Source organism: Mustela lutreola, chromosome 8 (assembly GCF_030435805.1).
Source record: "Mustela lutreola isolate mMusLut2 chromosome 8, mMusLut2.pri, whole genome shotgun sequence".
NCBI lineage: Eukaryota > Metazoa > Chordata > Mammalia > Carnivora > Mustelidae > Mustela > Mustela lutreola.
This window is the reverse complement of record NC_081297.1, coordinates 66,973,411-67,237,611: the sequence shown is the minus strand read 5'-3', so window position 1 is coordinate 67,237,611 and position 264,201 is coordinate 66,973,411. Positions and strand designations below refer to the sequence as shown.

The following is a 264,201-nucleotide window of genomic DNA, read 5'->3' as shown; positions in this document are numbered from 1 at the left end:
ATTTTTGTAACTCAACTTGGTTCCCATTTTAAATCTCCCTCCTGGGATATTTAAAGCACTACTTCCTGACCCTCTCCCTGGGATGTGCCCTTAGGAGATAAGAGAAAAAATATGTATTGGTCTCTGGCCCCCACCCCCACCATTCTTGGCGCAGAGCTCCTAAAACCCCTGCGGATACCTAAGTGATGAAAGCACTTTTGTTCTAATATTTGGTCTTCGACCCCAGTTCCTGACACAGAATTCCCAAATTCCTTGTAATTTTCTGAGTAATCGTGTCTTTTGTTCTAATGAAGGGACTCTCAGTGGCTCCTGGATGGCTCCTGGGTGGGTCCAGTCACCAGAAAGACCAAGCCATGAATAGAAGCCTGGAATTTTCAGCGCCCCCTCTTCTTCCTCCACCACCACCAACCACCCCACCCCCACCATTCTACAGAGAGGGAAGAGGGGCTAGACACAGAATTAATAACTGACCATGCCTATGCCCCAAAGTATGGAGTTAGGAGAGCTTCAAGGTTGGTGGACACATCCACATCACATACTAGGAGGGTGACATGCTCCAGCTCCACAGGGACAGAGGTTTCTGTGTTTAGGATCCTCTCAGACCTCACCTTGGTACCTCCTCACCTGACTCTGCCTCTGTGTCCTTGATCACATCCTTTTTTACATAATAAGCAGGTAAAGGTAAGTAAGTGTTTTCCTGAGTTCTGTGAGCTGCTCTAGCAAATAATCAGTTCCAAGGGAGAGGAAGACACAGGAACCTCTGGTTTGTAGCCACGTGTGACAGAAGCTGTGGAAACCTACTACTTGCAATGGCATCTGAGGAAGGATTGGTCTCGTGCAACTAAGCCCTTGACCTTTGAGATGGGCCACTGTCTCCAGGGAGCAGATGTCAGAACTGAATTAAATCGTAGGACACCCAGTGGCATTGGAGAATTGCTCGCTGTGGATATCTGCCCACACCAACACCACACCTGGCATTGGAAGTGCTATGGGTGCGGTCATGGTGTGAGAGGGAAGGAGACATGAAGGGGACAAGTGGAGGCTTCCTGCTCAGTCCATTCAGGATTCGTACCGGTGCCAGGTTGCTATGGGGCAGCGTTCCCTCTGGTGACCATGTTATCTGCTCACATGGAGTACGGCCTATGAAACCCTTCAAGTCCCATGGCCCTGAGGCTGCAATGACACAGAGGTGCAGGCCTTTGGGGAGATGCTGTGGCCATGTCTTCCTGCTGCAGTGTCTCTGGGAGACTGACCACTGTGTGAGACTCTATGAGGCTCTGTGGGGTTCTGCAGGGCTCTGCAGGGCTCTGCGGGACTCTCTGGAGTTCTGTGAGGCCCTGTGGGGTTCTGTGTGTCTCTGTGAAGCTCTGCAGGACTCTGCGGGGTTCCATGGGGCTCTGTGGGTCTCTATAGGGTTCTGCAGGGCCCTGTGGGGTTCTGCTTCCATCTCTGCTTCCATCACCTCTCACCCTCTCATATAGAGTTTCCTTTTTCTGGTCCTTGAGAAATCACCCCTCCCTACAGTTTCTGGCCAGGAAATTTTACCCATTCTTCAGAAACTTCTCCCTATTTGTTGAGGTTTAGACTTTTGAAAACCACATTCCAGAAGATCCCCACACCTTTGTATCTCCTACCACATCCCCTTCCCTGTGGTATGGAACTCAGGACCAACTAATGGCCTAAATGGGGAAGAGACTGAAGTGAGTTCCAGGACAAAAAATATATATATCCTTCAGTATCTTATAATATTTTCCTGCCTTACATCACAATATAATGTAAGAGTTATGCTTTTGCAAATAAAATATTTACATGTTATGGTTTCATCATTCAATACACTGCTGGCTACAACTTGGTACTTAAAATTAATCCAATCATCTTACACATTGCAGCCAGACCAATCTCCTAAAGGCAGATTTATCAGATTACTTGAGAGCTCAAATCCCTCCCGAGGCTCCCCTTTGTCTCCAGAATGTAGTCCCGACTCCTGGGTTTGGTGCTTGAGCATGTTCACAACCCAACCCCTCTGTTTTCAACTCTGGCTTCCACGACTCAACACAGCCACTCACAATCCCACTGCCATGTTATCCTCCCGCACTGCCTACCTCCCCCGCAACCCCCGCTGCCTCTCCAAACTGGTCAGACATAACTCTGGGGTTCATATCCCACCACCCTCAATGGCGTCGGCCCAGACCAGCCCGTTGCAGCCCACATCAACCAACTCTTCCTCCAACCATCTCCCTTGGTGTCCCTTTAAAACCTCTGAATTGGATACCTTGCTATTTCAAAACACAGGGCATAGGGATCACCCAAGCTGGCACACATAGTTGTTAACTGACATGTCCAAGTTCCTCAGCTTTGCACTGGAATTACACCACCTCAATGCGGTCACACGGGTTATGTCATAAAACCAATGTCTGACCGAGTCCTGGATCAAGAGAAAGTGAGAAAGCAAGGCCTGGTGGGAAAGGCTGGATAAAGAAAAGGCTCACTGAGATAGAATAGACCCCTTTGAGACCATCCCATCTGTCCAGCACACCCATCATCTCACAGTTGAGGAAATGCCTTCCACCACTCTCACCAGCACCCCCAGAAAAGTTCTTCCTGCCCCAGTGCAAGGCGATGCTCCAGACACCAGACACACCTGCTGAGAAGCCTATGGAAGCTCAGAGGCATAATGAGTGACAATGCAGAAATGCACTACGTGGGTGATACCAGAACAAACGCACTCAGAAAGGCACTGACGAAGAGCAATAGTTTGTCCAACTGTGTCTTTCCGGGCCTTCACTCTTCGGATTTGCACCCAGTGGAGCACAATGTACCAGTGAACTCCTCCACAAAGCTCTAAGTGGGTAGTTCTTAAATGCTTGTATCTATCATTTCCTTGCTGGATCTGTTAAGAACAAACTGCTTTTTCTAAGCAGAGAAAAAGTCTCCCCTGAAACACATCATCTTCTGAGGTGGCTGGAGAAGTACCCATCTTCAGACCGGAATCTAAAACTCAGTGGGAAGTCCCTACAAGACCTGCAGCAGTAGCATTTTTCCTTGGCCTTGACCTTGAAGAACTTAAAGAGTCAAGGAAACCCAGTACTGACATCTGGGAAACCAGATTGCGGCCTCAGGGAAGAAGGTGCCCTCCACAGGGAGGCTATCTCAGAGCTAGGACTAGGGAACTAGGAGACTCCAGAGGACACAGCAGAATGCTACAGGCTACCCAGGTGTCATGTGAGCTGGACTTTTTATGCCTCTAATATCTACCTCATTTATATTCTACATTTGCTCTTAGAATTTGGTAGAGTCCTCTCAAAAATGCCTATTTGTCCAAGCTCCATTGAGGGAAACCAAAGGAAGAGGTTTGCATCTGCTTGTGGGTCCAAATTTTCCAATTCAATCCCCCCCCCCCGGGAATGCTACACCCCATGGAGGCAGTAGCCATCCCAGGGTGAGGGCTCCAAGGGTAAACCAAGCCACAGCCCTTGGTCCCACCACACATCCCGATCTACCACGTCCCTGCAGCCCTGTAAGAGAGACCTCCACATACTTGGTCCACAGGAGCATCTCCCCCCATACCCCAGCTCTACCCACAGGTGTTACTGAAAATAGCAACAGGCCCCAGCACTGTTAACAGCTGCCCTTCAGCAATATTCTCAATCCAGTAGGTAAATCCGAGTGTTCACACTCAGATCTCTAGCTGCTACTTAACTACGTGTCCTTCTTTGTTGGGAGTCTATCTACTCATTAAAAAAAGAGGCAGACAAGCATGAAAGGCAGGACTTCAATGCTGTCCTTGGGACTCTAGCTTCAGAGACTGTGTCACTGGCTGAACAATAGCCCAGTGGCAAGAAAAATAGAAACACTAACCCTCAGACATGCAGAGCCTGGGGGAGTCCAGACCCCAGCAGGAGCCCTAGAGCCTCCTTTTCTGGAGATCCAAGTCTTAACTACTATTCCAAATAGAGGAGCTAAAAGCCAGAGGGCTCCCTCGTGGAGTCGAGATTTAATTTAGATAGCACATGCTGAAGGAAGCATGAAATCTGAACTGACAGTAGATAAAGGGCTAGTATGTTTCCTCCAATACGTGACCCAGACTCTAAATGAGTGTAAGTGATCTCAGCCACATCAGATTATTAATGTCACTCCCTGGCATTGCTAACCAGGGCGTGCTTCCTGCTAGAGGGCTGCTGCCTCTCCTGTAAGAAGAAACCTGATTCTCAGTCTGCCGATGATAAGTTAGACAAGAGCTACCAGGGGCAGGAAGAACTCGGATAAGGTCTTTCTGGTACTAAGATGCCAGTGAGGACCCTCACTAATGCCTTTCCTTCGAATCTGTCGCTTTGGGTCATAGGCATAATTGGAATGAGCATTGGCTGGTTCCTTAATGAAACCTTCTGAAATAGGTCTCACCTTGGATGTCATCAGGACCCCTCATCCCTAACATTTTACTGCATTCTCATTAGAGTCACTCCCAGTAACAATAAAACACAGCACATATTGTCACTAGGTCACGAACCCAATGCCAAGCACTTTAGATGAATTATTTTATTTAATCCTCATGTCAACTCTGAAGTACGTACTATTACTACCTCCTTTTCACAGATGAAAAATCTGAACTTCGGGGGACCCCGAAGTCGGGGACTTTGGTCATCAATGCCACAGCTGGGATTCAAGCTCCTAGCTTTTCCGACTCTAGAGCCTAACTTCTGATGCTAAACTGCCTCTCTAGACTACAAGCACAAATGCAGGAATGTGTCATTCATTCACTCACAAATAGTTATTGCACAACAACTATAAGCTAATCCAAGAGATTCTGAGGGCTAAGAGTACAGTCGACAGGCAAGATCCCTGTTTATAAGAAGCTAACATTCTAGAGGTTAGAAAACAGACAAGGAACAACTGATAAAACAAAAAGGATCAATCAGGTGGTGACAAAGGCTAAGACTGTAACAAAACAAGTGGACAGGCTGGCTAGGGAATGCTGAGAGAAGGTGCGTGGCAGAGAAGGACGGAGTTCACCTGAGCCCAAGTGAGGAGGGAAGCCCTCTCTGAGGAGGTAACCCCTGAGCCAAGGCCTGCAAGATGAGGAGGGAAGAGAGTCCCAGGCACGGGCCTAAGGCATGTGTGAGAAACAGAACGGAGGCCCGAGTGGCTGGAGTGAAATGAACAAGGACATTATGTCCGATGCTGAAAGTGAGAAATTATGTTCAGTGTCAGAAGGAGCGAACAACATCTCCTTTACCACTGAGTCTACGGCATCGATGTGTTCAAGGTACAGGTCATGGTCAATGAATAAAACGCGTGTTGCCTGGAGGAGTGAAGAGGCGAACACTACCCAGCTTCAGGTTCTAAGAAGTTACGTGACGGTCAGTGCTGGAGTGGACACACATCTGCCACTGAGCCGAGGAGCAGAGGTTCTAGCTCCCAGCCCACCACACACCGGCTGGCTAGACTTCCAGCAGAATTGTAGAGCAGACAACTGCCCATCAGAGCCCAGCAGTGTGCATGCAACACAAGTAGGAGACCAGCACGCTGGTGCTGGGAGTGTGTGTGCATACATGCGCATGTGAGTGTGTGTGTGTGCATGCACGTGTGTGGTTGTGTGCTGCCCCTCCCCACAAACTACACGATAGCTTCTTTGTTTGGCTGCCTGCACAGTCTTCTCTAATCACTGGAGGACAAATGTGTGTAACACACAGGAGGAGGCCATTCCCCCCTGGACTGGAGTCTCCATTTCCAGGTGGCAGATCCTGAAGTCATGTTTGGTACTTTCAAGAGATGAAGTGGAAGGGAACTCGGCAGAGAATGACACCAGCCTTGTGAAGGATGAGGGACAAGGGGTTGAAACCAGCCTGTACCTCGCACTGTTTGCCTGACTGGCGTGTTGCCTTCCTTTGTGCTGCTTTTCCTCATCTGTGATGTGACATCTGATGAAAAAGGTTTTCTGATTATCTCCAAGCCACACTTTCACTGTAGGAAGCAAACCCACAGGCCACTTTAAAGGGTTATCTGGTACATTTTATTTTGCCCCAAATTTTATCAGCCTATCCAGATAGTGCTTCTACCCCCTCCAACAGCTCTAGATAGCTAGCACATGACTAAGGTCCAAGAGACAACTCCTGGACGAGAGACACAGTGCTATCCTCAGGGTCAGCCCGAAGTGTGACTGTGACCTGAGTGAATTTTGGCTCCACGCTCTGCGTCTTTGCCACATTGTCCCTACTTGCACCCCATCACCACTCTCCCCCCGTAACCCCATGCTGTAGACTACAAAAGGTGGGCACGGAGAGCCAGTATTGCTTTGGAAGCAGGCCGGAGAATTCCAGTTTTACCACCCTTAGCAGTGTGATCTCAGTTGAGCTACTCAGCTTCTATGTGCCTCAGTGACCTAATCTGTGAAATTGAAAGATTAGTGTTGAGAAAATTAACATGCCAAAAGCACCAGAGCACCCAGCTCTGTATATTTTGGCAATCATCCTTCTCCCCCTTGTTCTTCCCCGACCACCAAACGCCCATGCCCTTGGATCCCTAAGGATTACACTGCCTAGCTCAGAAGGAAGAGAGGCTCACAATTCATTCTCACGAAGATGTTAACATTCAGTAACAGTTTTATAGGCTTCTCTTCCCAGTGATATATACATTTTTTTTAAGATTTTAGTCATTTATTTGAGAGAGAGCGAGAACGAACGGGAGAAGGAACAGAGGCAGAGGGAGAAACAGGCTCCCCACTGAGTAGGGAGCATGATATGGGGCTCTATCCCAGGGTCCTGGGATCATGGCCCAAGCCAAAGGCAGATGCTTAACGACTGAACCACCCAGCCACCTCCCCTTCCCAGTGATACTTATGTCCCAACCAGCAAGGCTGAGTCCACAGCAAAAAACTCCTAGTTCAGGAATTGCCTGCCATATGGTCATACTGGCTGAGGATAAGAGAGCCTTCCCTAACCGTGGTACATCACACCACACCAAGCCCACAGAAAGGGTATTTGTGGGTTGACCGTGATCTTATCCCCACTTGCACATGGTGTGACCATAGTTCATTTGAATAGAAGAGTTTGAGGAAAATCCACATGTAACTTTGGAAGTGAAATCTTAGACAAAGCAAACTTTCACTGACTCCTGAAGACAGATCAAAAATTCATTAACTCAGAAAAGAAGGGATGTCTATTCATGCAGTTCTTGGGCCAGATTCACTTTAATGCTGACTTTAATCAATGCTGTGAAAGCCCTGGCTGCTCTCAGACAGCTAACTAGCCTTTCTGCTTTTACATCTCTTCTTCTCTCTGTCTGGAGAGCTCTTATCACCCCTTCTGCACCTGGCAAAATCCTATTCATCTTTGAAGGCCTTGCTCAAATGCCGTATTCTCTGTGAAGCTTTTCAAAATCTTCATCCAACCATCCAGCAAAATTAGTCACACAATTCTCTCTGTGTTCTGTTCCTACCTTGAGAATAAGGCTTACCACAGTTTATTCACACATCATATTCCAATACAGTTACTGGTTTGTGCTCTGTCTCCCACACCAGACTGCGAGAAATTCAAGGGCAAGAGCCCTCCTTCATTCATGTTTGTGCTCCTGGGATCACATACTTTGCTGGGCATATAGTGGCCCTCAGTACGTGATGGTAGAATTGACTCCATTAACTTTGGGGAAAGTGCTGAATCTCCTCGGTTTCCTCCTTGATAAAAGGTGACCAAGGGATCTACTACAAAAGGTCAGGGTTCAGAGTCTCTATGGCAGATGTGAAAAATTATCTTATACCCAACATAGACCGCTGTACATAATTAGCTCACTAGGAGTTGATCAAATTCATCCAATCAGAAGAAAATATTTAGATACTATATCTCTAGGGCATCTCAGTAAACAAAATAGGCATTAACCCTGATCTCATGGAGTTTATATTTCATAAGGAGAAGACAACTGATGACTAGTAAACAAATATACCAGGAAATATTAGGGATAGATGTTTTGAAGAAAATTAAACAGAGTTTTGATACAGAAAGTGAGTTAGGTGAGAGAGGTGGTAGGGGAAATCTTCTCAGAGAAAATGATGTTTAGCTAGAATCCATGTAAGCAAAGGAATCCTGTGAGGATTTAAAAGAAGAACACTCTGGGCTTTGCAATAGCAAGGGCAAAGGCCCTGAGGCAGGTACAAGACAGAAGTATTGAGGAGGAAAAGTGAGGTCTACAATGGAATCACTTCGATTTAAAGGAGGAGTAAAAGAGATGCAGTTAGAGAGGTAGGCAATGGGTAGATCATTTGGACACTTAACAGACTAGGGCAAGGAATTCACATTTTATTCAAAATGCAGTGAAAACAAAAACCACTTAGAGGCTCTTATTATTTTAAAGATTTTATTTATTTATTTATGTATTTGAGAGAGAGAGAGAGCATAAGCAAGGGGAGAAGCAGACTGAGGGAAAAGGAGAAGCAGGCTCCCCACAGAGTGGGGAGAGCCCAATGTGGGACTCAATCCCAGGACCCCAGGATCATGACCTAAGCCGAAGGCAGTCACCTTAACCAACTGAGCCACCCCAGCCCCCAAACATTTAGAAGTTCTTAATCAGGATAGTGACATGAGTGATTTATGTTATTAAAAGTTTACTGTAACAATTGTGTAGAGAATGGGTTGCAGGGGCAAGAATGGAAGCAGGGAGACCTGTTGCTCTTACGTGTAGTAGTCTAGAAAGGAGATCCTGACTTGACCTTGGATAATGAAAGTGGAGATGGAGAGGAGAGGATCTGAATGTGTTGCAGAGATAGAGCCAAGAGGATTCACGGATAGAAAATGAGGGAAAGTAAGGAATCAAGCATGATGCAGAGATTTTGACTTAAGCTTCTGTGAGAGATTAAATTTGAAAGAATATAAAATATTTTAGAACTATTAGTAGTAGGTATATTTTCCCTAGTTCTCCTGCTAAATACAAATAAAATCTCTGGACATTACTAATGAATCAAATATAAGAAGACTGAAACATAGAGAAAATGAGGCAACCTCAGATCAGCTAGGAAGATTGGGACACTGAGAACACAGTGGCGAACACCCTGGGCTTTCTTTTTGCCTCATTATCTCAAACATGTTGCTGAAAAGACCAGCAACCCAGAAACACCAATGGGCACAGACCAAAAAAGGCCCCAAAAGTTTGCCAAAGAGCAGCCAAACAAGGCAGAAACTTCTAGATAATAGCTGTTTTGCTCCAGACAACACCACAAAAAAATCTGTGGCTCCACCCTCACTCTTATCAACAAAAGTCAAGTAGAGAGCCTAGGCTCCCACCCTCATAAGCCTATAATGAGGAGCTCTCAACATTGAAGGGGGCTGATAAGAGAGGACAAATAGGGAGCCAGGAATTTCATCCCCACTGGACAGTAATAAGCATGCCCACCCCTCATGGTATCAATGCACACCACAGAGCAACTGAACTACTACTTCCACCCAGCAATGAGGTGCCCACTCCCCTTCCCAGATGGGATGATGTCAAAGGAGACCTATTGGTGAATCAGGACTTTGACCTCACTCAGCAATAAGGAGACTGCCCCGGGGCGCTTGGGTGGCTCAGTCAGTCAAGCTTCCAACTCTTGATTTCACCTCAGGTCATGATCTCAGGGGCATGAGATCAAGCCCCAAGTCAGGCCCCATGCTCAGGGGGAATCTGCTTGAGATTCTCTCTCCCTCTCCTACTGTTCCTCCCCTACCTCCCACCCATGCATACTCTCTAAAATAAATGAATTAATCTTTAAAAAAGAGAGAGAGAGAAACTGCTTCCACCAGTGTCACTACATGAGGAAAACAACACTCCCATCTCCACCATCAGTAATAAGGAATTGCCACCCTCACCCAGGTGTCAACAGAGGCCAAGTGGAGAACCCAGAATTCTACCTCCACCTGACAGTATCAGTGTGGTAGTACCCCACCCACATCCCTGCTAGAGAAGTACCAGATTAAATCAGTTTAAAAAATAAGGTTTAAATAAGACCCAGACTTTCATATGTAATATGAATATCCCAGGTTTCAATTAAAAATCATTTGGTATATGAAGAAAAAGGAAGTGCTCAGATTGAATGAAAAAAAGGACTAAATGCCAACCCCAAAATGACAAAGATGTTGGAATGATCTAACAAAGATTTTCAAGCAGCCATGATAAAATGCTTAAATAAGCAATTACAAACATGCTTAAGACAAATAAAAATGAAGAAACAGAAGATGTAAAGAAGCGGAAATGGAATCTGAGAACTGAAAAATACAATAACTGAAATGAAAATCTCAGTGAATGGGCTCAACAGCAAGGGGAAACATAAGGGAGAAACAATGAACTGAAAGAACATTAGAAATTGCAGAATAAATGAATTAATAGATTAGAAACCTTGAAAGCAGCCAAAGAATAATGACAACTTGTCTAGAAGAAAATTACAATGACAGGGGATTTCTTATCACAAACCACAGACACCAAAAAGAAGGGACACAATACTTTCTAGTTCTGAAAGAAAGAACTACAACCAAGAATCTAACACTCACTAGATTCTAATAAAACTAACTTTTAGGAATGATGATGAGATTAAAAAAAAAAATCTTCACATGAAGGAAAACAGGTCTTAGCAGAAGACCTGTCCAGAAGAATGGCTAAAGAAAGTTCTCTAAACAGAAAGATACAATAGGGTTTCCTACATTATTTTCTTCCACTTTTTCTACATACATAACATTATTTTCTACAACAGGCTTTCTAAATTATGTTTGAAAGTTGAAGCAAAACTTGTAACATTGTCTGATATGGTTCTAAATATATGTGGAGAAGAATATAAGACTGTTACAAAAATGGGAGGATAAAGGGACATAAAGAGAGGTAAGATTTCTACACTTAAACTGGTAACATGACAATATAAATAGACTGCAATAAGTTGTGTATATATAATGCAATACTTAAAGCAAGCAATAAAAATGCTATATTAATAACACATACTTTTAAAAAACATATAGAGATAACTCAAAATGGAATTTTAAAAAATGTTCCAGTAGCACACAAGAAGGCAAGAAAAAGGGTGCCTGGGTGGCTTAGTGGAGTAAGCCTCTGCCTCCAGCTCAGGTCATGATCTCCAGGACCTGGGATGGAGGCCCACATCGGGCTCTCTGCTCAGCAGGGAGCCTGCTTCCCTTCTCTCTCTGCCTGCCTCTCTGCCTACTTGTGATCTCTCTCTCTCTGTCAAATAAATTTATTTTTAAAAACTTTTTTTAAAAAGGCAAGAAAAAGAAAACAGAAATGAAAAACAATAAGGACAGAAAAAAATAAAATAGCAAACTTATATTCTAATGTATCAATAATTACATTAAATATAAATGGTCTAAATATACAAATTAGAAGAGAGAGATCAACAGACTGGACTATAAAACATGACCTAACTACAGCCTGTCTACAAGAAACTTACTTCAAATATAATGATATAAGAAGTTTGAAAGTGGGGCGCCTGGGTGGCTCAGTGGGTTAGGCCTCTGCCTTTGGCTCAGGTCATGATCTCAGGATCCTGGGATCAAGCCCCACATCCAGCTCTCTGCTCAGCAGGGAGCCTGCTTCCCCCTCTCTCTCTGCCTGCCTCTCTGCCTACTTGTGATCTCTGTCAAATAAATAAAATCTTTTTTTTTTTTAAAAAGGAAGTTTGAAAGTAAAAGGATAAAAAACGTTTTATCACACAAACATTAATAAAAGAAAAGCAATCAAAGGAGTACTTACTTATATTAAATAGACTTCAGAAGAAAGAAAATCACTAGAAACAAGGAGATTACATAATGACAAAAGGATCAATCCCCCAAGAAGACATAGCAATCCTAAATGTGTATGTTCCAAACAGCACAGCTACAAAGTATGTGAAGCAAAAATTGATAGAATTGAAATAAGAAATACATAAATCTACAATTATAGTAGGAGACTTCAATACTCCTCTCTCAACAATCGATAGAACAACTAGACAAAACAGCAAGACGTAGAAGAACTCAACACCCTCAACCAACAGGTTGAGTATTTATAAAATATAGATAATTGTAATTTTCACAAGAATCCACAGCTTTCTCAAGTGTCCACAAATCATATACCATAGGCTGGGCCATAAAACAAACCTTAAGAACTTTAAAATAATTGAAATTATTTCAAGGATAATAAGAGAATACTACAAACAACTCTACACATACAAATCTAACAACTTGGAAGATATGGATCAAAATGCAAACCACAATTATGAAATAGATCATTTGAATATCTCCATAATACAAAGGAAATTTGTTATCTAAAAATTTCCAAGAAATAAATATACAGACCCAGACTGTTTTACTGGACAATATGATCTAATGTTTGAGGAAGAATCAGCACCAATTCTATATAAACTGTTGCAAGAAGTATTAAGAGGAGAGAACATTTCCCAATTTGTTTTATGAAATTAGTATTACCCTGGTTCCAAAACCAAAGACAGTACAAAGACAGACCAAATATTTCTCCTGAATACAAATGTAAAAAATTCTTTTTTTTTTAAGATTTTATTTATTTATTTGACAGAGAGATCACAAGTAGGCAGAGAGGCAGGCAGAGAGAGAGGAGGAAGCAGGCTCCCTGCTGAGCACAGAGCCCCATGCGGGGCTTGATCCCAGGACCCTGGGATCATGACCTGAGCTGAAGGCAGAGGCTTTAACCCACTGAGCCACCCAGGTGCCCCCAAATGTAAAAAATTCTTAACAAAATATTAGCAAATGGAATTCAGCATGATATAAAAAGAATTCTATACCATGAATGGGCTTTACTCCAGGGATGCAAGCCTAGTTCAATATCTGAAAAATAATCAATTGTAATCTGCCATATAAAAAGGCTAATGGGAAAAAATTACATGGTCTTATTAGTACAGAAAAAGAATTAGAAAAAATTTAATATCCATTCTTGATTTAAAAAACAAACTTTCAGGGGCACCTGGATGGTACGGTTGGTTAAGCCTCCAACTCTTGGTTTCAGCTCAGGTGTTATCTCAGGGTCAAGAGAGTGAGCCTGCTCACATCCCTTGGGCTCCAGCTCAGCATGGAGTATACTTGAGATTCTCTCTCCCTCTCCCTCTGGCACTTGTACTCTCTCTCTCTCTCTCTCTCTCTCTCTCTCATAAATAAATCTTTAAAAAAAATAAAATAAAAAAAAACAGAGGCTAGAGGGGACTTTCCCCAGCTTGATAGAGTATATACAAACAAAAAGCAAACACAGCAAACAAAAAGCACACCTAGCATTATAATTAATGATGAAACACTGAATGCTTTCCCCCTAAAATCAGGATCAAGGCAGAAAGTTCCCTTTACAAGTCTTAGCCAGCATAATTTGAGAAGATCTGACCAGTATAATTAGCCAGTGAAATTTTCACAAAAACTTAATCAGAGGGATCACAGACCTAACTATAGAACACAAAACTTCTAAAACTGAAATACAAAGAGAAAAAGGGAAGACAAAATAGAATATTCCAGAATTGTGGGACAATTACCAAAGGTGTAATACACACATAATAGGAATACCAGAAGGAGAAGAAATAATTTGAATCAATAATGACTGAAAATTTCCCAAAATAAATGATAGACACCTACCCTGCCCTTTCCCTGGTCCTGAGCCTCTGAACCATTCCAGAATACATTCTGATTAGTTTGCTAGGGCTACCATAACAACAGACTACATGGCTTAAACAACAGAAATTTATATTCTCACAATTCTGGAGGCTACAATTTGGAGACCAAGATCTCAGTGGGGTTGATTTCTACTGTAGGGCTCTCCTTGGCTTGCAGAGAGCTGTTTCTTCCATGTTTCTTCATAGGATCTTCCTTCTGTGTGTCCTAATCTTTTTTTAATAAGAACAACAATCATATTGGATAAGGGTCCAATGACTGCATTTTAACTTAACTACCTCTCCAAAGACAGTTACACTTGGTGGTACTGGGGGTTAGGACTTCCACATATGAATTTGGGGAGAATGCAATTCAGCCATAATATCTTCTTTAACTCCTTCATGCAAATTCTTTCTATAACTGCCTCTACCTTCATCTTTCCAAAATTTGTTGATATCTCATTTCCTAAAGCCCTGCTGCCTTTTTGTTATTGTGTTTCTAGCTTATTCATTTGTAATCCTTTACTTCTATTTTAGTAGGATCTGAGGAGAGAGGGAAAGAAAAAAGAATGTGCTTGAGCCACATATTTATCCAGAAGTCCCCACCCATTCCTTTAATTACTGATCTCTGAGAAATCTTCTTGCTATCAGACCACAGCAATCTCTCCTTCCTCTTTATTCCTAATTCATTTAATAAAGACTGTCATGTTTCACTATTATTAGCCTTGTGAGTCCACATCTAGGATTTAAGCTTCTTAAAGCAATGATGGCTTTTTACATTTCTACTCTACCCACTGAAAATCCAGCACAAAGATTAAGCATTCACTATTTGCTTGATAAAAAATAAGATTAATTTTATGAATTTAAAGTATGACCTCATTCGTACGACTCCAATTCAACGTTTTACTATTGTTTTAATATAGTGAATCAATGGGCACCTGGGTGGCTCAGTGGGTTAAGCCGCTGCCTTCGGCTCGGGTCATGATCTCAGGGTCCTGGGATCGAGTTCCACATTGGGCTCTCTGCTCAGCAGGGAGCCTGCTTCCTCCTCTCTCTCTCTGCCTGCCTCTCTGCCTACTTGTGATCTCTCTCTGTCAAATAAATAAATAAATAAAATCTTTAAAAAAATATATAGTGAATCAATGAACACATTACATCATGGATTTCACAATGCACGACTATATTATATATGCCCGCTCATGGGAGAGGGAGGCAAAAGATTTCACATCCCAGTCCAAAACAAAAAGCACACTGCCATCTTCTGGATCAAAGTTAATAATGCAGCTCTTTTAAAAATGAGCATAATATATAGCTCTAGCTAAGCATATCTACAAAAAGTAATTATACATGAAAATGAGACTCTGCTTTCCTTCTAACAAACATTATGGGCAATGTCATTAAAATCAGTATTGATTAGGCGCCTGTGTGGCTCAATCAGTTAGGCACCTGCCTTTGGCTCAGGTCAGAATCCCAGGGTCCTGTGATCGAGTCCTAGTCTGGCTCCCTACTCAGTGGGGAATCTGCTTCTCCCACTTCCTCTGCTTCTTCCCCTGGCTTTCGCTCTCTCTCTCTCAAATAAATAAAATCTTTCTTAAAATATCAATACTGAGGGGCACCTGGGTGGCTCAGTTGGTTAGGTGTCTGCCTTCGGCTCAGGTCATGGTCTTGGGTCCTGGGATTGAGTCCCATGTCGGGCTCCCTGCTCAGTGGAGAGTCTGCTTTTCTCTCTCCCCCGGCCCCTCCACCCTGTTTGTGCTCTCTCTCACTCTCTCTCAAATAAGTAAAGAAAATCTTTTTTTTAAAAAATCATTAATTGATCACTATAGTAATGAGATCTTAGTCCTGAATTCAGATCATTTACAGCTAGTTAAGTTGACCTGTTAACCTGATCTTCCAAGTTCATTTAAGAGCCTCACTCCCTTATATCATTTATTCTTTTCCTTAATTTCTACCAGGTCTGGATTCAAAACGCTCTTGTGGTTGATGATGCCGTGTGTTCACTAAGTACCCTATGTGATACAAAACTAAAAAAAATTAAAAAATAAAGACAACAGCCAACATCTGGGGGGAATTACAAGCAGTCTCTGAATCCTGTGTATACTGGATATCCCTCCCCCCCGCCCCCGTGCCGCCCTTTGGGAAGGTTCTCCTACTGCTCTGAGAAAGACAGCTGGTGTTTTGGTCAAGCAGATCTAAGGTTAGGTGCCTGCGCACTTCTCCTGGGAAGTCCTGAAAGCAGGCATGGTCCAAGTGCAGGGGCAGAGGCTGCAGACTGAGAGGCTGAGCCTGCAAATGGAAAAGCCACCTCTGAGAAGGGAACCTGTGCAGAGACTATTAGAAGAGGGTACCTGTTCTTGGCTTACTCTGGCTTAGGCCAGCTGAGAGAGAATTCTGGCTGGAGGAAGGGTACTGTGCAAGGAAGCAGTGGTCTCCAGGAGCAGGGATGCCTGCTTTCATGTTCTCTCTCCTGTATGGCTCTGATGACATCCCCAAGTGTTCAGTGAAGTCTTGTTTAACTTTGCCCTCTAGTACCATCTAAATGTTTGGGAGGCTAACATCTCTGTGCCCACACTTGGGGTTGAACAGGCTTTGGGAGGAACAGAAGCCAGAAGAAGCTGCAAAGGCCACGGCAGGAAATCCTGCAGCAGCTGTCCACTAAAGAGCCAAGGAAGAGAGGACAGGATGGGTTTGTGCATGTGTGTACCCTCCCTGGGGTGGGGGCTGCTGGGAACCACTGGAAGATGGTGTCTTCCAGGGGCACAAGTAGGAGGCTCAGGCTATGTTTAGGGGAAATCAAAGAAATAGATGACCCACTAGAGCTGGAACCCTTGGAGATATCATGGTGACAGGTACCCAAGTCTATTTGAATCCATTCTCAGTGTGAGGGCTTCAGATGGCCTTGTTCTTTGGTTTACAATAGGGCTGAAGGCAGATGGGGGCCACTTATAGTACCCCACTGAACCTTACCTTCCACTAACCTCAATCTAGTTATTACTGGGGTAACAGAGTACTTAATATTCAACCGACTCAGGAGAATGCTCACCCTGGAGACCCATTATACTTACATCAAGGTTGGGAGCCCAGGACCCCAGCGTCCCAAGGCCCCAGGGAAAACTGTGAGCCTAGGGGAGGTGGACAGCAAGCATGTGCCTTCCTCTTTTTCCCTAGTTAGGTCACTCTTCACTTTCAGATTACTCGGAACTCCACCTGAACTTTGGCATCCCAAGCCTCACTTTGGATTCCTTCATCCTCTCCAAGGCCTGAGAGTAGTATGGATTTTACCAGATTAAATCATCTCTGCTAAGGGACCAATTAGCTCTTTCAAATGACAATGCTTGGGACAAGGTAAAACTGTTTCCATGACGTCCAGAATAGGTTTCTCAGGCACCACAGCAAGCCACTGTGGGGATGTATTTGGCAAAAGGGGCCCTTTGGTGCCTGTTGGTAGCCGTCTAATCCAGGTCCAGGACTGAGGACATGATCAAGCCTATACCCAAGCAAAGTTTATACCACTGTTAGATTCTAGGGAGAATAATGCCCTAGGTCTCAAGTCAGAGGCTCTTGGGGCTAAAATCGGGTCAGTAGCAACTTCAGCTAGAGAAACAGACTGGCACATCACTTTGGTGCTAGGCAATAAATGGATGAGTCCTTCCCTTTGGTCCTCTTGCCATCCTAATAAGCTAATTCCTGCCCAATGAGCAGTGACTAATCACAAAGAATTCAAGGATGTTCAGCACTCGGAAAAGGCTTGATACAAAGTGTAGAAAAGACAGCTGTACAGGGTAGTCTTCAGGATATTGAACCAAGCACCACAGAACTACGACAACTTCTCAACTTGGCTTTCTCCTATGGCAAATGCACCACTTTACCATAACGCAGGATCGGCCTTGACTTAGTAGTGATCACAGCTTTTGCTTGATGTTTTAGAACACACATATACCAGTGACAAATTATCCAGTGAGAAATACTCAAATCACCATATATTATTTACTCAAATGGACTCCTTAAAGCAAAAATCAAAACAATTTATTGATGATGGAAAATGGGAGGCAAGGAAATTAGAAGAGAAACAGACCCGAGTATCCTACAGAGTCCTTTAGCCATATCCCAAATGTACACACACACACACACACACACACACACACACACAGGAACACACATGCATGCACACATACACACCCCCCCCTTCACTGCCTCAGGGAAGAACAGACATATCTACACATTCCCTTCTGATTGCATTTTGTGACATCTCTTCCCTTCAAAGTCTAGTCTGTTCTATTTTTTAGTTCCAGGTCCTATGCACTCGAGTTCTGAAGGGAAGAATACCTGCCCCCACCCCTTCCCAGTCAACAGAAAGACTTTGTGACACTAGAAAAAGGGATTCTGCTTGGTATAGGAAGATTGGAGCTTCTGATGTGGCCAGAGCTGGACACTGACTATGATGGATGCTCCCTGGCACAACATTTGCCTAGGGACTTCACAGAACTCCTTGCATGACCACACCCAGAGATGCCAGACATATGGCCAGGACAGTGAGTCCAATGGCTTATAATGGGGGCTAAGTAAACACTAACATCCTTTCCTGTGTGCTAACTACCCAAGCCAACCACCATGGTGCCCAGCACAGAGGAGGTCTGGTCTGCAGGACCTATGTGTTAGTCAAGAGAATTAACTGAAGAACACATGCAAGACCAGACTCAACCAACTGTTGGCCACACTCCATTCTTTCACCCTATCCTCCTCCCAGGTTCCAGTACTGGGCAAAACCATCAAAGCTTAGACCTTCACTTTTGCTAGAAGTACGAGGAGACTTCTACAGACACTAAAGAGTCAATGTCTTGCTAAGAAATCAAAATTCACTCTCATTCGGATTCCTATCAGCATACTATGTCAAGTTTGTGCTATTTAAAGGTACAGTGGGTGGCAGTGATCCCAAAGAAAGGCCAGCTGCCAGCCTGCTTCTCCAGCCACCCTACTTTTGTGTTATCATCCAGGTTCCTTGGCCATGGTTGAAGTGTACAAGTGTCTCAGTCAGACTAACCTCCATGTGACTCCCAGCTTTGCAGAACCACCTCTTTCCAAGCCTGTTTCTAGGACTGAGATAATACGTGCAAAGCCCCCGGTACAGTGCCTAGCACACAGGAGTGCATATAAATGGCAGGTAATATTATCAGTAAGCCTGTTGGAACTGTGATGAATAAGAGAGTTCCCCATGAGAAACAAAATTCCTATTCCCTTTCCACACTCATTTAGAATTCAAAGAACATGGGGGTGGGGTGGAGCTCTCTGAACATAATCCTATGAAATAGAATTAAAATAATCCCCACTGATGATGAAAAGGTCTTTAATGTTCCAGCAAATACTTTGAGCCAAAGTTAAAAGGCTATTCACCGGGGGCGCCTGGGTGGCTCAGTGGGTTAAGCCGCTGCCTTCGGCTCAGGTCATGATCCTCAGGGTCCTGGGATCGAGTCCCACATCGGGCTCTCTGCTCGGCAGGGAGCCTGCTTCCTCCTCTCTCTCTGCCTGCCTCTCTGCCTTCTTGTGATCTCTGTCAAATAAATAAATAAAATCTTAAAAAAAAAAAAAAAAAAGGCTATTCACCTGGCTACTTCATCTCATTCCACAGTGCTCCCACTGATATGCAGACTGAATCTAGTTCTCAGAGTCCACACTCAATGGTTTATAGTGCTAAAAGTTGAGTCATAATATCACTACTGGATTCCATGAGAGGGGACTTGATAGAAATTTCTAGAACCACCACAAAGTTTTGAGTTATGTTGCTATTCTCATGACTTTGGGCAAGTAATTTAACCTAAGAGCTCCCCTATGTATAGTTTCAAGCGTCACAGAGGATAACTGAATGTCAAGAAGACTATGCTGCACCAGAACCCATTGTGATTAAAAAAACAAAAACAAAAACAAAAACAAAAAACTCTTACCTTCTACCATGGCCCTGATCCTTTGGGACAGAGACCCAGATGTATTCTAAATGGTGTTACAAATTCCATTCTGGTACATGGTCAGCAGAATGACTGTGAGTCATCTACCCTTGTGTGTTTCCCCCACTCTGGCCATCTAAGGATTGCCGTCTTAAAAATTCTCCTCTTGTAAGATCAAATTAATTTAGATTCACTTCTGCCAGCTGTTGGTAGACAAGACAAGCAACAACTGTCTGGAGCTTTGCTCACCTCTCATTCAGTGGATGGTCACTGAGTGCCTACTCTGTGCTCTGCTCCATGCAAACCAGTTTTCTTCCTGAGGGAGGAAGCAGGCTCGTGTAGTCAGAGACTTGTTACTAAGAGAGCCAGACCAGGTCAGAAAAGCATTTGATATACTTCAGGAACTTCAGCTGAGAAATCTTTGATCATTGTGGACATTTTTATATGTTTTTCACTACTTCTTACTGTCTCTACCCAACCTTTATTAATCTTCTCATTCTACCCTGTTCGCCCATCCCACAATATCCCCAAAGGATGCCCCCATTTTATAAAACTACTTTTCCCCCACCAGCAGCCTCAAGGTCATCACCAATGTCAGTCAGTAAGGCAAGCAGTAGGAGTAGATTAAAACAGAACTCAGATACTTCTTCCTCATTTATGCTATTCCCTGAAGAGATAATAAACCAAAAGGAGGATTCTAATGAGGCCTAAATGTATAGGTTTATCCATGTCGATTGCATGACTGTCTGCTTCCTTTGATTTTTCTCTTTGACCCCTCAGGCTGGTACTTCAAAAGTGTGAAGTTTAAATGCTACAGCATCATCAGAGAAAATATAGGAACTTCCAGAAGATACACCCGCTGACAACTCTATTACTTACTGTTCTCCCCAAGCCACCTCTGGAGGGACAGGACTGGGCCTTGCTGTGCCACTGGCGATATGTCATTCCCCAGAACTTCCATTCTGCTACTTTGCTGTCCACCTCACCCCCTTTCACCTAACCAGACACTCCGTGCCCTGCCCAGCCGCTCAGACCAGCCCCTCCACCCAGTCTTTCCTGCCTACCCCAGTACCTCCAGAATCATCAGTCCAGTCCCTCCACTGTGTCTTTCATCACACCCAGCCCTGCTTGCTCTGCCCCCAGCAACGTGGCAGCGGTCCCTGCAAGAGCACAGTCCTGAGTCCATGAGCCTCAGAGGATCCACTGTCCCTCCCCTCCATTTGACTGGCTGATTGCATTCAGAGAGGTCACAAAAACTGAAGTATCTTCTTAGATATGCCACCCGCAGCCCTGTGTCCTGGGAGACACACAGAGACCAAGCCCTGCGCCCCGCGCCCCACAATCCCCTGCAGGGCTGCATCCAGTGATGTAGTCTCCCAGGGCAGGGCTGTGCACACACACAGGCTTTACCATGTTATCGGCAGGGTGTGGGCATGTATCTTTTTGTCTGTTATTAAATATGGATATTCTAAGAGAAATACAGACTAATAACACTGATTGAATAAAATCATCCATAGGTCTTTTTCAAACTGCACAGAAAGCATTGGCCACTGAAGGTTTCCAGATACTTGAGGTGCTCCTACTTTAGAAGCAGCTATTTTCAGAAGAGGGATGGCGAATTCGGACCCCTCGCGAGCAGGTTAGAATCAGGAGTGCACATGGCCTGCTAGATAAACGTAAAAGAAGTGATCCATCTTGTTAAGTCTGGCTAGACAGCCTGCCGTTAGGGCAAATTCAAAGCGAGGCTTTCCATCCTCGTGCCTCAGGGGGAAATAAGTGAATTTTTAAACTTACATAAAATTCAAAACAATCATGTTAAAAAGGATTGCTAATCAAGTTCTTTTGTTGCCCCAAATTATTATTTGACAAAATATAATCAAACTGATTTGGGAATAACCTGTACCATGGATAGCTTCATTTTTCTTTTCAAGTGATTACTCTGAAAAGATTGCAAATAGTGTCATTCACCAAGAAATTAGAAATTTTGCTCTATTTTTTTTAATATCCCCTGCTTTATAACTCACTTCAGGAGAACAACGGAATCTCTCACATCTTTTTCAAAAGGCAAAAGCTCCTGAAAGCCAACTTTCCACACCATTTCAGATGTTTAAAAGCATGAAAAGTTCTATTTAACTACCTCCGTAAAGATTAGCTGTTACAAAGTACCTGCTGGCCAAGCCACATCAGTAGCAGCCCCAGAAGAAAGGAGGAGACGGTATACAATAAACTAGACCCAGAGTTTCTTCATGGAGTTCAGTGTCACTGAATCTTACTAAAAAGAAACCCACTGCTTAGCAAATGGTGTGACACATCTGTAGCTCCCCAGGACCAGGATTGTGCGACTTGAGCATCCTGCATTAAACAATCACAGTGAGAGAAGAACACACCAATAACAGTAATAATGCAGATCCATCACCAATAAACATTAACTCAGCCTCTGTCTTAAGGCCAATGCTAGCAACAACAATATACAAGACAATATCGGGACCTTCACATAGCTTAAAATCTACTATGAAGTCAGGATATGCTTGTATGAAAAATGAGTAAAAAATGGAAGGAAAATGTAGGCAATCAACTCAGACTCTCCCCGACTTGCCACCTCCCCTGATGTATGGAACTCCCAGGGCAACCCCAGGCAAATCAAGATGCTCATGACCATGTCATAGGAGTCTTCAGCTATGCTGATCCTTCTGCCTGGACACTTTCCCTCCCTTTTGTGCACCTGGACCATAGATAGCGCTCTTCTCTCAGGTCTCCTATCACCCTCTGCCTCCTCCTGCCCCGTCCCACCCCATCTGATTCAGAGCTGCCCTCCCGTGCCCCCTCAGGGCTTTCTTCAAGCCTTTCCCAGGGCACCAGAAACACTGCACTGTAGCTACTGCTTAATGACTCCCTAGCTAAGCTGGGAGTTACCTGAGGGTAGAAGCTCTGTCTAGTCTTCCCCAGTGCTTAGTCCCCTGTGTCACCCTCTGTGGTCTCTATTTGAGTGAATGAAACCACCAACCTTTGGGGGAAAAATCTGGGAAAGTGCTTTCCCAGATTTTATTTATTTGGCAGAAAGAGACACACAGAGAGAGGGAACACAAGCAGGGGGAGTGGGAGAGTGGGAGAGGGAGAAGTACGCTTCCTGCTGAGCAGGGAGCCCAATGTGGGGCTCGATCCCAGGACTGAGACCACCACCCGACCCAAAGACAGACGCTTAGCGACTGAGCCACCCAGGTGCCCCTTTAGGCATGGTCTTCAATACTTCCTCCTGCTTCTCAACTTGTCTCTCATCCGAATACCCAGCCCACACAGGATCAAGAGGTTACACAAATCAGGAAGCATTCACATGGTCTCCAGAGGGGCCATTCCCTAGACAGCGTGAACAGGTGCTCTTCAGCATTAAGCCCTGAATGTGGTGGCCCTGACTCCACTGCCAAGTCTCACCTATTCTACTTCCTAAATATTTCTCCATTCTTATTACTTCTCTCCCTCCCTATGGCTAGTTCAGAATACTCTCATTCAGAATACCATAATCGTTTGCTTTAATTACCTAAAAAGTCTTCCAACAAGTGTCCCTGACTGCAGTGTCCCCATGCAACTGTTCTTCCAACAGCAGCCAAAGTTAACTAATCACAAAATACAAACCTGACGGTAACTGCTCTCTATCGATCATCACTAGTTCCCCAGCTACCTCGTGATAAATGCCCAATGTCTCCTATGATCTTGGCCCTGCTTTCTTCTCTAGCTTCATTTCTTACCATTATCTGGCTCCCACTCCATCCTCCAAATTCATTTGCCAAACACGTCTTACATTTCGCATCTACTATTTCCCATGACCCCCGGTATTACCTGTCGTGGTATTTATCATACTGTTTATTTGTACGTATCCTCCATGCCACTTTTCAGCTTTGTAGAGGCAAAATCCATTTTTAGTGCTTGGCATTATATGCACACTCAATAAATACTTGTTAAATTAATAAATGAATGAATGAATCAAACCAATGTTTCATTAACATTAAATTTTTTTAACCTTTAAACAGAATTCTCTGATAAAGGTCAAATATTAAGAAATTGTAAAAAGGTAATCTGAGCTTTGGTACTGTGTTCAGACATGCCTTCTGTTAACACAGATAACAGGTTTATAGGTCAGGAGTAAAATCTTTCTCAAATGAATAAGCACAAATTACTGAAATAGGATTTGTGTAACTCTACTCATTCGTTGAAATTAGTGCAAATAAAAAAGACTGGGAGAAGCCAACAAATGGTAGGCATGGTATTTCTATCAATAATACAAGACTATGATTTAATTGATGCTATCAAGTAAGAAGATACTATTAACAGTGAAGAAATACATTTTTAGAAAGAAATCACTTGGGAAACTTCTGCTTTTGTGTCTTTATGTCAATTAATGATATTACTATTATTAACAAAAATTATTCAGCACTACATGGCAGGCACTGTATTAAATGCTTATATGTATTAGCACATTTGATAATGTTCCAAGAATGTTTGAAGTAGGCACTTATTATTTTTCTAATTTTATGTAATAGGAAACTGAGCTTAAGGAGATTCAGCAATGAGCCGAAAGTCACAAGCTAGTTAAGTGCAAACAGGATGTCCACTCAGGTCATGCCTCTATTTACCACCATGCTATTTTGCAGTAAGGTGACAATTTGACATTCCCTAAAGACTATACTTTATTCCAACAGCTTTTAGGACAGGAGGGTAATTCCAGTAATAATAACACCAGTAACTCAGTAAGTGCTTACTGCGTATCTGGGCACTGCTGCAAACACAAACGTGTCCATTCCTTTAATCCTAGCAATTGCCCAATGAGGTAGAAACTATCAGGATGCCCACCCACCGCTTAGGAAACCAAAGCACAGAAAAGTGACTGGTCCAAGGCCCAAAAGCCAGATGAAGCCAGAATTCAAATATGAGAAGTCTGATTCCAAAGCCTTTTTGTCTTAACCACTATGTGAAATTGTCTCTGGGGAAAAAACAGGTTAAAATTAAATAATAATAATAATAATTAATGCAAATTCTAAAGTAAATTTTGGGATCTATACCTCTTCAACCCAGTCTCTACAGAAGTAATGCAATATAAATACTGCAGCAGGGAGTAGTTTAAGAGCTGTAGATTATAAGCAGAAGACAGCAGATTCTGAACCTGTTCTGCTATTTTTTAACCTCTGTAATCATGAAACCATTACTCTCTGAATCTCCTACTCTTATGTTAAAAGGGCAATCAGGGGCACATGGGTGATTCAGGTCATGATTCCAGGGTACTGGATTGAGACCCACATCAGGGTCCTTGCTCAGCAGGAAGCCTACTTCTCCCTCTCCCACTCCCCCTGCTTGTATTCCCTCTTTCACTGTCTCCCTCGTTGTGTCAAATAAATAAGTAAAATCTTTAATAAAAAAAAAAAAAGAGAGAGAGAGAAAGAAAGAAAAGGCAATCAACCAGCAACAGATGAATAGATAACAAAGAAGTGCTATATCTATACAATGGAATATTACTCAGCCATCAAAAAGAATGAAATCTTGCCATTTGCAATGACATGGATGGAGCAAGAGAGCATTGTGATAATAAGCAAGGAAGTCAGAGAAAGACAAATGTTCTATGATCTCATTCATGTGTGGAATTTAAGAAACTAAATAAATAAGCAAAGGCAAAAAGAGAGAGAGAGAGACAAACCAAGAATTAACTATAGAGAACAAACTGATGGTTACCAGAGGGGAGGAGGATTGGAGGATAGGTGAAGGGGATTAAGAGTACACCTATCATGATGAGCACTGAGTAATGTATGGAAGAGCTGAATTACTACATTGTACACTTGAAACTAATATAATGCTGTATGTACATTGACCATACGGAATTAAAATAAAAAACTTTTAAAAAAATGGCAATCATACTACATGCCCTGACTACTTTGTCAGTTTCTTCTAAGGATCACATAAGAAAATATATGAAAGAACATTTTTGCCTTTGGAAGGTTTTTCTGTATATCAAAATCAACTTATTTAATGTCTTGAGAAAAATTCAAGTCATTCAAAATTCAATACTTATAGCTCATGTAAAAGCTATACATAAAAGGCTCAATTTCATTACCTTTCCATATGCCACAATACAATACATCTAGCAATGTATAACACTAACAAACTCTATCCTAAGTGTACTATAAAATACTGAGGCTATACAAGTTATGAGCATTTCAGTAATTTATACCGTGAACTGGGGAAATTATCTTTGTAAACAGATTATGATTATTACTCAATTTTAAGCATATGTATGATACAACAGAAATAACAGTATGAAAGTCTTAAATTGGTCAGTCTTACTGATGCTGATAACAGCTAGAGGATAGTGACTTAATATTTTAACAACCTGGTAGCCTCTAAAATTCACTTGGTTTTAACAATGTTTACAGCACACCCACATTTTGCTAGGGTGCTATTTTGGACATTTGCTAAAGTTGGTCCCTATGGTTAAAATTCAACTAAGTTGTATAAACATCAGCTGAACATTCTAACTATGTGCAAAGGACTGTGCCAGGTACTATGCAAAACCATGAAGAATACCAGCCCTGCTTTCAAAACATACAGACACCACACTCATACACAACACATATACATAAGATACATGCTAATTACTACTTTAGACATTCCTAGTTTTTTAAATTTTTACACTTTGCTTTAGCTTATTATCTGCCTTTAGATGGTATATAATGTGGATATCATGAGGGAAAAAAACTGCAGCATGAAAATTTAAGGATGTTGTAACTCTTCAAGTAACCTACTTAAAGAATCTAGTTAGAGTCTCCTTTCACTGTAAATACTAAAAACACACATCCTGTAAATAAGTATTTTTGTTAGTGAACTGGCACAATATTAAAACTAAAAAGAAACAATCTATTTATCTACTTAACACCCTCTATACAACCATAACTTTATTTGTATGCTAATGAAGCAACCTTAGCACGTGGCTATACAAAAACTTATGAAAATGTAATGCTAAAATTATGGGGCACTGAAGAATGCATCTAGATTTAGAATTTCAAATGACATAAAATACCAATCTTTACAAGTGTACGTCATTATATTTTTATTTTTGGAAAATGTCTTATAAATAGCTCACCTGAATACATTCTCATTCCTCAAGTCACAATTCACTATATAGTTAATTAACTTATGTCTAAAGATAATCTGTTCTTGTATGATTTCATTTTCTTAAAAAGCAAAATACTTTATTTTCAATAAAAAAATTTACATATGAAAGTCAAAGACAGTAATTTCAGTAAAAAAGAAAATCAACCACCATATCTTTTCTTGAGTTCTTCAACAGACTTATCCTTCAATCCTGATTTGTCTATGTGATTGAACAATACATGTGCAACTGAAAAAAGAAAAAAATTCATTTTAATCTCCATTTTTTTAAAAACTAAGTGAGACAAAATTACAGAGAGTAATCTGATTTATCAAATAAAACTTCTCATATTTTAAAGCAATAACCATTATATTTGTAAATTCTAATCCAGATATTTAAAAAGCTAATCTGAGAAAGTTATACAGGAATCTAATAATGTTGCTTACCAGAATATTTTGTAAAAAATATTAAACTTAACTCATTCTGTCCTACTTTAAACATTTTGCCCCCTGTAACGAGCACAATTTATTTACTTAATATTTCAATTAACTTTTTCAAACTGAAACTATTTTAAAAGAAAATTTTGTATCCACTACTGTAAATTGAAACTTAGCAGTAACATCTAAAAAATGTTGGCCATACCTTTTTATAATATGCAATAAAATATGTAACTATTAAAAATTAAAACAAAACTTGCCTATAAATCATATAAAATCATCTTTTATACCACTGAATGGTCCACACTCAACACTTTGGAAAACTCTGTATAATGCAACATTAACACTGGCTACTGGTTCTTACTGATAAAAAAAAAAGGTAACACCAGCTAATACTGATCAAACGCTTATTAGGTACACTCTAGGAACCATTCCAGGAGCTCCCCATGTTTAGCTTAGCTGACAATGGTGACTCAACCAAGACAGTACTGTTGGTAGACCAGTGTAAAGAACCAACTCACATTCTTTGAGTACACTTCTACTTATCACATTACAGTATCAAGAAATTCACTTCCTCAATGCATTTATACAGACAGGCTGCTACGCTCTAAGCACTGTTCTATGCCCTGAGGCCTAGAGAACAAGGTATACACAGTTCCTGCTGTCGTGGAGCTTTCACTCTATTAGGAAAGAGACATCATAAACAAATAAATGAAATATTTTCAGCTAGTTACATATTATGAAGAAAAATAAAGGAGGGTAAGAAGCCAGAGGATGATAAAGGGAGGCAGGCAGTTACTTTGAGTAGGTCTGCTGAGGAAAGGGGTCTCTGAAGTAGTAACTCTGGTGGAAAATGAATGAAGTGAAGAAGCTGGCAAGGGGGAGATATTCTGGGCTGCGGAAATGGCCAACTGCGAAGAGTCCAAGGCCAAAATACGTTTACCAGCTTGGTATATCAAAAAATATAAAGTTAGTATGGTGGAGCAGAGTAATCAAAAAAAGTAGTGGAAGAGGTTATAACAGTCAGTAGTAAGAGAAGTTAGTATTTTTCAGGGAACTTTAGGGGCTGTTTTTGAGTAAAGATAAAAGAAATGGGGGCGCCTGGGTGGCTCAGTGGGTTAAAGCCTCTGCCTTCAGCTCAGGTCATCCCAGGGTCCTGGGATCGAGCCCTGCATCGGGCTCTCTGCTCGGCAAGGAGCCTGCTTCCTCCTCCCTCTCTCTCTGCCTGCCTCTCTGCCTACTTGTGATCTCTATTGGTCAAATAAAATAAATAAAATCTTAAAAAAAAAAAAAAAAAGAAATCTTTTAGCTTAAACCCTATTTAAAAATCATACGTAAAATGGTATGTCCACTTCTTTAAGTACAATACAAAGAGTATTTTTCTTAGTGATTCAGACTCATTCAGTGTTGCTGCTAGAAACATAAAGAAACAAGAAAAGGAGCCCAAGGTATATTTAATCCAGAAGATATATGGAAAAAAAACTGTGGAAAGAACTAAGATGCCCTTCAACAGACGAATGGATAAGAAGATGTGGTCCATATACACTATGGAGTATTATGCCTCCATCAGAAAGGACGAATACCCAACTTTTGTAGCAACATGGACGGGACTGGAAGGGATTATGCTGAGTGAATAAGTCAAGCAGAGAGAGTCAATTATCATATGGTTTCACTTATTTGTGGAGCATAACAAATAGCATGGAAGACATGGGGAGTTAGAGAGGAGAAGGGAGTTGGGGGAAATGGGAAGGGGAGGTGAACCATGAGAGACTATGGACTCTGAAAAACAATCTGAGGGTTTTGAAGGGGTGGGGAGTGGGAGTTCGGGGTACCAGGTGGTGGGTATTATAGAGGGCATGGATTGCATGGAGCACTGGGTATGGTGCAAAAATAATGAATACTGTCATGCTGAAAATAAATAAAAAATAAATTTTTAAAAAATGGTACATAGAGTTTCTGTTATTTTTAAAACTAAAAACCTGATACTGCTGCATTCTAATAATTTTTCTTTTTCTGAAAACTTGAGGAAAGCCCAAAACTCTTACCTAACTGAAGTTCCTGCACAGTCTGATTTTACTTAAGGTTTCCCTAAACTGACACTTCATGGGAAGAACAGAGATGTAAAAATAAATAAGGAATAGAATTCTACAGGTTCATCACCTGCCAATTGTCCCCCGACTCTACAGTCTGCATTGTACTTCTTTTAATTTTCTGAAGACAATTTGCTCTTTCCTGTCTCAGAACTTCCACATACATCATTCTCTGGGTCTAACACATTTCCCCAGCCCTTTCATCTAATTGACTCCCGCACGTCTTTGAGGATTCAGGTTCCAACAAACAAACACAAAGAAACTGGCTCTCACAGAAGGGACTGGACCTCCCTTGCACCCACGCCCGGTGACATGCATCTGTGGTAGAAACCCTTAACGAGATCCACCAAAGCAAGCTCTCAACCATTACGCTTTACTGAGTTTTCAAGTAGAAGAGTCCAGACATAAAGTCAGACTGCCTAACTTTAAATCCTGGGTCTGAAAAAAAAAATAAAATAAAAATCAATGAATAAAAATCAATCAATCCTAGGTCCGGTTTCCTACCTAGATGACCTTGGTCAGGCGCCTTACCTCTCTATGCCTCAGTTTCTATTTCTGTAAAAAGGAATTAATAATCACACTTAAAGTTCACAATGCTGTTTGTTGGGGGTTAAAAGATTTTATTCTACTTAACTGTAATTCAATTTAACTTGTGATTAATTTAAATTTAACTATATGTATCTTAGAGTAAGTATTTAACAAATGTCCACTATATTTGTTGAATAAATGAAGGAACATGTCAGAATAAAGATCTGGAAAAGCTTTCCTCATCGACTTACTTTTTTTCTCAGGTTCTGACATAAACATCACTGCCATATCAAACCTTTTTAGTTCAGAAAGTTTTTGTAAGATTTCAAAGATGAGTGATGGCTCTTCTTTCCTGAAACAATCCAAATATAAAACAAATGATTAATTAAAAGTAGCTCATGTAATTCTGTTTTTCTAACACAGTATTTCTAATTATACATAAATAAGGTCTCCATTTATCTTTTTTCCCTGGATGTGGTCTACATTTTAAGTGCCCAAATGAATAGATTTATCAAGTAACTGAAGAAATTATAATTTTCTTAAATGTGAGGCTTAGCACAGACTTTTTAAAAATTTATTTTTTTATTTAAATTCAGTTAATTAACATAGTATATTAACAGTTTCAGGGGTAGAGTTCAGTGATTCATCAGTTGCATGTAACACCTAGTGCTCATAACATCTCATAGCACAGACTTTATTAATTTGCTATCACATTTATCACTTCCACACCTCCCCTTCTTTAAAAAAAAGTTTTAAAGTCCATTTTCCTCCTACCTAAACATTTCCCATATTATTGCTTGCACTTGTCATCCCTTCACAACTTCTGCAATGGTGAAATTTACCAGAGAGCTAATTTTGCTATACAGAAGGCAGTAAGTAATATGACATCAAGGAGAATGACTTTCCCAAACCACTACAAATAGCCTAACATTACAATATGCAGGTATAACGAAAAAAAATTCCACTTACTCAATATAAAAGTCATGCAGAATTTTAATGATCTGGTTGAATACATCAGGATCCAGATTTTTCTGAAACAACTTAGGATACATGGATGGTTCAATTTGCTTGGAAAAAATATAAAGAGAAAATTATATCACAGTAACATTTATATATCACAAATTATGTATATAACAACTGCTTAGGTGAATATAGGGAAGAATACTGTTTACGCACTAGTGCTGACTGAGTAATAATGGGGTCACAGCGCAATGTAACTATGAATGAAGAACAAAAGTCGGAGGAAATGTTAGATAAATCACTTTGTTCGAGGCAAAGAAAAATCCATGAACAGAGAGATGTTCCCAAAGACAGGAAACTTGGAAGACAGCTCTCAAGGAGCAATAAAAATGATTAGTTTAAAAAACAGAATTACATGAGATAATGCATTTAGAAGCAACTGTATACCAGAAAACTGTAAGGGATTATTACTATAACCACACTTGTAAAGACAATGCTAAAATCCATTATTTGGTGAACATCCTAAGACCTGATCCTTTTTCTTGGAGCAAATAAGAGCTCACTTAAGAAAATGATTGTCTAAATATTGCAAGCAGTGCTTGGGGCACATGGAAGGCACTCAATGTGTTTTAACTTCTTTCCCCATCTTGAAGAATGAAGAATTAAATTTAAGTTAGGATTTCTGAAATAAGATCAAGCTATTTTAAACCACAGAACTTAACACAGAACCTATTTCCAAAGGTTTCCCAGTCGCAAACATTTAAAACAGTCTGGCTGAGGTAATACGCGCAGGCAAGGAAGGATTCTACAAACATATTCTACAAAAAGCAGATACAGTACTATTGTACAGTACTAGCGACAAAATAAGTCCTATGACCTTCTACTTAAACTACAACTACTAGCTTCCTTTCTTACCTTCAAATAGCGATACAACATATCCGGAGAATTTTTTAGTTGTCTGAAATCAGATTCAAGCTGGAATGAGTTTGCAGGAACTGGAGGAAGAACGGTTGTGACAAACTGTGCAGGTGTCTTATCTATCTCTACAGAAATCTTTTCACTGAAAGACTGACATACATCCTGTTTCAAGTTGACTGAAGGCCTGAAATATTTCAGAGGCATCAAACAATTAGAAAAGAACCACAAATAGTTACAGCTTATACAAGGAAATGTCAATGGAGATTTTCAATTCCTGACTTTATTAATATAGTATTGTAACTATTTATATTCCACACGTAGTGAACTCTTCCAGCTAATAAAAATACACCTATATTTTTGGCAAGGCAGATAATGCTTTTGCCAATTTTTAAAAATATTTATTTATTTATGTTCAGTTAGCCACTGTGTAGTACATAATTAGTCCCTGATGCAGTGTTCAATGATTCATTAGTTAAGTATAATACTCAGTGCTCATCACAGCACATGCCCTCCTCAATACCCAACACCCTGTTATCCCCCCACCCCCTTTCCTTTGCCAATTTTCACATGCTAGCTATGTAATGACTATTCTCATCTGTTGCGCTAATCTAGCCTGGCCACTTTTTGAAGCACACCGTTTCTATATACTGCATCACTACATCACATATACTCGCAACTGTGCCTTTCAGAAATCCAAATTATGACAGTTTCAGGAAAGATAGTCCCAGACACCAAGAAATGCTTCCTCCTTTTAAAAAAATCTGTCTGGGGCTGCCTGGGTGGCTCAGTCAATGGGTTAAAGCCTCTGCCTTTGGCTTGGGTCATGATCCTAGGATCCTGGGATCGAGCCCCGCATCGGGCTCTCTGCTCAGCAGGGAGCCTGCCTCTCCCTCTCTTTCTGCCCGCCTCTCTGCTTACTTGTGATCTCTGTCAAATAAATAAATAAAATCTTAAAAAAAAAAAAATCTGTCTGTTCAATGTTTTCCCCAAATCACTAAATAATCACTGTCACTTTAAATAAAACCACTAAAATTCAACATTTAAAAAAAAAAACTTGGGGCGCCTGGGTGGCTCAGTGGGTTAAGCTGCTGCCTTCGGCTCAGGTCATGATTTCAGGGTCCTGGGATCGGGCCCCGCATCGGGCTCTCTGCTCAGCAGGAAGTCTGCTTCCCTTCCTCTCTCTCTCTGCCTGCCTCTCTGCCTGCTTGTGATCTCTGTGTGTCAAATAAATAAATAAAATCTTTAAAAAAAAAAGAAGTTTTTTTTTTTTTTAAGATTTTATTTATTTATTTGACAGAGAGAAATCACAAGTAGGCAGAGAGGCAGGCAGAGAGAGAGAGGAAGGGAAGCAGACTTCCTGCTGAGCAGAGAGCCCGATGCGGGGCCCGATCCCAGGACCCTGAAATCATGACCTGAGCCGAAGGCAGCAGCTTAACCCACTGAGCCACCCAGGCGCCCCTCCACTCATAATTTAAAAAGCTCACAAATAATCTTAGATATTAATGGCTAGAATAATGATGACTAATTTCTACATTTTTTATGAAGCTTCCTTTAAAAAATTTTTTTGACAGACAGAGATCACCAGTAGGCAGAGAGGCAGGGAGAGAGGGAGGAAGGGAGGCAGGCTCCCCACTGAGCAGAGAGCCCGGGGCTCGATTCCAGGACCCTGGGATCATGACCTGAGCTGAAGGCAGAGGCTTTAACCCACTGAGCCACCCAGGCGCCCCTGAAGCTTCCTTTTAAAACCTTTTTTTGCTGAATTACAAAGTGAAATACAAATACTAAAGTCCTAGAATAAAAATGCAGAGAATCAATTTGTTAAGATACTTTCTTACCTCTGAATTTCCCACTATGGTACAGGAATAGTGATCACACCTTAAGCAAAACCTCTCTTACGATTTAAGTACAAATAAAAATCTAGAATGTAAAGTTGGGCAGTTCAAAGCACTATGGTGATAAGCACATACCAGAAGTCTCATCAGTAATACCAATTTTCTAGTGCATTATTACCACTCTAGATGAGTATCAAGTAAGAGTATTTCTTCTGGGAAGCCTGAGTGGTGCCGTCAGTTAAGCGTCCAACTCTCATTTCAGCTCAGGTCATGATCTCAGGGTCATGAGACCAAGCTCCACGTGAGGCTTATCCTCTGTGCAGAGTCTACATAAGACTCCCTCTCTCCCCCCTCGCTCTCACTTCCTCTCTCTCTCTCAAAATAATTTTTTTTTAAAGAGTATTTCTTCTACTCACGGCAGGACCGAAGTATCACTGATTTCTTCTATTTTCAATACTTTTGCTTTCGGAATATCACTGGTGGGCAAAAGGTCATCTTGGCTTGAATTCTTTTTACTCGCAGCGCCTGCACTTGCTATTCTGTCTGCCAGGTGACTAGGGTTGTTCTGTGGAGCGGCAGTAGTGCTACCCAGCACGTCAATGGTCTGGATCAAATTACCGGTCTCTTCAATAGTAACTTTCTTGAGTGGTTTCTACAACGATTAAAATCAATTCTTTAAATCAACATTAAAGGTTTCCTACTTCAGGGTCACCAATTAAAAGGCTGCAGTGTTCTTATAACTAGTATCGGCTCCCTATTTAGAGAACGTACTTAGATTTTAAGTTCACAGACTAACAGTGTTAAGTCAGTTCACTCTGATGGCAAGATAGACAGGGGTCATACTCTGAGAATACAAAGAATAAAAAAAGATGCACAGCACCTAGAGTATGTAAGTCTGAATGGGAGAAAGAAGAGCTGTACTTCTACATAATTCCAAGGCAATGGGACGCATGCTGTGAAAGGGGAAAGCACCACATGCTAAGAGAACACAGGGAAGGAAGACAAACAGTGGCACCAGGGGAGTCATCACAGAAAAGTACACATGAATGGCAATGTGGAAGGGCACAGCATGGTCAGTGGAAAGATGAGAAGTCCATAAGGGCTAGAGCAAGGGGAGGAGTTGGGGGGAACAAAGCCTGAAAGGCTGTTTAAAGACAGCTTATAAAGGAATTGTGTGCCATGTCCAGGAGTTTGGACTTGACTCGAGAGGCAACAAAGCCAAGAAAAAGTATGGCCAAATCTACAGTGAACTAAGTGAAGGCAAGCAGAACAAGGTCAGACAACAACCAGCACTCTGTATGAAACAGACTAACATTAAAATCTAAGTAGATTTTAAAAATAAATAAGTAAAAAATAAAAAGCACCTAAGTAGATTTTCTAAACATGCAGCCGCTGGATAAAACCAGCCCAGGATTAAAGATCTGCCAAATATGTTCACAAAGTTGGTAAGACTTGACCATAATTAGTTTCTAATGTAACAAAATAAGTAGGATTCACTGTTTATTTCAATCATTACAAATGTTAAACATGTTCAATTTCTTCTTAAGTTTACATATAATACTCTGTTATTTTTTTTTTAATTTTTTTATTTTTATAAACATATATTTTTATCCCCAGGGGTACAGGTCTGTGAATCACCAGGTTTACACACTTCACAGCACTCACCAAATCACATGCCCTCCCCAATGTCCATAATCCCAACCCCTTCTCCCAAACCCCCTCCCCCCGGCAACCCTCAGTTTGTTCTGTGAGATTAAGAGTCACTTATGGTTTGTCTCCCTCCCAATCCCATCTTGTTTCATTTATTCTTCTTCTACCCACTTAAGCCTCCATGTTGCATCACCACTTCCTCATATCAGGGAGATCATATGATAGTTGTCTTTCTCTGCTTGACTTATTTCGCTAAGCATGATACCCTCTAGTTCCATCCATGTTGTTGCAAATGGCAAGATTTCATTTCTTTTGATGGCTGCATAGTATTCCATTGTGTATATATACCACATCTTCTTGATGCATTCATCTGTTGATGGACATCTAGGTTCTTTCCATAGTTTGGCTATTGTGGACATTGCTGCTATAAACATTCGGGTGCATGTGCCCCTTTGGATCACTACATTTGTATCTTTAGGGTAAATACCCAATAGTGCAATTGCTGGGTCATAGGGCAGTTCTATTTTCAACATTTTGAGGAACCTCCATGCTGTTTTCCAGAGTGGCTGCACCAGCTTGCATTCCCACCAACAGTGTAGGAGGGTTCCCTTTTCTCCGCATCCTCGCCAGCATCTGTCATTTCCTGACTTGTTGATTTTAGCCATTCTGACTGGTGTGAGGTGATATCTCATTGTGGTTTTGATTTGTATTTCCCTGATGCCGAGTGATATGGAGCACTTTTTCATGTGTCTGTTGGCCATCTGGATGTCTTCTTTGCAGAAATGTCTGTTCATGTCCTCTGCCCATTTCTTGATTGGATTATTTGTTCTTTGGGTGTTGAGTTTGCTAAGTTCTTTATAGATTCTGAACACTAGTCCTTTATCTGATATGTCGTTTGCAAATATCTTCTCCCATTCTGTCAGTTGTCTTTTGATTTTGTTAACTGTTTCCTTTGCTGTGCAAAAGCTTTTGATCTTGATGAAATCCCAGTAGTTCATTTTTTCCCTTGCTTCCCTTGCCTTTTGCGTTGTTCCTAGGAAGATGTTGCTGCGGCAGAGGTCGAAGAGGTTGCTGCCCGTGTTCTCCTCAAGGATTTTGATGGATTCCTTTCGTACATTGAGGTCCTTCATCCATTTTGAGTCTATTTTTGTGTGTGGTGTAAGGAAATGGTCCAATTTCATTTTTCTGCATGTGGCTGTCCAATTTTCCCAGCACCATTTATTGAAAAGGCTGTCTTTTTTCCATTGGACATTCTTTCCTGCTTTGTCGAAGATTAGTTGACCATAGATTTGAGGGTCTATTTCTGGGCTCTCTATTCTGTTCCATTGATCTATGGGTCTGTTTTTGTGCCAGTACCATGCTGTCTTGATGATGACAGCTTTGTAATAGAGCTTGAAGTCCGGAATTGTGATGCCACCAACGTTGGCTTTCTTTTTCAATATCCCTTTGGCTATTCGAGGTCTTTTCTGGTTCCATATAAATTTTAGCATTATTTGTTCCATTTCTTTGAAAAAGATGGATGGTACTTTGATAGGAATTGCATTAAATGTGTAGATTGCTTTAGGTAGCATAGACATTTTCACAATATTTATTCTTCCAATCCAGGAGCATGGAACATTTTTCCATTTCTTTGTGTCTTCCTCAATTTCTTTCATGAGTACTTTATAGTTTTCTGAGTATAGATTCTGTGTCTCTTTGGTTAGGTTTATTCCTAGGTATCTTATGGTTTTGGATGCAATTGTAAATGGGATTGACTCCTTAATATCTCTTTCTTCTGTCTTGCTGTTGGTGTAGAGAAATGCAACTGATTTCTGTGCATTGATTTTATATCCTGACACTTTACTGAATTCCTGTATAAGTTCTAGCAGTTTTGGAGTGGAGTCTTTTGGGTTTTCCACATATAGTATCATATCATCTGCGAAGAGTGATAATTTGACTTCTTCTTTGCCGATTTGGATGCCTTTAATTTCCTTTTGTTGTCTGATTGCTGAGGCTAGGACCTCTAGTACGATGTTGAATAGCAGTGGTGATAATGGACATCCCTGCCGTGTTCCTGACCTTAGCGGAAAAGCTTTCAGTTTTTCTCCATTGAGAATGATATTTGCGGTGGGTTTTTCATAGATGGCTTTGATGATATTGAGGTATGTGCCCTCTATCCCTACACTTTGAAGAGTTTTGATCAGGAAGGGATGTTGTACTTTGTCAAATGCTTTTTCAGCATCTATTGAGAGTATCATATGGTTCTTGTTCTTTCTTTTATTGATGTGTTGTATCACATTGACTGATTTGCGGATGTTGAACCAACCTTGCAGCCCTGGAATAAATCCCACTTGGTCGTGGTGAATAATCTTTTTAATGTACTGTTGAATCCTATTGGCTAGTATTTTGTTGAGTATTTTCGCATCTGTGTTCATCAAGGATATCGGTCTATAGCTCTCTTTTTTGGTGGGATCCTTGTCTGGTTTTGGGATCAAGGTGATGCTGGCTTCATAAAATGAGTTTGGAAGTTTTCCTTCCATTTCTATTTTTTGGAACAGTTTCAGGAGAATAGGAATTAGTTCTTCTTTAAATGTTTGGTAGAATTCCCCCGGGAAGCCATCTGGCCCTGGGCTTTTGTTTGTTTGGAGATTTTTAATGACTGTTTCAATCTCCTTACTGGTTATGGGTCTGTTCAGGCTTTCTATTTCTTCCTGGTTCAGTTGTGGTAGTTTATATGTTTCTAGGAATGCATCCATTTCTTCCAGATTGTCAAATTTATTGCCATAGAGTTGCTCATAGTATGTTCTTATAATAGTTTGTATTTCTTTGGTGTTAGTTGTGATCTCTCCTCTTTCATTCATGATTTTATTTATTTGGGTCCTTTCTCTTTTCTTTTTGATAAGTCGGGCCAGGGGTTTATCAATTTTATTAATTCTTTCAAAGAACCAGCTCCTAGTTTCGTTGATTTGTTCTATTGTTTTTTTGGTTTCTATTTCATTGATTTCTGCTCTGATCTTTATGATTTCTCTTCTCCTGCTGGGCTTAGGGTTTCTTTCTTGTTCTTTCTCCAGCTCCTTTAGGTGTAGGGTTAGGTTGTGTACCTGAGACCTTTCTTGTTTGAGAAAGGCTTGTACCGCTATATATTTTCCTCTCAGGACTGCCTTTGTTGTGTCCCACAGATTTTGAACCGTTGTATTTTCATTATCATTTGTTTCCATGATTTTTTTCAATTCTTCTTTAATTTCCCGGTTGACCCATTCATTCTTTAGAAGGATACTGTTTAGTCTCCATGTATTTGGGTTCTTTCCAAACTTCCTTTTGTGGTTGAGTTCTAGCTTTAGAGCATTGTGGTCTGAAAATATGCAGGGAATGATCCCAATCTTTTGATACCGGTTGAGTCCTGATTTAGGACCGAGGATGTGATCTATTCTGGAGAATGTTCCATGTGCACTAGAGAAGAATGTGTATTCTGTTGCTTTGGGATGAAATGCTCTGAATATATCTGTGATGTCCATCTGGTCCAGTGTGTCGTTTAAGGCCTTTATTTCCTTGCTGATCTTTTGCTTGGATGACCTGTCTATTTCAGTGAGGGGAGTGTTAAAGTCCCCTACTATTATTGTATTATTGTTGATGTGTTTCTTTGATTTTGTTATTAATTGGTTTATATAGTTGGCTGCTCCCACATTGGGGGCATAGATATTTAAAATTGTTAAATCTTCTTGTTGGACAGACCCTTTGAGTATGATATAGTGTCCTTCCTCATCTCTTATTATAGTCTTTGGCTTAAAACCTAATTGATCTGATATAAGGATTGCCACTCCTGCTTTCTTCTGATGTCCATTAGCATGGTAAATTCTTTTCCACCCCCTCACTTTAAATCTGGAGGTGTCTTCGGGCTTAAAATGTGTTTCTTGGAGGCAACATATAGATGGGTTTTGTTTTTTTAACCATTCTGATACCCTGTGTCTTTTGACAGGGGCATTTAGCCCATTCACATTCAGGGTAAGTATTGAGAGATATGAATTTAGTGCCATTGTATTGCCTGTAAGGTGACTGTTACTGTATATGGTCTCTGTTCCTTTCTGATCTACCACTTGTAGGCTCTCTCTTTGCTTAGAGGACCCCTTTCAATATTTCCTGTAGAGCTGGTTTGGTATTTGTAAATTCTTTCAGTTTTTGTTTGTCCTGGAAGCTTTTAATCTCTCCTTCTATTTTCAATGATAGCCTAGCTGGATATAGTATTCTTGGCTGCATGTTTTTCTCGTTTAGTGCTCTGAAAATATCATGCCAGCTCTTTCTGGCCTGCCAGGTCTCTGTGGATAAGTCAGCTGCCAATCTAATATTTTTACCATTGTATGTTACAGACTTCTTTTCCCGGGCTGCTTTCAGGATTTTCTCTTTGTCATTGAGACTTGTAAATTTTACTATTAGGTGACGGGGTGTGGGCCTATTCTTATTGATTTTGAGGGGCGTTCTCTGAACCTCCTCTATTTTGATGCTCGTTCCCTTTGCCATATTGGGGAAATTCTCCCCAATAATTCTCTCCAGTATACCTTCTGCTCCCCTCTCATTTTCTTCTTCTTCTGGAATCCCAATTATTCTAATGTTGTTTCGTCTTATGGTGTCACTTATCTCTCGAATTCTCCCCTCGTGGTCCAGTAGCTGTTTGTCCCTCTTTTGCTCAGCTTCTTTATTCTCTGTCATTTGGTCTTCTATATCACTAATTCTTTCTTCTGCCTCATTTATCCTAGCAGTTAGAGCCTCCATTTTTGATTGCACCTCATTAATAGCTTTTTTGATTTCACCTTGGTTAGATTTTAGTTCTTTTATTTCTCCAGAAAGGGCTTTTATATCTCTCGAGAGGGTTTCTCTAATATCTTCCATGCCTTTTTCGAGCCCGGCTAGAACCTTGAGAATTGTCATTCTGAACTCTAGATCTGACATATTACCGATGTCTGTATTGATTAGGTCCCTAGCCTTCGGTACTGCCTCTTGTTCTTTTTTTTGTGTTGAATTTTTATGTCTTGTCATTTTGTCCAGATAAGAGTAAATGAAGGGGCAAGTAAAATACTAAAAGGGTGGCAACAACCCCAGGAAAATATGCTTTAACCAAATTAGAAGAGATCCAAAATCGTGAGTGGGGAGAAAGGGGATAAAAAGAGGTTCAAAAAGGAAGAAAGAAAAAAAAAACAAAAAGAAAAGAAAAGAAAAGAATTTTTTAAAAAAGAAAACACCTAAGAAAAATGTAAAAAAGAAAAAATATATATATTAGATAAACTAGTAAAAAATCGTTAAAAAAGAAAAAGGTAACAGTTAAAAAAAAAAAAATTTTACCCGAAGGCGAGAAAAAAAAAAAATGAAAAAGAAAAAATTAAATTAACTGCAAGACTAAAAAAAATCACAGGAAAAAAGCCATGAGTTCCGTGTTTGGCTTTCTCCTCCTCTGGAATTCTGCTGCTCTCCTTGGTATTGAAACCGCACTCCTTGGTAGGTGAACTTGGTCTCGGCTGGATTTCTTGTTGATCTTCTGGGGGAGGGGCGGGCCTGGTGTAGTGATTCTCAAGTGTCTTTGCCCCAGGCGGAATTACACCGCCCTTACCCGGGGCCGGGGTGAGTAATCCGCTCGGGTTTGCTTTCAGGAGCTTTTGTTACCTGAGCGCTTTCCGTAGAGTTCCGGAGGACGGGAATACAAATGGCGGCCTCCTGGTCTCCGGCCCGGAGGAGCCGAGAGCCCAGGGCCCCACTCCTCAGTGCGCCCTCAGAGAACAGCGCCCAGTTACTTCCGTCTGCCTGACCTCCGGCCGCGCTCCGAGCTCACCGAGCCTGCGACCGGTTCAAGGTAACACGGAGCTGCGAGCTTACTGTCGGCTCTGTCTCTGTAGCCGGCTTTCCCGTTCCAATACCCGCAAGCTCTGCGACACTCAGACACCCCCGATCCTTCTGTGACCCTGCGGGACCTGAGGCCACGCTGACCCCGCGTGGGCTTCGCCCCGGTTTAGCCTCTGGAGCGATGTCCAGACTTTTAAAAGTCCTGATTTTGTGCACGGTTGCTCCGCTGCTTGCCGGGAGCCGGCCCCTCCCCCCGGGGTCTATCTTCCCGTCGCTTTGGATTCACTTCTCCGCCGGTCCTACCTTTCAGAAAGTGGTTGTTTTTCTGTTTCCAGAATTGCTGTTCTTCTTCTCTTCGATCTGCCGATGGATTTTCAGGTGTTTGCAATCTTTAGATAAGCTATCTAGCTGATCTTCGGCTAGCTGAAGCAGTCTCAGCTTGCTACTTCTCCACCATCTTGACTCCTCCCTACTCTGTTATTTTTAATTTTAAAAACCCTCAATTTATTCTAAGTGTTCATTTCAACTGTATGGGTGAATTTTAAATCAGTAAGTTTTAAATATAAAAACTTTAGACACACATATTAAACTTAGTATTAAACCCAGACATTCTATTAACATAGCCAAGATAAGACCTAACAGTTACAACTGAGTGTTACTGGATGAACAAACATAAATTTTAAAAGCGATTAGCAAAACTGTTAACAGAATCCCAGTAGCCGTTCTATTTAAAGTACGATCATGTTAAGCTGAAGTCTTTGCCTTGCTGAGAACTCTGAACAGCAATAGTTTTCTCTGAAGATACTAACCAAGAATGGGCACGTGTCAGTGCTGCACAAGGGACTATGATTTCTGACAGGTAATAAATCACTGGACTAAACCAATACAGTCCCATTTAAAACAAAATCCTTTCAAAACTAACAACAGATGTGTAAACATGATCCTAATTTAAAAATTCCTTAATCAGTAGTCTCTGTGAAGTGTAGACCTATGAGTGGGTACTAGGAGCTACTAGTGCTGAGGGCTACTGATGGTTGGGAGCGATAGGGGGGATGACAGTATGCTGGTTAACAGGAGTGAAACACAGAAGATATCACTACAGAAAGATTTAAGAAAATACGAAAGGTTCAACTAACACTTTCTCAAAACGAAGATTTAGATGCATTTTATTTAGCTCTATGCTATGGCCATTTCAAGAAAAGGAAGAGAAAAATAAAAATAAAGAGAAAGGGAGAAAGAGAAGGGGAAGGGCCAAGTAGAAAGATGAAATTTTGCTATAGAAAAATGAAAATAAAACAAAATAAAGTATTTCAGCACAGATTATGAGATCAGGAGACCCTTCATTTACTACCACCTACCCTGGGTCCCGGGAGAACTACATCACTGCTCTCCTAGCTGCTCTCTGGAGATGATTCGCCAAAAGTACCGTGAAACGCAGACTTCCCTGGCATAGGCTCTCATTTGACTCAAGTAATGCTAGGACTCTTCCTCCACTTCCTGGACCTTCCTCTCTTCCCTGACCTTTTTCCCAGTGGTATGGTTCTCTCATAAATATGTGACTGAGAAGGAAATTAATATTCATTTCACCTAAAACTGCCTTAGCATTAATGGATATTATTTCCTTCGATCGAAACTAACTTGTGAGTTAGCCTCAAGGGGAAAAAGTAAGGATCACACAGGGATTAGGTAACTTGCCCAAGGGGGCTCAAATCAACTCTTGAAAACAGTACACCAAATGGCATCTTCCATCTTTTAGATAATGCCCACATTTTTATTATGAAGACCAACTACGAAAATAAACGCAATTTTTCCCCTTCCTGCTAAGATACTGGTTTATTTTGTTTGGGAACATTTACAGAATAGTCCACCCCAGATCTTTCATTTCACAGAGGTGTTTTAAGATCTTGCCACAAAAGACTTAAATGCATGTTGCATTTTCAAACTATTAACATAAACTGGTTTTTAAAGTGAGGGAGAAGAGAACCCCACAAATGTATAAAAGTCCTTATATACTGGCCATGGGACATTTGATCTACCACACGCCTATGTTTTTATAATTATGGACAACAAAGTCTGACAAATGGTTTTTTAAACCTTATCAATTTTTTGTGAAAATGTCTTATAAAGATGTAAAAGTTTAAAACACTTTTTTAAAACTTTTCATTAAACATTTGATCACCTTAACTGAAAAGAATAACAGCACATTAACATAATGTATGAAAATGAATATAATGTATAGAAGCAACTAGATTTATGCCTGTCCCGAAACAAGTATTGTCTTAGAAAATCAAGAACAAAGTCACAATAAGAACACTGGGAGTGGGGTGGGGGTGCACCTGGCTGGCTCTCAGGTGCACCTGGCTGACTCCAGGTAACAGGGTCACAAGGTGGAGTGCCTACACTGGGCGTGGAGCCTACTTAATTAAAAAAAAAAGAAAAAGAAAAAGAAAGAAAAGGGGAAAAAAAAAAGAACACTTGAAAAGCATTTAACTGAAATTCACTGTTACTAACCTGAAATATGACCTCGACAAAACAAACTTTCTTTGCTTCCTTTTCTTCCTTTGTAAAAGGAAAATAAAAATACCTGCTCTGACTTCCTTATAAAATTAAGGCTTTCAAAGCATTCACCATGCAGAAGAGTTACTTCCAGGAGGCAGCAAAAGGATCATGGCCAGTGAGGGGGGGCACACAGGGGAATTCTGGAGGCTGACACCTTTCAATTTCTGACTTAGTTGGTGATTTCATGGGTGTTCACTTTATAATTATTTTTAAAATCTTAGTCTTGTGGACTCTTCTGCATATATTAGGTAAATGTTAGAAATTGCCATAGTCATATCATATATATATATATAACTTACAGATAATAACCAAAGATTCAGCACAAAATAAATTGCTAAATTCATGCCAGCTACTCTTTCTGTTATAATACTACAGAGAAAAAAAACTGGCTTTGTTGGACTTAACGAAAAATAGTACGGTATACCAAAAACAATGTGCAATATATATTTTTAAAGACAATTTGCTTATACTACAGCTCTGCCTTAGGTGAATTTTTTTTTTTTTTTTTTTTTAAAGATGTAGCCAGGGTACTGAAGGTCTTGCAATGTAAGGGTAAACCTGGCTGAGGACACTGTACCCATCTTCAGGTTTCTCAGGATACCCCTATGATGGCTATGTCACTTCCGCCCACTGAGCTGGAGAGCAGGGGTCTCTAGCAGAGAAAAAATGAGGCTGTTTAAACAAAGGCAGACATACACCACTTCTGAGGATGTGCACTGTACCAAGACCCCATGCTGGGTTCTCTGAGCCATGAAGCATACCTCTTTCTTTCCAGCTGATCTGAGCCCCAAGCTGTCCACAGCTATTTCATGAGTTATGAAAATACCTGAACCAGGCAGGGCCCTGTCGTGTACAGGGTACAAGGTACAGGGCTCCCCCTTATCCTTGGGGATCACCTAAGCATGTGGGAAATCCTCTCCCAATCAGGGACCAGAGAGTAGGGAAGAGTTCAAGGTGGTGGAGAAATGAGTGGAGGGTTTGTTTTAATTCTGCACAGTCTATGCATACAAAATAAACCTCCCTTCCTCCCAGAGCTTTCATGAGATCCAGAAGCTGGTGCCGTTCCCCCTGAGGAACAGCAGCTCTGATCTACCAAGGACACAAAGAAGGGCAAGGTAAATGCTGTGGCCATTTTCAGCAGTACCTCTTTTGGGAAGCCGTTTTATACAGCACTCTCCCTGGCCTTACCTCTGTTTTGTGTGTGGTGCGAGATGTCTGCTGTGTTACTTATTTTCAAAGTGCAAACTCTCAACCCAAGAGCCTATAGGCTTCTCTATTTTCACTGTGTCATCTTGGCTGTGCCTCCAGAAGCCAAAGTACTTAAAGGCTGAGGACCCTTAGGGCTGTGACTGTATATTTCTGGGAATAACATGGAGAGGATGACACCACACCCCACGCTGAAGCCTCCTGGCCTGGCTGACTCCTTCCAGAACACCTGTAGGTGGAATCACTGTTGTTTCCTCCTTTCCTGTTTCCATTTAGGCAATTAATGTCTACATAGTTGCCTAATAATAATAATAATAATAATAATAATAATAATGTCTACAATAATCCTCTCAACTGGAAAATGTGAAATGCCGTCCCTCCAACTTTGCATTGTGTGCTTTGTGCAATTTTGAATGGTCTTAGGAGAAGGTCAACTTCCTAACTCATCACTGCTCCATCTCTGTTGGTAAATATGCTATATGCAGAATCCCTCCAGTTGTACCCTGGGTAAAAATATTCTGAATTATCGGAAGTGACAGATTTGTAGTAGAAAATGTACACTAGCAGTGAAATCATGAAAAGAGAAAAATCAGTTCTACTGCAGAGCCAGTTCCACACAAAGTCCTTCTGCTGTGTTCTTACGAGCGGGTTCTGCTGTGTCCTGAGTCACTGTTAGAACTGATCCTGCCTCTCATGATACATCATGGGAATTCTATAGCACACATCCAAACACATTCGAGTTCATTATTATTTACAATTTCTGCCTTTTTCCATACAACATAATTACTATGTGTCTCATAGTGTACTTAAATCAGAACTACCTATGAATTGGTAAGATAAACAGATCTGAGCTTAGTTAATGTTTATAAGTAATAGGTTCCTCCCAGAAAACACCCTCTAAGTTCCTCTCCAAGACTCCAGAGGTCCCCACCTCCAAGAGGTCCCTGAGGCCACTGACAGAACATCCAGAGAGAAGACCCCTTTTGTCAGGGAGGGAAGCAAAGGAAGAAGGTTGTGCACTGGCAAGCAGAATTTTTCCACAGGAGTGGCTATGATTCCGTGTGTGGAATGGGCTTTTTAATCTCACTCATTCTCTCTGTTCTCAATGCACAAAAAACCATCTCCTGTAGCCACAGAGGAGGGACGCAGGGTTACCCTGGACACAGATGCCTTCCCGATTAGAGTACATGACTTTGTTAGTTTGAAATTACTTCTGGTAATCCTCTAGGATGGAACCCCAGCTGTTCCACACTGGCAGACATGGGCAGTGACATGTGGTGACAGTAATTTAACCTCCTGGCCTCTTTTCCCCCAAGCTACAGGCAGCACCCAGTGGGGGGACAGAGTTTTCTGACACTGATGCTGCTCTCTGGGAACCTGGGAGTAGGAGAGATGGCAGGTGCAGACGCCTATTTTTCTGGGGTTCAGCTGTTGTTGATATTGGCTCTTTTATCTGTCATATCAACACAGCTTTCACTTCTGCTCTGCAAGTCAGTATGGTGACCAGAGGACCCCCCTTTACCAGGACCATCCTGCACGTGCTACTCCATGGGCCCCCCCCTTCATCACCATCCATGGGCTCTGAACCACCTCCACCCCCTGCACCTCAGTGGCCCTGGGAACCACCCACACCACCCCACTCGTACCACCTGATAAATGATCTGAGCAGTGAGAGTGGACTTATAAAGCACGTTCATCTTACTTTTGTTGTTGAACTTAAGTGCTGACTTTAGATCTAACCCTCCAGAAGATGCAAGGCTATTATTATAATAATATCACAGGGGTGCCTGGGTAGCTCAGTGGGTTAAAGCCTCTGCCTTCAGCTCAGGTCATGATCTTGGAGTCCTGGGATTGAGCCCCACATTGGGCTCTCTGCTCAGTGGGGAGCCTGCTTTCCCCCTCTCTCTGCCTGCCTCTCTGCCTACTTGTGATCTCTGTCAAATAAATAAATATCTTTAAAAAATTTTAAAAAAGAAAATATGTAGAAATATTTAAATTTGTAGTGTTAAGTCAACGAAAAAGTTATCCCACAATTCTAAACAGCTGAATTTTCCCCATTTTTATTGATATCAATAATCATAAGAGTGCTTTTTAAAGATTCTAAAGAGTTTATTTATTCAACACTTTGTCTCCAACTCTTATTATTATAACACTGATATTTAAAAAGGAAGGAAAAAATGAAAGAAAAGTGTTTCACTTACAGTTGACCCAAGATGAGATGGATTATCAATAGGTTTTATCACATTTTGCCTTTGTGTAGAATCGAGAAAAACATCATCCCAATGTCCTTTCTCAATTAAGTCCTTGAAAATAAATTTGAAAGCATGACTACCAAAATATATATTCTCAAGTTAGTTATATAATAGTAATGTGTTTCTGTTTGAGAAAACTAGACCATATTTTGGTGAAAAGAATACATTACCTTTTTAATTTTGGAAAGTTCAGTAACTGCTTGCTTATTCCCAGGTTCCAAAAGCAAAACAGTTTCAAAATCTAAAGTGAATTTTCAAGAAACAGAATAAATTAGTGAAAATATATACAGAGTTCAAGACATGATACATTTAGTTAGTAACCCAGGCTTCTCTCTAGAAGTTTTACTTGGCGTGCAAGGAAACAGGTTGAGCAATAATAAGAGCTAAACATTGACCAGGTGCTCTTCTAGTTACTTTTTGTGAATTCTTGTGTGACCCCCATAACAAACCCACTTTTCAGATGATACAACTGAGGTCTAGAGATCATCTAACTTATCAAAGCTCACATTATTAAAAAATGACAGGGTTACTCACTAAATATTAAGACAGAATCTAAGAGAATTCCATATAATGGAATATTATTTGGCCTTAAACCTTGGAAGACATTAGCTAAGTTAAAGAAGCCAGACACAAAGGGACAAATACTGCATGATTCTACTTATATGGGGTACCTAGAACAATCAAATTCATAGAGACAGAAAGTAAAATGATAGTTACCAGGGGCTAATGGAGGAAGGAATGGGGAGTTTTTGTTAATGGGTAGATTCTCAGGACTGGATGATGAAAGAGCGCTGAAGATGTCTGATGGTGATGGTGATGGCTGCTCAACAGTGTGAATGTACTTAATGCCACTGAATTGTACACTTAAAAATAATTAAGATGGTAAATTTTATGTTATGTATATTTTACTACCATTTTTTAAATGCATGACCTACAGCTGAAGCCAGGTTTAGAGAGAAACTCTCAGATTTAAATGCACATATCAGAAAAGAAGGCAGGTTGAAAATCAATAAGCTAAGTATTGATGTCAAGATATTAGAAAAACAGCAAATGAAACCTAAACAAAATAGGGGCACCTGGGTGGCTCAGTCTGTTAAGTGTCTGCCTTCAGCTCAGGTTATGATCCTGGGATCAAGCCTGCATCAGGCTCCCTGAGCAGCAGGGGGCCTGCTTCTCCCTCTCCTTCTGTCCTTTCCCCACTCAAGCAAGCCCGCCCTCTCTCAAGTAAATAAAATCTTTAAAATAAAATAACATAAGCCTAAACAAAACTGAAGGAAAGAATGAGCAGAAATATGTGAAACAGAAAACATATGCTATAAAACCAAGTAAGTTCTTCAAGAAGGCTAACAGACTGAATACTTAAAAGATCCTTGAAAAATAAAATAACTAGTACCAAGAATAAAAAGGAGCATCACTGCAGATCTCACATTATCCTCTAACCTTTAACAGCTGATTCTCTTTCTTTTTGCCTTTTCCTTCTCACCTATAAGTCAAATTATTAATTAACTGTGATTGGCAATTTGCCAGATCAGACTGGACACTATTAAAGATAATCTGGCCCACTATGAAAGCTGCATCCCTTCAAATCTGCAAACTATTCACGATCTGAACTGTGAAAGAAAATTTACTTCTGTAAGTTCTGTACCCTTGAACAATGGAAAAGCTACACAAATCTCTGCTTCTATAACATGGGAGTCTCAAAAGAATGAGTGAGTGATAGTTGTTAGAAAGATAGTCGTACCTTGTTTGGCCTCATTTAACTTTCCCAAAAATGTTCTTGCTGTTCCTCTTCTGGCAAAAGCTTTAGAGTATGAACCATCTAATAAAATAGCTTGTGTGCAGTCTTTTTCGGCTTCTTCATATCTATTTAATATGACAAAATTACCAACTGGAAAATGCAGCTTATAGGTAAAACTTAACATAAACTGACTTTCTAATGTAAATAAAACTTCCAAATCTGTCTTTGAGAGGAAAGACTATTTTTTTTTTTTTTAAATTGTTCACTCTCACCGAATCTTGGAAACATCTAGGAAGGAGGGAAAAGGTACAAGGTTAAAGGAAAGTCAGGATAGAAAGTGCCAGAAGAATGTAAAAAAATGCTGGTAAAATACAAGCCAAGCAGACAAAAGAATATCACTGGCTGGAATCCACCCTGCACCTCGCCAACACTCAATACACATGGGTACTACACTGACAATTAAAACTGGCATTCATTTTCTAATAAAACTTAGTATTTACGCACCTAAGGATCACCTAAGTTATACAGCACCTAAGAAAAACCAATCTACGCAAAACTCAGGACCTGTTACATGTGTGATGGCTTATCATCTAACACCTTTCCTAAATTCTACTCAACCATGCAACCAGCCATCAATTCAGTCAGACTGGATAGTGCTCTAAAAAACAAAAAGTTAAGAAGAGCTAAAAACAAAACAAAACAAAAAAGAACAGAAAAACTGAAGACTTTGTATATATCAAAATGACATTAATGAATTACTGTGAATTTATTTGGCATGATAATGGCATTGCAATTATGTAAAAAAGATCCTTTAGGGATAAGACGTCATAATGTCTCTAATCTGTTTTATAATAATTCAAAGGGAAAAAAAGCTAACTAAATATAATGACGAACATATGGCTTGTTAACCCTAGATGATTTGGTACATGGGGTTTATTATATTACTTACATGAAAGCTATAAAAGTTTCATAATAAAAAATTCCAAAAAAAGAAAATCTTCTGCAATGACATTCTCCCCAAAGCCTAAAATGAATGCCATCCTACCCTTGAAACAAGACCTCATAAGAACAAAATCAAAATTTTGAATGAACTTAAAACATCTTCTAGTTCTTTACTTCACTTTTCAATGGAAGAAAGACTATGTCTGTGTCTATGCAAGTGCATGTGCCCACGGCCCACTAATATATTCTGTACTTTGCTGATTGTATCATTCTCTCATTCAGACACATGCATGCCCCCCTGTTCCCCCCACCCCAGTTTTTAGGGTAAGGTACTTTAAAGAGCAAAGTCAAAGGCCTGCCTGACTCTCCAGCTATGTTAACAGCCATAATATGGACCACTTGCCCTTTCTGGAAGTTACATTAACTTTTTCACTCTCATGCCTTTAAACCTGTACTGGGGGGCACCTGGGGGGCTCAGTGGGTTAAAGCCTCTGCCTTCGGCTCAGGTCGTGATCCCAGGGTTCTGGGATCGAGCCCCGCATCAGGCTATCTGCTCAGCAGTGAGCCTGCTTCCCTCCTCTCTCTTTCTGTCTGCCTCTCTGCCTACTTGTGATCTCTGTCTGTCAAATAAATAAATAAAATCTTTAATTTAAAAAAAAAAAAAAAAAAACCTGTACTGGGACACTCAACCTGTTTTTCACCTTACTTACTCTAACCAAAACAATGTATCTCTAATTGTGTCTATTGGTTTAAATGACAATAAATATTGACGAAAAATATTTTTCCCATCTTTATTTTCACTAACTTTTATATGGGATTTGGCTTTTCTTTCAATTATGACTATAAACAAGAAACCACAATAGCAAAAGCAGTAGCTGTAACTTTGCCCCAATAAATATCATAGATACTTTCATATCACATTACAACTATTACAGATATCTCAAAGTATTACTTATGTTCACCACTATTTCAGAATTGTAATAGTAATTAAACCTATTTGTATGTGACCACAGCATCCTGGTCTATAAATGCTCCTAGGATCTAAGTGGCCAACTAACAGGCAACTAAGAACTCTGCCCTTAGTAGTCATCAGATACCAAAGAGCAAAGTCTCATGTTACCACACTGGTAACATAATCATTTGTGTTACTTTTTTATTTCCTATTCACTTATTAGTTCATCAGTATGTGGAAGATGTCACAGATCAGCCCAAATTTGAATTTTCATATAATGTTTTCAAAACAAATTTTTGCTTTATATCTGCCTGTATTTTTAATGTAGTTTCTTATTTCGTTGTGTCAATAAAAAAGTATATATACCAACTATGTCAAAAATCGCAGTATTTTAAAAACTATATTTCAATATAATTGGATGCCTTTGTAGCCTCAAATGTATAATTATGCATTCAAAAATATTCTAAGAAAGGTTCCCCATGCAGCCAAATGGGTCCACAGTACCAAGAAACCCTTCAGAACCCCTATTTTAAGTACTCACAGGTTTTTTCTTAAATTCTGTCACTAAAGTATAAAAGGTGATTACAACAGATATAAAGAATTATGAGAAACAGTTTCTACCAGCAGATATTATCCTCCTGATTGTTCAACTTGGAACACCTGAGTGCATCCAGAAATAACTGTTAGTATCACAAGACCAAGTTTTTGCCATATATATAATCAATCAGATGATCTCAATGGCAACAATTCTCTTACGTATAAAACACTGCCAGATAAGAACTTGCCCAAAAGGTTCTGAGGTTAAAAATAATTTTTAAATCACTAATTCAGAATAACGTGTATAAACCAAAGAAATGTTAAATTGTGTAATGCCACACTATTACAAGCGGGAAAATAAAAAGAGCAAACATTTACTGAATATGTACTGATACACACTCAATCTCTCTCATTTAAATTTAATGCTCAAGAATAAATAAATTTTATTTTATTACTATTTATCTAATGTGCCAATTTATGATAAACTTTTCATCCTGAAAAGTATTAAGTATAACCAATCCTTACTTCTGAATCTTCAGAAAGGCCATTGCTCTGTTAGCTGGAAGAAGGGCATTAGTGCCATCTGCTGCTATCCCCCGAGTATAGCATTCAATTGCTCTTTCATATTTCCCTTCTTTGAAAAATCCATTCCCCTATCATTTTGGAGAGAAGTATAAAGAAGAATTAAAAAAAAAAAAGCAAAATATGCAGAAAGAATAAAAAATTAGCTGAATTCAAATCCTAAGTAAACACTATGATAATACTCATCAATACTCTATCAGTTATTAAAGTGTATGTTAATGTTAAATATCCAATCCATGATACATGTTCTAGTATCAGTTAGTTTAGGTTATGTTTTGTAGTGGCATTATTCTCTTTTCAGTACTAAAAAGAAAAAAAGTATACTACTATACTACTTTACACCATTAACCATTATTCTACTAGTTAAATATTACACAAAACTTAAATCTGAAAAACACTTTAATAAATATAGGCCCAAATATTATACTCCTCCGTATTAGAAGCTGTACAACAGAATTTCACTAACTCAAATAATTTTTGTGAAAGAACAGAGTACCAGAATTGTATACCTCATTCTTTGGTAACACTAACATGTCTAAACATAGGATAAATTAAACCATACTGGAATGTATATACTAGACATCACTATAAGCACACTTATTTATAATCAGGTTTCTCACAGTATCATTCCATATGTATTTATCATTCCATAAGTATTTTTCCAAGAAAAGCTACAAATATGTTAAACTAATCTCAGCTCAAGATTCTAAAGGAATTTTGATCAGAAACAGTCCAGTATGAATTAATGAAAAAAAATTCTATCTAAGAATGAATTGTAACTTATTTCTATGTTAAATTTATAACCACCTATACATTAAGTATGTTAAAATCCTCAAAAGTAGTTTGCTCCCTAAACTATGTTATATTTTTAATTATGTACTAAGTCATCAATTACTCAAATTCTGAATTAGTAAGCTCCAGGGGTTTTTTAGTATAATTTTCAGCTCTTACTGAAGAATTTTAACATTAGAGAAGACAGAAACAAATACACAAGAAACGAAGAGTAAACTCAGCAAAACATATGTATGTTAAAATCCCTCTGGATTACCAGATCTTTCTCTGAAATGGCCTGCTGCTTATTCTGTTGCTCTTCAATGTTCTTCTTCTCTCCTTCAGATGATTTAATCATTGTATCAGCTCCCTTTGGATGTGAATTTTCTTTGGATGTTAAAGCCTAGGAGACACAGTAGTCAGCTAAAATAAAACAAGTAACGCAAGATACATATCTATTTGACTTTAAAATAGTAAATCACTCATATGTATTGGAATTTTTGACACATTTCAAATTAATATTGAAATAATAGTTTTTACTCTAATCCAAAGTCTAATTCAAATTAAAAAACAAAATCGTGAATTTAATATACATCTTATTCCAATGAAAATAAGCCATATCCACTAATAGTAGTTGTTCATTTATTTATTCAAGAAATATTTACTGAATTTTTACACAGGCCAGGTACCATTCTAGGAACTATTTTCAAAAATAAAATAGATAATTAAGACCACACATCCAAATTTCTCAAATTTAATATTCAGTCATTAACCTCAGACAAAATACAAAAATATATAAGATAATTCACAATTATAAGCAAGTTGATAAATTTATCAGCAGATTATGAGCAGTAAGTAATAGCAATATTTAAAAGCAGATCTTTGGGGTGCCTGGGTGGCTTAGTCGTTAAGCATCTGCCTTTGGCTCAGGTCATTTTCCGGGGTCCTGGGATCAAGCCCTATATCAGGCTCCCTGCTTGGCAGTAAGCCTGCTTCTCCTTCTCCCACTCCCCCTACTTGTGTTCCCTCTCTTGCTGTGTCTCACTCTGTCAAACAAATAAAATCTTTAAAAATAAATTAAAAATAAAAAATAAATAAAAGCAGATTTTCCCCAAACATTGTCACTTTTTCCTCCAAGTTTTAACAGATGGCACAATAACTATAACTGACTGAACAGCAAAATGAAAGGAATACATAACTATACAGTATCATTTGACAGCAAAATTTTTAGCTAAGTAATAACTATTATCTCACTGTTAAAAAACTAGTACTGTTTTTGCTAAAATATAAACTACAAGGATGGAGCTTATATCAAAGAAATACGCAGAAGTTTAATACAGAAGTCAAAGCTCAAGCCAATAAAGAAAAATTATTGGGATAAGGAGAAGTAATTCTATCATCTGTGAAAGAAAAAAGCAGCGGTGGTTCACAGACATCAGGTAACTTTTTTTTTTAAGATTTTATTTTAAGTAATCGCCACACCCAATATGGGGCTCAAACTCACAACCCCGAGATCAAGAGTCACGTGCTCTACTGACTAAGCCAGCCAGGTGCCCCTCAGACAGCTTTTTAAGATGATGACTCCTACAGATCTTTAAATACCATTCATTCTACTTCCTCTAGCTTACAAATCTGTTTAGTAAAACTATACAGTACAAAGAACTAAAATCAGAAAGTCTATATTAAGTAATCTACAGTACAAAGACTATGCCAAAACCTTTATACTTCATCAAATAAAGGTAAGTAATGCACTTAATTTAAGTAACTAGGATTTACCTGATTAATTTTCCTGAGTTCATTTGTTGCTTCAAAGTTATTTGGTTCCAGTTCTAATACTTTCTCATAATCTAGGTAAATTAGAAGATTAATATTTGAAAGATAGGATATTTTAAAAATTCTACAAAACAATAATCATTTGCTACATGTGACAAACAGGCAAGTGTTCTGCAGCAAAATTAAGAGGAGTAAGAAATATTAACAACAGCAGGCTAACTAGACTCTCTCCATTCTCCCTCCCCCAAGACAAAACCTTGACAGAATCCCGTAACAAATCACCTTCTTCCACCAGCCCCAGAAAGGATACTTGCTATCATTAAGTTGTATATCATAAAACCAAGGAGCAGCAGAATTATCAGATTATCAACTTTATTCAGATTTTGTTATTTATAGTACATAAACCTATTTTATGGACTAATACAAGCCCTAGAATTTACAAATAAAGAAAAATGTGTTAAGAATTTTATATGTAGTGCCTCTGCCTCAAATCATCCAACAAGATGTTTTAATCCTTACTTTACAGATAAACTGATAATCATAGGAGATCCATCCATAACCTTCCCTTTGGTCACACACCTAATCTCATCGGTGTTTCATTCCACATTAGTGGAATGAGAATTTGAACCAAAGTCTAATTGGAGGCAAATAATGCATTCTTTCCCAAGTATCAGGATTCTTTTAAAAAGCAAAAATGAGCTTTATTCAAATACAGAATGCTCTCCAAAAGTAAGAACTGTGACTGTCTAGTATTCTTTGTACAGCATCTGTTCAATTAAATCATTAAAGAATTTTTTAGATATTAAGGAACTGAAATACATTAATACCTTTTTTGGCATCCTCTAATTTTTGCAAAGCAACTCGAGCAGCACCTCGCCTTGCATAAGCCTTTGTATAACTTCTATTCAAGGCAATTGCTAAATTACAATCAGACTCAGCAACAGCAAATCTGCAATTTAAAAAAATTAAGGTTAATAAAATTCATTTGTTAACCCAAACTTCAAAATTTGTTTCTGAAATCCCCAAGAAGGGGATTTAGTTCACAATTAAAGGTGTGTTTCCCACCTTCTTTTATTTACTTAAGGCTACTGAAAAGCATTAATTCGTGATGGTGAGATGTAATGTTCCCTTTAAAGCAAGGAACAAGAATGCCCACTATCACCACTTTTTGTCATTATTGTACTAGAGGTCCTGACTAACACAGTTTCATAAGGAAGAAAAATAGATAAAAAGACTGGAAAATAAACGAATAAAACTGACATTCTCACATGATATGATGGTCTACCTAAATCACTCAAAACAAACTAGAGACACTGTTAGAAATAATCAAAGTTTGCAAAGTGCCCGCTTTACTATAGATAATCAACAAAAAACAGAAATAAATCTAACAAAAGATATTTAAAGACCCCTATGCAGAAAATTTGAAGACTGTCTTGAAAAACATTAAAGAAGACTTAAGTGGAGATATAGCATACTCATGATCTATAATAAGTCACAAACACATGGCAATATAATTCTCTCCACACTGAGCTCTAAATCCAAAGCAATTATAATCAAAACCCCAACATAATTTTTCAAGGAATTTGACAAGATGATTCTAATACTCAAACTGATAAGCAAAAGTCCAAGAATACCCGACATTCCTCAAAAATAAGGTAAGAAAACACGCCCAATGCCATATACCAAGACTTATAATACTACAGCAATTAAAGATGTATGGAACGGGGAGAAGGATAAGCAGCAGATCAACTGGAAAATACAGTGACATAAAAGAGATCAGTACAAACTTGACACAGAATAATGGTGGCATTGCAGATCCATGGGAAAAGCATGGATAGTAAATAAATAAGACTAAATGATTGAAATATTCATATGAAAAGATATGAAATTGGAATTCTACCTTCAGCATATATTAAGACTTAAACGTGAAAAGCAGAACATAAAACCTTTTGAAAGAAAATACAGAAGACTGTATCAGCTCAGGGAAGGAAACTACTTTTTTTTTAACAAATAATATTTTTAGAAGTGCTAACCTTTAAAAAAAAGTCAAATTGAAATATACTAAAATTAAGAATTTCTGTTCACTGAGACTTCATAGAGAAAGAAAAAAAGCAAATTGGGAGAAAATTTAAAAAGCAAATTAGGAGAAAATAATTATAAAAAAACACTGAAGGATTAGTATCCAAAATAAAGAATTTTTAAAAATCAATAGCAAAACAGCCTAACAGAAAAGTGGCCAAAAGACAAAACAGGCATTTCACAGGGGGGAAAAAAATTCAAGTGGTAAATAAATATGTCAGACAATGTTCCACGTTACTAGCAACTGTGGAAATGCAAATTAAGACCACAGTGAATTATCATTTTACATCCACTAGATTGAAAACAATTAAGAGGCCCGATTCTACCAGTGCTGGTAAAGATAATGGACCAAGCATTTTTACATGCTCCTAACGGGAATACAAATTCATACAACCATCTTTGTACTACTTATACAATTGGTCATCACCATGTAAAGTTGAACATATATACATCCTGTGACCCAGCCCCAAGAAACACTGATGCATGTGGGTTTATGTAAAATTATTTTCCATAACTTACACATACTAAATTATAATTATAAAATGTAAATATTACAATTTGACAGGCTATAACAAGTTTCAGAGACCTAAGTATGCCATTTAAGCTATTAAAAAACTCAGATACCCATATAATTTGTATTTACAAATAATTATTTAACAGTTAAAATTTTTATTTTTATTTTTTTTTAAAGATTTTATTTATTTATTTGACAGACAGAGATCACAAGTAGGCAGAGAGGCAGGCAGAGAGACAGAGAGAGAGGGAGGGAAGCAGGCTTCCTGCGGAGCAGGGAGCCCGATGCGGGGCTCGATCCCAGGACCCTGAGATCATGACCCGAGCCAAAGGCAGCAGCCCAAACCACTGAGCCACCCAGGTGCCCCAACAGTTAAAATTTTTAATATTCAAGAAATATCTTGATGGTATTTGTCTTCTTTTAAATTCTTACAGTAAGTCCATTCTCTGCTTATGATAAAACTCTAATACATTCATGTTCTTCAACATAAATATGTATTTTTAAAGGGTCAGTATGACTTAAAGATAAAGATTAGAACATATTTTAAGTTTTCCATAATGAAAGGTCTCTAGGTTAAAGAGTGGATAAATGATTTTTCAAAATAAGGATATTAATTTCTATACAATATTTACCCAGCTAACTTTCTTTTGTGAATTGGGTAAAGATGTCATTACTCAAATTTTTATTGGAGGAACACCTTGGTAACGTGAACTACAGGAGCATGGTCTGAACATCTGAAACCATTTAAACCATTTAAAATGGTTTGAATAAAATAACTCAATAAAAAGAAGCGAGCCATAAGAATTTACAGCTGAAAAGAAATGTAGTATGGGCTTCATCTCTTCACAGACACTTTATCACGAAAGATTTTTTTATTCTAATTTTTTTTATTAAGACAAATTTTCTAGAGCAGTTTTAGGCTCACAGCAGTACCAAGGGGAAGGTACAGACACTTCTCATCTGTATACTCCCTGCCTTCACACGTGCAGGGTTATCATTATCAGTATCCCACATCAGAGTGGTACATCTGGACAAGGGATGAACCCACACTGGCACACCATTATCCTCCAAGGTCCACAGTTTACATTATAGCTTATTCTCAGTGCTGAACATTCTATGGTTTTGAAAAAATATAAAATGGCATGTATCTATCACTACATTATTACAGAGTATTTTCACTGCCCTAAAAATCTCCTGTGCGCTGCCTATTCATTCCTCCATCACCCTCAACCCCTGATAACCACTTACATTTTTATGGTCTCTATCGTTTTGCCTTTTCCAGAATGTCACAGAGTTGAAAAGTATGAAATCATACAGCATATAGATTTTTCAGATTAGTTTCTTTCACACAGAAATATGCATCTTAAAGGGGAGCTAAGATGGTGGTGTAGCAGGAAGAATGTAGGCTTGCCTCATTCCTCCAACTCTGCTAGATAAATATCAAGTATCAAATCATTCTAAATAGCCAAGTACTTGACCTGAGGACTGACAAAACAAACTGTACAACTCGAGGGAGAGGAGACGAGGAGACCCTATCAAGGAAGGTAGAGAGTGCAGAAATGTGGTTTGGCAGAGAAACGGATCTCAGGTGCTGTGGAGTGAAGGGAGCCCTGATCCTGATTGAGGAGAACGGTGATAGAGTAGAGTGCTCAGGGACAGGGACAGGCACAGAGACAGCAAGTCCCCAAAGTCACTGGCTTGGAAAATGAGAGCAGCTGATTTTCAGGAGTTTTTCCAGCAGGAGGGATTGACAACTGGAGTTTTAGAGGTCGAGCTTGGCTGGAATAGAGCCCTGAGGCCGCTGCCCTGCTCCTAGGCAAGCTACCTGGGGGCAGAAGTGATCTGAGGTTCGTCTATGGCACACAGGAAGACTGCTGACTCTTCTTGGAGCACTCTTCTTGGAGAGGTGGCATCCACAAAGACACCTCTTGAGGGACAAAAAAGCCAGAGGGTGCCATTTCCCTCCCCTGCCCCCCAGCAGAGATGCCAGAGATGCAGAAACACCTGCTAAGGGCAGCTAACCCAGCTAGTCCAGATATACTGGCTGTTTAGCCGACTTTGCTGCAAATCCCACACCCCTGCACTGTGGCGCCACTGCCCTTCTTGGTCAAACCTGCATTCGTCCCTGCACAGCAAGAGCATCCCCCAGAAGAACAGCTCAGGTCCTTGCCCCAGCATGCCTCTATAAAGTTTTGAATTTTAGAAGTCAGCAGGCTTGGCTGGGACAGAATGCAAAGTACACTGCACTGTTTCCAGCAGGAATGCAACCAGGAGACACACAGACTGGAAACAGCGACCCGAACACCGCTCTTCTGGGAGTATTTCCCTCCAAGCAGCAAGTGGAGACCCCTCTCCGGGTACAAAGGAACCATCCTTCCAAACCCCTTAGCATAAACCAACTTCAGTTTGTTAACTGAAGCACAGCACCAATACTGGCTGCCTAACCTGCTTATTACACCAAGTCCCAGGCTCCTGCGCCCCACTGGTATGGCTTTTCTCAGGCAAGTGTGCCTAAGTCCCAGCGCAGCAGGCCCTTTCCCCAGACCACCAGCAGAAACCCCCACACGCACCACGTCTACTGACCAGAGAGTTTTCTGCAAGGTTTCAGTTCTAATGGTAGTAGCAACAGCAGGTCTCATTTAACAAGCAGACCAGAGCACACCTAGTTAAAGCTTGCCATACTCTGGCCAAGGTTCAAACACTGCCCACAGCAGGCAAGGAGAACCTCTACTGATGCCTGACCTGAGGGACAGAAGAGCCAAACACGGCAGCACACACCAGACACTCCCGGAGCACCATGCCCTGGACACTATATGACCTCCTCTCCATAAAGCTAGGAAACGTCACAGGCTTTTCTAAAATACAGAAGACAGACAGAGACTCAGACAAAATGCCAACACAGAGGAATGCATCCCAAAAGAGAATGAGAAAAGGTCATGGTCAGAGATCTAATCGAAACAGGTAAGTAATATGCCTGACGGAGAATATAAAGCAACAATCAAGGATACTCACTGGGCTTGAGAAAAGTATAGAAGACATCGGGGAGACCCTTGCCACAGAGATAAGAGTTAAAAAACAATCAGAATAAAAAACGTAGTAACTAAGATTCCAAACAGACTGGATGTAATGACCCCAGAGAAGGAAGATGCAGAGGAACAAGTAAGTGATAGAGAAGATAGAATAATGGAAAATAAAGAAGCTGAACAAAAAAAAAAAAAAAAAAGAATTATGGATCACAAGAATAGACTTAGGGAACTCAGTGACTCCATCACACATAACATTCATACCATAGGAGTCCCAGATGAAGAAAAGAGAGAAAAGGAGGCAGATTTACTTGAGTAAATAATCACTAAAAACTTTCCTAATCTGGGGAAGGAAGCAGACATCAGAACCCAGAAGGCACAAAGAACTCCCACCAAAATCAAATGAAATAGGCCAACACCAAGACATATTGCAGTTAAATGTGCAAAATCTAGAGAGAAAGAAAAAATCCTAAAAGCAGGCAAAACAAAAGAAGCACCTAACTTACACAGGAGACCCATAAGGCTAAGTGGAGATCTCACCACAAAAACCTGGCAAGCCAAAAGGGAATGGAATGATAGATACATTCAACATGCTGAACGGGAAAAATACGCAACCAAGAATATTCTATACAGCAAGGCCATCATTCAGAATTGAAGGAGAGATTAAAGAGTTCCCCACACAAACAAAAACTAAAGGAGTTCATGACCACTAGACCAGCCTTGCAGGAGATAGTAAGTGGACCTCTGAGTGGGGAAAAAAGACCAAAAGTGACAAAGACTAAAAAGTAACAGAGAAAATCTCCAGAAACAACAACAGAAGTAATAAAATGACACTAAATTCATATCTATCAGTAAGTACTCTGAATGTAAATGGACCAAATGCTCCAATCAAAAGACACAGGGTATCAGAATACATTTAAAAAAAAAAAAAAAGACCCATCTATATGCGGCTTACAAGATTCATTTTAGACCTAAAGACGCCTGCAGATTGGAAGTGAGGGGATAGACAACCATCTATCATGCAAACAGAAGTCAAAAGAAAGCTGGAATAGCAACACTTATATCAGACAAACTACATTTTACACCAAAGACTGCAAAAAGAGATGAAGAAGGGCACTGTATCATAATAAAGTGAACTGTCCAAAAAGGAGATCTAACAACTATTAAATATTTATGGCCCCAATGTGGGAGCACCCAAAAATATAAAATAATTAATAACATAAAGGAACTCGATAATAATACAATAATAGTAGGGGACTTTAACACAGCACTTACAGCAATGGACAGATCACCGAAGCAGAAAATCAACAAGGAAACAATGGCTTTGAAAGACACACAGAACCAGATGGACTTAATAGATACATGCAGAACATTTCATCCTAAAGCAGCAGAATACACGTTCTTTACAAGGGCACAGGGGACGTTCTCCAGAACAGATTACATACTACGTCACAAATCAGGCCTCAGCAAGTACAAAAAGACTGAGATCATATCATACATATTTTCTGACCACAACACTATTAACCGTGAAGTCAACAAGAAAACATTTGGAAGGAGCACAAATACATGGATGTCATAAACAACACCCTAGTAAAGAATGAATGGATCAACCAGGATATCACTGAAGAAATAAGAGAATACAAGGAAACAAATGAAAATGAAAACATGATTCAAGGGCGCCTGGGTGGCTCAGTGGGTTAAGCCGCTGCCTTCAGCTCAGGTCATGATCTCAGAGTCCTGGGATCGAGTCCCGCGTCGGGCTCTCTGCTCAGCAGAGAGCCTGCTTCCCTCTCTCTCTGCCTGCCTCTCCATCTACTTGTAATTTCTCTCTGTCAAATAAATAAATAAAATCTTTAAAAAAAAAAAAAAAAAAAGAAAACATGATTCAAAAGCTTTGGGATACAGCAAAAGCGATCCTAAAAGGGAATTATTCAGCTGTGCAGGCCTACCATAAAAAGCAAGAAAAATCTCAACTACACAACCTAACCTTACACCTAGAAAAGAGCTAGAAAAAGAACAACAAACAAAGCTTAAAGCCAGCAGAAGAAGAGAAATAATAAAGATCAGAGAAGGAATAAATGATACAGAAACAATAACAAAAACAGCAGAACAGATCAATGAAACCAGGAGCTGGTTCTTTGAAAGAATTAATAAAATCGATAAACCCCTGGCCAGACTTACCAAAAAAGAAAAGAGAAAGGACCCAAATAAATAAAATCACAAAAGAACAAGGAGACATTAACCACCAAGACCACAGAAATACAATTATAAGAGAACATTATGAAAACTTACATGCCAACAAATTGGACAACAGGGAAGAAATGGGTAAATTTCACAGAAACATATATAAACTACCAAAACTGAAACAGGAAGAAACAAAAAACTTGAGCAGACTGATAACCAGCAAAGAAATAGAATCAATAATCAAAAATCCCCCAACAAAAATCCAGGACCAGATAGCTTTCCAGGGGAATTCTACCAAACATATAAAGAAGAGTTAATACCTACTCTTCTCAAACTCTTCCAAAAAAATAGCAATAGAAGGAAAACTTCCAAACTCATTCTACGAACCCAGCATTACCCTGATTCCAAAACCAAAGAGTCCACTAAAAAAGAGAACTATAGGCCAATAACCCTGAAGAATATGGATGCAAAAATTCTCAACAAAATACTAGCAAATCAAATCTAACAGTACATTAAAAGAGTCACTCACCACAACCAAATGGGATTTATTCCTAGGCTGCAAATGTTTCCGTATTTGCAAATCAATCAACATGATATACCACATTAATAAAAGAATTAATAAAAGAAAGGATAAGAAATATATGATTCTCTCAATAGATGCAGAAAAACATTTGACAAAGCACAACATCCATTCATGATAAAATCCCTCAACAAAGTGGGAATAGAAGAAACATACCTCAATATCACAAAGGCCATCTATGAAAAACATCCTCCATGGGAAAACACTGAGAGCTTTTCCTCTACAGTCAGGAAGAAGTCAGGGACGTTCACTCTCACCAGTTATGTAACATAGTACTAGAAATCCTAGCCTCAACAATCAAGATTACAAAAAGAAATAAACAGGATCCAAATCAGCAAGGAAGGAGTCAAACATTCACTTACGCATATGACATGATACACTATATAGAAAACCTAAACAACTCTACCAAAAAATTGCTAGAACTGACACTCAAATTCAGTAATGTTACAGGATACAAAATCAATGTACAGAATACTGTTGGATTTCTATACATCAATAATGAAGCAGCAGAAAGAGAAATCAAGGAATTAATCGCATTTACAATTGCACCAAAAACCATAAGATACCTGGGAATAAACCTAACCAAAGAGGTGAAAGATCTGTACTCTGAAAACTGCTGAACACTTAAGAAAGAAACTGAAGAGGACACAAAGAAGGGGAAAACATTTTACACTCATGGATTGGAAAAACAAATATTGTTAAAATGTCTAGACCACCCAAAGCAATTCACACATTTAACACAATCCCTATCAAAATACCAACAGCATTTTTCAGAGCTAAAACAAACAATCCTAAAATCTGTGTGGAATCACAGAAGACCCCAAACAGCCAAGAAAATCAAGAACAATAAGGCTGGAGGCATCAGAATTCCAGACTTCAAGCTATATTTCAAAGCTATAGTCTTCCAGACAGTATGACACTGGCATAAAAACAGTCATAGAGATCAATGTAATAGAATAGAAAACCCAGAAATGGATCCACAACTCTATGGTCAATTAATCTCTGACAAACCAGGAAAGAATATCCAATGGAAAAAGATAGTCTCTTCAACAAATGGTGTTGGGAAAACTGGACAGTAACATGAAAAAAAAAAAAAAAAGAAGAAAGAAAAGAAACTGGACCACTTTCTTACACCATACACAAAAATAAAGTCAAAATGGACAAAAGACCTAAATGTGAGACAGGAAACCATCAAATTCCTAGAGGAGAACACACGCAGTAACCTGACACTGGCTGTAGCAACTTCTCACTAGAAATGTCTCCAGAGGCAAGCAAAACAAAAGCAAAAATAAACTACAGGGACTTCATCAAAATAAAAAGCTTCTGCACAGCAAAGGAGGCCATCAACAAAACTAAAAGGCAACTAAAAGAATGGGAGAAGATACTTGCAAATGACACATCTGATAAAGGACTGGTATCCAAAAATCTATAAAGAACTTATAAAACTCATAAAGCACATAATCCAGTTAAGAAATGGGCAGAAGATGAGTAGACAGTTCTCCAAAGAAGACATACAAATGACCAACAGACACATGACAAGATGCTCAACATCACTCATCATCACACATTAAAACTACAATGAGGTATCACCTCACACCTGTCAGAATGGCTAAAATTAACAACACAGGAAATAACAGGTATTGGTTGAGGATGAGCAGAAAAGGGAACCCTCTTACTCTGATGGTGGGAATGCAAACTGGTGCAGCTACTCTGGAAAAAACAGTATGGAGGTTCCTCAAAAAGTTAAAAACAGAACTACCCTACATTCCAGCAACTGCAGTATTAGCTAGTTACCTAAAGGTTACAAAAATACTGATTTAAAGGGTACATGCACCCCGATGCTTACAGCATACCAACAATAGCCAAATTATGTAAAGAGTCCAAAAGTCCACCGTAAAATGGGTAAAGAAGATGTCGTATATACACAACAGAATATTACTCAGCCATCAAGAATGAAACCTTGCCATTTGCAATGATGCGAATGGAGCTAGAGTGTATTATGCTAAACAAAATCAGTCAGAGAAAGACAAATACCACAGGATTTCACTCATGTGGAATTCAAGAAACCACACAAATGAACATGGGCCGGGGGACGGGGGGGAACAAACCAAGAAGCAAACTCTTAACTACAGACACAAACTGAGGTTTACTGGAGAAGAGGTAGGCGAGGGAATGGGTTAAGTGATGGGTATTAAGGAGGGCACTTGTGATAAGCACTGAGTCTTGCATATAAGCAATGAATCACTAAATCACTAATATTACACCATGTGTTAACTGGAATTTAAATAACAATTTGGAGGGGGAAAAAATGAAGATTCTACCTCCATTTTCAAGGAAAGAAGAAATAACCTTTTTATGATTTATGATTCCCAAATGCTAGTCTGCAGGCAAGTTCCAGAATTTGGGACAAGTTTTTACTACATTATGATGAAAACTGGGAAAAGACAGGCCATACAGTAAATTCTTAAAATGTCAAATGATTTCATTAAAAGACCTTTCCAGGGGCGCCTGGATGGCTCAGTCATTAAACGTCTGCCTTCAGCTTAGGTCATGATCCCAGGGTCCTGGGATCGAGCCCCACATTGGGCTGCCTGCTTGGTGGGAAGCCTGCTTCTTCCTCTCCCATTCTCCCTGCTACTGTTCCCTCTCTCGCTGTGTCTCTCTCTGTCAAATAAATAAATAAAATCTTTTTAAAAAATAAAAATAAAAAATAATACTGCCAAACAGCCTTTTGTTCAAGAAATTATAATGACAGCAAATGACCATATGTTTGTTTTACTAGGCTTAGTTATGAGAATAAAAAGTAACACTAAAAAAAGAGAAGAAATATGCATCTAAGGTTCCTTCATTACTGTTCACAGCTTAGTAACTCAAGCTTTTTTATCGCTTGGTATTACGTCTGAAAGATTTTTTTTTTTTTAAATCAGCCTCCATACACAGTTAAAATAGTCACACATTATGGGAATCCCTTACTTTTTCAACCTAAAGTATGCTGACGCTCTGTTTGTTGGCAACACAGGATTATACGGATCAGCATCCATGCCTTTGGTGTAGCATTCAATTGCTTCATCGTATTTTCCTTGTTTGAAGTATTTATTGCCCTGAAAAAGCATATGGGATCAGATATATACCGGCAGAGAATTGCAGAACCATTTTCTTTCAATATTATGCATCTCTTTCTAACTCATTAGCTCTGTGTTCAAGGTTAATAGGAAAGAAGAGAAAATTAAGCAGAATGGTCTTTCAACAGATGCTGAAATTCACTAGTCACTATATGAGCAGAAGCCAAAAAGGTAGTGGCAGAAAAATGAGTAACATACCTAGCATTATGCACTTTTGATTTGACAATAACCCACAGAAATGTAACAAAAGAAAGACATCAAGATGAAGTTTAATCTGTAAAGAATTCCATCTTCTTGAAAAGCAATATAGTTTTATAATGAGGCTTTCTAAAGAGGGATGTTTAACATTTCTAAAAAGTAACCAAAGATGACCTGTGATATGGAGGAGTGGAATTTAATATTCATGTCAGATTCACACTCTGCTTTTAAGTTACTTTAGTCTACTACCAAAAAAAAAACCTAAAAGGACTCTGTACAGTCCATGCAATTTACATATAAAAATTCATTTAACATTCATAACAATCCATTGAAGTTTAGTATTGCTATTAATCTTATTTTTATAGTAAAGAAAACTGAAGTACAGGTAATTAAAGAACTTGTCACAGGATCTGAACCCATACAATCTGGTTTCAGAGCATATACTCATAACCAACAAGTTATACTGCCTCTTATATGGATACAGCCAGTAACAAGTTTGAACACCCCCTAAATTACATTGAAGAGATACTGAGATCCACATAATTTTCTACATATCCTGCTTACACGAAGGAAACTAATGCTAGCCTAAAGAATACCTTTTCTTTTAGAGCAAGAGCCTTTTGTGAATCTACATGAATCCCATCTTCTTCTGACTCTGATTCTTGAGACACAGAATCATGGGTATTTTCTTCTTTATCAAGCTCATCAAGGATACTGTCCTGAAATTATAAGTAGAACAGTGCTCATAATTACATGACCATTAAAAAAAGAAAAAGTACACTCAACAGAACTTAGGTTGTAATGATCTAAGGTCCTGAAGGCCTACAGTAGCTTTCAATCCAAGTAGCCTCTAATTGTTAGGATTATCTCCAGAGAAAAATGTACCCTTGTTTAGAAAACCAAGATCCAAACCACCTGAAGAATCTAGCTTTAAAGTCATGAAGTAATATCTAAGTCAACAGAGTCTATACCACCCCTAAATTACAAACTATTGGTAGTGAGGTATTTATGGCTTGACATACACAAAGTTTGGAAATAACCCCAAACTAATGTGATAAAGAACCAATAGGCAAGAAATGGTTTTTACTAAAAACCTTTTTTCTTCCTTACTCTCAAAATGTGAAAAACTGCCTGTAAAGCACATTAACTCCTAATCATCACAAAAACCTACGAGATAAGTATAATTCCCCATTTTTTTTTTTACTGAAAGGAACCGAGACACAGAAGTTTGTTAACTCAAGAACACTTGGCTAATGAGAGGCCAAGTCAGGATTTAAATCGAGGCAAATCTGCATCCTCTGAAGAGCTCTCAGTGACTGTGTTATATTGTCTCTCAATGAATTCCAAAATTCCAGCTGACTATATCAAAGAAAATACATAATATACTAATCCAACAATTCCCAATCTCTTTTGGATCACATATTCCTCTCATGGTAATAAATCATCTCATAAACCCCATCAGGATTTTTAAATCATGTTTATCATATATGATAAAAGAATCGTTTTTAGTAAGAGACTTTAAAACCAGTAAGTGTTAAAAAGTTCATTAAAATTCATTTAAACAAAAACCTTGATTATATAAACAAAATTTCTTGCATTTAATACCATACTATTTCATGTCAAAAAACCCCAAATCATTGGTAAACTGAAAAATAAAATAAAATCTATGCTCAGTTTCACTGAATGAACATTAAGAGACTGAAACTCAGCTAAGTGTTTTAGCATAAAGATTCTACAAATCCCACCAGCCTCCCGACATTAAAGAGCCAAGATTATTCAACGCTGCTGTGCTTGCATGTGTAGACCACTAGCAGCAGCAGCACACTAAAGCAGCTGCTCAGATCTCAACTCGAGTGGAAAGGTAAGTAAACATCTACATCTTGTACAGATAAACGAAAATAACGTCAAGCAATGCAGTACATCATGGCGGTACTGGCCACACAAAGGAGTTCAATCGATATCTGTTGAATGAGTAAATGACTGTGTAGAAAGCACCTCTCTCAGAAATGATCTAAGGATGATGGTTCTCAGGAAAAAGCACTATAGGAAGATACCACCTTAAGAAAAGGAAAAAGCTATATAAATAATGAGGGATAAGGTCACAAAAAAATAAAGGTAGACTACATAATACTCAGCAGAAAAAATATGTTCAGAAAATATCATTTCCCACAGCAATAAATTCAAGACTAAAGTCATACTTTTCTTATATCGCGACAATACTGAAGCAGATGGTTAGTAGTCCCAGCTCTAACTTAAGTCAATTAGCCTTGGCTTCATTAAGAAAAATACAACTCATCTGGAAAACTTTGAGCAGTGTCTTCTAAAACTAAATGTATATATAAACTATGACCTGGCATATTCCCTCCCAGGTGCTTATATCCATCAAAAGACAAAGAATGTTGGGACGCCTGGGTGGCTCAGTTGGTTAAGCAGCTGCCTTCGGCTCAGGTCATGATCCCAGAGTCCTGGGATCGAGTCCCACATCAGGCTCCTTGCTCTGTAGGGAGCCTGCTTCTCCCTCTGACTCTGCCTGCCTCTCTGTCTGCCTGTGCTTGCTCTCTCTCTTTGACAAATAAATAAATAAAATCTTTAAAAAAAAAAAAAAAAAAAAAAAAAGACAAAGAATGTTCATAGCAGGTTTATTCATAATAGCCCCAAACTGGAAACAACCCAAATGTATGTTAATAGGAGAATGAATACACAAATTGTGATATATTCACACAATGGAATTCCGATCAGCAAGGAAAAAGAACAAATTATTGCTACTTAATAATATGGATCAATCTCAGACAATGCTAGCAAACAAAACCAAACACAAAAGAGTGCATACTGTACGATACATTTATATGAAATTCCAAAACTGACAAAACTGATCTATAATATGAGAGATCACAATAGTGGCTACCTTTGGAAGGTAACCAAATGAAAAGAAAGGCTTCTGGGATGCTCGAAATGTCTTCTATCTTGATGCGGATGGTGGATTCTCAGGTACATACAGGAGAAAAAAATTGAGGAAGCTATACACTTAAGATTTTTGCACTTTACTGTATGTGTTTAAGAACCTCAAATAAAAAATTTTAAAACAGGGCGCCTGGGTGGCTTAGTGGGTTAAGCCGCTGCCTTCGGCTCAGGTCATGATCTCAGGGTCCTGGGATCGAGTCCCGCATCGGGCTCTCTGCTCAGCAGGGAGCCTGCTTCCCTCTCTCTCTCTCTCTGCCTGCCTCTCCATCTACTTGTGATCTCTCTCTGTCAAATAAATAAATAAAATCTTTAAAAAAAAAAAAAATTTTTAAACAGAAAAGTCCAAATAAACAAAAATCAAAAGAGTGGTTAGCTATGGGAGTAGAAGGAAGATAAGATGGGATGGGGATGCAGTATTTTTGAACTCTGTATGCAATGGTGGTTACCCAAATCTACATGTTAAAAAATGGCATCGAACTCTACATATACTGTACCATTATCAGTTTCCTGGTTTTGACACTATACTATAATTAAGGAAGATATAACCACTGGGGTAAACTGGGCGGGGAGTATGCTGGACCTCCATGTACTATTTTTGCAAAAACAAAAAAGAAAGAAAAAATCGAAAAAAAAAAAAAAAAAAAAAGGAATCCTGGCTGTTTTAGCCAATCACTGAAAGAGGGCTTCAGGAGAAAAAATAATCTAGTTAACTGAAAAGCATTGTAATTAAATTTGGATTCATATAAAATAATCTTTAAGTGAAAGACACAAAGGTAAGAACTTTTTCATTTAACCCATCACTCTTAGCTAACTCGAAGACAATTTTATTCAAGTACTAAGAAGCACATACGGCGATTAACTCACCACATCAAGTTTTGCCCATGCCTCATAATCATAAGATTTTATCCTGTTTTTTGTGTTTTCATCTTTGGTTTTTTTAGAAGACTCTTTTGGCTTGCCTTTCTTCTTTTTCCTAAAATTCCCATTTCTAATAGGAGGTAAATTCTAGGGATGGGGGAAAAAAAATAAACACACAATGTTTGAGCACTGCTTTACTATTACTTTTCTGTATAACTACCAATGTTTAAAATTCTCACTAAATTATATTTTCAAGAAGTACTTTTATTTTTTAAGGGCTTAAATATACCAATTTACCATCTTTACTTAATTCATGCTTGAAAAGTTTAATTCATTCTTTGACAAATATTGAATATTGTTTAGTCACAAGGAAAGTATTATCTAGAAATTTTAATTATACATTTAATTTGCAAACCTAAATTCACACTTCCAAAATTGCCTGATTTTCAGCCTTACAAGGAATTAGCAGCAGTGCAACAGCAAATTGAACTGCCTCTACATCAGTATGAAAAAATTATCCATATTTAAATGCAATCTTAAGAACCTATGTAAGTAATCTACATGTTATGCTAATACTGTATGTTAAGATATCATTAAATATATAACTATACATGATATGTATAATATACATATACTTAAATATCAAATTAAGAATTATCACATGGACTTCCTTTCTCTAAATATTGGCTAAGCCTTAAAATGTCTTAATAGAGTTAATACAATTATTACAAAGACTTAAGAAGCAGAATTTTTCAAAATGTTGACAGCTGGCAAATCACTTCAGTTTCAGTATTTTCAGAACATTTTAAAAGGTTGGGCTTTATTTTAAATTGAATAGTTTTGCTGGATTCTGAAGTAGGACTTGATTAAGAAACTTACCTCTTCAGGAACACCATTCTGTCTTCTTAGTTCCATATCCTTCTGTTTAATATCTTTTTCCCAGTTCTCTAAATCCCTCATAAAGTCCTGTAATTCTTCTGCATTTTGTTTCACTTGTAGCTGTAATTCAATTGCTTTATTTGTCGAAGTCATTGTGGCCTGCAGAGTTTTGGCCAACCAATCTCTGACATGAATGAAAAGAATTATTTATTTTTGAAGCATAGCTAATTAATGAGTTTTTACCACTTCATAAATGGCAAAAACACATGCATGGGGGGGGGAGCCTAAAGTGATGACGAAGAAAGAAAACATCAGTTTATTATTTAAATGAGTCAATGTTTGCTAAATGAACAAATGAAAAATAGACAAGTCTGGGAATCACTGCAATGCAGTATCAATGAAAGGCAATGAGGGGGAAATCCCTGAAATTTGCAAGTAGCCTATGGTAGCAGACTGCTCATCTCCAGTTTATGAATTAATCCGAATTATCTCCTTTACTCCTTTTCAAAATTTATTGAATTTCTGCTATGTGACAGGCCATGTAAAAGCAAGTAAGAGGGGGAGATAACCATAAGAGACTCTCAATCTGGGGGTGGCTGGAGGGGTGGGGTGAGAGGGAAGGGGTGGCTGGGTGATGGACAATAGGGGGGGTATGTGCTATGGTGAGTGCTGTGAACTGTGTAGGACTGATGAAACAAATAATACTTATATGTTTAAAATACACACACACACACACACAAGTAAGACAAGGTCCCAGGTCTAGTGGAGAAGGAAACAAAATAATCAAGGACTGAGCCACAAAATATTATGCTAGACAGGGTTTTTCAGCCTTTGGGCTATTGACATTTTGAGCCAGATTAATTCTTTGTGGTAGAGGGTCTGTCCTATGCACTGTAAGATAGTTGGCAACACCCCTGGCGTGTTCCAACTACGTGGCAGTATTCTTCCTCCCCTCCAGACTGCGACCATCAAAAATGTCTCCAGACATTGTCAAATGTGACCTAGAAGGCATATTAACTCCTGGTTGAGAACAAATGTGCTAGAGGCACATACAGATGCTGTGGGGCTGACCACAAATGACAGGCATAAATCAGATGGTGGAAAGGGTGGTGGGTTCCAGGAAAGTCTCCCGAGGTGCTCTAACTAGCCAAGTTTCAAAGTGGCCAGCCAAAGTGATTAACCATGGAGGAGTGGACAGGCAGACCAAAGGACTAAGAAAGAGATAATGGAAGAGATGGCTGAGGTGGCTATGGCACAGATCTCAAGATGCCAGGCCGTGAGGTCTGAAAGCTATGAAAAGTATTCTGGAGGTAAAATAAAAAGTACATGATGACTGATTCAGTTGAGGAGCGGGGGACCAGAGAAGGACCTAACCAGTCTTAGATGCCCACCTTGGAAGCCTGGAGAAATTAGTAGTACTATCTGAGTCAGGATCACAATTTTAAGAAGAAAAGACGGGAGCACCTGGCCAGCTCAGTCAGTCAGGTGAAAGTGCCACTCTCTTAATCTGGGGTTATGAGTTCAAGCCCCAGATTGGGCATAGAGATTACTTTAAAAAAAAAAAAACTTTTTATTTTTATTTTATTTATTTTTTTTTTTTTGAAAAGTAAAGAAAAAGAGGTTTCAGAATTGGAGGACAAGAAGAAAGACAAATATTGCAGTTTGGGATATGCTGAACTGGGTACTTAGGGGACATGAGGATGACATATCCAGTAGGTAGTTACATAGGATAGAGATATAAATTTATAAATTTGGGTGTCAGCAGCATAAAGATGGAAGTTACAATCAGGGATATGGACCTGCTTCATCACTGTGACTACTGGGTTGGGTGGGGAGGGGGTGGAGCCTGCAAAACACTACCATTTAGTGAACCAACTGAGGAGGCGATGCCAATACAGGAAAACTAGGCAGCAACATCTAGAGAGCTTGGAGGAAAACTTGCAGAGTACTGTCACAGAAAAGAACTTCCAAAAAAGAGTTCTCACTTTGAACAAAGGCTGGCAGTGCCTAATGACACATAGGTAGCATAAGGGGAAAGAAGGTGCATGGTACTTAGACATATAAAGATTTACTGAGAGTTTCGATGAGATTTAAGAAAAGGATGGACAGGGGCGCCTGGGTGGCTCAGTGGGTTAAGCGCTGCCTTCGGCTCGGGTCATGATCTCAGGGTCCTGGGATCGAGTCCCGCGTCGGCTCTCTGCTCAGCAGGGAGCCTGCTTCTCTCTCTCTCTCTCTGCCTGCCTCTCTGCCTACTTGTGATCTCTATCTGTCAAATAAATAAGTAAAATCTTTAAAAAAAAAAAAAAAAGGATGGACATAAAATGAGCTAAGGAGTAAATGAGATTATATGGGGATCAGCATAATGCTGTCTTTAGTAATCTAAGATTACTCACGAGTAGAGTCTGGCGGAAGAGGACAAAGAGAATCAAGGTAAAATAAGATCTAGGAAAAGGGATGACTGATCAGGGAAAGTCTGCAAAAAGGTGGGAAGGGCCTCAACGCTTAAGAGGAGTGCGGCAGTAGCACGGGAGAGAGAGCGCGGAAATTAGAAACATCACTTTCCTAATGGTTGCAAATGCAGATAGGTCTTCTGAACCCTTGCTTTGACTTACAACCTAACTTTAACCTTCTTTTCAGACAGTGCCCAAGTGTGATCACACATGTGTATCTTAATAAACGGAATGAGTGAAGTACTTTGCTGGGGACTCAAAAATAGGAATAAACGCAGCAAGCCCCTGAGATGCTGCAAAGGGTCGAACCCCTTTTCCATTTCACTCATCACCTCTTCTGCTCCCGAAGGTACGACTGGTCCCACGGAACCTACGCCGGGGATGGAGTCCGAGCAGGGAACCAGAAACTTCCAGTGCCGGGGCGTATCGCTTTCACCCTCGGTATCCGCGCGAACACAGCAGCCCCACGCCGAAAGGGGGCGGGCGCCCCGCAGTTCTCCAAGGAGGGTGGATCTGCGATCGAATCACCGCCAATCGGCCCAATTCCCCGCGCGGCCGGGATGGAGGGACGGTCGGCGGAGCAGATCCTCCATACCTGGGCGCGCAGGGCGAGCCCCTTCCGGAACGGAACGCTCACCCGGGACGCCGCTACCCTGGACACCGCCGTGCCGCCGCGTCCTCGCCTCCCCGCTCACGCCTTCCTGCCCTCGCCTCCCCCGCGGCCCACGGCCGCGCGCCCTCTTTGTGCCAGGCCACCCCCAAAGCCTCGACGGCTACTGCAGCCAACGATAAAGGTAAAGCCGGCTCACCTCGCTAGGCCGTTACTGCCCGCAGGCCGGACCCCAAGCCCGCAGCGTCTCACGCCGAGCCCCGCCTTCCCGAGCTTTCCCACAAGTCCCCGCGTGCCCTCGCCCCGCCCCTTGGCGTCGGGGCGGAGCGTGCGCAGAAGGGCAGATAAGGTGCGCCTCTTTTCTTGGGGAACAATTAGAGAATTGACAGGTGTGTGAAAGCCAGATCTGACGCCTTGCCTGCTTCCAATATGGCTAAACTTCACAGGAGACAACCGAAAGCTGCAGAGTCATTCTGACTCGTTTTGATTCCCAAAATAATAACTGGGAATCCCCTCAGAACAATTTTGGCCCGAATATTTTCCTTGCGGGTCGTTTCTCTAGGTCACGACCTTTGTAAGCATGATGACCATCTCAGAAAGGTACTGTTCCAAACAGACTGTGTAATCTTGGAACTCTGACAATTATGAAGGTGGTTTTTTTTTTTTCTTTTCCTTTAAGTACCTGTATTTGGCAAATCAGTTCTTCAGTCTCTTTTCCGCTTTGCAAGTAAACTCTCCTTTTTCTAAGTGTATCTACATCTGAGTCTTTTTTGGACGTGTGTCAGTATTAAGGTCTGTCTTTAGAAATGCCCTGGCTTACAAACAAGAAAGAGGGGCGCCTGGGTGGCTCAGTGGGTTAAAGCCTCTGCCTTCAGCTCGGGTCATGATCCCAGGGTCCTGGGATCGAGCCCCACATTGGGCTCTCTGCTCAACAGGGAGCCTGCTTCCTCCTCTCTCTCTCTCTCTCTCTGCCTGCCTCTCTGCCTACTCCTGATCTCTGTCTCTCAATAAAAAGAAAGCATGTTTTAAACAAAGAAGAAAGAATGTGAAGGTTTTAGTGCTTCTTACTTCTGCTTACCATATGAGTGAGCTTTCTTTCCTTTTCATGACAACGCTAAAATTGTAAAATAGGGCGCCTGGGCAGCTCAGTTAGTTAAGCAACTGCCTTTGGCTCAGGTCATGATCCTGGAGTCCTGGGATCGTGTCCCACATCAGGCTCCCTGCTTGGAGGGGAATCTGCTTCTTCCTCCGATCTCTCCCCTCTCATGCTCTCTCTCTCAAATAAATAAATAAGATCTTTATCAAAAAAAAAAAAAACTGTAAAACAAAAATTATGTCAACAGTCCTTGAAAACAAACAGAAGCAAACAAACCTGTCAGTTTGAAACAACTCAATGATCTCAAACATTAGCCCCAAAATCCAGTTCAGTGACTCTCAGTCTTGGCTGAACTTTGGAATCATCTATGTGACATGGAAAAAAATAAAATAGGAGCACCTGGGCGACTCAGTCCATTAAGGCTCCTGCCTCTGTTTTCAGTTCAGGTCATGACCTTTGGGTCCTGGGATGGAGCCACAGTTAGGTCCCATGCTCAGCAGGGAGTCTGCTTGGGATTCTCTCTCTCTCCCTCTGCCTTTACCCTCCTGCATGCTTTCCTTCTCTCTCTCTCTCCAAGATAAATAAATAAATCTTTTTTTAAAAATACTGATGTCTAGGTTTTGTCCCTAAAGATTCTGATTTCATTAGTGCAGCCTAGGCATCATCAGTTTTAAAACACAAAGATACAACTGTGCCTTTGAAGCTGGGAATCACTAATCCAGCTAATGGTCAATGAAAAAACACCCGGGGTCCTCTCTTACTAGGGCATATTATTAGCTCATCTTTCCAACTATAAAATTATTCGGTGTCTTTGTATTTTAACATCATAGTAGTCAAATCATTAAGTATATGAGGCATTGAAATGCCTTTTTTGGTTTTGTGTTGGAAAACTGAATTTTCAGAGTTATTTTGTGTTTTAAAATTAATAATAATTTTAAAACAGATATTTATGGATGTTCTTAACAAAAGCAACTGTATTTTTTAAAAGATTTTATTTATTTATTTGAGGGAGAATGAGTGAGAGAGCACATGAGAGAGGAGAAGGTCAGAGGGAAAAGCAGACTCCCCAGGGAGCTGGGAGGCCAATGTGGGACTCGATCCTGGAAGTCCGGGATCATGACCTGAGCTGAAGGCAGTTGCTCAACCAACTGAGCTACCCAGGTGCCTGCAACTGTATTTTTTTCTTTTTTTTAATGAATTCTGTCAGAGTCAGCTGAGATGAGAGAGAAGGGGGCAGCCGGCTGCTCTGGTAAGACCTCATAGATGCTTGGGTGAATCCTCCCTTCTGTTTCCCTCTTAAGTCACAAAGTTTCTTAGTGAGTTAGTTTCTTAGTGAATTCAGAATCAAAGTGAAAGGACTTAGTTGAATGGTCTTTATGGCAATTGTTACTTAATTCTGAGACTTTCGTTGTTCTAAAAAAACAAAAAAAAAACAAAAAAAACAAAAACTATGCTTCAATGATAGCTTTCACTCTTGTGAGTTAAGACACAGGCCGTTCTTTTCTGGATTACAGACCTTCCCACTTCTGTTGACACATCTTCAAATAGTTCTCACCAAGATTGATAAATTGTGACTTTCTTTCATGTCTCCTTTATTAATTTCTTCTCTTAGTGTGAATAAACTCCAGTCATCTCATTTGCATTTGTTGTTAGTATTTCTACAGTCACTGTTCAAAATATATGTCTTCTCAGAGTGGAAATATATATGCATGATATCACCGCAAGAAAAATGCTGCAATTAATGATTCTGAATGATGTTAATTTTGTGTTAATGTCCCAAACAATTATTGAGATTTTTCAAGCAGCTAAATAAGGGAACATTCTGGCAGTTAATATGAATCTTAAGAAAGGCAATATGAGCTAAGTAGCTTTATTTAGCAAGAACATTTATGTACCTTGGGACTTCCTGTTACAAACTGTGTGAAGTTTGATTGCATGTAAGATAAACCCCAGTAAAAGAGTGGCTTCAACGTGAAAGAATAATATTTCTCTTTCAAGTAAAAGAAGACTGATTATAAGCAGTCCAGGGTTGGTATGATCATTCCAGGGTCAGACCCAGGCCCCTTCTACCTTGCTGTTCCCACCATCTTCAGCACCCGGCTTCCCTGGTGACTGGATGCTCGAGCTCCCACCAATCTTGTCTTCAATCCAGGCAGCAGGAGGGGGCAGAATAGGATGTAAGTTGTCTGTAATGTACCCCCTGGCCTTTAAGAACTCCCTTTTGCCTGCCACTGGCCAGGACTTAGACACATGGCCACTCCTGGGTGCAGGGGAGGTTTTTACTCTTGGAAGTCATGGTGCTCATCCGAAAACTAAGAATTCAATGATTAAGGGAAAACAAGAGGAGAGCAGGTATTGAAGGGAAACCAGTCACTTCGACCACAGGCCTTCGTAAGTATTCTTTGGAAGTTTCCTTCTGTTCTTATGTTTACTGAGTTTTTATTATGAATGGGTGTTGGACTTTTGTCAAATGCTTTTTCTTCATTTATTTATATGATTGTGCAATTTCTTGTTTTTAGTCTGTTGATGTGCTAGATTACATTAATTGATTTTTGCATAGCAAGCCAGCTTTGCAGACCTAGCATAAGTCCCACTTGGCTGGGGTACGCGATTCTTTTTATACCTTTTTGGATGCTATTTACCAAAATTTTGTTGAGGATTTTTACATCTATATTCATGAGATCTATTGGTCTGTAGTTTTCTTTTCTTGTAATGCCTTTGTCTAGTTTCAGTATTAGCAATGCTGACCTAATAAAATTAGTTACAAAGCATTCCCTCTTTTTCTATCCTCTGAAAGAGATTGTAGAAAATTGGTTAAATTTCTTCCTAACTATTTGGTAGAATTTACCAGGGAACCCATCTGGGACTGGTGTTTTCTCTTTTAGAAGGTTATTATATTACTTATTTCTTTAATAGATATAGGCCTAACCAGATCATCTATTTCCTCTTGTGTCCTTCAAGGAATTCATTCATTTAGGTTACCAAGTTTATGAGCATAGAGTTGTTCACAGTATTCTTTTATTATCCCGTTAACTGTCATAGAGTCTGCAGTGCTGTTCTTCTTTCATTTTGATATAATTTGTGTCCTCTCCTGTTTTCTTAGCTAGCTTGACTAGAGGCATATCAACTTTATTTATCTTTTCAAAGAACTAGTTTTTACTTTCCTTGATTTTCTCTATTGATTTCCTATTTTCAACTTCATTCATTTCTGCTCTAATTCTTATTATTTCTTTTCTTTTACTTAGGTTTTATTTTTCTCTGCTTTTTCTAGTTTCCTAAGGTAGAAACTTAGATGATTGATTTTAGATTCTTCTTCTTTTCTAATATATGAATTCAGTGCTATAAATTTTCCTCTAAACAATGTATATCACAAATTTTGATAAGTTATATTTTAATTTTCATTTAGTTCAAAATGTATTAAAATTTGTCTTGAGGTTTTTTTCCTTGACTCATGTTATTTAGAAGTGTGTTGTTTAATGTCCATGTATTTTATGGTTTTCCAATTATCTTTTGTTACTGATGTCTAGTTTAACTCCATTGTGAGCTGAGAGCAGACATTATAGGGTTCTATTCTTTGGAATTTGTTAAGGGGTATTTTGTGGCCCAGAATGTAGTCTATCTTGGTGAATGATCCATATGACTTTGAGAAAAATGTGCAATCTATCTTATTCAATGAAATAGTCTACAGATGTCAATTATATTCAGTTGATTGATGATGTGGCTGAGTTTAACTGTATCCTTACTGATTTTCTGCCTACCAGATCTATTTATGAGAAAAGGATATTGGCATCTCCAACTATGATAGTGGATTCATCTATTTCTTCTTTCTGTTTTATCAGTTTTTGCCTCATGTAGTTTCATGCTGTGTTGTTAGATGTATACACATTAAGAATTGTTACATCTTTTTGGACAGTTGACCCATTTAACTTTATGTAATGCCCTTATTCTTCCCTGATAACTTTCCTTACTTTGAAGTCTGGTCTGTCTGAAATTGAAACTATACCTGCTTTCTTTTGATTAGTGCTAGCATGGTGTGTTTTTCTCTGTCCACTTACTTTTCATCTTTGGGTGTCTTTATATTTAAAGTGTGTTTCTTGTAGACAACATATAGTTGGTTCTTGGTTTTGATCCACTATTACAATCTCTTTTTCATTTTTTGCATTTAGACCACAGACATTCAAAGTAACTATTGAGATAGTTGAATTAATATCTGCCATACTCATTACTGTTTTCTATTTGTTGCCCTAGGTCTTTGTTCCTATTTTTGTCTTCCATTCTTTTTCTGGCTTTTCTGTTTTTAATTGAGGATTTCATATGATTCCCTTTTTTTCTCCTTTCTTAGCAAATCCATTATACTTTTTACTTTTTTTAGCCATTGCCCTAGAGTTTGCAATATACATTTACAACATCAGTCCATGTCCACTTTCAAATAACACTCTACCACATCAAGGGTAATGTGAGTGCCTTATAATAACAAAATAATCCTAATTTCTCTCTCATCCCTTGTACCTGCTATTCATTTCACTTATATATGAGAATAAATATATATGTATATGTCCATAATAAATATTAGTATACAACTCTGTGCTTAGCACAGAGCCTGATGCAGGGTTCAATCTCATGACCCCAAGATCATGACCTGAGCTGAAATCAAGAGTTGGACACTCAACTAACTGAGCCACCCAGGGGCCCTCTTTTAACACTTTAAATATTTCATGCCATTCTCTTCTTGCTTGAATGGTTTATGAGGAGAGGTCAGATGTATTTCTTTTCTTTGCTCCTCTGTAGGTAAGATTCTCTCCACCCCCAACTCTGGTTTCTTTCACAATTATTCTTTATCTTTGATTTTCAGTAATTTGAAAATGATACATCAAAATATAGTGGGGTTTTTTGACATTTATTCTGCTTGGTGTTTTCCGAGCTTCCTGGCTCTCTGGTTTGATGTCTGACATTAATTTGGGGAAATTCTCAGTCATCATCGTTTCAAATATTTCTTCTGTTCCTTTCTCCCTTTCTTCTCCTTCTGGCATTCTCATTATGTGTATATTATACCTTTTGTAGTCGTCCCACAGTCTTTGGCTATTCTGTTTCATTGTTTTTGTGGTCTTTATTCTCTTTGATTTTTGTTTTTTGAGGATTCTAATGAGATATCCTTAAGCTCAGAGTTTCTCTCCTCAAATGTGTCCAATCTACTAATAAGCCCATCGAAGTATTCTTCATTTCTGTTACAGTGTTTTCATCCCTAGCATTTCTTTTTGGTTCTTCTTAGGATTTCCATCTCTCTGCTTATATTGCCCATCAGTTCTTACATGCTATCTACTTTACTCATTATAGCCCTTAACATATTGATAATAGTTGCTTTAATTTCCTATCTGAAAATTACAACATCCCTGCCATGTCTGTTTCTGATGTTTGCTCTAGCTCTTGAAATTATCTTACTTTACCTTTTGATATGCTTTGTAATTTTTTCTCGATTGCCAGGCATGGTAAATCGGCCTTTGGTAATGTTGGGGGTGGGGGGCGGAAGCATTCTACAGTCCTGTGATTGGGTCACAGTGTTTTAGTGAGCCTATACCTCTGGATTGGGAACTTCACAAGCATTTCTCAGGTTTGTGCCCCCTTTGTGTGGAAGAGGATGGCTAACGTGGGTGGAGTTGGGTTTTTCCCTTCCCCTGGTAAGTTAAACTCTGGTAATATTCTAGCAAGTCAGCCAACAGCTAACAAGTCTCCCCCAAGGGCAGGCTTTGTTAACAAGGACAGAGCGCTCTTGCTATTTCAAAATGGTTCCTCTTCTCCTCCCTGTGCCAGAAGCCCAGGAGGGTTTTTCTCTGGTACACACTAGGGGAACCTGGCGGAGCTCCCAGAGGTAAATCTCACAATCCTGTGGCATTCCCCTAACCCTGGCTTGCCTGGAGTTTTGAACTCAGAGTAGTCTGCACTGCCTCTCCTTCAGACAATTCATCTATTCCCTTTCACATTTTCCTATCCTGGCACTGGTTTCTGCAATGCCTTTCTGCAGGAGAGTCTCTTCTCCAGTAAGCTTATCTTTCCAAGCTTATTCCAATCTATATTTGCCTGACTTTCTAATCTTGAGGGCCCTGGTTTGCTGGAGTCATCTCTTCTACAGATCCAAGAAGAGTTGTTGATTTTTCAGTCTGTTCAGTTTTTCACTTGTTGTTAGGATGGAATAGTGACTTCCAAGCTCCTAATATGTGGAACCAGAAGTCATAAGTGCTTTCCCTCCTTCTACTCTTCACGTTACAAATCAGCCAGGAGGCTTCTCTTCCTCTCTTGGCTAGAGAGACTTGATGAGTCAGTCCTCTTGGATTTGAGATACCACATTCTCCACACCATCCTGAAGAGCCACAGAACCCAGCAACATCACTCCGGGGAAAAGAAAGGGAGGGGGACAGACAGTTGAGGGGGGTCATATACAAAGAGGAGACTGATTTCAATTTTCTTTAATGACTTTAATTGGAGACTCAAACCCTGTAAACCATAGTTCAAGCCTAGTTCTGTGGGACAGTGTCTGGTTCTCCGTAAGGCCACAGGAGGAGAAATGCATAATTGAGGTTGGAACAGGGAGCTCCCCTCTCCCTGATCTTTAAATCTGGAGTAATTCCAGCAAATTATGGCTACTGGATTAGCCTTACAATAATTTTTAATGTCACCAAGCTCCAAGTTCCTTTCTTCCTCCTATTTGGGGAACTCTTTTACAAACTATGTGGGATCGAAATATACCTCTGTACCCACACTAGCATCTACGAGTAGAAAGCTTCTTGATGCAGTTGTTGAGCTAGCCTGGAGAAGTTCACTCCCTCCCAAGCTCACTCACTGCATCAACCCACTCTCCTCTCCATCAAGCATCAGAGTTCTCCCAGACCCTGTCCTGAGATGCTATAACCCAAGAAAAGACCAACTACCCACTGCTTGATTTCCATGGTCAGAGTTCTTTGAGGCCCCAACATAGGGCTGAATTGCAGTTTGCAAAGCTGTGTATGATAACAGCCATTATAGTGACCTTGAATTCTTATCTGCTGTTCTTTTTAAGAACAATTGAGAACACCTTCACAGTAATGATATCAGGTTTGCCCTCTCACCAACTCCAAAAAGAAGAAAGGGGGCAAACCCCTTCCCTTTACAGTCAAAAGAAACATGAGGCCTAGAGAGGTCAAGGAATTGTCTATGGTTTTACCTCCCATCAGGGCCAAGGGCCACAGGGGGCTCCCATCTTCTCTGTCTGGACTCCCTTTCCAAAATGCTGGAGCACAAAGATTTTACTGTTCCTCTCCATTTTTCTTATTTGTACTTTTCTCTGTTAACCATAAGGGCATTTCTAGACTTGGGAATCCCTCTCAGTCTCCTCTAGCCTCCTGCAGCCCAGAGCAGATAGCCCCTGCATCCTGCAGAAACTCTCACTGCTCTCATGCCCCATAGGGCTCCAAGCTCTATCGAGTAGAAGATACCACATAGGCCGTGGCGATGTATTTCTTGCCATTTCCATAGGTGGACTTGTCCCAGGGATAGGTCTGGATGGCCAAGGGATAGCCACCCAGGCTTAACTGGCATCTGTGGAGGAAAGATGGCCAAGTCATAGGGGCCCATCACGTCTCCCCATGCCCATCCCCTCACTAGGGAGATCAAGCCCAACCCATGCAGAGAACTGCCCCAGCTTTCTTCAGCCATTACCTCCCACTCCCCATGCACAGGCACCCCTTCAGAAGGACTCCTTTTTCCCAGAGCAGTAATCTAAAATCTCAGATTCTAGAGCTGAACCCCCAGAAATTAAACGTCTGCTTAGGGTTTCAGACATATTAGGACCCAAAGTCCTCAAACGTTAGAAGAGATGAAGCCCAGTGGTTTCAAGCTATACTCTCTGGGGCTCCGGAGTTCCCTCTAGCAGCCTTGGGGACCGAAGAGAGAGGCCTGGAGCACCAGGGAAAGTGCATCTCTAACTGTTTGACCTATGATGGTTCTGCATAAGATTTCAGGTGGTGGTTCTGCCACTGAGGTGAAGGTTGGCAACCACCAGCCTTATCTAACAACCTCATTTCCCAAGTGAGAAAACTTGAGGTGCCGAAGGGTGGTCTGTCCAAGCCAGAGAGTTGCAGAATCCAGCTCTCCTGGTTGTCCTGTCTGAGGACAGCCTGTGGCTCCAGCCTGCTCCCCAGGCCTGGCTGGCCCAGTACTTACACTTTGCCTGGCCTTGCAATGAAGCACAGGGAATAGAGCGCAAACTCAAATTCAGGGCTGCTGCCGATGAAAGCTGAGCCCACCTCCTTGTAGTAGCCGTCCCAGTTGAACTGCATGGCTAACACGTCAGGGTAAGACTCCCACTGCAGAGAGTAATAAAGGAGGCCTGGTGAATGCCATGAGTGGAGTCTGCCAGACAGGTGGTACATGGCAGCAGCCCCCAGGAGGGGCCTGCATGAGTTTTCTGGGGAGGCTGGATTCTTTACATCGACCAAGGAAACGGTCTGCCCAGCTAAAGGGTCTGAGCCCTACTTGGACCCACTGTCTGGAGCTGCCAGCATGAGTCTCCCGAAGAGGCCAGAGCCTGCTTTCCTGTGACTGACACCAGGATAGCGGGGACCATAATGCTTCCTTTGTAGCTATGACATGTGGAGGAGAAAGACAATTTATTGTCCCCCAATTATTTCCTGGCACAGGGCAGCAAAGGTTTCTTTTCTCTAAAATGTAAGGAGTTGAACTTAGGCTCGCCAGGCTGAAATTTCCAGCCAAGGCCACATTCTAAAGAAGTTCAGGTAGGAGGTCAATACATACCTTTGCGACTTGTTCCCCTCTGAAGATCTTCCCGGCCCCCAGCCTCCCATCCAGGGATAGTGCTCTTTGCCTCCTGCCTCTCCGGGTCTGGAGGCTTCACTGTTTGGAAGGGAATCTCAGGGTCCTCGCTGCCTAAACCCACTGGCCACCAGATCGGGAAGTCATCTTCACCATCCCTGCTAGGCAGCCAACGAGAGGCAGGGCGAGAGGCCTGTCTGGCTGCTGGGAGTGCAGAGTGAGGGCAGAAAGTCTGGGTACTAATAAGCTTCTCCAGCCCACAGGTCAGCACCCAGTACTCACCGGGCCGTCGTAGATGTGACTGTAATAGTCAACCAGGCCCTCCTTCTCCTGCATATAGAAGCGGATCCAGTTATGGAAGCCAGTGACCTTGCCTTTTTTGATTTCACCTATAATGAAGAGTTCAAGGTGGGTGATCTGGGCCTCCCCTCCGACTTCTTGCACCCCTTCCCTGCCAAGGCTGTCCCCCTTCTTGAGACTTTGGCTCATAGAATGCACACCTGCTTAGCCCCTTGCCCACACTCCCCAGCATGCCACACATCCCTAACTCTCACCCAGGAAAGCCCTCCCCGCCCCCTTTCAGCTCAAGCCCTTGGGAGAATTCCTCCTGGTTAGCCTGGGTGACCAATCTCCTCTCAGCCATTTCTCCAGTAGCAAGCCAAACTTGGTGGGAGCCTTATGAGGTGAGACAGTGGGGAGAAAGACCATGGGCCTCTTGGAAAGCAGAGGACCATTCAGAAGTAGCCAGCCCTGCCCCTAAACCCAGCTCCCTTCCTACATGTGACCTTTGGGAGCCCTAGTGTCTTCTCCTTCCCCCTTTAGATACTCCACGGGAGACTATCCCTCAAAAACAGCTCCTCAGACCCCTTCTTCTTGGCTTGGGGGTGGACAGGCCTGTCCCTGCTAATAGGCTTGGCTGCAAGTTCTTCAGTGCCTGATGCCGCCCTCCTCCTGAGGGAAGCAGTCTCCCTCCAACTCTTTCTTTCCAGCCATAATGATCCCACCTGAGAAAACGTGTTCAAAGCCACTCGAGTCCTCCTCTTCATTGCCTCTTGAATAGAGCCCAAACCACATGTTCTTCAAGTCATCGACAAACTCTTGTTCGGAGCCGTAGCGGTCTGCGGGGAGGAACACAGAGGACCTAAGAGCGGGGAAGGTGGGACCAGGTCCTGGGAAGCAGGGAAGAGCCACCTGCTCCAGCACATTAAGAGACACAGAGGTTCAACCAACAAAGATAGTTCTCCATTCTGTAACTACCCACAGTGCACCTGTTCTGCAGGCTGAGGAGTCAGCAGGGAATAGCAAGGACAAGATCCCTGCTTTCACAGTTTCATTCCAGCGGAAAAGACAAATAATATACAATATGATTGCGGTTAAGTGCTATGAAGAAAATAAAGCAGAGTGTCCCATGACGGCTGGCGATGGGGTTGGGATGGGGTTGGGCTCTTCTAGAAAGGAAGATCAGAAAGACCTCTCTGAGAAGGTAGCACTAATCAAAGACCTGCAGGATAAGGAGTCAGCCACACAAAACCTGGGGGAAGTGGTCTTCCATGTGGAAGGGACAACAGGAGCAAGGCTCTAAGTCAACCTGGGCTCCGTATTCAATGATCTAAGGGAAAGGCAAGGTGGCTGGAGCACAGTGAGTGTAGTGGGGAGGGGTCGGACAGGAGGTCGGAGAAGTAGGCAGCCACCAGGCCTCACAAGCCATGGCCAGAGAGTTGGGCATCAGTCAAAAAGTAACAATACAAAAATATTTCAATTTACTGTCTACATTCTATGGACCTCAACTGTTTTTAAGTGCTTTCAGTCCTCACATTGAATCTTCACATAGGGTTGATACCAATTATGCCCAGTTTAGAAACAAGGCAGTTGGGCCCCAATGGGGAGGTCGGGGCTGGAGCTCTAATTTAGGGAGCCATCAAATACCAACTGCTGCTCAGAAATGTGTGTGGAGGATACCAAAGAGACACAGACATATGCTAGCCTTTCTAGGACTTAAAACACAGTCAGAAAATGAGACAAAATGTATACACAATAACAGAGAATGGGTTCGCAGCCTGAATGGTTCATACCACTTCCCCAGTGCTAGGCTCTCCGCCCAGTGCTTCACGTGCACTAATCCACAAAGATCCCATTTCACAGATCAGGCTCTGACGGGTAAGGTCATTTGCCCAGGATTACACCACTAACAAGTGGCCCCCTCGGGCCCAAAGCTATTTTGGGCTACCCACCCCCCCCAACCCTTGACCTCTGATGACACGCTGCGGAGATGCCAAAAGGCAGCGGGGAGCTGAGGCAGGTGCAGACCCAGCCTTGTGGGATGTGAGCTGCAACTTGAAGGACAATCTGGGTTTGGACAGGGAGAGACGTGATGGAACAGCCCGGCCTCAGTATGGGATCCCTGGGTCCCAGACCGGGCTCTGCTCACGACTTCGCAGGGCTCAGACAAGTCATCAGCCTGTTGTGGGCGCCCCCACCTCCCCGCTTCTCTCTGGAAAGCTGGAGGGCTCCCCCGACTGCCAAGACTCTCGCTCGTGTTTGCGGCAGAGGACCGCCAGAGGGCGGTGCGGGATCGTGCCCTCTTCACCCGGGTGCTCGGGCGTCACCCTCTTCACCTAAAAGCAGCCGGTGACTCACACGTAAAGGAAGGCGGGCGATGGAAGGCAGCCGCTGTGGGTAGAGGGGAGACCCGGACAGAGCTGCCATGAGGCCCAGCCCGGCTGCCTGGAGTTCAGGAGAGGAATCTGCAGGACGCGAACCGACACAGCCCCCTGCCAAGAACTCCTGCGGCTCAAACCTTTTTTGGTCTGATTCAAATGCGTCCCTATCCGGGGACTAGGCTAGCCGCGCTAGCCAGAACCCCTCCCGGTAGAAGCTTTTGGTGATTTTCTGTTGCTGTTTCCCCAGCAAAAATGTGGGACAAGCCAACAGGCCTTCCTGGACCTGGAGCAGGAGGAAGGAGAATGAGGGACCCGACGACGTGCCTGTGGGATCAGCTGAGTTGGGGGAGGTGCAGGGATGACTCCCGGGCTTGCAGAGAGCCTGAGACTGGAACAGTGAGTGCGTGGCAGGTATCCACAGGCCTCTCAGAGTAAATCAGAGCAGAGGTGACTTGCGAGCCAGCAGAGATTGCTTCCACTGCTTAGGTCCAGGGTCCCTTCTAGCCCTCCCAGAGGCCTGCTGGCCACTACACAACCCTGCCCCTCTCGCTTCACCTCCCCACCATGGAGGCCCAGGGCGGCCAGGCTCTCCTGTCCTGAGCACTGCCTTGTGGGGCTTGGGGTCGCTCACTCACTCTGGTGACGGAGGAAGCCATAGAGTTCTTTCATGACCGCCGTCCTCATGACCTCTCTGAGGAAGGCGTCCTGCTCAGCCAGCTGCTGGGCACTGAAGTGCTCCCCACGACCCGTGGCCCGCTGGTAGTTGTTGAGGAGGTTAATGAAGGCCAAGTAGGTGGGCTTGGAGAACAGCTTCTCGTTGACGTAGGTGAAGAGCCTGCGGGAGGTGGAGGGAGGTGCAAGGGAGGCCTGAACATGGGGCAGGACCACCCCCACCCGTCCCCTGCAGGGGCAGCCAGACAGGTCAGGGCAGGCATGCAAAGGTGGAGGTCAGGAGCAGAGTCAGGACCTCAGCTCCTCTGAAGGGTGTGCATGAGGCAGCTCTTTTCTCCCACTCCAGCTCTTGGAAGCTCAGCTCTCTTCTCGGCCCAGTCAGTCACAGAAACCCTCCCAACTGGATACCCACAGCCCCTCAAGATGGTGTTCTTTGTCCCTGGAGACCTATTTCCTTCTCTCCCTTCCATCCCGCCTGAGGAGAAAAGAGCTGAGGCAGGCAAAGAAGCGAAGCCAGGGGTGGGGGGACACTGTACAGGGAGAGTGAAGGGGACTCACGGCTCTGGGCAGCGGTCCACTTGGTCTCTGGTCTCTGAGGGCGAAATGCGGTTTTGGCTGTTGAGAATGATGTCTGCCTTCTGGGCTTTGTTGACATCCGCCCTGTAGATCTTCTCAGAGATGCTCTGTAGCTCCTCCTTGGTTATAGCATCACTGCTGTAGGAGAAGCCCTCTAGGAGGAGTGGGGAGGGGGTTCTCAGCCCAAGGAAGGCCGGGGGAGGGAGCCCCCCTCCCCTGGGTGCCTTCCAGAAGCAGACAGCCAGAGAAGGAGGCTGCAGTCCATCACCCTAGTGGTTGGGTGAAGGCAGGGACCTCAGGCCCAAAGGCTCCTTAAAATAGGCACATGGCATTGCCTGCAATGCTGCCCACTGCTCCCACCTCCGGGAAGTTCTCCAATGTGGATACGCCCCAGAATCACCTGCAGGGCTTGTTAAAACAGTTTTGGGGGCCCTGCCCCCAGAGTGTCCAATCAGTGGGTCCGGGGGGAATTCCTAGAGTCTCCCCTTCTAATCTATGCCCAGAGGATACTGATACGCTGCTCCAGCGAGCGCACCTGCAGAACTATCGCTCTGGAGAGTTCCTCCATCTCTGGGGCTGTGCTAAAGGGAGCAGGAGACTGACCGTGGCCACAAAGGCTCTCGAAATCCGTGCAGCAGTTCCCAAACTCTGGGCAGCGGGCATCGCAGTGGCATGGTTGGTGCCAGTCGAAGGCCTCGTGGCAGCGGTCCCGGCAGGAGCTGGGTGCCGAGTACAGGTCTGAGAGCACAGGGAGAGGTGTGTGGGGGGCAGACCCCTAGAGGTCGCTCTGGGCCAGCCCGCCGGGTCCCCCCTTCCCCTCCCCCTCCAGCCTCGCCTTCCGCGCTCCTATTGAAGATCTCCAGGGAAGGAAAACAAACAGGCTGAATTGGTACACACCCTCCACGGTCCGGAAGCCCTTGCCTTGTGGAGAGGCCAAACTCTACTTTCTGGCCTGTTGTTTTTATAATCTTCCCACCCTAAAAATAAAATCTCTTCCACTTCCCTCCATAGGCCTCAGGCTCCCTTTCCTGCCTACACCCCAGGCTGCAGAAGCCAGCCCTCATACTGGGTTTGGGGTCCCTCTAGCTCAGGACTGTGCCTGCTGCCGCTGGGATGGCTGCCTCCTCCTTGTCACCTCTCGTGTCCCTCCGCCTTTAGCCTGCAGGCCCCCCCTTTAGAAAGGCAGACTCACGGCCAGCTGGGGCCTCCACCGGCTCTTCCTCCAGCTCCAGGAATGGCTCTGGCTCTTCGGGGCCCTCTTCTCCTGTAGGTGAGAGAAGTAGAGTCACCAGCCACCCCCAAGGGCTCCCTTCCCCTTATGTCCGATTCCCAGTTCCCCCAGCCTCCAGGACAAGCCGTGCAATGGAAGAAAATATGAAACAGGGGCTGAGGCACAATGAACAAGGAGACAAACTAAAAACGGAAGACAGTTTGATTAATATGGAAATAAATGCAGTGCTTTTAAAGTGCCCTAAATAAATAAATAAAAACGGAATACAGAAGGGGATAGATGACTGGAAACTATTCTAAAAAGTGAAAAATATTTCCCCAGGTGACAACGCTCCTTGCCACTTCAGCATTCTGGCGCTCAGTGTGTTCATCTGTACAGAGAGAAGGGGAGGCAGGAAGGGGTGCCCTCTGGATTGAACACCCTGATTCGGGTATGGCTTTTCTTCAAGATCTGTTGATAGAGGACAGGCTTGCTCCTCTCCAGATGACAAGGCCTTGCTTAGGAACATCCCTTACTATAATAACTCCCAGTCACAGTCAAGGGTGAACTCCACCCAGGCCCTCTGGGACTAAGAACTCTAAGAACTGTTTCCTGAGATACCAACTTCCATTCTTTCTTTACAACACTTGGCAATGGCAACAGAGAAGGGGGTGGGGGAGGTGAGTTCAGAAAAGGACGTTAGTATTGCCGCCTTGTTCCCTTGGCCTGCAGGCTGGGTGGAGTGGGGGTGGGGAGGAAGAGGAAGGATACTCCTGGGGACTCTGAGCTCCTCTCCCGTACATGGTGGGAGTAATTTCCCCCAGAGAAGCAACACAGTTACAAAGTGATTGGGAATCCATTAGTGAGCTTGCTGGATGGTGTTGTGTTATCAGAAGCACAGGCCAGACTATGTGTTCAGCCAACACCCTGTGTTCTGATCACTTCCTTGGTGACAGGCTGTGTTCTAAGTCCTGACCATCCACCGGTTCTTAACTCCGCCAAAGTTATGCTGAACAGACTTTCAAGGGCTGATTTAGGGTCTCAAGCGTCATCCATATTTTTTCTTTGGGAAAAGGATTCTGAGGTGCAAATCAGAGTCTTGGAGATGGACTGGCTCCCAAGCTAAGTCATGTCTGTGCTGCGAAATGCCAGCCCGATGGTCCAAGCTGAACAGGCTCTCCTGTGTCTGCTGAATAGGGCACAAGGCGAGGGGAAAGGGACAGGCTCTGATTCTGACACCGAGCTCTGGACCTGTGTTTCCCTCCCTGGGCTTGATCAACAGAACTCCTGCTGGTATAGATGGTGTTTTCATGTAAATGGAATGAGGGTTCCTTCTGGTTCAAGCAGCTCAGTGGGCACATGGCTGGGTCAGCAGATATCTCCTTTGGGAAAATTAGAAAAAGGTACTCCTTTCTCTCAGTCGACACATCTCTTCACCAAGCAAGGAATATGGGTTAGCAAGAATGGACTCAATTTTGGTCAACTTGGCTTCTCAGCCAGGTACCCTTGTGCAGTGTACAACCTGCACAACCGTATGCCGTGGTCTTGCTAGCCATTACCTACCATGGCTCTAGCGATCATGTTTTCCAAACTGAGAGTCGGGGCACCTGGTTTGACAGTGAACTTAATGAGGCTTCATGTCCTAAAGCAGAAGACCATTTATCTGGCGGTCTAAAACACTGGAAGCATCCAAACAAGAGGATTATTCAAAATAATTTTTCAAATGACCTTTAAACTATGTTAGAGTAACAGAGAAACAATTGGCCTCTGAGAGTAGTGCGTGTCCCATTTAATCACTGGACAGGGAATGACAGATTGAAGGTGTTCCAGCCACTCGGTCCACTCATTACCAGGAGAGTGGTGTGTGTGAATCACAACAGTCACAGTGACACCACGCAGGCTCCCTGGGGGCATAGAGGTTGGAGAGTTCGACTCCCTTTTTACACTTTGGTGATATAAAGTGTTGTATTACAGTTGGTCATGAGATACATGCTATGTTAATGTTTGTTACTATTCTGCTGCATTTGGAATTACTTGAACTTCCAAAATAGTATTGCTTATCCTGATAGTTCAGATAGATATTCCAGATAAATAATATCTATTAAGTTGAAGTTTTAGACTGGGACAGCCTAGAATAGCTGGGACAAGCAGTTGACAAATCCTGACTTTTGCACTGCTCGTCAGTGTCCTCATTTGGGCTCCTGGAGCCGTGTCATCATCCATCACGGAACCCAGTTCTGCAGTCCAGACACCTGAGCCAGCACCCTGCAGGCAGTCTTGGCGTGGGCATGGCCTGGCCCACTGTGCCTCCCAGACCCTTCCCCCACAAGGAGCCTCACCAGTACACACGTGCTCATAGTCTTCACAGCAGTCCCCATGCCGGGGACACTGGCGGTCACACTGGCAGGCAGCGTCCCGGTGAAATTTCTCATCACAGCGAGATGCACAGGACTCTAATTTTCCTACGGGCAGTAAAGGTCACAAACTCAGCTCTGTGAGGGTCATATTCTCCCTCTCAAGGTGCCCCCTGTGGTAGGGTTTGCAGACAGGGGCATGGGGCCCACCTAGCAGGGAAGATCATTGCCATCTGCTGCAGAGAAATACATGGGCAGCCTCCCACGCACCGGCAAAAACCTCATCCCCATCCCACTCCCACCCAACCTGTATTGCAGAACTCATAATATACTTGAGGATCACAGACTTGAATGCTGAGCGAGGCTAGACCTCTAAGAGAAGTCAGTAAAGAAGCAAGGAGGCAGTAGGAATTGGTGGGGACTGTAACAAACTTGGAACTGATGCTTGGCCTGAAATTGATAGCCACTCCCAGCTCCAGCCCCTTCTGCTGGAGTGCAGGCTCAGTGCTGCCAGAACCTCTAGTTTTTTTAAGAGAATCCTTCCTTTTCATATGAAGTTTTCCAATTTTTAAAAAATTTCTGCAGACCAAAGAAAGAGGTCTGTGGACTGGTCGTGACCCACAGGTCATCACTCACCTGTCACATAGGTGAAGGTGGTCACTACTGTTCCAGTGATCCCACCTGCCCTCTCCCCAGGCACCCCCTTCCTCTCATCCTGCCCCTTTTATGTCTTCTGCTCCTTTGTTCTTTGCTCCCCTTCACCTGGTCCCCCCTGCACCCTGTTTCTCCCAGGTCCCATCTTTCGGTTTCTTCTAGTCTTTGGAAAGGGTTTGAATTAGTTTATGCTCATGTGGGGAACAAGTATACGTGAGAATTGGATTCTGGAACAGGATCCGCTGTGTAACCACAGACCACATCCCTTACTCCAGCCACATGGCCTGCAGAAGCAAATTTTTGGTCACAAGGGGCATAGACAAAAAATTTTGAAAGAAATGGTACAAGCCCGCTACTACTCTTAAAAACACAACCCCCGCCATGCCCACCCCAGCAAAGACAGAGTCGGAAGGTGTCTTTGGTGACAGCTGGCTTCGGGGGCCCTTTCCTTCCATTCTGAGACTTAAGGGTAATTACAGGGACTTTGTTTCCACTTGAGGTTCCTGAGGTTTGGGTTTCGTGAATGCTGGGTTTAGGGGCCCGGCTGTGGGCGAGGAAGGATGTCAAGATCAGGGTCAGAGTCGCCATTAGCATCGGAATTTGTATGAATGTGGAAACCAAAACCTAATTTGCACCAGAGTTACAGTGCATTAGGTTCGAATTAAAAGCTACGGTCAGGATTTGGGCTGGAGTTAAATTTATCGATGAAGTAAAAGTTCTGCATTGCTGTTTGGCCGAGGAATAAGGGGACAGGTTTAATGCCACTCCAGGGTTGAAGAGTGTGTCAAGACTAGGAGAAGAGAAATTACCCCACTTTTGCCTTAGATTAGATTTGGAGTTTGGTTCTAGTGGTGACTCCACACAGGTACCGTATCTCGATTTAAGCCTGGATTGGGGGGTGCCTGGATGGCTCAGTGGGTTAAGGCCTCTGCTTTCCGCTCAGGTCATGATCCCAGGGTCCTGGGATAGAGCCTCACATCGGGCTCTCTGCTCAGCAAGGAGCCTGCTTCTCTCTCTCTCTGCCTGCCTCTCTGCCTACTTGTGATCTCTGTCAAATAAATAAATAAAGTCTTAAAAAAAAAAAAAAAAAAAAAAAGCCTGTATTGGGTGGGAGGTGAATATGAAGGTTGTGGGTTTAGTTACTACTTTGGATTCTGGGATTACGGTTTATATGGTGTTCATGAGGGTGGCAGAGCAAAGAACTTGACCTGGACTCTGGGGCCAAAACTTCATGGGGTTGGAATTCTGGTTTGGCTGCTTTCGAGCTATAAGCTCTTGGGCAAGTTATTTGACCTTCTGTGCCTGGGTTTCCTTATCTGTGAAAGTGTCATGACAATGGAGTCCGTCTCATAGAATATTTATAAGCATTAAATGAGTTGATATTTGTGAAGCACTTAGTACAGTACATTATCCTTACTAGCAACATGGGCTGCTTAGATAAATAAACAGCGATAATATTCCACACCCAGCTCCAATGTGGCAAGTGCTCAGACTGGCTAGAGCAGTCTTCCCTGTGGACGCACTTCATCCGACTGACTCCCTCCCTGGCTTCCAGCAGGGCCAGCCCTTAGACCAGGGTGTCGGTGCATTTATGTCGCTGACAGTTTCTTAGCTGACGTCATTGCTGTGAGCCTGTATTCTCTACATCAAAGAGGTGTCAGGTCAAGGTTAACCACGTCCTGAGGCAGCCTCAAGTTGGATCCAGGGCCTCCCATGTGGCAGGCCTTTGATCCAGTGGGTTGTCCTTGAAAACAACCAGGCCCAAGGCCACTTGTCCTTTCAGGCTCAATGGAACTCTTTCTGAATCTTAAATGTTGCTCCCTTGGAACCTAAATGCAAAAACCTTAAGGAGAAATTTTTAGGCAGGAGGAAGGCTCAGTCAGCTGCCTGCCCAGTCAGCCTGGCAGAACACCCAGAATCCAAAGGGAGAAAATTCAGACAAATCAAGGCAACATTCACAATGGGCCCGATCAGCAGAGTCCCAGGAAAGAATTCACTTCATTCCAGCAGCTGGCACAGACTGAGAAGGGCTCCACGTGACTAGTCAGCTCTCTGGAGCTCAGGAGAATGCCCCCCACGGCCCTGGCTGAGTGAACCTTGTCATCTCTGTTCGAAAACTTTGTCCCCAGTGAGAACTCCCTTCCCCATAAACTTGGTCTGCTTTGAGATGACCTTGGGATTTGAAGGTGGGGAGGAGAGGTAGCAGGGACTTCTTTTCCTCATAGGTACCTCGCTGGGCTGTCCTGGGGACACTCAATGAACCGAGTCACTCTGAATCCTCACTCCAGTGTCCCCACCCTGTGCCTGTGGGCCACACAGGGCCCTGTGCGAGCCTCGCTCCCTGGCCAGGCACTGAGTCACTGCTTCAGCAGCCATCTGCCCCTTGCCCTTCTGCCTCATCTCTCTGAGCCCTGGCCTTCTTCACATTGGCCTTGTCTGTCTCAGACCCAGGCTTTTCCTCCATTCCCCTGCAAGGGCTTAGGGCCTCCCCTGTCTCATGAGATGCTAAATTTCTCTGCAGTCTCCAAAACTTCAATATGCCAGAAGGTCCACTCGCTACCCACGCTGCCTGCCCAGAGAGTCTGGTCCCAAACCTGGGTGTCGCTATTACACCAGCACTTAGCTGCTCTGAGGGTCGGGACATCATCCTCCATCCGTGCCTGTCCAGGAGCCCCAGAGGCGGTTTCCCTGGAGACCTAGCCAACCAAGAAGATTCGTTTCCAGGACCAGCTTCCTGCCCCAGTTCTCCCGAAACAACCAGGCTCCTAAGGCTGATGGTGACTCCTCCATATGATTCATTGTCTTGCATCTAAGTTCTGAGATGTAGGAACTAGGAAGGACGAGAGCCGAGCCCCTTCCTGCCCACCTTAGGAAAGAAGGCAGCAAGGATAGACTCGCACCTCCCCGTCCACCCCACATCCAGATCAGATTGCCCTCCTCCCCCAGGAGCAAGGGCTCCACTTGCGTTTCTAAAGCCACTGTTGCCTCTGTTCTCGAGGATGGCTGCTCAGAGACCCAATGTCTAAAGTTGCTCTCCTCTCCTGAGACTGGGATGGGCTAACCGAGCGGCCACTGGCTCACACTAAGCTAGAAGTTCCATGCCCTCCCCATTGGCTGCCCACCACCCAAGGCCCCCGACAGAGCTGATTCCCAGCTGCTCTGCCACGGGTGCCGGAGTAGAGGTCCCCCATCCCTCCCAGTGCAGGGAATTCCGTTTGGGAATCCCATCATGGGTCTCCATATATAACCTGACTGGAAACGAGGGTTTCTGCCAGGAATAGGCATATACATACGCATAACCCAAACCTCAGCTGGTTGAGCTCTCACTCCACGTAAGGTGCTTTTTATACAGTATCTTAATTCATCCTTACGACAGTCCGATTTAAGAACCACCTGGCTTGGGTGGGGTGGGCATCAAGCTCTGATTCTTTCTCCTCTGGGCAGAGGAGGGTTCTCCCCACACCTCTCAGCTCAGGCCCCTCCCTTGGCCGCCGTTCCTCCGCACCCATTAACCAACTGCCAGTGAACACATCAGCATCAGCACTCTGCCCAGCTACCAAGGAAAGCATTGCTGTCCTTCTGCTGGTCCCATTCCCTGCACCGCTAGTAACTACAGGCCAGTTCCGTGCTCTAGTTCTTTAGTCACTGGGTCAGAGGCCCATTCCACTGACCATTTGTATAGCCTAGAGAGCACATGGCCCACCTTTGGACCAGGGCCTTTTCCAGTTTCCCGCTGAGCCTGCCCATCTCCTGAGATTTTACCCAGAGCAGGGTCCTACCCCAAACAACCTCACCCACCCACAGGCAGTGGAGAGAGTTTCCAAGGGCAGCCAGGCCACTCAAACCCAGCAAGCTTTACATCACACAGCGGTCCCACAGACAAACCTTGGTGAGATCAAAAGTCAGACTGGAGCAAGGGATGTCTGGGTCTGGTCTTCCAAGGACTTATGAAGGGGGTTCCATGACATTAGTCCCTCAGCCATGCTCCTCAGTCCCCTCCACCCCAAAGACAACTCCTATACTCTGACAGGGATGGATTCTAAGGTGCTCCATGGCTCTAGGACAGAGCTGAAGTTTCCTTGTCCCACTCTGCTCATACCTCTACCAAGTTCCCCAACTCTCTGCTTCTTTACACAGGACTATTACACCCCCACCAGATAATGACTTACCAGCCCAGGCCAGGCTGAAGAGTATGGCCACTATCAGGGGCACACAGGCCCTCATGATGCCCAGTTGGAAGCCAAAAGGGGATGGGCTGTTGGACTTTCACTAGAGTCAAGGTGAATGTCACAGCTCTCAAATGAGCCTTATTGCCCAGGCTGATCCTTTTAAAGACATCAGAACTTGTGGATCTGGTACCTCCAGATCCTTCCAGGAAGAAAAAGGGGAGGGAGGGACCCTAGATGGATAAGAGGTGGAGAGGGGGTGGGGCCCAACAGCTGTTTGAAGCCAGAGGGAAGGTGACTAAGCAGGCAGGTAATTCCAGATGTTTAGAACAGGTAATACTAGCTGTGGCCAGAAAATAGGTCATGTAAGCAGACACAGCAAGATGGGCCTAGTTTGGGGGAAGGGAGGGTGCGGTTCTCCATCCCAAGTGGGAGACTAATGGCCTGGTCTGTGGCTGATGCCCTCCAAACACCCACCTACTGGCAAGCCACTGTCCTGGCCTTCCAAGGAGCTATAGGCTGGCTTCATCTTTGAGTTCCTGATGCTAATATGAGAAATCTAGTGAGATGATTGTTCCAAATTTGACCGGCAGTGAAGCTCAAGCATTAGGGTCAGTCCAAGGAGAGATACAGGAGGTGTGGGTCAGAAATAAGGGCTGCTCTTATTAGCGTCAAACCACACATAGCCCAAGGACCCCAGAAATAATATGCAAATAGTATCTAATTCTGACTGAGTCAGCACCTCAACTTCTCACAGTTCAGTTTCTCACAGGTTCCAGCTTTACGAGGTCAGCGGTGGGCTAGAGGTTCAGAGACAGCCAGAGGCCCCATCCTTCCTCTCCTGGGGGCCCAGGAGCCCACTCCTTTCATCCCCCTACTTACACTCGTCTTCCCGTGGGCCCTCCCCAGGGAGGTGAGGCTTCTCCAAGTCCTTCCTCCCCAAGTCCCAGGAGCGGCAATGGGGGACTGCCAAGTTCCCCCTCCTATTAAAGGCGAAATCTGTTAAGTAAATTGTTCTTTCCAGAAAGAGTGCTGCATGGAGATTCTGCCCTCTCAATAAAAGAAAAGCCTCATATAAGAAGGCAAAACTGATGAACCATTCAGACTATTCTATAGTGACTTTTCTCCAGGGGTGAAGTAAGGGGACACATCCTTCTCTGCCAGCATGCTTGAAATATGGGATGCTTCCTCCCTCTGACCTCAGTTTCCCCATCTCTGGAATGACAGGGTTGAACCTGATGAGCCCTGCCAAGTTCATTTCGGGGCTTCCCTCCAACACCCAGGGTGGGCTGCCGCGGTGGAGTGGGGAGAATCCTCCCCCTACTCTCAGTGCGGAGATGAGACCCCACGTGGCACTCCGGGGTGCACAGGACAGCCTGTGACAAGCTGCCTTACAAGAGACTCACAGCAGAAGCCCAGCTGACACATCAGCCTGGCCCTTTCATGGAGCAGGGAGGGTGGTTGAGGGAGTAGAAGCAGAAAGTCTGCCTGGACTGCTCCAGTGGTCAAGTCCAAGTAGAGAGCGGGCTGCGACCACGGCCAGTGGGCTGGCGACACAAACCTGGATTTCAGACTCTGGTTAGTTTAGGGAATAAAGGAGATGCTCACTGGATGGGCCAGGAGAACAACCCCTCAGAATTTGGGGTGGACGGTGCCTTCCAGGGGCCCGGCTGGAGGCACCCCACTGAGACTGACGGTGTGGAGTCCGTCCGGGCCCCGGGCGGCCCTACCATCCAGCTGAGCAGCCTGTCGGAAGGAACTTCCAGGCAAGAGCACCTCCTCCCTCCAACAGGGGAATTTTAGGGCAGGAGCAAGGGTGGGAGCTTAGGGATGGTTGACACTGACCCCATAGAGCCAGAGGGCCCATCTGAGGACCCAGGTCTGAAACAAGAACCATAATGCCAGCTTTAAGGACAATAGCCAACACTGACCGAGCACGTGCCGTAGAGTACTATGCCAGAACCTCCTACGCACTCCCTCCTTCCCTCTTGTACAACCCTTCAGAGTATTATTGTTATCCTCATTCACAGGGGAGGAAACTGAGGCACAGAAATGTTGGCAGGTACCCCCAGGAGCACATCGGTAAGTTATGCGGCAGGACTTCCAACCAGACACCGTCCTAATGAGCACTGATGCCACATTGTCCCACAGAATGCATCAACACCACTTAACCACGTCTGGGTTACAAAGCACCGTGGTCTGCACTCAGATTACGTGGAATGAAAGGGACCTCAGCAGCCATGTGGCTCCACTCCTCCTATGAAGTTGCAAGCCTGGCACGATCCTAAAAGGCTGTCCTGCCTCCACTCGGATGCCTCTGTGCCTCTCGGGGCAACCCCGGGACTGTGTAAGCCAAGGCATGCTGACGTGGAGGAAAGTAGATAGGACAGTTGGCAACAGTCCAGCAAGCCAGTGTCTGAACACACCTCTGTACACTCCTGCAAAGATGCCTCATAGATAGATTCGATTCGTCTATGCGTATGTAGAGATGCGCATATCAGATTACATATGTTACATATGCGTATATAGAGATAAATGCAGGGAAGGGTGTTCCAGGCGGCTGGCTGGCCTGGCTGGCTTTCCAAGTTCTCCCCCAGTTAGGTTCTCATGTGGGCTTTCTACCTCCATTAAAAGCCCTTCCCAGGGGGCCAGCCAGCAAGTGAGAGTCATAGGAGGTGGGGTCCTGGAGACATGGGCCTGGAGGGGATGGCGACAGGTGAATGGTGGATGGTAGTCCCATGGCCAGAACACGCACAGAGATGCCTTATCAGGAAGTGAGGACAGGTGCAGAGGGTGAAGGCAGGTGAGCAAGGATCCCAGAAGCAGTCAGATCAGGCGGTCAGCAGTGTAGGGAATGGGGATTCCATGAGCAAATATTTGCTGAGCACTCACTAGGGTGCCTGTGCTGTGCTGTTCCCAGGCCAGCAGGATTCAGCCTGGCCTGAGCCAGGCTGGAAAACGGGCTCTTAGAACCTATTGGTTTCCCATGGGACAGAGCACAGAGAAGCCTCAGCATTAGATGGCTGTTGGAAGTAGATCCCACATATCTCTGGGCTACCGGGGCGGTGAGGGGTCATCAGGACCCAGAGGCTATGGCCCAGGGGACATACACCAAGGTCAACCTTGTCCTCTATGAAACCAAGGCTCAGTCACTTCAGCACAAGACCAGAACTGGATGGGTCCTGCAGTTAGCCCAGCTCAGGGAAGGCCTATAATCCCCTCCCAAGCAGGCACCTGGCTCCTGAAGATGCTAGACCTCCAGGCTCCATCCCACTGTGGCTCGGGAAGTGCCCCAGGATAGAGACCCGGACAGTCACCCACATCTGGTCACTTGTGACCCAGCTCAGTCTGAAGTCCCCTCTCGCTGAACATGTTCTAGAATAGCTCCACATGGGGTTTGCTTTCACACTGACTTGTAGGTTGTGTCCCACCGTTGGGTTTCCAGGCCTTTCTTTTTAAGTTTGTGGGCAGCCCTGATACTCAGCGTCACACTCACCACCCCCCAAGTCCCGTGGATGCATGAGTCAGATAGACGTGTGCCACCGAGTGCACTCACCAGAGTCCCGGGCTGTGCTTCTGGTTCTGCTGGCCAAACCACAGGCCAGTCCTCTGCCTGCATTGCCTTCACCTGGGCTTTCCACCTCCTACTCTCCTCCAGGCCCAGGGCAAACCCACCCTCCCGCGAACCAATCCTCTGCCCTCCAACCAGAGGAATCGCTCCTGCCTGTGGACTCAGTTCTTGATATTTGTCCTGGGCGCCATTGACATATCCCGGCCCCTTGGGTGATGTGGCCAGCATGGCATCCGTTAACCCTCGCACTGCAATTTAACTTTTCATCCATATAGGCTGCTTCTTCATCTCTGCTTCCTGGGTCCCCTCTACTTTCTCGTATTTTCATTGAAGGTTGTTAAATAACCACCAACACGGACAAGGAGCCAAGAATGAATGAAGGAGCAAACTGAGCCTTTCAGCCCCACTTGTTACGGAGTCTTGACGGAAGATGGTGAGCCAGAGAGAGCAGACAGGGCCCTCTTTGAGATCTGGAAGCTTCTGTGGGGGCCTTATGGGCAGTGGGTGGAAATGGGATCTAGGGACTCATTGTGTACTTATGTTTTCATAGCAAACACACCGTTTGTGGCAATATTGCAGGTTTGCTTGGAACTCATAGAAATCTAATGCCCCTCCTCCCAAGCACTCCCTTGGCATCACCATGGCTAGGGGCAGCCAACACAGGGATCAGACAGGACCTAGGACTCCAGCAGCTTCTGAATCAGATGTAACAGATAACTCAACCTTATCCCACTTTTTAGGTTCCCAAAGTTACCACCTGCCTACACTTTCCCCCCCTTTGGCTGCTGTGCTAATGTTTGTTTTACGCTACCCAATGATGTTTATAAAATAAAGATTCTGTCTCGTGTCCTCAAACCCCAGTAGTTTTAGGGGAGGCTCTGGAGGCACAGCTGGGAACAAAGAGAAGCAGATAAGACAGGCAGACCAAGATAAGGAGGTTCGGAGAGACAGCGAGGGAGTGAGCCAGGGCAAGGTCAGGAGGGAGGGCGGGGAGCCGCCGCCGAGCAGGAGCCTGGCACTGGCACCAGGAACCCCACCAGCCTCTTGCCCCAGGTGTGTCGGCACAGCTGTGGCCGCTCTGGCCTCCCAAAGACAATAGTGGAACTGGCAGGAGCGGTTCCTACCCAGGGTGTGAAGATCTACCATCTTTCAAAACTGTCATAATTAGTGTCTAAGGTAGTTGGCTTATGGCCAATTTCCCTCTTTCTCAGCCTTTATTCATTCGCCTGACTTTGCTAAGCAGAATGGATGCGAGGACGAGAAGTTTAGCCTCCCAAGGGGGAGGGAGACAATGGACAAAGCACAGGGAGAGCTGGGATTGGGGGAGCAGAACCCAATGCTGAGACTATTGAGTTCAAATCCCAATTCTACCACTCCCCAGCTATACAACCCCGGGCAGGTTTTCTGATCTCTCTGGGCCTTGGTTTCCCCCATCACTGTAAAATAGAGCAAGTAAAAGTACCTGACGAGGCTCTTGTGAAAATTGAATGAGTTAATACTTTTGAAGCTCTTAGAATAGTTCCCGGCACATAACAAGAACAGAATAGTGTGTGTTTAAAAAAAAAAAAAAAAAACAGGGCCAGCCAAGACAAACTTGAGAAAGAAGATCAAAGCTGGAGGTACCACACTCCCAGATTTCAAGATATACTACAAAGCTGTGGTAATCAAAATAGACACATAATGGAAGGGAATAGAGAGCCAGAAATCTATGGTCAGTTAATCTGCGACAAAGGAGCTAAGAATATACAATGGGGAATAGACCATCTCTTCAATAAATGGTATTGGGACAAACGGGTCAGCTACATGCAAGAATGAAACAGGACTTCTTACACCATACACAAAAATAAATTCAAAATGGGTTAAGGACCTAAATGTGAGACCTGAAACCATAAAATTCTTAGAAGAAAACACAGGCAGTGATCTCTTTGACATCAGCCATAGGAACATTTTTCCAGACCTTGGCAAGGATTCAAAAGCAAAATTACACTGTTGGGACTACACCAAAATAAAAAGATTTTTCAGAGCAAAGGAAACCATTGGAGAAGACATGTGCAAGTGATATGTCTGATAAAGGGTTAACATCCAAACTATATAAAGAACTTCTACAATTCAATACTGTAAAAAAAAAAAAAAAAAAATCCAACTGAAAAAATGGGCAGAGCCCGAATAGACATATTTCCAAAGAAGACATAAAAATGGCCAACTAGCACATGAAAAGACGCTTAGCTAACATCCCTCATCATCAAGAAAGTGCATACTGAAATCACAATGACATATCACCTCACACTTGTCAGAATGTCTGAACTCAAAATGACCAGAAATAAGTGTTGGTGAAGATCGTGGAGAAAAAGGAACCTTCGTACACTGTTGGTAGGAATGCAATCTGGGGCAGTTGCTATGGAAAACAATGTGGAGTGTTTTCAGAATTTTTAAAATAAAATTACCACGTGCTCTAGTAGCTCCACTACTGAAGGTACCTACCCAAAGAAAACAAAAACTAACCCCAAAAGATATATGCACCCTTATGCTTATTGGAGCATTGTTTTTAATAGTCAACATATGGAAGCGACCTAAGTGTCCATTGAGAGATGAATGCATAAAGAAAGAAGCAGCGCTAATATATATACACAGTACTCACATATATACATATATAAACATACACATATGTTTGTAGTGGACTATTACTCAGCCATAAAAGAAAAAAGAATGAAATCCTGCCATGTGCAACAACATGGATAGATCTAGAGGCTCTAATGTTAAGTGAAATAAGTCAGAGAAAGACAAATACCATATGATTTCACTCATGGGTGGAATTTAAGAAACAAAGCAAAGGAACAAACAAAAGAAAAAGAGACAAACAAAAAAACCCAGACTCTTAAATACAGAGAACAAACTGATGGTTACCAGAGGGGAGGTGGGTGTGGGGCTAAGGGGAGAGTGGGGGATGGGGACTCAAGAGCACATTTGCCACCATGAGCACTGAGTAATGTATAGAACTGCTGAATCATACTGTGCACTTGAAACTAATATAACCCTCTACGTTAATTATACTTCAATTAAAAATAAAAAGGCAGGGCCACAAAAGACCTAATTTGGATAGGATGGTTAAGGAAGCCTCTGTGAAAAAACGACATTTAAGACAAACACAAAGCATGAGAAAGTGGCAGTTTCTCTAAACTCTTCATAATGTGATTCCTTTTTATAATTGCAAAACCAAATCTGTATTTTAAGAATATAATGTGCTTCTGAGTATGTTCAAGCATTTCAGTTTTGAGTATTTCCCAGTTTGGGGGGATGACTCTCAGTCACACTGTCTGGCTCACTGGGTTTGGTTGCCAAAGGGGACCACTTATTTTCGGGGGGTGGGGCCACCACCTAGAGGACTAAGCCAGATCTAGAGGGGAGCTAGGAGCCTCAGTGAGGAACAAAATTCCCCTAATGCATTGCTTCGAGCTTTTCCTTTCCTTTTTCTCCCTTAAAGTGGCCATTAGGAGGATGAGGATCTTGGCCAATGAGACCACTAGCATCTTCCCAAGGTACGTACTTACATAACAGGACTGCGTAGAGACAACCAGAATTCAGGGAGGCTGCAGGCTATAATATTTAGGGGTAGGGGACTCTCTGGAAATCCTTCTAATAAAATGGCTTACAGCTGGCACTCCCTCCCTCAGGCAGTCCTGGCTGGAGGCCACCCCTGGGAAGATGCTCCGAGGGTCTGCAGCTTTATGACCGAGAGAGGTCGGGGACCCTTCCTCTCTTTGGTTGACTTGAGCAGCGTAAGCCAAGACACTGAGAGTGGGAGAACACCCCAAACCCTTGAGGAAGAGGCTTGCCCAAGGTCGAGGCCATGTGACCGCTGAGGCCCAGGCTCCTGGGGGCTCGACCCACTGCCCCTCACGGAGGACGGCTCTGACCCACACCTGCACACCTCCCACTCGGCTTGATGGGGCGCTTTTCTGGGAGGCCGAGTAAGCTAAAAATGCCTTGCCATCATGACCCCAGCAAAAGTCACCCTCTTTCCACCCCCTGCTGGCTACAGTCCCCCTCAGTGCCAGGAAAGCCTGCATTCTCCTCCCCTCGGCAACCCAGAGAACGCTCTGTCTGCCCACGACTCACACCCCAGCAAGAAAACCGAGGCCCTGAATTCTCCCCAAGGGCCAAAAATGTGTCAGGCAGAGTCAGACGAGGCCGTAAGCATAGGGCTCTTCACCCAGGGTCCACATGGGTCAAAGCCTGAACAACTGAACGAACAACTGAAATTCCACACTTTCCAAATGCAAGTGGATCTGGGCTCTGAGCCCAGACTTCCTCTTCCTCTGGGGGTCACTGGGTCCATGCCTCTTCCCCAGTGTGCCACCTACCACCAGCAACAGCAGTCCTTCTGGCCCCGGCAAGGCCACCTGCTCCAGGAAGGCCCCCAGCATGGCCAAGAAGATACTCTCAAAGCACAGCTGAGTCAGACTCGGCTTCTCAGAGGATCAGCTTTCATCACTGGGAGGAACGGATAGTCACTCATCACCGGGGCTGCAAGCCCCTTTGTCCTCAGGTGCCCTGTCCAGCAGGGCTTGGGGCTTGGAGAATTCAGAATCTCAGAGAGGGGTGCCTGGAATGGGTGGAGCGAAGGTACAGGGCACCTGGACAGGTGGGTCCAGCCCCCCGGCCCTGGCCGCTGTGTGTGAAGCCTAGCACTCCTGTATACGGCAGGGTACCAGGATACATTTTGGAAATGCATTTATGCTCTGGCCTATCCGTCCATGGCCTCGACCTTGGGCAAGGGAAGGGGGAGCCAACCGCCGGCCATGCTAGCTGTCTGATACTCTCAGGATCCTCGGGGGCTTGTACCCCTGCTGAGGGGAGAGCAGTCCCAACACCGGGAGGCAGAGCGATGCCTAAATGCTTAGGGGCGAGCAGTAAGACCCTGTGGGGATCCACTCCTCCCTGGGCTTGCGCTCTGCGGCATCTGCTCCCTCTGACAGCCTGGCTCCGGATCTGTCTGCCAGGCGAGGCAAGGCGAGGCAAGGCGAGGCGAGGCGAGGCGAGGCGAGGCGAGGCGAGGCGGGGAGGTCTGCTCCAGGAAGGCCAGGACCGCCTGTCCCATTCACAGAGCCCCTGCTACATAAGATTTTGAGAATGAAGTTGTGGGGGTGTGCAGGGAACATACATGCCTGGACCTATTTCTCTAAGAGAAGAAAATGCCTGGGTTCAGGCACCTGGGGCGCCGGGGGCACGAGAAGAGGGCAGGGGTGAGCAAGGGTCCACAGCACGGGGCCAGCGGATACACACCCCAGTCCTCACCAGTCCATCTGCTTATTAGCCAGCACGCCACCTCAGGCAAATCATTCTGGGCCTCAGTTTGACTATAAAATGGGGGCGGGGGTAAAAATATGTGCGCTACTCTCCATATAAAAATAATAGAGGCTGAAGTATGCTGGAAAGGATGGAAACTATTCACATCTAAGCCTATCAGCATGATAAGTACTATGAATAACAGCAATATTAAAAAGACTAATCTTTGCAGCTTGGGAAGCCTGGCGGCCAGAGGCCAAGGGCTGGTGGGGGAGGCTGGCTCCCAGGGAGGAGAGAGCTGAGGCAGCCAGAGGGTCAGACAGTCGGGTTCCCAGGCTTGCCCTCCCTTCTCACCAGATCCTGCTCAGTCTGCTGGAGACGCATGACCCTCCCTGGTGTCTACCCCACAATTAGCATCCTGGCCTTCCCAGAGAAGCTAAGGACAAGGGGTATGGGAGGAGGGAGAGGTGAGTATGTGTGTGTATCTGAGAGGAGGAATCACCTGCTCCGTTCTGTTCTCCCTTGTGCGTGGGGCACAGGTGCCCGTGCACACTCACGCACATTCACGCACACACACACACATACTTTCTTCCCTGCGTTCCCTCCTTTTAGGTAAGAGACTTATTTAAGGCCTCATCTTACACTTTCTTCTCCCAGCAGTGCCATGAGTTCCTTCTCCTGTCACAGCTGTCCTGAAGCTGGGACACTATCTGGGAGTCCCCTACAGGCATCCTGGGCTGCTGGGACATGGCACGGGAAGATGCCTCCCACCCACCCCATGCCTCGGCAGTCAGGCAGACAGAAGGTGACATGGCCCTCAGAGCAAGAAGCCACCATGACCCAGAACCTTTCCCTCCTCTGTGGTGACCCAGCCCAGTCAGTAGCATCTACAGTGCCCAACCTGCCCGTCCTGGGCACTGTTTTCCTGGCCAGGCCTCTCCCAGTAGGCTCAAAAGGTATACCCCAGAGACTGAGGCAGCTGGGAAGTTGTAGGGAGGTCCAAGGCACAAGGAAGGTGTGTGTGTGCTGCCAAAGTTTCTTCAGGACATAGGTGTGACCACAGAGAAGGAAAATGGAAATGCTGACGGAGGATACCAGTCCTGACCATGCTTGGCTTCCATTTTATTGTTGGAAGGCATGTCTCACTCTGGAGTCTGAAACGATGGTGAAGGGCTATGGCCAGCGGGCTTGTCTGCTCTTGGCCAAAACCTCATCAGACAATGGGTTTCAGACGGAAGAGAACCCCTGGGAGTCCTGACTCACCAAGGCTTGGGCCTCATGTCATGATTGCTCAGCTCTGGAAGCTTCCATGCCCCGTGGTCCTGCATCTCCACCCATAGGCAAGGGAACTGGCTTGGTTACCCTGTCATCTGCTCTACTCAGGCTCTCCCTGGAGGAGTGGGTTCTGCCCAGCTTCACTCAAGGCTGGGTTTGGGTACTCTCTACCCACCCCTACAGGCCGAGGACACCAGACTGCCAAGGCTGTCTCCGTGGCTCTGGAGGCCGAGCTATGGTTCAACTTGTCACTAATGGGTATGAGATCATCATACCCATTTTACAGATAGAGAAATGGAGGCAGGGAACTGTTCATTAACTTGCTGGGATTCTCTCAGAAACCTGAGGTGTAATCCCAGCTGTGCTGCTTCCTGCAAAAGGCTCTAATTCCCTCTGGGAACAGTTTGCATGTGTGTCCCTGACCACTGGGATAAGAGGTCTGGCAAAGCAGGGGTTAGAGGAGGTGGACTTGAGGCAGTACGGAGTCACACCAGCTGCCTCCTCAGCCTCCAGGAAGGGGCCCACTTCCTCCAGAAGCCCTCAGGCCCTGCCGCTCAATGCCTACTCTGAGGTCATTCCCCAAGACCAAGAGGTCTCCCTCTCTCTAGACCAGACAGTGCACCTCCCCCTACCAGGTTCAGGGCCATAGGAGGCTGAGAGAGGAGGGAAGCTCTGTCTGGGACTTGTCAGAGCTGCTCCCTGGGTGGGACTGGAGTGCTGAAGGGGCAGGGGAGGGAGGACTGAATGTGGGCAGAGCTGGCTGGGACATTCTCAAGAAACTGGACTTCCTGGGAGCCTGCTAGGCCTCAGAAAGGGATGGCTCCCCTCAGAGGCCTCCGCCTCAGTGCTCGTTCTCTCACCGGCCACAAAGTGGCCATTTCTTAGAGGCCTTGGGTTTGTGGAGAGGACCACCCACCCGGCTGAGGCGTGCTGCAGGCAGAGGGACAGCAAGTGCAGCCAGGAGGGGAGGGTGGAAGGAGCCAGTGGCGGCTGGTCTGTAATGGAGCTCTCAGGCCACAGTGGAGAACCGAGGGTCACCCCTGCAGGCCACTGACGGGGGCTCCAGGCCCCAGCAGCTGCTGCGGCCAGGGGCCAGCCGTCATCGGTCTTGGCGCTCCGCCTGGTTCCCAGAGACCCCTACAGCAGTGGGAACGCTTGTCAGCCTCCCTGGGTTCACTCCAGAGACAACACCTCCTCCCCAGCTCTTGGGGTTGGGAGGGTTTCGGCCTTCACTGACACACCCCACAGGGCTGGCCTGGGAACACAGCATCCCCGGTCATTTCTGTTAACGGTCATTTCTGTTAACGGTAAGGCTCCTCAGGGGCCACCCCTCCCTTACAAACAGGCCCTGCCACACCCGACTGTTTATCTCCTGTTCCTGAGCTCTGGGAAGACCAGCAGGAGCCCTCCTCCCTCACCCCTCCCCGGGCCACACCGGCCCTGCCCCCGCCTGCACACCCGCCACACAGATGGGACCTGCTCCCTCTGTCCACCATGAAAACAAAGCGCCTGGAGATGGCCTGAGGACAAAGCCACAGACGCACAGAATCTGGGAAAAACGTGGTGTGGAGAGCTTTCTATTGAACCGAGTTCCAGCGCCTGCTCCGCTCTCCTGCCCACTCCAGAGCCTCTCTGCCCCCCATTCCTTAGCCTTGGGCCCCGGCTCATTCCACTCCGAGGTCCTCCTTGGCCGTCTGTCATCACAGGGGACAGCCGCCTCCATGCCGCCCACTCCAGGGCCGTGAGTCCACTCGGGAGAGCCCTGCCCAGCTGCCGCCGGCCTGTGGGCCTCCTGGCCCCGGGCGGGCCCTGGCTTTCCTGACGGGAAGTGCCTGCTCCAGCCCCAGCTGCCTCACGGCTCCAGCTCCCGGGAGAGGCGGGACAGTTCCCGCTGGTTGTCGATGACCTTCAGCTGCTGGACATAAGCCCAGGGGCTGGCCGGACTGCGGGTGCTCAGGGACTGCTCGGAGCCTGCCGGAGAGGTGGGAGGGAGAGTGGTCAGGGGAGGACAGCCGCAGCTTTGTAGGGCCCATGCCTGCCCACCCCACCCCCACCCACCACCCCCCGCAAAAGGGAGCAGATGAGCCTTGCCGCCCTCCGCCCCCCACCCTGCCAGTTCCCACAGCCCAGCTAGTGGCCAGTCTGCCCTCCAGTCTGGAGCAGAGATCGTGTGGGGAAGGGCTCAGACTCCGAAACACAGGTCCCCATGATTTCGTACTGCATAACGCCCCTTTCACTGAATTCAAAAGCAATGGCAACTGAAGAATTCTGTGGTCATCATAAATATATGAAGCATTTTAAAAGCTCTAGGTATATGTGTGTCTGTCCATATAAATTTAGCTGTGTCACTGTATTATGGCGGCCCCTGAGGACAGAGGAGTACGCAGGGAGAGGGAGCTATCGTCAGTGTGCTCACGCTTGGCATGGGTCCAGCAGTGTTCGTTGTATGATCCCAATAGATACATACGTAAAATAAAGGGCCAACAATGACAGCTCTGGATAAACCGTGGACTCTGATTAATCCCACTTCACACGACTGAAGGCCAATTAAAAAAAATCAGGTCTGGGGTAAGCGGACCCCTGGTCTGGGGCCCAGCTCTATCACTCTACCCCAGCCTTCTACAGGTGACTTCAGGGCTCAAGCCTGTTTGCGTGTTGTTAAGTTGGGAGAAGGTTCCAGCTTCCTCAGAGCGGTGGGGTGAAGAGTTCACAGCATCCTACACGCCAGCCGAGAAACGCCAGCCGAGGCTGCCCTGGCAGCACCCAGCCTTGCCCCACTTACACGTGGACATCCTCGCCACCTGGCTGTCCTCATGGAGGTGGGATACGCGGCTTCTGAGTGGCGACAGTGGCACTGGGCGGGGCGAGAAGCAGGAGTCAGGGAGACAGGGCCCAACCAGAGCCTGGAGGGGCAGAGGTGGGGGTGGGGGTGGGGGGTAGGAATGTGGATTCCAGAGGGGTGGGGGCAGGGGACCAGCCCCTCACCATTGCTGTGGCTTCGGCAGTGTTGCAACATCCGCACGGCTCTGGCCATCATTCTCTGTAGGCAAAGGACACAAGACCAGGCCTGAGGGGCAGGACCCTGGCATGGCCTGTGGGGCAGCTGCAAACCAAGACCCCTTTGAGTGGGGGTGTTCCTAGGGACTAGATGGGGCTGTATCTGCTCTGCCCTGACCCTAACCCTAACTGTCAGGTGACCAGGCAGTGGGAGAAAGAACAGAGATCAGGGAGGGCTTCGGGCTCTGTTTGCTGGGTGAGGTCATTAAGGCTGTCTTCCCCAGCACGCAAGGGAGTGAATAGGTTAAAAGACACTATCTTTGTATTATTAATAACGGCTTTAGGTCAGCTCTCACCCCCCCCCCACTCCCTTCCAAGGACACAGTCATATCTCAAACCCACTCTAGGGGCAGATGCCCACTCTCCTTGAACTTACCATCTTTTCAAAGTTGATGAGATTCTCTACCAGTGTGTGGTTTCCTTCATGGATGAAGGTCATGTCTGCAGAGAGATGGGTTTTGCTTCAAGATCCCCAAAGTCTTCCCCCCTCCTACAGCCCAGGAAAGGTGACAGGCCAATCATGGGAGCCTTGGGCCTGTCCCAACCCCACACTGCCCTCTTCCTCTGACCCCTCGGAGCAATTTCCTTGTCTCTCTCAGGCCTCGTATCAGAGGCCATCTGATGTCACCAGCACTTGTCTCAACACTGCTTCTAGCCTGAGAACTCCTGATTCATCTGTGTCCCCCGAGGCGAGCACCCCAAGGGTCAGGTGGACATACAGACAGATGCAGACAGACGCGGGAACGGATGGGTGGAGGTGAGAAGGTAAGCACTGGTCCAATTACCTTTGAGAAGAAGAGGCATGAAGGGGATGATGGGAGGGGAGAGCTTGGTGAGGGCCAAGCGATAGACTCGGTGGTTCCACGAAGGGTCCTGAGAGGGGAGAAGCCTCATTGAGGGAGGGACCTGACCCCCACGCACCATGACACAAGCAAACACCACCAGCTCAGAGCTCAGCTTCCTCTGGGCCCCAGGTCTCCCCGAGGCGGGCTCCGCAGCAGGCAGGAGGGAACCTGAAGCACCGCCGGTCATCTGTGTGTGAGGCTTCAGGGTCTTGGCCCCCCAAACATGCTTCCGGGGCCCAGGGGTTTCATGGAAAACCCTCTCTCTCTCTCTCTCTCTGTCCCTCCTCTTGTTTTGTCTCTGTCTATCCCTCTCTAGTGGGTAAATTCCTCTGAATCTCTTGAGACCGCAAGGTACATTTTTTTCTCGAGAGCTCATAGCCAGGCTGATAAAAACCCTTTGTGCAAGCTCTCTTGAACACTCCCAAGACCTCTTAACCGTCAACAATTCCTGGCAGGGGGGTGGGAAGGGCAGCCAGCTCCTCAGCTCTTCCCTTGTCTCTGGCCTCCTCTAGCATCTCCTGAGGAGCCACTGACAGACTCTGGCCCATCATGGGTCTGGTGCGAGGACCTGCTTCCTGGGCCTGGGGCAGGTCAGCAGGAGACCCGTGTTCCCCGGATGTTCCCCTGGCGCTTCGGAGCCCGAGGCCAGACACCAAATGTGTCCTGTCCTGGTCCTCACATAGGACCTCACGCAGCCACAGTCAAGGTTCTCCCACCCCTGCCACACGGGATACAATATGCTCTGTGCCCCCCTCATTCTGCTAACACTTCATGCCGCAGCTAGCTCCCCAAACACACAGCCCAGAAGGAACCCGACTCTGGCCCAGGGCTGGGAACTCTGGAAGTGGCCAGGGAAAGGTAGAGGGACTGCTGGGAAGCCCAGAATCAGGGTTTCTGGAAAGAGGAGCCAAGGCCCAGCACTCACCAGCAACCTCTCGAGGGCCGAGTACAGCTTCCGGACTTTGTGCGGCAGCCGCTGTAGAGGAGAGGCAGATGGAGCTCTCACTGCTCCTAGCCCCAACCCACACTCCAAGGCTGGGCACGGGGTCCTCCAGATCACACCTACCTCCCAGGTGTGGGCCAGGCGGCTGATGGCCGAGTTGCTGAGGCCAAACATGACGGCAAAGAAGGAATTGAGATTCTTTTGCTCCTTGAGGCTATGGGTAGAAGATCCGGAGAATCTCAGGGGAAACAGCCACGCCCACAGAGTTCCTACCCAGACAACAGCAGGCCTAGGGCCCAGGATCAGGCCCAGCCGGCCTCTGCCTCTGTGGGGCCTGGGGCCAAACGGGGTGGGGAGGCAAAGACTCTAGGAGACCCAGGGAAGCAAGGGGATGGCAGATTAGGCAACTGGGGACAGAGACGCCTCAGGACTCAGCCACACACACACACCCCCTTCCAGCCCACAGACACTCACTGGGCGGCCAGCTTGATGAACTTCCTGAGCAGCTGGGCCCGCAGGCCCGGCACAGGGCAGAGACACAGCTCCGTGGCCACCCAATACTGGAGCTCATTGAAGCGGCGCATGAAACGCTCCAGGTTGGCCGTGGTGACGTCCCGCAGGTGCTGGGGGCCCAGCACGTAGTGGATCAGCTCTACCTGGGGAGGAGAGAGCAGGAGAGATGAGCCCACACAAGGTGGGGTGCCCCTGCCAGCCGGCTACACGCCTCCCCTCAGCTCTGCTCCATGCACCTGGTGGATACTGTTGAAGAGGCTCCAGTCGTGGTCTGTCAGCTGGCCCGCCAGGTCCTTGGCACTCACCAGGTCCAGCCCTTCCGCAGAGCCCATAGTAGGCCCCAGCTGCTCGGGGTGTGGGGTCTGTGGGTGCAAGAGAGCTCAGGAGGGGAATCCAGGGGACAGATGCGGGGTAGGAGGAGAGAGTTTGAGGCAGAGACTCTGTGCCTATGGTCAAAGGGATGTCGGGGAGGTGATGGGTGCTACCAGGAGTAGGCCTCTGAAGGATAAAGCTTCCCAAGGAGTCGTCTATCCTCCTGCCAGCTCCCCAATGCTGAGACCCCCCTCCTTGTAGGGCTCCTATCTCCTGGGGAATCTCCAGTGGGAGGAGGTCTTCTTTTTCCTTGAGAGCTCTCAACCAGCAGTCTCCCTTCCCCAGCTTCTGGAACCTTCCATCAGCTGAGGCCCACTCCTTCCATTTCATCCTTAAGACCCAGCAGCAGTCAGAGCCAGGGCCTCATCTCCCCTCTTTGTGACCCTCCCCTGCCACTCCCAAAACCCAGCTCCTCCCTGGCCCCCTGCCTGTTCCTACCAGCTCGTGCACTTCCTGTGGGTTGACAACAAAGAGCCGCTCATTGAGCCCCAGGGATGTGGCCACACCACGGGCCTCTGGCTGCAGGCCAATGGCATCTGCAAAGAAAGCAGAGGCTGGGCTGGGGGTTGGGGAAGTCGTGGACAAAAAGGGAGGCCAGGGAGCCACCAAAGGCAGGGTCGGGGCCCCAGTCGGGAGGCTGGGAGGACCCTTCTCCCAGTGGCCGGGCTAGAGTCCTGGGCAGGTGCTCTTGCCCACAACATCCACACTGCCCAGGTTGTGGACAGGTCAGCACACCAAGGAAGACAAGAAAGGATTGTCAGTGACACAGGCAATATTCAGGCAACACTGAAGTCTCCGAGAGTTTCCTCTGTTGTCACATGGAGACAGCAAGACCAACCCTGACAACTCACAGGTCCAACAAGTTAATTTATGTAAGCAGTGGCAATAACTAGATGAGGCAGGTAGTGGCCTTTGAAAAGTGGAAAGTGCCTCACACGGGCCTTACTTAGTGTTGATTTTCGTCAGCAACTACTAAACGAGCCCGTGTTCTTAGTCATGTGGGAATCCCCACTCTCTAGGCCGGTAGCCCCCAAAGTAAGACCATCATGTGTCCAAAAAATATCAATTCTTCTCCTTATATTTATTTTTCTCATCTGTTTTGCAATTTTACTTTGTGGGTAGCTTCAGAATTATATAGTGTTAGTATGGGAGTATATGTATAGGACTTCTGAACAAATACACAGATAACAGTGGGTTTGTAGTAAAAATAGCATTTACTGACATGGGAGGGGATCTAAACGATCTGAAGGAAGGTCAGTGCTCTGAACAGTCCCTGTCACATAGTAGGGTCTCTGGTTCCGGGGCAGCTGCAACTCTCTGAGTCGCCACCAGGGGGAGGTGCTTCCCAGAGCAGAACACAGGTGCTCGGGACTTGATCCCGAAGCCCCACTTCCTGAAGGGGGAGAAGGGTTTGCTTTTCTGGCCTCTGCTCCTTGCCATTATTCCCTGGATGCCCCTAATTCTTGTCTACTCTAGGCTCCAACTGTCAGGCCCGGGCTGTGTCCTTCACAGAGACTGAAGAGAGGTTTCTGATGGCCCAAGGTCCCTGAAGGGATGTCTAAGTAATTTTCATGCTTCCATGTTCCAAGCACTAACTTTGTGCCAGCCCCGGGCTGTGTTTTCTTAATGTGACCTCGTTTAATGGCCACAGCCGTCCCGTGTGATGGGTACAGTTTTAGAGCTCATGGGACAGGTGAGGAATCAGAGGCTCAGAGAGGTTAAGCATTCTGTTCAGATCAGGATCACACAGTTCGTCGGTAGTGGGTCCTGGGGTCCCAACCCAGGCCCAGGGGTTTTGTGGATGCTCTTAACCACCAAGCTTCTCTGTCTCACCTGCCACGCTGCCTCCAGCTCCTAACACATTGCTGCCCGTAGCTGCCTCTCAAGTATGTGCGCCAACTGACAAAATGAATGAAGACTATCTAAATTCAAAAGCCAGGGGCGCCTGGGTGGCTCAGTGGGTTAAGCCGCTGCCTTCGGCTCAGGTCATGATCTCAGGGTCCTGGGATCGAGTCCCGCATCGGGCTCTCTGCTCAGCAAGGAGCCTGCTTCCTTCTCTCTCTCTCTGCCTGCCTCTCAATGTACTTGTAATTTCTCTCTGTCAAATAAATAAATAAAATCTTTAAAAAATAAATAAATAAATAAATAAATTCAAAAGCCAGACACTCTCATTGACTCGGGGAAATTGCCTCATCCCCTTGAGCTTCAGTTTCCTTGAAAGAAAATAGGATGAAAGTACCTATCTCATAAAGTGGTTATTAAAATTCCATGAATATATGAGGACGATAATAATAAAATTAATGTACGAAGTGCTGGGCCAGCCACCGTTCTAAACCCTAAAATAGATAGGCTCATTCAGTCCTCACAGTTCCTCTGTGAAGTCGGCACTCCTATCAGCCCCATTTTACAGATGCTGAAAAGAGCACAGAAAGATCAAGAAGAACCCTGCCCAAGGACACACAGACAGGGAGCTAAAGGGCTGGACTCAACTGCAGACAGCCGGCCACAAGCTCATGCTCTCAAGCATGACACACAAAGCACTTTGGAGACACAATAAACCGCCCTTAAATGCTAACCATCACTAACAATGATGAAGGCGATCAAAATGATGATCTTAATTCAAGGGCGGGAATCTGGGCATGCACGGACGGAGGGGCCCCTCCCTCAGGGCCATCCCACCCAGAGACACAACTCACCACCTGCAGAGTTGACCTTCACCAGCACCTGCCCCTTGGTCCAGCCATCCTCCTGGACCAATGCTGCCATCACCTCTCTCACGGAGGCCGTCACAGGCAGCTTCAGGGTCAGCACAGAGTGGTCCGGTCGGCAAATGTCATAGGGGACTGGAAAGGAAGACCGGGCTGAGGTGGAGGAAGAGGCTTCTTGGTCCCCCCAGCCAGAAGTGAGCGTGCAGCAGATGCAGCAGTGGGAGGGTCCCAAAGAGGCAGGATGGGTGGTGAGGGGAAGCCTGGGTGGATATGCTGCTGGGGCGGGGGGGGGGGGGGTTTGTCCTGACTTGGGGGGGGCACACCCTGTCTAGCAGCCTGGAACAGAGATCCTGAGGAGTACAGTGTACCCTCCTCAGCCAGGCATACTAAGGTCAAGGATGACGGCAGCAGGGTGCAGGCTGGCAGGGACCACCAACCTTTGTCCCCAGCTCGAATGGCACAGTTCCTGCTGGGGAGGGGCTGGTCCTGGCCGGGGAGCCAAACGGGCATGTTCCTGGTCTGAGAGGGAGAGAAAGTAAGCCCTGGGGCACAGGGGGCACAGGGGAGAACAGGTAGAGCAGAGGCTTCTGTCCCCGGGAGCGTGAGACCTGCACAGGGCACACACCACCGGCAGGCTCTGCTTGCTGCGTGGACCTGAGCTGGGTAAGCATGAGGCACCAAGACTCCCCGAGGAGAGACAAGTCAGTGCTCCTGTGCCTGCGTGTCACTCCTTTTGCCAAATGGGCCCTGAGTGGTCCTAATATGAGCACAACTCAGCCCCTGGCCCTGGTTTTCTCTTCCTCTTGCTCCTCTGGCTACTGTTTGCTAGCTGGCTGTTTGCTGCGTGCCAGGCTAAGGACAGGATTATTCTAAGTATCTAAATAGTCACAATAGCCCTTTAACAAAAATATTCATATTATTCCCATTTTATATGTGATAGAAATGAGGCTCAGAGAGATTAGTAACGGGCCCAAGGCCACACAGCTGCTTAGTAGCAGGCCAGAATCCTAACCTGCTCCTCCCCACACGCTACCGCCCCATCAGGCCCCACAGCCCTTCTTCATGCGGCCCCAGCACAGGGCAAGGAGTGGGGGCCTCCACCACACAGTGCCTTCACCCACCCGACTGTTCCTCTCACTCCTGTACCGACTCTTCCCCTCCCAGCTCTGAATGGGGCCAATCCTCCAAGCTCAGACCCTGACCCACGGGTCTTCTCTGTATTTCATGTCTCAGAGCTCTCCCCAGAGTTCCACACAGTCTCACACCACCTGCATGGGGAGGTCGCAGCCTCTAGCATCACCCTCTCTTCCAAGCACCTCCTGGATCCTTCCATATCTGTGCTCCATCCCCCCAGACGCTCTCATCCTGCCTCCCAACCTTTCTCCAGCCCCTGACGACCCCCCCAGTCTGGTTTCCCTAAAGCTTATCATCTTGTTCTGGGGGTTCCTCTGAGCCCCTCCTCCCAGCCCAGGCCAACCCTCAGATCCACCTGCTCAGTTGCCTCCCTCTTCAGTGGCCGGACTATTCTCCTCCATCAGCCCTTGGGTGCCTCCTACCCCTCCCCCCACAGCCCCCAACACCCCCCACCCATCTACCTGACCAGAGCCAGATCAAGCTTCCTAATGTAGCTTCAAGGCCATCACTGTCTGCTGGATAAATCAGCAGCTCTTTAGCTGACCTACTCAAAACACACACTTGACCTTGTCAACCCATGGTTCCCACACCTCCAAGGCATGACACTGTTCAGAGGACAAGGACCAAACCCCTCAGCATGGCCTCCTCTGGTGGCTCCCTCTCACACTCCCTCCTGCAGGGTCCCGAACAGGTGGATTTCCCTCCCGATTGAACCGGACTGTGGGCCCCTTCTGCCTTGACCCTCCTGCCCTGTAGCTCTCAGCTCCTGTGGTCACACTCCCTGATTCTGACCCCGAGTCAGCCTGCCTCTTCTCCATCTTCAGAGACTCCTGCCTTTGCCGTTAGGCATCACGACACTGTCCAGCCGCTCCGTCCCTCGCCTGTCTGTGATGTGAGCCCCACATGGCCGGGGGTGTCTCGCCCCCACTTCTGCAGCAACAGCACCTAGCAGAGGGCCTGTGAGGGCAATTCCACACTAGTTCCTGAGCATCCGCCATGAGCCAGAGTGCCTGGGAGCCCTGGGGAAGCAGAGGTCTGGGCCCCTCACTCTCAAAGCCAGCACTCCAGCTTGGACAGGCACTAACAGATGATAAAGAAGTACCCCACATGGTGCTAAGGCTTTGAGGGGAATCACAGAAGACACCTTGGCAGGGGAGAGGGTGCGGTGCTCTAGATAAGGAGATGGGGGAGCCTCTCTGAGAACCCAACACTTTCGCTGAGATCATAAAGATAAGGATCTAGGTGGGCCAAGAGCCAGAGATAGAAATTTCCAGGCCCTGAGGTAGAAACAAACTTTGCCTATAGAAGAGAAGGAGCCTGTGAGAGTCTGGGGGCACGGGGCACACAGGCCACTGGGCACAGAGAGCCTGGTGTTTATTTTCCCAGGGCAACACTCCCTATAACCAGCCCCACCCTACCTTTCCAGCCCTTTCTCCTACTATTCCCCAAGAAATCTCGGCTCCAGCCACACGTCCTCATCCTCCTTTGCTCCCTGTGGTCCCCTGCCGGGGATGGCACTGGCCACCTCTGACTCCCAAGAACCCTCACGCTTCAGAGGCTGCCTTCAGGCACCATCCCGCCATCCCCAGAACTGCTAACTGGTTCTATGAACGCGGACTACCTCCCAAATGCAACAGAAACCCCTTGGGGTGAGGTAGGGGTGGAGGGGTGACCCTAGACCTCTGTGTCTCCCCAGGCCTAGTGGGGAGTTCCTGTTCTGTGAACACCTATCCCAGCCCCAGGGGTGTGCCTGTGCGTGGGGATCCTTTGCAGGCTGAGCCCCTGGGGTGGGGCTGAAGGAGGGGCAGAGGGAAGAAGCTGGGGCCAGACAGAGGTGAGAGGAGCTGGTCCATGCAGACACCTTCATCTGAGGAGATGCATTCCCACAGCCATTTTCCAACCTGCGGAGCAAGTGAGAAGGGCATTGAGATGAGGCGAGGGACGGAGCAACCGCAACGGGCCCCTGTGGGCGAGACAGGAGGGTAGGGGCAAGGAGTGGGGGAAGGGGGCCCGGCCCTGGATTCCCTCTGCCCTCAGCAGAGGCTCAGAGCTTTGCAGACTTGCTAAGTTCCAGCCAGAGGGGGCAAAGCCAGGGCTCAAAACTCAGCCCCCCCCTGCTGGGATTTTCGCAGGCCAGCATCAGAAGGAAAGACAGTTCCAGGAAGCGCCATGCCCCAGGGGTCAGTCTGGGACCAGGACCTCACCTGGTCCTACGGGAATGTCTGGGAAGGCCAAGAGAAGCTTTAGGAAATGCATCGGATGGGGCCGGCAGGACCGGGCACTGAGGATGCTCTGGGGTAAGTACGTGCAGAATGGAGGAAGTGGGAATGGCAGGTGCGCTCAGGAGAAGGGGCGAGGGAGAAGGCGCAGGCAGGGCATAAGGGTGAACAGCCAGCGACTGGTAAGAAGGGCTGACTGTAATAAGGAGTCAAACGAGCAGTCCCAGCCGGCTCTCCCAGGGCTCACGGCACCTGCAGGTGCTGCTGAGCTAAGGCATGGGAACACGCCATCCTCAGTAGATGGGCGCTGTCCCGGTGTTAGGGACGAGAGCCTGAAGCCCTGAGAGGGGGACCATGCCTAGAACAGCAGAGCCACAGGCAGTGCAGCCTGGATGGCAAGCAGCGTGTTTGTGTCAGTGTCCAGCATCAGCGTGGGGTTCTCCATCCCCCATGCACCACCCGCCACACATGTGGAAAGTTAACTTAGAGCCTGAGCATCCATCACCTGTGGTGTCGCCGCCTCTCAGGCCACTGCTCCCGCAGCAGGAGGCAAAGCCGCGTGTCTCTGCTCACCAGGTCTGAGAGTTTCTGGGAAGAGCCAAGATGCATTGGCTCAGAGGTAGTCTCACCTCCCCCTGGCTGCCCAGTCTGGCCCTGCCTCACCCCCAGGTACCTGGAGAAAGCTGGTGGCCACCGGGTCCGCGTGGAGCATGGGGCCATAGAGGGCCATCCACTGGCTGACCAGTCGCAGGATCTGCTGCCTCTTGTTACAGATGTAGGTGCTGTTCTCCTGCTCGCTGCCCCCTGAGGGCTCCGCGTGGAAGGTGGGTGCCAGTCAAGGGAACCACAACGGCCGGCCAGGCCACCCACCACAGCTCAGGCAAAGGACCGGCAAGGACGCCCAGGGCCTGCGGACAAGCCGGCCTCGGCACCAGCCTGGTCCTTCGGAGAGCTCAGCTCAGCCCTGCGGGGAGAGACCCCTTCTCCCTGTTCTGCACAACCTCCTTATTCCCCCTGGAGCTGGAAGGATATTGGTGAAGAAGGGCAGCACAGAGCTGGGCACTGGGCATGAAGACGCTGTAGGTCAGGAGGAAGTCACTGAGGAAGGTCTCTGTAGGGCAGGAACAGGGGAACAGGAGGAACCTCAGAGATCAAGTCTGCCGAGCACAGATATAGACAGAACGAGGGTTCCCTTCTTCTAGTCCCACAGCGGGCAGTGTCCCAGGGCCCAGCCCCTGTGACGGCACTCCCCACCCAAGCCAAGAGCACAGGAACAAGGACTTCCTGCCAACCGGCCAAATGGGCCAACTCAGCACCCACTAACATCACACTCAGGGTGCCTGGCCCTCTCCCAGACTACGCTGACCATCTGATGAGTCACACAGTAGATGGGGCATCTCTTGCTCCTACCTGTTGGGTCATGAGTGCTGGAATCAGGTCGCATGGCCTCCAACAGTAGTTCTAGGATCTTCTCTGGGGTGCCAGACATCACAGTATACCTAGCAGAAACAGCCAATCCATAGCACTTCCCACATCTGGACAGACATCAAGAATCATATCGCCCTTCCCTATCCACCAGCTCGGCCCCACCTTGGGGTTTAAGGGAAAGCTGGCTCTGGGGGTGCATCTGATCCCCAGATGCCCCGCCCCTTCCACCCCGGGGAGGCCAGCGAGCAGGGGTAAGACATGGGGGAAGGGAGTAAAGCCTGGAAAATGGAAGGAGAGAAGGTGGGCAAGAGAGAAGGTGTGCAGAAGGAGTGTGGCAGGTGTGTTACCGGTTCCTGCCTGGGGTTGGAGGGCGAGAAGGACCAGCTCCCTGAGAGGCTCTCTCCAGGACCAACACCACTTTGCCATGTTCTTCTAGCCTCATGGTCTTCGCCTCCACATCCTGGAGAACAAGCCACACCCAGTGCTCAGTACACACGGCAGGTCCTTTCCCCTGTTCCAGGACATCTCCCTCCACCTCCCTGGGCCCCACAAGGTCATTCAGCCCTTCTCCCACCCCATTCAATGCCCATGGCCTTGGATCTTCCCTACCCCCAGTCCTGCCCATCATGCAGCCTGAGCCACCTCTTCCACACTTCCCTCCCCCACCTCCTTCTGTGGCTCCCACTCTCCATTACGCTGCCTCCCCTCATGCCCTAGTCTCCCACCCCTCTGTGCCCTGCCACCCCTCTGTAGCCACCCACCACCACGGTCTCCCACACTGAGCTGGGGTTCTCCGGTTTCACTGAGCCTCCTCAGCGTGCTATGGACCTCTCCCATGCACCAGCCATCACCTCTAAGCTTCTCCAGCTCCTACCTCTCCATGCTCCTTATAGGCCTTCTCTGGTCCCTGCCCCTTACCCCCTACCACTTCTCCAGAGGAGGTCCTTGCCATGTCCCCTGCCCTGACACCCCCAGTAACGGCACCTTGATGATACGGTTGAAGTCCTGCTTGTCCACGCGGAGAAAATGACAGTTGTCTTCTCTCAGGATGATGGTGGCTGCCCGGGGTGCATCATTGACCAGTGCCAGCTGTCCAAAGTCGTCTCCCTCGTGCAGTGTGGTCACCAGCCCCTGCAGCCAGCACCACCCCCCCAACCCTTGTCAGAGCAGATCCATGGTGGGAGAACCCCTGGGCAGGAGGAGACCTGGGAGATTGGCAATCTTGGGTCCATTCAAGGTCTTACCTCGAGGGCTAGGGCCAGGGAAGTGGATACCACCAAGGAGGCTGGAGAGAGAGGGAGAACTCACCTTGCCATGGGTCACCACATTGACCGATCCTTTCCAGATAATGTACCACGAGGTGCCCTTGTCTCCCTGGCTGAACACTGAGAGAAGAACCCATTAGACACACCTGGAGTCACCCTCCTCTTCTCTATGGCCTCTGCCACGTCCAGACCCCTGGTGCCCAGTGTCCTGCACCCCTTCTGACTTACACACAGTCCCGGCTTTGCTGTGTGGTTCAAAGAGAAGAACTGCTGCTAATTCCCGCTTTACCTGTGAGGCAGGGAGAGGAGGGTCAGTGGGGCGAGTCCGGGGTAAGAAGGGCCAGGTTAGCGGGAAGGTTAGGTTCAAGGACACAAGCACCTGGGGGCAGAGATGGGGCTAGCTCAGGTGCCCAGGATTCAGCAGGAGACAACGCAAGGGAAGGAAACAAGCCAGGAGGGGCAGAGGGATTTTTGGACAAGGATGTTGGGAGCCAGAAATTTGATGGACATTTCCAAGCCAGTGGACGAAGGGGAGGGAAGCACCTGCTGGCCCAGCTGTAGGGGCCACAGGGGTTTGCAGGGAGAGGAGGTCCTGGGGGAAGGGTGGAGGCAGGCAGACTGACCGAGTTTGAGAGGTGGGCCACAGCCTTGATGTGCAGGAGCTCCTCAAAGATGAGGTCCAGCTCCTCGTCTGTGCGCTGACCCGGGCTGCAGGCACAGGATGGTAGAGAAGCAAACAATGGACTGCGGGCCTCAGGGTATGGGAGCCGCTCAGCCCACCACGCTCGGGCCCGGGGCCAGCTGGCCGCAGCGGTGGTGGTGACCGGACCAGGCTGGCCACTACTGCATGTGCACCACGTGCTGTACAAGGGGCAAGTGCTTCGCACGTGTCAATCCCACCTGCCCTCAGGACGACCCTGTGATGTGGGTGCAGCGCTCCTCCTTTGACAGAAGAGGAAGCCAGCATGGAGCCGTCCAAGGCTACCCAGAAAGTCGCCGGCAGAAATGGAACCTGAACCAGGACCTGCCTGCCCACCCCCGCCCAGCCACCACCGCCCCTGAGCGCACCTGCTCCTTATAGACCCCATGCCTCCCACCCCAGCTACAAAGGAAGAAACAGGTTCAGAGGTGGAGAAGGGGGGGCTCCAGGTCACACAGTAAGAGGAAAGGGAGCCTCTCAGAGATGAAATGGAGAGACTAGAGAGTCTTAGAGTCATGCGAGGCCAGGGGGGTGCAGGCGTCAGGGCACCCGACTCACGGCTTGCGGAGTGCCACAGTGAGCAGGGCGTCAGGCCCCCGCTGGGACAGCAGGGCCACGGCCTCCACCAGCTCCTCCTCCAGCTCCCGGACACCTGCGGTCTCTGGCTCCGGCCCGGGGAAACGGTAGAATTGGGTATCTCGGTCCTGGAAGGTCCAGTCGTGTTTCACTGCAGGGCAGAGGCCCAGGTGTGAGGGAGGCAACAAACTGAGGCCGTGTGGGTACAAGGCCCGTACAGTAAGGCCCGCTGAGGCTCTGCCCCCAGATGCCTGCCCCCCAGGACTGCCCGGCCCGGGGGCCCCCACCCTGGGTTCAGGCTCACCATGGTAAAGGGCACCTTCATCCAGCAGCACCTGGCAGATTCCCACAGCTTGGCTCCGGGATTGGACCCCAAGGCCCAGGGCCAAAATGCCATCCACCAGCTCCCGGCCGGAGCAGCATTGCCTATGAGAGGTAAGAGGACAGGAAGAGGAAGAATGAAAAGGCAGGAGGGAACTAGGCTGGCAACAGGGTGAGCCCCAGAGGCCTGAAACAGAGCAACAGGGAGAGACACGAGGGGGGGTGGTGCGGCAAGGAGGCAGCCCAGGCCTCCACTCACCGATAGAGCCGAAGGTGGTACTTCCGGTCTCGGATAAGGGTCGGGCAGGTGGCGAGGAGATGTCGATGCAGCTGCTTCCCAGCCCTGAGCACCCGCTCCGCGGACGCCTAGGACGGGGAGGGCCACAGCTGGCTTAGGCCCTGAAGCCCTGGCTTGCTGTCCCCTCCCGGCTCTACCCCCTGCGGCTGGTACCTGCTCCAGGCTCACGCTGAAATCCAGGGACTCCTCACTGTCCGTGAGTGGCGTCTAAGGGCAGGGGGGAAGGTCTGCACGTCAATGCCAGCTCGTGGACCTCAGCCCTCCCCATTTCTCTCGCACCCCTTGCACCGTCCCTAGCTCCAAACACATGCACCTTAGCTACTCAGCCACCCCCGTCCACCAGGCATCCACCTTTCCCCACCCTACAACCAGACCCTTGTCTTCCTTCTCGACACGAGCACTGCACCCCAAGAGATGTGATCCTTGTTCTGCTTAAGCAGGGCCCAAGTGTGCCCAGGCTCCCAGGTGAACCACACCCGTGTAGGGGACATTGCTGAGAGAGAGTGTGAGGATGGGAGGGAAGAAAGGCCCATGACAGGTCAGGAAGTGAGCATCTTTGCTCCTAGCCTGGGGTCACACAAGCCTAATCCCGGGTCAGGGTTCGTCCCCAGCCTCGAGACCTGGGGACTCCTGGGTCCAAATCCCTGCTCCTCCATGTACTAGCAGTGTGACCCTAAATATATGGCTTAACTCCTCCCTGCCTCAGTTTCCTTGTCTATAAAACCTATGAAACACTCATAATAGCAATACAGAGGCTCTGGGCAGGGTTCTGTGAGTTAGTGTGGGTTGAATGTTTGAAGCCCAGCTTTGCACAGGGCTGTACGTACATGTTGGCTATTATTACTCATCTGTGAAGCAGAGGGCGGGCTGCTTGCTGGGAAGGCCCTGTGCTCTCTGAGATGCAGCTACTAGCCCATAACCCTGCAAGAGGGAGGAAGCCTTGGCGGCGCCTCACCGGCTCTGGAAGATGGGATTTATGTAGAAACACTGGTTAACAAGGCTTCCATGCCCTTGGTATCACCTGAGCCATCATCCAGGAACCCAGGGCCCATAGGTCCCGGGATGTGGGCTACAACAGCCCCTTACAGCCCTTCTTTCTCTGTCAAAGGGAAAACTGGAATTTGTAGACATCTCTGGACAGGATTCCTGACCCTCCATGGGCCCTCCCAAAGGCAGAGTACTTTACAGTTTACAAAGCACGTCTTGCTTCATGATTTCTTCTGATCCTACACAGAAGAGGACCAGACGGAAAGTAGGCGGAGCAGGGATGATCTGTCCTCTCTGACTTAGGAAGTCGGGGTGAAGAGCCGGTGTAACTCTGTCACTCAAGTATCTGACTACTTAGCCAGACAGCCGTGCATAAGCTCCAAAGTGCTTACATTTTTGGTCTCACCCCACCCACCGCACCTGCCTGGCTCCTTCCCCTTCCCCTCTTCCCCCTTCTCACCAGCTCTGTCTCCTGCCTTCCCAGATGCCCTCAGGACCCTGAAAAGGACCTGGCTGGGGAGCTGGGGAGCAAGCAGGCCCAGGGCCAGAACCCCCCGGCCTGGTCTTGGCATCTTCCCACTGTGTGCCATGCAGAGGCCCGAGGTCTGGCATGCACAGGCGCCTGGCCTGGGGCTGGGCGGAAGTCGCTAGGTGTCCCTAGGGTATCCCTGCCCGGGTCATGGGGCCCAGCCTGGTGCCAGACACAGAGCCTTGGAGACTTAGCAACAGGAAATGAGGAGGAGGAGGAGGAGGAGGAGTCGGGGAAGGAGGAAGGGCAGGAATGCTACCAAGCCACCCCCCTGTGTTGGAACAAACAGTGCCGAGTGCTAATGACTTGTTGTTGTTCAAGTCAAAATGCCCAGGTGGCCCTGTCCCTGCCCCAGCTCTCCTCTGTGCCCTCGATCCAGGCTCCAGCCTGTGCTCCCTTCCTGGTATTATTCTGACCCTGGAGGGCACATTAGTAAGGGACGTGCCTGCTCCTGCGGGGCCAGGCAGGGCACACCCCAGATCCCAGATCCCCAGGCCTTGTTGAAGCCATTTCCGGCCCAGCCCCAGGGAATAAGCACCAGGGTCAGGGGAAGGGGGCTCTGGCCCATCAGAGCTGAGGAAGGTTCCTGAAGACCTCCCTCTCAGTCTGCCAAGGACAACAAGAGCCCAGAGAGATGAGGTGATGGACCCAGAGTTTCATAGCTGCTCAGAAATTCAAGAGCTTACTAGAACAGCCCACGCTGAGCCTGGAAGGAGGTGTCTGTCTCCTGCCTCGCAGCTGGGGAGGAGGAGGCTCAGAGGTGACACAACCTGACTTGAGAGTTGGTGAAGAGGGGCTCCGGGATTCACGCTAGCCTGTCTGGTTCCAAAGCACAGGTCCTCAGCCCCTCCACACCACCTCCACACCACCATCTCCCAGGCACCTCCACGGCCTGGGGAACGGATAAATTCGGCCCTCAGGAATGTTCCATGGGCAAGTAAGTTTAGAAAACCTTGTGTTAAACGAAGTTGCCTGGGTTTGTTATCATAGTCCCTCTGGGTCCCTACCCTGTGCCTGTGCTCTGGACGGGGTGGGGTAGCGGCGGTACTATTCAGGAAATACGATTAAGTCTAGGGGCTCCCAATTTAGACGCCCAGGTCGAATCTCGGTTCCCCAGTACCAGCCAGTTGTGTGACCTTGGCTGCTTATTAAACTCTGTGGGCTTCGGGTTCCTCATCTGTAAGTCGAGTTTGTGATAGTAGTACCCATCTTATAAGGGAATTATGAGGGTCAAATGAGTTAATAACATAAAACACTCGAAGTGATGCTTGGCTTGTGGTAACTGCTTAGTAAATGTTAAGTAACTTGATTAAACCATTATTTTACGATGGGTGCCTATTACCCGGACACAATGCAAAACATATTGTGTACCTTGGCCAACCCTGTCCCTGATATGATAACCCTGAGTGTCACCATAGGGGTTCTCAGTTGGAAAGAAGTGGCTGATCTGGGTAGGGGTGAAGGCCCTTGCCCACGGCATACCCTCCTGCCCAGACAGGAGGGACTTCGGGTAGAAGAGGAGCTTCTGGGCACCAGCACAAGCCAGCTCCACCCTCCCTCCCTGTCACTTGGTGTCAGTGCCACACTGGAGAGGCCTGCGCTGAGCCAGAGAGCTCGTGGAGACCTGTCAGACCAGTTCCCTTAGGCCATGGCTAAGGTCTCAGGCCAAGCCTATGTGTGTTGGGACAGGGAGAGGATGCAAGGGGAGGGGTGATGCTTCGGGGGTCAGTGTTATCATCTGTAGCCGAAGAAAGCACGCCATGAACTCGGCCGTCGTAGCCAGACCACCCGGGACAGAAGCCTCACTTTGCCTCTTAGCAGAGACGAAAGTCCGAGCCTCCTGGATTTGTTTTCTCATCTATAAAATGAGATGATGACATTAGTATCTGTCTCGCAGGGCTATTGTCAGATTATTTGATATGATAAGGGAAAGCTCTTATAATAGTGCCTGGGACTCGGACACCTGGGTGGCTCAGTCGGTGAAGCATCTATCTTCGGCTCAGGTCATGATCCCAAAGATCCTGGAATCAAGCCCCACATCGGGCTCCTGCTCAGCAGGGAGATGGCTTCTCCCTCTGCCTCTCCCCCTGGCTTGTGCTTCCTCTCTCTCTCAAACAAATAAATAAGATTTTTTTTTTTAATTTTTTTTTTAAAATAAGATCTTTAAAAAAAAAAAATAGTGCCCGGGATCTAAGTATTAAACAACTATTAGCTACTACCATTGTTTGGACAGGTTGGATGAAAGCATGTTTTCGGAGTTAGAGAACAGAGCCACCTCCCCCAAAACAACCACTCAAAAGGAAGCATCCCAGGCTTCTCTGAGCTTGTGAGACCCACCAGATGTATCCTGACCTTGCCCCTGCCTCTAGATAAATTGATCCTTCTCTGGCTCCCAGACATCGGACAAGATCTCCTCTCCCTCTCCAGGGTTCCAAAGAAGATGTCCTTCCATCCCATTCCAGGGTCACTTTTGCTATGGTTGGTAAGTCTGTTCTCTATCTAACCTCAGGCCGTCCTGCTGTAACTTGCTTTCATTTTCTCTTGTCCTGATTTTGTCACAACACAAAGTGCTCTCTTCAGGCCTCAGGAGGTTGATGGGTTTCCCCCCTGGTTTTCTAAGAGGCTGTCACAGCCTGAATGACTGCCAGCACTGTCCTCCTAGCCTCCACTCCTTTAAAACATCCACCCTTTACCTGCGGTGCGCAGCCCCTGGTTCCCTCAGGTGAGCCCCTCCTAGGCCAAATGCATCATCCATAGGTGAGAGGTGTGGCTTCTTAAACACAGCGGCAGTGGGCTGAGACCACCATCCCCCCCATTGCCCAGAGGCAGTCATCAGGAGAGGGTGTAGCCCTTGCCCCTAGCCCTAAAAATCTAAGTTCCCTTTAATCACTCATTCCCACCTACCCCACACACACCGGGCAGTGAGGGGTGGGGGCTGTGTTTCAGTGACTTTCATCCCATTTCTACTCCAGCAACCCTCACACCACCCTTCTGGTCTCCCCACACACCCCAGTTCTTCAATTCTGGGGGCTGGGAGAGTCAGGAGACAGCCTGTGACCTCTTCCACTTCCCCTGCCCTCCCATTCCCCCTCCCCAGGGATCCTCCAGTGACCTCACTGTCCCCGGCACCTGCCCTTTCCCCCACTCCCCATCTTGCCTCTACTAGCTGGGAAGGGGACAGGAAATGCACAAGTAATTATAGCCTGAGAAGGAAGGAGGGAGGGTTCTAGCCCTCAGGCTCCAAGCCTTAGCTACCGCCAGAGACCTGGAGGGGTGGGGAGGCGGCTTAGCCCAGAAGGGGCCGCTCCCCTCTGGAGCCCCAGCTTGACCCGGACCCAGGCCCAAGAGACAACTGATCAGGAAGACCCAGGGAGGGAGGGAGGGTTGGGGGAGAGCTAGGGACTGGCACCTAGATTATCCTCTCAATTCCGATTTGGGGGAGGAGGTCCCATCACCTTGGCAGAGCTCATTTTGTCTCACTCAGCCTCATATTTTGATAAGGAGGAAAAGAAGTAGAAGGTGGTAGTCATCCTACTCAAAGGGACTTGCTGATAAAAGACATAGGTGACAAGCTCTCCCGATTCTGTCACCTGCTCCTGCTTTCCCCCTACCCCTTCGCCCAGGTTACCCTCCTGGCACCCCACACCCCCCACCAAAGCTGTCCTGTGGCCCACACAATAGACACACGCGAAATCTCAGGGGAAGGAACTCTGGGGACTCTGGGTGGTCGGAGAGAGCTGGAGAGAGCTTCTCTGCTGATCTGAATCCCGACGCCCACCCTGCGCCCCACAGCTCTGCCCACTCCTGCCCTCTCCTTCATTCTCACAGCTCCAGGAGACTCTTTGGCAAAGGCAGACTCCGGCTCCCGTCTCCAAACTTCACCAAAGCCTCCCTTGAGACCCCCAGAGACAGATGCCAGGCAATGTTCACATGACCACTTCACCCCAAGATCCAGCAGAATTGGCGCAGTTCGGCGGCTTGCCATAGGAGAATGTTGCCGCGGTGAGAGAGCCAGAAGAGCAACGAAGCTTACCTAACCCTGCACCTTGACCTGCCCCCATCTCCCACGCGCCTCCTACCACCACCTGAAGAACACACGAGCTGCCTAACTCGGGATGCACAGAAGTGACAGGTCGATGACAAATCCCCTTCCCCCACGCCAGCAGGGGCAGGGGTGAGTACCACTCGCACGCAGACATGCATGGGGCGGCTGTGTACGCCACCCACAAGCACAGCAGCCCAGCTGCTCTCTGCACTGTGCAGCCCAGCAGCGGCCCCTCCACCCCCAGTGGCGTACTCTTTCTCGAAGTCCAGGCCCTCCGGTCCCACCGCCTGGCCCTAGCTCGGCAGCTGATAGGCACTCACCCAGCGGAGCCCCTGGATGCGGCTGGGACGCTGGTGCTCCAGCAGCAGCTGGTAAGAACAGCTTCGGGGCCGGTGCACCCTCTTCAGCACCATGTTGAGCAGGGTCCCCTCCGGCACCACGTCCGGGAGGCCTCCCACCTGTGCCGCTCCTAGAGAGGGGGTGTCGTCCACAGCCAGGCCCACCTGCCAGCGGCTCTCACCTGGCCAGCCCACCTGTGACGCAGGGAGGAAGGCAGAGAGCCATGGGGCTGGGGCTGGGACCGGGGCAGCTGGACCAGGGCGCAATTGCCCCAGGCAGAACCACTTCCTTTGAGTCCTCTGGACTGGTCAGGCGGAGGTGCTGCAACCCTGCCAGGAGCCGGGGGAGGGACAGGAAGACCTTCACTGGGGCCTGCCGGTCTGGCGCGCTTCGGGGTCTCCAGCTGGCGGCCGGAGATCAGGCCTTTCTTCCCTGTCTCCTTTGGACTTCTGCCCCACCCCGCAGCCCATAGCCCTGAAGGGATCTCCGCCACCTCCCAGCATGAGGCTACGGACTCACTGGATCCCCCAGAAACACAGCTCTAGCTCAAACCCTTCTCCCCTTTTCCTTCACCCCTGGCCAGCCCTCTCTCTCCTGCCCAAAGCATGAGGCTACGGACTCACTGGATCCCCCAGAAACACAGCTCTAGCTCAAAACCTTCTCCCCTTTTCCTTCACCCCTGGCCAGCCCTCTCTCTCCTGCCCAAACACCCCACGCACCCTGTCAGCTTCCTCTTCTGTTCCTCCCCACCCTGACCCCCCACCTTACCCACCTTCATGTTCCTGCTCAAGCTCGCACAGCCCTGCGGGCTCTAGCGAAAGGCTGGGGCGGGGGGAGACCCTCAGCGAGACCCCGATTGCTCCTAGAAGGGTGTGGGCTGGAAGCCCCAGGAGAAGTGACCAGGGTAATTCCTAGCTGGACCCGCCGCCAGGGCAACGGGCGGGGTGGAGAAGCTCCTTTTAGGTGCGTAGAGGGCAGGGGGCGTGGGGGGGAGCCCCCCCCCCCCCCTGCAGCAAGGAGTCCCAAACCTCCACCTCCGTCCCAGACAAATGAGCCAGCTGGCACCGGGCACTGAAGCGAGGCTGCAGCTGGCACTGGTCCGGGCGGGAGCTGTCACACCCCCCTGCGCTCCCCGCCCCCTTCCCCTCCCTGGGACCGCCTGGGAGGGCGGAGAGGAGGCGCCGGGCCGGACGGTGGGGGAGGGTGTAGGGAAGGGGGCGGGCATGGGCCGGGGGTGGAGTCGGGACTCGGGGGTAGTAGGGCGGGGGCCAGCTTGAGACCCGAGAAACCCCAGGGGGCAGGAGCGGCCCCGGCTTGTGTGCCAGGGCCGCCGCGGCCGCGGTGTCGGGGTACGGGTCGTGAGTGGCGGCACCGGCCGCCACGTGGCCAGGAGGAGAAATGCAAACAAGGAAACCGGGGTGAAGGGGGAGGGGGATGAGTCATTGCGGCCCCACCCGGGAGGGAAATCCGGGCTGAGGCCGCTTCCCGGCCGGGGGCGTCCTGCCTCCTGTTTCGGTTCAGGGTCTCGAACAGCTCGGGGGAGGGACTGGGCTGCTTTCCCGTGGGGAATCCCGCTGCCGAGCCTCCCCTCCCCAAGACACACACACGCACACACACGCACGGACGCGGGTGGGGAAATTGAGGCCGGAGAAGAAGAGCTGCTCTCCAGGAGGGATGGAGGCCGGAGTTGTGGCGGAGCTGTGGAAAAGAGGGGGTTTTCGAGAACCACGCCCGCAGCCCGCTCCCCGGCTGCCGGGCGGCTGGAGGCTGAGCCTGGGGATTCCAGAGTCCTCTGCAGGCTCTGGACCAAAGGCCCGTCGCCTTCCTGGGCTTCAGTGTCCACCACCGCGCAGATGGCCCAGAGCCGCCCTCTTCGCCCCACTCCAGCTTCGGAGAAGGAGGGGAGACAGTGGCCCCTCACCGCGACACCCGAAGCGCCCAGTAATTGGTCAGGACACGGATGAGGGTTTTGAAGGGAGTCGCACACCCCGCCCCCAGCCTCCTAGGACTCAGGTTTTTGGCCCAGTCGCTGTCCCTTGCATTTTGCTGCTGTGCCGGCCTGAATTGGGGACTAGCCATACCTCCTGTTTGAAGCCCTGAGCCCTCATCTCCCACCCGCGATTATTTTTCGAAGACAGTTTAAAATGGTGATTAAAATCTCAATTTTAATATGTATTTTAAAATCCACCCAGGAACTTATGAAAATGAAAGTTTTATCCTCCCCGCTCCCCCCAATTCAGATTCCGTTCTATTGGCATGAAGTGGAAAATCTGTATTTTGAGCAAATATCCCAAGGTTGTCTGCTGGGTTCACATTTTCAGAAATGATGGTGTTTTTCAGGGGAGAGGGGGAGCCTGAGAATAAATTTTGCTCCACACCGAAACCCAGCCACCAGCACCCCACCCCCCTCCACCAACAGGTTCTGGGAATTTGCGAGAAAGGAGAACAGCTTAGCTGTTGGCAGGAAAGAATAACAGGCCGGGGGCACAGGGGTGCATGCCGAAGTGAGTTGAGGGGAGTGGAAGTTTTAGGTTGCTGGGGCTAGTGACCTGATCTAGAAGGTCTTACAGAGGAGTTCCAAGGGACTGGCAGTGGGGTCGAAAGGGGTCCCCCATTTTGTCTTTATACCTGCCCTTACATGGGCAGATGGAAAAGGAGCTGGAAAGTGGAGCAGGACATCTGCGTAGCTGCAGACCTCTCAGGAAGCCATGAGAGCCTGTAGGTGCCTGGCAGCCTTCCAAGTGCTTCATGTATGTAATCTCTGCCGCTCCCTACCCTGTGAACCCACACTACCCTTATTCCCACTTTATATGCATGGGGAAACTGAGGCTCCGAGGTATTAAGTGACTGGCCAAGGTGACACAGCTAGCAAATGATGAGCTGGGGCTTCAGTCCAGGTTGCCAGGACCCACGTGCCCCCCATGTTATTCTGCATTGTGTATCCATCAGATTCGTTCTCCTAATCTGGACTCTATGCCTAAAAGAGAAAGCTGTGGAAAGAGAAATTGAGCATGCCTGCAGGGGTTGGGAGGTCCAAAGAAAGCCATTCAAATGGATGCAAGTGGAAGTGTCTGAGACCTACTTTCCCCTTAGCTACCTTCTCCTTCAACACTACTCTTTCCTTGCTTTTCTTTTTTCTGTGCTCTTTCTCATTTCCTCTCTCTTGGGAGACCTAGAGGTCTCCATTCTCATTACCTGAAGGCAAAGCCTCCTGCCCTCTCCTGCCCCCACCCCCAGGCAGCTGATGGGCCCCGGGTTTTCCTGGTTTTTCCTTCTCTGGATTCCTGAGTGAGGGCTGCCACACAACAGATGTTTAATCAGGGCTGAGGCCTGCAGGTGGCAGGGGACAAGGGGAGTGTGTCTGAGGAAGATATCCCAAGACAGACAGTGAGACATCTTGGGAAACCATCGTGCCCCGCCCGGGGCACCCTCCACCCTCCCCTGACTGTCATCAGATGCCTGGAGTGTGTTAGGACAGATCAGTGATAACAGTTACCCTACCTCAGGCCCTGCTCTTGATCCATTATATACATGCACATTTTTAATCATTACAACAGTCCTATGAGATAGGTCTTATTGTCATCCCATTTCACAGATGAGGAAGTTGAGACACAAGAAAGTTAGATGGCCTACCCAAGCTCCCCCATAACTAGGAAAATGGAGAGCAGTGGGTTCTACCCAAGCCAGCAGGAGTCCTGTATGCTCTGTCATTCTGCAATCCTGCCTCTCAAATACATCGCCAGTTCCCACAATGGGGAAAGAGCCTTTACCCAGGGTCACTCCCCACATAGCTGGGTGCATGGGCTCCAGAAGGAAGGGGAAGGAGAGGCACATGATGGAAGCTGAAGGGCAGGCCCCTTGTCCCAGTCTCCCCACATAAGGAACTCTCCCCTGGGGTCTGAGCCTCCTCCAGCTCTGCCCTGTTCCCTTCAGGAGGATGGTAGAGGACTGCAGAGGCCCCCAGGAATAATGGAGGAGGGTGCACAGGTCAGGAGAGTTTCTGGCCCCCTGGTTTGGACTTGGCTCTCTCCCACCCACCGAGGTCTCTCTGCTGAGCTGTCTACTCTCCGAGCCCACAGCTTCCTGGATCTTCCTAGGTGCCTCGTGGTAGGCATGTCTGGACTCCTTCCTCCTGCTCTGCATCTCCTCCCACTGCTCCCTGCTCCAGGAGCCCCACCATTGCCTAAGCCACCAACTAGATTCCTCCCTCTCTGCTTCCACATCCAATCAGCCATGCCACAACTCTATTACATTCAGCCCTTATGCCCTGGGGCCTGCCACTAGTGCTCTGGCCCAGGATGACCTCTTCCAGCACTCACTACATGCAGGGTGCTAGGTCACTTTTCATCCCCAGAGCACTCTCTACTTGCAAGTGAGGACACTGAGGCACAGAGAGGTGCAGTAAGCTGCCTGCAGCCCCACAGTGGAGTTTGGTAGAGCCAGACCCAGGCAGCCAGACGGCCAAGCGCTCACTCCACCACTCTTGGGGACTGCCTCCCCACTGTGGCTCTCAGCCTCGCCCTCCTCACTGTCCTGTGCCAGGCTGCACGAATCCTCAGTTCATTCTGCCATATTTACCCGAGGGCCAGGAATGTTGCTCTTAAACTAGGAACCCAGAAGGGAGCAGACCCCGGGCTGCAGGGCACAAGGCCCAGGGGCTGTGGGGGCATAGGGCCAAGTGGAATTTTCTTTATCTACTTAACACACCCATCTGGTCAGGCCTCCCTTGCCCAGCACAGTATCTGATGTAGAGATTAGTAGTGGAAATGAAATGAATGGGAACTGTGGGAGACCAGCTGGTGCCCACCAAGGGCCTGTACCCCCTCACCCCCACCCCAATCCCTGGGGCCAGGGCAGGGGGAGGGGCTGCTTTCCCCCCTGCCAGTGGTCTAGCTTCCAGGGCATTTGGTTCCATCTCCTTCCCTCCTCACTGCTTCCCTGCCACCTACTCTGTCCTCGGGTCCTGTGCAGCAGACTTAGCTCACAGGCTCAGCTCTGTCATCTGAGGTTGATTGGGGGGATGGTCAGCAGGAGGTTAGAGGAAGTTTTAACTAATAGCCCTCCATGGGACTGCAGGAAAGGGCCAGGTTGGAAGCCAGGGGATGGAAGGGCTCTGCCTGGGAACCTGGGCCTGCTGCAGCCTCCCTCCGCACCATCGCTGGGATTCTACCTGGGCCGTGGCCGATTGACAAGGGAGAGGAACTTGAGCCTAATACCCTTGTGGGGGCTCTGCCTCCTGGCCCTGGAAGGCTTCAAGTCCTCCCAGACCTGCCCAGGTACCTTGCTCTGAAGGTGGTTCCAGTTCAGTTCCCACCTCCCCTCCCTGCCCATTCCTGGGGTGGGGGGCTGAGGCCCGGAGCTGGAACACTAATGGGCATGAAGCCAAACCTTCTCAGGACCAGCAGGTTCCAGCCCAGTGCTCATGGGCCACTTTGACAGCAGTGAAGCAGGAGGAGAAGAGCAACGGGCTCCTGGCAAGTTGGGAGGGAAGGCTGGACAGGGCTGGGGACCAGGGACGATCTGATGGAGGCAGCAACAGGGACCCCATCATTTCCTGGAGGCATAGTCTCCCGGCTGGTGCTCAGGCTAGTCATGTGTGACGGGGGCAAGGAAACAATCACTGAGCAGGCCCGTGGTGGTGACGGTGGTGGCCGGAGGGTGAGGAGAGGCTGGGAGAGCAGGAGGGAAGGCAGGGACAGGTCTGGAGCTGCGTGGGAGGGAACAGGCCTGCCTAGCAGGCAAATGTGCTGTTCTATGAATGTGCATGAAGTAGGAGCTGCTTTGTCTCAAGCTGCTGCTTTTCAAGGGCCGTGTGTGTGTGTGTGTGTGTGTGTGTGTGTGTGTGTCCCAAATACCCAGGAGACCTGTATCTGACCTTGAGTCATTAGTGTAAGGAAGCAGCCACTCCAGGCCAGTTGTAGCCACGGCCCCTCAGGCTCTGATCACCTTTCCTTCCCCCTCACCCCTGCAGCTCTGTCAGGACTCCCAGCCTACACTTGCCTTTGCCCCAGCACACACCACTCCTAGCCATTCCCTGAGGCTGACCACCCACCCTACCTCCTCCCCCTTGCCTCTTCCCAGCATTCCTGCCTTCCCTAGTCTCAAGCGCTCCAGTCTTCCAACCCATCCTAAGCCCATGGCCTTTGTTCTGCACCTACTTGACCCTCATGTTCTAGACCCCTGGCAGGAGCAGCTGTCGGAGCCCGAGGGGGTCTCCTGGGAGGGTCCCTGATGCTGCTCGTGAAATGCTCCATTCTCTCTGGATCTAGAACATTGGCTGAGAAGGGAAAAGGATGTGGAGAATCAGGTAAGCAGGCCAGGGAGAGAAGCCCTGTCCTCGCCTCAGAGGAGACCTCAATCCTGCCCCCAGATCCCAGTCAGGAAGAGCTGAGGCCAGGGAGGAAACTGATGAGTCCAAAGACTTCCTGGCAGCAGAACCACTACCCATTTCCTCTCTCCTGACAGGACCTGGGAGAAGCCCAGGGGAGGTTACAGGGATGGGGTCCATAGAGTGAAACAGAAAAGAGACGGGTCTACAGTTCTCACTGAGAGAGAGAGAGAGAGTCATAGGTCACTCCCTCCGCTCCTGGTGACAGCTCCAGGATGGGGAGATAGCACCAGTGGCTCAGACCTCCCCCCCCAGGCCTGGACCTCAGGAAGTCCAGCTCCAGGATGGGGAGACAGCACCAGTGGCTCAGACCCCCCCCCCCCCCTCCACAGGCCTGGGTCTCAGGAAGTCCTTCCTGCCCTTGGCCTTGGCCCCTCCTCCAGAGAAATGGAGAGTCAGTACACTCCACTTAAACACTGTGCAGGGGCCGGTAGAGAGCCCGCCTCAGAGTTTCTGTTCTCATTCCACAGAGGCCTCTTGAGGCCTGAATCCTGATTTCATCTTCCCTGACGCCCTTGGTTCTCCCTACGCCCAGGTGCCTCAGGCCTCAGCTGAAAGCAGGTACTTAGTGGGGCCCTCGGAGCTGGCTGCCCCCACGGCCTGCAAGGCCACGCTCCTGGCGCTCACCACAGCCAACATGAAATCTCTTCCTAGTTATGATTGTGTTTCTTCCTTCAAGGGAATGTGATCTCCCAAGTGGCAGGATCAGGCTTTGCTCTGTCAAGGCCACACAGACCTCACACAGTCAGGGCCTCATGCACAGAAGATCCTCAAGGGAGGTTTCTTGAATTCAGCAGGTGAATGAACTTCCCCCTCTCCTGCACGGGTCCTTTTCATTTCCCTCATGGCCGGCCCAGATCTGTCTTCCTTCCTGGTACCTTTCCGCCCAGCTCTTGCCCACTCTCCACTCCTCCCCCTGCGGCAGGCCATCTCTAGCCCACCCTCCCTCCTCCAGGAAGCACCCTCAGATGCGGCCACCCTCCAGGCCCCTATTCTTGGGTCCCATGCTCTCCCATGCTCTGGACCAAGCACAGGTGACAGCCTTATTTCTAGTCCCTTTACCTCCCCCAGTGTCCTTGTAGCTGGACCAGGGCAGGATCCACATGTATTGATTAAACCTCTGGGGTAACTTTCTCATTCAGTCAATCCAGTCACCAAACTCGAATCAACAGGGCAGGCTGTATACTTCCCTGAGCCAGGCTCCGTCCTGCAGGAAATGCCAGCCCCCTCCCCTCCAGCCCTCAGTCCTCCCACTTCCCACAGCTCCGGGAGTAAGTCCCCTGTGGAGGTGAAGGGCAGGCTCTCGCTCCCTCCCCACCCAACAGCAAGCCCACAGGGAAAGGGAAAGAGAGTTGGAGTCAGTACCTGTGGTCTAGGGTTCAGTTCGGAAGGTCGAGTTCCCCAGGGTATACCAGGAGAGACGAGCAGGCCTAGGACCCAAACTGCCCTCCCAAATGGTACGGAGGCTGTGATATCTCTCTCTCTCTCTCTCTCTCTCTCTCTCACACACACACACACACACACACACACTCACTCCCCACCTGCTGCCTCTGGCTTTGCCTCTGATGCTCACTTAGCACTTGACTTCAAAGAGCTGTGGCCCATGCTCAGCATTCTCTCACCCAGCAGCCTGCCCACTCTGTGGACTTCTAGGCTGTCAGTGGGCAGACAGAGGAAGTGGGGTCTCAGTGATAAGGCAGACTGAGCAGTTTCACTCTCGCCCTAAGAAGCAAAGCCATCCCCCTTCTAGGGGCAGAAGGCAGCCACAGCTCCTGGGAGGAGCCTGGGGTAGAGGGAGGGGGCTATGTGACACGGGGAGCCCTCAACTCAGGATGCTTTTCTACAGTCTGCACAGATGGGTTGCTCATGATGGGCCCACACCCTCCCTTCAGTGAGCCTCCTCTCCCCCTCTTAGAACAGTCCTTCTGCTCTGGTCCATCAGTCTGGCCTCAGGAGGAAGACAAAGCTTTAGGAAGGACATGGAGATCTTATTCAGGGCCTCAGCCTCGAACTCCACGAGAGCTGGTGGGGTGGCCAAGGGACCTATGCGGTGTCTGGGAAGAATCTTACGGAACTCACTACCTAAATTCAAGCAAGGAGATTTTTAGCCCGACTTCCAAAAGCCCGGCCTTAAGACACAAGATTGGAGAAGGCTGCCCCCTAGAGCTAGGATCAAAGAATTCTTTTTTTTTTTTTAAGATTTTTTATTTATTTGCCAGAGACAGAGAGAGAGTACACACAAGCAGGTAGAGAGGCAGGCAGAGGCAGCGAGAGAAGCAGGCTCCCTGCTGAGCAAGGAGCCCGAAGCGGGACTCAATCCCAGAATCCTGGGATCATGACCTGAGCCGAAGGCAAGGGCTTAACCAACTGAGCCACCTAGGCGTCCCAGGATCAAAGAATTCTTTACGGAGAGCCATGCATTATTAAATTTATTGTACAAATGTTCACTGAGTTTCTCCCTAGGCACCTGGCCTTAGACTAGGTCCTGGGAATACAGAAGCAATCGAGACAGGCAATAGTGTGATTGTCATGGTTTGCCCTAGACCAAGGGACTTCCTGGGGTGTGGGACTTCTAGTGGTAAAACCAAGACAGCCCTGGGCAAACCAAGGGGAGTCGGACCTTATCAAATAAAGCCGCTGGAGGTCATATTCCAAAGGGGTAGGAGAAGTGGGGGCCCACAAGGGTAGACAAACACAATTTCACATAGTCTTGGGTACCATGAAAAACATAAAACCAGGTGGCAGACAGTACTCAAGAGAGGGAGCACAGCATTGCCTCTCGGAGGAAGTAGAATCTGAGCTAATGAATGGGGAGGAGGAATCGATCTTCTAGGCACTCAGAGAAGGGATTTCCAGGCCTGAAGTCCAAAAACCCTGGGCGCAGGAACAAGGTTGGTACATTCGAGAAACAGAGAGAAGGCCCGTGTGCTGGAATCGGGATGACCCGTCAGAGTAGTTGGAGTGGCAAGGCCCCGCCGATCAGTTTACTCCACCAGAGATGAGAAGCCCACGGAGGGGTTAAGCAGGAGAGTGCCATGTTCTGCTTGTTATGGTTAAAAAATCGTGCCAGCTGCTGGCTGGAGAATGGACTAGAAGCGAGAGAACCTAAGTCTTAGGAAGATTAATGAGACGGTGATGTCTAGGCTAGATCTGACAGGGAAAGACAACTGTAGAAGAGAAAGCATTCAAGAGACTAGTTCAGTGGTACGGAGTGGGACCACTAAGGTCCTATCTGGAAAAAGGCCATGACAATGGGAAAGAATGGACGGATTTCTGTTGTGTTCTGCAAAGCACAGGAGTGTGTCCCCACATACACATCTTCCCACGTCGGCTTCTTTGCCAGTGGGCAGGTGGGGATGGTGGTGGCTGGACTAGGGTGGTGACAGGGAGAAGGTGAAGAAGGACAGGGCAGACCCCGCTGAATGACAATGTATTGGATGTGGGGAGGAAGGAAAGCGAGGACTCAGAAATGATGCTGGGGTTTGGGACTGGAGCCACAGCAAACAAGGACATGCCCAGAAGGCATGTGAGATCCCTCTGTGTGGGGAGTAAGGAGCAGAGAGGAGGAAGCCCTGGTGAGTCCAATAAACTCAGTCAACCCAAATACAGCTCCGTGGGCTTATCCTTGACGTAGTGTTGGGGGAGATGTGTGTCTGGAATGTGCCTGCTTTGGGGCAGTGAGGAAGGAATGTCTTGGGAGGCAAGATGCCTGCAGGTGGGAGAGTCTGTCTTAATATTGGTGGGGCCCAATTTGAAAGTGACTCCCGATGTCCAGGTAGTTCAGACAGGGTTAGCCTTATGGGATCTGTTCACATGACCTGAAATGGCATGAGGGGTGGTGTCTTAAGGTAATCAGGTTAGCTGTAACAAACAACCTGCAAATCTCAGTGGCTTAGCACAACACTCGCATTACAGTTCTATGGGGACAGAGTGAGTGGTTTTGTTCCATTCATTCAGGGGTCCCAAGCTCCTTCCAACATGTGGGTCCACCACCTTCATTGGCCCTCGAAATCCTGACAGAATGGAAATAGGGAAGGGGTATGTGGAAGATTTTTATGGGTCCAGCCCAGAAAAGACACACATTGCTTCCACTTTGATTCCATTGTTCAGAACTTAATCCTGCAGCATTAGTCTCACTGCAAGGACACCGGGAAGTGTCCCAAGTTCAAATTTAGTGGGTGATGTGCCAGAAGAAGGGTTCCTAATGGTGAGCATTAGTGAGCAAGGAGAGGGGCTATCTATCTCAAGGTGGGGATAGCGCTACGGTGTCTGTCTTGGGTTGGGACGGGAGTGTGTTCTCTGAAAGCACCTTGGAAAGAAAGCTGATGTGGGAAGACGTGTATGTGTGGACACACTCCTGTGCTTTGCAGAACACAACAGAAATCCGTCCATTCTTTCCCATTGTCATGGCCTTTTTCCAGATAGGACCTTAGTGGTCCCACTCCGTACCACTGAACTAGTCTCATGAATGCTTTCTCTTCTACAGTTGTCTTTTCCTGTCAGATCTAACCTGGACATCACCGTCTCAGTAATCTTCCTAAGACATGGCTTATTTCCTGCTACTCCTATTCAATAAGGACAATAATAACCATCTTAAGAATAGCGAAAATAACTTGTTGGATGACAAGTTACTGCTCTAACTGCAGTATGTCTATATGTCTCAATTGTTATAACGAGCCTACTAAGTGTCATCAGCCTTCCCAATTTACACACAGAGCAACGGGGGTCCTGAGAGCTTCCTGTGCTATCGCAGCCATTAGCCACTTGTAGTTATCTAAATTAAAATTAAAAACTAAAAATTAAACATTCAGCTCCTCTGTCACGCTAGCCCGGTACCAAGTACTCCGTAGCCACACCTGTGTAGCAGGTACCATTTTGGAGAGCACAGACCTGGAGTAGTTTCTTGGCAGAAAGTTAGAAAATTCTGTTGAGTTATGGGAACTTGCCTAGGGTCACACTGTTGAGTAAGTGGCAACCCCATCTGAGTATAAAATTTTCCAAGGGCTCCATATTACCTCCACAATCAAGAAGGTTCAGCTTTCTCCTAACCTTTCTGGACAGCCTGGGCCAGCTACAGTTAGGTAATTATTTCTCCTTAATGTCTTGTAAGATCTCCTATTGCAGAGCAATGCCTTTGCTTGCTGCTCTCCAATACTCCCACTACGTACACTCAGAATATTTTCACTCCCCTCATTTCTGTCCGCCCAGATAATTAATTCCTATATGACTGTTAAGGTTCAAATAGCTTCAGTATCTATTTTTTTTTAAAGATTTTATTTATTTATTTGACAGAGAGATCACAAGATCACAAGTAGGCAGAGAGGCAGACAGAGAGAGAGGGAGGGAGCAGGCTCCCTGCTGAGCAGGGAGCCCAATGCGGGTTCGATCCCAGGACCTGAGATCATGACCTGAGCCGAAGGCACCCCACTGAGCCACCCAGGCACCCCAGCTTCAGTATCTATTGAATCAGTTCCCTCTTTTCCCTTGTCACTCTCTCAGTGGAACCCCCTTTCAGCAACCCCCATCTCTTGCCTTGGCAGCTGCAGTACAGTAGCTAATCATACTTATTGAGAACCTAGTATGTGCTAGGCACGCTTCTAAGCAATGACTCCTCGGCACAACACGGGAAGTCAAGATCCCTGCTGTGCCCATTTTACAGATGGGGTTGCTAAGGCACAGCAAGGGGAAGGACTTGTCCAAATGAGCTCTCCGCTTCTAGTCTTTTCATGCGCAGCTGGTCCTCACGCTATTACCCTGACCACATTTCTAGAACAGAGCTCTTACTTCCCTCCCCTTAGCAGAGCACAAAGGCCCTTTATGTTCAGAATATTTCTAACTTCAAAATCCATCATTCTGCCCACAGGCCACAAACCATTTTACAGTTTCCCCAAATCTGCCATGTTATTTCTTCCCTCTGGGCTGCACACGTGCTGTTCCTACCACCTGAAGTGTTAGCCCAGCCCAGCCAGCACTAAAGTCATCTGTGGCAGGATACTCTGAACCTTGGGGCTCACTCCCTTCTCTGGCTGCATCACCGGCTCCCAAAGAAGGGCTGAGTGTTGAGCTTATCACATGAAAAGTACTTTTCATTCAAGAACACACTTCCGAGGGACCTCTGGTTAAGCATTTGCCTTCAGCTCAGGTCATGATCCCAGGGTCTGGGGATGGAGTCCGCATAAAAAATACACTTCCAAGGGGCTCCTGGGTGGCTCACTTGGTTGAGCAACCGCCTGCGGCTCAGGTCACGATCCTGGAGTCCGGGGATCGAGTCCCGCATCGAGTCCCGCATTGAGTCCCGCATCGAGTCCCGCATCGAGTCCCGCATCGAGTCCCGCATCGAGTCCCGCATCGAGTCCCGCATCGGGCTCCCAGCTCCATGGGGAGTCTGCTTCTCCCTCTGACCTTCCCGCCTCTCATGCTCTCTCTCACTGTCTCTCTCTCAAATAAATAAATAAAAATCTTAAAAAAAAAATACACTTCCAAGATTCAAATTTAAGAAGCCATGGATGGAGTCTGGGTTTTTTGTTGGTTTGTTTGTTTCTTTGTTTGAGAAGGTCCCAGACTATTCTGAAGTGAGGCAAGTGACTCCCTGGGCAATTCATCTTGTCCTGCCTGGACTTCTTATAACGATCACCTTTATCATTATTTAGTGCTTACCCCATCCACTGCCTTCACCTATTCCACAATGTTCATTAAGGGGTACTAGGTGCCAGGCACTCTTCTAGGTGTCCCTGTGAATGAAAGTGGCACAGTCCTTATTCATAGAGTTTACATTCTAGAAGGTTGTGGTAGGCAGAATAATGCCTCCCTAAGATATCCATGTCCTGATCCCCAAAATTTGTGAATATGTTGCTGTAATGGTAAAAGAAATTTTGCTGATGTGATTAAGGTAAGGAAGTGGCAAAATTAGGTTGGATTATCTGGGTTCTTTTTTTTTTTTTTTTTTTTTTTTAAGATTTTATCTATTTGTTTGTTTATTTGAGAGAGACTGCACTTGGCCAGGTGGGGCAGGGACAGAGGATCTCAAGCACAGAGCCCCATTCGGTACTTAATCTCAAGACCCTGACCTGAGATCATGACCTGAGCCGAAACCAAGGGTCTGACGCTTAACCAGCTGAGCCATGCAGGTGCCCCAGATCATTCAGATTCTTAGTCATAAGTGTCCTTAGGAGGGAAGTGGGAGGGAGCAGAGTCCTCAGTGGAGAAGGTGTGACAACAGTAGCAGAGGTCAGGTTAATGTGATTGTTAGCTTTGAAGATGAAGGAAGAGGGCCATTCGTCAAGGAATTAGGTGGTTATAGAAACTGGAAAAGCAAAAGAAGCTGATTCTCCCCTCCAGCCTCCAGAAGCCGGGCAGCCCTGCCATCTCTTTGGTTTTAACCCAGTGAGACCTGCTGTTGGACTCCTCACCTGCAGAACTGTGGGAGAATAAATATTTGTTGCTTCAAGCCATTAGATTTGTCATGATTTGTTAGAGCCACAAAAGGAAACTAATAGGGATACTGGCTACTTATTTTGTGCAGGGATATGATGATGGGCCTCCCCAACTAGATTATATGTGCTTGAAGGCTCTGTGTTATCTTCGACTTTCCCTCTGAGCTCCCAGGAGGAAGCGGGGCTCACAGGCGAAGCTCAGTATACTCCTGTATAGATTCTGAGAGTGGGGGTGATGTTTGGTAGGGATTTGGGGTGGGGGTGAAGCTTATGACCATGAAAGGAAGGGGAAGCTGTCAGCAACGGTCAAGTGTTTGAGGTTAAGAAGTGATGGTCACAGTGCAGGGGTTCTCAAATGTCAGTGTGGAGAATCCTCTGAGTTGCGCACAACGTCTGGGGGAGGGCACCTGGTGGAAAGGAACAGGGTGGAGGGAATCCTATTCACTGTGTACTTGCATGTTTCTAAACTTTTACATCTTAACTTTTAAAGAGAAATTTAAATTTGAAAAGAGAATTGTGATCAGAGAGAAAAATTTTGAAGTCCTCGCCGCTCCTGACTTGTGTAAATGTAAATTTCCGGGCCCGGCCCAGCCCCGAATATCTCGACAGGGTAAGTCTGAGGATGAGCCCTGGAACGTGACTTTTTTTTTCCCCAGGCACCCCCAAACAACCGGGCGGCCCCAGCAGCTCACTTGGAGAAGCTCCGGCCGCGCGGCGCGGGTTCCGGGCACGGGCGGCCTCCGGCCGGGGAGGGCGCTGTGCCCGCGGCGCGGGGGGCGGGCCGGGGGCGGAGCGCGGGGCGGCCGGCTGCTCCGGGCTCCCGGCTCCCGGCTCCCGGCTTGCCGCCCCGGCTCCGGCCCTGCACCTGTGACTGTCGCGGCGCTCGCCCTCCCCGCCCCGCGCCCGCAGCCCCATGGCCCCGTCCCGCCTGCAGCTCGGCCTCCGCGCCGCCTACTCCGGCCTCAGCTCCGCGGCCGGCTTCTCCATCTTCCTCGTCTGGACCGTGGTGTACAGACAGCCGGGGACGGCGGCCATGGGGGGGCTCGCAGGTACGCTGGGGGTTGGCATGGAGGGGGAGGGCGCGGGGTCCCGGCTACGGGCGCGCGGCGGCGGGAGGCGCTGTCGGCTGCTCCGGGAGGCTCCTCGCGGGCGGCGCTTCCCCGGGGACCGGGGCGGGGGAGGCTGTTTATCCAAAAGCGTCCGTGGGAAGCGCAGGCCCGGCGCGGGCCCGGGCGCCTGCAGGAGCGGATGCCCGCCCGTCCCCCGCCGCCACTGCCATTTGGCACCCGCCTGCCGCGCCGCCGGCCCAGCCGCCCGGTGACAGCGTCCTCCCTGCGCGCCCGCCGGGCTGCCACCCTCCGCTCGCGCCCCTCTCCTGGGGGCTGGGTGAGGCAGAGGAGGAGTAAGCCGAGAGGGCCGGGGGGTCCTGGGGAAGCCCATCTCCTCCCGCCAGCGCGGACCCCACCTCCAGCAGAGCCCTCAGCGGAGCCCGGGGAGGGGGCACCGCGCGAGGGAATCCGGCAGAAAGTGGACATTTTCTTCCCACCACGGTGTCTCTGCCACGCCTCCGCTGTGGCTCCTCGGCCAAGGTCTGCTGAAGCCTGTGCTGGTGCCTTTTCTGGACTTGAAAGAGCAGTGGGGAGGTGAGTGTTGGAGGGAGAGCGTCAGGTTGCTGCTGGAGACAGGATCCTCACCAATGCTGTGTCTTCACTGTGCACCTGCCGACACCCAGTGAACCTCTCTGGGTTGCAGAATCCGTGTGAAGACAAAACATACTATTCCTACTCACCAACATTTTTCCGGAGTACTTTCTGTGTGTCAGTTACCGTGTTAAGCAGTGTTTCCATCATCTTGTTTCATCTTTACGTTAGTCCTATGCGGTGGGCATTATTATTGTGCCCATTTCACAGACAAGGCTTGAGCTGAGGCTACGAGTAAATAAATAGCTTGCCCAGGGCTACACAGCTACACAAAACAGTGTGTGGGGGGAAGAACTTTGGGGAAAAAAAAAAATACGTGTAAGGATATTACTTTTACATATGGTGATCTCATTCCATTCCTAAAATCCTCTGCCCCAGAAAGCCGTAGATGTACTCACTGAAAGAAACTAGACTTAGTCGTTGCCACCAAGCCTACTGAGGGCTGTCCCTGGGTAGAGAAGGAACGGGAGGTGGGGTTTCTACCTTAATAGAGGGGCATACAGTGCCGCAGCCTAAGCAATGCCCCCACAGATTCCTTGGGGGGCACCCTGGCTGGGCTGCTCTCAGGCCTGCCTAGAGGTCCCCCCAGCCCCCACCCGTGGGTTCCTGGCCTCCCTGGAGGCAGCCAGCCCAGCATTGCTCAGTTCTCTACAGACCTCTGGATCCCCTCTCCCCACATCCAGCTGCTCTATTCCTCAAGGTTCTCTCCTTGCAGTTTTGTGTGTTTGCTCCTGGGAAGGAGGGGTCTTCCAGCGAGGGCCTGTGGCCACAAGTGACACCTGAGATGGAGGGGCTGGTGGGGTCGGAGGAGGGAGGGCTGTCCCTGGGATCCGAGCTGGTGTTGTTAGAGTCTGGTCCAGAGGAGCTGAGCCCGGTGGAGCTGAGTGGAGCTGAGGCCTCCTGGGCCTCAGTTTCCTCATCTGTAAGAAGTGGGAGGAGACACCACTGAAAGAGGTGATCTCGGGGACCCCTCCAGGGACAGTTTAGAATGCTCTGCCGCGATCATCCCACAGCTGCCTCTCAGGAGGCTGTGGAAGAGGCCCGTAACTTGGGCTCCAGGGAGTGTGGGCTTTTCCTCTGACCTGAACCCTGCCCTCTCTCCCTCCCCGAAGGCTTCCCTCAGCCTCTGAGGCAGGCCAGCTGTGCAGCTGCCTGCAGGGAGAGAAGCAGGGGCAGCAGCAGCTGGAGCAGGGCCTGGCGCCTCCCAGGCAGTCTGGGCTTGTGGACGACAGGGAGGTGGCAAAGGATGAGCCATGCCGCTTGGCAGTGGTGGGTCTTCGGGCAGGCAGAGGGCCGGCCAGGTCAGAGCCACCAGCCCTCCCCACCTCGGGTGGGTTCTGAGAAAGTCTGTAGCCAGTCAGCCTTCTTCCTCTTTTGGGGGGAAGTATCAGCAGATTTACTGACTTGTGAGCACCCCACTTCTGACTCGGCATTTTCTAGCCCAGAAACTGCTGAGTCACCCGCGGGCAGCCCCAGCAGGCTCCTTCTCCCCTGCATACCAGGTTGATGGGGGTGCTGGTTTCTAAGGGAGTGTCGGCCCTGGGGCCCCAGGGGCCATGGGTGGAGATGCACTGTCTCCCATCCTGTTGGGTGTCTGGCAAGAAGTGGCTTGGAGGAAAGGCAGTTGCAGAGAAAATGGTTTTGCCCTGGGAATCCTGGGGAAACACAGACTCTCGTCCCAGGTCTAACAGACCAAGGAAGGGGGAAAAGAATGGAAAAAGTTGCCCCAGGAGTCTAAATGGCTTTGTGTTCTTCCCACATGACCTGGGAGTGAGAGGAGCCCTGGGGCTTGGGGCCTGGCTTTTCCCCAGGCTGGTATAGAGGGCAGAGGTGCATGAACAGACTGGGGCCCTGGCCCCAGGGTCCCACCTGTCTGAGTGTCTCTGTGGGCCCCTCTGTCCTCCCAGCTCCTCATCTCCATCCCAGGCCCTGTGGTACTCTCACTGGCCAGCTCCGACCCTTCCTTGCCCTTGGGCTGCCAGCTGCGGGCCCCCAGTGGAGCAAGGGCTCTGCTCATTGAAGTGGTGCGGTGGGGTGGGGGACGAGGGTGAGTATGCAGCTGGGTGGGCCTGGGGAACTGACCATCCTGCCCAGAGTGTCCTCAGGAAGCGAGTAAAACTGAGAGGCAATTGCTTCCTGCCTGAGGTGTGGGAGGGGACCCATCTGGGGTCCTGCTCCCTCACTGCCCACCTTGGGGGAGGTCCCTGGTCCAAGGACAGCGGCGGGAGCCCGGGTGTGTAAGAATGGACCTGCTGCCAGAAGTGGCTTGTGTGTATCTGGAGGCAAGGCCTATGCGCAGGGGAAGTGAGAGGAGTTTAAGGTTGGGCCTGCTTTTTAACAAAGAACTATACACGGGACACCTAAAATGATCATCTTCCTTTTCCTAGCCCTTTTTGGCATGTGGGTGTATGGCAGTGGCGGGGGCGGGGGGGGTGTCTGGGGGCACTCCTGCAGCCGGCCAGTGGACCAACACATGGCATTTCCACAGGCCCCCATTTCAGCATTTCCTAACCCAGAAATTGCTGAGTCACCGAGGAATTACTCTGCCCTCCTTATTTTTCTCCTAAGCTGACTCCAGGATCTTCAGGTGGTGGAGGATCTCCGAGCTCATCCTGTCCAGCCCCTCCATGCCACTCCAGGCCCTCCATGGAGTACTGAGCCGACCGAGGGCGGGTGGCGCTGTCCCAGACAAATGCCCGTCTGACTGTCCTGGGATGCACTCAGGAACAACATGCCTTCTTCCCGGGGCCCTTTAAGGACTCACACACCATCCCCAGATGAACACTTAGGATGCACGTGAGAGGTCTGGGAAATGTTTCTGGGCACCTGCTCTAGATCGTGTAAGGTGTAAGCAGAAAAGCCCGGAGATCATATTTCTGCCCACCTCCAGGCTGCTCTGGCTTCCTGTCTGGGTGGGGATGGAAAGACGCTTGTTCCCAGTTCACCCTGATCTCAGGAGTGGCAGGACCCATGTTGCAGGCCCCAGACCCACCCACAGAAGGAGGGGCAGAGCTGGGAGAGCCTGGGTCAAGCAGGGTGGGACCGGAGGTGGGGGGTGGGCGGCTGGCAGGGCTGAGCCCTCACTAGGGTGGGAGTGGCTGAGTTTCCAGACTGACAGGACCTTTGGGTTCCCCCATTTTCTAGACGGGGAAACACCAAGGCTCTGAGAGGTCACGAGCAGCACAGCAGTGCCAGGCCCCAGACTTCCTGGCTCACAGTCCCGTGGCTTTGTGTCCCACGCCAGGCTGCCCGAATTGTGACAGCTGCCTAGCTGATAACCAGAGCCTAGTTCTGTGACCATGCCCTCCGCCCCTGCCAGCCTCTTTTCCCTCCTAACTTCAAAAAGAGAGAGAGAGAGAAATATCTTGGGCATATAAAAAAGGCTAGATGATTTCATGAACTCCCTTATACTTAGCACTCAGTCTAAGAAATAAAATATTACAGACCCAGTCAAAGCATGCTCCCGCCCCCATCTCCCATCCACTTCCCGTCCTTCTCGCCCTTGCTCAAGAGAACCACTTTCCCCAACCAGATGCCCGCCCTTCCGACACCCAGATGCTCCTCTGCCTGTAGAGTGTGCGGCTGGCTGCCTGCTGGAAGAGTCTCTCGGTGGCTCTGCCCCTTTCCTCATTCCTTCCTCGCAGGGACCTGTGGCCCTGCTGTGGGCCCTTGCCAGTGCGACATAGTTGTCCCACTCCTGGGGCTGCGCCGGCAGGCACGGCCTGGCACTGAGGGTACTCATTGTATCTGCTGAGCAGCAGCTGGCATCTGGGGAAGTGCCCGGCCAGGCCCAGAGGGCAGGCCCTGGAGAGGCTGGGGGCATCTGGCCTGCCCTCTCAGCAAACCAGAGGGAGTGACATGGTCAAGAGCAAGAGGGCCACTTGGACGCTGGGTGGCCTTGGGGGTCTCACCACTGGACCTCTTCACTCTGCAGGAGCAATCCAGAGAGTTCTGAAAGGGCCCCATAGGGGCCACAGACCTTGGAGGGGCGAGAGGGCCCTCGGTGGGTGGTAGCAGGTTCTGGAAAGCAGGCCCGACTGCAGTGATTCCCAAACCTTCTGATATCTGGACCTCTTCACATGCTTGAAAAGTAGTGACACCCCAAAGAAGTCTTGTTTGTGGGTTATATCTCTCGATGCATATCATACCAGAAATTAGGACACATTTGCAAGCATTTATTTTTTTAATCTAAACATTTCAGTTGTTGTTTATTGTCATCAAATATCCAGTGTCCTAATTTTTCTGCTTGTTTCATAATGTTTTTTAAAAATTTTTTAAAATTTATTTTTAAATTTAAATTCCATTAATTAACATATAATGTATTATTTATTTCAGTTAGAGGTCTGTGAGTCATCAGTTTTCTATAATACCCAGTGCTCATTACAAGCATTTTAAAGTAATATGAAAAATAACATTGTGTTAGCATAAATAACATATTTGTATAAGAAATAGTCATGTTTTTTTTAAAACAAAAAAATGAGGGGGAAAGAATGCCATGGTTTCCTATCTTTGCAAATCACTTTAACATCTGGCTTAACAGAAGATGGTAGATTCTCTTATCTACTTTTGCATTCAAGTTGGTGATGCCAGAGGCCTTGTAGCCTCCAGAACATTCCACCCTGGGGTCAGAAAGCAACGAAAGTGGAAAGCCAACATTACCTTAGTAATATTATGCAAACAGCACTGGCTTCTGGGGCCAAAGGGTCCTGGGAGGTCCCTGGGGTCCCGGGCTGGAGGCCGGGTGAGGAGGCAGGGGAAGGGCGGCTCCCTCGGCTGATGGGTCTGTCTCCGCAGGTGTGCTGGCGCTGTGGGTGCTGGTGACGCACGTGATGTACATGCAGGATTACTGGAGGACCTGGCTCAAGGGACTGCGTGGCTTCTTCTTCGTGGGCGTCCTCTTCTCGGCAGTGTCCGTTGCCACCTTCTGCACCTTCCTTGTGCTGGCTGTCACCCGACACCAGAGTGAGGGCGGTCAGGGAAGGGCGTGGGAGGGCCCATGGGGGATTTAGGAGGATTCTAGTCCTGGTTCCAAAGCTTACGTCCTGGGAGCTTGGGCAGCCCACTTAACCTACCCGTGCCTGGGTTTTCTCAGTGAGGGGGAAGCAGTCAGTACCTAGACGACCTCCCCGCCTCGGGTTGGAAGGATTCACTGAAACTTGTGGGAGGTGTAGAGCTGGGTGGACTCTGCAGGTGGGCATCCGGCAGTTTTTATTAGTTCTAGGGGTTGGTCTTTCTGCCCAGCTCTGGGATGGGAGCGTCCCCTGGTGGCTGCGGCCAGCAAGTAAGCAAAGGCTCTTCCTGCCCCTAAGGAGTCTAAAGCTTCCAGCAGGGTCCAAGTGGCCCAGGGTCAATGTAGAAGGGCAGAGCAGGTGGTACAGAGCCGGGATTGGCCAACTCTGACCTTCCCTCAGCCCTACGGCCTCCTGCCTGCAAACCCCAAATGCTCTAGAAGTGCTTATCACATTCCACCTCTCCTGGTGGGGAGAGGTGGCCCTGGGCTTGTGGCATGGTGGCTGGAGTCCAGGGCAAAGCCCTCTCAAGTCAGGCACGGCCTGGCACTGAGGGTGGGGTTCCTCTCCCCTGCAGGCCTCATGGACCCCAACAGCTACTACCTCTCCTGTGTCTGGAGCTTCATTTCCTTCAAGTGGGCCTTCCTGCTCAGCCTTTATGCCCACCGCTACCGGGCTGACTTCGCCGACATCAGCATCCTCAGTGATTTCTGACCCACGGGGTGAGGCTTCTATACCCTGGGGGTCCTCAGGACCTGGACTCAGACTCTGAGACACTGGGCAGGCCTGCCGCACCCCCTGGACACCCTGGATCTGCGGCAGAAGAAACACTGCAAGACGACTGCATTCCCCCAGGAAGCTGTCCTGTCCCCTTTGCGGGACACCTGGGTGCGGTGGAAAGGGGTCCTTCCTGCCATGTTGCTCCTCATCGGCCTGGCTGGAGGGCAGCTTTAGACCTTTACAGATGGATCTATTTTCTTAGCACTCGGTGAGGAATCTTCGTAAGCAGGGCCAGGGCAGTGAGTCGTGGGATAGGGCAGTGAGCCTTGGGGCTCTGCCTGGGGGCACTCTCCCTCAGGCCAGGCTGAGAACCTGGGAGTCAAGTCAAGTAAGGGGTCTCTACGGGAGACCTCCCAACCCCAACCCCAGCCCCCCATCCTGTTGTCCTTTGAGAGTCAGGTAGTTTAACCCATCAGTCCCAGGGATGGCAACACTTGGTTCTCTTTGCCCAAGGCCTGGGGACCTGAGTGGAGAGTTGACTGTCCCTCTCCTGGCCCAGGGCTGGTATCCTAGGAGTGTGCTGGAGCCAGTCATCTCCTTCACCACACCACATACTCCGAAGCAGGACTCCCTGAACAAGGCCAAACTAGGTGTCTGGGGAAGGTACCCTGCCCCCAGAAGGGCTCCAGGGAAGGGGCAGCATGACGCAGGCTGGAGGGAGCCCCGTAGATCTGTGCCCATGCACCCATAGCCCTGTATTTCCATCACTTCTCACATGTGTCACCCCTGGCCACGAGACAGTCCTCTACTCCCCCACTCACTGCCCTTTGCCTAGAGCTCTCGTCTTTGAAAATCTCCCTTCTGAAGGACAAAATCTGCTTTTCTGCCTATACACAGGCACAAGGGCTCACTAACTCAGGAGGGAACTATTGTTACATACACCTTTTTACGTTAGGTTGCCATTTTGCACGGTCTGCCCTTTTCCCCCGATATGTCCTGCCCTTCAGCTGTTTTGCCTTATCTGTGTCACTGTCACTTTAGCAGAAATACAGCGGCCATTTGTACCCAACAGCCTCTGGTGGTTTCTTGTGGTGGACTCTTTTGGGGAGTTAGGGGGGGGTGGGACGGGTGCTGTGGGAGTGGTCAGAGGGAAGGGTGGTGGTGGCCAGTCTTGAGGTGTCTTCAGGAGACCGTCTCCTTAGCTCACCGTGTGCCCTGGAAGGCAGAGGGGGCATCACTGACTCGGGCTGGAGGCCCTCTCCCTCTGGCCGCTCTTGGCATAGGAGAGCCCAGCAGCCTGACTCTCAGGCCGTGCTGGTCAGAGCAACGGTGCTCAGAGGCACAGCCTCAGCACAGCACCACTGGTGACATTTAGTGTGTCACCCAAGAGGCCAGGACAGACGGGAAGGGGGCGAACCTGCTTCCCTTCATGCTCTCCCCAGCTAAGGGCTCAGGGCCAGGTCTGAGGTGATGAGGCTGCTACTCCTACGGGCTCGGAACTAGAAAGACTGGCGCTGGCAGCCTGGCACTGTCCTCTCTGGGGACTGGATGAGTTTGTCCTGGCCTGCTGCATTGCGCATGGTCTCTCCTGGGCTCACTACCTGTTAAGGAGTCATGGTGCATTCGAGCGGGAAGGGACCATAAACAGTGTCTATTTCTGGAGCCTTTAACTGATAAACAGAGGCCCCAGGAGGTGACGTGACTTACCTGAGCTCCCAGCTGGGACTTGAACCCAGGGAGGTCTGATTCACCGCTCTCTGGGGAGGCCTTCTGGGGCTGCATTCTATACCCCCGCCCTCTCAATGGGCTTCTATCTCTGGCCACAGCCCAAAGCTGCTGCCTTTACGACCCTGAAGGGGGGCAAGCAGGGGCCAGCTGGGTTGTGTTCAGAATGGATTCTTCCTGCAAGGGCGCTGCCCACAGGAGGGCAGGAGCCGGAGGGGGGCTGGCCCGCAGCCCAGCCTGGTCCCTTCCCCACATCAAATGGGGCGCATGCTATGCTGTATGGCTGAAGGCCTGCCGCTCGCCCCCCCGTAGCCCTCCGCCCACAGTACACTCCTCATCCCCAGAGGCCCCTCCACAGGCACCGTTAAAGCAAATAAAACATTTATTGTTCAGATTTTTTTTCCATTTTTTTTTCTTTTTTTTCCTCTTTTTTACAAAAACATGCATACGTACACAGGGTATGGTGGTCCTGGGGAACACACACACACACACACACACACACGTACTCTCTAACTCACAAACATACATACTCTTACTCTCCCTCTCTCTCTCTCTCACACACACACACAAACACTTTCCTTCTTGGCCCCAGGCCTGAACCCCAGAAGCCTTGAAGACTTTGCCAGGGCAGCCTCCCCTCCCCCATGTCTTGTGTCCACTCTCCCACCCCCTTTCCCCTCAGCCAAGCTAGTCCTATGTAGAGCAGGAGTCAGAGCTGAGTGAGGGAGACCCCAGAAAGAGAGAAGGCTCATGGAGGGGGGCAGTGACCCAGGGGCCCCTGGCGGCCATGCTGTGCTGCTGAGGGGAGATGAAGAGTTTGGCACCGTTGGCTCAGGAAGCATGGAACTCCCAGAGCACCTGTCTGCTCTGCCAGGGCACTGAGATGGTTGACGTAGGGTGGCCTCTGGCGGGGGCAGGGACCAGATGGGAGGCCTGCCGATGACTACTCTCTCGGAAGGAGCTTTGTCTCCCTGCCCATTGATGGGGTGGGGTTGGGGAGGCGGGGAGAGGAAGCTTCCAGAGTCATCTGAGGAAGCAGGCAAGAAGGATGCCCCCATACTCAGGGACAGCGGCCCCCGTGGCTCCTCCTACCCGTTCCCCCTTTCCCCACTCCAGCCCAGCCCTCAGAGCTTAGGAAGGACCACCCTGGCTGAGGCCAAGTTCACATTTCTGTGTGGAGCCTGGGGCTGTGTGCAAAGCCCAGGGTCTACAGAGCCAAGAATAGTGGTTATTGGTGGGCCCGACTGACCTAGTCCTCCTCTGTGCAGTCCTGAGGAATGGGGGCCCAGCCCAGGGCCTGGACCCCAAAGGGGTAGACTCTGTTTTTGAAAGAGTGCTACTGAGGCCTGGCTGGCTGCCCAGCCTGCCTCCTCTCCGGGTCCTCTTTGGTCCCTATCCTAGACCCAGGGCCTTTTTTAGGCTCCTTGGGGTGACCGCAAGGGGCTGTTCTCTGGCCCCGACTACCTGCCCGAAGGCTGTCTGAAGACCCCGGGAATGGGTATGGTTGCCAGAGGCTAGACAAGAACCAGGTCCGAAGGGCAGGGTGGGTGGCAGGTCCATTCTTCTGGAGCCTCAGAGATTCATTGGTTCTTCCTCCTCCACCAGCTGTTCTGGGGGCCTGTGGGGAGAGACAAGGGTGGGGCTGCAGAGGGCCTCAGCTCAGCTTGCTGGGAGTAAGAAGGCTGGGGCGGCTGTGCTGGGAGCTGGTGTCCTCGAGCCAGGAGGGTTTGAGGGATGAAGAGGCTGCGGGCCAGGGGCCGGGCATTACCGCTCCTCAGCCAGGATGCCCACGGACAGGGATGCCAGTGCGGTCACTGCCTCCACCTCTTCTGCGTCGGTCCCTGGCACCCTGGGTGCCCAGGAATCCGGACAAGAAGCCAGGCGCTGCATGCAGCCCCAGTATTTACCTGCAGCAAGAAACAGAGTCAGAAAGGATTGGGGAAACAGGCCCATCCCCCCAGCCACGCCACGCATCCTAAACTGATAGAAGGCTGGACCTCTCAGACCAAAGGCCCCACAGCAGACAGGAGCGGGCACCTCCTCAGTCAGGGATCAGTGCTCTCCGTTCTACCCTCAGTTCCCTCATGGTCCCCCCCACCGCAGCCTGCCAGGAAGAGCAGAGCGGATTCGCTGTGGCCACCAGGGGGCCCTAGCAGGTGCCCCAGCCATTCTCCCACCCCTGACCCCTTCCCATAGCGTGGGGCTCTGAAGAGCACCAGTAGGGCCCATTCTTCCCTAGATAAGATCTGTACCTCCACGCAGCACACAGGATGGGGCATGGGAGGGGGGAAGGTCACAACACAGAGAGCTGACCACCACCACGGCTGCTCTGGGTGGCCGTCAGCAGGTCACCTAACCGTCTGGGCTTCCAACGGCCCCCACTAAGCCACGGACATGAGCATCCTGCCTGCTGTTGTAAGAGATCATGTCTACGGCACACGCCCAGCCCAGAGGCTGACCCAGGGTGAAGACTCTGTACGAAGTACAGGCACGATCTTTACTGTTCTACACCTGTCCTCTATGGGCCCTGGATGTGGGCAAACCTACTTTACTCATTTTTGTATCCCTAGCATTGAACCCGGGTCTTCACATAAAATGTTCCATAGATGCTAAGCTGCAAGTGAAAATCTAAGCTGTCTCCCAAATGTTCTTCTTCTTTTTTTTTTAAAAGTAGGCTCCACATCGGGTGTGGAGTCCAATGTAGCGCTTGAACTCATGACCCTGAGAATCAAAAACCTCAGCCAAAATCAAGAGTTGGATGCTTAAGCCTCTGAGCCACCCAGGCACCCCCAAATATGGGGTTATTCTAAGACCAGCCCCCAAAGCAGGCAGAGCTCCCAAGATCTCTGTGGACAGGACTGAGGGTCAAGAACCAGCGCTTTTGGCAAAAGGCCTATTGCTACTGGCCTGGCCCTGACCTAGGATTGTGGCTGGGGATGGAAGGCCTGTCCTTCCTTGAGGAGGCAGGGAGTCCCCACTGGATCCATGGAGGGATCAGAGAGCACCCATTCACGGGGAGGGAGGCAGTCCCACCGTTATTATTGGGGTTATTCATAGGAAGCCCACTCCAGTACAGCAAGAGAGCCGCTTGCCTGGCAGGCACTGGGAGTCATGGGGCATGGGTTACTGAGGGCAGGAGACCCCTGAGGTTCTGGGATCAGCGGGTACCCCTTTTCCGTACTCACTGTGCACCCGGATCACGGCTTCCAAAGAGCGGATGGCGTTGAGGTTGGGTTTCTGTTTCCAGCCCTCTTCTGAAAGAGGGTCCACCTTTAAGAGAGAACAGCATGTCAGCTGTTAGGGACCCACAGGCCCAGGAATCTTCCACCCCAATGGCCCTGCCTTTCCAGATACAAACATGGCTGTGTTCCCAGCTCTGCCTAAGGCTGGAAATGCTAGTCTTAGACCCGACCTGGGGAAGAGGTACCCAACTCTGTCCCCCTCATTCTAGGCCTGCCACCCCAGCACTATCTGCAAGCCCTTTGGGGGGTACCCCAACTGCCTGCACGCCGGGACCATCCTCAGGGAGCTGGACTTCCTGCTCTATGGATACACAGATGGGCGGGCAGCTCACCTTGTTGCCCAGAAGAGCAGCCACACAGGCCTCAGACGCATCACAGATGGCTGTGAGGTTGTGGCCACCTTCCAAGGCCAGCACCACCGCGCCTCCTGCCAAGCTCATCAGCTGCTGTGTCATGTACCCAAAACCTAGATGGTTGGGTGGGGAGGAAGAGGAGAAGCAGGCCTGGAGGAGAGGTGGACCCTCTCTGAAATTTCTCTGCTGGCATCTTTCTTTATAAATGATGCTCAGATGCACACATTGCTCCTTCTTCCAGGCCTTTCACAGGGTCCCCCTGTGTCAGACCTATTCATATGCCCCAGTTGAGGCTTGCAGGGTCTAAGGGACTTGCATGAGGCCCACAGCCAGGAAGTGGACTGGAACCTGGGGCTTGTACTCCAAGCCTGTCTTTTCCACTAAGTCACCCCCAAGCCCTGGGGCCCAGCAGGCTGAGTGGGCTCCTCCCCGTCCCCCTCCAGGAGAAGCTGGCAACTCAGCTGGGGATGGCACAAGTGGGGTGGGCATTGTGGGGAGGGGGTCCCAAGGCCAAGCTTCTTGGCTACCAGATGTCACCCCCAGGTTGCAGCGTAGGTCTCCTGTGGTGACAGCCCCAGTCATGAGAAAGGGCTCTGGGCAGGGCTAGGCGAGAAGGGCCCAGGGAACATCAGGCCCAGCTGCCACACCCGTCCTCACTCATGGTCCTGAGCTGGCCACTGCCACCTTCCCCAGGACTGGGGCAGTGCCTCTCCTCCCAGCCTGGCCCTCATTCCCTACCTCTCCCCCTGAGCTGGGCCCTCCTTACATTTAGCGGAAACATGGTAGCCACCCAGTGGAGCTGGGTGACCCTCGGCGGCATCAAACCCAGCTGACACCAGGACCAGGTCCGGAGAGAACTCTCGGGCGATGGGCATCACGACCATCCTGTTTGGGGGCCAGACGCAGGGGCTCAGCACTCTGTGCGGGGCTGCCGGGGGCGGGCCCCTTCCTACCAGCTTTACCGTGAGTACCCTGCTCTTGGGACTCCAAGTCACCCAATCTCCCAGCAGGATAAATGGATCCCTCTAGCCTCTCTGACCTGGCTGACCACCCATATCTCTGGCACAGTCTAAGTATTTAGCCACCCAGAGCTCTTAACGGGGAAGGGGCAGGAAGGAGTTAGGGATGGGGTCCCAAAGGAGAAGAAAGAAGAGTGTGTGTATGTCCATGGGTGCTTGGGCGCATGCTTGTGTGTGTGTGTGTGTGTGTGTGTGTGTCTGTGTCTGTGGGGTGCGGTGGGGCAGGGCCACAGTGGGAGCAGGTCATTAAGCCTTCAGGACTGAAACTACTGGGACACAGCTGCCACTCACTTCGGACTGAGTTGACCACACCTCACCTCTCGCCACCTGAGAGCTGACTCTGTTGACGTCCTGGGCCACCCAGATTCATTCTCTTATCCTCTGCCCCTGCCGGCCCCCCACAGCTACCTCCCTCCATCCCTCACCCAACTCTGGGGTCCATTTTGATGTGTTTTGAAGCCCTGGGCTCAGGGCACACAGACACTAAGAAGCCCAGTCTGGGGCTTCTCCAGAATTAGCTCTCATGGAGACTATTTCCAGAAAAGTATTTGAGACCTACTTCCAGGGTTCTCTTTTCCCAAATGGAGTATAGGCATCCCAGAGGGAAACATAAGGGCCCCTAAACAGCCAAGGCCCTTTCTAGAATGCACTTTCTTAAGCAACTCCCCCAATACGAACATCATCTGCTCTCTTTCTCCACAATCTAAATTTCTTATCTCTCATGCAAAGTCCACCTCCTCCAAGCAGCCTTGCTTGACTGAATGTGGCAGCTATGCTCACTTCACCCTACCTATCTTCCTGCACTCAGTTGGACACTGGCTCTGGGTAACACGTGACTTGATAAAGTACCCCTGACTTTTTCATTCTGTGTCTCCCCTCTTTTCATGGGGACTGGAGGCTCCTAGAGGCCACTATAACAGTGTCTTTCCTTTTATTTGTCTCAGTCTGAAAGGCCCACCCTGGGACTGGCTTATCATGTCCAGTAACTGTTTGAGGACAGGCTGCCAAACCAACCCATTGCCTCCGGCCTGGTACTGTTGGGAAAAGAGGCACAAAAGAGTGGCCTTGCTGATTGGACCTCCTCTGGGCCCCCAGAGCGCTCACCTGAAGGCAGCCAGGTACTCAGGATCCCCCATCGGGGGGTCCAGGCCTCCAGCCCAGGCCACGTTGACATTGAAGCCCTCACCGCTACCAGCTCCCACCTAGAAAACAGGAGGCAAGAGAGACCAGAGGAGAGCAGGGTCCCAGGAGAGGAACTCCAGGACGCCAGCACTACGAGACTGGCTCAACTGGCCTTTTCACTTCCAGATAGAGGAACGGAGCATCAGAGAAGCTAACCAACCTGCCCAGGATCCCACAGCTAGTTGGGACACAGGCAGAGCCAACGGGGCTAGAAGGGAGCATGCAGTTACCTCATCCACGGCCCCGCTTCCTGGGAAGAAGTTGCCGTCATCATGGCGATGCAAGGAGATGTAGAGCACACTGGGGTCCTGGTAGAAGGTCTGCTGGGTGCCGTTGCCATGGTGAACATCCTGGGCAGGGGCATGGACAATGGATTAGTGAAGGCCTGAAGGCATGCTGATGGGGGCTGGCACAGCTCACAGAGGTTTCAAGTGTCCCTTGTCTGAGGGTCAGGACCCTAGACTGGGAGTAAGGAGGCTGGGGTTCCCAGAGCAACACTGTTGAGTCGTCCCAAGTAGTCCTCCGGCCCTCTCTGTGCTTCTCCGTGTGCGCACATCTGGGCACACAGTCCTGGACCGGGAAGACTATACTGTGAGACCCTGAAGGGGAGGAGGCATGCCAAGGGCCCACTGGTCAGCGGGCACAAGACATGTACGGCAGAAGAGGGGCAAGTCCAAGCCTACACATGTCAGGAACCTTCACTAACGCATCTTGCCCACGGTCAAGGAGTGATAAGGTGATCGGAAACCAAGCTCAGTTATGGAGGGGCAGGTCTGTGAGGCCCGGGGTCACCACTGCTAGGAAGAGCTGTGGTCTGACACTTGGTAAGCGGGCACAAGGGTAGAAATTTCCTCTGCAGTCAATAGCTGTAGAGGCATGTCACATTCACAGATGCTCAGGCAGAGTGTCTGGCTTAGGTGCATGGACTCCAGAGCTAACTGGCCTGGGTTCAAGTCCTAGTCTCAGGATTTACCAGATTTGTGACTGTGTGTGAGTTACTTAACATCTCTGGGCTCACCTTCCTCATCTGAAACCAGGTAACAGTCAGGTTCAGACCCATCACAGGTCAAACTGCAGGGTCTAGATGTGATTAGGGGCACGTTGAGGTGACCTGCTATCCCTGTGACTGTAGGGGCAATGCAGTGACACCTGCAGAAAGAAGCCACTGGAGGCCAAAGAGCACTCAAGTGGCTCCTCCCGCCATGGGAGTTCGTGATGGCTGAGGGCCTTCTCACACGCGGTTGCTTCTGGGCCTCCCGGCAGCCCCCCAGTGTGACTCTTATCTTTGCCCACATTTTATATACAGAGGAACGCAGAGGCCCAGGAGGCTCATGCAGAACTAGGACAGGAAGACAGATCCTCTGCTGCCAGGCTTGGGGCTCTTTCTACAGGGCTCTTGGATCTGAAGGGGCCAGGAACCAGGAACCGGGACCTACCCAGTCCATGATGAGGATCTTGCTGGCCTTGCCCTGTTGTTGAAGCTGCCGGCAGGCGATGGCCACGGAGTTGAAGAAGCAGAAGCCCCTGGGAGGAAGAGAGAGAGAGGCTCTGCCTGGCCATTCTTCCCGTGTCTTCACCTCTCCTGTTTCCTCTGGCCGCCCTGTCTGGCCCGGCCCCAAAAGGCTCAGGGGACAGAGGGGGTAATGCCCCCCCATCTCACCCCCTCCCTGACCTCCCCCCAGCCTTACATGGCTGTGGAATGGTCAGCATGGTGTCCTGGGGGCCGAACCACTGCAAAACCATTCTGGAAACAGAAAGAATGCTTGTCAGCCAAACGGCCAGCACTCAGACCCACATCTCCACAAAGCTGCCCCAAGCTCAGGCTCATGCCTTGAGAAGGGGCCGTAGGACAACAAATGTCAGGAGATCTGACCGTGGCCAGTGGAATCTGAGGTGCCCTGAAGCCTGGCGGGTGATTTTAGGGTGACGGTGAACACTTCCCACCCTGGTGTGTCCTGACTCTCATCACTTTTTAGCAAGAGCTACTATTTTTCGGGCAAAAACACCATGCCCGGCACTGTGCCCCAGCACTCCATAAACGCGGGACTTCATCCTGACAGCTCCCTGAGGTAAATGTCGCCTAATCCTCACAACATCTCCATGAGAGAAACAGGGTTCTCTCTAGTTCACAGCTGAGGAGAATCTGAAGCTTGGGCAAGTTAAGTAGCTTGTGGGAAGTTGCCCACTTGTCAAAGGGTGAAGCCAGAAGGTACAGCCCAGCACTGAGCTCTTAATTGCACGCCACTCTGAGGAGGAGCAGGGACACCGGACATATGCCCCCCTTGGGCTGTGAGCTCTTCAACAGCAGGGGGTTCAGGCCTCAGCACAAGCTCCTGTCAGGTGCCCGGCCCAGAGTGAACAAGCACAGGCACCAACCCGGTCTATAAAACCTCGGATGGCAAAGAACCGATCTGCTGATGGAAGAGGTCCAGAGATGCTCTGCAACTGCCCAGTGGTCACACAGCGGGTCTGTGTGTGAAATGATCCTGAGTAATTACGACTCTGGGGCTCTTAGAGACCAGCGGCTTGACCCCCAGCAAATAGCATGAGCATAAGGTTCGAATCTCAGCTCTGTCGCCAGAACTCTCAATTTCCCTTCCAAAACCCTGAGGCACTATCCAAGAGGAGTGAGAGGCCTGCGGTTCTGGATTTGACCTTCCCTACTGCCCCACCCTGCTACCCTCTCTGTGGCTGACCCACTCTCCACTCACAGCTCCTACCTTTAGCTCACGGGAAGCTACTTTGAAGGCGAGGTCAGTGACACTGCCGGCGGCCCAGCGGGCTGCGTTGGAGGAATGCAGCTCGTTCCAGATGGTATCGGTATCCACCTGTGGGGGCCAGAGTCAGGGCCCGCATCATCCAAGGTCCCCACAGGAACCAGGGCCCTCTTGGGCGGTGCCCACCCCACGGCCAGGACCCCAGGGGCAGGGAACTGGGCAGACAGCGCTGCCTCCCCAGGGCCCCACCACCCAAAGGCAAGGCCTCCTGCGTCCCCCAATCCCAGCATGACTTCTTCCCAGCTTCAGTCCATATCACCAGCCCGTATCTGGCCAGCACTCTGCCAGCAGCATCGCGCCTGCCTCCCCAGTCAGAGGAGGGGGCATGGCGTTACCTGGGCGGGACTTGGGGTTTGGACCGGGAGGGGGTTTTAAGCCCCAGCTGACTCTGCTCAGGCCCTGCGGGACGGTCGGAGCTCGAGGGGCCGTCTGCACCACTGTCTTCCACTCAGGGCCCCTAGCCCAGGCTGGGAGGCCCCCCAAACCCAGTCCCTGGGCCTCAAGGCTAGGGAGGGGCCGGGGGGCATGATGGGGAGATGGGGAGGGCGAGGCGGACCAAGAGAGGCGAGGAAGGCAGAGAGAGTCGCAAGAGGCTGGAGAAAGAGAGAGAGAGAGACAGACAGAGAGGGAGAGGAGGGAGGAGAAAACAGAAGCAACAACAGTTGGAAAAATCAGAAAGTGGCAAGAAATGGGAAGTTGTGAACAGGGCGCTGACTGGCTCCCCAACAGCCCCCCAGCTACAGCTCCCACTTCCCTCCAGAACTAGGCCTCCATCCCCTGCCTCCGTACTCCGGGCTGGGACGCCACCAGAGGAGGCAAGGAGCCCGCTAAGCAGGGTGAACTGGGAGGAGGGGAAGCTGGGCTGTGGGAGAAAATTGCCTGGGTCACCAAGGACCCTGGAGGCATCCCCACAGCTCCGGCCAAGCAGCCCGACTCTGCCCGGAGGCCGGCGTGGAAGGGTGAATCCCGACCACCACCAGGGCTTTACGAAGGGAGACAATCCCCTGCTCTTTAAGCCTCACTCCACATCTACTGAACACCGTCTAAGTGCAAGGCAAAGGGCTCCCCGCTCAGGAGACACTGACAGGTAGAGGACACACCTGGCCACAAGGAGCTTCTAGCCGGCAGAGGAGCATTATGGGAGAGCCCCTGGCCCAACAGGTCTGGCAGGACCCCAAGAACAAGCAGGTAGGGGCTGGGCCTGGGAGAACAGAAGGGAGGAGCTCCAAGAGCCCATGGCAATGGGCGCTCAAGCCCCCCGGGCACACTTACCCCTACCCCACCACAGGGCAGCATCACAAACATCCGCTGTGCCAGGAGCCCTGTGGGGAGAGGCCCAGTGTGTGTGAGCCCAGAAGCCTCTCAGCTCTGGCCTGAGGGGGGCTGGGGCCGGGGAGTTGGGGAAGGGGAAGAGCAGGTGGCAGGGGGACTCCCAGGATGCCCGAGGGGCAGGCTGCGTGGGGCTGGGACAAGAGAACACAGCAGCTGGCCGGGTCAGGGGAGGCGTAGGGTCCCGGGAGCCATCGGGGTCCCTACCTGCCAGCTTCCCATTGTCCAGTTTGAGGCGGCTGAGCGGGTTGGTGCCATAGAGGAGCACGTGCCGCTCCGAGTGCACGGACTGCAGCTCCTCCAGGGAGGCCTTCCGGCCCCGGAGACACTGAGGATGGGCCCACAGACCTCCTGAGCCCGGGCTCCCCCAACCCCTGCCCCTGAATGCTTCCTCCCCACCACGACCACTGCCTGCTCAAGCCCCTCACTTCCCACCCCCTGCGGTCCCACGCACCCCCACGCTGCCTCCTCACCTCGCACTGGCTCCGGAGCCCCCGCTCCTGCAGGCGGGACCAGATGCTCTGGATCCGGCCTGCGTGCTCCGGGTGCCTGCTGTTGTCCCCGCAGGAGCACTGGTGCTTCAGCATGACCGAATCGTAGACGAGCCCTGCCGAGAGCAGGACTCAGGGTCCAGAGACCAGGGGTCCCCTCTTCCCCGCAGGGCCGCACACACCACACCCACATGGAGCCAGACCTGACATCCCATCGCTCCCAGACTCACACAGCCCCACATCCCCCACCCAGCCCCTCAGCCTTTCACACACACACACAGGTGTGCCCCAGCCAACACCTCCGCCAGAGAGCCCCTGACTTCCTGCCACCCTGACTCTCCACACATGGCTTCCTGTGGCCACCAAGACCTCGAGAGCTCTAAACCTGACCAAAGGGGGCCTAATGTTGGGGTCTCATGCTGGACGTTTACAACCCAGCCAGGCTGCCACAGGGGTGTGAGAGGAGAAAGAATTCCTCAGAAAGCCCCAAGCCAAGAGCTGGGAAGCTCACAGTGACGCGGAGCCATGTGACAAGACAGATGCAGTTTTGGGGAAGTGACTGTTTTGGGTTGACCAGCAGGCCGCCTAGAGTGTCCTGCACACGGAGGATGGGTCACTTTCAGCATGCCTCAGGACACTGGGATCTTCAAAATGCTCATTCCACTTGACCCAGGGAGGCCGCTCCTTAAGAGCAGCCCTTGGGAAACAATGCCAGGGATGAGCAAAGACTCACGGACAAGAAATTCTCATGAGTGGACACCTATCCGCCCCACCAATAAGAAATCGTCAAAAAAAGAAAAATACTGTGATGAAATACTATAAAAATCTCATTTTTAAAGGTTAATTGTATCATGACATATTCATAATATGTTAACAGAATAAAGCAGGGCTCAACACGCAATGGGTGTGTGTGGTATCTATACACAGCTTTCTAGGACAAAGGTGGTGCTGAACTACACAGCAGCACTTAGGAGAGGTGGCTTTGGGGTGGTGGGAGACCAGTCGGCTATTTTTATTGTATTCTTATATTTTTTGGTGTTTTTCAAATTTCTAAAATACTTTTGAGCTCTTCCTTTACCAACAGAACAACCATACTAAGTATCATTTTTGAAAGGTCAGGGGAGTTCTGGGTTGTCCAGAGACCCAGATCCTTAACCTGGCTTGACCCTCAGCTTGCTCGTTGACCACAAGTTTGTCACCTTAGTTCCGAGCCCAGGTGTCCTCATCTGCACAGTGAGGACCATCACCCACTCCACCTCCTTCATGGGACACCATGAGGCTGTGACAAGGCCAAGCAAGTGCTCTGTGGCCTCGAACAATGTCCCAAGTGACAGCAAGACCAGACATGGACTTATGCCTGAGCCCCTGTGGGCCCCCTGCCCCTTCTCCTGTCCCACCCTGATCTTGGCCTTACCTGTGGTGAAGGGCAGGCTCCTGGCAGGGGTTTCTGAGCTGGGCAGGACACGGGCCTGACTGGCGGGCTCTGGAGTTGGCAATGAGGCAGGAGCGGCCGGGGATGACTGAGCCCTGGACAGGGGCCGGTGACTGCCCTGGGCCAGGGGAAGCAGTACAGAGTCCCCAGTTCCTCCCCGGGGGAGCCGTCCAGCCAGTCGCTGCTGCTCCCAGAGGAACACCTGAGGGACATAGGGGGCCTCAGTCTCCAGGTCTCAGGATTCTGCTCCATCTGCTGCTGCCCAGGGCCTTGGAAACCTCTGGGCAGGTCCCTTTTGGGAGATTTTTAGCCCTGCCTCCTGGCAGGGCTCTGGCCTTTGATCTCTGAACCCTCGGCCCCCCGCACCACCCCCAGAAGTCAGTAGCCCAGAATGACCACCCTGTACCACCAGACTTTCTCAGACCCTTGGGACTCCAAAGCCAGAACCTAGGTAAGGGGCCTCAGGCCAACTGCCCAAGGATACAAGGACATGCATGAGCCACTGCATATGTGTGGACTGTTGCCATGCACGGTAGTGGCTGTGTCCCCGTCACTTCCCATTCATGAAGTCCTAAGCCCCGCGTCAGTACCTCAGAATGTGACCTTATTTGGAGACAGGTAATTACAGAGATAATCAAGTTAAAATGAGATCATGAGGGTGAGCCTTAATCCATCCTTAATCCAGTATGACTTTTGTCCTTATAAAAAGGAAAAAGTTGGACCCAGGCAGGCAGAGGGGGAAGATGGTGTGAGGACACAGGGAGAAGACAGCCATCTACAGCTGAGGACAGAGGCGGGAGCAGCCCCTCCTTCATGGCCTTCGGAAAGACAAACCCCAGTGTCGGCCTTTCAGCCTCCAGAACAGTGAGACGATGTACTTCTGTCGTTGTAGGGGCTGGGTCTGTGGTCCTTGTTCCAGCAGCCCCAGCAGACTCAGCCCCATGATTTGCCTCACACTGAGAGTGCTGCCCACACCTGGCTCTGTCCCATTTCTGGTCCCAGTCCCCGTCCTGGACACCGGACAACGGGTCACAGGGGAGAGGGACTGGGGCAGGGACGTGCACGGCTTGGTGAGAGGCCAGCCTCAGCACTGGACAAGGGACATGGCTTCCCCCAAGCCTGGCAGGCTGCCGATTGTGCCTGTGTGTATGTGTGTGTGCACGTACACACACATGTGCATGGCGGGGGCATGTCTGCACCTTGGTATGGATCTGTTAGGGCAAACTGGGTCCCAGACTTGCCTCCTGCACTGAGGAGCTAGCTCCCTCCCTTCCATCTATGCTAGGGCCCAGGGTCTCCCGACTACACCTTTCCAGGCACATGGGTACTGCCATACCTGCTGGTGCTGCTGGAGAGGAACAGGGCCTCTGGCTTCATGCTGCCCGTGGCTTGACTCCCTGTGTTCCAGGCCGTCATCCCCCACTGGCCCCACTCCCCCACCATCTGTCTCTAGGTCCTCGGCGGAGGGTATCTGCCGCAGTCGGGGCTTCTCACTGGGCTTGGCTGGCCTCTGGGGAAGGGAGATGCCCACTGAGAAGCCATGCTGGGGCGCAAGCTGTGCGGTGGACCGTGGTGGGCTGGGCTGTGTGGCCACTCATCTTGTTGAGACTTCAGTGGCCCATGGCTCTGGGCCCTTGGGAGCCACATCCTCTCTCTGGCCCTCCAGGTCCCAGCCCTTCCTGAGCCTCCCTTCTTTCAGCCCCCAGAGGCCCAGTGAAGCAACCCCTCATCACCTCCCCTAGCCAGTCCCCCTCACCTTGATCAGCTGGACGTGAGGTTTGAGCCGTTCCAGGCGGGGCTGCAGGGGGCCCAGCGGTGGGGGGGCGGTGGCGCTTGGGGGCAGGGGCTCTGAGCGGGTCCGGCTTAGTGGCCGGTGGAGGCCTGACCCAGAGAGCCGCTCGGTGGTCAGTAAGGACTGGGCAAAGTGGAAGGGCAGGGGCCCAAGCCCGGGCACTGGAAAGAACGGGGTGTGGGTGGGGCATAAGGAAGGAACCAAAGGGAGGAATGGAAGGAAGCAAAGGCACGGGGTGGCAGGGGGGCACGGGCTCACTGGGGAGACGCGCAGGATGAGGGGCTGCGGAGGGGGCAGGGAGGAAGGAAGGGACCCTTCCCAAGCCTGGCCCTTAGCAGGATGCAGGGATCAGCCCCTCCCCTGGAGAAGCCTTAGAACTCACCAGTCAGCAGAGGGGTGTGAGAAACTGAGGGATCCAAGAGGAGGATGGGCTGTAGTCGAGAGGGCAAGGGGCCTCCAGCCTCATGCTCCAGGCCATGGGGCAGGAAGAGGGGAGCATGGGGGCTCCCCAGGATCGGCCCCCGAGGGCCCAGAGTCGGATGGGTCCTACGGTCAGCATCAGCCTGGGGGGAGGCAGGGAGACGTCACAGGGGGGAAGATCCCCCGCAGAGAGAGCAGGGAAGGTGCTGGGGTGAGGTGGTAGGAGAAGGCAGCGAGAGAAGCTGGGGGCTTGCAGTGGGGGGGAGGGCGCCTCAGCCACTCACCCTGGCAGGGGCAGGTAGCCCCAGCGTGATTGCGGGCAGCAAGGACACTGTCGGCAAGGCGAACGGGCCCAGAGAGGTCTCCTGCAGCCGCAGCCGCTGGCCCAAGAGCGCCTGCCATGGGGAGCAGGGCAGGGGTCACCGGTCCCAGACCTCTACCCCGGGCCTACCTTCCCCAGAACCCCCAGGAGGCTCAGGTCCAGGCTGCCCAGACCCTGTGGCCCCAGCTTGGTCAGGGCTACTTGCTGAGAAGAAGGCTGAGCCTCAGAACTGCCCCCCGAGAGCCCGGCCTGGCAAGGGCTTACCTCGGAGCCCAGGACTGGGTTAGGGCCGTGCTCACTGTCATTGGGGGAACTGCAGCCCGAGGCTGGCGTGCTGCTGCTACTCGGGGAAGAGTCTAGGGGCAGCGGAGAGGGAAGCACAGTCAGAGGCCTGGTGTGGCCAGGACAATGGGGCCAGTCCCCCTTCCCCAGGGAGGTGGCCTCTGCTTCCTGCTTTCTTCCCAGAAGGGCAGGAAGAAGGCAGGCCACCACTCATCTTTGCCCAATTTTTAAGGTGCCCCTTCTTCGAGGGCCCCTTAGCCAACAGAGCAGGCGCTGGCCTTTGGCCTCAATCAGCCTCCCTGGTGAGTGGGTTGGACACAGCCTGTATAACCGCGCACAGTCGTCCTGTCTGGGCAGGCCCCGACCCAGAGGGACCACACAGGCCACCCCACCCGCCCTGCTGGCCCTCACCGCCAAGGGTCTCGGTAGGCCGCCGCCGCAGGCTGGGCGGGGCGCTCTCCTTTCTGAGCAGGGGGTTCTTCCTCCGCTCCAGGGACTTCTTGGGCTTGTAGCGTAGCTTCAGGTTGGGCTCAGAGACTGTGGGAGCACCAGTGTTACTTGGCCCCACACCACCCTCCTCCCTCCCAGTCACCTCTGGGCGAAGGCAAGAGAAGGCGGCATCAGGGAGAAAAGCACGGTGAGCTGACCTGCTGCAGCCCCACGGGCTCTCCCGCTCCTCCAAGCTCCTGACCCTGCCCTGGAGGGTCCTCACCTGCCCGCCCCACTCACCTGTCTTTCGGAGAGGGAAGTGTTCTGGGGGGTCATTGGGCAGGCTGGGAACAGGAGGCAGAAAGCTGCTGAGCATAGAGCGAGCAGCTCCTTCCGTCTCCAAGGGCTCGAGAGTTCTGTGGAAGGAAAGCCAAGGTGGCTTCAGAGGGGCAGGGATGCCCAGAGGCCTGGCAGCAGAAGGCTCTGCAAAGGGCTCTTCCTGAGCCTGGGCCCCCAGGCCCTGCCAGGAGAGGCAGTCGCTGACAGGGCCAGGCAGCGTGTGGCCGTCAAGAATAGGGACATATCCAGGTGGCAGGACCGGGCCAGCCTCCCCGCCAGCTGCTGGGCCAGGCAGGCCCCCATCTAAGCTTAGGAGCCAGGGTCCCAGGACTGGGGTGAGAGCCAGTCACAAAGGGGACTCTGTCTCCTGTGGGAGGAAACTGCTCTAGGAATCAGGATAGTTTTGTGCTTTGGGGAAGTCCTAAAGAGCAAAGGGACTTGTGTAGGAAGAAGAAAGCCAGCGTGGTCTGTCCGTGCTGGGGTGGGGGGGCAGGTAGGAAGGGCTTCAGGTGAGGTCGGGAGTGATAATTAAAGGAGAGAAGGGGCAGGAGAGAGGTTAGGGCAGCACTGTAATTAGAGGTGAGGGGGATGGGTCTGCTGACAAGCGGCTGGAAGGCAGGGGGAACGAGTACGAGGGCTCATGGGGTAGACACTTCGGGAGGAGGCACGATGGACACAAGGGAGCCATTGGGACAGCGTTACCTGTAGGGAATGCTGGGGCTGTTGGAATGGACTGTTCTCTCTAGGGCTGCCTGCTGCTTCTTTAGAATCACTTCTGCCAGCTTCTGCTTGACCACACTGCTGGCCACGGCACCTGGGGCAGGGGAGTCAGGAGTGGGTCGGGGGCAGGTGGACGGTGGCCTCCCTGGCCCACCGCCTGCCCATCGTCCTGTCCCTACGGAGAGCCAAGCCTGGTGCCCCGCCTCTTCCGCAAAGCCTCCAGACCCCCCACCCACATTCACAGATGGCTCACTGCAAGCAGAGGGAGGCCCCAGCCCTCACACACCACCCCGCCTTCTGCGGCGGGCCCTGGACCCCGGGCCGGGGACGCCTCCATCCTTACTTCGCTTGCTCTTGTCCTTATTGAGAAGCTGCCGCAGCTCCTGCTCCTGGGGCCCCACCTGCAGCTGGGGCACCGGCGTGTCCATGGGGAGCTGTGGGCAGGGCGGGCCGCCCAGGAAGGGGCAAGGAGTTGGAGACTGAACCGAGGGTCTGGGGAGGCGGAAGGGAGGCTGGGAGGCTGGGGGCTGAGCTCAAGGCCGCCGCAGGGGTGGGGAGCGCGGAGCTTACCCTCATGGACTCCGCGGAGCGAGGCTGCAGGCCTGCGAAGAAGAGGTGATGGTGCAGGCGCTGGGGGTGCTGCAGGGCGAGCAGCGCGGGCTCCGGCGGGGGCTCCACCGCGGGCCGCTGGCCCACCCGCAGGTCCATGGGCTGGGGCTGAAGGCCGGGCGTGTCCACGCGGGGCCTGGGGCGGCCTGCGGGCACACAGAGGGGGCCCGCTCAGCCTCCTGCAGGCTCCCTGGGCCACAGCGGGACACTGTAGGGGCCTTTCCTCTGTCACTGTGGTCCCACGGGGTAGGGACTTCCAGCTCCCATTTCACGGCGGGGGTGGGGGCGGGCAGGCGTGGAACCAGGTGGGGTTAGACCACGGAGGCTGTGCCCGAAAGGACCCTCCTGACTCCAAGCGCCAGGCTTTTCCACTAACTGGTGTTGCCGCCCCAGGGCAGGGGCTGGGAGCTGGGAAGATCGAGTGACAAGCCCTGCGGGGGAACATTCTGGGCCCTGACATCTCCTTCCCTTCTTCCCGCCGGAATAAAGATTTGGTCAGGCTGACCCCTAATGACCTGCCCTCAAAGACGGCGATCCCCCAGTCCCCTTTGTTCAGCCTCCAGCCCCAGCCGGCCTCGTGGGCTCTCCCAGGTGCCACCCCGCACCCCATGCTCTATCCTAGGCCAGAGGCTAAAGTGACCGCGCCTTGAACGTACAGCAGCCCAGGCCCACCACCCCGAGCCTGCACAGCCCTATTCGCAGGGCAACCTCCTCAGTTCACTGGGCTCCTACACCCCTGGGGCCTGCTCCAGGCCCGTCCCTGTGAGGACGGCAGGCCCAGCCGCCTCTTCTCAAGTGTGCTCTGCGCCCACACCAGGAGCACTTTTCCAGGGCCATGGGGGCAGGATCTATTTCTCACTGGCTGCCAGACCAGGTTCTAGGCCCACACAGCCAGCTGGGCCAGGCTGGACTGAGCAGCTGGAGCGTCTGCAGGGCCGTTATCCTGGGGCAGGCGAAGCTGGCGGGGGTGAGAGCAGGGGCCCTAGGACAGAGCACACTGCTGGGGAAACCTTTCCGGAGAGGACTCCTTCAGCTCCTCCGACAACACATGGCAGCCCCCATCAGGGCAGCCACAGGCTGAGGGGCACTGGAAGGCTCTGTGACGGAGCAGCAGCGGGGGAGTCGGGGAACGCAGTCTCCAGACCCAACTCAACCGTTACCAACCATTACCAATCGTTCCCTCCGATCTAGGGCACACATGCAGGCATGCCTGCAAAACCCTCCCGCCCTGAAACTCCCACAGGCTCTAAGAGGTGGTTATTGCTATTCCATTATCCCAAATGTGGAAACTGAGCTCAGGGGAAGGGACCTCGCCAAAGCCACCCAGCAAGAGGCATGGTGAGCGTGGGTTCGGGGCCTGCCGAGGCCACTGCTCTGGCTCTGTTGTCCCCTGGACTTTCAGGAAGTCAGCACCCCTCGCGGGGCTTTCTTGCTGGGTAGAGGGAGAGGGTCTTGCATTAGGGGCATCTGCTCTAAGGTTCTCTGCCCAGGAGCTAGAGACGAGAGGGGAGCCAAGCAGGGAGGGGCCCACCACGACTGTCCAGATAGTAAGAGACCAGAGGGGATGGCTGTGCCTCCAAATGTGCCCTGCACAGGCCACACATGGCCTCCATGCCCCCTACTCCTGCTCACACATCCACGTGGGGAACCCAGATTCTCACTCGGCTTGAGTTTGGGCCTCTGAAGCTAACACACTCCTCTACATCTGGTGTCTTGGCTTCCTGAGGTGACTCCTCTGATGAGGTAAGAGGGACCTCAGAGAACCCCAGGCAGGCCACAGGACACAGGGCTTGCTGCCTTGGCCTCGCATGGCCCGAGAGGCCCCATCCCTCCCTCCGAGCGCAGGACTGCCGAGAATGTGGGAGGGGCTCTGCCAGCAACTCTCAGAATGGAATTCTGGGTCATTTAGCATGGGGGTGGTCTCCACGATTTGGGGCTAAGCCAGTTTCCCTTTGTCTCCTATATCTGAACACAACCCTTGCTCTTAGCCATTAAGCCCTGTCCTGCCGCAAGCCCACGTACCCTTCACCCTCCAAGCTTATGCTCACAATGACCCCCTGGCGGTACCGCCCTCAACCCCTCAGAGTCCACTTTTCCAGATCCTACCCTTTCTTCCAAGTCCAGCTGGACTCTTCCCTCTTCCCTGCACTCAGCCCACCGCCCTGCGTCCCTCCCTTCTCTGGATTCCAATCACATTGACGGTTCGGTGCCCTCTAAGCCCAGCATGGGTGGGACCGTTGGAGTCCAGCTCCAAGGGCAGGAACTCAGTTTTGTTTACTTCTCACAACCCCAGCACCTAGAATGTTACCTAGCGCATGACAAGAACCCAGTAAATACTGGCTGAATCGATGAATAAATGTCTATATCTGCCCCCCTAAAATGCCCAGGGAGTGAGTGCCCGGGCACAGGGATGGGGTTCATCAATGTTTCTTTTTCTAATTTCTGTTGTTTTCTTTTTTTATGTTAAATATTTAGGAGGACTACGTGGCAACAGGTACGGATTTAGTGTTTCTTGACTGAAGGGATGAACTCTGTCCACTGCACCCTCATTTGGCCCTGGTCACATACGGCATTCTCCTTCTGGTGTGTCCTGTCTCCCCAGCCTGCCTGTAAGCTTTTGGAGAACTGGGAGCAAGGCAAAGAAGACAGCGGGTCCTCACTCCTCCTTGCCATACGGAGCCGCAAGGCGTCAGGCACCCGGTAGGCCCTCCGAGGACACTGGCCGAGGCCATCAGCCACTCCAGACCTGGCCTCAGGGCCACATCCTAAACCAGAAAATGGCCAAATGGCAGAGGAGGCAAGGGCAGTGAGAGAACCCAGGAGAGGGATCCTTTCCTCCCTGCAGCCCGCCCGAGCAGCAAGAGGCATCTTTCCCCCTGTGAGGGCTTCTGTGCCCCCTCTGCGGCGCCAGCGTGAGGCCCGAGGCCAACAAACAAGAGCCAGGCGCCTCGCCCAGAGCCTGATGTGAGGCAGGGGTCTGAGTGTAAACACTAGCTTCCTACTTGCCTTCCTGTTTCCCCGCAGCCAACAAGGGCAAGAAGAGCATCCTGCCTTTCCTTTTCCTGTTGTGCTTCCCAACAGTGGGACCAGCCTAGAGCCAGACTTGCCTCTTACCCCACTCCTTGTCCCACACCCAGAACCCCAACCTCCCAACCCTCCGGCCCATCAGCTAGCCACCCTGCTTCGCTCGCCCCTCTTCTGTCCTCTCCACCCTCGTCCTGCACCCCCACCTCAGGCTCCCTCAGGCCTGACTCTTACCTGTGCCGGGGGGGCTGGGGCAGCGGGCACCCGGGCTCACCTGGGTCCCATCTGTAAAGAGAAGAGAGAGGGCATGAAGGGGCTGCAGGGAAGGGGTGGGGAAAGGGTGAGAGGGCCAGCTCAGGTGGGAAGGCCCCACTCCAGCTTGAGCACCCCCAAACCCGGCACCTGCATCAGAAGCTAACCAAAAAGCAAGGATTCTGCCCCATTCCTTCCCTCAGATTCCCACGCTGAAGGCAAGCACTCACCCGTCCTCTCTTCCTCACCCAAAGTCACCTTGTGACTCAGACATGTCGCCCCACTGGAGTCCAGTCCACAGTAGGCCCAAGGAGGCCCCAGTTTACCCTCCAACCCTCCCGGATGTGCTCTGACCTCATCTTCCTAGGGCCCAGCCTCCCACAACCTAAAGGGAAAGAGATCTGGGAGAGGAGGGGGCCGGAGGAGGGAGAGCACTGCCAGTGAGGCTGCCTGGAGGGAGATGGGGAGAAGCAGGCCCAGAGAAGGGGCGCTTCCTCGGTGGGGAAGGACTGGGTCATGGCCAGAAGATCAAGTCAGAAATGGAGGAAGCTGTGAAGCTGCGGGTCTGGAGCACACAGCCAAGCCCCCAACAGTAGGAAAGCCTTTCCTCCTGCGGCCCTGCCATGTCCTGCAGCCTGTGCGCCCCCAGTGAACAGAACCTCTCCGACTTTTTTTTTTTTTTTTTTTAAATAACCTGAAATAGAAGTCTTTCCTTTTGGAAACTGTCACCTCTCTCAGGCTCAGAAGCCGAACCCAGAGCCCCCTATCCCATTTAGAACCCATGAAACCCCATGGTAGGGCCCAAGCAGGGCTGAAGCAGAGGCACAAAGTTGCCCAGAAGCCCACTGGGGTAGGGAGACAGACACAAGTCTGAGGTCACTTGTTCCAGATGGAACCCTTCCTCTCCTGCTGTCCCAGCTCAGGACCCTAGGGATAGGAGTCTGGGAGACTGGAGGGCCACCTGGAAGGGGCCCTTGAGGGACACACAGAAGACCTCCCTCAGGCCAACCTTGGGGCAGAAGGGCTATTTTCTGAAGAATGACTGGTGGGTGCTGTTCTCCTGGGTCTGTGTTTAAGGGGCAACCACAGTTCCTCTTCCAGAAGCCGAAGAAAGGAGAACTCCCTGCAGGCAGGCCCCATGGGGGAGGGGGCAACACTAGGCCCAGAGAGTGAGCACCCCCAAACCCCAGAGAGCTCCCCACCAGCCACCCTCACACACTCGTGCCCCATGCTCCAGATGCTGACGTTGGGTAGAGAAGGGCAGTCCACCTCCCCAAACTCTGCCGGCCCCAGCCCACGGGCTTCCTCATGAGGAAGGGTCATGGCCAGAAGATCTCCCTCCTGCTCCCTCCCCAGAGCACCCGCCCTGTGTGCGCCACCTCAGTACTCCGCCAGTCATGGCCTCCACGGTGTCATTCAGAAGCTGTGCCCATTGTGCCTACCATCGTGTTGCACACATGCCAGGCTCCATCAGGAAGGGGTGACTTGCCCCCCAGCCCTCTGCCTTCTCAAGCTCCGGGACCCCCCAGGAACACTGGTGTGGCAGGCAGCACCCCCTCCCCAGGAAGTGGCAACCCCTACTCCAGGCTCTCATAGGACCTCCTCTCTCTTCTGCTGGTCTCACAGGAGAGGTTTCTGAACTGGGCTCGCAGGTACACTCCCAGAGGCTGCGTCAGGACCGTGTGTCAGTCCGGTGCCTCCAGCCCCCGTCAGTGGGAACTGTCCCCTACCTCCCCTCAGTCCCTGCCCGAGGGCTGGTCAGCAGCAATCGTGCTTGGGATCAGAGCCAAGCCTTGCTCCCCTGGTAACCATGGAGTCAGGACACCATGCACTCTCTGGACAGGAGACCAGCCAATGGCCCTGAACTCCATAGTGCTTGTTACAGGGCCCAAAGGGACGTTTTATGATGATGATCTATGATAGAAACTCTGTTCGGAAAAGCTGGGAGCACGCATGCGCGTATGCGCGCATATTGCCAACAGGAGCTGCTTTCAGAAGCGATTCCTGGAAAAAGGACTGCTTCTCCCCCAGTACCCTGTCTCTGTGCTGACAGCCTTTGAGTTCAGAAGAGTCCAAAGCAAAGAAGGTAAGAGCTGTGAACCAGCTCTCCTGGGTCCCAGAGAGAGGACAGGTATCTGAGGGGACCCAGGTACCAGCTGAACTCGCACCAGAAAGCAAACATCCTGCAAGCCAGGCTTGGCCGTGATCTGCGGGATACTTCTCACTGGCCCCTCTCGGGATGCTGTTCCCACTACCCTGGGACCAGGCAAAAAAAAGTAGGCTTGAATGGACCTGAGGGCCTGAACCATGCCTCGGCCTGGACCCTTCTCCACACAGCTCCCTGCCAGGGTGGAGAGCTCTCTCCGTTTTGGAATTCTGACTACCACCCCCCCACCTCGTCCCATTTCTACCTTCGGAAGCCGCTGCCGTCAGACTGAAGAGGCAGTTTAGTTGGCACTGAGGCATGTGGGCCTACTGGGTTACCTTCCCAGACCAGCGCCCCAACCTCACTCAGAACCAAAGAGCCCCAGAAATACTGCCACAATGGGTCCACGCAGTGCATCCTCCACAGTCCTCAGAAACCCCCAGAGCAGACACAAGTCTCCAGGGGGGCACCTGTGGGAGCCGGTTTCCCGCTCCTCCTTTGTGGGCCTGGGCCGAACCTCCCCCACAGATGGGACTTTGCCCCAAGGCAGGTGCACGGCGACTGGAAACCTGAGCCCGGTCTGCTCACCTGCCCTTCCAGGTGTTTTAGGCCCTTTGTCAGGAAGACGGCTTCCCCAGGAGCCGAAGCCCCCTGCCCATGCCTCTGATGTCTTTTCTGAGGCTGTCCCCACCTCCCTGATCTCCCAACTAGCTGAAGAGGAGTAGCAGAAAGGCCTGGGCCCCAGCATGCTGAAGGAAAGCAGGCGGCAGGAGGAGGCCAGGTCCTGGGATCAGGGCTGACTCCCTCCACACCCCACGTTGTGGCTCTGGTTCTGTTTCCCTGACACAGGCAGGACAAAGCTTGACTCTGCATGGGGGCTGGCAGAGATGAAAGCTGGGGCTGAAATGGCTTCAGGAAGATCCAAGAATAAATAAACACAAGAAAGAACATCACGGTTGCCAGGCCCTCCTGACACAGCCTGAGCACTGAGCACCAAGGAGAGGCTCTTCTAGCAGGCATTCCGGTCACACAATCTGAGAACCTTAGTTGCTGATGGGGCTTGAGAGCCCACTCAGGCCAACCCTCTCAATTCAGAGAGGAGACAAGAGCAAGGGGAAGGGGCTAGGTCACTGTTCCCCAGCAGGGGAGCGGTCTGGCCAGGCCAGGCCAGGGAAAAGCCAAGAAGGCAATCCCAAAGGCAGGAACCCAGTACTTCTTCTTCTTCTTCTTTTTTTTTTTAAGATTTTATTTATTTATTTGACACACAGAGAGAGAGATCGGAAATAAGCAGAGAGGCAGGCAGAGGGAGAGGGAGAAGCAGGGAAGGAGGGAGGAAGAAGGAGAAGCCTGATGTGGGGCTCGATCCCAGGACCCTGACATCATGACCTGAGCCAAAGGCAGAAGCTCAACCCACCGAGCCACCCAGGCGCCCCAGGAACTCAGTACTTCTACATGAGGTCGCCGCTCCAGGCCCTGAAGGGCCCTATGAATGAAATCTCTTCTCACTTTCAAGGAGTTTCACATACAGCCCACAACCTTTTAAAAATTAAAAAGTAGACGACTTGCAGATACTTTAAAAAAAAAAAAAAAAAAGCTCAGAGCCTCAAAAAGCGTAAGACAGAAACTTTCTCAGTTGTCCGACTCCCAAGAACTTGCGGAGTCAACCCTCAAACGGTTTCTTCTCTCTCCCCCACCTTCCAGAAATTGTCTTGCTCATTATTAATTCTACTGCCCGTTATCTTGGCATGAAGCTGCTTATTGCTCAGATTTATCCAGAACCCAGGGGGCCGCAAGCTGGCTAGAAACGCCTGCCATACAGAGTAATGGAAACGAGGCTCCACGGCATTAAGCATGTTGGCTTTGAGGTCAGATGGACATGGGTTTGAACTCTGGCTCCCTTCCGTGACCGGCAGGGAGAGCCAGGGACACAGGATAACCCGGTCAAGCCTTGGCTGCCCCACTGGCCAGAAGAATATGCACCTGGAAGAGGTCATTGGAGATTAGCCGCCCTGCGTAGCACGTTCCTAGCACATGGTAGGTGCTCCCTCAATAGTCTCCATTACTACCATCTGTCCCTGAACAAAGCAGCCTCTTTCCTGGCATTCGCAAGTTTCAGCATCTGGTCCCAGCTGCACCCTCTCCTCTCCCGCCACAGTCATTTTCTCCCCATGTGTTCCCTGCCCCACCTCTGCTGACTGCACTCCCCTCTCTCTTCCCTCTGAACCTCTGTAAACTAACACCTCGCTACTGGCCAGTTGTTCTGAGTGCCTCACATGTGCTAAGTCACCCAACCCTCACCAGAAGAGGGTAGGTACCACCTTTATCTCCATTACATAGGTCAGTAGACTGAGGCCCAGAAGCATTAAATAACTTGTGTGAAGTCATGTAACATGGAATTAGCTCCACTGGGACTTGAGCCAGGCCACTGGGCTCCAGAATCCACCTTCCCAAACTTTACGCTCCCCTGCTCCTCCCCAGCACTTCCGCTCCCACAGGCGGGCAGGTAGAGAAAGACAGAGAGAGAACACAGCCCCCCAGGAACCAGTAGCGGTGGTAGGCCCCAGGTCTGCTGGAGGTTCAGAGGGCAGAAGCTGCCTGCTTCATCTCCGGGTCTCCATAATAACCACAGACAGACAGCAACTGCTGACTTCAAAGATTCCAAGCAATGATTTGGGACCTCGTGTGGGAATAAGGGGCTGGTGACAGGTGAGGGTCTTAGGAAAAGCATCAGCTTCATTTCCCCTGCTCTCCAGGGCCTGCTAAGTCCTCTCTCTAGAAGCTCCCAAGTCCCTTTGAGACTCTTATTAGTGTCCCAAATCGAGCTGGGCTGCTCACAGGTGAGTGGCCTGAGTCATGGGCCCAGACAAAGGGCCCCTGTCACTCCAAGGCGGGGGGCACTCAGTCCAAGGGGACTGAGGCCCTGCAGCTCATAGCCATGGGCCTCCCAGGAGGCTGGATGGGAGGCCACAGGCCGGCTGCCCGCCCCCGCGGTGAGCATGCCCCTTTCCCCTGGCATGGGGCCCTAGGGCAGCTATTTTTAGCACTTGACACCTGGGTATTTTGCAGCCGCAGGATGTCCGGTTTGGAGTCTCTTTCTGGGAATCCCACATGCGGCTGTTGTAAACAGCCCCACGCAGCGGTGGCCCGAGCTGGGAGCCAGCACCCCCCCCTTCTGCTGTTTGAGATGAATCAAACAGGAAGCAGACGTAACCATGGCAGCGGCAGCTCGAGCTCCCTGGGGGTGGGAAAGCGTCCTTCCTGGCTCCTTGTCCCCAGCTCAGGTCCTCTCCTGCATCCCGCAGCCTCTCCTCCTAGCCAGAGACCGGTGGGACGCTGAGGCAGGGGGAGCCCGGCCATCCCAGTTGGGCCGGGGACCTGGGACTGGCCCTCTCTGGAGAGCCTCACTGTCCTCGGGCAAAGGGAAACAGGGTCTCCTCCAAGCCCGGCCCACCTTCAGGGGCCTCCCAGACCACCCCTCAGTCTTCCTTGCCTGTCCTTGGTAGAGGTGCAAAGGGGAAGACCGAGCTACTTGCTCAGGGTGGCTGGCCTTGGAGAGCCTGCCTCCACTTCCTGTCACCCACAGCCTTCTCCGGGACAGCCAGGCCGGCCTGAGCACCTAGGGAATTCCTGAGCTGGTAGGTTGTCCCAATCCCAGCCCCCTGGTCAGACTGCCCTAGGGTTTCTCTGGCCCTGAAAGCCCTCATAGGCTAAGTGCCCACTTACCCTTGCTCCACTGCTCCAGGAGCTCCAATCCCTGAGATAGGAAGTTCCCCATGGTATCTAACCACCATCTTTCCTATCATAAGCAAAACATCCTGAGCAGTCAAGATGGGGGCCCCATCTCTAATGTGGGGAGAGGGGTGGAGGTTCCGTCAGCTCCTGCCTTTGTCTCTCCCCTCCCCCAGCCCCTGCTGCCCCACTTAGACCAGCTGCTCCCTCTTAGCAGCCAGCCCCAGACAGTCTTTCTCAAGGGCCAGCACTTGCCCCAACAGGAAGCACGGTCACCGCCCTGGGGCTGCCTCTCAGAGCCTGCTCCTTCTCCCCTCCAAGGTCTCGAATTCCCTCCCTGGAACTCCTCCTTGTTCCCTTGACTTGTGGGCCCTCCTTGGCCAGGTTGTGCCTCCCCCATCCCCAACTCCCCCTGGCCCCCTGCCCACTGCAGGCTCTGCCTCTGCCAACCGCACCTGAGCCACAAGATGTGCCTTCTTTGGCTCCTCCCACCTGTGCCACCAGGAGGCCACTCAGCCCACTCCAGAGACCGCCAGGGAAAAGCTCAAGTTATCCGATTAATATTAATAATTAGTGTCTTATAATGACTAATGAATCAGATGAGGGGTGATCTACAGCTCTGTACCAAATACCTACTGGGTGCCAGCTACTGTGTGAAGCACCCTACTCGTCCTGTCTCACTTGGCCCTCACAAAGACCCTGTCTGGTAGATACCGTAAGCACGTTCCTTTTACAAAGGAGGAACTGAGGTGTGGAGTTCTTAAGAAACCTGCAGAGGCCACACAGCTGGGAAATGGGCTCCTGGGGCTCCAAGACCTAAGCTCATAATTGAGACCCTGGCACACAGGTCCGCCCACCTCCCCAGGTGGTAAGGTGAGGTCATGAGAGGCCAGAGGATGATACAGTGGGTCCCAGCATCCAAAGGCCTGGGCGTGTCCCCCAGGGGCAGTGTGTTCCCAGAAGACATGGCCCCGCAACAAGAATAACAAGAAAGAGTCATCTCTGCCTGTGTCCTTCACAAGCCTTTTGTCTCCAGGCTGCTCCCAAACCCATCTTCACTCCCTTTTTCGTCTTGTTTTCCCTGTTTTTTTTTTTTTTTTTTTTTTTTTTTTTTAATGTACCTGTTCCCCTGTCCTTGTTGCCTGTAAGCAGCCTCCAGCAGGATATAAACAGAGAAGCAACCCTCCCAAGGCTGCCACGAAGGGTCAGCCGCGTGTGCAGCCACTCTGGAAAGAGTCAAGCACCGGAGAAAAGGCAGGTTGAGTGAATTCCCTCAGAAGGAGAAGCTCGCTCCCTCTCTCTGCCCCCTCCCAACACACACCTCTCTCTTTCTCGATCTCTCCCCCAGGTCTCAGACACACTGGCAGGCCTTGGGCAGGTAGAAGAGATGGAGGCACCCACCAGTGCAGAACAGAGCACCCTCCTAGAGGGCAGACTCCTGGGGACCAGGAACACAGCCAAAGACCATCAGTGCCCTCGGACCTGTGGCAGGTCAGTAGAGGCCACTGTAGAGGCCCAGGCCGTCACAGATAGAGGAGGCTGTGAATAGCAATACCTCTGAATGCTGGCACTCACAGGACCCCACATTAATATGAATGACATTAAGTACCCAGAGATCCCCAGCCCAGTTGGGCCAAGGTATTCCCCTCGTTTTGCCTATTATTGTTGGAAGATGGCAGAGGTCTGCCAGGCAGATTCTCCCGGTGACAGGATTCCCTCCTGCAACCAGAGTTCTGCGGCTGCCCTTGGTAGGCCAGGCTTTTTCCTGACCACGAATCCAGCCAGTGCTCACACAGCCTTCAGGGAACTCAGCAAACAGACGCATGGTCCTGGGTACTGATTTGGACAAACCAGCTGTGAAGGACAATTTCTGGCCACCTGGGAATTCGATGAGATGAGAATTTACTGTCGTGGAAGGTGGCAAGCGCTGAAAAACCAGCAGGTGCAGTGTCATCTCGTTTTCGTAAAAAATATGACCCAGAGAGGCATGTCAGGAAACAGGGAGATACGAAGCGGTATTGTGGCCATGGTCTCTGACCACTGGGACTGGAATGCTTCTCAGTTTTTAAATTTCTGCTTGTCTAGGTTGTCTGATCATGTACAACACACAAGAATTGCCTCTGTAATGATAAAACAGAACACAGACAGTATGTACACAAACATACGTGCATGGTAAGGATGTCACAGTGGGTTGCAAAGCCGAGGTTCAGCTTCTGGTTCCCATGAGAACGAGGACAGCAGGCTTTCATGAACTCCGTGCACCCTTTTCGGGGACCCTAACAGCCTCTGTGGTTCCACATTATTTACCACCTCGCATCCCCTGCCTCTCCTAAATTGCACAAAGGGCCTAGCACAGGGCCGGGCACCCCGTTAGGACTGACTTAACGAATGCCTGTAGGCTGAATAATGATCATTTCCTGAAAGAAATGCCTCCTGCCTCTTCCAGGGCCACAGTGCTGGGATTACTCACTGCTGACATCACTGACCTTCCCACCCCTCCTTAGCCTCCTGTTCCTCTTAGGAGCTGCTAGGGAGGGGCTGAAATAAAGGTCACTGCAGCAGATGCTGGCAAGGTATCCCACATCAGGCCCAGGAGGGTGGCCCCGTCCCAGACCCTTCCCCAGTGCCAGCTGGCTGGAAGGCCCGGGGGTCCTCCAGCATCCTGCCTCGCTGGGGGAGCCTGGGGGCGGTGTACTGAAAGAGAGAAGAAGGGGTCCACCCTGGGACTTCTGGCAGCAGACTCCTGCTATTCCAGGCCCTTATGGGTGGAGGAATCTGGAACAGTGAATTTGGCCTGGTTTTGCCTGTGAACTGGGGCTGGGCCCAGTTTCTGTTCTTCATGTCTTTAACGTTCCCTATCCTTGACCTTCAGAAATGTGAACAATAACATCAATAAGATTGATGCGTATTCTGTGTGCACGAGCTTCACACGGTGCACGGCACTGCCATTATTTACTTTAAACCTTATGGCAACTCCATGAGGTAGAAACTGTTGTTGCTTTCATGTTATGGACATGGAGAAACTGAGGCACAGAGAGCCATGTGCTGTCTGCGGGAGGCACAGAGACTCTGACAAGGCCATCCTATCCCTCCTTCTGTGTCCTCACTGGAAGGCTCTGCTGCCAGGCTTTGCAATGGCGCGGGAGGGTCCAAAGGTGATAAGGAACATCTGTAGGGTGCTTTCGAGTCCCCCACGTGTTTGCATCCACATCTGAGAAAATCCCGACTTGAAAGACTAGGAAACCAAGACTTGGGGGGCCTTTCGTGGCTTTGCACAAGTTTCCACAGCCATTCAGAATCCAAGCCAGGTCTCTGGCCTCAGAAGGGTACATTTCTTCCCCTAGGTCCTACAGTCCGCTGGCCCAACTCTCAGGACGGCTCTGAAGGCCTGGGAGGGAGATGCATGTCCTCTACAACCATGGAGATGACGGCTGCGCTCAGCCCCTCGGCCCGGTGGGGGGGTTGGGGGAGGGGGTGCTGTGCCAGCACCTCCTCGGCGTCTCCCCCGTGACTCACTCCTGGGACCCAGGGGAAACACAGCCCTGCGCTGCGGGCAAACATTGCCTGCCTCCTGCCCCACCTCCAGCTCCCCGCCTCCACATTTGCTAACCGAAACCCGGCTGCTGCTATTTTTAACCCTCCAGCTCCCCCTCGCCTGGGGCTCCCCCCTTCACCCCACCCCCAACCTCTGCCCCAACCGGGTGCCACCAGCTTGTCATTCTGAGAGCAGTTCTCTAACCTGAACGCCCCGGCGGGTGCAGCGGATGCCCGGGCAGGTTTGTGGGGCAAGCAAAACAAGACGGTTACAGCCCAGTTGCCGAATTCCCCCACCCCGGACTCTTTCCGAACCTGTGGCTCCCAGCCGGCCCCGCCTTTCCCAGCCTTCCTGGGAGCTGGGGGAGGCAAGAATGAGACTTCCTGGGCTGGGAGTGACAGCAGGAGCCAGAGCCGGGCTCCTCAGAGTGGGCTCTGCAGGGAGCTGAGCTGTACTGCTGAGCGGGAATAGGGTACCCCAGGGCAGAGGCTCTCCCTGAAGGCCCAAGGTCTCTGACCACCAGGCTTTCCAATCCCTGCAGGCAATATGGAGAAAAAAGGAAGTGGGAAGGAAGCAGAGTGGGGATGGTGAGTATAGCCCCCAGCCCTCTTCACTGAAGGTCCCCTCCCCATCCTGCTCTCGCAGGTACACAGGGGCTGGGGTTAAGATTGGGAGTGAATGCCTAGGAGGCTCAGGAGTCCAGGGGGCTTTTGCACTGAGCAGCCTAAAGGAGGCCAGGGGTAAAATGCTAGCCAAGGCAGGAGGGGGAGGGGGTGGAAGAGGGCTCTTCTCTTATCTGGGGGCCTCTAACTCCTTGGGTCTCTAAGGAAAGAGCTGCAGCTCCCTGCAGCCTCAGCTCTATGTCCCCCAGGGAACCCCCCTCAACACACACACACACACACACACACACACACACACACACTGCAGAAAAGGCTGGAGGTGAGAGGGTCTGAGAGCTTCTTGCCTGATGTGAAAATTAGCCTCCTGAGAGGGAGAAGGGGTAGGACTGCAGGGGCATTAGCTGATGTCTGCCCCCTGGGCTGAGAGCCTCACCCAGTTTGGGAAGCTGATTCCAAGGGCCCAGGAGAGGCTCTGGGGCACCCAGCCAAAGGACGTCTCCAGGACTTCTCTTCTGTCCAGACCCCAGATCGATCGGCCAGCTTTAGCCTTCTCCTTTACCCCGGCTTCTCTGGTCCCTGGCCCAAAGCTTCTCTCTGGTCCACCCTCCCTTCCAGGGCCGGGTCCTCTCTAACTCTTGACCCTCTGCACAGTGATTCCTGAGCCAGGTGAATAAATCCCAGTGGCTACAGAGGCAGCCAGGCTAGACCCAGAGAGGAGGGACTTGGCACGGGAGTTCCCAGGTGGAGACATGGGGAGGAAGGGGATGAGGCGGGAGGAAGGTGAGGCTGGAGTGTCAGGAATGGGGTGGTGCTTGAGAGCTCCTGGGGAGAGGCTGCTGCCTTCCCCACACCCAACACGTGCCTGCATGGGGCCCTGGACTCAGCCTGGCAGAGGGAAAAGCTGCTGCTCCTTGGAGCAGCCTCAATTCCAGCACTGCCCAGCTCCCCTTCCTCGCCTTCCTCCCCTTCCCCTCCGCCAACCTCAGGGGACTGCTTCAGGGAGCAGAGACCCTGCTGCCTGCCATGCCCCGAAAGAGGCTTCAGTCCTAGGCCAGTGCTCAGCCCAGGGGCCCCACTGGGATCCAGGCGGTTCCCAAGCATGCTCAGAAGCTCTGAGGACTCACTTCTGGTCTGGGGAGGTGAGAGAAGGCATCAATGTCACCTTCTCAAGCCACCTGGCCACCCTCTCCAAGGAAGTCCCACCTTGCTATTTCTCTGTTGCTGCACCCAGTTCATTTCCTCCTTAGGGCTTATCACAACGTAGGAGATATATATACACTCATTTCTTGACTTGCCTCCTCGTTACTGTCTCTCTCCTCCACTAAAGTGGAAGTTCCCTGAGGTCAGATGCTCTGCCTATGTGTTCACTGCATATCTGCGCCCGGTGCCTGACACTCCAATGAAAGTGTGACTAGCTGAACAACCAGCTCAGTAATGGGGTCCCCCCGGCGGCTGTCATCCCCTTTACAGTAGATGCTCAACAGTTCCAGGACTTCCTCAGGGAGAGAAAGCAGGCTATAACAGGAAAAGCAAGGTCGGGAAGGCTGGCACCCCAGAGGAAAGGTCAAGGCCCAGTTCGCGTGCACAGACACACACAGAGAGGACGCTTGGGTAGGTGCTGTACTAGCTTTGAAAGGGTGGACTTCTGTCGTAGATCTTCCTCTCCATAGCCCTGTGTCCTTGGACAAACCACATACCTTTACGGATCTCGGTCTTCTCAAAAGAAAAAACAAAAATGTTGGCCCCGATCAGTGGTCCTCAAACATGGCTTTGCACCAGAATCACTTGAAGCACATATTATAACCCAGATTCCTGGGCCCCAAGGGTCTTTATTTTTAACCCCCTCCCCGGTGCCGGAAGCAAATGGTTCGGGAACCGGCACTGGAGGACCACGACTGAGACAGTGCTTTTCAGCAAACATCCAGACTTCTATGAAAAACCCGCTCTTCCATAGGTATACGTTCCCCCAAAACACGTCCATACATCCTACACGGAGCAATAAATCGCAGAGGTATACAATTCTACGGATGTCGAACCTCTGAATTACATGTGTGCATGCTCTCCAAACACCTCATCCAGAGCCACCACATGGGTCACAAACTGCCACGGAAACACCATAAGTACACACACCAGTCCCAGAGCGTGCACAACCAGACCCCCACCACAAACCCCGTGTGTACACACACCCATCATATGGGGACCCACACTAAACAAACGCTCTCCTGAATTTATTTTGCCTCTGGGAACCGGTCCAGGACCAAAGGAGCTATGCTCTGCTGATGAAAACATCCCTCTGGCCTCTGCCACCCCCATCCCAACCCTGTGCCCCAGGCAGCGTGCAGTCCACTGTCCCCCGGTAGAGGGAGGGCTACTGGAGGAGGAGAGAGGAGAGACAGAATGAGGGGAGGTACAGAGCCCTCTCCAAAGTCCAGCAGACCCTCCTCTTCCCCTGCTGCCCCCCACCGGCTAACCAGGAGATGCGAAGGGGTCCACACCCAGGTTCCACCCACATCAGTGCTGGCTCTAACTACTTGCCCAGATTCCCAGGCCCTGGTTCTGGAGAGCCAAAAGGCCTAGGGAGGTGGCCCAATTGAGGGACTCCTCCTAATACTCAGGCTTCTAAGGAAAGGGCTGTCTGGGGGCACCTTCCTGCAGCCCAAAGGCCTGGGTCCCCTTGGGAAGGTTACCACAGAAACAGGGGGGAAATATCACAGGGAAACACAATAGCCGGCAGGGTCACCTGCTGACCAGGCTTCCTGCTGTGTTGCCCACCACTAACCACCCCCCCCCACACACACACACACCACCTCCTTGCCCTCATGGCCTCCTTCTCTGGCCTCAGCTTGGGCCTCCTCACCAGCGCGCTCCTTCCTGCCTCCCCTGGCTTGGGGGAAGCAGCCTTAGACAGAAAATGCTCCTCTGTGGCTCTAAAGGACATCAGGGATGGCCCAGAGCTGAGCCCCCCACTCCTAATCCTACCAACGCCCCCACCACAGGAAATCAAAGCTTCCTGCCCCAGAGGAAGTGCCCCATCTAGTGAACCATTCCAACACACACAAATGCACAGTCCTGGACAGATGCCCTCCCCCCCAGCTCCCGGGCCTTCCTCCGGCCCTGCTTTTAGCAATACCTCCTGTCCAGTCTTTAGTCTGACCTAGGACAGGCCAAGGCCACGGTGCAAAGGTGGGGTTGGGCAGGCCCTCAGCCAGGCCAGAGGAGGAGAAGGTCAGGAGAATGGGCACGAGCAGAGTTAGAGGGTCTGGTTCTGGCCCACTCAGCCTACCATTCCCTGGCTGGGTGACCCTGGGCCTTGCCTGAGCTCATCTTCTCTCGGGCCTCCCCTTCGCACTTGAAAATTACCAGCTCTTAATGAAAGGCCAGGAGGAGGACAACAGGAGGCCGGGGCTACACCAGCTTCTGCCTTCCAGGTCCTTGAGCCAGCATGCCTACACTAAAGGGGGGTCCCCACCCCCATCACACATGTGTTCATCACTCCCAGGGGTTTTCACTGAGGACTGGGGAGATGATAGAGAAAGAAAGAATTCCAACTCTCCTTCCCAGAAGCCACCAAGGATGAAAGCTGGGGTCTGTCCATCATCCCTGAAGGAAACTGGGGGCAGCATAACAGTCTCCACACTAGACGCCAGTCCATTTCTTTCGAGTCAGCCTCTCTTCTGTGCTCTGGGAATTGGACCTGAAATACTGTCCCCATTTTATTGATGGGGAAACTGAGCTTCAGTGTCAAAGCAGAGGGACCAGTTTAGATTCTTGGCGCGGGGTGGGGGTGGGGGGGTCAGTGCAAGACCCAAATGCAACCTTGCCAGCCTCAGGATCCCAGCTTAACACCAAGTGACCAGAGAGACACCCACCTGGAGGCCAAAGCTAAGAACACAGAGGCCTCAGGAGGACACTGCCCCAGGGCCATTCTGGATGTAACACCAAGGGGCAGCTCTGAGCCTGTCCCTACAGGGTGGGGGTACATCAGGGGACTAAAGGCAGGGAAGAGTACTAGCGGGTTCAGACCTGCTTCTGGTCTGGGTTCACTGGGTACAACACAGTGACTGCTTTGCCTTAGTTTCCCTCTAAAGTGACTACAGAGAAGAAAATTACTTACAAAGTAAGGCAAGTAGAGGGAACACAGAGCAGAGAGTAAGGAGGATGAGCTGATAAGCAACGATGAGCTAAGAGTAGCTTGCAGAAGCCAGAGAAGGAGCCTGGGAAGTATAAAAGGGTTGGGGTGAGGAGTGAGGAAAGAAGTGTGTGTGGCAGCCAAGCCACTTTAGGGACCTGGACTATGGGGTCCTTGTTGGGGAGATATGGGCTGCCAAAGTACTCCATTCGGAGACAGGGAACTGAGTCACAGTCTACTTTCTTTCAGCCCAGTGGCTGGGCAGTGGTCTTGGGGAAGGTTCCCATGGGTCCTGCTGCAAGTCCAGGGGACAGGCAGATGTGTCCAGATGCTGAGTCCCCAGCAGGGTCACTGAGGGCCAATGCCTCATTCTCAACCTAAAAACTGGCAGGCAGAGCTGGGCCTCAAGCAGATGTTGAATCTGGGCGTGGGGAGGGATGGGCAGCAGCAAGACAGCCAGTGTCCAGATGCGGCGGGAGGCCTCTGTGTGCAGGACAGCCAGCAGAGACAAGGGAACGGCCAGGACTGGGGGGGGGGGGGGGTGAGGAGCAGCAGTGGCTGGGAGGTCAGATACGAATGGGCAGGCAGAGAGAAGGAAACGGGGCTGGGGGAACTCAGTGGCCTGCAAGCTCCAGCGGGCTCTCTCCTAGTCACGGGCCTATGGAACTCAGGGCGTCGGAGCTGCCAGATTTACCCCCTGCTCACGCTCCCCAGCACCAACAGACCACAGGCCTGGGGGGCGGACATCCCGTTCCCCACCCCTCAGTACACAGTCTTGTGGTCCCCACCCTCTCGCGCCGCTCCCGGCACCTCAGCAGCTCACTTGGGTACAGGTGTCTCCTCGCCCTGATGGGTGAGCAAAGGTGGGGGGCGGTGCTCAGAGAAACCTCACGGTCCGGGACCCCCTGCGGTGGGGTCGGCTGCATTCGGCCCTCCCGGGCCCCGCGGGATGGGGGCGCTGATGTCCAGCGCCAAGAGCCGGGCCCCAAGTCGGTGGGTCGTGCCCTTTGCCCTCGCGCTTCCAAACCTTCCGCCCCGGAGCACCGCCCCCTCCCGGGCCCCGCGGCGGCCCTCTATCCCTCCCTCGGTCAGCCGATCGGTCCTCCCTGGGCTTGGGGGTGATGGGACGGCCGGCCTGTGCGCCGGCGTTCCGGGGCCTCCAACTCCCTCCCTCGGGCCTGTCGCTGCCCCGGGGCGGGCGGATGTGGGCGCCCCGCGGGAGGCCCGAGCCCTCCGGCCCCGGAACCGGCCCCGGCCGAGGCGGGGTGGGGGGGACCTGCCAGAGCCCCCGCGGAGCCGGGAGGGGCGGGTGCGGCCGGGGGGCGCACTCCAGGCCCGGCCCGCGGGCCGCGCGGAGCCCGAGCCGGAGCCGGAGCCGAGCCCGAGCCGGGGCGGGCGGCGCTGGGTGCCGCGCGCAGGGCGGGGCGGGCGGGGCGGGGGGCGCAGCCCAGTACTCACCAGCGCCGGGGCTGTGCATCCAGGGGCCGGGGCCCTCAGATCGGGGGGCTCATGGCGGGGCGGGGGGCTGGGGCGCCGGCCTCACATCCCCCCAGTCGCCGGCGGCTGCAGAGCGACTGAGAGACGGCGAGAGGAAGGGAGGGGGCCGGGAGGGGGAGGGCCCTGGCAGCCCGGCCGGCCGGGTAGGATGACAATGGAAGGAAATGCTTTATCTGAGTCTGAGAGCGGGCCAAGGGGGAGGGGAGGGAGGGGGCAGGCGCTCGCGGCCCGGGGACACACCACCGCGGCAGACACTGCCCGGCGCGGCGCTCGGGCGGCGGGCGGACACCCAGAGCGGCCGGGGAGGCAGCGTAGAACCCGGAACGCGGGACGCGGCCCCGACCCGCGCGCGGCCGCCGCGCTGCAGCCCAGCCCCAGGCGCCGCGCGCCGACCCGCGCACAATTCCCGGAAACCCAGATACCTGAGCGCACGCAGCCTTGCATACACAGCGTACACGAGCGCACAGCCCTGTTTACACAGGGGCACAATCGTTCGCACAGACACACTTCTGGGAGGGACCCCCGGGCTCCCAAGTGCGTGCACCTACGGCCCCACCAGCAAACAGCCGCACACAGGGACGTGAGGCACTCGTGGAGTCCCAAGTCCCGGCCAAGGAATCCCAGACGGACACCCCTGTCCACCCCTCCACCATACCCCTCATCAACACGACTTGCCTGAGGAAAGTTCCAGGATCTGATTTGAATCACTGCCCAGCCCTCCCCTCTGCCCCCCCCCCACGCCTGCCGAGGGGAACAGAAGGGTCCAGCCTGTTCCTATTAAAAGAAAAAGGGGGTGGGGGCGGTGCTGATTTTGAAAGTTTTCTTTTTTTAAAGAAATTTCTCAAGGGATTTCCTTCCCTCCTCTCCTCTTCCTCTCTTCCTCCCATTCCTCTCCCCCCCATAACTCTCCCCCCTTCTTTCCCCCTCCCGGTCCCTATGAGTCAAACTTCAGCAATGTACCCAGTGTCTCCCAGTGCATTACAGCGGATCACAGAAATGTTCCAGTCTGTGAGTCGGAATGCAGCCGCCTCCAGCCCTCCCTCAGCTAGTAAACTCAGCTCTGGTCCAGATTTGCGCAGCAGTCCTTCCTGCACTCCCTGCCCCCCATCCCGCCCCCACCTCTTAACAGGACCAGAAGGTCAGACTCAGGGGTCAGGGTCTGAGGACCTCCCCATTGTGCTCCCTGGCCTAGCCTATCAGCTCCGTGGCCTCTGGCAATGTGCTGGGTGGGAGACAGAGACTGGCTTTGGGAAGGGGAGAGGTCCACAGCCCAAAACACTAGACTCTCCTGTGATGGGAGGCGTCACCTCCAGAAGGCAGGATGCGGCTTCCCTCTGACTTCCTACCCATCCTACCTCCCTCTATCCTTGGAACCCCAAGAGCCTCACTATTCTACCGAAGGAGAAACTGAGGCAGAGCCAGAAGCAGAGCCATACCACATGGGAAGCAAGAGTCCATGGTGGCCTAGGAGGGCTTGGACATGGCAAGGTCCAGCTTCTGACTACAGACTCTCATTCGCACAAGCGCAGCTTGGGCCTCCTCACTTGTTTCTTCCTGGCTCTTGTAGCTGTCCCTTTCCTTGTCCCAGGGCTCAGTCAGCAGGCAGATCCAACCCCTCTGCTCTTGTTAACTTACTCTCACAAGCTCCTTGCCTGGCATCCAAGCCCTTCTATGGCACCGCAGCACACTGTGCAAACACCCCTCCCTCCACCCATATCCCGCTATTTTTTTCTCGCTCTTCTGCCCAGTGGCTCCTGGTACTTGGTGCTCAACAATATTAGTTGCTGTTATTTCTCGCATTATTTCAGCTAAACTGGGCTACTGTCTGCACCCCATCGTGCCCTCAGGCTTTCCTACTCCCTTACTTTGGCTCATCATGTTTCCTCCACAAATGATGCCCTCCCTGTCCCTTGCTGCTTCTGTTGAAATCTTCCCAGTTCTCAGGGGTCTATAGTCACTTTCTCCTGGAGACATTCCAGGATTCCCATAGCCAGAGGGATTCTCCCCCTCCGTGAAAGGACCCCACCAGCACTTAGTCAGTCTTGCTCTGTGCACTGACTTTCATCCACCTAGTCTCCGTGTCTCAACTCTCCTTCTTCCCAAGAATGTTCAAGAGTGGACATCCCCTGATCCCTTAGTCATGGGTGAGTTTCTTGCAGTGTCTTCCTAAATGGCTTGCACAGAACTCAAGTTCTCTCTGAGTTCTTTGCTGAAGTGAGACAGATGTTCCCAGATGTCAAGGACCATTCCTTCCCGAGCTGGACACCCCTTTTCCCCATGACCCCCCCATGCTGACACTGCAAGATGCATGTTTTTCTGCCTCAGGTGCATTCTTCCCAGCTCTCACCTCCAAACCAGATGACTGGGTCCTTCCAGATCCCTCCTTCGTGCCCGTGGCTTCCAGAAAAATTGCTTGGCTACTTCAGACTCCTAGCCTCTCCGCTCCCCCACATCATCTCTCTCCCTTAACTCTGCCATCCCCCCACCTTAATACACCCCAGGCTTCCTGGAGTAGTTTCTGGACTGAAATCAGGCCCCTGTTGCCTCATTTCTGCCATGTGCATCATTCACGTATTTCTTTTGAGCCTTCTTTTTCTTTTTGACCTAATCACTGAATTCTAAGAGATTGGAGCAAAAAAGGGTTGTCTCCCTCTGCCTCAGTCTGTCCCCCAAGTATCCAGTGCTTTCTACACACACCAGGACTCACCATCCCCAAAGTGTAGACAGCAAGACCACATATAAGACCAGCACCCAGAAAGCTGGACTGTGTCCCTCCCTCCCTGGACAGCTGAACTCTTCACTCCAGCACCACCACCCTCCCACCGGAAGCAGGGTCTTAAGCCAGGTTCTAAGTCCCATGCCCCTTGCTGGATGTAACAGAGGCCCCAGGAACCCTGAGAGACATGAGGCAGGAAAGTGCAGGCTGCCTGTCTCTCCTCTATCCTGGTTACCATGGGAAGTTTCTCTGCAGAGCTCTGGAGTCAGGCCTATCTCCCAGGTGGCTCAGCCAAGCACCTTGCAGAAGACTTTAGCCCCATACGACCTGCCTTGGCTCCCTCGAGTCTTCCTGGAGTCTCTGGCCAGTCCCAAGCTGCAGGGCACACCCCTTCTGCTTCTCTTTGGGCTTCTGGGCCTACTTGACCTTCTCCTTCTCCTCTCCTATCTTTACTTGAGTACTTTACAACTATATGCCGTGTAGCAGGCTTATGTCATCCTCTTGGCAGACATTAGATCATTTATTCTTAATAATCCTTGTTATGCTCACACTTAAAGTATGGCCCACCAGGGTTACAAAATCTGAACCAAAGTTACCCAACTAGTAAGCGATGGAGTCATTCGCTCCTTCAACAAATATTATTGGGTGCCCACCCTGGGTCAGGGATTCAAAGCTCTAGAAAGTCATCCAGTCTACACTCAGGGCTCTGAGACCACTTTCATCCCTGCCTTCTAGATGCGGTAGCCAAAGCCACAATTCTTCCCTAACCCACACTTCCCACACACTCCCCACAAAGCCAATCAGAAACTGCTCATTCCCCACAGCCTCCGTGAGACCTCACAGTTTTCACTGGGTTGGGGTGGGCCTTGCATTGCCGTTTCTGAACCTGGAATCAAATGCCAATTCACAGGGTTTGGGATTTGCGGACTGATAGGGGAGGTAGGTCTCCAGATCCAAATAAAGGGTTTCATGGGACCAGATATAGCAAGTGGAAGGCAGAAAGGAAGGAAGGAGGGAAGATAATTTGGATTTACTGAGCGTCTCCTTTGTATCATTTGCTGCTCAAGGTTCTTTCACTTATATCTTGTCATCATCCCCATTGTTTCAATGAGCAGACGTAAGTTCAGAAAGACAAGATGATTTGCCCAAGTCCACACAGCCAGTAAAATGACTTAATCCTGAATGTCTGATTCAGAGCCTGTGCAGTATCTCACGGCAGGTCGGAACAATGGAGAAGCTGCTGGCCTCGTGTAAACCTGGCTGCTTGAGGTCTCAGCTGATCTATGTGTGACATTCTTGAAGCCAAATATACCTCCCAACTGACCCCAGCCATAGCGTCTCATCCCCGGCTCCCCCCTTTCTCTGTCGGCATCACACAGTCAGAATTAGAGGAGCTATGTGAGTATTCCAGTTAGGACTAGGAGTGCAGCCAGCCAGGCCCCCCACCTCGGATTTCAAGATGGGAGGGAAGTGGGGATACAGTCTTCCGGGCCAGAATTGGGTGGCTAAGTCCAAAAGAGGCTACAAGTCCAGATGGCTCAGGTTGGTTGGTAGACCAGATAACTGTGGAGACTAAGGCAGGTGGAAGGAATGAAGTGAGTCCCTTACCCTGTCGCTTTGTCCCCCTTCAGTGTCAACAAAGGTGATGTGGTTTCCCCTGTGGTCTGTTGCCCTAGACACCTGCAGTTCTTAGTATACGTGTATGTGTCTATGTACCAACAATGACATATAGGGGACACAAGGGAAAGCGGTGGGACAGGATGGGGAGGGGCAGGAAGTCAAAGACAGGGTCTCCTTAACCCTAAGATGAAGAAAACAGAATGAATGCAAAAGATGGCAGAGGTCACCCCTTTGACTACTCCAGGGCCCCAGCCGGGACTATCAGGAGAGAACTGGAAGGAAGGCATTATGGGGTTCAGGGCTCTGGGTTGGGAGGCAGCTGACTAGAGTTCTGGACCTAGTTCTGCCATTAAATTCCCAAGCCACACCTTCCTGAGCCTCAGTCTCAGTCTTCTGCTCTGTAAAATAGCAATATCTTGGCTCCTTCTTCACAGGGCTGATCTGAGGTCACAGGAAGGACATGTCCAAACACTGTGAGCTTTAGAATCATTGTCCTGATAGCCCCTGGATACAGCACACACATGTGCATGCACATACCACAGTGAAGATAAAACACATTAAAGGCAAAAACAAAACACAATCTCTGCCCTCCTATTGATCACAGTGTGTTGAGGAAACAAAAATATAAAATACTTGAAAGCCTCTTGGAAGAAAACAACTCTTTTTAACATCTCACTGCTGTGTGACCTTGGCCAAGTCACAGCCTCTCTGGCCTTCGGTTTTCTCATCCGTCAAGTGAGGGAGCCAGTTTAGGTCATGTCGGCTTATCTTGCTGAGTCGAAGCCGTTTTTCTGATCCTGTTATTCCAAGTGTCCGTGAGTGCACAGGCAAAGAGGGATGACCTGAGCGGATTGGGACCCGAATGAAGTAGGAAGTTTTGAGCTGGGTTTTGGAGGAGCCCAGAAATGTGAATCAGTGTGAGGTGAGGGGGGTGACATTCCAGGTGGGGAGAATGGCATGTGCTAGGCGAGGCAAGGAAGCAGAGGGGTGGCAAACAGATTAGGGAGGCTCAGGAATGAGGTTGGTAAGGACTCAGGGAATCTGGAGAGGAAGTCAGGACAGGAGGAGGGGAGAAGGCAGTCACCACTGAGGCTGCTGAGATAGAAAGTGGGGGAGGGATATGGGTGGGAAGACACTCTCCTGGCCCCAGAGGTCGGTGCCAGGGCCCATCCAGCCAAACTCCACCCAGGAGAGAAGGAAAGAAAGCTTCTCTTGCCAAGAGGCCCCGTCCACCCTTCCCTTCTCTCCCAGCCCCACTCCCAGCCTTGAGGTAAGCCAGGGCCCCCTGGAGCCAGAGCCTCCATTAGTGATGGAAACAAACAGATGGGGACCCGCCACATCCTTCCACCACAAGAACACCAGGGGCAAAATCATCATAATAGTCATGATGACGAAGACGACAGGACAAGGAGGTAAAGTCCCCCCCTCCCCCACCACTGCCAAAACAACAGCTCTGGAACTTCTTGAGACAATTGTTCTGTTTACTAGCATCTTGGCTCTTTAAGAGCTGTGAGTAGATTTATAAGATTATCTCATCTGTAGGATCCCCCCAAAACTGACATTGTTATCAAAATCACTTAGAAGGATCTGTGAAAAACAGATCTCTGGGCCCCCCTCAAAGACTCCATCAGGCTCTCTGGAGTGCAGAGTACCCAGTAACCTCAGGTTTAGGACGCTGATCTGATCCAAACGGTTCCTTTTACAGATAAGGAAACTGTGGGCCCCTGGGGGAATAACTTGCCGGAGAGGACATGGTTAATCAGTGGCGGGGAGCAGGCAGAGAACTCAGGTGTCCCAGCTTCCAGATCAGCCCTCCTGCTAACAGCCCACACCGCCCAGCCCTGGAGATGCCAGTGCCAGCAGAGATTATGGTCAGGGAAGCAGCCACTGGGCCATACTCTAATTGTGAGCAAGAAGAAATCCGTCTGAGCAGCAAAATGCCTTTCTGTGACCAGCCCACTGTTACTGGCTCTGGAGGTGGGGTGGGGGTGGCCCTGCAGGGATGCTGAGGTCCACCCACTGGGGGGCTGGGGCCTTCAGCCTCGCTCCCTGGCCCCAGCAGGACCCTCTGCAGCCCCAACTACCAAATTGGCTGGAGGGCAGTTTCTGACTTGGTTATGGGTCTTGGTGATTCTTTTTTGGAAGCACTTCTCTCTGGCCTCAGCACCTCTAGAAAGACCTTGAAGAGGTCCTGGCCTCCGGGCTTGTACCCATCGTCCCAAGAGGTGTGTTTCAGGGTGGATTTAGAAGATGTCTCTGTAGGTCAGGGGAGTGGAGGCAAGAAAGGAGCAAGGAGCGGAGGGGAGGGTGAATGGGGTGAGGCTGGCTACTCGGGATGTGAACGGGGTTCCTTGCTAGGACCTTGAAGTGCCCCACTTACATATGACCATCCAGTGAAATCGTTTTCTTCCAGTGAAATCACACCCATGCCCTCAAGGATACGCTGGGTTCAGAGTCATGGAAGTTCCATGTTTGAAGGGACCTGCTGGACAATGGGGTCTCGATGGGCCAGGGCAGTTGTCTTGCAATGACCTGCTGCCCTCTGTGCCTGAAGCCGTAATTCTAGAAGTCTCTGCCCCCATTACATCCCTCACTCCAGCTCTCCCAGAGCGGTTAGGGGTAGGAGGGCACAGGAGGCAGAGAAGACGCCGCCTGCTCTCCTCCTTGGGCAGACCCTGAGGCTGGGCTCCACGCTTCTCTACACTGAGCTTTCAAGGAAATATTTAAAAACCTGTAAAGGAGGGGATCCTGAATGACCCAGTCGTTAAGCCTCTGTCTTTGGCTCAGGTCATGATCCCAGAGTCCTGGGATCAAGCCCCGAGTTAGGCTCCCTGCTTGACAAGAAGCTTGCTTCTCCCTCTCCCACTCCCCCTGCTTGTGTTCCCTCTCTCACTGTCTCTCTCTTTCTGTCAAAATAAATAAAATCTTAAAAAAAAATCTATAAAGGTATTGCTGAAGAGAGGGTATGTTGTATCGTGATTCAAGGCAAGAGTTTAGAGTCAGTCTGCTTGGGCTGGAGTTTGTTGCTTACCCACTGTGTGCTATTTGACCTCTGGGAAGCTCATTTCCTCATCCCCAAATGGATACGTCGTGTGTGCCTCCTTAGGGTTGCTGTGATGACCCTCTGGATGGGGAGTCAAGCTTTGTGCAGTGCTTGGCCTCACTAGGCTGTGTTCGGGGCAGAGCCCAATGTGGATGTTAGTTATAGAAGACAGTGTCCTGAGTGTCCTGTCCCCTCTGACCCTCTAAGCCACCCTCTAAGCTACAAACTCTAAGTTTGTAGAGTTTCCCCTTACAAATTCAGTCTCAAAATAAATACTGTCCTAATTTATGCAAAGAACTCTGCAGAGTCTCACACCAGCTAACCCTTCTGGGGCACACAGTGAAGCCTGGCAGGGCTGCGGCCATGGGGAACTATGTGCAAGCTTTCCCGACCCTTCCGAGGTACAGGTGTGGGTTCCGAGTTGACTCAGTTGAGGGAAGTTTGGATGGACTGGCTGCTGGGAACGGCCAACCAGACAGCAGAGAGGGCCCTGCTGCATCTCTCCAATCCTGGCACCAAGCATCTGGAGTGATCTGCACATCTGGCTGCATCCCTGGGGCAATGTTCACAGCTGCTGACATTTGAGGGAGGAGAGATCCAGCTCCTCAGCCAGGGCCTAGGGGGCTATAAATAACTAGCTAAGAAGACCAGGGGGATGAGGTTGACCTTTGGGGGGCGGGAGCGGCTGGCGACGACTTCCCCCACCCCTTTGGGTCCAGAGCCAGCGTTTTAGCAAAACAGGAAGAGGCAGCAGCAGCTGCTGGGAAAGTAGGAGTGGCTCCCCTTCCCCCACTTGCCTGGGGCCTTCGGATCCCAGCCAGGACCTGGGAGAGGTGGAGCCATCTGGGAGGGGGAGGGAAGGGCAGACCCAAGCGGGCTGTGGCCCCAGAACCCAGGGCCCTCTTATGGCTCAGCTGGGGCACAGGCGAGGGAGACAAACAGACAAGGGAAGTCCAGCGGGCTGGTGCTGCCACCCCGGCCCTCTCCTGTTCCCTTTCTGTTCCCCTATCAGTGGGACGACAGGAAGGACGGGCATTAGAAATGGAGCTCAAAATATGTATACTAGGCAGGCGGTGTATCTAGAGCCGGGTGTTATGTCTAACCCACCTTCCTCTCTCGTCCCTTCCCAGACCACAGGTGGGCTGAGCCTAAGCCCAGGCGGGTGGGAAAGAGGTCTTGAGACAGGAGAAAGGAGGCCTCTGGGCTGCTGGAGAGGCCCCAGGCCTGGCCCCAGTGGAATGATGAACTTCCCTGCAAACCATTGGGTTGAAAGATCCAAAGCGCTGGGGTAGGGGGTGGGCAGCTCTGGGTGACTGTTCTCCTGGAGTAACAGGGCATCCACAGAGACACTCTGGATAGCCAAGCCCTAGGCCAGAGGGCTTCATGAAGTCCAGGATTAAAGAAATCTTCCCAGAAATGTTGCTTTGCTTTGCCTGAGAGAGACTGGCCACTGAGACTCTGTCCTTCGGTGTCTGACTGGTTGATAACATCCGTTCAGAGCTTTGGCTGGCCCACATCTCCACTGGGGACTGTGGCGATATCCGTCAACGACCCATCATTGCCTCTCGACCTGAGCCCCGTGTTTTGCCTGCTGGAAAAATCTAGACCAGCATCATCCAGTAGAAACCGAATGTGAGCCACATGTGTAATTTAAAATTTTCCACCATCCCACCAACAAAGTAAAAGTAAATAGATGAAATGAATTTTAACAGCCTATTGAAGCTAATGTATGTAAAACAGTATCGTTTCAGCATGTAACTGAAACAGAGATATTGTTAAGGTGATGTCTTGCAAAAGCGGTGTGAGGTCTCCCCTTGCCACACACTGCAGTCCTGGCCGGCCACATTTCCAGGGCGAGCAGCCCCTGTAGTGAACAGCCCAGGTCTAGCTGGCCCCTAGCCGAGCTGCTTCTTCAGCCCTTCTAGCTCCTTGCTAGGGAAGAGGCTCCAGAAACGGAGGAGTGGCAGGTGAGGGCCACGTGAAGTGTTAATTGGCTCTCGGAGGGAGGCTACCTACTTTTCAATTTTCAAGCATCTAGACCTGCAACCAGTCCTAGCATATAGGCAAGCAGGGAAACTGAGTCACCGAACAGCGTCTTCCCAGACAACGGTCTTCTCCTTCTCTTCCTCGACCTCTTGCCCTAAGTTGAAGGTTGGAGGAAACCTATTTCTTCTTCAGGTGGCCAGCCTCTACCCTTCTCTGTCCCCTTCCAAACACAACTGCAAACCCAAAGGGATTCAGGCAGCACAATTAGGCAGTGTGGGAGGAGAAGTGAATTTGGGGGGAAATACAGCCAAGCAGCGGATCTGTGGAGTTTAGATGCTGGTGGGACATCTGGAGGGGGAGTCGAGTGGACGGTTGCTATCTAAGGAGGGAAGGCAAAATAAAGATTTGGGGTCCTCAGTGAGAACTGGAGTTGTTGGTAGCAATGAATGAGATCATAAGAGCAGGGAAAGGAGGGGATGGGAATTGGAAAGACGGCTAACTCTAGGAGCACGAGAGAAACCAAGTTTCTGGGTGGGCAGAGAGGTTGCAGGCCATGAACGAGGCCGAGAGGGAGCGGTCAGAGATTTAAAAGAAGCAAGAGGAAATACTGTGTCGGAATCCAAAGTGGGAGAGAAGGTGGGAAAGGGGAGGTTTGTCCTCTGCTGCGACTGAGGATGCTTTAAAACCATTCTGACGGAAACTGACACAAATTGATAATGAACACGAAAAGAGTGGTGGACCGACGTTCAAAGAGCAAAAGACTCTTCAGGGAAAGAGGAGATACAGCTAGTAGGGGAGGTGGGGATCGCCATCAAAGGAATGCCAATTAAAATAAGAGGGAGGTAGGGGCGCCTGGGTGGCTCAGTGGGTTAAGCCTCTGCCTTCGGCTCAGGTCGTGATCCCAGGGTCCTGGGATCGAGCCCCACATCAAGCCCCACATTGGGCTCTCTGCTCAGTGGGGAGCCTGCTTCCTCCTCTCTCTCTGCCTATCAAATAAATTAATAAATAAATAAAATTTAAAAAAAAAATAAGAGGGAGGTAGACACTGTTTCCCAGCCTTAGTGACAGTGTGGTGAAATTTACATGTTTGAAAAGAATTTGGGGACAGATAGTAAGAGCTATAAAATGGTCTCACCCTTTGCTCAGTTACGCCACCCAATGTACCCTAAACCAGGTTTCTGCAGCCAAAATTCAGGAGGGGGAATGGAATACAAGCATAGTGACGTTCACCCCTGCATTGTTTAGAATATGGAAAGTTACCAACAATTTGAACACCTACAACTGGAAAATTGTGAAGCAAGTTACATTTCCACTTAATAGAAAATTATGAAGCCGTTATAAAGATGTTTATGAATGCAACATAGCATCGCAAGAGAGTATCGATTTGTGTGTGAACTGTGATGGCAACCGTATTACCAAAAAAACCCCAACAGGGGCTTAGAGGAAAAGACGGAGAGGAAATACACAGCTGGTACTGATCAGGTAAGGTGGTATGAGTGTACGTGTTTTTCTAGTCATTTAAGGATTGTCAGCATTGTCAGGGGCTGTGGAGAGTGGGGATGGAGGTTGATCAGAAGCCTGGGCTGGGCTACACGGAGGGCCCTGACCACCTTCTGGAGGTGATGATCTCGTTCATTCCCTGAGTTTATTTACGGGACTCTGTGTACCTGCCAGGTGCTGTCACTGTGCCATTAGCTTAGCCCTTCCCTGATGGGAGAAACTCTGAGTCCCTGCCTGGGTTCCAAGCTCCTGGAGCTTTACTGAGTCCTGTGTCACGGATTGGGGCAAGACCTTGTCCTGGGCACGGAGGGACATACCCCAGGGCACAGGACCCAGAGAAGTCAAGAGCAGGCACCATGGCCCCAGGGAGGCGGGGGAGGGTTGGGGGATCACCACAGAGCTTGGGGAATGTGAATACTGCTCTGCCCTGGGGGAGGGGCTGGTGGGCTGTGGTTGTCACCTTCTGTTTCATGTCTCCCTGAAGGTGGTGGGAGGTGGGAGTGGGCCATCACCTCCACAGCCCTCCCCGCCAGGAACTCTACCTGGGCCCCACCTATGGGCACCATCCGGCCTGGCCAGCCTGCCGTTCCTCCCCTTCTGCTCTCTTCCTTCATTGACATATTGGGGCCTTGAAATAACACATCTTTATTTATGCCATCATTTCCACATCATTTGCCTATGATTCACTTGTTGTCAAGAGGCATTAAAACCTCCATCCCCAGCTACCAGACACCTACTGGTCCCCTGGTCCCAGCACCCCTGTGTGCCACCGCTCCCCTTCCCGATGGGTCTTACCAGTGCTGGCGGTAAAACCCCCACTCTCAGCCTCTTTTCCTCCACAGTACCCCACCCCAGCTCCTCCCTCCTTGGCCTTCGTTGGGGAGCAGGAGGCAGGGGCTGCAAATGGCCCCGATGGAGTCCATCCACTTCCCCAGCCCAGGACCTGGCCTGAGAGAGGCACGTGGTGGGACTGAAGGTGACTTCCCTGTGCTGGGAAGGCATGTGGTGTTGGGACTGAAGGTGACCATTCACAGACAGGAAGCCCTGGAAAAGGGAAGAAGTTTCTCTTGGCCTAGAAGCTGTGGAGCCCCTAGACACAGAGGCAGCTGCCCCCCAACCACCACCCCCTCACTTCCTCAGGCTGGATTTTCCTCATACCTCAAGGCTGGTCCCTGGGTCCCTCCCCCACTCTGTTTCCTACAGGGCATGGGGGTATAGAATTTCCACAGTGTATGTATGTGTGCGTGTGTATGTGTGTGTGTGTGTGTGTGTGAGAGAGAGAGAGAGAGAGAGAGAGAGAGAGAGAATGTGTTGGGGGGTAGAAAGAGTTGTCTTCTTGCACCTTCATTACCCAATAGGGCCTTAAAGCTTTGTTCGCCCCACCTCACCCCCCACCCCGGAATCTAGGTGAGTCAGGGAGCTATGAGGTGGGGGAGGCAGGGGAGGAAGAGGAGGAGGAAGAGGGCAAAGTGCGAGGAGGGGGCTACTGGAAGCCGAGTGGGGGTGAGGGGAGCTGCTGTGGTTGGGTTATCTGATGTGAGGAGCCAGGTGTGCTCTGGGGGTGGGGGAAGAGCAGCCTGAGACAGGCAGAAACAGCCAGAGCAGCCTAGAGACACAGAGAGGCAGAGACAAGAAAGACTTAGCAGCACCGAATCAAGAGGAAGACCGAGGGAGGCTTTAGATCTCTCCCCACCGGGGACACCTGCCTCCTAGCTCCCTGGGACCCAAAGAACAGAAGGCCTCCTGCACCATGGCACCGAGATGGGGATGGCTGGTGTGTGTGTGTGTGTGTGTGTGTTTGTGTGTGTGTGTGTCTGTCTCTGTGTGTGTGTCTGTGTAGCAGCGGGGACAAGGGTCCAGCCTTATCCCTGAATCAGAGCAGTTGGAGACAGTTGAGGGTCTCTAATCTCGGTTGGGGGTTGATGGGTGGAGGAGGCTTTGCAGGAGGAGATAATGGGGTGGAGCAGAGCCCCGGACTAGAACAGAGTGCCCTCAGGCCAGGCATGGTCAACTGGTCTCCAGCCCCAGCTCCTCCTGCCTTGGGGAGCTCTGCTCCAGACAAAAGCTGCCCTGCCCGCAGGTGTGGAGCTGGGAGAGTGAGCAGGGCAGTGAGCTCCCTTGGGGTACCAGCGTGGCCCTCCATGACAGGTGTGCACCTGCAGGATCCAACCCCCACCTCCTCCAACCCTGCCTTGGCCATGTGTGTGTGTTGAGGGGAGGGAGCTCTGTTTAAGGAAGAGGACCCTCACTTAGAGGCGAGGATCCCCAGAAGGCGAGGAGAATTATAATAATGAAGGCTAACACTGGCTAGGTGCCAGGCGCTCCTCTGAATCCTACATATGCATTCCCTCCGTCTTCGCAAATACCTAGTCATGCATGTTGCCGTTCATAGGCGAGGAAACCGAGGCCCAGAGACCTCAAGTCATTCCACCCCAAGTAGGAAGAACCAATGTTGAAATCCATGCTCTTCCTTGCTAGCCTGGCTGCTTTCCCCGGGGCCAGGAATGGAGGGAGGGGGCGGGAGAGCCCCTGAGCTCCTTCTGTCTATGCTGCCTTCTTAGCCCAGCATCATGCTGGTCCAGGGTAGGAGGAATTGGGTAAGCATTTGCTCAGAGGATGAACTAACATCAAAGCATGGGTCCTCTCCAAAGGCCCTGGTGTCCTGTCTACTGACATTGCTCCCTTTCTTCCTCTCCACTCCTCATCACCTCAAGGCTTCCCCTTAAACACAGCTGAAGGCAGGGAGCACCCGGGGTGGGGTCCTATCAGAGAGGAAGTGGGGCTGGCTTCTTGCCCATCCCCTTTATCATTTCTCCCCATCCCCACTCCAACACCACCACCGGCTGCCCCACCATGCCCTCCTGCTGCTCCCCTGGGGCTCCAGGGTGGGAGAGGAAAGAACTTTAAACCCAAGGAGCTGGGAGTGGGGCTGGGGGTGGCTGGAGGAAACGGAGGGGACACAGGAGGGGGTTTCAATGGTACTCTAAACTGGGAGCTCACAGTCCTCCGCACCCAGGCTGGGCTGACCTGGGCTGCCGGTCCTTTTCTGACGGGCTGTGGGGTCTACCCGGCCCATCCGGGTAGGCGAATGGAAGAAGAGAAGCAGGCAACAGACACAGTTAGGACCCCAGCCCTCTCCCAGCCCTAGCCTCATGCCTGCTGCCGCAAGTGTTCACAGGTATCGGCAGGACGTTTAATTAGATGGGGTGTCAGAGTGGCCCAGGCCTTTCTAGACGCCCCTTAGGATTCTGTGCACAAGTACAAAGGGCAGTGGGGAGGCCTCATGAAGCTAAATAAGGGTTGCTGACCTGGGCTATGTGGGACTTCTCCACTCTCCTTCAGGGTAGGGACCCCCAGAGAGCGTTCTGCCCACTGCCTACAGCCTTCCTCTTCTCCGAGCCTATGCCTTTCTTCCTTGAGTCCAGCTCAGACAGAATTTGCAGAACAGTCCAGCTGGGAACGTGATACTTGATCCATCTCTTCCTGCATTCCCTGTAACAGATATCCCTGGATCCCTGATCCAGGGCTTGGCTCTGGTCTCATTCTGTAAGAGTCTGTTCAGACTTGGGGGAGACTATTAGGTTCCAAAGAGGGCTGGGCTTTGGAAACATTGACAATTTCCCCTGTTCTGTGGATGCCTGGGTCTTTCCAACTACTCCCTTCTCCTGAGACATAACGCCTCCTTGTCCACCCCCTCCCCTTGCTCCCAGGGAACAACTGAACCGAAGTGTTTCTGGTCGGTGCACTAACGTCAACCCACAGGAGGGCATAGCCTTTGGCTCGGTCTCAGTCAACTCTATACATGGTCTGAAGACCCAAGTTTTAGAAGATATATGACCAGGGGTGACGGTCAGAAGATTAAATGACAGAATGAGGATTCAAAGGATCTGAGCAGACTAAGGTGTGGGATAAATCAAATCAGATAAGTAGGAATCGAGAGAAATGCTGAGTTCCACATTTTGGTCCAAAAACAAACCGTCTACATGGGGGAATGAGGAAGATGTGGCAGATGCTTTAGGGAGAGGTAGGTACTGAGCATATACGGATTCTGAAGCCACACAGGGTCTTAACTTCTCAGTTTCCAAAGTTCAAGGGAAGGTGTTTAAATTTGCATAAGTCCGTTTGCATTTCATTTTCTAGCAGGGACCCAGGCAGATTTTTTTCCCCCCTTAACATCTATGATGAAGACCAGATCTTTTCGAGCTCACAGAAGTGGGTAGGACGTTGCCCGTTATTCATTCATTCATCCATTCATTCCAACCTTGTGGAATCCCTCGTTCATTCCAGTCTGGTGGGAAGCCCCAAAGGCAAAACGGAAACTTACAACACACAACAGTGGGTGCTTCATTCTACAGTAGGGTAGGTGAACACTTCTCCCCTAGCGAGAGGGCGCACAGGGCGAGGGGTGGGGTATGGCATAGGGAAGTTCCGGAAAGATTTCGTGAAAGACTTGAACCCTGAGCCTGCAAAGGCAGGAGTAGTTGGAATCAGCCCCGTTGAGAAAACCGGGGAATCAGGGAGGAGGGGAGGGCATGGCTGGCCCAGGAAACAACCGCACAGACAAAAGTACAGTGTGGGCCTCAGAGTGTAGTCTGGGGATCCCTGTGGGCCTCTGAGCTCCATGCAGGGCCCTCACAAGGCCAAAACTACTTTCATCGTAAAACTAAGACATGGTTTGCCTTTTCACTCTCATTCTTCCGCTGCATACAGAGGTGTTTTCCAGAAGTTTCATGGTATGTGATATCCCTAACAGATGGAATGCAGAGCTAGATATGAGACCCCAGTTGCCTTCGATGGAGCCAAACGGTAGAGACTCGCAAGACTGTAAAACAATGCCTTCTTGTCCACAGATTGTTTTGCTTTGGAAAAAAGGTTATTTGTTTATTTATTTTTAAAGCTTTATTTATTGTAGAGAGAGAGGGCACCCAGGTGCGTGGGGGAAGGGTGGGGGGAGACAGTCTCGAGCAGACTCCCCGCTGAGCACGGAGCCCCACAAGGGACTCAGATCAAGGCCTGAGCCAAAACCAAGGGGCGGACATTTAACTGACTGACCCATGCAGGTGCATCCAGAAAAAATTTATTTTTAATAAAAAATGTGTTATTTATGTTAACTTCCATTCGTTATTGTTACTTTTTTTTTAATTTAAAAAAATTTAAGGATGCCTGGATGGTTCAGTCGGTTAAGCATCTGTCTTCAGCTCGGGTCATGATCCCAGGGTTCTGGAGTCGAGCCCCGCATCGGGTTCCCGGCTCAGCATGGAGCCTGCTTCTTCCTCGGCCTGCCATTCTCCTTGCTTATGCTCTCTGTCTCACACAAGTAAATAAATAAAATCTTTTAAAAGATTTAATAAATACTTAAAAAATGTCTCAATTTAAATTTCCAACATGGCCAATATGGGTAGACACAATCCCACATACATAAAAGCTCTTTGGGTCCTTATTTTTAGTAGTGTGAGGGGGTCCTAAGACCAAAGCACTGAGAACCACCGGTGCAGAGGCTGGCCCCCAAGACACATGCACAGTCAGAGACCTGCAAGGGGCCTGGACCCAGCAGTAGCTGGAGTTTCCATGTGTGGACAGTGACAAGTGAGAGGCGGGCAGACGGGCTGGATCGTGGCGGGCTGTCCACCTCACCAAAGGAGCAAGGATCTAGTGGACACTGGTAAAGAAAGAGCGTCATTGGAAGAAGTTGGAGACAATATTTATCTAGAGTACCATGTGTTTCCGATTTCTGTGCCCGGCTTCCCATCTCCCTCACCTCTCCTCAGAGCACCGGTGGTTTAGGTAGCGGCTGCTTTGGGCTTATTAAGTTGCACACCTGCCCTCTGGTGGCCAGATGGCACAATGATTCCTTCCCTGGGCTCTAACAGCTATTTGGGGAGCAGGAGCCCTCCAGTCCTGAGGCCAAGGAGACCACCTGGCGTGAGTCCAGAGGGCTCAGTGGGGATGCGTGGTCAGGGGATAGGAGCAATGTCAACTCCTAATGAAACTCACTGGACTACCCTCTGCTCTGAAGCCCAATAATGATGTTGCCCAGGGTTTCTGAGTCATGGCTGCATCCAGGAAGTGGGGTTCGTTTTTTACACAGATTCCATCACAACAGCAAACCAGAGGTAGGCACTATTTTGTTGCCATTCTGTAGATGAAGATTCTGAGGCTCAAAAATTTAGAAAATTGCCCAAGTTCCCCCAGAGCAAGGGTGGTGACCCAATGGTTTATGGTGCTGAGTGATCGACTCTCCATCTGCTTGGTGGCTTCTGCACGTGTTGCTGGGGGATGCTCTGTTTGTAGGTCTGTCTTGTCCTCCTGGACTGCACCTTTCTTGAGGGGCAGTGACTGTCTTACTCACATTTGTATCCCCAGCACTGAGTTTGGTGCTTGTGCTTGAACGCAATAAAGCCAACGCAACCAGGCTGGACCTCAGAGGGAACCTGGAGCCAGCATGGAAGGTGTCCAGAGGCACAAGAACTCAGTCTTGGGGGCCCTTGGCTAAGGTGTGTCAGATTCGCACCCCCATGCCCCGCAGCTGTGATTCCAGGGATAACCTGGGAAGCCAGAGAGCGGGTCCCTTGTCCAACCTGCTTGGTCCTTGGCATGAGGAGGCCGAAACAGCACCAACCAGGTGCCTCCAGCAGCGGGGAGTCAGGACCTTGCTGGATCTCAGCTGCTTTCCCGAGATGGAGAGAGGCCAGAGCAGGAAACAGAGGGAGGAGAGGGGGAAGAGGCCAAGCAGGTAGCTCAAGCCTATCCCTGCAGGGCAGTAGCACCACCTAGTGGTGAAGTTCAAGATGATTTAGGAAAAGAGCACTAGATCGTCCCTAGCTGGGAAGACGCCAGGAACACTCTCCTCTGGAGGGGAGCTCAGGGGACTATTGGGGTCCCCCCACCAGAGAGCCAAAGGGCAGGGCCTGGAAGCCTTCTGGTTCCTCCCCAAGCAGAGCAGCTCACTCTGAAAGGTCCCATCTGGTTGTACAAACTGTGAAGAGACACACCCCCAGTCCTACCTGCTTTTGGCTGAAAAGAGCCAAGGAGCTCAAGGTCCTGTCAAGGTCACACTCTCTTCCTGGGGACTGGCCTGTATCCAGTGACTCGCTGATGCAGGGATAAAAAAAACCCGGCTTCCTCACCTCAACTTGGGGCCCTGTGAAGGGTGGTCCCAGTTTCAGAACTCCCCAGCAGTGCTAGTTGAGATCACACCGTGGCCCTACTTCTCCCTGTCCCTGACCCATTTGCTGCCACCTCTCTTCAGTAAGCTCCTCGTACTTCATTCTGCGTTTCAGAGTCAGCTTCCTGGGACCCCAACTAGCCATTCCCTCATACATCCTGTATGACCTCTCTGAATACGGAGACTCCAAGACGATTGCAGCCATCTGGAGCAGGGACCCCTGCCACCCACTGCTTCTCATCCTCCTGGGCACAGATTTGCCTACACTAGGTACTGAACAGACAGGACACAGGCAGGACGAGACCTTCCCTTGGGCTGGGAGACAGACCCCACCCTGCAGAGAGCCTCTGAGGAGCCCTGGCTGAAGCAGGCGTCACCGACCTGAAGACTCGAGCCACTCCAGCCATCTGTGTGCCCCCCAGGGCTGAAGGAACCCATCTTTCCCCACATGCTGCTGAGCCATTTCTGTCACATAAAGCTGGGGAGCTCTCAACCCTATGGCCTGTGATTTCCCTTTCTGTCTCTTTTAAGGAGCAGAACTGTTCACAGCCACCCAGTTCCAGCCTTGCCTGGTGTAAAGGGAGGATGTTTCCTTCATAGCTTCTATGAAAAGCTACAGTCGAGCAGAGTGGCTGTCTGCTCAGCAGATCAACACGATTAGTACCAGGTAAGAACGCCGTGTGCAGACCAGCCCTGTCCAGCAGGGTTTCAAGCAGCAAGGGAAATGCTCTGAGTTTGGACTCTCTGTTCCCGTTGCCCTGGAAACGTGGCTAGTGTCACTGAAGAGCTAAATGTTTCCTTTTATTTACTTTTAATGAATTTCAACTTAAATAGTCACCTGTGGTCACAGCATTGAACAGCACAGGCGTAGAACCAAAGCTTGCAATATGGAAACTTCACATGGCTTTCTCCTAACACTAAGGTCTTTTGGGGGTGCCTTCCTCTCATTTTATGAGAACACACAGCCTTGGAGACCCTGCATTCCTGCATTCCATAAAATGCTAAATCAGATTCTCCTAATGGTTTTCCAGACCTTCCTCTTCACACTTCTCCAGCTGGAGACATGCCCATATAGGCAGCTGTTGATTTCCTTCTCGAAGCCCATTCATCTTTCAGGACAAAATAGTCCTCGGGCCCTATCCCCAATTCTTCTACTACCAACCCATCTTGTGGTGGCACACTATAGCCTTTCAGATAGTTCTGAAAAATTAAAGTAAATCACACCTGCTGGGTTCCAGACTATCAGATTTATTCTAAAATAAATGCCCCATTTGCCCATGATTTCCCCACTCACAGAGCACGGTGCTGTGTCTTTGGTTGGGTCTTTTTGTTTGCTGAGTTTTAGGATGTGGCCTTTGTCATACATCTCCCTTCCTTGAGGAACAGAGTGGGACACATCAGCTCCTCTGGGTCCCTTGGGAATCCGTTTAGGCACGGGAAGCATCTGCAATTCTCCACACAGCATTTCGAATACGAGGCGCATTTTTGCTAACAGTGGCCTGGTTCTCATTCTTGAGGTTCTCAGGTAAGAGCCACACTGGATTGGACCCAGCATAGGTGACCCCAGGCTTTCCACGAGTAGAGCACTGTCTGATAGATCACACATGCCAGGGCCTCCTGTAGGAATGGGAACCCCCCTTACATGCTCTTGAGTAGAGAGCTGATAAGACTATCTGTCATTTGCCAGGCTCCTCAACTCAGTTGGAAACAGAATGGTGCAGGAGTGAATTAATGCCTTCCGGAGCCAGCTGCTGAGGGTTCAAATCCCATCTTTGTTACTTGCCACCAGTGGGGTTTTGGGCAAGTTACCCCTCTGTCAGATGGGGTTCTCAGTAGCCCAGCTCCCCTGGGATCCACGGAAGTATAAAGCAAGTTGGTTTGCGTAAAACATTTATTTACAGTAGCACTTGTTGCAAAGTAAGTGCTATGTGAGTATCAGCTAATTTTATTACCATAAGCAGATCTTTCTTCATTTGTTTATTTGACAAATTTCTGGCAACTTGTTATTCTCTTTGGAAATCACTGAGAAGGCACTCTTTAAACTTTCTTTTGTTCCTTTGTTCCTTTCCCTGGATCTGTCTTAGGTTCCGACCTTCTCTGTAGGCCTCCCTTGCATTCCCCAACTTGCCTCCAGTTAGCCCACAGAAGGATCTTCCCATCTCCCAGAATTTTGCATCTTTGGCATCGAGGTGCACACTTTCCAGCATTTCCAATAATATGGTTTTAACCATTTTATTTTATTTTTTTTTTTTTAAAGATTTTATTTATTTATTTGTCAGAGAGAGAGTGAGCGAGAGCGAGCACAGGCAGACAGAATGGCAGGCAGAGTCAGAGGGAGAAGCAGGCTCCCTGCAGAGGGCAAGGAGCCCGATGTGGGACTCGATCCCAGGACCCTGGGATCATGACCTGAGCCGAAGGCAGCTGCCTAACCAACTGAGCCACCCAGGCGTCCCGGTTTTAACCATTTTAGACTTCTAAATGTCCAGCCTCATTCTCTCATTCTAAAAGAGAATAGATAATATTTTTTCCCACTTCAGTCCTGTGAAACCTCACTTTTACTCCTGTCTTTTCCTCCCCGACTCCCAGACATCCCTTCGGTGGTGAGCTGGTGTTCTGGGCCCCACGGCTGAGGAGCTGGTAGTTTCCAGGGTTCCAGTCTGGTACCTTAGAGGAGGCAGGGCCAGAGGGAGAACTGGGAAGGTAGAAACATTACAAAGACAAATGCATTTTATTGATAAGGCAACAGCATTATACAGAGCTGAGGCAGAGACCCCATTGGGCCACATTGGAAGGGGGGTCTGATTCACATTGAGACACAGGCTGAGGTGTCCCTCCCCCTCCTGATGGGTCAGCAGGGTGACAACTCAGGGAAGGAACACAGGGGTCCAGGATCTAGATTTGCTGTCGAAAATCCAGACCCTCTTCTAGAGGACTAGGGCCATCTTTGGGGGAGGGGGCGAAATGGGGTCTGAGCTCAAGTGTGGAGTAGCCAATAGACCACTAGGCGGGGAGTCCCCAGACCAGGCCCATCCCTGGAACCCTCTTTCCTTCCTTCCTTTTATTTATTTATTTTTAAAAAGATTTTATTTATTTATTTGACAGACAGAGATCACAAGTAGGCAGAGAGGCAGGCAGAGATGGCGGGGGAAGCAGCCTCCCCGCTGAGCAGAGAGCCCAATCTTGGGGCTCGATCCCAGGACCCCGAGATCATGACCTGAGCCAAAGGCAAAGGCTTAACCCACTGAGCCAGGTGTCCCCCTGGAGCTCTTTCTAAGTAGGTGTCTGAGCTTGGGGACCATACCCTCCTCCAAGAGTCAGGTTTTCTTTAGCAAGGGAGGTGAACTAGTGCGGTGATTTTTCAGCCTTTTTGCCCACCGACTAGCATGTCAGACCAATGTCTTCTGCAGCCAAAATCCAACAAGGGCCTCTACCTCATTTGTGAAATAACAGCGAGGATAATCACAACAGCTGATGTATAGAATTTGTTTACAATGGAAGTTTCCCCCCCATAAATCTCTCTTCATCCGTCGTAGGAAAGGACTCCCTGCTACATTGGAATATGGTGCAAGATGGAATCTGATTCTGAAAACAACTCCTGGCTAATAAATATTGGCCTCGGCCACATTGGAGGCCCTGGGCCATGAGAAACGTGGCTGTCAGAGGTTTCCCCACCAGAAGGAGCCCGGGCCCGGTGGACACAGACAGTGCTCCCCATGGAAGTCTCCCTGCTCCCCGGGGGCTTTCTGGGAGCAGTGCAGGAGCATAGAGGCTGACAGGAACTCCTCCCCAGAGAGGCACCGGATGTAGCCGCATTCCCCACACTCAAGCAACAATCTGAGGGACCCTCTCCGACTCCTGAGGGGGCCCCTCCGCAGCAGTCCCACACACCTACATCTCACTCACCCAGGGACCCCACCCCAGAGGAAACAGAGTGAGTGTTCCCACCTCCCTGGTTGGGCCAGCTATAGAAGGGAAAATAAATGGAGTTTCAAGGTCAGTGGCCCCCATCCCTTCTGGATTCGGGGTGCTGGAGTGAGAATACGAAGGGCAACCCTACATGACCCCACCCTAGATGCTCCCTTGGCCTAGCCATCCGAGGCCAGACTGCTCTCCCACCACCCACAGTGAGGTGTTGGAGCACTAGCTCCCGGTCTCAGGGGGACAGCAGTCTCGGAACTACACCTAGATGGGCCCCCTGGGAGGGCATGGGGGGCCTGTGGGGGTCTGAGGTTTTTCTCTTCCATCCCTCCTTGCCAGGTGGAAAAGAGCTGGCACCACGGGTAAGCAGAGTGGCACTACTTCTTCAGACAGCGGCAGAGTTGGGAGAATATGCCCATCTCAGGATCACCCTCGACCATCCTAGGGTGAGGCCCCACCAGCACCCATGGCCACTGGTTCTCCTTCCTGAACAGGAGGTAAGAGACTGGCAGGGGGAGGATGAAGATGCTGTTGGGCATTTCTTTGCAACCTGGGGGCAACTCACTCTTGCCACGTAGATCATTGGAAGGAGAGCTCTGGTCTCCACCAACCTCTTAGATCCAGGGCAAGGAGCCATGGGCTTGGAGACAGGGACAGCCGTGGCCACCATCTACCACTCTTCTGTAAGGCTGGGTTTGCCTGTCCCTCAATTCCTGGGCCCTGCTCTCGCCCCTCCTTGGGCTTCTCAGCGGGTGGGGTCTGGGCTAGTGGTCCCTGCCATGTGGAGAAGGCCCACCAGGAGCAACTTCTGGGAAGAATGTTACCATAGCAACGGGATGAAGTGGGCACTGACATGTTAGGGGAGGGCTCTTTGGCCAGCAGAGGTGGGTGAGGGGGGAGTTGTGACCTTTGTCACCTTGTTTTTGGCCATCCTTGGCAGTGAGTATCCTAGACAGGCCAGGGCTGAGAAGCAAGGGGGAGAAGGCTCCATCATGGCACACTGCCCTGGGACAAAACAGCGCAGATGGGCAGCAGGACGGGACAGGGTTGGAGGGTGGGAGAGGGTTTGTGTCTAGTTATTCATTGTGGGGGAGGCAGGGGGAAGGAGATCCCCACTTGGCTCTAGACATTCAGGCCTGGAGTCGGGGGAGGTACAGGTAACTCTGTCCCTGAGGAATGGGTGTGTTTCTCCTGCCTCACTGTTCCCCTCAGCATCCACCAGCAGCGATTTTGGATCCGTAGGGCCATTCCTGGGCAAAGCCCCACCCTTAACATCTGTCCCCGCTCCCCTACTTGAGTTGCTTTATCAAACAAACAGCAACTCCTCACTGAGGTCTCACGGGACTGGGGGCAGCCTGCAGCTGGCAGGAAAGGAAGCCCTGGTGTTAGGTCGGACAGGAGACAGGCTGGGTTGGGTGGCAGGGGAAGTGGGAGAGGAGGGGCTGAACTCCGGAGGGAGTAGGAAGGTGTGCCGGGCAGTAGCACGCCCCAGGCCAGGGCACAAGGCCCCAGAGGAGCAGCCCCACCCAGGAGCCCCAGCAGGCTACCCTAGTCAGGAGATCTCATTGCCAAACACCTCCAGCACGAGGGGCGTGAGCTTCATGCTGCACTCGGGCTGGAAGGACAGGCAGCGGTACTGCTTGGAGTGCTCCTCATTGAGGCTACGCAGGTCGGCCAGCTTCTGGATCATCTTGGCATAGAGCAGGTGGCTGCCCGGCGGCGGGTGGCGGCAGCGGATGTAGGTCTGCAGTGTGTTGGACAGGCGGTCCTGGATGGCCTCCACCAGGGCAGCATCCTGCACCCCGGGACGGTCTGTGAGCACAGGGAGGTGGGAGGAGAGGGCACAGGAGCTCTGAGCCAGGTCCCTTTGTAATCCATCTCCCTAGGACCTCTACCCCCAGACACTCAACCTCAACATCCTCTCAGGTCATCCCCTGTATGGCTGCTGACCTGGGACACCACAGTCCCCCTTAAAGCCTCTCAACCATTTCCCCTTGCATTTTGGGTCAAGGGTCCCAGGTCGCATCAGGCCCGGTCTCCAGCTCAACTCTTTCCCTCCATCTCTAGGCTCCATGTTTCCAGCAGTTAATCTGATGTGCCGTGCCCTCTGGCCTCCAGGCTTCACATTGGTCTTCCCTCTGTCTGGAATTTAGCTGACCCTTCAGGCAATAGCTTCCAAGATCTTCCTCAAAAGGACCATTCCCCATCACCCCTACCTCCATTCCGCAGACTGCATCAAGTTCTCTCCTCTATTATACCCTGCTGTAGTATCAGACATGTGTTTAGTTTTCAAACTTTCATCACATGAGAATGAGTCATTAAAGAGTAATTGTTTAATGTCTCCTCCTATGCTTCATGGAAGAGAAGTCTGTGTCCTGTTTGCGGCTGAATCTCAATGCCCAGCACAGTGCCTGATACCTCGCAGGTGCTCAGTAAATCATGGCTGAGTGCAGGAAAGAAGGAATGAGTGAGTGCTGGCTGGGCAGGGGATGGGGAGCCCATGTTCCTTCCATGGGTCCCCAGCCCATCCCTGATCAGAGGCCATTTGCTGGTTCCCTCATCATAGGTGGAGACAGCGCTATTCCCCTTAGGCCTCTTCACCAGTACGACAATCATCCACCAGTACCACAAAACATACCAGGACCCCAATAACCTCCCTCCTAGCCTCTCTCTCTCCCCACCCCAATAGACAGAAAAGCTCAGGGTCACAGCACAGCCTCCAAAACCCATCAGGTAAGCTTTCGAGGCAGAAGCCTGTATAAGCCCCAAGTTTTTCTACCCTACCTCACAGGTGATCTCAAGTATCAGCAAAGTTCAGTCCAGTTCAAATAAGAGCAGAACCTGAGTACTGGGGACATCCAGACCTGTCTAGGGCCTGACAAACCCCATTCATCTGGTTCCTCAGAGTCCCACCTCTGAAACACCTATGGTCTCAGGGCCAAAGGCAGGGAAGGACCTCTCGGCATACACATATCACATGGGCTGTGCAAACAAAGCCAAATGGGTGTCTCTTGTCTCTCCTTTTGCTTCCTCCTCCCCTTGCTGGACCCTTTCTCCCGTCCCTGAGTTCCCGACTGTGAGGCCCCATACCTGGGGAGACAATGCAGATGGCCATGAGCAGGACATGCTCCTCCTCGTGCAAGTTCAGCTTCTTCAGCCCTACCTGGAACTTGATGAGGGGCTCAATCAGCTCCAGGCTGTGTCCGGCTGTAAGAGAGATGGCCAGATGCTGCGGGTGGAACTGGGGAGCCGCCTACCCAAACCACCACGCCCCACCCCCGACCCTGATGGGGCCCCGCTTCTCACCCTTCTCTCCCTGTTGCCCTCTCCGATGCGCCTGACCGGGGCCCGTGACCCCAGGAAGGTGGGGGGGGGGACCAGAGTCTGAGAGCTGGAGAGGGAGGAGGTGGGGCCCGAAGGTACCTTTGGCCACATCGCTGATGCGGTACTTGTAGTCGGGGCTGCCACAGGTCCAGGACATGTCGTCCATGATGAAGGACTGGTTGGAGCGCAGCATGATGACCTCGATGGCACTTGACTTCAGCAGCACAATCTGGTCGTCAGAAGTGAGGTCTCTGTCGGGGAGGGCAGGGAGGAGTCAGGTTACTGGTCAAGAACTTCCGATTACGCAAATCAGCATGCTATTCCAGACACCTGCCAGGTGACCAGCGTGTGCCCTGGGTCCTTCACTGAAGGGCTGGGGTTCTGATCGGAAGGGAAAAAAACTGTTTCCCTGAGGGAGAACATGTCAGGCTGTGATTGTGTACCACGGCTGGAAGAAAAGGAGCTCAGTTACTAAGGCAGGGATAACCCAGGGACTCACCAGTGTCCCCAGGCCTACGTGGCCAGGGCTATTAGGGGCAGGAAGAAGAGCCTGGGGACACATGCTCAGGGTTACAGAGGGAACATGGAGGTCAGGGAGAGGTATGGCCCAGTCATCTTCAACACCTCCCATGCCTTCTTGTTCTTCCATCCTGTCCTCTGGTCCTTCCCAGAAGTAACCCTCGGCCAACTCTGTCTCCAGGACGTCTCTTGAGCCCTTGACCTCCTTCCCAGTACCATCAGGACTGTGCTGGTTAGAGCTCTGTCATCTTTCTCAGTTGCCTCTGATTAGAACTCTGGAACCAAGTCTCTCTCGGGTCTCTCCTCCACGATGCTTATAGCTGTGGCAGCAAGATATCGCCCATGCTTGGAAACCCTCACGGACTCTCAACCCCATGAGGGTCAAGCCCATACTCCATCCCTTGGCTCCAACCTGTCTTTCCAGCCCTCTTCCCTTCGCAAACTCCACCCACCTTCCATTCTAGAAACTTCACACCACTCCATGTTCAATGTCAGGCGTTCTTACGCCAGCCCCAGCCAAGAACACCTTGCTTCTTCTGCTGCACCTCATCTTCCTGACTCTGAACCTGGTGAGGTCTCCCTCGGAGCCCCCGACCCCCCCCAGTTACTTTCGGTAGGATTAGAACCATTTTTTCATGGCCTGCCGCTTGCACATCTTCTGTACCCTTCCCCCTTCAGCTCTGCCCCTTACACGCTTGTCTGTGGCTCTGCGTTCAGAGCCAGTAGGCAAGCTACTTGAGGGCCGGCATTCATTCCCAACTATCTCAGCATTGCCTGCACAATGACTATAGATCCCTGAGCACAACAAGGTCAATAAATCTGTGCAAGGCCAATGACTGGTTCCACTATTCTGAGTCACGAGCTGGGCTTGCCTGAACAATGACAGGGAAAAAGCAGCACCCACGGATTAACTTGCTTCCAGTTTTCCCTCCTTTTCTCTTCCTGACTGTACATTTCCACCTGGATATTCCACTTGGAGAGGGCTGCCATCCTCTCTGGGACTGCACTTGGGTGAGAGGTGAGAAACAGGTGTTGATGGGCGAGAGTTCTGTATCCACGGGTGATGGATGATGGTTAGGATGGCGGCAAAGGGTCTGCACTGAAAACAGTCTCCAAATGCTGGAGTTGGAAGCCCCTCCCCCTTAGAGGCTACGTGACCCCTTTCCTTCAGCATTCCTTGCAGATGCAGGATCCTTCCAGGGCCAGGGTACTTGGAAGTCTCTGGAGATAGCCAGGAGGTTGTTAACTCCTAGGTTAATAGCTTCTTCTATTGAGCTATACCCACTGCGTGTAGTTCTGTCCTCTCAAGGAACACAGAACCAGACTTCTCCACTAGCCATGGGGGGGTCTTTTAACCATTTAAAGAAAGTTACCACGCGCCCCTGTGTCTTCTCCAAGACAGTTCCAAAGACACAGTGTCTAGACATCTCACCGCCTTTGTCAATTTTCTCTTGATGGTCATATACATTTTAAAAATAAAAACTAGGGGCACCTGGGTGGCTCAGTCATTAAGTGTCTGCCTTCGGCTCAGGTCATGATCCCGTGGTCCTGGGATGAAGCCCCACATCGGGCTCCCCGCTCCGCGGGAAGCCTGCTTCTCCCTCTCCTACTCCCTCTGCTTGTGTTCCCTCTCTTGCTGTGTCTCTGCCAAATAAAAATAAAAACTAATGCCTCATTTTGGTTTTAACTCATTATACAATAAAAGATGATAATTATGAAATCTTCACAAAATATAGAACAATATAAAAGCAAATAAAAATTGTTCATAACCACAATGACCATTTTGGTGTATTTCCTTCCTATCTTTTTTTAAACACATATTTCTCTCTTTCTCTTTTTTATTTATTTGTGAGAGAGAGAAGGAGAAAGAGAGCATGCACCTGTGCACACAAGTGCGTGAGTTGGGGGACAGGCAGAAGAGAATCCTCAAGCAGACCCCCTGCTGAGTGGAGACATCTTGGGGCTGGATATCAGGACCGACGAGATCATGACCTGAGCAGAAACCGACTCAGATGCCCAGACGACTGAGCCACCCAGGCGCCCCGCAAATCTCTCTTTTTAAAACATACTTGAGTTCCTGGTATTCATGTTCTGCTTCCTACGTCATGAACATTTCTTCAGCCCAGTCCATAGCGAGTTACTTAAAATTACATCTTATCAACATACTGCAAAGTTATTTAATCAGTCTCCCATCCACCTATTTTTGGATATTTTGGTTGCTTCTAACTTGCGCCATGGTAAATAATTCTGCGAGGCATTTCTTTGTATGTTTTGTTCAATGTCCCTTTCGAAATGGAAGGCCAGAAGTGAAAAAAAGCTTGCAGGAGAGATTCCAGGGGCATCTTGCCTATTGTGATCCCAGCACATGGCTTCTATGAAAGCAAACCTAGAACGACATCAGATGATAGCCAGAAACCCAGGGACTTTCTAAGTGCAAGTCACAGCCAGAAGAGGGGATGGTGGCCGATGGGGGGGAGGGGGAGAGGTGGAAATGAAGGAGAAATCCTTCCTGCTAAGAGAGCTCCTTCCTGCTCACAGGCGCTAGGTCTGGCTCTGTGCCTCCTCTGGGGACCTGTGTCATATTTATAGTCCCTGATGAGTTTTCACACTCGTGGCCAGCTGCTTCTGGGCACCTGTGAGGTGCTCTGGATATGTGTGTCTGTCTATCTGGTCGTCCCCACCCCCAGGCAGAGCGGGTCCCTCCTTGCCTGCTTCCCAGGGTCCCTCCCGCAGGCCTCTCTTGATTCTTATCTCTTCACCGCAATTGTCTCAATGTCTATCTCTTCCATCAGACCCTGAGCCCTGGAGGTCAGGAACTGCTACATAGTCAACGGGAATCCTTCACAGTTTAGGGAAGAAAGCTGTTTGTTACATAGATGACCAAGTGAAGACAGGAGGGGACGTGGGAGGAGGGCCACACTATGGCCTAAGGAAAGAGCAGGTGAATAGAAACAGCGGTGGGGTCAAAGGTCTTTCGCCCAGAGGGCTGGGCTCCAGCTCATTTGGTCTGGTCCCTCTTAACACCTCTCTTGGCAGTGAAACCTGTATGTCCTTTTTTTCTCAGGTCCAAGATGGCTCCTGGCCATTTGGATGCTGCACCTGATTTCACTTCCTCTAGGCCTGTCTTCCTTCCTTCCTTCCTCTCTTTCTTTCCTTCCTTCTCTCTTTCTTTCTTTTTTTTTTTTTTTTTAAAAGATTTTATTTATTTTATTTGACAGAGAGAGATCACAAGTAGGCAGAGAGGCAGGCAGAGACAGAGGGGGAAGCAGGCTCCCTGCTGAGCAGAGAGCCCGATGCGGGGCTCGATCCCAGGACTCCGAGATCATGACCTGAGCCGAAGGCAGCGGCTTAATCCACTGAGCCACCCAGGCGCCCCTCTCTCTTTCTTTCTTTAAGATTTTATTTATCTACTTGACAGAGAGAGAGAGAACAAGCAGGGGGAAGCTCAGAGGTAGAGGGAGAAGCAGGCTCCCAGCCGAGCAGAGAGCCCTACATGGGACTCGATTCCAAGACCCTGGAACCATGACCTGAGCAGAAGGCAGATGCTCAACTGACAGAACCATGCAGGTGCCCCAACTCCAGGGCTTTCTTTTGAAGCACTAAGGGTGGGAGATTTGTGGGGTGCAGACAGAGAGGCTGAGGGAGGGCAGGTGGGAAGCAGGAGTGGGGCCAAGGCACACAGTGTGCAGTTCACACCCAGCACGGCCTATTCAGTCCCGCCCCACTTTGGTCCCATGCCTGCACCCTCCATCACCCCCCCACCTCGCGTTCACCCACGCAGAAGTCTCATCCTGCCCTTCCCACACCCTCCACCCCTGCCTACAGGCAGCAGGATCAAAGCAACCAGGGACTCAGCCACTATTTTTCCACTTCTTGGAAAAATAGAATCCCTAAACACAGAAACCCCCAGAGCTGGAGGGCTACGGGGCTGGCCCCACCTGCCGCCCACCAGAGCCTGGTTCTGGCCTCGGTCCAGGCTGGGTGTCCCCTCTGTCTAATCACAGAGAGTATCCACATCCACGTCCTCCTGACCCCAGAGCTCTTGGCCAGGCCTGCGCCATTTTCACTAGGACACCTTCCATTCTGAGATTTCTTAAGTCATGCCGAAGACAGAGAAGGCAGCCCAAGCACGTGCAGGGTCTCTGTAACCCATCTGGGATCAGTACCTGGATGGATTCAGTGTCTGCTCCTACGTATCTCATGTCGGCCATGACTGTGCGGCCAGACTAGGGAACTGGGGACAATGAGACTGGATAGGGAATGAAGGGGCCAGACTACAACTCATCCTTGGAGACAGACACCAAGGGCTGGGTCATGCTATTTGTGTCAGAGTATATGTGGCCAGGGTAAGGGATGAGGACCAAGGGCATGGGGGAAATATGAGGGTTTGGGTTACTTACTTCAGGGCGGGGGAGGGTGTGTTGCATCAAGGTCATCTGGTTAAATGAACGGCTTTTTTAAGGACAGTGTTGCCATGTGTGCCATCCCAGTCAGTACTTAGAATCCGCAAACCCGAGCATCTGGACAGAGCTCCCCACCAGGCTAGGAAAGACGAGCCCTGCACAGATGAGGACTGCTCTCAGGAACTAGGAGAGAAGCTGGCCTGCTGGTATCCCGTCAACACCTTGAAGTGTTTTTCTCTCTGGCTGTTTACACAAAACAAGTCCTTGGAGCAGACTGCGTTTGCAAACACTAGCTTGAAAAGTGTGGGAGGGAGCTGGAACTTGTGCGAAGCAGAACGTGTCGTCAGTTCCAAGGAAAGGCTCTGGAGGGTAAGTCCCAGGCCCAGCATGACACTGAGCTCACAGGTGACACTCGGTAGCTCTGTTCCTGCTGGATGCCACACAGCAGCCCTTGTTCTTTCTGCCACCAAAATGTGCAACTCAGAGGGGGTGTCCCAAAGGTGTCTCGATGCAGTAAGCAAGTTTTTTGTTTTTCTCTTCTTTCCAATTTTCACATGAATTCCCCGGGGAAGAGCACAGGAGAGCCCCGGGTATCTGAGTTGCTGAGAGGCAGAAAATCACACAGAGCTGGCTGTCTCAGGGCAGGCACCAGCTGGGAGGAACTGGACTGGGCGCTCTGAATTATCGCCACCTAGCTGTCAATGCAGTCATGGAGACAGTGACCGACGCACGGCTTCCTTGTGTGGTAGAGAGATTCACCACACAATAAATAGCCCATCATGTTAGCTCCCTCTCAGAGCTGGCCCATGTCCCATAATTTGGGGCTCCCAGAATTCCAGCACTGAATCTGATCATCGGCATTTAGAAAGCACTCGGAAGTCCCTTCTGCTGGCAACCGCAGATATCGCTCCTTGAGCGGATGCCAACAGTTAGTGCCAGTGATTTCTTTCTTTCCCTTTCTCAATCACATTGTATATGTATTGTGTGGCAGTGCTTCAAATGATATAAATAATTTGTCAATATAGCTTTAACTACCTCCCAACATTCTACTAAAAGCATCTACACTTTCTTCCTTTAAGAATCCTTGACACAGGGGCGCCTGGGTGGCTCAGTGTGTTAAAGCCTCTGCCTTCGGCTCACGTCATGGTCCCAGGGTCCTGGGATCGAGCCCTGTGTCGGGCTCTCTGCTTGGCGGGGAGCCTGCTTCCTCCTCTCTCTCTCTGCCTGCCTCTCTGCCTACTTGTGATCTCTGTCTGTCAAATAAATAAATAAAATCTTAAAAAAAAATTAAAAAAAGAATCCTTAACACTGCACAGCTATTTAAATATACGTATGTGAGCCATTATTACCAAAACAATAGAACAGTTGAGTGAAATTTGTATCAGTGACTCCCTAACAGAGGATCTTTACTCCAGCAGCACCCCTTACATCTATCTGTTTTGGCAAGGGTCTCAGTACGGTTAGGAAAAGGCCTTTTCACAGAAATTTGGGTGAAGGAGGCCCAGGTTGTGTGTGCCAGGAAAACTGTCTCCCTGTGGGATCCCTAAATTATTTCACAAGTCGCCTTTCTCCTCTCTGTCACTGCATTTTGGTTTCAGATTTGGGTGTGGAGGGCTAATGGAGGTCTAATTTGAAGGCTGACATGAGGATTAGACCCAAGCCCGCTGGAGTGCACATGGCAGTGAACTTGGAATTCTGGACCTTGGCTCTGACACATACTGGCTCCAGCACTAGCAAATGATCCTGGCTAGCCACTGAACCTCTCTGGGCTTCTCTTCTGTCATCCTGAAATCTGCCAGGGACGGATGGCTCTCCAGCACTGGCCTGCTGGGTAATGCTGGATGGGCTGTACTTCCCAGAGATTCTGATGTGGGAAGACTGGGATAGGGTCTGGGTCTCCATTTTGGGAAGCAGTGGACTAGCAATCTCCAGGCCTTCTTCTAGCTCAGTCTAGGAGTCTGACTCTTCTTACCTGAACCCTGGAATCATCTTGGCAAAGCCGATGACCTTTTGGATGCTGTAACTGACCAGGTCAGCCAGATGGGGCAGCATGGAGAGCTGGGACAGGTCAAGGGTCAGAGAAGAGTCATCTGAGTCTTCTTCCCTCAGACCCAGATTGGAAAAGCTGGTTGGCTCCATCACATCTGGGGAAGGATGAGGAGAGAGAAAGAACTACTTCAGGATGCTTGTGCCAGATACCTTCCTGCTTGGCCCCGTGAGGACCTCCCCTGCCCTATCTGCAGGGCTAGCCAGAAATGCCATAGTGACCGCCTCTCTCCAAGGTCAATCTTCAGCCCAGGCTTTCCTCTAGGACTCCCCTGGCTTTTCTTTCAAGCAGAGAAAGGCAGTAAAATCAAAGATCAGAGATATTCCAAGAAATGAGATTTCCTCAAGCCATGATTTTACAGACCATGTGTGGTTTCTAATGACCTCAAATTTGGAGTCAATGAACTTATAGAAAACGAGGATTGGCCTCACTAGTGATCAAAGAACTATAGAGTAGAACATCTAGACTTTTCACCTATATACTAGAAACAAATATGTTTAAATGTGGATGCCAATGTCAAGGAATTAGGCAACCCTTGGGCCATGGGGTGCTAAAGGAAGCCTACATTTGTGCAAGTAATCTAGAAAGCTATTTGATAGTAGGGGTCAGAAGCCTATGATTATGTATATTCTTTGATCAGTAATCCCACTTCCATAAATTCATCCTAAGGGAAAAAACATCTGGAACAAGTGCAAGTATTTAGTACAAGCATACTGTTAACTTAATAAAAAACTGGGACCCAATCTAGATTAGATATGTTCTTATACATTCATAACCTAGAATACCAATCAGTTTCTAAGCATATAATACAGAGGTATACTGATGACATGAAAAACGATATAATGCACTATTAAAAGAAAAAAGCAAGTTCCTAAATTGTGTATAGCATAATTTTACTTGGAAATATACATATGCATTTAAAGAAAATCGGGGTGCCTGGGTGGCTCAGTGGGTTAAAGCCTCTGCCTTTGCCTCAGATCATGATCCCAGGTCCTGGGATTGAGTACTGCATCAGGTTCTTTGCTCAGCAGGGAGCCTGCTTCCCCACCAGCCCTGCCTGCTTCTCTGCCTACTTGTGATCTCTGTCTGTCCAATAAAAAAAAATAAATAAATAACTTTAAAAAAAAAAAGAAAAAAAGATGGAAAAGAGACCTATCATAGTGTTAACAGTGATTATCTTTGGGTAGTAGGTCTAAAGATCTTACATATATAAAAATATATATTTGTTTTATGTATGTGTACATATATATAATTTAGCTGATATTTTCTGAATGCCTACAATAAACATGTATTACTTTTGTTTAATATTTTTATTTTATTTTATATTTTAAAATATTTTATTTATTTGACAGACAGAGATCACAAGTAGGCAGAGAGGCAGGCAGAGAGAAGAATGAAGGCTCCCAGGCTGAGCAGAGAGCCCAATGCGGGACCCCATCCCAGGATCCTGGAATCATGACCTGAGCCGGAGGCAGAGGCTTAACCCACTGAGCCACCCAGGCACCCCAACTTTTGCTTAATATTTTTAAATTAAAAATGTTAACTAGTTTGAATCTTATTATTTAATTATTTATTTAGTAAATTAAGTAATCTCTATGCTGAACATGGGGCTTGAATTCATGACCCTGAGATCAAGAATCGCAGGCTATGTCAACTGAGCCAGCCAGCATATGCTGTACTGAACTTGACATTGGTGGGGCTGTGCACCTCATATCAATTAACCTATGAGGGTATCAAAACTATTGACTAATATGGAATTATTAAAAGCAGAGTATATAACATGAAGACTGATCCTCATCAATGGAACTAGCCCACCAAGTGAAAAGAGCAGCAAAGTAGGGAGAGGAAATCAACATGGGAAGAATCCCTCCAAGACGGGGGCTCAAAGGATCAGTAAATCTCAGCAATGTCCCTGACCACCTCCCTCTTGTCACTCCTGGGTGGGCAGATACCACGTCTGTCTCCACTGCCATTCCTATCTAGCTGACACTGAGACCCCTCCCACCTCTCTGGGACCTGGGCCCAGATCCATCAATCATATCTGAGGGTTCTAGTTCCCCAGAGGGAAGGGGTTTTCCGACCCCTGCCCTCCTGCAGGACCCACGCAGAAGGCAGCACGGTGGAGTGAGAGGCAGAGCAATGAAGGAGAGGATGGAGCAGGAGGACCAAGAAGAAGGTGGAAAAGGACCATAAGAAGGAAAGCAGGGATGAGCTTGAGATGACGGGTCATCTGGGGCTGTGGTGACCCCCGCAGAGCTTAGGGTGGGGGGAAAGTACCGCAATGGGACCCATATGCTCTCCCTTCACCTGAAATGTCACCTTCTAGGCTCTGATGGCTGCAGTTAATGACACTGTTTTATATATTTGGAAGTTGCTAAGAGAGTAGATCTTGAAAGATCTACTCAGCACAATGAAAATAAAAACCTGACTGTGTGAGATGATGGGTAGTAGCTCTAGTTGTTGTGGTAATCATTTTGCAATATATACATGTATCAAATTATTATGTTGCATACCTGAAACAAATACAATGTTCTATGTCAATTATAGCTCAATAAAACAGGAAAAAAAAAAAACAACCCAACAGGAACCCCCCCCATCCCCCACAAAGGCCCAGGCTCAAAATACCAGTTAAAGGAACCAGGTTACCCACAGGGAGGAGGGCAGGAGCAGAAGCTTGGTGGGGAGCGGGGACCTTATAGACAGACCCTGCCTGGCCAGAGCCCAACTTGGCCTCTTCCCCAGCATGGGCCCTTGGGCTAGTTAGCTTGCTTCTATAAACAAAGGGGAGTATTCTGAGGACACTGCGGTGCACATGCAACCCTCTCATCTATGGCCAAGGACAGGTGGGCCGTAGAAACTCTGGGCTCTCCTTCCACTGCTGGGCTCCCTGGGGGCATGCATCGACTCACCTAGAGAGGCTGTGTAGTTATCTGAGCAGGACGAAGATGAGTCCCCAGAGAGGCTGGGCGTTTGGACGGAGGAGGGCCTCGAGGAATGGCTTCCTCCACCCCCTTCCCCACGAACTGGAGGCTGGAAGGGAGAGATGGGCTCACTTTCCCCCCTTGTCCCCGATCTCTGACAGGAGGGGCTTCCTGGCAGGTCTGCGGGGGTGGGGGGGAGGCCTCCCTGATTCCAGAGCAGCACCCCCACCCCGCCCCCGTTTCTCGCTGGCCACGGCTCTCCCGTCCCCACTCCTGTGCCCCCGCCCCAGCGGTGGCTCTTCATCCCACAGCCCATCCTTCCCCAGGCAGCCCGCTCGTGGACGCACCCGGAACTGGGAGAAGTCGGCATAGGTGGGGTCGTAGGTCTTGTGGTGGGCGTCCAGCAGGATGGCAATGATCTGCTGCTGCTCCTCAGACAGCTTGGGCCGCAGACTGTCCCTCAGGGCTTCCTCCTCCTTCCGCTTCAGGATCATCTCTCGCTTCCGCTGCACCTCCTCATCTGTCAGGATGACTGTGGGGCGAGAGCCGGGCGAGGGAGGCTTTCAGGAGGGCTGGGCCTGCAGCTCCTCGGAGAAACCCTCCTCCAGCTGCTAAAGGCACAAGATCGGAGGGGTGCACGGGGTTGGGGGGCTTCCCGCCATGGGGGACTCGGGGCCTACTCCATGGACGGAAAACTGGGTTTCCTGTTGAAATGGCAGATGTGTGAGATAGGAGGAAAAAGAATCTTAGGGGTGGGAATGTTGGGCATTATTAGTGAGTCTGTGTTCTCAGAGCAAGTGATCGGACTCTGGGCAAACTGAACTCTCTGGGCTTTGGTCATCTCATTAATCAAACAAGCAGTTTGCTCCACTATTACCTCTTCTACGGCCTTTTGTGCTTCCTTCCTCCAGAAAGCCTGTGTATGTGGGGTGGCTGAGGGGTGGCTGAGTGACAACCCCGACCTGAGAACTGAATGCACGTGTAACCCAGACCAGCTGCTCATTAAATGTCACGTCCTGTCTCTTCTCCCCCACATTCACAGCCCATGATTCTGAGGCATGGGGGTTGGGGTGGGGAGTGAAGAGGATGAGAGTCACTGTGTGGCCAGTCCCAGGGTCGGAAGCTAGGAGATGCTGAGAGACCTCTCCACGGGGGCATTCCCACGCCCAAGTTTCCAGGCATGGAACTTGGGTGTCCAATGTACTCTGACCAACTTAGAAAGACTTTGCCTCTTTGGTTCCTGCAAAACAACCCCTCCTCCAGCCTGTCCAGTCTTGAAAGTTCTGCCCGGAGAAGTTTTTGAGCTCTCTAGAATTCCCAAAGAGAACACTGTGCAGCACTGTGTTCTCTCCCGCTGCAAGCCAGCGTGTCCGACGAAAGGGAGACCACACGCCCCCTGGGGTGGAGCCCACCTCACCAGGCTAGGCAGCTGCCTCGGGGTGGCAGGGCTGTGAGCAGGGATGCCTGGCACAGGGGTGAGGCAAACAGACCTCCGGGCTGGGGCTTGCAGAGTGCTGACGGCAGGAGTGGGCACTGGGGCCCTTGGCCTGTAGCTACTTGCTGTCTGCTGGTGTTGCCAGCGCTTCTGCCCACAGAACTGGGGAGTTTCACAAGAGCAGGGAAAGCAACCAGAACCCCAGGGTGGGTGGGTTCCCGGCTTCAAGAGCGTCCCACTGGCCCAGACCTCTCGGGGAGGGAGGGGGAGAAGGAAATAAGCTGGTGGGAGGGGAGGGAGAGCCTGTGGAGTGTGGGTGGGTGGAAGTGGGCAACCAGAGCCTAGTTACAGCAGGAAGGGAAGCTTGTGGCAAAGGAAGGCGTGTTCCCTCCACAGCTGAGGAAGCCATACGAAGAGAAGGACTGGAGGAGACCACGCCCAGGTGACTGACTCACCTGCCCCAAGAGCTGCCAACCCTCTCCCACGGTGGGTGTTTGCTCAGACCCCACGAGGTCAAGTGAGGTGGAAGAGGAAGGAGCAGGGAGCATTGCATTCAAGGCAGGGTATGAAGCCTAGCCGGGGGAATCCAAGATTAGGTGTCTGGTCTTTCCTGCTCACCTGAGGGTGGATGTAGGGGGTGCTGGGGCTGGAGTGGGGGGGAGGGGTTAAGGGGGGTGCTCCGCTAGTCATGTCACAGGCATCCTGGACATGCTTCTCGGCTTGACTGGGCTTTGATAATCTCTTGGGATTCTAAGATGTCACTCTCCTGCTCAGAAACTTTTTCTGGATCCTTCCTGCTCACCATGGTCCAAATTAAAGTCAAGATGCTCCATGATTTTACTTCTTCCTAACTCTCCAACCCCCTTGCCCCCTGCCTCTGGACGCAGCTTCTGCTCCGGTCATGTTGAGACTGCTGGCCTGCAGACACAACCCGCTCAGTCCTGTCACTGCTCTTCCACTCATGCCGGCTGCCTGTCCAGCTGGGTCTTCTCTCCCCCATAGCTGCACAAGTCCTATCCGTTCTCCAGCATCCAGCCTTCAGCCCTCTCTCACCATGAAGCCTTTCTGGATTGTCCCAATCGGCACTGAGCTTTCATTTCTTATTTCTGTGGTATGTCTACTGTTTCCCACACACATTGGCACCCAACTGTCTTCCACTCTGTAATAGTTATGGTTAGTACAGCCTCCAGTAAATGGCCGGATGGAGAGAACCTGAGATGTTCAAGATCTCCTTCACTAGAACGGTAGGCTACCTGGGTTTCCCTCCTATGGAAGGGAGCCAGTGAGCCCAGCAAAGCCTCCTGGCCATGGTGTTTGCTCAGTAGGCTGAGAGATTGGACACCCAAGACATCTATAATGATTATACCTACTGTGTGCTAGTCATGGTCCTTTGCACAGGAAATGATAGTGAGAAGTACGCACTAACACTGTGTATGTGTCCTACCATGTCGGGATGGCACATGGCAAATGCCAGCCAGCCCACCAGATAACTGAGCCCGGCTCACCTTTTCAGTTTAATTATTGTGACTGAAATATTTTCAAGACAGCATACCTTGTAACAGAACACCTAAAACATGCAACCTTTACTTATCGTTTGGAACAATTACTGGACTTTGCAGGAGCGAGGTTATGACCTCAGGACTTAATAGGGCTGTGTCCTTGCACTGTGACTCGGCCTGCTATGATTCAGAGTTCTTGTGCTACGTCTCATCGCTTTCAATCTCCCCCTCTCTGGTAAGCTCCGTGTTGTCTCTTCTTGGTTCCTGCCTGCCTCTGGGGATGGGGTGCTTTTCTTCCTCTTAACTGTTAATTTCTAGTCTGTTGGGGAGCTGGAAATCATGGTAATTAAGTTTTAGGTAAGAAAAAAGATCTGTTATTAAAAATGGATAAAAAATAAAGAATTTTTTAGGTACCGGGCACTACGTTAAATGCTTCTTAAATATCAACTCACAGAGATTTAGTTCTCGTAACAACCTCTTCGGGCAAGAGCTAGTATTCCCATTTTGCAGATAAGAGACCCCCAGGCCCAGAGGCTAGGTACTTTGCTCAAAGTCACACAGCTAACACGTGGTGAGGCTGTACTCAGGCCTGGGTAATACAGTTCTAGAGTTCATGGTTGTAACTACTGCCCCATAGCTCCTCTGATTGTAATTGGCTATGACTGCTCCATAGGACTCTTGTCCTTAGCCATGGAACACACAAAATGTTCCAATCCATCTGAGGAGTATGAAAAAATAAATAAAGTAGCTAAGTTTGTAAATGATTTACTCTAAAAGGACAAAGTTAAGAAGATTCAAGGTTAACCTTATGACATTGTTCCTCCCAATTACTGTATCAAACGGTGACTGACATACGGTGTCCAGCATTAGAGAAAAAAGTGCTGAGATCTGGCATCTTCTACCAGGGCTACCAATCCACACCCCCTACCCCCCTTCTCCAGGCAACAGTGTCTGGAGACAGGGTAAGTCATCAGGTTCTTACATGTGCAGATGACGTTGTGATTTAGGAAGGAAGTCTTTATTTAAAAGGGGTTACTAATTTCATAGGAAATTTTTAAAAAATCATTTTCTCAACAAATAGCTACTGAAAATGCCATTACTATCATGTAGGAGGGCACATGTTTTGGAGTTGAAAGCCATTGAAAAAGAGCAAACAGGTTCTGAAAGGGCATTTGGTGGGCTCTCCAAGGAATAAGACACATGAGCTGTGTCCTTGGGACTTGGGAAACCTGTATGGCAGCTTAGTAGCTTCTCTGTCTTCCTTTTAGGCTCCCTGCTGAGTGCTAACATGGCTTTGCATACATTTATTCCCATGCAAGATGTTCCCCGCTTCATGGTTGCCTTAGGAGGTCAAGATCTGAAAGCATGAACAAAAAAAACACCTCAAGTTGCCCCTGGTGGCCCAAGGACAACATTAAAGAAGACAATATAATGTCTTTCCCAATGAATAACACAGGCAATATCAAATTTGGGAGATCTTCCTGACCCATAGACCAGTGGGAGATGCAGAGGTACAAGGAAGCATAATGGGGAGCTACTGCTCAGTCATTCAACTTATATTTACTGAGCACCTGTGCCATGCCAGGTATTGTACTAACACAGGGTAGAAAAGACACACATCTGTAAAAACATCAAACAAATTCACATAAAGGTGTTTTGTGCAGGACAGGCCAACAAGAAGCAAGAATCCAACCACGAAAGTTCTTGGGCGCCACGCACAAGGTCAAGTCAACTAGGACTTGAAGAGAAAGAAAGGGGAACAGTCTCTTGAGCCCATCCCTAAGGGACCAGGCAGTGCCTGAAGGAACTCTGGACCACTGAGTGTGCCTGGTGGGCTGCACCAGGGTGGGGTCCCCAGGCCTGGCATCTGGAAGCAAACAGACCTAGGTAAGAAGGCCGCTACCATACCATCTTATTACTCAAAGGTACGAAATCAGAATTCCTCTGAGCTTCCCCAGCTACAAAAAACAAAAACAAAAACAAAAAACAAACAAACAAAAAACCCACAAAAAAACAAACACACACAAGAAAAAAACTACAGAAGTATTCACCTATTTAGGGATTCTTGGGAGAATTTAATAAGAAAGCACCGTGTTTGATGCAGGTAGGTGCTCCATAAACATTTGTTCCCACACCCATCCCTTTCCCCTTCCTGAGTTCCCTTTAGGGAAGGGCCCCCTCTCTGCTTCTCCAGAAGGGACCCTATGTTTGCAGTGCCTTCAGAGGGAGCCCTGGGCTGTCCTGTGGTTTTACAAATGTTGACACAAAATTGTCTCTGGGAGGTTGAGCCTTAAGGCAGCCTAAGCCCACATGATAAATGAGTAGCTCTCCTCGGGTTCTGAGCTGGGAGCTCCAGGCTCAGACCACTGTAATGGACTTCTCTCAGCTGGGCTGACTTGAGGCTGAGAACTACAGCTCTTCCTGAAGGACCTTCCTCTGGAGTAGTGGAGAGAACAAGCCTAGCAGGGCTCAAGGTCTTCTTTCAACGGGAGCTCTGTGGCCCAGGCTCCAAGAACTCAGCTCTTGCAGCCCCGGGCTACCTCACCACAGCTCCCCGAGGGCATCCCGGGAGTGGGGAACAGGGGGCTGCACTGGGCATGCAGCAGGGGGGGGTGCAGGGCTCTGTTGGGGAGGACTGGGCCTGGGTTTGTGGTGGCTGAAGCACAAAGCCGTTAAGGTTTGGGGTGGGCACCCACTTCTGGATTGCTGGCCCCCATCACCACATGGTGTTCCTAGGGGTACCCTGATGCTCCCCAGACCTGTTCATCACCGTGGATGCAGTGCTGTCTTTGGGGACCAGAGGAGATCTAGAAGCAGACATGGAGACTTGCTTTCTGACTCCGATCCTGGTATTTTTACCTTTCTGAGTCTCAGATGATTTCTAAGTGTTCTTCCTATTCGAAGTTGATCAGACATCTCCTTCTTCCCAAGACATAGGAGAAGAGTGTCGGGGGCATCAGTGAGGCTGGTCCCACACAGAACCTCTGGGGCAGAGTCTGACTTTGAATCCCAGCGGTAGAACTGTGCTATTCTTGGCTGGCAGAGCCTCAGAGCCAGACTCCCTGCCCCGCGGGGGTTATGTGTCCCTTGGGGGCAGGGGCAGGGGCTGTGTTCACTGTATTTTGTTTGTGTCCACACCAGTGCCTCGCACAGAGCAGGCCGCCCTAAGCCAGTGTGTGAGAAACCCCATGAGGCACTCAGTCTGGCCTCCTCTGTTCCAGGATAAACACAGAAGTCGGGCGGGGCAGGGGACAGTGCTAGGAGAGATCAGCATGTCCAGGCCTGCACACTCCTGTGGGGGCGAGGAGGAACAACAGCCTGGAAACTTCAAGTCCTGCCAGGGTTGACTGGGGAGCCGGGAGCAGAAATGAAGGACTGTGACCCACCAAGGGGGGAGCCTGTCAAGACCCAAGCAGGAGCTCCCCCCGCCACCATGAGGGTTTCCAGTCTGTCTCTGTTCCCCAACAAAAGAGAATTTTTTTTCCTGTCAAGGAAGAAGTGTTCCACCCCGAAGCCCTGTCCTGGGACTCTTCCTCGTAACTGCCTCCCTCACCCTCTAAAACAATAACCTCATAGCCAGAAGGGCCTCCAGGCATGCCTGCATCTGAGCATCCCTCCCTAGCCTCCTCAGGTCCGTAGCTTAACTTGTCCCAGGGCCGAGGAGGTGAGCAGCATGCAGACGGCAGACAGGGGTGAGCAAGAGGCAGAGCTGGACAGAAGGTGCGGAGGACATCTGTGTCCGGGCCAGCCCAGGGTACTGGTCTATAGCCCGGGGAAGGCTGGTCTAGCCACTCCCAGGGTCTGCTGAATTCAATGGCTATTCTGGCTACCAAGTAACCAGAGCTCAGATGCAGTTGTTTTTAACCCGAGGGTTAGAACAAGTCAGTCTGCCATTGGTCCTTTCCTCCAATCCTGGAGCTGGACAGGGAGTCCTGCAGACTCACCCTTCTCTCTCCCTCTGGATGCCGAGGGCCATCCCAGAGTCTGGTGCTTCCCTCACAGAGTCTCTCCCCCTGGTTTCCCCAGATCTGCTCCTGGGGCCAGAGTGGCCCAAAGGCTGGGGTGGGGAGGGACCTGGATGCCAGGCTCTGAGCACATCTTCTCCCCCAAACTCCTGCCCCTCCCCAACTTCAGCAGTCTACTCTCCCGAAGTCCAAACAACCCTGGGTCCTTGAGCCTCATCTTTTCCCTGAAGGTCCAGGAATAGGGAGGTGAGAACAGTGATCTGTCTTGGAGGAGCACTGATCTGGGGGCTTACGAAGGCCGTGCCCTGCCTCTCCCTTCTCAGAGGCACCCCCATGGGATGGGGCCTTCCCAGAACTCTGAGACACAGATCCAACTGAGGTTTGTAGGACCCCCCCTTGGGGCCTCTGGCCCTGTTGTTCTGGCCGCAGGGCCCAGCTCCAGGCCCCGTGTGCCAACAGCCCCAGGGGAACAGTACAGACACCTCTCGGGCCAAACCTGCCTAAAGAGCAGCTCCCACCATCCCCTTCCAGTGCCACCCCCTGCCTTGGCCCCGGGTACTCACACTCCTTCATCATGCCGATGTCCACACAGCGCTTGAGCCGGCAGGCCTGGCAGTGGCGGCGGTTGTCCTTGGTGATGCGACAGTCCCCGTTAAAGGGACAGGTGAACAGCGCCTTCCGCTTCATGCTCCGCCTGCCCGGGGAGAGAGCACATGCCACCTCTGGGTCACACCCCTCCCAGCCCCTGCCCTGGCTGCCTGCAGGGGCTGTGACAACTGAGACTGCCCACAAGCTCCGCCCCCCCCAATCTCCACGTTACCCACAGAGGATCTGGGGCCCAGTCCTGGCCACTCTCAGTGCCTACCCCTCCCCTCCCCCACACCTCGCCTCCTTCTTTCACTCCCTACTCTGCTCCCATCATTGCTCTGATTTACTTTATTTTTTTTAATGTTTGAAAGGATTTATTTATTTTCACTTTCATATTTTTTTTTTAAAGTGAGCTCTACACCCAACGTGAGGCTTGGATTCATGCCCCTGAGATCAAGAGTTGTCTGCTCTACCAACGGGTCAGGCTGGCCCCCCAATTTACTCTTATGGTCCTCTACTTCCCACTTTTTTTTTTTTTTTAAATTACACAGGAAATACATGAGTGAATTAGCCTAGCGACATTTTTGAACTACTAAAATCTGCAGAGTAGCCCTCTCTGCTTGTAATCAGCCATTATGGGAGGTGAGGACGCTGGGGACAGCTTTAAGTCATCCAGAGTTTCGAGATCTCGGACTAGAGCAGGCCTGGTCCAGAGACAGACACGTGCGCAGGTGCGCAGAGAAGGAAGAAAGGCACCAAACCATAGCTCGAGGTAGCCAGATCACATGCTCAGAGATAAAAGGCCAGATGAGTGTGCGGGAGCCCTGAGGTCTGGCCTGGACTTTCTGAAAGGCAGAGGGAGCAAGGGTTCTGCCAGGACAGAAACCTGCCAAAGGTTCTTAGCTTAGGAAGCCAGTACCCCTGAGCCCCCTGTTCTTCTATGTAGTGGGGTGTACACACGTGTGTGTCCATGCATGTGTGCGTAAGCTTGAGGGTTCATTTTCCTAATTCTGGCTTTCTGCTGCCAGCCATACCACATGGCACTTTCAGGAGGCTACATCATCTATGTCCTTGGGGTTCCTCATACGGTTCCCAGCCCCAGTAGGGGCAGGCCCATTTTGTTGTTGTTGTTGTTTTTTGTTTTGTTTTGTTTGTTTATTTGTTTGGGGTTTTGCCCTGGGACAGGTGACAGGATTTAGCTAGAGAAAGATGGTGGCAGAATCACTTTCTCTCGGACCAGCAGCATCTTCCAAGGAGATGCTCAAACCTTACAAAAAAGGGCCTGGCTCCAACCATTTCCCTCTCTCAGAAATGAGCTGGTCACACACTAGTTATGCTTCTTGGTAAAAAAAAAATGACTCACTGTTCACATTCACTAGAAGATAAATGGGGTTTAGGACAAACATTCTCATCAGTCAACATGGACAGAGAGGACCCATGGGATGGAGGAGAAGAGAACACAGAAAGGGCCTGCCAGTAGTCACAGGTAACCAGACTCCAAGATTAGAGGATCCCAGAGACTATTGGTGTACCTCCTCTTTTTATAGGTGAGAGCCCTGAGGGGAAGAAACTTATCAGTGAGGGGAGTCAGCAAGAAGTGAAGGCTCCCCAGTTGGCTGTTAGAGACGTGAGGCTCGGCTTTTGGCTCCTGGGATTGAACACACAGCTCTCATTCCTAGAAACTCAAGGTGCTCAATGAAGTGGAGCCTACAGGCAAACAGCTCCAGGCAGCTGGCCCTTGAGAACAACTCGAGACCAAGGATGATAGCTGGCCTACAAGGTAGTTGCCCTTAGCTTTGGCCCCCACTTGGCCCTCTCCTGACCCAAGAGGGCCCCCAGTAGACCAGGCTGCAAGGGGAGGTGGAACCACACGAGGCTATGGGGGTCAACTCCAGCCCACCAATGACCACACCCACTCTGTGGTGACTACCCAGGGAGAGATCACATACCAGGCTTTTGGAAACAGAAAGCCTTTCTCCTTGAGTCTCCATCCATCTCTGGTAGTTTTCCAGAGGGACAGGCAAATGTGGAAGCACCTTAGCTACCTGAAATGAGCTACTACATCACCAGAGGACATGAGATTCATTCACCCCTTTACTCCTTCTCCTCCTTCCCACTCATGGTTCCTGAGGCTCCGCCTGTTACCACAAATGTTCAGTCCCCAGGATGCCCGTAGTTCTCTAAACTTACTTAAGGGCCAGAAGTTTCTAATTCAGAGTGAACTCTCATTTCCTTTTTTTTTTTTTTTTTAAACAACCAGGCACTTTGCCCAGGAGCTGAGGGTCTGCTCTCTCCCACCCACTGTCTTGTCTGGCTCACAGCTCTTCCTATTAATTCTCTAGGGCTTGGGGCACCACAAGGAACATATCATACATGTGGCACCTCCAAACACATGAGCCAAAGCCCCTCCCCAGCCTTGTGCTGGGGGCTGAGAGCTTCTGAGCCCCCCAGGTGGGAGGCAGCCCCATGTCCCCCAAGGACCTATCCCTCCTTCCTTGGGCTCTAGGACACCTGCCTCTGACTCTCACTGGGGGCACACGCGCAGCTGCAAGGAGGCTCAGGAGGCTGTGGCACTATCATCTTTCTTTGATCTTCCTCACTGTAAATCTGAAGCCCACCCCAGGCTTCCACACACAGGAGTGCTGGAGATAGCCACGCAGCCCAGCTCTGCTGGACAGTAGGCGTGGATTCTGACGAGGTTGTGTAGGAATCCAAAAATATGCAGAGCTGGCTTCAAAGAAAATACTAGGCGAGAAAACCCTAATGTCCTTGCTTCCAGCTTTGTAGTTAGAGTAGAAAGCTCATGAATACTGAGAAGCAAAGTGGGAGGAAGAGGAGGAGGGGGAGGAAAAGGAAGGAAGGGAGGGAGGGAAGAAAGAAAATGTTAAAAGTCCTTCTGCGGGTGCCTGGGTGGCTCAGTGGGTTAAAGCCTCTGCCTTCGGCTCAGGTCATGATCTCAGGGTCCTGGGATCGAGTCCCGCATCGGGCTCTCTGCTCAGCAGGGAGCCTGCTTCCCTCTCTCTCTCACTGCCTGCCTCTCTGCCTACTTGTGATCTCTGTATGTCAAATAAACAACAACAAAAAAAATCTTAAAAAAAAAAAAAGTCCTTCCAGCCAAGGCACAATTATCCCACCACAAGGCTCACACCTGTGCTTTTCAACCTTTGCCATACTTTATCCCAAAGAACACCGACTTTGTCCCATGTCTTCACAGTATTTGAGTGATGTAGAAAGTAGCCTATAAATTTATAGAGTTCTTGAACTATTATTATGAAAAATTATACTAAGCAGCTCTTCCCTGACTCCTCTTGAATACAGAATCAGAGACCAGACCCTAGAATTGTAGCCAGGAAGATGGAGGGTAGCCATCACAAAAAACTGTCACACTCTGGAGTGTCGATCAGTGTTCAGGGAGGGAATGCTCCCTCTCCAGCTCCAACAGGGAGACTGAGGTCATCCCTACCTCCAAACCGGCTTTTAGGTGTGTCCAGCCCAGCACAGTTGCCAGGGCTGTGGGTCTCTCAGGCTCTGGGGCCTGGTTCTTCCCAACTCTCCTGCCTGCTAAGGGCATTTCCGCACATGTGGCTGACATCTAGCCTCTGCTTGCAAGGAGTCGGGCAGCCAGACCAGTCAGCCCTGGCTCTGTGCTTTGTCCCGAAGATCCACTCCCTGTCCTGCCTCCCTCCCCATGCTAATTGCTTGTGAGCTTCTTTGGTTTTGAGAAACAAGAGCTTCGAGTTTCCATGGGAGCCCATTGCCTTAGCTGCTCTTTGAGCCTGGACCCTGTCATCCTCTGGGTGGTTGGCAATTATACCCCAGCTCAGGAAGGAGGGGTTGCGGTGGTGCCACCGGGCTAAATATAGACAGTTTCTAGAAAGTCAGGGGTGAGAGAGGACATTGACCAATTCATCAAAACATGACAGACAAGCTGTTCACAGAAGCATGAAGTGCCTGAGGCCAGGGACTTAGGCCTGGGACCGTAGGGGGTCCTTCTTGGTTCGGTGGCCCCATCACCAGAGACCCACCCTGAAAAACCCCAGCCTGGGGCCAAGCGACAGCTCTGGCTTTGTCTCCACTGCAACCCTGAGTATCATAGAAATCTCAGAGCCTGGACTGGATCTAGGAGCCTAGTGGAGCTCCCATTGGAAAGACCAACAAGGTCGGGACCCATAGGGTACCTTTGTATGTGGCAGCATCAAGGGCTTCTCGGGAGAGTTTAAAAAGCCAACTCTACAGAAAGCTGGTTAACACCGTGGCAAAGAGCACGAGCCCCCTTTCTGGACAGCAATTGGGTCATATTCACCGACATATAAAAGGCACAGAGCTTTTAACGCAGTGAACCTACTTCCAGGCATTCATCCTGTGAGTCAATCAGCCCATGGGCCCAAAGACATGTGCATAAAGGTGGTCGTGGCAGCACTGTATGGAGAACTGGTCCCTTACAGTACAGTAACTCCATATGAAATGACAGGGCAGCAGGAAGGGTGGAGGAAGAATGTGGCCGTGGGGACTAGCTTGAGGACGTGTTCTGGAGTAGATCAAAGCAAGAGGCAGAAGAGTGAGGATAGTATACTCCTACCTTCCTGTGCACACGTGTGTGTGTGCATGCACACACACTCATGCTCTGATATCAAGAATTTGGAAGCGAACGCAATGAGTTGGTCACGGTGACAGCTTCCAGAGGAGGTAGGGATGTGAGAGTTGAGTAGAGAAGACCTACTTTTTACTGAGATGTCCTTTTGAACTATTGGCTGCTGCTACTTTTTTTTTTTTTTAAACCATATACAGGGTTGATTTACACACACATTCCAGGTTCCATGACAGAGGAGAGAAAAGGCTGTCTGTTCTCAGATATAAACCGTGCAGAAGGACGAGGATAACGACGAGCACTTGCTGAGGGCCTTCTCTGCTCGGATTCCGTGCGTTACCGCCGATGTTCTCACCAGCCTTGCAGGATGGACTCTGTCCCTACGCTACAGGTAGGAGGAGAAGGCAGTGGGAAGTTAGACCTCCCACTTCATGTCCCACAGCTAATAAGTGTGAAAGTGGGATCAGAATCGAGATCTGTTTGATTCCAAGGCTTCCCTAATACGGTCCCTAATTCCCTAATTCTTCCCTACTACGGTCCTCATCATGAATGTACCCTATTTCAATCCAAGCCAGAGCAGCAGTCCATATATACCGCTAAAGTCCAGGGGCACCTGGGGGTCTCAGCCAGTTAAGCATCTGCCTTCAGCTCAGGTCATGGTCCCAGGATCCTAGGATGGAGCCCCGCTCTCTCTGCTCTCTGCTCAGTGGGGAGTCTGCTTCTCTCTCTCCTTCTGCCCCCACCCCTGAGCTTGTGCTCTCTCTCTCACTTATCTCTCTCTCAAGTAAACTAAAAGAAAAGAAGAAGTCCAAGAGCAGGCAGCAGAGGTTGTTTGAAGGTCTCCTCTAGGACAAAACCACTGGGATAGAAGTAGTCCCTGCAAAGGGCAGGTTGGAAGTGTAAGGTCACCTCTGGCGCCATAGCACAGAGAGGACCCCCCACGTGTGTTGAGAGTGACTCCATGCCAATGAGCCTTGATCCAAGTGCTGAGCTACCAAAGACAGACAAGATCTCCTTCACACGCTTGCCACTGCCTTTCTTGACAACTCCAGAGATACTTCCTCTCTAAATATTCTGACCTCCTCTATCCAAGCTTCCAAAACAACTCTTGCCTGGTCCATAGATCACCTTCCTTGTTTTATTTCATTCACAGTCTGGAGCCACCGTGGAAGAGGGCCAGCCGCCAAGCCGAACTGGACAAAGTTTTCTCCAGCAACACTCACTTTGTGGTGACTCATTTACTTGTGCCCATAGAATGCCCTAGGCAGCTGCTCCTCTCTCCTCTTTGTTTCCTCCAGTGCCTGTGAGCACTTGAGTTTTAAGTCCCTGGACCTCTGCCCCATTTCTCTGCTCACTTTCACATCACGGCTCCCGTGGTATCCGCTGGGGGGCTTTCCTGGAAGCCAGAACACTCCTCGTGTTCCCAGATCCTTACCAGCCTGCCTTTTGACCCTGCACTCCACAAGACTCATAACAAACACGGTTCCTGAGAACCTTGGGCCCACCGAACAAGAAGGCATTTCTCCACACTGTATTTGTTAGCTCGGCACTGGTCGTGAGGCGTCTGGATTAAGAAAGTATCAATAGGTAAGAAAAAGGCAAGAAGGAGAGGCAAATAGTGATCTGTTTCTCAACCCTGCTTTCCAGGACCACTTCTTAAATTTCACTGTCCTCTTCAATCTCCTCATCAAAGGAGTCTCTCTGATTTTCTTCTCTGTCCTTCACACCTTTCCCTTCATAGTAGAGCCTGGACTTAGGCAGCCATCCATGACCAGAGATTCGTTCACCTCCTTCATCACCCACCTTCTACTCTGTAGTAGACCTACGTATTTTCCCTCTGTGGCCCTTATGTCTGCTCCAGTGTTAACATAACGGAGACACATAACCTCTTAGAAGCCTGCCTATGCCAACACTTTATTCACCCTGGAAATACCCTTTTTCCTGGAGGATGTCCACACATTCCAGGGAACAGGAAGCAAAAACAGCATGAAATAACTTGTAGGAGGAACGGCCAGAGATGGTCTCTAATTCTTGACCAACGATCAATAGAACTGTGCTCACTGTCCAACCTTCATAATCCTATTTTAGTTTGAATATGAGTTTTGGACCTGCTAGGATGACCACAGCTAGCTCCTAGAGCAGGTTAGTTTGACTATCTTGGAAGTCACACCAAACGCTGGATGGTCAAATGGGATTACCGGTCCCCAGTGCTTAGAGAATCGTCAGTGACCCAGCACTGAAGGGATGCTCTTTGAGAATGACCGTGAAAGGGCAGGATGAACTCCCGAGAGCAAGGACCGGTTGCGCTTATCTTTGTCTTCCTAAGGATGCAGAGCCGGACACAGAGAAGGCACCCCCACTGGTAGAAACTTTTCTTCCTGGGATCAGGATTTTGCAAACAGACATAAGTGACAAGAGGGTTCTATTTGAACTAGACTAAGATGGCAAAACACCGAATTTGGATGAAGCAAAGGAGAAGCAGGCAAAGGGGGGAGAAAAGAGGAGCAATTATGTATAGTTAGTTGATTCTTATTGGCAGCAGTTACATTCTGCGAAGTCCAGTGAAGGCTGAATCAACACACACTGAACCATTGTTCCTAGGGTTAGCCTGCAGCAAGCCTCTGATCACAATGTTTTCATCAATCTATCAATACATCACCTTGTTTCATGTGTGCTTTCTATTTAAAGACACCTTACTTAGTATATATTGTTGATTCATTAACACTGAACTCGGCCAACAACACTATAGCTCATGTCTGAACGAAGCTTCTTGAACACAGATTTCTCTATAAGGCACGTCAAAGCTTTCTTGTGCTTAGGGACACTTAACAGCACTTTGGCGTTGTGCTAAGGGCCATCTCAAACAGTGAGATCACCATTGAAGAGCCCCCAAATGCAAAAACCCTGGCGCTAGACAACCCACCAAAGGACACTTTTTTTGTAGCTGAAACAAGAAGGCAGAGCATCACCTTTTTCCTCCGTGGCTGGGAACATGTGCCTCGGGGCACTTGACTTTTTCACCACTCAGCACGCCCAGAAAGGACCATGAAAATTCTGGAAGTACAGATGTGGGGATCACAAGGAAATTTCAACTGGTGGGCAAGTTTGTAAATACAGAACCCACGAATAATGAAGACCGACCATCAGGGTATGCCTATGTTTATCAAACAAAATCAAGACAAACAATAAGAGATGTTGGCTCTTCGGAGAGCATGGCCTGGCCCAGTCTTCAAGGCAGGGAAGGTAAAGATAGAAGACAGACCAGGACAGGGTAATGAGACAAAAGCAGCAAGCTGCCCATAATACCAGTACTTTCATTCAGGGGTTGTTGGAGGGAGGGGCCAAGGGTGGAGGACAGCAGCTTAATGTGTGCATGGGTGTCAGAGCCCCCGGTGGTGACGTGGATATGCAAACACACCGTCCCTGTCCATTTGGCCATCTCCCACACCTGGCCCTTGGCATGAGGGGACCTGTCCTCCCTCCACCCAGATCCTAATTCAGCCCTGTCTTGAGGATTTGGAGCCTAACTGTGTATCCGAGGGCAGGAAGCCTGGGTGCTCGGGGCTGGAGACACTCTAGTGAGGAACTGACCTCCAGTGTGTCCTGACCTCATAAGCAGCCACCTGAGAGTCTCAGCTCCCAGAGCTGACCCCCAGGGATAGGTGGCCTAGAAATAGGGGCTTGGGGGGCAGATGTCTATGGATTCACCAAACAGCCCCAAGAACTGTGGAAGACCTTGGGTGGCAGATGGGTGACTTATGACCTTTGGTGAGAGTCCCCACATTGCCAGCTCTTAGCCCAGTGCCTTGGTCATAAATGCTCATTCAAATGTGGGCAGCGAGTGTATGAATGAAAAAACAAAAGGAGGGTAGATGGCTGGAGAGACCTGTGTTTCTTTTATTAAGACAGTGTTCCATGAAGGACATTAAGTATTGACCTATCAGGCTCAAAAATAATATATTATACTTTACATCTTTTTAAAACAAATTATTTATTTATTTGAGAGAGAGAGAGACAGAGAGGAGAAGCAGGGGGAAGAGGGAGGAAGAGATTCTTAGGCAGACTCTGTGCTGAGCGTTGAGCCTAACACGAGGCTTGATCTCATGACCCTGAGACCATGACCTAAGATCACAATCCTGAGATCAGGATCTAAGCCAAAACCAAGAGTCGCTCACCTAATTGACTGTGCCACCCAGGCACCCTTATACTTTATGTCTTTTATTTTATTTTTTTTCAAGATTTTGTATGTTTTTTGACAGAGAGAGACACAGCAAGAGAGGGAATACAAGCAGAGACAAAGGGAAAGGGAGAAGCAGGCTCCTGGCTGAACAAGGAGCCTGAAACGGGGATGATCCCAGGACCCCGTGATCATGACCCGAGCAGAAAGCAGACACCTAATGATTGAACCACTTTATGTCTCTTTTTTTTTTTTTATTTTTTTTTTTTTATTTTTTTTTTTTTTTTAATTTATCAGAGAGAGAGAGGGGGAGAGAGTGAGCACAGGCAGACAGAATGGCAGGCAGAGGCAGAGGGAGAAGCAGGCTCCCTGCTGAGCAAGGAGCCCGATGTGGGACTCGATCCCAGGACGCTGGGATCATGACCTGAGCCGAAGGCAGCTGCTTAACCAACTGAGCCACCCAGGCGTCCCCCACTTTATGTCTCTTAAAGCACTTTCATGTGTTTCATCTCATCAACCCTCAGATTAACACTATGTATGGAACAGGTCAGATATACTCAGGCACTTAGTTGAGGTAACCGAAACAGAGAAGTCAGAAGATTGGAACCGGGACATGCAATGGCGCGGCCAGCTCCACAGCCCATGCACTTCTGCCTGCTCTTCTGATAGGAAGCAGCCCCAATGCGTGCCACCACCCTCCTTCTCCACGTGCAGGAGAGGGTCCAGGTGGCACCAGAGCTCTGGAAGGCCCCCCTGCAGAAGTGCAGAGGAATCAGAGACATGCCAACAGGACCTGGAGCCAGCGATGCTGCCCGTCTGGTTCCCCAAGCTGGGAGCAGCCTGCCAGGAAGCCAAGCGGGCAGCCCGCGCCAGGCCAAACAGTCAATTAGCACCCACAGAAACCCCGCTGCCCAGCGAATGCTCAGGGCAATGAAACTCCAGGCCTGCTGGTTCCTGGGACAGAGGGCAGGTGAGTTGGGAGCTGTGTTCCCAGACGGCCCATGGGTCCTTGAGTTGGGGGTGGGGGGTGGGCAGGTACCATACAAGTCCCAGGCTCTGATTCACTCTGCCCTCAAAGCCACTGGGTGAGCCCTTCCGTTCAGAGAAACTAGGCCAACGTTGACATCCCTATTCTGGACTTGATTCACTCTTTCCTCTCTTAATGGCCAAAGGCCCTGTTCTCTTTATCTCTTTATTCACCTTCAATTAAGACTACTCCACAGAAGCTCTTTCTTTGATGGTTTCTTCCAGGCTTTTCTCCCTCTTGTTCTCTCTCCAATATATTCCAAATGCACATTTCTCCTGGTTCACAGACCTACGCTGCAATGCAACACTTTCCCATCCTGCCTTCCCGGCTTTCAATGGGAACACCCTTCGTCCAGCCTTTCCAGTACTTTCCCCATACTGTTGGCACTTGTGACACTGGGCTCACTAGAGGAGAGAAGAGACAGTTGGTAGAGAAACTGGCCCTGACTGAGTAGGAATGCTGGCACATTGCTGACATTGCCTGAGCTTTCCAACCTGGGACAGAGAGCCACGGGTGAAGACATGGGCACAGACCGAGAATGGAGATCCAGCCCGGGTGCAGTTCCCCTCGTTCTAAGGAATGGTTTGATTTGGATCAGAGGACGAGCTCTGAGGCCAAGTTCTGGGGCTTCCCTGAGGACAGGCCTGTAATCTTTAGTCTTTTAAGAGGCTTAGTCCCGAAGGACAGACACACGGGGTAGGGTAGAGGCCATGGGTCAAGAGAGTCATGGAAAGATGGGGACCTAGATAACAACCTCAGAAAAACCATTTCTGAGAGGGGCAGAGGACAGAGCTGAAGCTGAGGGGAGGGGAGGAAGGAGATATTCTCCCCAAGACCCCAGTACTTCCAGTGGCTTTAAGAACTGGCATGTTCAATGAGCACGGGAAGGAAGGAGACGTGGAAGAGGCAGGGGTTCTCTTCATGGGAGAGAAGCTTCTCCTTCCCCTTGCCCTTGGGGAGGACTCACCTGAAGAAGCCTTTGCAGCCTTCGCAGGTCATAGCGTTGAAGTGAAAGCCTGTGGCTCGGTCTCCGCACACCCCACAGATTCGGGGCACATTCCGGTCAAAGTCACCAGGGTCAGGCAAGGGAGCGCTGGCTGTCATGGCCTCCATCCCTGCAAAAGCAGCCGTCAGGCCAAGGCCGGAGCTGGAGTCAGTGCCAAGGCTGCCTGGCATCCTTTATACCTCTACCCCCATCTGGAGGAAGCTCAGTGAGGCCAGGCGGCTCCCCAGGTCCCAGGCCTGAGCAGGACTTCTGGGGTGCCCTCATCTCGTGGGTCTCCACACACGAGGCAGCTTCCCCTCCTGACTCTTTGTGGAACAGAAGCTCCCTTCCCCATGTTGGGAGTAAGAAGCCATTCACGGTATGGTTTGGGTACAGAGGACACACTTGCTGCCCACTAGGTGGGTTCGTTTGTGTGACGTGTTTAGTCTGTCTGCACGTGATAGAAGCCTTCAGCCCCTCCCCCTAGAAGGTGGGAGGAATGCAGGAAATCGATCACATGCCCGAATCAGACCCTCTTATTGCCATCCCGGCTCCTCCCCTCAACACGGCTCAGCCCTGACACGCCCGTGTCCCCATTGTCCTGGCACCAACGTAATCAAAATCCTAATTCTTCTTCCTTTTTCCCCTCCGTTATAAATTTTACACCTTGATTTGAGAATCCTTCTGAATAATGTGAGTCACAGACAATTAACTGATTTTCAGTTTTCCGAGACGGCTTTTATAAATAGGCATTCATCTTGAGATGGATTTCACACTTGAGAGAGGAAAGATAGAGGGAATAAAACTAATGGCTTTTGGAAACCCTTCTCAGGAAGCAGCTGACCTAACTCTTCCATTAGGCAAATTGAGCCCTCGGCTTCCCGCTCTCGGGCTCAGAGCTCCTCAGGTCTCCCCAAAAGGCTTCAGACCCTGCTACCTCCCACCTTTATCTGGGTCCTCACAAGGGCCACTGCAGGCTTAAGTGCCCCTTGGCCCCAGGGCAGGAAGGGCCCTCAGAGCAGAAGAAACTTGAGAAAGTCAGTTATGAGCCAGTGCCATGTTCTCTTACCCTGAGGTCAGAGGGGTAGATTCTGGGGGGCCCTTGGGAGGCTCTGAGCTTCTTTCCAATGCAATCTCTGAGCTGGAGTTTGGCGTATCAAAGCCCTTCAAGTCTTATCCCATTTACTCTTCATATCACCCAGGACATAAATGCTATTAATCACTCGCTTTACAAATGAGGCCCAGAGGGATGCCTGGGTGGCTCAGTCATTAAGCATCTGCCTTCGGCTCAGGTCATGATCCTGGGGTCCTGGGATCACGCCCCACATCGGGCTCCCTGCTCAGTGGGGAGCCTGCTTCTTCCAATTCCACTCCCCCTGCTCGTGTTCCCTCTCTCACTGTACCCCTCTCGGTCAAATAAATAAATAAGATCTTTAAAAACAAACAAAAAAAGGCGAATGAGGCCCAGAGAAGCCCAAAGCTTGGGGTATCTCTAGCAGCTATGATTAGAACAGGCCAAAAGCAAATATTTAAATTTTTTTTTTAATTCCACGAAGAGCTTCAAACCAAAGGAAGAAAGTGAGATGGATAAGGATAGGGGTGGAGGGAACCCTGATTGCAGGCAGCTGTATATCCCCTACCTGTCTCAGCTTTTTTTCTCCTGGGAACCATACTGGGAACTAATACTGATGCCACTGCCCAGCCCTATCACAGCGAGATTGATACTTGTTAAACTGTAATGTTTATATATACACATGCAGAGAGAGACTGATATAGAGAGACTTAAAAAAAAAAAAAAGGAATGATTAACAGATACCTTTGAGGGATTGTAATTGGGGAAAAGCATGCAGAGGGCCTCTGTAGTAACTATATTCTATTTCTTTGAGGGGTAGGTATATGGTATCTTACTATTTTTATTATTATTAAAACACTATTTTATGTTTTATATGCCCGTCTGTGTATCTAAGACATTGCACAATTTTGAAACAATTACAAATAGAAGAAAAAGCGCCTGTGTGTTTGTCGACATTGTTCCTGTAGCCCACCCCACGTCCAAGCCAACTCCCCCGGGCTTCCGGGGAAGCCAGAAGCCAGTCCACACATCCAAGCCGTGGACAGGGATCCCAGAGGCCCAAAACCATCGTGGGGCAATAGGAGAAACTGTCTAGGATGCTTGTGGCTTAACCCCAGGTCAGCTGAGATGTTGCAACTCTCCGTCATTGTGATGTTGCTACAGAGTCTGTGTCATTCAGGCGACCAAACATCTGGTGGATTTGGTGGAAAAAAGAGAAATCAAATGTGGGTGTGGGGAGTGGGGAAAACCAGTCAAATTGGCCTAACAAGGGCACATCATCACACGGGCTTCCTGGACATGCCATGATGCAGGAGATTTGGAAGAACAGGCTACCCCAGCATGGCAACAGGTCCTTCCTGCAACTTTGTGAGCTGCCACCTAGACATTGGGAATGATGCTGGCCAGGGGCTGGGGAGTCCTGACCCTGAGGCAGGCCACACAGAAGGCTGGACCCAGCAGCCAGAGGCCCACGAGAAACAGCACCATTTTAGGAGCACCAAGAGAAAACTCAGCCCTGTCTGGGGTTATTTGCTGCTACTAAGGAGCCAGGGCCCAGGACCAGAGTCCAGAGGTGGAAAAGGGGCCCAGGCATATACGGCCTGAGAGCTGGCAGTCCCAGGCATGGCAAGCAGACACTGTGCGGGCCAGGGTGACAGAGAAGAAACTGGAGCTGGGGAAGGAACGTTGCTATGCGGGACAGTCCCCTGGGGCCCTGGCCTAAGAGTCATCAGGCCCCTCCCTTCGGAGCCTCCACCCCTGCGCCTCCAGTGGGCTTTGGGTCTCCGCAGGGCTGCCGCGGGTGCTGCTGACACGGGACCTGCCCCGTGTGTGCCAACCCCGGGGTAGTATTCTCTTCCTTCCCTTGGCCCCCTCCTTCCCATGGCGAGCACCTGCGCCAGGAAGACAGAAGGCCAGTGAGGCGTTGGCTAGTGAGTATAACACCCACCCGAAGGAGCAGGGGACCAAGGAAGTTGAGCCTAGGGATGCCCTCTGTGAGGTCACAGATGCAGCCGACCAAAAGTACTCTGCGGTGACAAAAGGGAAATGCTTCATCTGCAGCTTACACTGACCTCATAGCCAGTCCTCCGGTGAGCCAAGTGAGCAGTGGTGAGGTTCTTTCCAGAGACTTTAGTCTCCAGATCAGGGGTGGAAAACGTGGCAGAGTGATTTGTTGGGCACTGGCGTGCCATGTCATCACTGGCAGGGCTGAGGGGTGGGAACCAGGAGGCAGCCAGGACGGGCCCTCCCTTGCAGCAGGGAGTAGCAAGAAGCAGCGGGGAAAGAGTAGGGGGACAGCAACCAGCACATGGTCCCTGCTGTTGGTGCTCCTGTTTCTTTCACAGCAGAGGATGTTGGGAGGGAGGAAAGGCTTTCTTTTCCCTTTTTTTTTTTTTTTAAGATTTATTTATTTGAGACAGAGAGAGTGAGAATGAGCAGGAACAGAGGGGGAGGGGCAGAAGCAGAGCCCCCCCGCAACTAAACAGGGAGCCCCGAAGCAGGACTCAATTCCAGGCCACCTGAGCCAAAGGCAGATGCTTAACCCACTGAGCCACCCAGGATTCCCGGAAGGGCTTTTCTCTAAGGGAGCTTTGCTGCTTCCACGGCCCCCACCCCCAGATTTGAGGGATGCTTAGTGGGGAGCAGAGCCAGAGGGTGGCCTGGCGCATGGCTGATGCCTGGGAAAAGACCTCAGCCCAGGTAGTCCCGCCAAGACACCTCAGCGGGGCTGGGAGTGGTACAACAAAGACTGCTGCCCCAGGAGAGCCTCAAAGACAGGTGTTTGGGATGCTGGCCTGCAGACTGGGTGTAGGCGGGGCAAGTGCTGCAGGGGTTAAATATGGCAACTCATTGCTTTCAAACAGGATGTTTTCTGCCACTTTTAGCTCTTCCTGAGCAGTGCTCCACACCCCCCCACCCCCGGCCTCAGCAAAGGCTGAAGGTGGGCTGACTCCGGTGCCCAGAGTATGTGTGTCAGTGGCATGCTGGCTCATCAAGGGGGGGGGGGCTGTGGAATTTCACCCTTCCCGCTTCTACCCACACCCAGCCCTGCTGGTCTACCCACAGAGACAGACAGACCACACACACATGCATGCACACTCACACACTTCCTTCCCTGACGCCAGGAGGTGCCTGACCCTGAACCCTGGCAAAGGCCTTTAAGCCAATCCCCAGAGGGGGAAGGTCTGGAACCCCAGCTTTTGTTTCCCTGCCTCCCAAAGGCCTGACTAGGCAGGGCAGGGAAGAGCCCAAGGGGATTCCGAGATGTGGCTCCCAGGACCATCAGCCCACTGAGCCCACTCACTATCCCCTTGGGCACTGTCAGTTCCAAGGGAGTAGGCCCTGCTCCCCCAGGCCATGGGTGGGAGGAGGCATACCTGCTGGGGACACACACAATGTCACCTACTCCCAAACCAGGCTCTGCTTCGCTCTCCCTGCTTGTCCTGCCCAAGGTCCCCAGCTGACCACACACTTCTGGACACTACCCCATGGCCTTATCAATTTCCCAGGCTCCCTGTGTGGTGCTCAGGGGCTGAGGTGAAGGCTGAGTTGGTACAGAAAGGACCACCACTTTCCTGTCCTTGACCCCTAAGGTTTTTAAAAGTCAGACCTAAGATCCAGGTAGACTATTACTCTTGAGCTTAAAAAAAGAATATGTGGTGTATCTACTGTGTGCCAACCTGCCAGGCTCCATACTCACCATCCACACAAGCCTCATAACAGGCCTGGTTAGGTGGGGAGCTGTCCCATTTGACAGATGGCAAAGCCAAAGTCCAGAGCACTTCAGGTTAGCTGCCTAGGATGCCATGGCCAGCCAAGTGGTGGGGCCAGGGGCTGAACAAGAACTAGCTGAATGCAAGACCCAGATACCTCCCCTGCTCCCGCTGACCTCCCCCTGCCCCCGACCCATTCCAGTGACAATCATCAGCGGAGACACCATATTCCGTACTGAGGTCTGCTCCAAGTTCTCCAGCACGCTCATTCATCTAAGCCTCACTACGATGACAGCAGGCAGACCCTGTGGCATGATCCCTAATTGAGCCACGGGAAAATGAAGGCACAGAGAAGTCGATTGTCTTCAGAGCCCAGATATGAATGTAGGCAGATGAGCCTCGAGTCCCACTCCATTGCCTTTCCTAAGGGATAGAACTCAGTCATTTCCCCAGCCCAAAGTCCTGCATGCCCTTCACTTCCACTAAGTCAGGAGCAGTGAAAAGAATGATCCCCAGGCCATGATGGAAGAACCTCATGGTACTTTTCCTTGTGTGGCTCCCAAAGTCAGAGGATGGCAAGTAGTAGCCAGGATCCCCTCCCTGCCAGTCAATCCCTCTTACTGGGAAAACCCCATTCAACAGACGGGCCTCTCCTCCCCAGGCAACTGTGCGCTACTGGATGGTCCTTTCAGGAGAGATTAACCTAGATTTAGCCTGAAGTTCAAGTGCATGAAAGTGGGGCAAAGAACACAGGGTAGGAAAAGGACCCGTGGAAAAAAAGCACTTAATATTACCCCCCTTTGCCACATCATATAGCCTCCCAGCCCTCCCCGCAATTCATGTTCTGAGTACATAGAACATCCCATTGCTTTGGCTGGGACTGTCCCCAGAGCACCCTCCTCCTGCTGTGCTGTAGAAACACCCAAACCCCAGGCACTGAGCCTCAGAGGAAGGGGGCGGGGAGCTCAACTGGGCAGAAAGCCCCTGGCTGCCATTCCTCTGGGGACTGAATCCCACATCGAAACCCCTGCCTGAGCCTGACCCAGTCCTGACCTTGCCTTATCAAGAAGTGAGGAGATAACGTGTTTCCTTCCAGTCACTGAAGCCACAAGTCCCTGCCCCTCCCACAGGTCTGTCTGATAGCTCACACCACCCGCACCCCACCTTCCAGGGCTTATGCTAAACGGGCATCCCTGGGCAGGCTTCGCCTAGAAGAGCCTCATGGGGTCATGGCTGCAGGGTGTGCTGGGAAGAGCCTGGGGAGACCAGGATCAGAGTGCTGCTGGACTTGCATTAACCCCGCCACATTCACTGAATCATCCTCGGAGCCCTGAGCGCAGTAGCTCTGACCCTGAAGTATCCGATAGCGGTGGACAAGAGGCCTGACCTCTAAGGTCTTTCCCAGCCCTGAGAGTGTGCAGCTCCAAGGCTGGATCTGCCATCACAATGAGGCCTTAGGATCACTCACCGGGCTTTCTCTCGGACCCCCTCAGGAACTCGCAGAGTCCCAATACCATGCTAGTGCAAGTGAAGTTCACTTACCCTCAGATGTCAAGGACTAGGAAGGGCATGAGGGGTGTGCCCCCTAACGGGCCCTGTGGAGAAGGGGAGCCCAGGAGAGGGGGTCTTGCTTGCCAGGTTGGGACCAGAGGGATCAAAACTGAGCTTTTTCATTGTTGACATTGGCTCAGAGCTCCCCCTCCTTCTAGAAAGAAATGGAAAACTAAGTGATTTCCCAGAAGAGGGGGAGAAAATTTTTCTTCCTGAAACTGACACACACAAAGTGAACTGCACGTGGGGCTCCCTCTGGAGTAGATGTGCTGGTGCGCATGCCCACCATGTTGTACACGAGCATGTGCGTGCTCACCCGTTTCTTGGTGTTTGTTACTTCATTGTCCTTTCAGCTCTGTCCACCGGGCGCTGAATGCTGTAGGACCTACCTCACTTTCAGTCATCTCTTTATTCTAATGTAACTTAGACTTAGGCACTTAGGTCATGGCCAGCTAAGGCAAGGGCTTTCCTTCCTTCCCACCATCCCCAACGTATGTTCACATTCTTTTTCTAGAATAGTCACAGCATTTCCTCCCAGAAGGAGCTGAGGGGGAACAGAGTGGGGAAAGAAAAAAAAAAAAAAAAAAAAGGGAAAGCGGAGAGGAAATTACACTGTATAAACAGAATTTGTCCAAACTATTTCTTGCTTCCTTGTCTCCCCAGCCCCTAGACACACACACACACACACACACACACACACACACACACACACACCTTTAAATTACCATGAGAATGGTTGGAAATTATTTTCTGCAGACTATAATGTCCAAAGCAAAACTCAAGAGATATCAGTCACCTCAAACACCTCAAGACTGGAAGGAAACTCTCTCTAGTCCAACCATCTTAAAACCCCTCTATAATAGTTTAACCTTTACTTGAATATTTTTCCTGTTGGAGAATTGTCTCTCATGGCAATACACTTGCTTTGGATGGCTGTATGCCTAGAAAGTTCTTCACTATGCACAGGTGAAATAGCCCCTGTAGCTTTCAATCCCTGGGCCTAGGCCAACTCTTTACAGCCATCTAAGATGGACATAAGATGAAGCTACAGAGTTTGGGGAGGAAGGGTTGGTGGGACCATCCCATGGCGTCATTGCGCCAATTACACAAGGGCCCATTCCTCATCTGCTGGAAAACTGTTGTAAAAAGTGGGAAAATTTAAGATGTTTATGATGTAAGTGAGGTTGCAGGGAGAAGGAGAGATGGTAATGGGGCCACATTTAATTTTGACTTAGACCTTATGAGCTTCCAGGTATGACCATGATTCCCACAAAGGCAGTAAGTGAGGGGGTGAGGAGTACAACATCTGCCTCTGTGGCCTTTGCCTGGAGAGAACAGTTTCCAGTCCAAGAAAGGGGCTCTGTAGGACAGCATGAGTAGCTGCATCAGCTCCCCCAAGCCTGCCTGCCTCTCTTTTGCTCAGTTGTGTCCAGGGGAGGCTGGCCCCCAGCACTGCAGCACCAGGAACATAGCAAGGTGTCCCCAATTATTTAACCACTGACTGAATGATGGTAAATTGAATGAAATCCAGCAGTTGCAGGAAAGAGTTTACCCTGAAGGTGCTGCCTTTTTTTTTTTTTTTTTTTTTTTTTAAAGTTTGTTTCTTTATTTGAGAGGGGTGGGGCAGAGAGAAAGGGAAAGGAAAAGCGTGTCTTAAGCAGACTTCCTGCTGACACAGAGCTCAGTCCCACCACACTGAGATCACAGCCTGGGCAGAAACCAATAGTCAGATGCTTAACCCACTGAGCCACCCAGGTGCCCCTGAAGGTGCTTCGTAATCAAACTTTTGGGGAATACACGTCACCTTGGAGAACCTGATAAAGGTCATGGACTGACACCCCGTACAGGGTCAAGGGTTAGTGGGCCAATCTGTAGAAACCATGCTATCAGCTAGCTCCCAGTGTATTGACCATTCACCAAGTCTCTTTCTTAGCTGACTGTCCTGCTACCGTTGGGAGCACTGGCAACTTCTATGAGTTGAGCAGAACCCGGAGGCAGGAACCCACAGGGCCCCAGACAGTGGGGCTAGAGACACATGGCTTACTGAGATATATTTCCACTTCTTATCAACAACAATTATTCCTGCAAGCTGCTTTTTTCCAGTGGAAACTCTGCCCTTAGCTTTGTCAACAAGATTTCTGGGTTGATTAGGGCTCTCCAGGTAACAAGCAGGCCAGACCCTGTCACTGCTGGAAAGTGTGGGCAGTGACAGTGTCTGGTGAAGCATAAGCAACCGGCCCATTCATAAGCTGCAGCACAGTCTCTCTGGTTTTATAGCAAAGAAACTGAGGCCATTAGAGGGGGAGGGACTTGTCCCAAGGCCACAAAGGAGGGAGAGTGCTTCTCCACCTCCACCCTGGGCAAGTTCCAAGACTTCTCCTGAACAGCTTAAGTAGCTTCCAGGGGGTCAGAGTGGAGTGGGGGAGAAATGGGCCATGGGAGGAAAGGAATTGTGGGAAGCCACAGAGGAGGCCCTGATGTGGGGACGGTGGGAGCGGCCAACACTGATGCCATCCTGACATGCCACTCAAAGGAATAAAGTGGGTAAATGTTACCCACTTGCTCTTCCCCAACCAACTCCAACTCCTGTCTCTCCCCTCCATGGCCTAAAGAAATGGTCCAGGACTCAAGGCAACAAGGGAATATCTTAGAGGGAAGTGGTGTGTGCCTGGTCTGCTCTCTCCCTACTCTTGGAGGCTCTCCTGGGATACGAGGATGGGGGTACTTCCATGGGGATAACTACTCCAGGCCAAAGTTGATGGGACAAGGAGACTCTTCGTCCAGTGACTTGGAGATCAAGAATAGACATTGGAGAAGCCCAAAGGCAGAACACCAAGAATACAGGGGAAGTGGTTCTAGGCCCACCCTAGGGAGACCTGAACTCCTGAACTCCTGACTCCCACCCTGAACTCCTATTATTGCTAATGAACCTGATGGCTGAATGGGATTTAAAGCAACAATGATGGCCTCGGGACAATAGGAAAAGTCCTCTTCTCCCTCCCAAGAGATCTCCAAGCCCAGTTTCTGGCGTCTCTGTGGGTCTCTACCTAGACTAAGTATCTTTCTTTCTGCCCAGGCCCCTGGCCCAAGTCCGCATAGGCCTGAGTCCACCCCTGCTCAGACCATCCCATTCCAGTCCACCCTGGCCAGGCTTCTTTTCCTCATTTTCCTCTGGGACCAATGTAGTCTTTGTTTCACTCGGAGACTTCCTGCCCTGTGGGAAAGGTCAGTACCCAAGCTCCAGGTCCCCCCAGCTCTGAGATACTCAGGATCCTCAGGATCAGATCCCTTGCTCACCTCCACAATCAACCTGGCCAGCCCGACATCCTGGACCATTTGACTACCATCCAGCTTCCCCTGGAGTCCATTCTTGCATTTTCCTCTACAAACGGGGACATGAGAGCACCTGGGTTATGGGGCTGTTGCAGGGACCGACATCTCCGCGTAGCACTCAGCATGCTGCCTTGAGCCTGGGACACTGCAGTTTGATGGAAGCTTGTGCTCCTTGTTAGAGCTCTGACTGCTGTCAGAAAGGACTCCAGAGAGGTACACAGAGGGCAGAAATCCTGCTCGTGCCCCAAACATGCCACTCCAAACAAACATTGTCCAGAAAGCTACATTTCCACTGAACTGGGAAAAAACCGGCCACCCCACCCATGGGTCATTGGCTTCCAAAAATCTGGCTGCTCGAATTGGGGAAAAATGGATTGTTCTAATCTCTCCCCTACAAGCAGAGAAGCTGAGTTACACATCTGGACTTTCCCTCTGCAAGGAAGCAAAGACCCTTGGGTCCCCAGGTGCCACCGATGACTGAGCCCTTCTGCTCATCTCCCTTCCCTGCCTTTCCTTCTACCCCCACCAGTGCCATCTTCCTCCTACTTCTGTCACCTAGGGCTCATCATGCATCTGTCACAGATCTATTCTCTCCTGGTGGGACTAGAAACTCAGCGCCCTGGTGACGTGGCCTATGTGTCTTTCTTCCTCACCTGCTTTGCCCATGTACATGCACAGAGCGTGGGGGAAGACTAGGGCAGAGACCTGGGCCTGGAAGCCAGACATGGCAGTGGGGGTTGCAGCCGCCCTGGCAACATGGCCCCCAACCTGGACACTGGACTGCTCTGGCTCAGTGGGCCTGGACTCCTGTTTGCCCCTAGCTCCTAGGGGCCCTGCAAAGCCTTTCATTTCTGCTGGGATGGGCTGTTAGGCCTGTGCCAGAAACAGTGAAGGATCCTGGGTCTGAGAAGGTAGGGGAGCTCCAGTCGTAAAGGGGCTGATCTACTCAGAGGCACCCTCTCTATCTTCTGGGTTATTAGCTAGAGGGTGGACACTGCTCAGGTATTCAGGAAGCTTTGCATGGCCTGGGCCAAACAGAGAGGTTCCCATCCACCTTAGAGCACAGAGCATCAGCTGTCCTTAGTTTCTGATTAGAATGGTTTCCCCCTAAAAGTCTTTTCCAGAGCTGCAGCTTTGTCAGGGTTCCAGACAACCTTCTGTGTAGATCTCTTCTCAGGGACCCCCTTGGATGGCCAGAGAACAATAACATTTCTTCTTGGCCTCACACTGTGGGGGGCATATTGGTTCTGGCCTCTGAGGCCTTACCTTTGATGATGACCTCTGGCTGGTTTTAAGCACCGGCACCATGGCAAGCCCCATCATGGAAGTCAGAGACACAACAGAGAGACACACAGAGATCCTGCCCTCTTGAAGCTCACGGTCCATGGAGGGGGACAAACAGGAAGGACAAGTGGGTAGGATCCATGCTACCGTACAGGTAAGCCCACAGGACACGAACAGCAGGAGAGCCCCAGGCTTTGTGCTGATGAGGTCAAGAAGGCTCTTCAGGGAGGTCACTTATCAGCCTGCCAACGGAGACAGGAAGGATCATAGTTCAGTGGTAAAAGGCTAATGAGGGTTCTGGGCAGACAGTTCTTGTGCAGAGGTCAAGAAGCAAAAGGAGAAAGGACATGTGAGAGACAGGGAGGCTAGCTCTGCATGGCGGGAGAGAGGGAGGCCGCCAGGAAGAGAGGAGCCAACTGACCACACTCATCAGCATAGGAAGTGTCCCCCATTCTTCCTTCTACAGACTCCTTCTTCTAGTAAACCCACTGAATCGTGACTACCAGGAATTTCAAATTATCATAATGATATTTAAACTGAAGACTTTCAGACTCCTATCCGACTCCCATTCCAACCTGAGAAGAGCTCGAGTGTTGAGCAGAAAATAAAAATAGGTCTCTCTCCCACTGGTTTATCGAGAAAGGGCCCCAAGGCCAGCAAAGCAGTGGGCCCCTTCTTCAGAGAGTGGTGGTCCTAGCTGGTGCACACCCAGAGCCACCCCCCTCATCCTCCTTTGGGGGAAATCCTCTACCCCCTGGTGTAGGACTACCACCACTGAGCTGAAAGGTAAAGATAAAGGAGAGAGCTCTAGAAAACTCAGCCCAGCTGAATAGGAAGATAGATGTTTTCTGAGAGAAAACCAAAGAAAGAACAGAAGGCTCAGCAAGAGCAGACGGATGTTGGTGAACAGCTCAGCCACACGTCACTGGCTCAATCTCTACTGAATGCATCAATCTGTCCGGGGTGGCCAGATATGGTTGCTGGGCACGGGGAGAGCAGAGTGGCACATGGCCACCCCATCCCCAAACCCACTTCTGCTGAGCCACTTGGCTCATTGCTCTCTCTCCTGGTCAACAAGGTCACTTCCTCATTGCCAGGAATCGCGCTCTAAGGAAGGGCATCAGCTACAGATACACAATGCTCACAAACAACTCACACCACGGACACCTGAGGAAAGTCCCTGACCCGTGTGGGTACACGGCAGCCTGTACCCTGGGTCGAAATGTCCATGCTCGCTGCTGGGAGCAGCACCAGTCAGCCGTCCCCTCAGAACTAGAGCTGAAGAGAGCCTTGTTCCAAAGTTCCAGGCCCAAACGGCCAGATCTGTCTGGAGGATTCTTCCCCAGAGCCACAAAGTGGTAGGAAATAGCTGCATTTGTCCTAACCCCTGAACCCTCTCCAAACTGTAATCCCCTCCCACTGCCCTATCCACTGGCCATCTTCCTTTTCCTTGTTTTGCTTGGACACCCAGGGGCAAAGATGGAACAGATTTGCTACAGAGTCCCTTTCAGGGGTGCTGCAGGGCTTGGGAAGAGCTAGCCGGGGTCTGCAGAAGAACTACCTCCTTCCTTCCTCAGTGGTCAGCTGACTGTCGGCAGTCCCCAGCTGCTCTGGGGCTGGGTCTGCTCCCCACCTGGGCCTCGGCACCAGGGGACAGAATTGCCACTGCTTTCACTCAACATGCTTCCGCAGCAGCAAACATCCCTGGAAAAGGTGCCTGATGGGGCAGCTGAGAGCCTGCCCTCAGTTACGCAGAGTTGCTGTTAGTCAGGCACCTGCTAGACAAGCCCCAGGGGTTTGGGGCCCATCTCTGCTCCCGGGGTGGGGTGGGGGGGGGACGGGGAGGGGAGGGCCCCGGAAGGGGGAGGGGAGGGCCCCCTCCACCTACCGCTTCCCCTACACCCCCCCCTTACTTTTGCCAGAGCTCCCCCTGACCTGAAAAACAACCTTGCAGCCAGGCTCTTCGGAGGCTCAGGTTTGAAGTTTAACAGGGACAAAAATAATTCCCAGGAGTGAGCTATTTTTTGCCCAGCTTTAGGAACAATAGCTCCAGGTGGCAGGCAGTGGGGGCAGGCTTGGGGAAGAAGCTGGCCACAGGCCACCCACTGGCTTAGGGCCTTCTTCATGTCCCCCTTCACACTCCCCCTGGAGTGGGATTTTCAGGGAGGGGGGACCCTAGGTGGGATAACCCCAGGTGAGGAGTGGGGGCAGCAGGGAAGGGCAGGTCTGTGGGAACCAGTGCCGCCTGCCCACTGGGCTTCAATCCTCTGTGGCTACTTTTCTTTGATGGAACAGAAGGAAGAAGAAAGAGAAAACCCTGTCCCTTTACCGAGTCTGGAAAAGGGGATTCTACACTCATCTGCCTCTCATAGCACTGTTGTAGCAGCTGAGATCAGTTTTTAAAGGGTTTTAGGAGCCCATGGGTGGCTCAGTGGGTTAAGCATCTGTCTTTGGCTCAGGTCGTGATACCAGGACCCTGGGATCGAGCCCCACGTTGGACTCTCCACTCATTGGAGAGCCTGCTTCTCCCTCTCCCTCTGCCTGCCTCTCTGACTACTTGTGTGCTTTCCCTCTGTCAAATAAATAAATAAAATCTAAAAATAAATAAAGGGTTTTATACAAACTGTGATACTCCACAAAAATGTTAGTTACTAATTTACAATTATTCCCTCCAGGTTTTATTTTTATTTATTTATTTATTTATTTATTTATTTATTTTTTAAAGATTTTATTTGTTTATTTGACAGAGAGAAATCACAAGTAGATGGAGAGGCAGGCAGAGAGAGAGAGAGGGAAGCAGGCTCCCTGCTGAGCAGAGAGCCCGATGCGGGACTCGATCCCAGGACTCTGAGATCATGACCTGAGCCGAAGGCAGCGGCATAACCCACTGAGCCACCCAGGCGCCCCCCCTCCAGGTTTTAAAAGGATGAAATTCAGTATGAAAGTCCAAGGCTGTGAGAGCATAGCCCTGTCCGGTAGCCCAAGGTCCTCACCAGAGAGCCCAAACTGCAGCATCCATGTCATTCACTGCCTACCAAGCCCAAGCCCCCAGTACCACTTACCTTCCTTTTGTCCTTCATCCCTTCCTTTCTTTTTTCCTAAAATCCCTTTGCTTGACTATTCGTTTCTTTTTGATTTCTCTACCGAAAACTTTCCTTCTAACACCTAAGGGAAAATATCTGATGGGGATACAGAGTGGGGCAGCGGGGAGGGGATTCACTCATGGACGATCATTAGACTGGCAACTCTCCAGAAAGAAACACTTGGTCCCTATAAAGTTTTCTGTCTTGCTGGGAAGTGGGCCTCTGGAGAGCCAGCATGCCTTTAGGGAGGGGTTCTCAATCAACAAGGGCCTTCCTGGTCCTGTTCTGTCTAACAGTCACGTGTTCAAAGAAAGAAACTACCAGAACACACTCTGAAGGCCCACGGGCTAAACCTGGCCATGACTGGGTGCTGTGTGCCATCCCCATCATCACCACTGGTCATTATAAATTTTTTAAATTAGTTGTCAACGTCTCTGAAAAATAGAGAGATTTTACTTTTGGATGTCCAGCTTCCTGTTAAAAAATCGTATAATCTGGCCACACAGGGCTGCAGTCCCGGAGGCCATCCTGTTGGCCTGAGGTAGAGCTACCCCTCTGGACCAGGCTGTGCCCTCCATGCCCCTGGCCCCGGGGGGGTGCAGCCCTCCAGCCTCACAGGTAAGAGAACAGGCTGTGCACGCAGCCTACGTGAGCGCAAACCCTGTCTCCCACCTGCCCCCACCCCAACCAGCTGCATCCCAGAACCTGTGACCAGAGCTCTCTAAGCTCCTGTTCCCTCACCTGTGAGAGGAGAAAAAGAACAATAGCTACCTCATTGTGTGTCTAGTGCTCAGCACAGCGCCCGCTCAAGGAATGCTAATGCTAGTTCTTATGCCGGACTGGTTCAGTTCAGGAACCAACCAGAAACAAGCCCTCTGAACTGTAGGCTGGCTTCTTACAATGCTTTAGTCACACAAAGCACTTGCCCCTCAACTCTTTTTTCTAGCTCAGGGGTCCCAGTCTACCTAGAAACATATCTCCTCCACCCAATAAACAGCAACTGAGCATATTTGTGATAAATTAAGTATTGTGTAGAGTTGAGACACTTCCGAGACGGGTCCCAGCCCTGTTCTCAAGGGCTTGCGACACAGCGGGGGACATGGACCATTGAACAGATAGGTTCAGTCCTGTCAGGTGCCATTGAGCACAGAGCTCTCCCCTCCCAACCCTACCCCGAACCTCCAGGAGCTTGGCGTTCTAGAAAGAACCAGGGGTGTCTCTGACTCTCCTTCTCCTTCTAGGTTCCAAAACTTTTCGGAACTTTACTAAAAGATACCTAATGGCACTTTAGCTCCACTTCCCCTCTGGGTTCTCGGGCTCCACACTTGAGTTCTTCTGTGGCAGTGTGGTTAACATAATTTCATCTCAACAAAGCCATTCAGATCTCCTATGGAGTTCATTATAATGGAATTTTACCGGAGGCTGTCATCCCCCACTTCTTAACATCATGGCACCCAAGATGTAGGTGCGCTTGCCAAATAGCTGGGCAGAGGTACCTTCCCACCCCTGGCAGAAGTCCGGAAATTCAGAGTTGTTTGGAACAAAGAACTCTGCCCCGAAGGTGTTTTCCTGCATCGTCCTGGCCAGCCTGGAACTGTCCCATTCACCCTCCACTGACACCGCCAACTGCCTCTTTACCAGCCCTCCTCAGGCAGGAAGGGGGGAGAAAAGACGGAGTTGAACAACTGGGACACCGTGCAGGACAAATCCTGGGCAGGTGAAGTAGGAGCAGACATTCTGGACTTCAGAAGATCTGGATTTAAGTTCTGGTTCTGACTTAGGAGCTCCATGACTTTGGGCAAGAAATTTAACCTCTTAATTTCTTCTTCTTCTTCTTCTTCTTCTTCTTCTTCTTCTTCTTTTTTAAAAGACTTATTTATTTATTTGAGAAAGAAGAGAGCAGGGGAAAGGGGTAGAGAGAGAGGGAAAGAAAAACTTAAGCAGACTCTATGTTGAGCACAGAGCCCAACATGGGGCTCAATCTCACAACCCTGAGATCATGACCTGAGCTAAAATCAAGAATCGGACACTTAACCAACTGTGCCACCCAGGCACCCCCGCCCCCTTAATTTCTTTGAACATCAGTTTCCTCTTCTATAAAATGGGAATAACAATATTACCTACCCCATAGGATTATTGAGGGGCATACATGAGAAAATGCATGAAAAAACTTAACACGGTGCCTGGAATGTGTAAGTTACAATAACCCTTGGTTTATTATGATTGTCAGCTTTTATATGATATGTTAGCCTCACAGAGGTCAAAGGTTGGTGTAGAGAGAGACAGAGGGCAGGGTTGGGGTGGGAGGTGATTGAAGACTAGGTGGGGCCCTACCGAGCCCAGCTTGGGCCTAGTGACCAAGAAGAAGCCCAGGGCAGAGGCCCTTGCCTGCCCCTGGAGCTGACAGGCACAGACTAGATGGGTAATTACAGGATTGCGGCCTGGGGTGGCCCATGCAACTGCCCAGGCAGCCACATTCTTTTGTGGGTGGCTGGGTGAATGGGCAGCGGCTGTTGGTGTTGCTGCTGGGACACGGGGTCTAGCTAATGCCTATTCAACCCAGCACCTCCAGGAAGATTCTTCAACCTTGGAAGGGAAAAGGATTCTCTGTGGGCATTCTGCTCCTTTCCCCAGGACACCTCCTCTGTTCTCTCCACCCCAATCCTAGAGCACCTTAACCTGTTCCCCCCACTCAGATTGGACAAGTCAGAGGGTCAAAGATCAAGGCCAGATGTTCAACAATTAGTCTTCAGTTTACCTCACCTGGAGCCTTCAGATGTTCAAAAGGCCTTGGACAGATGTAAATCTCATCTCAGCCCCCAGCACCCTGAACTTTGATTAGCTAATAAGCACAGAGTTCTGAGATTTCCATGTCCTTTTCTCAAAATCAATGGCCAGGAAAAATCTACCATCCCAATACCCTCGGCAAAATGTAATTCGGTGGGTAGTAATTGGCCACCTAGTATGTGCTGACCGTCACCAGGCTCTTGGTTGACATGAACAGAACACCAAGGGTTGGGATGGATGTGAAGCCGCGAGACCCCTCCCTCACTGTCACTGGATGCCCAGCAAGGAAGGTGTCAACCGCACACAGAGAACGTGTGCAAAGCCTGTACAGTCAGGCTGAGGCCAGCTGTGTACAACACATCAGACGGATGGACACAAAAACCGGGAGGTTGATTCCATTTCCACAGCCGAAAGGGACTTTAGAAACTCCTCCAGTGTAACTTTTTCATTTTAGAAATGAAGTCTATATCAGGTGTTGAAAAGGATGGGGAACAACGGGAACTTTTATTCGCCTATGAGAGGAGTGCTTTTTGGTACCAGCGATGTGGAAAAGGGTTTGGCACTGTAGAGCAAGGCCCCACCGTGTTCCCTGCGCCCCAGCAGCTCTACCCCCAGGCCAGCCCTTCCCTGCCCCCCGGAAACGCATACGCACCCCCGGAGACAAGCGCAACATGTTCCCTCCCAGCAGTGTCACCATGATTAACTCCAAACTGGAAACAACCCAAACATCCATCCCCACAAGGGGTGATGTACACATTGCGGCACATCCTTACCAGGGACACGATGCTGAGGGACGACTAATTAACTCTGCGTGCGTCCACATGGACGAATCTCAGAAACGTAATGTGGAGGGAAGACCTACATCGCAGAGAGCATGAGCGGAGGTAAGCTCCAAAGACATGCAAAGGCAAATAATACAGTGCTTTGTAAAGCTTACATAGATGATGACTTAACAAGAAAAGGGAAGAAATACCTAACGAATATTCAAAATATTAGTGGGGTGGAGAGGGAGGAAGGGGATGCAAATGGGGAAAGGAATGGGAGCTTTTAAGGTGCTACCGATGTCCCATTCCGAATTTAGGTGATGTGAACAGGAGATATATATATATATATAAAAAATACATATATACCATTTTATCCTTTAATCTATACATAAGTATATTGTGTGTATGATAAAAAGAATTGAAGACTCTGAGTCCCTGAGAAACTAAATAACTTTCCCAAGCTCATCAGCTGACAAATGGCAGGAAGAGAAATTTACCAAATCTGAGTTCAGCCAGGTACCGAGACAGCCATTCTTGGATTCTAAAGGTACCTCTCACAATGATGAGCTTCTGGTCTAGTAGATTTGAGAATAACCACAAGACTCTTTACTTCTCACTGTTAAATTCCCAGTATCTTGAATAGTTCCTGTCACACAGTAGTCCCTCAGTATCTACTGAATGTGCCCATGCTTTTCCAGGGCTTACTTCATGCCTGACACTTTACTTACAGTCCCCACACATGCTCCATAAGGGAGCTGTCCTTATCTCAGTTCACAGATAAGGCACCTGAGATTCAGAGAGGTTAAGAAACCTTTCCAAGGTCACAAGCTAGAAAGTGACAAAGTCAGTATTTGAACCCAGGAGCGCCTAACCCCAACCCTGTGTTCCTCATATTCCGCGAGGCTGCTAGCACAGCTTCTGATAGCACTGCCTAACATTTCAGTGGTATGCCGAAGAACCTTGGAGGCCCCCGCTGAAGGGTGAGCTAAGCACTTTTGCTTCCTTCTCCCCCCATCTCCAGGCTCTGGCACCTAGGGTGGCTGGCCTGGCCAGGCCCAGCATCAGCCAGTAGGGCAGAGCCATGGTCATGGGTTAATTATGCAGCGTGGCAGCCTGCCGCATCTCCTTACACCTTGGTTTCCCATATACATGCCGGAGAGAGTGACAGCAGCTACCCCCAAGCAGAAGCTGTCAAGATTAAAGGAGATAAGAAATTGCACAGTGCCTGGCAGAGGCTGACACATGCGGCTAGAGTCCATTTCTCCTTCCAGGTAGGCTAGCTTCAGGAGTGTTCCTTAAGGGGTGGCTAGGTGGGGAAATGGTAAACAGGGATGAGCTTAGCTTCCGGGACAGTGGGACAATGACCTTTCCTTGGTGCCCATAGCACATAGTAGGTTATCAATATAGTAGTTTGTTTGAAATTGACAGAGTTACTTGTTACTTTGTTACTTGTCTTCCAGACCATTCAAATCTTATTTGATCCCATGCAATCTCTCTGCCCAGAGCTCGCTCTCTCTCAAGTTGTTGTCATCTGTTTTTACCCAAGTTAGGTACCCAAGACTACTACTGGAGAGGCCCTGAGGCCTGCGGGTGCTGGCAGAGAGAGACTCCTTTGAGAGGCCACTGTCCCCAGAGTAACCTTTGGGCAAAATGAGCTTGCACCCAGGTCAACCTGTTCAAACCAGTTAGTAAACCTAACCCTGCCACTCACCAACATTTATTGCTGGCCTATTATGCACAAAGCATGGCACTTGATGCCCTGTGGCTTCCCACTGAATGCAGAATTGGTAGGGTTCTGTGGAGGTAAGACAGATCCAAGTGTGAGTCTTGACTGTCCCACTCCTTGGCTATGGAACCTTGGCATGTTGCTCAAACTCCCCAAGCCTCAGTTTCCCTTGTGTACAAGGAGCATAGCAGTGGCTCCTATCTCACAAGGTTGTGGGAGCTCTGAGAGGCCACACATGCCATGATGAACCTGGCACAGCCTTGGGTCCCACTGAGCTCAACATTCAGAGTAGATGTTCCTGGAGCTGCATCCCCAGTGCCAGCAGGTGGCACACACTAGATGTATCACTAGCAAAGCCTTGGGCCTCATAGGTGCCCTGCAGTGCCTGGAATGTCACACCTTGTGCAACACGTCCAAGCTTCAACCTGTGGTCGGAAGCCCAGTGAGAGGCAGCAGCTTCCCGGGAACTGGCTTCTGGGTCCTGCCCAAACTCCACTTGCCCGCTGGTCTAGCTGCCACACCCTACTCAGGACCAGGACTCTCCCCAGTGCAGAATGGGGACTTTGTGTGGCATCTGGTTCTGGAAACACTACTTAGCCTATTCTTTGGCACGGGACCTGCAGGGCAGGTTCACAAAAGCATGACACATGCTTAGATGCCCCTAGTGCCTGCTGCTTCTGTTTCTCAATTTTGTCATCTGCGGATCAGCCACCCCCTCTTCCCCTTCCCAGGGGTTCTCTTCCCTTCCCTGGCCCCACAGGTTGCTTCAAAGAGTGGGACTTCCCAAGAGGTGTCCACCTGTCCTCTTCATTTGTTGGTGATGAGAACAGCTTCCTTCCTTCCAGAGTGGTAAGTACCGATACCCTAAGGATGAGGCTCTGCCCCCACGTGGGGTTCCCTGGTCACTCTCATGCTAGACCCCCTGAGGATTCTCCAGGGAGCCCACCCTGAGCATTTGGACCATGAGGACCAAGAACACAGAAGGGTGGCAGTTTCTTTTCTACATGTCACTGCAGCAGAATACAGTCACTGCCACCAACGCTTGGAGCTTGGGTTGAGCAAGAACAGTCTGTCCCCGCCCTAGACCATTTCCCCAATAGTCAGACTAGAGGAGACAGGCAAACTCCAGCGTCCAGGGGACTGACTCCATCTCCTGCTAAGCGATTTCTCTCTGGCTCTGACCTCCACTCTGTTCACCAGTTCCCCAGAAACGGACTGCAAGTGACCTGTACCCTTTATGCACACAAGCAAGGTTTGACTACCTCCCCTTCTTGTTGTTTACCCACTTGGGAGCTGGACTTCCCTGTGGTTTGATGTGGCCCCCCGAGATCTGGGAAGCTGGAGAGACAAAATGAAGAGGCTACAGTTAGGGGGGAAGAGGGAAGAGGAAGCACAAGGCCAAGTCTTGGCTCCATTGTGAATCCCAATTCCCCCAGGGCCAGCTGAAGGGGAGTTGGCAGGCCTTTCTGTCCCCATCTGAGATAGGGGTGGGGCAGGAAAACCAAAGGTGAAGCCAGTTATAAGCCAAGGGTGAAGGGAAGTCATACAAGCAGGTGGTAGGTTGGGTGACAGGCGGTAGGAGAGGCTGGCTGTGGGCAGTCCTACCTCAAGGAGGAGCCTAGAACTGGCTGATTAGTACCAGGGAACAAGGTGGGCTATTTGGGGCTGCCTTCAGAATTAAGCTACCTCCGTCTTCCCTTCATCATGAAGGAATTCCCCCACCTTCTCTTCCTCGTTACACCCACTCTTACCCATCTTCCCCTTACCAGTGCGACCTCCGCTGGGTTTGGAGAATGACTAAATGTCCCAGTGAGGCCTTGACAGCTGCAGTGTGTGTCCATTGTCCTGACATAACTTATCAACAACATCCCTGTCACACTCAAAGTCTCCCAGTTTGGACAGTCAGTTATATGGTCACTGTCTCTAGCTCACCCAGAGGGCATGGATGCAGGACAGGGTGAAGAGGGGATTAGAGAAAAGCATGACTGGAAGCAAGGCCCTGTGGTCCAGAGTGACAGTCAGGCTAGTTTCTGCCCAGCTGGATCCTCTCAGAACGGGATGGTAGCGAGGAGACAGCTGAGAACAGCTGCCCCTCCTGGTGCTCACACCATCTCAGGGAAAAGGCCCAATTTGATGGGTTCTGCTTCCTGTCATCCCTCAGAGGGCCTAGCACCAAGCTGGGTGCCTCAGAGTCTCTTAACCAAACCTTATCATTTCTTCCCTTCCCTCTACCTGCATCTAAAACAGACTTGCAGCAGCGACAGAAAGCTGGGGGGCTAGAACTCATCCTGTCCAGCAACAAACTGGACCATCATCTGAGCTCAGACTTTCGGTGCTCCTGAGTCTGTCCCTCCGGCCACCAGAACCCAACTGCTAGACAAAGACAACAGCAGGTTTCTAGCAGAGGTTCCAGAAACAGATCTCAGTCGAGTGGGCCACTGTCTCCTAAGGATATGGGGTGCAGAAATGAAGAGCTGGAGCTTGTCTCCTGCTTGGATAACTATTTGGTCTGGCCCCTGAGGCCCAGGCCAAACATGGAAGACACTGGCTTCAGAAACTGGGTACTTGCTCTGAGATTGGGGGGTAGGGGTCCAGGGGCTCCTCTTGGTGCTACCTCCAGGACTTAATCCCCAAAGGAGTTCAGTTCTGAGGTGGGATGGGAAGAAGCCTGAGAAACCACAAACACGAATAACCAGGGCACCTCAAACTGTACCAGACCTTCCACAGTGTTTCTACAAATAAAGTATGAGGCCCTTGACCAAGGTGCTGTGAGGGTTCAGGAAAGCTTCCTAACTCTCCTTCCCTCCTTTCTTACCTCACTCTTCTCGTTTCCTACATTTTTTCTCTTCCCTCCTTTCTTATTCTTTACCCTGGAAAAGGTCCAAGTTGTGGCTAATGAGGGAATAACCAAACTGAAGCCATGGGACCCCGCCAGAGTACAGACTGTGAATCCCCAGCATTTTGCAATTTGAGTCAGCCCCACACCACAGATGGTTGTGGGCTCATTTCATACAGGTCCAGAGAGGCTGCTGAGTGGAGGCATCGGACTCAGAGACTCCTGTTTCTGCTCAAGGATCTGAACTACCCAAAACAAAAGCCAGAGAGAAATTTACAGTCTTACTACCTCCTGGTTTGGTTGCATACCATTCGAGAAGGATCCTCAATCTCCTCCAGCACTTGGACAGAGAAGGGACAAGGAAGCCCCCCTCCCCCAATACACAACATTCGAAGGTCACAGAGTTGAGGTTCCTGTGCCCAGACTATTCATTTCCACCTCAACACACACACACACACAGGCACACACACCCCACCCTGCCAGCTTGGCTTAAAACTTTCTTTGACAAGGCCATGGCTTCCCTAGTCCTAGAATCTTCCTGAATTCTTGTGCACACCCACCTTATTAACAGAGATGGGCCACTTACAAGATCACTATGCAGATATGGAAGTCTATGGAGCTGGGATGTACCTCCTGATCCTTGGAGAAGGATAAGAGATGTGGATTTACCACAAATCCACAATCTCTTCACAGTCATACCACAGCGATTCCATAGTCATTGCTGTGTTAGGTGTCCCCGTCACAGGAGTGGCCACCACGGGCCACGAGGAAGATAGCCTTCCAGCAGGGAGCTGGAGTGGCACTGACTCTGCCTAGGAGAGCTTCTGCAATGCTCAGAAAATGCCTGCCCAGTTGCTTGCCTGGGCTCTGGCCCCTCTGGCTGCAACTGAGCCCAGACAGGAGGCTGACTCACTCACCGCAGGGAGGAGGAGGAAGAGGAGGAGGAGGAGGAGGAGATGCGGGAAGGGCCTGTGCTGGGAGATTCAGTGCTCTCCCAGCCCAGGCAGCCTGGGTCTCAGCCTCAGTGGTCCATGGAGGAGGGGGGCTGTGTCCACTGCTCCCTCCAGACCCATGTTATTCTCTCCCAGCTACTTCTCCTGAATTCTCCCCCACCACTCACAGATGTGGGACCCTTCACTCCCCAAACAGAAATACTCCCTGAGCCCCCCTCCTCAATGAGAGGTTTGTCCTGAAGTTCCTCTCAACATCTATGGATGGGCTCTCCTGAAAAAATAAATCCAGTGCATTAGGGCCAACTAGGTCTAAAATCATCGGTGGTTGAAAAAGGAAAAGAAAAGAAAAGAAAGAAAGAAAAAAAACCAAAAAAACCACCACTCTACTTAAAAGATCCAACTCCACCATCGCAGGTGACCCTACATAGGTCCTAGAAGATGATAAGGCCACAGGCACCCCACCTCCAGGAGACCTCAGCACCATCGACAGCCAGTCTCCCCTTCTTACCCCTCCACTCCACGCCAAGGCTCCCCAACAGAGGAAGAAAACAAATGCTTCTTGTTGCCCAAGTGCGGAGAGCTGCGCTAGCAGAGAATTCGTGTGTTAAACTCCCTGAGCACCGAGGAGGTCGCTGCTCCTCTCGCCAGCCTGGCACGGACTTTAGCTCTTCCTCAGACCTCACTGTCCCGTCAGTGCCTCAGCCTCATGGCACGACAGCCCGGATCTCAGGAGCCAAGTTTGCTCCTGCGATGTAGACTC

At 49.8% G+C, this 264,201-nt stretch overlaps 6 protein-coding genes across 15 annotated transcripts; 1 reads left to right on the top strand and 5 right to left on the bottom strand.

The window, feature by feature from the left end:
- Positions 1–26,607: 26,607 nt before the first annotated feature.
- On the bottom strand, positions 26,608–73,946 carry RPAP3 (RNA polymerase II associated protein 3). Its single transcript, XM_059185557.1, has 17 exons — positions 73,867–73,946; positions 70,608–70,791; positions 69,735–69,875; positions 66,506–66,628; positions 65,563–65,690; positions 55,037–55,158; positions 54,213–54,283; positions 52,714–52,839; positions 51,609–51,736; positions 48,656–48,777; positions 47,085–47,155; positions 46,864–46,965; positions 33,856–34,091; positions 31,605–31,791; positions 30,699–30,796; positions 29,981–30,081; positions 26,608–26,923 (listed from the first exon to the last, which is right to left on the bottom strand). Exons 2-17 carry the CDS (start codon positions 70,758–70,760, stop codon positions 26,838–26,840), a joined length of 1,995 nt encoding a protein of 664 aa, XP_059041540.1. The 5' UTR covers positions 70,761–70,791; positions 73,867–73,946; the 3' UTR covers positions 26,608–26,837.
- Positions 73,947–81,212: 7,266 nt separating this feature from the next.
- Positions 81,213–99,503, bottom strand: ENDOU (endonuclease, poly(U) specific). Its single transcript, XM_059185555.1, has 10 exons — positions 95,861–99,503; positions 91,023–91,145; positions 88,666–88,737; positions 88,077–88,211; positions 87,456–87,627; positions 86,861–87,060; positions 84,570–84,683; positions 83,848–83,954; positions 82,957–83,099; positions 81,213–82,332 (listed from the first exon to the last, which is right to left on the bottom strand). The coding sequence occupies exons 1-10, from the start codon at positions 95,913–95,915 to the stop codon at positions 82,212–82,214; spliced, it is 1,242 nt and encodes a 413-aa protein (XP_059041538.1). The 5' UTR covers positions 95,916–99,503; the 3' UTR covers positions 81,213–82,211.
- An 8,034-nt stretch (positions 99,504–107,537) lies between these two features.
- RAPGEF3 (Rap guanine nucleotide exchange factor 3) lies at positions 107,538–129,367 on the bottom strand. Of its 5 annotated transcripts, none has more exons than XM_059185552.1 (28): positions 129,041–129,367; positions 128,250–128,597; positions 122,522–122,575; positions 122,330–122,436; positions 122,054–122,175; positions 121,732–121,900; positions 121,097–121,181; positions 120,702–120,762; positions 120,517–120,593; positions 120,193–120,339; positions 119,556–119,668; positions 119,191–119,279; positions 118,813–118,891; positions 118,454–118,604; positions 118,286–118,368; positions 117,423–117,462; positions 114,865–114,946; positions 114,416–114,562; positions 112,158–112,273; positions 111,584–111,709; positions 111,309–111,490; positions 110,958–111,048; positions 110,817–110,867; positions 109,832–109,919; positions 109,423–109,487; positions 108,975–109,029; positions 108,772–108,843; positions 107,538–107,960 (listed from the first exon to the last, which is right to left on the bottom strand). In XM_059185552.1, the coding sequence occupies exons 2-28, from the start codon at positions 128,340–128,342 to the stop codon at positions 107,842–107,844; spliced, it is 2,664 nt and encodes an 887-aa protein (XP_059041535.1). In that variant the 5' UTR covers positions 128,343–128,597; positions 129,041–129,367; the 3' UTR covers positions 107,538–107,841. The 5 variants fall into 5 exon arrangements, with proteins under 5 accessions (XP_059041535.1, XP_059041533.1, XP_059041536.1 ...); XM_059185550.1 differs by having other exon boundaries at positions 128,250–128,462; XM_059185553.1 differs by having other exon boundaries at positions 128,250–128,398.
- A 13,503-nt stretch (positions 129,368–142,870) lies between these two features.
- On the top strand, positions 142,871–150,587 carry SLC48A1 (solute carrier family 48 member 1). The gene is made up of 3 exons (XM_059185549.1): positions 142,871–143,138; positions 148,584–148,751; positions 149,376–150,587. Exons 1-3 carry the CDS (start codon positions 143,003–143,005, stop codon positions 149,510–149,512), a joined length of 441 nt encoding a protein of 146 aa, XP_059041532.1. The 5' UTR covers positions 142,871–143,002; the 3' UTR covers positions 149,513–150,587.
- Positions 150,588–151,607: 1,020 nt separating this feature from the next.
- On the bottom strand, positions 151,608–188,386 carry HDAC7 (histone deacetylase 7). Of its 6 annotated transcripts, none has more exons than XM_059185544.1 (26): positions 188,350–188,386; positions 171,240–171,290; positions 167,943–168,127; positions 167,716–167,806; positions 167,355–167,466; positions 166,614–166,729; positions 166,296–166,421; positions 165,867–165,958; positions 165,565–165,675; positions 165,243–165,423; positions 164,825–165,021; positions 164,405–164,578; positions 163,051–163,270; positions 161,619–161,752; positions 161,353–161,473; positions 161,089–161,138; positions 159,760–159,867; positions 158,728–158,783; positions 158,476–158,563; positions 157,270–157,389; positions 156,962–157,059; positions 155,605–155,723; positions 154,818–154,951; positions 154,429–154,513; positions 153,012–153,150; positions 151,608–152,861 (listed from the first exon to the last, which is right to left on the bottom strand). In XM_059185544.1, the coding sequence occupies exons 1-26, from the start codon at positions 188,369–188,371 to the stop codon at positions 152,816–152,818; spliced, it is 2,976 nt and encodes a 991-aa protein (XP_059041527.1). In that variant the 5' UTR covers positions 188,372–188,386; the 3' UTR covers positions 151,608–152,815. The 6 variants fall into 6 exon arrangements, with proteins under 6 accessions (XP_059041527.1, XP_059041528.1, XP_059041525.1 ...); XM_059185545.1 differs by lacking the exon at positions 188,350–188,386 and adding an exon at positions 186,875–187,048; XM_059185542.1 differs by lacking the exon at positions 188,350–188,386 and adding an exon at positions 186,240–186,465.
- A 19,262-nt stretch (positions 188,387–207,648) lies between these two features.
- VDR (vitamin D receptor) lies at positions 207,649–263,969 on the bottom strand. The gene is made up of 9 exons (XM_059185541.1): positions 263,950–263,969; positions 240,322–240,469; positions 229,538–229,668; positions 222,423–222,607; positions 222,064–222,184; positions 219,080–219,251; positions 212,285–212,436; positions 211,952–212,068; positions 207,649–210,673 (listed from the first exon to the last, which is right to left on the bottom strand). Exons 2-9 carry the CDS (start codon positions 240,465–240,467, stop codon positions 210,414–210,416), a joined length of 1,284 nt encoding a protein of 427 aa, XP_059041524.1. The 5' UTR covers positions 240,468–240,469; positions 263,950–263,969; the 3' UTR covers positions 207,649–210,413.
- Positions 263,970–264,201: the final 232 nt, after the last annotated feature.

What these genes read in the sequence shown, in the direction of transcription:
- RAPGEF3 (XM_059185550.1), bottom strand. An exon ending in GCATCCAGGGGCTCCGCTGG is followed by an intron (nt 122,576 to 128,249) that starts GTGAGTGCCTAT and finishes CCCTGCCCTTAG; the next exon opens with ACGCCACTCACGGACAGTGA. An exon ending in TGGCCCACCTCTCAAACTCG is followed by an intron (nt 120,763 to 121,096) that starts GTCAGTCTGCCT and finishes CCTGCCTCACAG; the next exon opens with GTAAAGCGGGAATTAGCAGC.
- SLC48A1 (XM_059185549.1), top strand. Translation starts at nt 143,003, where the DNA reads ATGGCCCCGTCCCGCCTGCAGCTCGGCCTCCGCGCCGCCTACTCCGGC. An exon ending in GGCCATGGGGGGGCTCGCAG is followed by an intron (nt 143,139 to 148,583) that starts GTACGCTGGGGG and finishes CTGTCTCCGCAG; the next exon opens with GTGTGCTGGCGCTGTGGGTG. An exon ending in GGCTGTCACCCGACACCAGA is followed by an intron (nt 148,752 to 149,375) that starts GTGAGGGCGGTC and finishes TCTCCCCTGCAG; the next exon opens with GCCTCATGGACCCCAACAGC.
- VDR (XM_059185541.1), bottom strand. Translation starts at nt 240,467, where the DNA reads ATGGAGGCCATGACAGCCAGCGCTCCCTTGCCTGACCCTGGTGACTTT. An exon ending in GGCTGCAAAGGCTTCTTCAG is followed by an intron (nt 229,669 to 240,321) that starts GTGAGTCCTCCC and finishes CTCCCCGGGCAG; the next exon opens with GCGGAGCATGAAGCGGAAGG. An exon ending in CCGACTTCTCCCAGTTCCGG is followed by an intron (nt 222,185 to 222,422) that starts GTGCGTCCACGA and finishes TCTCCCTTCCAG; the next exon opens with CCTCCAGTTCGTGGGGAAGG.
- RPAP3 (XM_059185557.1), bottom strand. Translation starts at nt 70,760, where the DNA reads ATGACTTCGACAAATAAAGCAATTGAATTACAGCTACAAGTGAAACAA. An exon ending in AACTTTCCAAAATTAAAAAG is followed by an intron (nt 46,966 to 47,084) that starts GTAATGTATTCT and finishes TTTATTTTCAAG; the next exon opens with GACTTAATTGAGAAAGGACA. An exon ending in TGTTGTATCGCTATTTGAAG is followed by an intron (nt 30,797 to 31,604) that starts GTAAGAAAGGAA and finishes ATTTTTTCCAAG; the next exon opens with CAAATTGAACCATCCATGTA.
- ENDOU (XM_059185555.1), bottom strand. Translation starts at nt 95,915, where the DNA reads ATGAGGGCCTGTGTGCCCCTGATAGTGGCCATACTCTTCAGCCTGGCC. An exon ending in CTATGAGCACGTGTGTACTG is followed by an intron (nt 88,738 to 91,022) that starts GTGAGGCTCCTT and finishes TCTCACCTACAG; the next exon opens with GAGAAGAGGGCCCCGAAGAG. An exon ending in ATTGCAAGGCCAGGCAAAGT is followed by an intron (nt 82,333 to 82,956) that starts GTAAGTACTGGG and finishes TTTCCTCCACAG; the next exon opens with ATGCCAGTTAAGCCTGGGTG.
- HDAC7 (XM_059185542.1), bottom strand. Translation starts at nt 186,342, where the DNA reads ATGCAGCCGACCCCACCGCAGGGGGTCCCGGACCGTGAGGTTTCTCTG. An exon ending in TCACACCCCTCTGCTGACTG is followed by an intron (nt 165,022 to 165,242) that starts GTGAGTTCTAAG and finishes CGTTCTTTCCAG; the next exon opens with TGCCCGGGCTTGGGCCCCTG. An exon ending in CTCACGTCCAGCTGATCAAG is followed by an intron (nt 164,579 to 164,824) that starts GTGAGGGGGACT and finishes TCCCTTCCCCAG; the next exon opens with AGGCCAGCCAAGCCCAGTGA.